This window comes from Podarcis muralis, chromosome 2 (assembly GCF_964188315.1).
Source record: "Podarcis muralis chromosome 2, rPodMur119.hap1.1, whole genome shotgun sequence".
Taxonomy (NCBI): Eukaryota; Metazoa; Chordata; class Lepidosauria; order Squamata; family Lacertidae; genus Podarcis; species Podarcis muralis.
The window spans coordinates 103647809-103913698 of NC_135656.1; the positions used below are offsets into that span (position 1 = coordinate 103647809).

General features: G+C 44.4%; 8 protein-coding genes, 1 long non-coding RNA gene and 1 other non-coding gene across 18 annotated transcripts; 5 read left to right on the forward strand and 5 right to left on the reverse strand.

The window, feature by feature from the left end:
* Positions 1-2230: 2230 nt before the first annotated feature.
* On the reverse strand, positions 2231-84869 carry PRKAR2A (protein kinase cAMP-dependent type II regulatory subunit alpha). Its single transcript, XM_028719617.2, has 11 exons — positions 84209-84869; positions 58024-58059; positions 31344-31396; positions 30134-30217; positions 21646-21752; positions 17697-17850; positions 14831-14932; positions 13562-13636; positions 12337-12402; positions 9589-9727; positions 2231-6578 (listed from the first exon to the last, which is right to left on the reverse strand). The coding sequence occupies exons 1-11, from the start codon at positions 84471-84473 to the stop codon at positions 6445-6447; spliced, it is 1215 nt and encodes a 404-aa protein (XP_028575450.1). The 5' UTR covers positions 84474-84869; the 3' UTR covers positions 2231-6444.
* Positions 84870-85058: 189 nt separating this feature from the next.
* LOC144327035 (uncharacterized) lies at positions 85059-91762 on the forward strand. Of its 4 annotated transcripts, none has more exons than XR_013392015.1 (4): positions 85059-85323; positions 86864-86976; positions 90204-90246; positions 90602-90862. It is a non-coding gene; the product is annotated as an uncharacterized LOC144327035 (long non-coding RNA). The 4 variants fall into 4 exon arrangements; XR_013392016.1 differs by having other exon boundaries at positions 85060-85323; positions 90631-90862; XR_013392018.1 differs by lacking the exons at positions 90204-90246; positions 90602-90862 and adding an exon at positions 91597-91762 and having other exon boundaries at positions 85064-85323.
* A 5673-nt stretch (positions 91763-97435) lies between these two features.
* Positions 97436-97510, reverse strand: TRNAA-UGC (transfer RNA alanine (anticodon UGC)). Its single transcript has one exon. It is a non-coding gene; the product is annotated as a tRNA-Ala (tRNA).
* Positions 97511-108686: 11176 nt separating this feature from the next.
* On the reverse strand, positions 108687-126106 carry SLC25A20 (solute carrier family 25 member 20). The gene is made up of 9 exons (XM_028719619.2): positions 125869-126106; positions 120329-120421; positions 118739-118866; positions 116293-116383; positions 114229-114346; positions 113537-113609; positions 112426-112535; positions 110666-110790; positions 108687-110568 (listed from the first exon to the last, which is right to left on the reverse strand). Exons 1-9 carry the CDS (start codon positions 125983-125985, stop codon positions 110506-110508), a joined length of 918 nt encoding a protein of 305 aa, XP_028575452.2. The 5' UTR covers positions 125986-126106; the 3' UTR covers positions 108687-110505.
* Positions 126107-137604: 11498 nt separating this feature from the next.
* Positions 137605-175527, forward strand: ARIH2 (ariadne RBR E3 ubiquitin protein ligase 2). Of its 2 annotated transcripts, none has more exons than XM_028719620.2 (15): positions 137605-137684; positions 147526-147872; positions 155382-155449; positions 157027-157090; positions 159062-159209; positions 160189-160310; positions 161285-161394; positions 163283-163400; positions 164879-164929; positions 165053-165074; positions 165291-165442; positions 166736-166879; positions 167954-168022; positions 169802-169885; positions 171309-175527. In XM_028719620.2, the coding sequence occupies exons 2-15, from the start codon at positions 147624-147626 to the stop codon at positions 171378-171380; spliced, it is 1473 nt and encodes a 490-aa protein (XP_028575453.1). In that variant the 5' UTR covers positions 137605-137684; positions 147526-147623; the 3' UTR covers positions 171381-175527. The 2 variants fall into 2 exon arrangements, with proteins under 2 accessions (XP_028575453.1, XP_028575454.1); XM_028719621.2 differs by lacking the exon at positions 137605-137684 and adding an exon at positions 137691-137848.
* A 1253-nt stretch (positions 175528-176780) lies between these two features.
* On the forward strand, positions 176781-204751 carry P4HTM (prolyl 4-hydroxylase, transmembrane). Its single transcript, XM_028719623.2, has 9 exons — positions 176781-177388; positions 179286-179367; positions 190981-191171; positions 191765-191861; positions 195508-195670; positions 197142-197327; positions 198039-198129; positions 199881-200004; positions 200403-204751. Exons 1-9 carry the CDS (start codon positions 177062-177064, stop codon positions 200618-200620), a joined length of 1479 nt encoding a protein of 492 aa, XP_028575456.2. The 5' UTR covers positions 176781-177061; the 3' UTR covers positions 200621-204751.
* On the reverse strand, positions 180407-188759 carry LOC114591904 (secreted frizzled-related protein 5-like). Its single transcript, XM_028719625.2, has 4 exons — positions 187235-188759; positions 183909-184078; positions 183037-183123; positions 180407-181588 (listed from the first exon to the last, which is right to left on the reverse strand). Exons 1-4 carry the CDS (start codon positions 187576-187578, stop codon positions 181272-181274), a joined length of 918 nt encoding a protein of 305 aa, XP_028575458.1. The 5' UTR covers positions 187579-188759; the 3' UTR covers positions 180407-181271.
* Positions 204752-207642: 2891 nt separating the features above from the next.
* On the forward strand, positions 207643-219981 carry WDR6 (WD repeat domain 6). 5 transcript variants are annotated; one of them, XM_028719626.2, is made up of 8 exons: positions 207643-207825; positions 209124-209250; positions 210087-212496; positions 213392-213487; positions 214137-214253; positions 214376-214494; positions 217682-218143; positions 219881-219981. In XM_028719626.2, exons 2-8 carry the CDS (start codon positions 209124-209126, stop codon positions 219979-219981), a joined length of 3432 nt encoding a protein of 1143 aa, XP_028575459.2. In that variant the 5' UTR covers positions 207643-207825. The 5 variants fall into 5 exon arrangements, with proteins under 5 accessions (XP_028575459.2, XP_077781245.1, XP_028575460.2 ...); XM_028719627.2 differs by lacking the exon at positions 207643-207825 and adding an exon at positions 207837-208100; XM_077925117.1 differs by lacking the exon at positions 207643-207825 and having other exon boundaries at positions 207837-209250.
* On the reverse strand, positions 218934-235082 carry DALRD3 (DALR anticodon binding domain containing 3). The gene is made up of 13 exons (XM_028719630.2): positions 234784-235082; positions 233532-233830; positions 232532-232800; positions 231199-231257; positions 230531-230653; positions 230180-230250; positions 229416-229474; positions 228776-228858; positions 227821-227944; positions 226809-226867; positions 225712-225825; positions 225521-225589; positions 218934-223989 (listed from the first exon to the last, which is right to left on the reverse strand). Exons 1-13 carry the CDS (start codon positions 234970-234972, stop codon positions 223870-223872), a joined length of 1638 nt encoding a protein of 545 aa, XP_028575463.2. The 5' UTR covers positions 234973-235082; the 3' UTR covers positions 218934-223869.
* Positions 220357-223399, forward strand: LOC114591909 (uncharacterized). Its single transcript, XM_028719631.2, has 3 exons — positions 220357-220620; positions 221798-221906; positions 222356-223399. The coding sequence occupies exons 1-3, from the start codon at positions 220357-220359 to the stop codon at positions 222832-222834; spliced, it is 852 nt and encodes a 283-aa protein (XP_028575464.2). The 3' UTR covers positions 222835-223399.
* Positions 235083-265890: the final 30808 nt, after the last annotated feature.

Here is a 265890-nt window from a genome sequence, read left to right on the forward strand (position 1 = left end):
ACTACATAAAACATTCAAAAACCCCTAAAAACTCTAAAACCCCATTTTAAAATACACTATACTACAGAGACCCCTTATGCTGTGTTTAGAACCAGAACTGCATTAGCGTAGAAACTGTTTTTCAGGCGGCTAGTCCTGGCCTTTATAACCCTATACCTTCTTCCAGAAGGCAGAAGCTGAAAGAGATCATTTCCGGGGTGCGTACTATCATGTGCTATCTCTGCCGCCTTCTTATGGCACCTGGCAGCATAGATTTGATCTAAGGTGGGAAGAGTGCACCCAATAATTCTCTCTGCAGTCTTTACAACCCTGGATAGCATTGTTTTTTCCCTGGCCGTGCAGCTCCCAAACCACACGCACAGACCATAAGTTAGTACGCTCTCCACAGTGCAATGGTAGAATGCCATCAACAGGTCCTTTGATCTTTTTACCGGAGGATTCTCAGAAAATATAACCTCTGCTGTGCTCTCTTCACCAGGTCTTTGCTGTTCTCTCCCCAGGTTAGGTCGTCTCTCAACTCCATTCCCAGAAATCGAAACGCTGAGACCTGTTCCACGCACTTCCCCTCAATAATAATTGACGTATGTTACGGTTGTCATAATGCAATGTCTCGATACCATTCCCCGCCCCTGTAGGATGATTGTTGTTGTTGTTGTTCATTTCAATGCTGCTTTGCATTTTAAAGAACAAATCTCAAACCGGTTTACATATCAAATAAAACAATCCAGAATAAAACGAATTCAAGCTTCAAGGAAAATATTTCAGAACCTTCTCTGACATTCTGCTTTCCTCAGTCACCAACTGCTTTCAGGACTTATTGTAGTGGGAAGGTGGGACTGAAAAATTTTAAACAAATAAGAACAATGGTATCTTCCACTGGTTTGCAAATATTTGAACTTTTCAAGGCAAGGACTCTAGAATCAAGTGTCCAATCTGTGGCAAAATTCATACAATGCTTCAACCTCACAGAATACTGTTACTCACCTTAAGGTGGTTGTGCTTGAATAAAGGAACTTCAGAGAAAGATGGTAGGGTGAATCTAGTGAATTACAATTTATCAAGATTTCAATTCTATCACCCCAGTGGTCTGAGATAATGGTCTTTAATCCTCAAAAGGTGTTAATTAGCTAACCAATGCTAGGGTGTTTGTGTTAATGTTGCTTTGTGAATTGTGAATAATCATTTTTGACAAAATTAAACTTTAACATAATTATTACCACCTTTATTCTTTGCATTTCTTTCCTCTCTGATGTTGCTGCTTACTTTTCTTCTTCATTCTCTTGAGACAGATGCCAGCCAGCCAACCAGAAACACCCACACCCAACTTAGGATATTATTTCATGCAGCTGGTGGATTCTAATGCACTGAGGTTTATGCCTTTTTTATTGTGGTGTAAGACATTACCTTATGATTCATAATTCGACCCTCTATAATAGCTACAGTTTCCCCTATAAATAAATTTGTAACTAAAATAAAAACCTGCTGTTCTGTAACCTTCATTTAGTAGCCAGACACTGAACGAGTTATTCCACCTGCACAGTTTAATGATTCCTCTGGCATAAAAACCCAAATGCAATTCTGGAGAGAGAAAGTAATACGTAAAAAAATGGGTCTGTGTGCTTGGGAAGAACAATTGAGTTAGTAAGCCAGGTGTTCAACCTAAGTTGAGAATAGTGCAAGACTGACTTTTGAAAGTGTCTCTCTGACTGTGGGGGCTAGAAATAATAATAATTATTATTTTTTGTTTATTCCCCACCCATGCAGCTTTTCCTGTCTGGCATGCTGGCTTCTCGTTTGCAAGGAGTCTGACATGCAAGAGCATTTGAGCACCTGTTTCTGACCTGCAATCCAAGTGATCTCAGGAGGGCTGCACCGGGTCAGACTCCTGGTCCATCCAACCCAGAAGTATGCATTCTCTCTGGCAATGACTGCCCAGGGTATATCAGACTGAAAGGTCTTTCCTAGCACCTGCCACCTGAGACTTTTTAACCTGGAGATGCCAAGAATTTGACTAGGGACCTTCTCTGCATGCAAAGCATGCCTGCTTCCACTACGCAACGGTCCTTCCTCTCCCCTCAAGACTTATTGCCCCAAGCAGCCATGACCTTTCAGTATTGCCTGTATTCAGTACTGCACATGGCTCAAGCTGAATTGTCTCTTTTAATTTGTAAGCGTGGGTAAGGATCACGTTCGCTGAAGTTTGAAAAGCAGACGAAGACACACAAGAAGGTAATCAGGAAGGCTGGACATGGCATGTCAGGTTTTATTAGTCGGAAGTGTAGTCAAACCCCAGATCAGATTGCCACCAGCATCTCATATGGCGGGTGTACTCTCCCCCACCTTGGGCAATACTATAGTGCAAGAACTGATCCCTCTGCAAATCTGCCCACACTTTTTGAAAACAAAACAAGGACAAAAAAATAATCAAATATTAGCTGTAAAAATGAGTTAAAACAGGCCCCTCCCCAACAGATTTAAAAAACCCAAGAGAACATCCCACATACTTAATGCAACAGAACTTATCATAACCAGTTTGTGGAATTCTCACAGGCAAGACACATTTACAGCACTTGGAGCCTTGAGGTAGCATTTTTAAGCAAAATTGAAATTACCTTTGTGACTGGAGAAAAGCATTCATAGCACATGGTTTAAGATTTAGATAGGCTCAGAAAATTTGTGCCACGTGCCTAAGAGATTAGGGACCGCTTTCTGCTTCCTGGGTGATCAAGGCGCAACATAGCCCTACAGCCTGTACAGGGAGAAACCACACAGAGAGAAGGCCTCTTCAAATGAATCATGTGGTTGAGCAACTGGAACACACTGACTTCACCAGCAGTACTCACAACAAAATATAACGGGGGGGCCAGACCCAGAAAAGTTGTATTTTTGGCAAGACTAGTATACAAATACATGTCAATAACAACTGAAAAGAAAATGGCATTTAAAGGGGTTACCTTTTCTCCTCTGCAAACCTGCACTTCACGTATCAACATTTCATTTCTTACATACATTTAGTGAAATTTGTGCTGTGACATTAACAGAAGTATAACACAGGGACACTGTAAGCTCTTCCTACCAGCCTCAAAAATGACAAGCAGAAAGCTGTGTTGTTGTTTTAAAAAAGGACCATATGAAGAGATATCACTCTCATTAGTCACTTTGCTGCTGAGTTCTCTTATTAAAGCTAGACATCACCAGTGATCATACACAAACTATTTGCAGATTTCTTTCCCCCCTTGATAAAGAGCAATACCAGAAGCAGAAACAAAATTCTTAAAATACGTTCAAATGTCATAAGGAGTTAATGCAGCTATGGTAAAGCAGTGATCAAAAAATGGGAGCTGAACCACTCTCGGTCAATATTGCTAGACTCCAGGGAGACTGGGGACGGAGGCATGAAGGGGAAATAGTAGATGTCAACATGATTCGTCCAAGTATCTTTCACTCTAAGCATTTCACAATACATCATTTTACAAATAGCCAAATCATTACCACTCAGACATATAAAAAATGGCTCATTTTAAAAGTAATGTTGATGTCTTCAGTGCGAGGAGCAATCCACACGGCTACAAACTGGACTTGCGTTTAAATCCAGCCAAAGAAAGAAGACTGTCCTCCTTGAATGTTGAGCTGGAATTCCCACACAACTTATCACAGGAACACCAGAAAACTGTGGCTCTTGATAGTGAGTCATATGACCAGTCCACCATCCGTAAACACACGGAGATAAATCAGTTTTGCACAAAAAGGAACGTCCAATTTTGGGATTGTGCATTTGAGCCCTTCAACTTGCCTGCTTTCAGTAAAGTATAGAAAATAATTTTCAGCAGGTAGTCTATAGATCAGTATAGCTAGTCTGGCCCTCACCCACTCTACTTCCTGTAAAGCCATTTCCCTTCCCTGTCTTTTCTTTCTAATGCAGCAGAATCCTCTACAAAACTCTAACAAACAGAACCCCAGAACTTCAGCTTAGCCAGGTTGAGGCGGTGCCATTTTGAGTAACGTGTTAAGAACTATAAAGCAATGTTATATAGGACAAAGACAAACGCCTGCAGGGTTCCAGTGAATAAGTGCTCAGCATAAGAAGGGAAGGCCTCTACTGGCTGGAACTGTGGGTCTAGAAGGAATTTGGCTCACCTGGAATTTGACAAAATCTTAAGGAAAACTTGAGAATGGCTTGAATGCATACCTGCTCAACTCAGCTTACAAAGGCTCCACAGTGACCTTTTTCAACCAATCCCCTTAATTAGATCCACAACCAAAAAGAAGTTTACACACTGAAAATCCTACAATGAAAAACAATATCTTTGGTGTAAAATCTTAAGATGAATGAAGCATATTTTTCTTCTGGGCTTTTGTAGCAAACCTGTCTCCTACAAGCAGAGAACGCACAGCTGAAATGGAGGTGTTGGGGGAAGAAGCGCAGGATACCAGAGCTTGGACGTCTTTTCCATTGGCTTTCATTACATTAAAAAAGTCCTTTTGCCTTCAAGCTAGTACAGTATCATTCCCTGATTCAACAACGTATTAAAAATTATGTCTTAAATTGCTAATGTAAAAACATAAAAATGAGACAAATTGGGAAATGGCTACTATGAGCTAATTGGTGGTTTAGATCTGTGGCATTGCCAAGAAGGAGGAATTATGAATGGTGGAATTATTTCAGGTTTAAATGGCTGGGCCACAATGAGTAAAAGGTTTTAATCTATCATTGCAAATCCATAATTAGTGAAAATCTCTCTCCAAAATAGTCATGTTTATAACACACTGAGAAACACTGATAATGAAATAGTCAAAGCAAAATGACTACTTACAGGTTCCAAAACTTTTTCCTTAAGAATGTTCTTTCTAATGCAATAAAGAGAATTGTTTTAAAATCTAATGGCTGTAGATATAATACTTGGATAACATTTAATCCAGATTTTTGGCCAAGATCAAATATAGTGAGAGCAGGAGGCCCCACAAGAAACAGGGCTTTTCCTTCCTCTCTCCCAAAATCTGCTCCGGAGGGTTGGGGGAATTGCCAGAGCAGATTTGGGGGGGGGGAGTGCACAAGGGATAAAAAGAGGGAGAAGAGAAAATCCCAAGTTCTAGTGTGCAAGCAGATTTTCATCGCACAGGTGGTGAACATCACTGGATGTTGCTAATTATTTTAAGTAAGCAGTAAGATAGAAAGAAGATACTTTTTTTAAAAAAATGCTGCTGACTTAGCAAGTGTTTTGGAGAAATGTAGTTAACTGAATCTGAGCTCAAAAGATCCCTCCAGCCACAACATCAATTGTTCAGGGAGTGAGATTTTTTCATTTTAGGTTTGTTTCTTTTTTTTAAAAAAAAGAAATCATTCTCATTTGAAGTAAGTTTCCAAAAATGATTTCGCAAACAGACTTGGCAACTGGAAAGTATATACCTAATTTTGTTAAAGAATGCTGTAAAATATTACAGTAGAAGGGAGCCCCTTAAGTACATAAATATAAGTTACAAAAAACCCCAACTCTCCTTAAAAAAAGAGCATTAAAACTGATTCTGCGCAGGGCAGTGCCATGCAAAATTGAAGTGTGTAAAGAATCCCCACAAACAGGAACTTGGGTTACGCACTTCTGTTTCCCATCAGACCACAGATTAAGTCTTAATCAAGAAAACAGGTCAACTTTTGGAGGACAATATTGTTGCAACACTTCTGGCCACTGGATCCCTTGACCTAATATTCAAATTCACTGTAGCCTAAAAATATAAAAAAAACAAAACCCTAATTCCGTTTTCTGCTAAATACTGCTCAGAATTCAGTATTTTGCTTCATTATTCATCGGCTGGAGTAGGTCCACCCTTGGACCCAGAAGCTTTAGAAGCTGCAGTACCTGCTATTTGCAGCAGGTGGCAGGGAAACCTCAGAACTCGCTAGCTCCGAAATCTCCCCATGCCCTTGACATTATCAACTATTTCAAATCCAACATCTGTATTAAAAGCAGATTGATACTCTGTCGGGGGGGAGGAAACGTCAAAAGGAAGATACTGTAAGGAGGTAGCTGTCCCTGAAAGAAGGAAGAGCCACCTGCTATTCCAAATCACAATTACAAAGTTTTCTCTCGCAATGATTTTTTTTTAAAACAAGAACAAATAAGAGGGCTCCACATCTTTCGTATCAGGCACTTGAATTGTTGGAGAGACATGCCATTCTGAATCAAGCAAAGTGAAAGGAGGATTAAGAGACTCAGCAGTAAGCTAGGTCTAATAATGAAATTTCAGCAGCAGCAAAGCAGAGGCCTGGAGCAAACCTTGACCTGTCCGGCTGTGCTGAGACCTATGTAGGTTTCTAAAAAAATGCCCAAGAAGACACCAACAGCCACTGTCCCATAGTGTCCTTCTTTCATTTGTGTGGTGCTGCGCTGTTGCTAATAGGAGACTTTTCTGTGTCTTGAACTGAGAAGGCACTAAGGTACTCTGTGCCTAGTTGCCTGGATGGGTCAGGTCCAAGCTGGAACCAAACAACGCTACCAGCTGCTCTTCGTAATGGGTTATATTCCTCTTCATAATGTCCATGCAGGGCCCAAGTAACCTTTCGAATGCTTGCACATCCATAACTGCACAGAAACACAGGGAGACATGGAAAGAATGCATCAAAATAGACTTCAAGGGAAATCCCCGCCCCCGCTTGCACCTCCAAAGAAAACTGGAAGTAGAACAAGTCAACCAGGAAAACAGGGAGATATTGTTCCTTTAGGTTTTTATGGCTGCTCCAAGAGCAGCCACCTGTTTTAGGGAAGTTTTTAATGTTTGATGTTTTATCGTGTTTTTAATTTCTGTTGGGAGCCGCCCAGAGTAGCTGAGCCCAGGCAGATGGGCAGGGTATAAATAATAAATTTGTTGTTGTTGTTGTTGTTGATGGTTTGGACTGCTGCATCATCAGCATGGTAAATCGCAGGGACAGAAGGAAAGTGGCACAGTTGATCCGAAGGATGGATCCTTTCCAGATCAGATCATTTCAAGGGAAACCACTTTTCACAGACAGCAAACTTTTGCCTGGTATTGCTATTTACTGTGGATCCCAAGGCTATTCCAGAAATGCTTCTAATTCTAGACGGTAGGCTGCATCCAGCAGAATGAACAGAAAACAAAGCCAATGAGAACAAATCAGATCTGTTAACAAGCTGGTTTCCAAACTTCTCACCAATATAACTACCCAAGCAAACACAGAGCCAAACTGGAGAGCAACTTTTCTGAAAACAGTATGCCTCCAGTATCATTGGTAGGGAGTGTGAGCGAGAGGTCTCTGTCACTTGTGTATTTGACTGAAACTTACTGATGGGAAGAGACGACCTTCATGTTGTCTCCCTTAATGTCTTCTGGGCACCAGGCTTTTTAATCTTTCATGGAAACTGTGTTAATATTGCTCTTTTAGATTTCAACTGTTTTATAATTTTATCACTGTATTGTAAACAACCCTGGAATTATTTTTTTAACATAGCTGAGTAGGATATAAATTTACAAATAAAAATGAAACTGAACGCCCTGTCAGATTTTGAAGCAAACTGGAAGGAACTGATTTCAACTAGGATATCCCGTGATTTAAGTATATAATACTAGGTTGCTTTATCCCCAAAACGTAAAACACATCAAGAAATTTGGAAACCACTTTGTTACAAAACCAACAGGTACCCATTCGTTTTGCCTTCTCTCCATTCTGCAAAGTCAGAGGATTTAATAAATGTGTTCCGGAGAACACCAGAGTTCCTTAGAAGCATTTTAAGAGATTCAAGAATATCAAGGACCCTGAATGTTGGCTTGCCTGCCACTACTGATCTTCCTGTGCAACATGAAGCCACAGGAACGCTTGTTATGTTCTAGCTGGGGGTACACCTTTATCTGAATAGGACACTAGTGAGACTCAACAGTTGTGATGTGGAGTGGCTGTGTTCAAACATAATTCTAGACCAAGGTTTAGTGCTATGTGCATGATCTGGAAGCCCAAGTGAAGTTTTAGGCTCACACACTTTCCTCTGCACAGGCAGAGGGATTTCACAAGCATTTACTTTCAGTTTCACAGACTACTTGCTACGCCATGTGAAACAATGGTGTGGTATATCACAAACTCTAGTCTAGTTTCAAAACAAGCACACTCTAAACTGTGGGTTATGAAACTGTCGAGTTTAAATAATCAGTTTGTGATAAACCACAATCTCTGGATTTGCTTAGAAGTTACAATTCTTGATTTTAAATCACTTCCTCTTGAGCAGATAATAAAGTTTCAAGGGAACTTTCTAAATACTGATATCCTTAAGATAACTCTGTTGGTTAACATGACCCCTTCACTATAGGGCCTTGGGTGTCAAGTAAAGACTATCTTTTCACCTCGGCTTTTGAAAATAATTGCTCAGGTCAAGACCACTGAGGTTTGTATTGTTATTTTAACAAAGCTGCATTGCTGTTCATCAGTGTTAACTTAACTCTTTGCTTTTTATGGTTGTAAACCTGAATTTTATTGTTTTAACTGATTTACTATAAACTGCCCTTGGATTTTAAATTGATGGCTGGTTTAAAATAATAAATAACATAATGTTGGAAAGGAATTACAGAGTGTTCATTCCATCTACGACTGACTTGGTTCACTCACAAGTCAGCATATTTGTCCATAAAACTGAAGTCCATTCACTGCCTCCTATTATGGAAACGAATGTAGTCATTCACCCAAGAGTGACGAATCAGGAAACTTTAATTTTACTAGGCATCACTGACTGAACTTCCAAGTTACCGTCTTGGATGAAGAAATCAAGGCCTCAAGTTCACTTTAGATTCAAATTATGTAAACAGGCCTAAACACAGGTACTTGCCAAGGAAAGAAAACAAGTCCTTGGAAACAAATCATTGCATAGCACATCTCCTTTTGCTAGCAATCTTCTAACCAGCTGGGATCACCAAAAGCTATGCAGTGGGTCAACTCAAACATCACAATTATAACATATCGGACCCTTTAAGAAAGATGCTGGCATTTTTTCAAGATTTTCTTCACAGGGAAAAGAGCTAGAAACTCAATGGAACTGATTTTCTCACTGGTGGTGCTAAGGTATTTTATTCTTTGAACCGCCCTGGAATCTCTTGATGAAGGGCGGTATATAAATTTAATAAATAGTAAGTGGGTGCCGCTGTGGGTTAAACCACAGAGTCTAGGGCTTGCCGATCAGAAGGAAGGCGGTTCGAATCCCCAAGACGGAGTGAGCTCCCGCTGCTTGGTTCCTGCTCCTGCCAACATAGCAGTTCGAAAGCACATCAAAGTGCAAGTGGATAAATAGGTACCGCTCCAGCGGGAAGGTAAACGGCATCTCCGTGCGCTGCTCTGGTTCGCCAGAAGCGGCTTAGTCATGCTGCCACATGTCCCGGAAGCTGTACGCCGGCTCCCTTGGCCAATAAAGCAAGATGAGCGCCGCAACTCCAGAGTCATCCGTGACGGTGCCTAATGGTCAGGGGTCTCTTTACCTTTACCTGAGGTACCTGAACAAAAAGATTATGGGTCCAAACAGAAGTGTAGAGGAAATGGAGCTGCTGCTGGTACTTGATCAGGAGGAACACATACAAGGAGAGAGAAAGAGTTCTTACCTAAACATTTGACCTCCCCAACTGCATAGGCAGAGGCTGCTCTGGGTTTGTTGGTAACAAGTGCAAGTTCTCCAAAATACTGTCCTTTTTCACATCGAGCAATCTCCACCTCTTGGTTTGCGTCCTTGCCTGTGACGGTCTGCATTAGAAACATTAACACTTAGAAGTGATTCTTGTTCCCCTTCAAACCCTTCTATGCAGCGACACTACTTGAGTGCCCTGCTGTCAATTCCATGGCTATCAGACTGAAGTAGCACAAGCTACAGAGCCTTTTCTGTGGTGGTGCCCTCACTGTACAACTCTGCTCTCAAAGAAGGCTGGAAGGCAGCATGGTCTACATACTGTATTTTTTGCTCTATAAGACTCACTTTTCCCCTCCTAAAAAGTAAGGGGAGATGTGTGTGCGTCTTATGGAGTGAATGCAGGCTGTGCAGCTATCCCAGAAGCCAGAACAGCAAGAGGGATTGCTGGTTTCACTGCGCAGCGATCCCTCTTGCTGTTCTGGCTTCTGAGATTCAGAATATTTTTTTTCTTGTTTTCCTCCTCCAAAAACTAGGTGCGTCTTGTGGTCTGGTGCGTCTTATAGAGCGAAAAATACGGTACTGTGTGTTGGCACACACAGTATTTATTTCAACAGGACTCTGAGGAATGAGGTCGGTCCAGCTAGGACCCATACAATGACAACCGTTTTCTAAAAAATATTATTAAATTGATATTGAAACTATTGATTGATTTCACTGTTAGCTAGAGGATTCTGTACAGTTATGTTTGGAGGAATTAAAGTACAACAGGTTCTCTAAGGTAAAGTGCCACTGTAAGAGGCAGGTTCTGGGTGTTCTAGCATACTATTTGCACAGTAATTCTCTCAGCTATCGCCTATCTACTTAAATCAAGGCTGACTTAACAAGAGGCTTTGACCCCTCAAAAGATCTCTGCAGGTGCATAATGTGAACATGGATTCCACTCAAAAGCAATAAGTGCACTGCTGAGAAGGCAAAGCACTAAGGTATTGAAAGGTATTGAAAATTGCATTTTTGTTGACTGCATTCTAATACTGCTCCATTAGGAAACATAATATTTTTTGTTGGTAGCCATGGTACATTGTGACTGTCAGCATACGGTATAATTTAAATGAAAAACTTTTGGCATGGTGGCCCAAAGCAGATTTAACAGTAGGAGTGGGATATGGGTTCATGCACACCCTCTCTCCTCTTCTCTGCTGTACAAACACTTCCTCCTTTCTCTTGTCTGTAGATTACAATGCAACAATCTAAGAACACTGAGCTTTTAACAAGAGGTGTGCACAAGCCATAAGCTTTGGTCTGGACCCTGTTTCAGTGCTTCAGAAAACAGCCCAATTTAACTCAAGATCTATTTAGCGTCCGTGTGATTCAGATCTGAATTTCAAACCAGATTCAGGAAAATCATAGCTAATCACTATTTTGAGAAATTAAAAAATGTGATAAATTACTTTTTTAAACAGAATTGGATAAAAGTTGCAGGCATATTAGCTGCGCCTGGCAAGATAAAACATCGGTTAATTTCATTGTACGCAGGTTGTACATTGACAACAAAAGTATTATTATTATGCAAATTTCCACACAAATTGATCCAGGAGTTTTTGTGCTGGGTATATATAAGTTGAACACACACACACCATTTAAAAAAAAAATTACTAAATGAGATTACATTTGCAGGCTTGGTAGCCCCTTCTGAAGGGATAAATACTGCCAAATTTCAGAAGGATAGCTGTATGTGAACCAGCCCCATGGTTTTCTGTCACTTATAGTATATTATTTCCTTTACAATGCATCTAAATGACCAATTCACATAGGACAATTCCTATGTATTTTTAGTACCATTTCAAACATAACTTTCCTTCTTATACTAAAAGTATTTCTGTAAGGTGAAACTAATTAAGAAAGCTATGTGTAGAATATGTGCATATAAAAATGTATGTCTAGAATATGTTTTGTGACAAGAGACACATGCATGGATTGTTCACACGTAAGTGTATATGTCTCATTCCTACACAGAGAATATTGCTGCACAAAAATGACATTCTCTGTAGATTAGCCCTGAACTCTCTCCCTGGTACTGTACATTAACCTTTTCCCATTCAAATGCATATTAACTGCTTTATTTTAAACACATTTTCACAAATCCATTTGTGTGCAAGGTAACACGGAAGCAACAGCAGTCTCTCAGTACATTTCCCCCTATAATATTAAGTCTTGAGAATTCACTAGCAAAGGCAATTCCACAACTGGAAACTATAACCAAACTAACACAGACCGTAAGCAAAGTGAATGCAGAAGAATGCAAACCTCTTCTTCCCATGGAAAGAGATTTTTAGGCTTGTTTGTTTGTTTAAAAAACAACAACAACCTAGTCTGTACTTTCTTTAAAGATACATATATAATGTCAAAGGGATTCCTTTTCACAACAGGATAACTTAGATTTTCTTACCAATGTATGTTTCTAACTATGGCAATTCACAGCTTTAAGGCTTTGCAGTGGTCTTGCTCACAGCCTACGTGAACTTTCGGCATCCTAAGAAACTGTTAATACCTTCACACAATTGCTTCCCTGCTCCACCCTCCCAGCCCAATAGTAACTTTAGAGTAAAATAAGGAGCAGTTCTTATAGCAAGATTCTTGAAAATGATTGCTTTTTACTGGTCATTTTTCTTGATATTTGAATTTACTAAATTTTAACCAATCAGCACCACAGCGTATTTGGACTCACCTTGCTTTTAATCAAGATCTTTACTTCGCCAGATTCTACAATGTAAAAGCTGTCTGCCTTATCACCCTGTGGAGACAAGAAGTTGTTTTCAGATTTGTTTTCGTTTTCTGAAACCCTGTTCTTGAAACACTGACTTGGGTGGTGGTGTTGCACTGCTTGATTGTTTCACTGAATAATTTGTGTTTCATAAGTTCATTAGTAACAACAAGTGGATGCCATGTGCAAATCAAATATTAGACAAGCTTAACGGTTTTGAAGTTGTTAGCTATAATAATAATAATAATAATAATAATAATAATAATAATAATAATAATTTATTATTTATACCCTGCCCATCTGGCTGGGTTTCCCCAGCCACTCTTTGTTTACAAAATACACATAAACATACTAAATTATCTCTCTCTGGGGCATTTTCTGATATAAATTTCCCTAAGTTGCATGGGGGGAGGGAATTCCAATTCAAAGTATCACTGGTACAAATACTGGCATCAAACCACAATTGTGCTAAGTTCCTGAGTAAGGTAAAGGTAAAGGGACCCCTGACCATTAGGTCCAGTCGTGACCGACTCTGGGGTTGCAGCGCGCATCTCGCTTTATAGGCTGAGGGAGCCGGCGTACAACTTCCGGATCATGTGGCCAGCATGACTAATCCGCTTCTGGCGAACCAGAACAGCGCACGGAAACGCCGTTTAACTTCCAGCCGGAGCAGTACCTATTTATCTACTTGCACTTTGACGTGCTTTCGAACTGCTAGGTTGGCAGGAGCAGGGACCGAGCAACAGGAGCTCACCCTGTCGCGGGGATTCGAACCGCCGACCTTCTGATCGGCAAATCCTAGGCTCTGTGGTTTAACCCACAGCGCCACCGGCGTCCCTAAGTTCCAGAGTAGTTCTTATAAAATGCAAACAACAGCATAGAGGGAAAATAAAAGATCCAGGTTGAATGACAAATAAGTACATCAGCAGAACCATGAAGTGCCACAGCAATACCACAGCACTTTGTTCAAGGAAAGAAGAAAGGTGCACATAAATGGCCACATTGCTTAAAACCTGAACACCAGCCACCTTAAAGGCTTATATTCATTTTACTTTCTGTATGCTGGTTTGGGTAACATAAGTAGGTATGATCAGCTAAAACAGAGAAGAACAGTTCATGCTGATAATGAAGTCAAGCTAAACCTGACATTATGAGACGAGTGTGTTGTGGAAGAACGGTGTCCACATACCTGAGCAATGATACGTTCCCCATCTTTAAACGTTTTCTCCCCTATTACATCAACAATTTTCATTCGCTCTGAAGGCTGGAACAGAAAGAGAAAATGAATTCCACCTCCCATAATCCTTCCTCCAGCATAACCTAACCAAATGTTGTAACAAGGTGATATGTGGATATGTTAAACCCTTCCCACAGTATTATTTGCATAGCTTTGTCCAAAACAGCATTGCAGTTTATGGCCAATAGGCTGTTCACCCATTCACTGTTTTTGTCACCCATGCTTGCTCTCGACCCTACTCCTTCCACTGCTTCCCTTAGTTCTGACAGCTCAAAGGAAGTCTGCTTCTCCATCCCTCCCCACATCATGAAACTGGACACAGCAATTGATGCCTGTTGTTGCTTCTAGTATACCTGGAAGCCAAAGAGAAACAGCAGTGACAACCACAAAAGCGCCATGTAGAGCTCTTTTGCCTTCATTTTAAATTAGTAACTAGAAAGGCAATAGGGAGAACCACGCATACAGTTCTTGGTGACAGCATTTCGTAAGCTGCCAGTTAGCTCAAGTCATCATTCTGAAGGTTCCATTAGCATTTTTCCATTAAAGGTAAAGGTAAAGGTACCCCTGCCCGTACGGGCCAGTCTTGACAGACTCTAGGGTTGTGCGCCCATCTCACTCAAGAGGCCGGGGGCCAGCGCTGTCTGGAGACACTTCCGGGTCACGTGGCCAGCGTGACAAAGCTGCATCTGGCGAGCCAGCGCAGCACATGGAAACACCGTTTACCTTCCCGCCAGTAAGTGGTCCCTATTTATCTACTTGCACCCGGGGATGATTTCGAACTGCTAGGTTGGCAGGCGCTGGGACCGAGCAACGGGAGCGCACCCCGCCGCGGGGATTCGAACCGCCGACCTTTCGATCGGCAAGCCCTAGGCGCTGAGGCTTTTACCCACAGCGCCACCCGCGTCCCCATTTTCCCATTAGAACCCCTTTAATAGTGGGAACAGAGCCACACAAAGCCTCGATAGCTCGGCATAGTTTGTCCTGCATAATTTGTCCTTTCCTCACCTTGGGACAATTTGCGAGACAAGTAGCAAGGCTGGCTGAAATAGTTAATGTAGAAATACAGCGCAGTTCTAAAGGAGTTGCTGTTACAAGTCCTATCCAAGACTGGCAGGCTCAGCGACCCACCGAATATTTACAACACTGAAAAGTTAAGTATAGCAGTGCCCCTAAATCAATGTTAATCATTCTTTATGGGCCACCTTCAACAAAATACTTTACCTCCAGTGACTTAAGGATGGGCACTGACTCAATGAATAGTTCATACGTCTTCCTTTTCCGTGCATTGTTTTTCACAATAATTCTTCTGAACGTCACTCGATCCTTTAAGAAGCAGCATTAAAGTGTAGGTTATTTACCCTGACAACTTCTATCTGAATTAGTCAAACAAGGACCTCGTCAATTGAAACAAGGAACTCATTCCTGTAAAGTTATAATTACGTTTCAATTCTTTGTAAGAAGTGTCACATTTTTTTTGCTAGTCAGGGCTCTGGTACTAGCTTTTGAAATGTCCACACAGTAATGTTAATACTGGAGAGGAAACAGGAAGAGAGAAGAGAGGGGGAAATGGCTCTTTCCTAACCTGGTTTCTCTACATGCACTTTGACTGATGCAGAGAGGATACATTCAAAAACTGTTTGTTGAAAATGAGCAAACATTTATTTAGCTCAGCTCACAAGGACCCATTAATTGCAAACCAAATATGGAATTAAAATGTCCACATGAAATTTGCCAACCTTTCTGCAAATCCACATAAGGCAGTTCATAGTTTAAGATGGCAGCTTGTCATTTGATAAAAGCAATACATTAAGGAAAAGGAATAGAAAAGGAAGAGGAAATTAAATTCAGGCCCAATGTCCACTGCACAGGAGTATGCTGGGAGGAGAAAAGCCAAATGGCAAGTTATCTCAGCCACAATAATGGAGGGAGCATCACCATCTCAGATGCAGCTAGGTGGGATGGATGATGGAGACAATTTGGGGTGGGTGGGCTAAATGTAAATTAAGCATAAAAATCAAACAAATGAGAAACCTGCACCACATGTTTATCATCTCTGCCTTAACGCCATACTGTTGTTATTTTAACATTTTTTAATGTTTGATGTACACCACTCAGAAATTCTCAATATTAAGCAATATATAAAACTCTGAAATACATAAACTCCTGAGAAAACCAGCTCGATCCTGCTTTCCTAGTTACTGATAATTACATTTTAAAAATGCGCTCAAATATCATGAAACTGTAGCCCTGGAAATTGCTTAAAATCATAAAGGAAAATTATTCTGAAAACAGCCAGTCTCTGGAACAAAAACAATTGCTTGGATAAAAAAAGAGTGTCTTAATATGTTTGGAAAGGAAGAATTCGTTTGCAGCTGGATATATAGCTATGTTATCTTTCCAGAAACAGTAAACTGTACACTGGGGCAAGAGAAGACAGAATCTGTAATGGCTGTGCAATAACTACAGAAAACAGTAATTCAGTTTCCCATTTTTGTCAGCTCAGGCTTGCAATGCCGCTCATGTTTAATTTCTCTAGTGTATGGCAGTGGTGGGGAGAGCCTGTCATTCAAGAATGCCCCCAGGGCCTAATAAGCAGCTGTGAGACAAAGTAAGGTAATTGAGAAAGCTGCTCCAACATGATGGCAGCATTTCGAGAAAGGAAAGAGACATGGGAGAGAGAATCTCTGGGAAGCTGAAAGCAATGCAGATAATCAAGGAGAAACCTAGTTTATGTCCAAGAAACAAACATGTCGAGGGCATGGGCAGTGAAGCTGTTTTCATTTCTCTTCAACATTTTGGACACTAGTTTTTAAAAGGGATTCACAAGTAACATCATGCATCTGATAAGGTATCTGGAATAAAATGCTACCTTTTGTTTTGCCCTCCTCTAATCCATAAACTCACATATTTGGTATCAATTACTTAGATCGTCATTTCCAACTAACAGAAGGGAAAGTGGCGGCAAATGACCAAGCCCACAATGGAGGACGCACCTGCTTAGTGGTGTACAGAGTTTGATCAAAGCCATCCCTATCAGACGGACTTAATACTAGTTGCCATGAACCTTGGTAGATACAGCGTACATACACATAATCCATGACACTTCAAAGGGTTCTATGACGTCAGAGCAACCAAGGCAAATTATTGCAGGCAACTATGAAGTGATCCCAGATTAGCAAGCTGCAGATTAGTGCTAGAAGGGAAGTTCCTCATTTTGTAAGTGTATCCCAGAAAAAGCAGCAATGCTCTCAGTCAGCTTTGGGAACCGCACTTCAGGAGCTCTTTGCACTCCCCTCTTGGGGAGAAGAGAATCTATGAAGGCATTTTCCAACTCCATATGTAGGTATACCAAAGCCGATGTGCAAGAGAGGCAGTTGTTCACTGGAACCAAATAACTGGTATATTTAATACTAGCAGGGATCTAAATAATTGCATTTCTAGTTTGACATGCCAAGGGAACTCTGGCTTTCGTTTCTTGAACAGCAGTCCCTGGTGCTGCATGGCAAATAACTGGGAAATGAGGCTTTCAAAAGCGGTTTGCAATATGACATGGGTAAGTGTGAGCAGAAAAAATAAAAATAAAAACATTTTCCACTAGGCATGGAACCAAGACTACCAAATACTCCCTTAAGCAATATCAGCCATCTTGTTTTTTACATGCTGCCTTAGGTAATTTTCGTTGGAAAGGCAAATGAGCTTGGTGAGATGAAATTAAATGAATTAGCCAGCAGTCAGTACTGTCAGTTCCCAGTCCACTTTATGTGGTAAAGAAAAGGACTGGTGTTTAGAAAACAGTCCACCAATAACGTAAAAGCTCTTACAAGGAAGTGACTATCTGGTACAGTGAGCCTTTCGTACAGAAAGCGAGTTCTCATAAATGAATTCTGTGATGCGACAGCTTAACTGCTAAATGGCAAAGGCTACAATAGATCTAATATACACAATTTTGAAAATAGTAGCAAGCCCTGCCAAAACCAGGAATAGCATATAACCATTGGAGGGGGACAACATCTGATAAACATAATGCCTATAATAGTACAACAAACAAAATGTGAGTATTTTCCCACCCCGCCCCAAATAAACTTACCAATCCCCAAAGGGATCCATCTGTTGTGGCAACAATTGTCGCAGCTCTAGGAGTGTTGTACATCAACGCCAGTTCCCCAAAACTGCCATGATTATCGTAGCGGCCAACACAGCGAGTTTGGCCATCTCGTGTTACAAAAATATCATACAATCCCCTAGAATGATGGGAAAACAAACACCATGGACATTAGACCAAATATAACACTGCTAAAAAAACTCAACTTTGGCAAGAACACAAGGAATAAAATAAGATGGTTTCCGAATCTCTCCTCTGTGGTTTGGAGAGAATATACCCTGCCAACATGTATCCTGATCTGCCCTCAAAATAACTTGGCTATTTCCTTTTCACTGTGTTAGGTCTTTATTTGGAATTCCTTTTCTCTTGCAAGTGCTATATATATATATATTTATAATTTGCAAAATATTGTATATTTTTTATTTACTGCTCTCAGAATAATATTTTGAAGTAGGTCATTATTGTTTCTGTTTTACAGATGAGGAAATTTAAGCAAATAAAAAAATTACTTGCTCAGAAGGCACACACTAAGTGAACAGTTGAGATGGGATAGTGATATATGCCTTAGAAGGAATATGTTAACATATCGCAGTGTCTATCAGTGATGTAGAGACTTTATTTTTTCATGAAAATACTTCTGTTTCATAAACTCTAAGTATGAATGCCAACTGCAAATGGCAGTTTCAAAGCTTTTAGTTTTTTGAAATAAAATAGATATGCAAAATTAGATCACAATCTATGCTACTAGAGAAATTTCTGATGCAAACTGAAAACTACCCTAAGCAAATTACCCTGTACTCAAATGACTGCAGTCGTCCATGAGACTTAATTTTGACCCCTAATGGTTAAATTTTCCAGTTACTTAATCATTCAAAATACTACTAATTATGATAAGGTGTTCTCTTTATCTCAAGTGCCAGTCTAGTCAACCTCTGTATGTACCATTTGAAAAAACCTGCACTGGGAGCCAATTATTTATATCCCACTATCACTCCAACTGCCAGGTTTACACACACACACACACACACACACACACACACACACACACTTACAATGTCTTGAGATATACTGAAGAACATTTTGTAATCTGACAACCTTAAATCTGACCTGTTCCCCAAGGTACCATGCTATCCTAATAAAATACACTAGCACAGAAAGGATTATGATCTATCGCTACAAAAAGAGCAATGTTACTACTGAGCCCCAGAGGATTTTGTGTCTTCAAAGGGTTTGGGGCTTAAATGAGCATGAAGTTGTCAGAGTTTATTTATTAACTAAAACTTTATTTTAGAACAGCAGTGTTCTAAACTTGAGTTGAAGCCATGTTGCAACTTCCAAGACACCTACAACAGTTTTATAGCTGGTCTAGTTCAGTGTGGCTGCTGCTGGATAACACAGAGCTTAGCGTGCAACTCTCACAACTCCAAGTTAGGATTGTTGATTTCTATGTATAGAATAGAGGGAAGAAAGCATGCTATCCAACGAAGTTCAACTTGGAGTAGACACACTGAAATTAATATCTGTGCATGACTAATGTTGGATACAACCTTGATACTACAATATTGCCTTATGCTAATTGCTGAAGCTTTAATGCTAATGACACTAATATTTTGGGAGAGCTCTACTTTAAAAGGCACTCACCCTATTGCATAAGTGACAAGCTAAACAATACCAACTAGTAACATTTTGCACACAATTTTTATTCCATGAGAGTATGAGCATGCAATGTTTTCCCTTCATAACAAAGTTAAATTTTCACACATTTTCAGCAAAATGCAAGAAAAGGAAACACGTGAAAGTTGTCATCACTGGAGAACAATACATAAATTGGCTCTTGACAAACACGTCTTAAATATGTCACTGATTACATTTGTACATCATGCTCAACCATAATTTAGCAAGACATGCAAACCTAGAGGTTACCAGAGCAGAGACAATAGTAGTTAGGCTATGCCTGTCCAGATAGGAGTGCAGCTGGGCCACCATCTGAAGTTGATGGAAGGCGCTCCAAGCCACTGAGGCCACCTGAGCCTCAAGCAACAGCTTATTTAATTAAAACTAACCATAGTTAATTAAGGTTAGCCACAGTTTCAGTTCCAGATGACTGGCAAGCTCTGAATAATCAAACATCAAAGCAAAAGCTTCTGAGCTCCTCCTTCTGGTCATGCAAGGGGAAGAAACCCAAGGCTCACTGTGACTTCTTTCCACTTGTGCATGTTACACTGAACTATGGCATAGTGTGGCATGCATAGACACTGTGTACTTATGATACAAAAAGCGAATCTCTATGTGGAACAAATTCTAAAACCCAGTGGCATGTGAACTAGCCAAGCAGTATTTGAGATCGATGGGACATACTAAAGTACAAGTTAATATCATTCCAGTTTATTCAATCCAGTTACAGTCATACCTCGGGTTAAAGTTGCTTCAGGTTGAGCATTTTTGGGTTGCGCTCCATGGCGACCCAGAAGTAACGGAATGCGTTACTTCTGGGTTTCGCCGCTCACGCATGCGCAGACGCTCAAAATGACGTCACGCGTGTGCACAGAAGCGGCGAATCACGACCCGCGCAGATGCGGGTTGCGGCAAACGGGGCTCCGAAATAGATCCCATTTGCATCCAGAGGTACCAGTGTACTAGAACTCATTTTTTCAAAACTACCATATTTTTCTGTGTATGACTATGTTTTTTTGCTTTAAAAAAATTAGTCAAAAATTGGGGATCGTTTTATACACTGATGAAGAAAGGACAGGGGTTCAGGCTCTGGCGTGGGCGGCCTGGGCTTGCGTTCAGGCTTTGCCCCGATTTCTTAATCTGGGCTTCAAAAAAATAGGGGTCATCTTATACATGGGGGAATCTTATACACAGAAAAATACGGTACATTTTTATCTGCAAAACTCCAAAGAGGTACATCTTCAAAGTTGTTTCAAATATCTTATTCAATCTTTTAAATATCTTATTAAATAGTTGTTCTATCTATGTGAGATTCTTATGTGCTCTTTTTAGATTTCAGATCCTCCCTTTTAATATTTTAAACTTTAAACTTTTAGCTTTTAAACATTTTATTGTATCTTTGATTTGTGCTGTAATACACTTGGAGATTCATTTGAAGAGTTATATATATATATTCCTATAGAAATGAATAAATAGATAATGCATATACAAGTCCCTGTTAAAAATCTTGTGCCATCTTAAGACTGTAGCTGAGCTGAGCTCTTAAGAGACTTTATTCCCACAGCCATTTATCCATTGGTTCACCAGTCTTATTATCATCCTCGTTCCACAGGAAACCATAAATGTTCATATTTCACTATTATCTGTAGAAGAATTAAGTAGGTGTTCATCAGTAAAACTGTCAGGATAATAATATTTAAGAGGGAACATTACATGACAGTTTTAGACACTTCAAAAATGATATAAACATATTTCATGACTAACGCACAAGCTTCACAAAAAGACCATTCTTCTTACTTGGAGATAATGTCAACATAGTTAAAGAGATAATGTACAAAATCAACTTACTATAACTCTGACAACTGCCCCAAAGCTTCAATGAAGAATCAGGCTATGCACAATTAAAGTTGCTGGTGTTTTACAGTAGAAGCATTATAAATCCTATGAGTATTGTTGATGGTTAGCTAATGTAATGCGCATTTTGTACACCTACACTCAAAGGGATCTTTTGACTGCATCTGCCATTGACAATTAATGAATGAGCCATAAAATGAAGGCTGAAGTATTATCCAGGTATCATGTGTGCTTTCAACCATATCATGTTTGTAGAACCCTCTTCTCCAGTATGCACCCTGCTTAGAAAATTCCATTTCCTAGCAAGGCACTCCTAGGTACTAAATTACATTTCAGAATACCATTTTCTACTCAGATAAAAAACCAAGTCCTAAACCCATGATAAAGCAATGCTTTAGCATCTTACCGTTCAATTACATAAAAGTTGTCTCCATCATCTCCTTGGTCGATTACATGATCCTGAGGTTGAACTTTCATTTCAAACATGGCATCAAGAACCTGCGATAGTTGCTCCTGAAAGGACAATAACGCTTGGGTGAATACATTGGCTTATTTTTATGCCCCAAATCGTCCTGTTTGTGCCTACAGTCCCATGTTCCATGTGAGGAGAAAGGTCAAGTAGCCATTGTAAAGAATGGCTTCTTGGAAAAATTCAAGCTTATTTGCACTTTCCAACATGGCAACTATCTCCATGAAGGGAAAATCTATCTCATGAAGCAATCCAACTATTTAACTCTGAAAGCAGACATTTATTTTAACATTTGCCGTGGGGATCAAGCAAGCAACCAACTAACTAACTAACTCAAGGCACTTGTACTAATGCAGTTCTTATATATAAGTACATGTGGTGACCATTTTGCACGTGACCACCAACACACAGGTCCCTTTGGACCCAGAAGAGGGCAGCACACGGGCAGAGGGGGCAGAACAGGCTTATGCGTGCTCTGCTAACATGTGTGAAGGCCAAGAACAGAGCCTGTTGAAGCCTGTATTTTCACTCACTTTGCAGCAACACGCACGTGAAGATAAGAAGTGAAGTAATCAAAGCACCTGCACACTAAATACTTTATTACTAAATGGGAGTAAGTCTTAACAGACAAAGCCAGAAAATGCTTTCTTACAAAAACCTGCTTCAAACATTATACAGTGGTACCTCAGGTTACATACGCTTCAGGTTACAGACTCTGCTAACCCAGAAATAATGCTTCAGGTTAAGAACTTTGCTTCAGGATGAGAACAGAAATTGTGCTCTGTGGTGCGGCAGCAGGAGGCCCCATTAGCTAAAGTGGTGCTTCAGGTTAAGTACAGTTTCAGGTTAAGTACGGACCTCCGGAACAAATTAAGTACTTAACCTGAGGTACCACTGTAGTGTAAATAGCACACAGAAAAGAATGAGAGTCTAGATGGTGGGCTTCATTAACACAGAGTACTTTTTATCACAGCTTGTATCTGTATTGATTCTGAAATTGTTTTAACTGGGTTGTATCCAACGAAATCATTGTACATGCAGGACTATTTTTGTGAGTGCAATGAAACTCCCCTCCCCCCCAAAAAAGAGAGAACTGCTTTGGGAGCTCCTGAAGCCAATTTGCAGGTGGCTTGGGGGTTGCACAGGGAGAAGAGGGAGGAGAAATTCTAGTGCACTCATGGTAGACATTTAGTTGGCTAGAACCCATTGTTTTTATATATTGTTTTAATTGTTGATGTTTTTACAGTTGAATCACTTTAAGATAGGAAGCAATTCATAAATTGAAATAAATAATTTCTACACATTTTAATCAGCTCTGAGTAGCAAGATAGAAGTGGGATTGAGGACATTACTGAAAGGATTTTTGATTCAGAGGACGGGATTCCCTTAACTGAAAAAAGGCCCCAGAGCAATATAACTTTCATTTAGTAGCTGTTATCTGGAAGTACAATATTGTGCATTACAAAATGAAATGGCACTTGCCAAACAATTACAAAAATAGTTAAGTAAAAAAAAAAAAATCTCTATGAAAAATCAGGTTAAAATCAATGCAATTACCATATTATTTCTATCAGACATGAAACAGTTGTAAGAAACTATATTTTCAACCCATAATTTTATTTAATTCATGTGAGAAACATAATCATCCATTCGCAACTTGCAAAAGTGTTTAACTGTACAGAATTAATATACTGTGATGACACTGAGACGAATTTTATATTACATTTTATGTTCTCGAAGCTGTCATCTTAATCATCAAATAGGACACAAATATTTCTTATCATTAACATGCAGAAGCAAATCTGTTTATGTCCTAATGCAACCTTTCAACTTTGAATGATGCTTGCTAGGCAGTGAGCCTGCAAATACATCCTTTATTATCTTAGTGTTGACCAGCCTACTTAATAACACATATTTTCCTTTCTTCTATAGCAAGTGCTGTTTAGTGACTAAGAACCACTTTTCAGCCTGAAGGCCACACAAGCATTTCACTGTTACACATACACCCAAGTCTATACTATCAGTTACTAAAATTTTGTTTGATACTGACACATATGAACTCAGTTCTCAGTTGTAGCTTGTTTGCAGTATTACTGCTTTTTGAATGATTAAAGCTGAAAGTGCTACAGTAAACATTTTGAAAGCACAAGGGATTATCTCAAAGCTGCCGAAGAACCGCAAAACAAACTCTGGACCACCTTCAGTGCAAAGAGGGGGTGGGATTTGAAAGCTTTCAAACTACAGCAGTTTGGGAAGCTGACATTCAGACAAAAGGTTGTTCCTCCCTGTTCAAATCCTATCAAAGGACGTTCTAGGGCTTTCATCATACCAGGATTCCCGGTGCATGCAGCGTTTCTGAATTATCATTAAAAGGATGCAGATAGTAGCTAAGCAACCTATTAACAAAGCAAAGAAAACCTAGAGAAATAAAGGTTTCAAAAGGTTTTACAGCGCCTCTATAATCATACTTTCTAACAGCTGGCAAACAGATGGGGCAAATCAAGCTGGGTCACAGGATGGAATGAATATCTCAAGGGCTTCCATAGGTTTGCACAAGAGAATAAACTCCTCTACTTCTGATTCACCACTCCATTCATCACCACCATCACCACCATCATCCTCTGGCAGATGATCAGAGTCAAGGTCTTCAGGGGAAACAAAGTGTCTGGGCAGGCACTGTGTTCCCCTATCCTGAAGCGCAGGGGCAGCAGAAACCCTGGGTTGGGAGTGAGGAGCCCTGCGTGAAGGTCACGCTCTAGGCCAGGGGTAGGCAACCTAAGGCCCGGGGGCCGGATGTGGCCCAATCACCTTCTCAATCCGGCCTGCGGATGGTCTGGGAATCCACGTGTTTTTACATGAGTAGAATGTATGCTTTTATTTAAAATGCATCTCTGGGTTATTTGTGGGGCATAGGAATTCGTTCATCCCCCCCCCCAAAAAAAACACACCTTGACTCAGAGAGGTTTCCAGGGAATGAGGAAATTCCTCTAAGTTCAGCTGAGGACGAGCTTCCCTGTTAAGTGATCTAACTGGTGAACTGCATGCTCTCCTTCAACAGGAATAAATTGTGTTGCCCTCCTCTCTTTGCCTTGTGAGTGCTCCTAACCCAAAGCAGAGGTACAGTCATGCCCCTAATAATTGCAGAAGGACCTGATCTGCCCCCCCCCCCCAAGAGGGAGAAGGAGAGGCTGGCAAACCAGGAAGATCTGCCATAACTAAGCTGAAAGTGGTAAGTACTGCTACTGGGTGGCAGCTAGAGCTAAAACTTGAGTAGAAGCAGAGTTAGCTGTAATCATGTCTAGTTCCTTTACAGGCTGTAATTTTGCTGCTGCAATTTGCTCCTCGCAGGAACGTGTGGATTTCTTCTGTGTCTTGATCATCGTTAGCAAAAAATGCAAAGAAACTGGCTAGCCCCCCACTGAGCTAAGGTCTAGTGGTTTGAAAAGCCTTAACTGTACTGAGCAAAAGGCTGGAAGCAGGAAGGAGGTTAACTAAAAGCAGCAAAATGCAATAAAGAGTCTGAAGAGATTGTAGATAAGGAAACTAACAACTGAATTGGCCTTAAAAAATGTGTGGGAAAACACCAGAGCGCTGGATGGAGCGCTGAGAAGAACCAACAATGAGGTTAAACAGAGAAATTCAACAAGAGGTAGAAAAAACAAGGAAAGAGCCAGCCTGAAAGAAGTTTCGGGAAGAAAGAACCGCTTTCTGCGACGCAAAATAAAAAACCAAACGAGGAAGTTGCGGGGAGGAGCTAAGACAGCAACTTCCTGTTTGAATTCTTTATTTTTATAAGCTTGCACTGTTACCTATTGACCACCAGGCAGTTCCTAACCTAAATCTCAATCTAGCCACAGCTTTTGTGGGATTCTCCAGAGTACACATCCATACTCTCAGCTAACTAGTGGAACTGCTCAATTATGTAGGGCTGACATACGTCTGGAATTTCCCAGACATACCCGGAATACTGCAATCGAAAGCAGTGTCTGTGCGGAAATCAGCTAAATGTCTGGACATATGGTAATCGCTGTCAGCAGTGTCGTTTTTCCCCAATATTCCTCAAAAATCGCTCTAAAACATCCAATTTCTTAGCGGTTTTGCAAAAAAAGCTCAATAATATGGCACTCCTAAATTATGGAACAGCTTGGGTAGGTGCTACCAGGTTTGTTCCAACCACCAGTACACTTGGTTTGGTTTCTGACTTCCATGATTAAGACTTGCAAAGACACATCAGCCTGAACATTTTCAACAGGTGAAGGAGTGTGCCCCAGGCAGTACTATTTCTTGTTCCTTCTCCCAGCAAAACTACCACTCGGGCATTCTGCTGCTCAGGAAGGGAGAGGAAATCTGACAGCACCATAAATACAGCCTCTGGTGAGAGCTAACTTGTCTCCCTTCGCTCAGCCTCACTTCTGCAAACACCTGACTATGAATTCCCCTTGTTAGAATTTAATGAATAAAGAGCAGTCACATGTAATTTATGAATAACCTTGAAATTATGGCTACACTTATAAGAAGTTCAGGACAATTAAGGCTACTGAATTAAAAGACAGCTTGTTCCAGTTAGCTTAAAAAGCGGTTTCACAAAGTTGAAGCTAGAATGACAATCATTCTTCTTGGGTGCATCACAGAACAGAGTGGCAAGAAATGGTGAAGAACACTATAGACCAAGACTGAATTGCTGTATAAACAGTAATGCCAGGGCAATATATTATCCAAACATAAATGGCAATTAAGAGCGGATTGAACTCTGTGTTTGCACAAAATGACGGAGAGATAAACAGATGCCGCCTGGATTCTTCATTTTGGAATGGTGAAGCAGAAAAAAAAAAGCTGTCATGGCATGCTAACCTTGAAACAGGAAACTATGTTTTCGCCTTTTATCACTGCACCATTCCAAAGAATACCTACAGAAGGGTTTGCTACCTTATTGAATTCTAACCTTTCACTGCTCACCGACACTTGCTGATCCTGGACTGCCTCTATAAGTAGCACAGGCCAACCTTTCATAACCTGGCCAAGTATCAGGTTTTATACTGATTGCACTCATAGCCTCCTTGCACTCTCTTCAAGGACTGTCAGGATGCTACGAAAAATCTGAAGTGCCCAAAGTGGGTCCCCATGTAACAGAGCAAAGCAGACATTGGGTTTTATATATATTTGAGTGTCATGGCACTGATGGAAAATCACTAGTGTTATGGAACAGCCTTTTTTGTAGCCTGTGGTGCATCACTGAGAGCACAGGGGGAGAATCTCTTCATCTCTCTATCATTCTCAGGCTGAAGAAAGAGGGATATGTCAAAATCCCTCTCCCAGGCAGAGAAAACAGGAAGAGAATACTAGGGAAGAACAGATCATAAATTTAAAAAAAAAAAACTTTTAAAACAGCTCTTTCCTTTTCTTATTTATGTCACTTAAGACACCAGTACAAATGACAACTTAAATACTACCATAAATATCACTTTCCTGATGCCTTATAAGGTTATTTGTTAGTAGATGCGCTGGATGAGCAACAACGCTTTTGCAAGCGCTTCAGCTTTGTTCACTGTTTATCCTAGGCATAAATATCCTTCTTTGGTTGCCTGATGTGTGCAGAGTAGCAAATAGTTTCTCCAAAAAGCCAACCGAAAAAATGCTTTGTGACAGAATAATGCATCAGTAATTGACTAGCAAAAATTAGCTGGTTTGCATAGTAATTTGGTCATTTGACTGGAGTGCTTGAACCTAAGGATTGATTTGCTTTTTTATTCTTTTCAATTAGTGTCCCATTATCCTATCCATTAAAAACTCTGGGAGTTCCTTACTTAATTTATATTCAATATTTGTAAATTCCCTTAGATGACAGTGTTCAGAAAGTAGAACGATATAATATTTCTCACTCTGCCATAAACCAGAACTTCCAGTGGAATCAATTAGCAGCAGGCTCAAGACAGAAAACAAAGGACTTCGTAAGACAGTGCATAATTTAAGAAATTCACTTTCACAAAATGTCCCCAAAGACTGAACCAGCTGCTATTAGCCAGGGAAGCACTATGCTGTGAGGCACCATGGCACCTACAAGCCCACAGTGGGCAAGAGTAAGATGGACTAAATAGACCTTTGGTCTGCTGTGGCATAAAATTATAGAGTTGTAGAGTTGGAAGGGACCACAAGGGTCATGTTCTCATATACTTGGTCTAAGGCTCAAGTTCTATGTACAATTTACTAGTGCTTAAGTCTACTGGACTCAAGGGGCTTACTTCTGAGTAAACAGGCACAGGGACTGGGCTGTGGCATTCTATTTTTTTCTCTTTCTAACTAATCTATAGCAGGTGTGCGGGATCTTTCATTCTCCAGAGGTTGCTGAACTGTAATGCCCATTATTCCTGATCATTGACCATGCCTGCAAGGACTGATGGGAGTTGTAGTTCAGCAAATGTCTAGAGGGTCAAAGTTTCCCACTTCTGCTCTATGTGGAAAAGCATGAACAGTCATATGCTAACTGAAGACTTAAAAAATAAATACTGCGTTTGATGGGTAAGAGAAGAGCAGTTAATATTAGTTGATTTCAGGCTGATTCTCTGCATTGTGAGGTTAAAGCCAGAGAATCGTTTTCAAAAGTTTTCTTACAGATTCGTGGAGAATACCTCTTAAGACTGCAGCACCAGAGTGGTTACTTCCTGCTAGCAGACCAACTATTTAAAAATGTCAAAAAGAATAACAGAGTTTTGGTCTTTAACAGCTTTTCAGCAGTTTGCTAAACCTTACGAGTTGAATTTTTAGGGCAGCTGGCAGTACAGTGGTACCTCGAGTTACAAACACTTTGGGTTACAGACTCCGCTAACCCGGAAGTAGTACCTCAGGTTAAGAACCTTGCCCCAGGATGAGAACAGAAATCACGCAGCCGCAGCACAGCGCCCCATTAGCTAAAATGGTACCTCAAGTTAAGAATAGCTTCAAGTTAAGAACGGACCTCCGGAACAAATTAAGCTCATAACCAGAGGTACCACTGTAGCTTGAAATTACAGCAAAAAAGACCATTGACAATGCTGCTGATAGATGTGCTGAAATGGCTCCACTGTGCCAAGTTTTGTGGAATAAGTAATAAACCAATTTTATAGTACACCTACTTCTACCAGATGAAAGTAAAAGTTTCTAGCAGCAACAGCAGAATGAACAATGCCTCAAAAGTTATTTTTCCTCTTCCCAATCTCACTTGCCAGGGAAGGACTGATACTGACCTTCAGTGAGAGTCCAAGCTGGGCCCAGGGGTAGCAGCTCATACCAAAGTAAGTGAACAGAGGCATCTCGCCCTGACCTAGCCACTGTGATCCACGCGACGGTCACCTCCAGACTGGATTATTGTAACTCGCTCTACGTGGGGTGCCCTTAAGACTGACCCAGAAACTCCAGCGGGTGCAGAATGCTGCAGCGAGACTCCTTATGGGGTCTTCGCTGCGAGATCACATTCATCCGGTGCTATATCAACTGCACTGGCTCCCAGTGGAGTACAGGATCAGGTTTAAGGTGCTGGTTTTAACCTTTAAAGCCCTATACGGCCTAGGACCCTCGTACCTACGGGACCGCCTCTCCTGGTATGCCCCACAGAGAAACTTACGGTCTTCAAATAAAAACATATTGAAGGTCCCAGGCCACAGAGAAGTTAGGCTGGCCTCAACTAGAGCCAGGGCTTTTTCGGCTGTGGCTCCGACCTGGTGGAACACTCTGTCACAAGAGACTAGGGCCCTGCGGGACTTGACATCTTTCCGCAGGGCCTGCAAGACAGAGCTGTTCCGCCAGGCCTTTGGCCAGGGCACAGCCTGACTCCCTCCCTCGGCAATCTTTGCGGAGCTCTGGCCCAATGGTGGCCAGTGGCTTGAATTTAATTAATTTTATAATGAATGATTTTAGAGTGTTGTTTGTGTTGTACTTTTGTACTGTTTTATTGTTGTTAGCCGCCCTGAGCCCGGCTTCGGCTGGGGAGGGCGGGATATAAATAAAATTTATTATTATTATTATTATTATTATTATTATTATTATTATTATTATTAATTATTATTATTATTATTTATTATTATTATTACTATTATTTAGAGTTACTGTAGAAAGGTCCAGCTTTCCAGAACACCAGCTACGCACTCCTCCTTTCAAATAGTGACAATAGACGAGGCAACAGAATGCACAAGGCCTTAATACAGCAAGGGGGGGAAAGGCACTGAGGTGGCTGAGGCAGGTACTTCCCCAAGTGGTACCAACGTGAAGCACTAGGCTATAGCTATTGCCAAGGTCATTCACCTAACGACTAAGGCATAAGAATTCTTGTGAATATGCTGCTCTTGAGGAGGAAGAATAAGGTGAACCTCTGAGTCCACAACGATTATGTTGCAAAGAACTAACAAGATAAGACATCAAATAAAAGTAGTAAACACAACAAAAGCAATGCTACCTGATCTAGATTTTTGAAGAGGAGGATATCTTTGCATGCTTCTTGCAATCTGCATCTCTGCTCATCTGTTTTGGGATTTACTACCTGCAAAACATAACAAAGGGAAAGAATTATAGGAGAATAAACCAGCTTAAATTTAGAATATACCATCTCACTTTAAATTTGAACAGTGAGAATTCAAACATGTGTACAGAAATAGGTACCAAATTTGATCGATAGATGGATGGGTGCGTGGAACAGGGCTTTCCAATACAAACATGTGGGACCACCACCCCCGCCAAAAAAACCCAAACTCATCCAAGTGTCAAAGGACCTTCTGGAATGAGTAAAATGGGAGATTTTGGCAGGGTTCCCTTGCACAAGTGGAACTGTATTTCTGTTCACACAATACATCTCTGTTTGGTATCCAATGATTAAATGGATACCATTAAGTGCACCTCAGTAAATTTCATGCTCTATGTTTGTTGGAGAGTACTCTGAAAATACCTGTGCTAAGGAGCAAGTTTTTCCCATTGCTATCTAGTTTGTTATTCATTTTTAAAAACTTTAAATAACTTGGGAAAATGAGTGAAAGAGAATGCTTGTTTACAAGTGTAACTATATTTGCTCTAGAGAGGTTTTCCCTATTTGAAAGTATGGACTTATCCCATGAAAAATATGAATGTGTGAGAGTATGAACAGTTTGTTAAGTAATATTGAGCATTCTCTAAAAATAACTGCATCTGAAATCCCAAACAAGCCTATCCACACTTTTAAAAATTGTATAAAACAAATGTTTCTGCTTTTTACAGCATGTGGAAATAATGCTGGGAGTTTCTAGGGGGATGATGGGTATCTCCTACTATTAGTCAAATTCTTGAAAAATTAATGCACCCCACTTCTACAAAGAGGCATCAAAGAGATGTGAGGAAATCTGGGTATCGATTTTACTAATTTTACATGCCACCACAAGTAGTATGATTAAAGTCTCACAGATAAAAGGCCTTCAAGTATAACTGTGAAAACCCTTTGCTGTTCAGTCTGTAACACAGCTGCAATGCCCTACAGAACAAAGTGTTGCTGCATCACTTATGACTTCACTTTGTAAACCCACAGATCCATGTTATAATGAAGCCAGGTAGCACACACAGAACTGCTTCTTGTAGAACCAACAGTATCTGTCCCACGAATCTGTGCAAAAATCAGATACAATTTGTTCATTCTCCCTTACCCTTGGTTCTGTGTCTTCCTCTTCTTCATCTGGGTTGAATGCTTCTGCACAGACTTGAAAGAGAAGAAAATATTTTTTAAAAATTATAAACATGCATAAAGAACAATAAACTCGTGTGTGTGTGTGTGTGTGTGTGTGTGTGTGTACATACACACACACACAAGCTTGCCATGCTGCATTGCAACCTATTTATTGTGTATGAGGAAGATGTACTGGTATCTTCAATTATGTTATTGCTCCCAGTTTTGGCTAACTGTTCGGTAGAAAACACACTATCGCAATTGTCTAAGCCAGGCATGTCCAAAGTCCATTTCGGGGCCCTAATCTGGCCTGCCAGTCAATTTAATCCGGCCCCCATGGCAGTATATGTCCTGGGGTAAAATCCTTTAAAAAGCTCAGCAACTTCAATCCTTGATCAGTTCACTTCATCAAATCGGGCCCTCTTTGTAAAACGTTTGGGAACACCTGGTCTAAGTAAAGCAAAGGCTTCTTCCTCAATTGCATAACCCCCAATGGCTGGCTTGGTTTTTAGCCCATTAAGTCAAAGGCACTCAGCAGAAAGCTAGGAGGGGGAAACTGAAAGCTTTTTCTGTTGGGGAGCTGAATAATATTTCTCTGACCTTATCACCTTCCATAGGGTAAATTCAAATTATATATACGCATGGGAATTAACATGAGGATGAGGAATTAGTTCTTGTATATCTGTCACTGTTATATTTGTATGGTGACTGCAGGGCTATGTCCTTCAAGCTATAAATTATAAAAGTGTCATTTACTGTAGTTGTCTTGTTGCATTGGGACTAAAGCTGTTTGCAAAGAAGCAACTTTGCAATATCCAGCACCTTGGCACATTAGAGGAACATTTGGACTGTCTGACTCTACAGCTTGCAAACCAGAAATGTCTAATATTCTTTCAGACTATTGTGTTGTTCACGTGCTAAAAACAAATTACTTATGCATTAAACTCCTTTTTTGTAAATAAAATTTTATTGATTTTACAATTTCAACTTCAACAATTATTTTCCATCCTAAGGGGGGAAAAAGAATGAGAAATACAAAATATCCAACGCAAAGTATAAGAAGTAAAATAAAAAAATAAACATCTTCTTGGGACTTCTCTTTAACGTTCGGACTTCCCTCCATTTCCTTTCCTGGTTCATTGAATATATATATTTTCTGCATAATTATACTTAAACCTCTTTTTTCTTATCCTTATTATTTTATTCTAATTACATACCATCAGTTTTTATTGTTTCAGTTCAAATTTCCTTCCATAAACTTTATCTTATTTTAACTACTTGCAAGTGTTTGGGTCAAAGCCTGCCAATGTTTCTACTTGTTTACATTATTTTTGTACATATACAATAAATGCCTCCGATTTTTGCATTAAACTCTTTTTAAGCATCTGCTTTTATTGCATAAATATGGCTGCATCTAAAATAAATTCCCCCCACTTTAACTATTCACAAGCTTTATGCCACCTAAGTCCCATAGGACCTACACAGCCAGAAGTTACAAACACTGCAAGTGTGCAAACACAGATCACTGCAATGACAGAAAATTGGGATTTGGTCTATATAGAATTGTTAGATATTGTTAGATAGATATTGATTGTTTCATTAAGTGATATTGATGATTCATAATCTATGAAGAGATTAAAAATGTTGTGGAACTGAATGGTACAATAGTTAAAATCCAAAAAATAAAGGGAAATGGTCCGGACTCCTGGTGCTGTTTGGAGAATAGGAAAGGAGCGCAGGAAGCAGAGGCTGCATGGAAAGTGGGACATATATATGTCTGTGGATGAAGAGGTCACAACATTCCTTTGGGTGGAAGCAGATACTATTGGATACTATTGCACTGTCCTATACTGTCCCCATATGACTACTGGGCTTAGAGCTACGTATAATGAGTAATACTTTGGTTAGCAGGATTGCCGGGGGGCCTTAACTAGCCCTGCTTAAAGGGGGAAAGAACTAGAGATTACACTGGATACAAAAATCCTGCTTTACAAGAGAGAGACAGAGAGAGGGGGGGGGAGAACTTCATTCTCACTGAACATGGATGGGTACACTCTGCATCAATATAACCACCAATACTAACAAAATGATATTATGGATCTGTATTTGCTATCCAGAAAGAATAAGGGTTCCGTATACTGTAAAACTAAATATTTAAACTGAAGCTTGTGAGATTTTATCAACCCAATCTGTATTAAAAGAAGTAAATAAATTTTATAACTAAAGTTAAGTCATATGCAGAAAGATTACTTGAACAGGATACATTAAGTCAATGATACCTCATTTTCTGGTGCAGCATAAAGCTCCTAGGGAAGTGAATAACCAACTCTGAACACAAATTAGTAATCCATATATCCCCTAAAGCAGGCATGTCCAAAGTCCATTTCGGGGGCCCAATGCAGCCCGCTGGTCGGCTTAATCCGGCCGCCTTGGCAGTTTATTTCCTGGGCTAAAATCCTAAAAGAACTCAACAACTTCAATCCTAAAAAAAAGTAAACAACTTTGGTCAGCCTCCACGGCCCTTCACTTCATCAAATCTGACCCTCTTTGAAAAACGTTTGGACACCACTGCCCTAAAGCCTTCCAAAGACATAGAACAGTCATTTCAACTTTGAAGGGTCATTATATTCTACTATACAGATACAGTGGTGCCCCGCAAGACGAAAAACTCGCTAGACGAAAGGGTTTTCGTTTTTTTAGTCGTTCCGCAAGACGAATTTCCCTATGGGCTTGCTTCGCAGGACGAAACGTCTTGCGCGTTCTTGCAAGTTTGTTTCCTTTTTCTTAAAGCCGCTAAGCTGCTAATAGCCGCTAAGCCGTTAAGTGCCGCTAAGCCGCTAATAGCCGTGCTTCACAAGATGAAAAAACCGCAAGACGAAGAGACTCGCGGAACGGATTAATTTCGACTTGCGAGGCCCACTGTACCATTATACTGAAACAGAAAAGCAACTCAAATTTGTATTCAGAGCAATTAAATGTTGTTTCCAACTATTCTGAATATACAGTTTAGCATTTTAAAAATTGGTGTGGCTGTCTGCAAACACTGGGCTGTAATCATCTAAATCCTTTATCATTCTCTACAAACAAAGCCAAGTGCTTTAACTCTCCAACGATTTGACTTTACCCCCTTAGGCGCACGCTTCCATTGTCTCACAAACAGACGGGTGCCAGCATTAACTTCAATAGGTCTACTCTGAGTAGGACTAGCATTAAATGCCACCTAATGGGTTTCATCCAATGCCAGTCCTACTCAGAGTAGATCTAGTCAACTTAATGAACCTGACTTTGTGCTCAATGCACCCAACCAGCCAGGTCTGTAGAAGACCTGTGCAAGAACTTCCGCTCACACAACAGGGCTTTCCCCCCACTCTACTCCCACTGTGAGCCCCCCAAAACTGCAGGGGGGTCATTTCACCTAGGAATCAGGAATGTTTGCACAGACTGGAGGAAGCTGTTACAGCTTCAAACAAAACAGTTGTCTTTTTCTATTTAATTTTATCTCTCCTTGCTTATTCTACAATTTTTATGTAAACAGGTTTGTGGGGTCCACCTGAAAAGCAATATATACCATATTTCACTGCATAATGGTCGCCACTGCGTAATAGTCACACCCCCTTTCTTTGGTCCCTAAAATCGGTCCCCAAAGCATTCATCGCATAATAGTCACAAGGTGTAACTCTCAGCGTGTGCATTCTCAGTACCAAAAACAAGTACACCTACCCTGAAATACTAGTTGCAGATGGGTAGCCGTGTTGGTCTGCCATAGTCAAAACAAAAAAAATTCCTTCCAGTAGCACCTTAAAGACCAACTAAGTTAGTTCTTGGTATGAGCTTTCGTGTGCATGCACACTTCTTCAGATACACTTCAGTGTATCTGAAGAAGTGTGCATGCACACGAAAGCTCATACCAAGAACTAACTTAGTTGGTCTTTAAGGTGCTACTGGAAGGAATTTTTTTTGTCCTGAAATACTACTGTAGTAGAATCTCAAACTACAACTAGGAGAAATGCCTCTTTTCTTACCTTACAGTTGCAAACAGCTGAGATGGCAAGGTTGGAATGGTGTTGAGTCCTCCCTTCCTTGCCATCCTGCAATTCATTTTACCGTAAGAGATTCATCTGCTACTTCCTCCTTTCTAGCTGGAATCTATGTGTTTGGAGCCAAGCCAATCCCATTAGTTCCTTGTTCAAATCTGAACTTTAATTAAGGCTGCATTAAAAGATGAATCTATAACTTCTACTTTGCTTTGATTGCAAGACTAAAGAGAACAAGTCTGAAGGGTGGGGGATTCTCCTATGCGAGAACCAGTCGTAAGGTTATTTTGAATGAGCTGATATCCGGTGAGTGAAATTTAACTGCCCCTCCTCCACCCTACCACTCATCCTGAAACCATTCACAAAATTTAAAAAAGTCCTGGAGGCAGTGAAAGGCTCCATGCAGCCCTAAGCAAGAACAATAAAAGATTTATAAAAAGAAATTATGACCAGTATTGACAGCAAATATTCTTTCAAGAGAATATATTACGGTATGCTCAAGTCATTCAGTGAAATTGGTCAGGAGAAGGTTCTTGCCCAAACAATTTATTCATTCCACACATTATGTGGAATGCACTGCTGCAAGGTGCAGTCGTAATCACTAGCTTAGACAGCTTTTTAAAAAGATATGTCCTCTGTGGATTTGTCTGAATAGATATTTAAACATGACAGCTAAAGGTGCTGTTCAATATTTGAAGGCGGTATACCTCTAATTACCAGTTGCTGAAGACAAATTGGCACAGGATGCTTATCACTATACCATGCTGCGTGTTTCCCAGGAGCACACAGCTAGCTACTCCAAGAGACAGTGGATGGCCTAGATGGCTCATTGGCTGGATCCAGAAAGGCAGGTATTGTTGGACTGACCTGGAAAGTGCCCTCAACTTTATTTATAATTTGTTCCCTTCTCTCCTTTCTATAGCAACACTCAGGTCAGTATACAATTAAAAGCAGCACAACAAAATATACACTCAATTATCCTTCAAGGACAAGATGTTTCTGGTCTCCCCCCCCCCCCCACTTCTCTTTTGTAAGTATGGTTGCTTTCAAACCAGAAATTTCTTGCCTTTTTTTGGAGTCTGCTTACATAGTGAAAGTAAAGATGCCTAAGAACAGCAAAAGATTAGGAGTCAGAATTGTTTTAACCTTACTTTGTTCCTCTTCTGTTTATGTTTTGCTGGAGTCTACACCATTAAGAATTTTACAGAGACACTCATTTGTACTCTATTCACTAGCCTGACAGTACAAAACTCTTGGAACATTGCCCAGCTTATTGAAGTGAATAAACCTGAGCAGAGAGAGAAAAGCAAGCCTTTTATAAAATCTGAAAGGAACCCCAGAAGCCTGCAAGTCACTGGAGATCAAAGATTTATGCAGTTTCCTAGCCACGTTATGCATAAATGCAGCATTAGCTGAGATACTTATTTGTACTCTCCTACAGAGAAAAAGTACTGTGTAAGTAAAGCATTGTCACTCCGCTAGTTAAGCATTGGTTCAGGAATTAACACAACGCATTCTAACATTAACAAACATAAAGCTGAGATGAACAGCACTACAAATATCATGTCTTCTTTTTTTCTATTTCCCCCCACAATTAAGCAAAAATCAAACAGATGGAAATGTGCTGTTTTATATATAATGTCAGGCAGGATTTGAGATAAAAGTGCTCTTAGACAAAAAGTCACAGCATCTAGTCTTGTAGAAATACATTCCATGTTTTACTTTGCATTTGAGTGAAGGAAAGACACAGAATGCCAGACAGAAGCAGCGTTATCCTCATCTGAAGAGAAACTCATTAAAAAGTGGAACAAGGGTTTAAAATCTCCTTAACAGTGGTAAAACAGTAAATGAAACAAAAGAGTACCCTCCACTCAGAAATGAGTTACTACTGTATTTTGCTTTCTTTATAGTCTTCCTAGATCAGGGGTCTGCAACTTTTAAGACAAAAAGAGCCACTTGGACCCATTTCCGAAGGGGAAAAAACCTGGGAGCCGCAAAACCATTGTGACATTTAAAACAAATATATCTCCGGAGCCGCGATCTGACAGCGGGCGGGAAGGTGACGTCGGGACGGTGCATGACTAATGCACGCACCGCCCCCATGCGACGTCACAGCCAGTACAGCGCCCGCCACAGTGGGGAGTGTCGGGGCGCACAATGCACCTCCTCCCCTTGCTAGTATCTGCCCCGGAGCCGCGGCAAAGGTGTAAAAGAGCCACATGTGGCTCCGGAGCCGCGGGTTGCAGACCCCTGTCCTAGATGATACAACAAGGTCTGAACTGAACTACAATGACCGTTTCGTGGGGGGGAGGGTTTCTATTCCCGGCCCCCTCATGCATCGGTGGAGCACACATGAGCACACCACACCCCATTACACTCTTTTAGTGACATGTTTAATGATGCTTTCATGTCACTTCCAGGTTCAGCTCTGTGCACGCAATCGCGCATCATTCTGATGCACGTTAATCAGTCCTTGCCAGTACTTTACATTACTGCTCACATGACAGCTGTGGTAAATGAGTTCAATAACTGAGGGGAATTAATGATATGAAGGAAGGGACACAGGTGGCGCTGTGGTCTAAACCACAGAGCCTAGGACTTGCCAATCAGAAGGTCGGCGGTTCGAATCCCCGCAACAGGGTGAGCTCCTGTTGTTCGGTCCCAGCTCCTGCCAACCTAGCAGTTCAAAAGCACATCCAAGTGGAAGTAGATAAATAGGTACTGCTCTGGCAGGAAGGTAAATGGCATTTCCGTGCGCTGCTCTGGTTCGCTAGAAGCGGCTTATTCATGCTGGCCGCGTGACCTGGAAGCTGTCTGCGGACAAACGTCGGCTCCCTCGGCCAGTAAAGCGAGATGAGCTCCGCAACCCCAGAGTTGTCTGCAACTGGACCTAACGGTCAGGAGTACCTTTACCTTTACTGATATGGAGATTAATGTTCTTGAGCTTCAGTTGCAAGTTCCTGTAAGTTACTTGACATTTCTCTAGTTGGTTACATTTCTCTGTTGCTTGTATTGGTGATTCATGCAAGATTGCATTATCAGTATTACAGCTGTGGTTATTGTTACCAACCATTGATATCAGCTTTGAAGTCAGTTCACATGATCAAACAACAAGAAATCTGGGTTCCAGAACATATGCCTACAAACTGCTATGCATTCAAAGTGACATGTTCGACAGCCACATTTTTGTAATTCTACCTCACCAGTACGGCAGAATCTTAAGGAATTGGATATTGTACACTGACCTGCTGAATACACTGGGCAAGTTCACAAATCACAATAAACCACAGTTAAAAACAAAGTATGGTGCAATGTCAACAAGCAGTATGCTACTCAAAAGTGTACTCATTCTCCATTTGTCCTACTGCTGACATGTCATGGTCAAAAGAAGCCCAAGCATCTGGTGGGCTGTATGATCCAGAACTAGACTTACATGTTATTGAGCATATGGGATTTCTGTTTGGTCAACCATGGGCATCAGACTTCCAGACAGAATAATGAGACCCACCAAAATGGTATCTCAACTTAATTCCCTTGGTGTCTAAAATAATCTAGTTAAGTCACTAATGGAAAATAACAGAGGGGATGCTCTTTATGAAGACCATGATTGTGTGACCAGTCTATGAGACATGAGATACTAAGATACTACAGCAGTAGCATGATTAAAGCTGCACAGCCTCAAATTCCAACCCTTTTCACTGCATTTAATCTTTTAATTCCCTTGTGTAGCCTCCAAGACTAAATGTTTTTCCCCAAGCTCTACAATAGTTATTTTCCACCCATAATTGGAAACACACTCCTAAGTATTTTAACAGACAACATAAATATAATTTTATGAGCAATGAAATGAAGCTTTTAAATCATTCTGGTCAATATTTTAAATTTTCATTATATTTTCATTGGCTTCTTCTTTCAGCAGCTTCCCCCACTCCCAGGGAAGTATTTCAAAAACTTCCAAATTAAAAAGCACCAGCAGAGTCTGGTGATTCAGAGAACAGAGCATGAGATGCTGATAACAACTGGAATAAAAAGCTGGTGTTAATGTGACCTTGCAAACTGCAGAATCAAACAGGTTGCAGATTGCATATTTCATCAATATGTTTCCAAGCAAAGTATTCTGAGTCTACACTGAGAATCTCTTATTATTATTTTTTAAGAATATATAGGTTGCTGCAGAAAAAGCAGAGCGTTGAATACTACATTAAGGAAATAGTAGTATAGCACAAAGTTGCCTGTCTTGCTTGACTCTCCATGGGAACACAGAGAGAGAAAAGACTCAGTATAGGACAGCACATTCAGCTGAGGCTGAAAGCAAAGTCATTGCTCACCATTGTTTCTAGACAGAATGAAAGCTGGAAAAGGCAAGTCCTGTTCCTCCCACTAACCTTGTAACGCTTGCAGTCAGATAAAGCACCCTGACAGCTACCCATATGGCTTGGATACATGGGCATAGCCAAGGGAGGGAGCCAGGCCCCCTAAATCAAGTAAATCAATAAAAATACTTAGCTGAGGTTCTGCCCACCCCACTCTCCGCAACATGAAACCTGCCCCCCCGGCTACGCCCACGCTTGGATATTTACTTTACTACCCATTCTTAAGGTGGTGTACTGTTACTGCAGAATTTAAGTGTTATTTTTAAGGGGGGAAATGTGCAATGAAACCCCTACATCTATACTGCAGCCTTAGGCAGTATAGCCTTTCCAGACAACAGTATGTCTACTAAATAAAATAAACATGCAGCATCAGGACATCTTTCCTCAATGAAACGCTTCTCTTCCAGATCTATCATATTTTCCTCAGCACTCAGTTTTATTTTCTCAAAGGGAAACACGTGCAATCTCATCTCTCTCTAATGCACCCACTGCTACTGAAAATATTTGGTTTTATCCAACTAAAACATGTGTGAACAGAGTGACTTCCACAAGTGCTACAGAACTAGCCCCCCCCCCTTTTCTCCCCCTGCACACCTCCCAAATCTGCTCTGGGCATTCCAATTCTCCAAAAATTTGGGTATGGTGCAGGCAGTGCACAGGTGGGAGGAAATTCTGTTCTGTTCATGAAAGTTCTTCCATGCACACAATGATTTAGCTGGATACAATTCCAAGTAAAATCTATTCAAATAGCATTGACCTTATTGCACAACTTCTGTTACATCACTTGTGGCAATGCGTGATGCCCACAACACTTTGGGGTCTTCAAGTTTTAGGTTAAGAAGATTCCCACAAAGCAGAACCTACTGCTGCAGAGATTTCATGAGCCTTGAGGTGTTTTATTTTTGAAGACTCTGCCCTTTTTAACCTCAGTATAGGAGAACACGTCAGCTCTTTAAAGCAGCTACTGATTGTCCCTGGGTGGCACTGTGATCTAAACCACTGGCCTAGGGCTTGCCGATCAGAAGGTCGGCAGTTTGAATCCCCACAACGGGGTGAGCTCCCGTTGCTCAGTCCCTGCTCCTACCAACCTAGCAGTTCAAAAGCAAGCAGTGCAAGTAGATAAACAGATCTACGGGATCTGGCGGGAAGGTAAATGGCATTTCCATGCGCTACTCTGGTTTGCCAGAAGTGGCTTAGTCATGCAGGCCACATGACCAGTAGAGCTGTACGCCAGCTCCCTCGGCCAGTAAAGCAAGATGAGCGCCGCAACCCCAGAGTCGTCCACGACTGGACCTAACGGTCAGGGGTCCCTATTTCAACAACACAGATAACCTATTATTTTGTGGAGCCAGGGTATCAGATCTTACATAAGTTTAGCATATATATTTTTAGAATAAAAGGCAGCTTTATTTTTACCAGCGAGAAATGCCCTTATTCTAAAATACAACCATACTGGCTCTGTAAGGTCCCCATGTTCAGAGCTACAAATCTCCTAATAGGAATGTTCTATCAGCACCAGTATCCTCAAATCAATTAGAACAGCTGAAGCACAAACATTCGTTCATTTATTCATTCATTTCACTTAAAAAAGCGCTTGCCTTTGGTACTGTGTGGCATGTTACAGGCAAATCCTTAATCTCGGGCACGTCTAGATATGTCAGAGCCGTGCACCTGACGGGGAAAAAAAGCTGATACAAATATAGAACACACAATGGCTGTTGCATTGACTATAAAGAATACATAGTCTTTGGTCACAGAATTTTAGAGTTCGAAAAGACCCAAGGGTTATCGAGTCCAACCCCCTGCAATGCAGGAATCTCAGCTAAAGCATCCATGACAGGTGGCCATCCTACCTTAGCATAAAAACCACCAAGAAAGGAGTCTACCACCTCATGAGAGTCTGTTTGCCTGTTAGGTATTTTGACAGTTTCCTTTTCTTACGATTGCTATTTTATCCAAACTCTCAGATTGTCCTTTATATTTTCAGACATGCACTCATGAAGCAGTCACTAAGATTTATCACTAGATTGTTTCCAATGGAAAATTCCACAAAAGCATTGCACTATTTTCTCCCACTTTCCCCTTGGAACAAGTTCCCATATCAAATCCCCAAATTTTGAACATTTTACTTCACATGTATTTAAGCTGCTTTCTGTTAACACCTTTAACACAGAGACGTGACAGTTAGAACTAGCTGTTTGAACTTCATGTTCCTCAAAATATAACAAGGAAAGAACAGTGGAAGGTAAACATGTTAGTTGAGCCTATGCCAAGTCACTGCACAGAAGGAGAATTTCTGAAGAGGCTTTTGGATAAGATACCTGCCCTAAAAAAGATCCACTGGAAAATATGAGTCATTCACAACCACTACTTTACAATTCAAGGCAAGGCCCCCACTTTTAGGAATATCCAATGTTTTCACATTGTTTACTTACATAATAGTTTTAAAATATCAGATCTGTGTAACTAAGGCAAATTTAGCAAGGCACTGAGCACCAAATTATGTCACTGTCTCAAAAATAAGCAGTAACGTTTGTCATGCTAAGAGCAGGGGTGGAGAGAAAAAGGATATATGAATTTTACTTTAAGCCTTTTTTGGTACAGTGCTTCAGGACTCCCAGCAAGTTCTAACAAATGACTCAGGCTGTATTGCCACAATCAGTATGCAGTTTTTACAAAGGTTGTTAAACGCAAGTACTTGGCAGGAAAATACTCTTGAAAATAGACACACACAGGGAGAGAATTATATTCTACAAATAGGGAATCTTGTTTGAAATACAGTTTCAAATTAAGCTGTTCCTGTTTCATTTAAAAAAGAATTCACTGAGTGGTTTATTTCAGTTATGAATGGAGCAGAAAGAAAACCATACTCCTTGTTCTGTGATGACCAGCCAAAAGCATACTTTTGTGCACCTATTACCCAACAGATTTCCCCAACCAGTGGAAAATGAGAGTTTGTTCCAACAGCCTCCGGAAAGGCATCTGTCATATAAGTACTGGTGCTTTGCATCCCCCACCTGGTAGAGTGTTTGGGACTGGAGGAAATCAGGATCCAAATGGCTATCACCACACTAATTCATAGTTATTAACATCACACAAAATTATTATTTCTGTCATGAAAGAATTATGATCACACACGCGAGCTATATTTTAGGAGGCTGCCCTGGAAGGCATATTTCACGTGCTCTACGAACTTGTAGTCTTATAAAGATTATGCGTATTTCATTCTATTGAAAGAGCAAAAAGTAATATAGTCATACCTTGGAAGCCAAACAGAATCCGTTCCGGAAGTCTGTTCGATTTCCAAAATGTTCTAAGGGGCAGCTTCCAAAGAACGTTCACAAACCGGAACACTTACTTCCAGGTTTGCAGTGTTTGGGAGCCAAAACATTCGACTGCTAAGGTGTTCATCAACCAAGGTACGACTGTACGTACTAGGAACACAAACCAATTTGCAATCAGAACCCACCATTAATGAAATCTGCAATGAATATAGTCACTTGCAAACAAAAAATACAGTTCTGCATTTTCCCTCTGCCCTATAAGCGATGCCACTAAAACATCAGGATATATTGAGACCTCCCCCAGCCACACTATGGAAAGAGACAGGAAGCCTGGTCACACATAAATCAACTTGATGAATTACTGAATATATTCAGTCCCCATTGAACGTTTGGGTTGGTTTGCTGTGAGCAAGTGATTAATAGAAGATTGTTGGTTAGTGGTTTATGAAACAACGCATTAGCAGTTTAGACACAGCTTGTTCTGTATAGGTAGCTAGAACAAAGTCTATTTTTGTTGGAGCAATGTTCATTGTTAATGGTCCTTGAAATTCAGAATAAAAATTAGACACAAGCTGAAGTTGTGTAATATATGGGTCATAAAACCCTCAGGCAAAAATTATCTATACTGGATTTTAGGGGGGGGGGGGGGAATGAGCTGGTCAGGTTAAGCAGGTCAAGCCATTTTTTTTAAAGCCTCATCCATCCTCTTCTCCAACAGCCTGTTTACTGATGTGTATATGGTTTATTACCTTATGTGCGTTGTATACCACAGTGAGCATGCAGCAGTTGCACCTTGTCAGAACTTGTCAAGAAATGTATATTCTGACAATCTGTATTACCATCTTAAAATTCTCCAACCCAAAAAATTGAAATATTTGAAAAAATCCCTGACTATAAGCATAACCTCATTCATACTTTATCCTTTTCTGATGTGTTTTAAATGAGCCATTCTTTTCACAACCTCCGTCAACTATTCATCAATACCCATTGCCAATCGTGGTGGTTTCTCTAAAGAGATGTCTCCCAAGTTCAATTCTCCATCTCATCAGTCACTTTTAGAGGGCCAGACGTTGCATTTAACTGGAGCTCCCAGAACCCAGGTAATATGCAGCCAACTCCATTTTGAAACCCTTCACATTGGCTTAAAGCAAACATTTCTTTAAGTCTTAGAACCTAACTGCTATTCCAACATCATCAAGCAATATAGAAACAACTTGCCAATGGAAACTTGTATTTTACTATTTGGTACTGTTCGACCAGCTTAAAATATTTGTTCTTCACTTCAAGGTTTAAATAAATACAATAAATTTATTTCAGATTTTGTGGGAAGGGGGTTGTGGGGGAGAATCCTGCTTTACCCCACAATGATGCAGCACATGATTGCCATGGTTATTTATTCATTTATTCTTTAATATTTCTAAAGGAACAGGAGTTGAGACGGGGAAGAAAAGAAACCCAAAGACTTTAAAAGCTACTGTTATTATTTTAAAAGATAATATTTTTAAGACTCAAGTTCCACATTTGAGGGTAACAAGTAAGTATGATGTATACACTAGCTGTCATTTGGCCCCCACCAAGCTAACTGAAATGCTGTGCAAAAGTTAATTACATGCAGGCAAATATGCAAGTTCCAAGCTGCTCTTTAGTCAATGGGGGCCCTCACAACAGAAAGAGTTACCCACTCCCAATTTGCAGTTATTTTTCCAAGTAGGTATTAGAACAAGATGCAGCTTTAAAACTGTCAGAGGAAGAGTTGTTCCTTTGTGAAGCTTCCCAAGCTGTTAATCTATTACAGCCTGAAAACAAGTGCTTGCTATAGCTCAGCTAAACATCCATTTGTCTTTCAAACTGGAGCAGGTCACAGTGTACCATCTGATCCAGCCCATTTCTGCTAAACTCTACAGAAGTAATTGTGAAAAGGAGAACCACCACCCCCAAATGGGTGCATAGGACAACACGGATCAACTGGGGTGACTGGGTAGCAGGAAGAGCTCTCTTTAATTATTATTAACCTCTGTATGGTTATATACATGATCTACATACTAAAAACTGAAATGCTTTTGTTTGTTCCTCCGTAACTGTCATAAATCTTTGCTTAGGTTACCATGACATTTAGAGCAGCCCTGGCAAGCCAGTGACAGGTACAATAATACACTGCTTTTATTCTTTGAACGCATACCAACTGCTAGTCGAGATATAAATTTGTTTCAGTCTTATGTATGTGAAAACTAACTGACTCATCACATGCCTTTCTGGAATGAAAGGTCATCTTATCGCTGCAACAGGATTGCCTACAGTATAGTCAGTGTATCCACATTTACATAACCTTGGCCTTAACAATGGAAAAGAATGTCAGTATACCAATATGTGAAGCAGAAATTACAGTGGTACCTCAGGTTACATACGCTTCAGGTTACATACGCTTCAGGTTACATACGCTTCAGGTTACAGACTCCACTAACCCAGAAATAGTGCTTCAGGATAAGAACTTTGCTTCAGGTTGAGAACAGAAATCGTGCTCCAGCGGCGCGGCAGCAGCAGGAGGCCCCATTAGCTAAAGTGGTGCTTCAGGTTAAGAACAGTTTCAGGTTAAGTACGGACCTCCAGAACGAATTAAGTACTTAACTTGAGGTACCACTGTATTCTGATTTGTGAACAGCTAAACTTGAATTTGACATGCAAAACAAACCATTCTTACACTTGATGAAGGATTTTCCTACAGGTGTACAGGTCCGAATCTATAGACATACCTCCGGAGCCCTAACTAGGCACCTTCTATCTGCTCCCCAAAATAAACACACCAGGCAACCCTGGGCACATTGCAGCTTCAGGCATCAGCACAGTCAGGGAGCCTATTTATGAACTCTATTCTCAGACAAAATATCATCAACACTCCAACTTATATACAGGACACCACTGACTGAAGAAACTACAATATATACTATCGTATATTATTTGTACTTCTACCCCACCCTAAACGGGTCCAAGGGCAGATTATAAAAGTAGTACAATAAATCATAAAGAACTACAAAACAACCAATGACAAAGCAGCATCCCAGAACAGCAATGAAGGAGGAAAGACATTCACTTAAGTAAAGACAAAGAAGTATTAAGAAGAGGTGGATGGAGAACCTTCCAGCCCAGGTTTTCCCATAATCCAAAAACTACTCTTATGGTAAATGGAGTACCTGCGCATACTGTGAGTTGATCTGTGTATAATACTAAGCTAAACCATGACTTAGCATACATGCATAATGACTCCAAGTGAAGTGATTGCAGCCATGTGCTCTTCCCCTAGCTCTCCTGCTGCAAGCTAAGACATGGTTTGGTTTTGGGCCAGGGTGACCCAAGACATTTTGATCCTGAGGCAAAATGTCCCACTGCTGCCCCTGCAGTTTGCCAGGGGCATGAGGCTCTGCAAGGGCTTCCCCTCAAGGAAAACCGACTTGGATGATGGACTCAAGGGCATCCTGATCAAATTTGCAGATGACACCAAACTGGGAGGGGTGGCTAACACCCTAGAGGACAGGATCACACTTCAAAACGACCTTGACAGATTAGAGAACCGGGCCAAAACAAACAAGATGAACTTTAACAGGGAGAAATGTAAAGTATTGCACTTGGGCAAAAAAAAATGAAAGGCACAAATACAAGATGGGGGACACCTGGCTTGAGAGCAGTACATGTGAAAAGGATCTAGGAGTCTTGGTTGACCACAAACTTGACATGAGCCAACAGTGTGACGCGGCAGCTAAAAAAGCCAATGCAATTCTGGGCTGCATCAATTGGAGTATAGCATCTAGATCAAGGGAAGTAATAGTGCCACTGTATTCTGCTCTGGTCAGACCTCACCTGGAGTACTGTGTCCAGTTCTGGGCACCACAGTTCAAGAAGGACACTGACAAACTGGAGCGTGTCCAGAGGAGGGCAACCAAAATGGTCAAAGGCCTGGAAACAATGCCTTATGAGGAACGGCTAAGGGAGCTGGGAATGTTTAGCCTGGAGAAGAGGAGGTTAAGGGGTGATATGATAGCCATGTTCAAATATATAAAAGGATGTCACATAGAGGAGGGAGAAAGGTTGTTTTCTGCTGCTCCAGAGAAGCGGACACGGAGCAATGGATCCAAACAAAAGAAAGAAGATTCCGCCTAAACATTAGGAAGAACTTCCTGACAGTAAAAGCTGTTCGACAGTGGAATTTGCTGCCAAGGAGTGTGGTGGAGTCTCCGTCTTTGGAGGTCTTTAAGCAGAGGCTTGACAACCATATGTCAGGAGTGCTCTGATGGTGTTTCCTGCTTGGCAGGGGGTTGGACTCGATGGCCCTTGTGGTCTCTTCCAACTCTATGATTCTATGAAAACCCTTGTAAAGCCTTACCACAAAGCTCCACACGAGAGTGAGGCATTCTTCAGAGCTTTGGCACTGGTCTCTCTCCACCTCTAGGCCACAGAAGTGGTGGGGTGGGCAGGGCACCCGTGGAGCACCACCTCTTGCATTTCCACCACCTGAGGTCTGAGCTCCTACTGGTGCCATCCTAACCTGAATTTGCCTGTGCATCTTCTCTGCTTTCCCTCAGATGACCCAATGAAGTAGCTTTATTCCAGTAGGTCCTATATAAGGAGTATACTATGAAGGGGGGGGGGTGAGGGGGAAGGCTATGTACCCGGGTATTCTCCTGTAGTTTAAACCCAAATCCAAGATGACAGCACGGGAGGGGGGGGGGGCTTGCTGAAACTCATATACATTTTGAAACTAACTTTAACAAGCCCCTGAAGTTCCTTGCATAGTTTAAGACAGATTACAAAGGTAGTAAAACACAATACTATATGCAATTATACAATGTTCCTTGATCGTCACACTTTGCCAAAAAATATACTGCTAGAGTTGGCCAATCAAGGAGCACACAACAGTGGCTGGCATAATTATGTTTTCTTCTAGACAAGACTTTCATCAAGCCATCTTTTGCTTAAGCATCCCACTGGCCAGGCCGGAATGCAGATGTTGACAGAGTCCTGAGCGTTCAGCAAAATACAGCCATAATATTCAACATCAAGTGTTGTTCAAAGCTGCCCACTCTACCAATACCAACTTTTTGATCTATGTAGTTAATGCTTCACTTCAAAAGACATTAGCACTTGATGAAGTGTCCTAATGCTATAAAGAAAGACCACATGTGCTCTCTAGAAGTTCAAGTTGAACAATAAGGCCATCATGCCTGAGCAAACACAGGGGAAATGTCACGTCTCAGTCCACTTCATTTAAAATGCACAATTAACCTTTTGTTCAAGAAATGCCGGAAGCAAGTTCTCTTCATCATGTAGCTATGTAACTAAGAAATTTTGCAGGGCAATTATTAATGGCTTCAACCCTTCCTTCATGAAGAAAATACCCAAGTACCATTTGATAGTTTTTAGTCTACTAACCCACTAGTCTGATTTTTGCAAGCTTACTATAATAAAACTATGTTTATTGGATCCTAAGCCTAAAATCTGTTCTCTTACAAGACTGTGTGTGCATTCTAGCACAGTTGTCTTAAGATACTGACAAGTCTATTATTTCTATACAAAAACAGGAGCTATTTTCCCTTTATGCTACTACTACAATTCACTTACAATATCATGGTAAGGATACAAAAGTAGCATATGGAGAACTGTGAAGAGCCTTGCATCCTTTGGTGTGAGGGGCAGAGAATATAACCCTTTTCCATAATTACAGCTGCTTCCTTTATTTCTTTACAAGTCAGTGGAAAGATGAAATATGTAAGTTTGAAACGGTGGACAGCTGCTGCACAGCATGGGCAGTCTCTGCACTGCCTTGAGACCAGCAGGCCTAAACAAAACACATGCAACCTCTGTGTGTAGGAGAGTAGGTGGTGAACTACTTGACACTACAAAGCAGTGGGCTCAAAACCTGTTGCTTCAGCTATGTAATGCAGATGAAGAAAGAACTCTTTGTGACCTGTGCCCATTGCAACATATGCAACAGATCTGGACTACGGAGCAATGTGTAAAGACCCTCAGCTTTTCGTTAAAATTTCAAGAACGGAGGATGATTCAACATTTGTGGCAAAAGCTGCACCCTGATCGCCTTCAACAAAATATTTGCTGAAAGGTCTAGAAAAACTATTTTGACAAACAGCAATTAGAAGAAGAAGAAGAAGAAGAAGAAGAAGAAGAAGAAGAGGAGGAGGAGGAGGAGGAGGAGTTTGGATTTGATATCCCGCCTTTCACTCCCTTTAAGGAGTCTCAAAGCGGCTAACAATCTCCTTTCCCTTCCTCCCCCACAACAAACAGTCTGTGAGGTGAGTGGGGCTGAGAGACTTCACAGAAGTGTGACTGGCCCAAGGTCACCCAGCAGCTGCATGTGGAGGAGCGGAGATGCGAACCCGGTTCCCCAGATTACGAGACTACCGCTCTTAACCACTACACCACACTGGCTCTCTTTAAGAAGGCTCAGTTACACTCTTATCTTGACTGCATCGGGTGGACGTACCTTTAGAAAACTGAAACTGGTTAAGCATGGATGGGTTGGCTCTTTGCTAAGAAGGGCCACTGGCTACAGAGGAAAGTCAATCAAGTCCCAAGGGAAAGGCTAGACCATAGGTAGACAAACTAAGGCCCGGGGGCCAGATTCGGCCCAATTGCCTTCTAAATCCAGCCAGTGGACAGTCTGAGAATCAGAGTGTTTCTACATGAGTAGAATGTGTCCTTTTATTTAAAATGCATCTCTGGGTGATTTGTGGGGCATAGGAATTCGTTCATTTTTTCTCTCTTCAAAATACAGTCCGGCCGCCCACAAGGTCTGAGGGACAGTGGACCGGCCCCCTGCTGAAAAAGTTTGGGGACCCCTGGGCTAGATCAAGGGGAGCATGTGCTGTTAGGTGCTTTCAGGCAGCTCCCAGCACTACCCTCCCATGCAGTGTTTTTTGTTAGGAAGACTACGTGGACAAGACTGGTATATGCACTAAACATGGTTAGCCAGATGAAATTCTGCTATAGACCCACTCACAAACCAAAGGTTCTCCCCTCTCAGTGGTAAATAATTTCAAGATCTACCATAGGACATTTCGCACTCTGAGGAGAAAGTAAGCTTACTTGGAAAATCTTTGGAAATTTAAATAGGTTTGGCAAAATGAAAATGAGGGGAAAGTTATTCAAGGAAGTAGAGGATTTATTATTTATTACTTATTATAAAGGATGTTTTGTTTTAATTATGTGAATTTCATACTTTTATCTTGATTTTAGTAATTTCAAATAATGCTTATAGATAGATTTGTAATTTCCAGAGATTATAAAATTTTTGTTTCACATTCTAGTAAAGTGGGTTAGATAAAGTAGATAAATGTATTAATATCACTAAACAGGTGAAAAATATAATCATTTTTCATCAATAAGTAAAACATATTGAACTATATAATACACTTAATATGTTAGTTCTACATGTACTTAAATATGCTATGTTACTACTAACAGCATTTGGGGCATGTGCAACAGGAGAGCCGCAGAGACCACATCTTGCCCCAGGCCCTACATTCCTCTCTGTGACACTGCCTGCATATGCAAGGAAATTCACTGTTGAGCAAAAACATTTACGGTAAGTTGTCCCTTGGATCAAAGGTTAGAACAAAAATGGTCTCAATAGCAATTTTAACAGCTTTAAAGATTATCTTAGACTAAAGACAGCATAGAAGACTGAAGAAATCCACAATGTACTGGTTTCATATGCTTAACATTCACTCTGACTTAGGTCAGTACTGAACGCAAACAATGGCAGGATTCTTCAGTTAGCCTAAAATATAGATTTAGTCTAGGCGAAAATTCTGGCTCAACTTAACTCCCTGCTTTTAGGACACCAGCACACCTTGGTTAATTCAATTATGTCCCAATTTAGTGTTTCTGAATTAATCTTTGTTCCAGCAATGCATACAATCAGGTTTGAAAACACTCTGTTCCCTTGAACTATTTTTAAAATAGTGTGCATCTGAAAATAGACTTCACCATAAGTAAGTGTGATAGTTTGGGGCAATGAAGTAGTTAACATCAATTTTTAGCAGGAAAATGGGAAAAATAAAAGCTACATAGATATTCACAAGAACTAGTAGTGCAATGTCTCATCTCCACCAGATTTATGCAAATTCACTGTGACATTTCTGCCCCACATCTAAAAAATATATTGTACAGCTGGAAATTGTTCAGAAAATTTCTATGAAAATTATCAGGAGGCTGCAGCTACTCCCGTATGATAAGTCTTGTTGTGTGGACTTTTCAATTTTCCATTTGTGTCCTATCTTTCTAGATTGTCAGCCTGAGGGCAGGGATTGTATTTTTTGTGACTTTCACGCAGCTCTGAAAGTTTTTTTTTTTTGTTTGTTTGTTTTTTTTGCTGAAGAAAATTAAACAAAAAAAATTATGTAAAAAATCATATGAAAAATTAGCTGGTCCGGACATAGCAAGTAGTATTCAACTACTGCATCTCATCAATGTAAGGATTTTCCTTGCGAAATGGGTGTATGTGCACTCTCCCCTAATCTGCTCTAAAGAATTGGGGGAACCCTTAGGACAGTTTTTGGGACACACAGGGGGGAGAAGAAGGAGAGGAGACAGGGAGCATGTTTCATTGTACAAGAGCAAATCCTTGCACTGATGGAACTAGAGTCTCAGTGCTATGTTGATTCCTCCCACCCTGTCCAAAACAACCCTGCAGATTTTCTCAAATACAATAAGTTACCCTTCATTCTAATACTTCTATTTATTGTTAGCTTAAATCAGGAAATACAAATTGTGGGGATATGTAGCCACAGGTATTGCTATTGCTGTACAGTATTATTGCATCTTTGCAAACACAGAACTACAAAGCTGCAAAGTTTACCTGAAACAGACTGCAAAGATGGAAATCTCGTTTAAAAGAAGTCAATTTAAGTACCAAAGAGGAATACATTAAATCAATTTATCTTCCTTGAGTTGTGCTCTATTTTACCTTTGGGGGGGGGGGATTTGTGTTTTTAGAAGACACAGATTAAAAGATAACATGATTTTTTACTGCATGTTTAACAAAAGGCAAGCATCATTGTAAGAAAGTGAAACGATCCTAATCCTAAACACTATTGACGAAAGGCAGCCAAATTAGGCGTTCAAATCCCAGAAAGCAATTAACTTGACAGCGAAGGTCTTCTTACACAGCAGGGAGACACGCACAAAAAACTGAGGGAGGTTTCTGAAAATTTCTAAGCATTGCAAGAAGAAGAAAAGGCGCTGTGCCTTCGTGACTGCTGGCAGCCTACCCAGCCTAAGAGATTGTCTGATAATTATGCTATATACAAGACATGCAAATACAGCAAGGATGGAGAGCGTTTACCTTATGAAAGCATACAACATAAAAAGAGTTCACATTCTGGTGCCAAACTCATTATATAATGCTACACTAGTTCCGTTTATACCCCAGTCATGTTGAATAGACATATAAAAACATTATTTGATTCCCTCCCCCTCTTTTTTTCCTTTCTCCTTCTGTGATGGAACTCCTATTTGGGGACTTCCCTGGCTTTTTTCTGGCCCATGTAGGACCAGTCTGGATAGTTAGTCTTGGTGAAGACTTGACGTTTTCATCCCCCCAAAAGTTTTTGATTTGAGTTTCCATTGAAATGAGGCTGTATTTTAATGTTTTAATGTTGTATTATAATCTTGTTTTTAAGTTGTATTTTAATCAATTGTTTTTATATCGAGTGTTAGCCGCCCTGAGCCCGGTCTTGGCTGGGGAGAGCGGGGTATAAATAAAAAAATATTATTATTAATTGTTGTTGTTGTTGTTGTTGTTATGCTGCAACTTGTCTTGATGGTGTCACAAAATGAACTTTCCAGGCTGAAAAGAGAAGCCAATTCAACCAGGATAGTACCAGTATTGGTCATGTAATGACCCTGACCTAGCTTTGACATAGCTACTTGACACTTTAATAAAATGTTCCAGTTCCATTTGGGAAATGAAAACTTGCAAAGCAAGCAACCAGTTCAATCTGAAGTATGTGTATGCTTAATATCCTGTATCTGAAACCTGTTCTGCCCCCTCCCCCATTCTTGGTGCCATTTTGCAGGCTGTCTTCTGGACCCTCATACTTTTCTCAGCTTAAATGTTAATAAGGCCTCATCTACACATGCAGCAGAGTAAGTTGACCCAGAATAGTACCAATTCAGATGGCAGATGGGAGAATGACAGTGCTGAATGCTTTCCCATGTAGAACAGTCCCTGCAAATAAAAACCTAGCATATTTGGAGGAGGGATGCTAGCCTAACCATTACCTTCTATGCTGTTACTGTTTGTTTGTTTGTTTGTTTGTTTGTTTGTTTGTTTTTACATAAGTAAAAAGTGACCTCTCCCCATCTGGCATGATACAAGCCCATTCTTACAACTCAGATTTTTTTCAACTCTTTCAGCTACATATGTAGAATATGCCTTCATTTGTTACTAGGCAGAAATGTAATTACCCATTTCTGACGCATGCTACAGTTCCCTGTTGTTTGCTGGCACTTACTGACCTAGAGGCATAGATAATTGTTCCTGTTATAAAATGTAGGAGAAGTGTTGTTTTAAAGAGAAAGAGGCAGGAGCATTAGCTTTCTCCTACTGCTCAACTGGCACGCAGTACTTAGCTGGAGTTACTTCAGGCTAAAAGCCCGATTCTGAACCCAGATTTTATTAAAGTATCCGCCAATGTTGTTTACATACTTTTCTAAAAAGGGCTTCATGCCCTTTAGAAAGAGGAACCCAGAATTTGCCTGGGGAAAACAGAATGCCCTTTTCAAGCACTTGTTCCCAGCAGCTTGTAATTGTTTATAGCAGTCTTCTGGTGTCTGGTAGCAGGCACTAGGTTGGGGGAAGCTGGTTTAGGGGTATGTCCAAGCAGGCTTGATAGCAGAAACTGTTTCTCACGAACTTAACAGCGTATACAGCCATTAAGTGACAGTGGCCTTATTAGGCAAATCACTGCCAGCCCTTACAATTACAATATGGGGACAAAATATTGAACTTTGGCAGCTTCAGTCTAATTCTTCTCTCTGAATTATATTACCATTATTACCATGCCTCAATAAGAGCTTGATAGTCCAAGAGCAAGGACAAAAAAATCTTACCATGTGTGAAGAATAATGCTGACTGTGATTTCTGCATGTTAATATTGACCTACCTTACAGGGTTATTCTAAAGCGTACATGAAGTGCTTTGAACTCTCAAAAGTCTTATGCAAATGGCTAAGCATTACTAATACTACAAGGGTGTATGGGGTGTTAAAGGAGGGGTAGTACCTCTGGTGAGGGACACATTGTGCTCCTTCTGGGGTTGTTTGCCCATCTTTGGTCCCCACCCTGCACTCTACTCTCACCTGTGGCTCCTAACAGCTGCCAGCATACGACAGCAGCCACACCTCATGAAACGGCTTTGATGGCTGGCTAAACCAGGTGAGGGTAGCCAATGGGTCTCAAACCCTCAGTGAGTTAGAGACTTCCCTTGGATGCAAAGACAGACTCTGGCAGATTGAGTGGATAAGACCAATAGTGGGTCCAACGGTCAAGAAGGCAGTTATTGCACATGCTGTAGAGGGAAATGAGGGGCAGACAGGGCTCATCAACCTGGGAAGGTAGCCCTTCTGGGAGAAGGAAAATTTAAGCCTCCACTGCCTTGTGGCTATACTCATTCGCAAGAAAGTCTTCAGAAGTGAGGAAGAATGCATACCCACTGCCATGCAGGACATCTTCGGGGGGAGGCTAAGGAGCAAACCCTTAAAAATTCAGGTGGAGTCCCTAGGATGGCTGGGTGGGATCTTATACACCACCTTCTGGCAACTCCTGCAGCCCAGCTGGTGCCAAATGTATTGCTCTGCTTTCCTCTGGAACACAGTAGTAAGGCCAAGAGGAGGCGGATCTTGTTGTCTGGGCAGCCCAGGACCTCCATACACACTGCCCAGGCTTGTGCCCTGGAGAGGTCACTTTAGTGCTGCTAATGCAGCAATAACAACATGGAAAACAACAGTTAAGAGTTACTGGTCTCTGTAACCATAACAGGTGCTGTGATTCTCCAGCGCTTTGACAATGTAACATACAAAATCATAAAGGAATATGGCAAACTAATCCAACTACAACTAATATAAGATTAAATCACGATATACATAAAAAGTTAAAACCAGAAGATACTGTAAAATCTTAAATAATGCTTTGAGATTGACTGAAGTAATAAAAATAATTAAACATTGACTTTGGAATATTTATATATCTATAGCATCACCTAGTGGTATAAGCGGTGTTATTTTTTCCACAGGTGAGCCCAGTTCACCAAAGAAGAGAGGGTTAGGAAAGTTATGTCAGCCATACAATACAACGAGTTGGTGACAGAAGATTACATTGTTCAGCTATACTCATAAAATCTATAAAGTCAACTCATTCTGCAGTGAATTTGTCTTTTTTAATTTGTCCGTGTGCAGGTCTCAATTTATTTGTCAATTTCCCAAATACTTTTTCAAAATTGTTTACGGCAGTCAAATATGAACATTTACTTACTTTCTCTCTTGTGAGAAACATAATGAGGCCAATAACTACAGTCTACTGCCTCTGGAAATGTGAGTAAAATAGAGGTTTCCTGCACCTTCTAAAGAATCTGTGGCATAGATGGTATTTGAAGAACTGTACGTTGAATGTTCCTACATCAGAACTCCCTGCTTGGGGGAGGGGAAGCATGCCTGGGAACAGGCTCAGCGTCAACCAGTCTGTTTAACTTATGTGTTCAAATCTTTCTATTCAAGTAATATTCATCAACTGCATTTCTGAAGATTCCTAGATTTTAAATGTTCAATATAACTGAGTATTCTAAGCAAATTTATGTTTCACTAGGCCACTGTGAATCTAACAGTTAAAAACATTCCAAACACTCACATACACTATCACAGATATGAGATTAAAATAGTTTAGAGGACAGGTTTTGCCTCATAAAACTTGGTGTAAAAGTTTTATCACTTATAGCAATACAAACAACAGCTGTAGTAAAAGAAATTCAAGGCTGCAGAGTGTGGTTTATTTTGGAACATGAACATAGTAATCCCATGAAACCAAGACCATCCACTCACTGCAGCTTAGATCCTAAGAGACAGGCTTGTGAAAAGCCAATCCAGGATGCTTATACAAATAAGGGTCGCCATTCTGCATGCTAAATGTTAACTACATGCTATTAACTGCACTAAATCCCTGTACAGACACACATACACCATATTGGGAACTGCCTTACTGCATGTTCCCTACTGACTGTGTCTTCCATGCTTTGGGACTGAAGATCTGAAACAGGGAGCTTGCTCAACACAAGTACTCTCCTGATATAGTTTAGAACCCTGATTGCACACATCACTGTAAACAGTCCCCCTCCCCGTAAAGGCATGGCCACTTTGGGGGTGGGGAGAGAGCCAGCAAAGACATGAAGGGAGAAGGACACTGTAACAGCACGCATCACCTGTTCTTTGCTTCACATGATGGTGAACATTAGTGCAGGCAGCAACAGCATACATATTGTTGGACTCCAGATAATATTTAACTCCCCCAAACCCAAAGATAAGCAATAGGCATTGAAAAGCCACCAGCTAGGGGAAACAAGCACATTTCTACAATGAAGGAAGTCCACATAGTACCTACTCTCTTGTGAGTTAGACATCCCTGCTATACACCATGAAGTAGTCTGGATAGGGCTTCCAAACACTTTTCTAGAGCACATATAAGACATTCAGAGTAAATGACCAATAATCAACTGAATTGGTGTTATATGAGTGTTATATGAATGTTGTTCCATGACATAAGACTGCCTTTTGAACAGTTCAGATCTATTGGATTGGGCCTTTTTTGTTTTTACATTTCATTTATATATGTCAAGTGCTTCAGTAGAATTCTGCCCTGAAAGACAGCGCATATTTTTTTTTAGATAATTAGGTAGATACAAGCCTATTTTGCTGGCATTCCATCATGATTTCAACAGCCCTCACTGAGCTATACTGAAGGAAGCTAGGCAGCAAGCAATTTCTCAGCTGCATTGTAAGATGCTGGTTTCCATGTCTGCTAGTCCATACAGCCATTCAACTCAGCCCTCTCAAGGCCACTCCGCTGCTTCATAACATTAAATATCCCCCTCCAAGAGCTCAGTGACATATTGCAAAAAATATGCTACTTTTAATTCTATTTTGAATTGATTTTTTTTAATTAAAAAAACAAAGTATAAAAGCCAACTAACAGACTCCCTGATCAAAACCTCCAAGTCGCAAGCACTCCAAAGTTCATCTGCCCTGCTATCTGCAATCACAGAACATTTAACATTTTTACAAGGAGCTCATATTCTAGTTGGCCCTTTTCCTTATTCTCCCTCCATGCCACATGATAGCAATTCCTATTAAAATTGTAAGCTAAGCATCCAGAACAGAGAATTTGAGTTTTTATACAAATATGGTACATGTATATGCTGCCCTTAAGCTGGCAACTCCCCCCCCCCTTATTTTTACAATAGTTAAAGCTGCCTATTAAAGAGGGAAGAGGGTACAGGTTAGTGATGGAGAACATGCTGTGTATTCTAAAAGGTGCTGTTTAATTCTTTCAGTTAAAAAAAAAACCTGTCTTGGACAGCACTCTCATAAATTTTGCCTGGTTTAAATGAGAAACATTCAGTATAAAAACCCTTAATTACTTGGATAAATAGTGTAAAATACAATATTGGTAGGGTATAAAAACAGAGAACAACAATACAGCACTACACATATGGTTGTTGCAGTAAGATTGTAAGACATTAAGACCAAGCTATTAAAAATATTACCTTTTTAGGATGGCATATAAATACATCACTGCTCTCAAAGCATGCCCACAGAATTTGCCAACACAATATAAACATACATGCACACTGAGCTGTTTTTTAAAACAATTGACAATTGTTTTGAGTTGCGTTAAAATATGGAAAATCTTACCTGATACTCTTCTGTTGAATCTGTTGATAACAGGAGCTGCAAAAAGAGAAAAAAAAGTCCAATAAGCTAGGAAATACTTGGTTGCTGAAACTACTAAGAACACAATACCATACTCCAGTGGTTTTCAGCCAGTGTGCAGTGACACCCTAAGGTACCTTAAATCAGGCTTCCTCAAATTCGGCCTTCCAGATGTTTTGAGACTACACTTCCCATCACCCCTGACCACTGGTCCTGCTAGCTAGGGATCATGGGAGTTGTAGGCCAAAAACATATGGAAGGCAGAGTTTGAGGAAGCCTGCCTTAAATGGTGGTGAGGGGTACCGTGGGCAACATTGGCCTCTGTCCCTCTTCTTTACCCTCCCTCCTCTGATGCCCTCTTGTGTCTCCACCTCCCAAAGGCTTGCACTGCTATTTATTGCAGCACCCCTGGCTATAAGCTCCACTGGCAAATGGTGCCTGGGAGGTACCTCTCTTTGGGGCTGGGGTGGGGGGAATGGCAGCTCAGAGACCAGGGATGGTAGCAGCAGCTGCCCGGAGGACTCCCAAGGAGAGGAGGCTGAGGGAACACCCCACAAGGGAGGGTGTTTGAAAAAGGGTGAGAGGCTGCCAGCTCTGCAGGCAAGGGGTGACTTAACGGGGCTCCTGAATGAGCCCCACAGGGGTGCTGCAGAAAGAATGTACCAGTAGTTGGTTAAGGAAGACCTGGACTCAAAAAGGTTGAAAACCTCTGCCAAGCTCTGAAAATGCCATGCTCTGAGAACAGGGAAAGGGAAGGGTGCATAAACCTTTCCCTGTTCACCACTTTTCTGCTCAAAACTGAACATCACATATGACTGCTTTTTCTCATGCAGGATTCAAAGCTTCCGTTTCCCTCACAAATACATGAGCAGCTCAGAGAAAAGAAATGCCGTGGTGCAGCAGCACAACCGGACGCCTTCATCTGCACCAGCTGCAACAAAACATGTCTCTCCTGTATCAGTATCTACAGCCATAGCCAGCACTGTAATTCTGCAACAGTTTGACTTCACTCACAATGGCACATTCCTCTATTATATCCTGAGGCAGACAGATGCCAACAACATGCTTAGATCCCCAAAAGTGAAAAAAGTGCCTAAGAGACTCTCGAGTATAATCATTATTTAATGCATAGCCCCTTGATCATTTTTTTGTGTCAAGATTTCCATATGCGTAATGGAACTTAAATGCTTTGCAAAGTGCTAAACTTTTTTTTTGTTAAAAGGTAATCAGATGCGCACACCCGACTCTGCAACAGAAATATGAGAACCTGTTAGTAACTAGGGGTGAAGGCATATTTATCACTTCTGTTAATTAACACACTAATGGGATGTTCTTTGTAAATTTTGATGTCCATGTTCTAAACATCCCAATCAACATCCCATACAAGCACATATTAATGGTATTTATAGAAATTCTAATTATAGATTTCAGTTGTTAAAAATGGGCTCTCAGTGAAGTAACTTCACTGCTATTCTTCAAATTAGGCATCCAAGCAAGCATTTGATCCTTCCTCAGCATTCTCAGAACTTAATGCCGTTTCCATAGCTTTGGAATTTACATCATATATCAGTGGCAAACAAACCTGTATTTTCAAGAAGACGTGTGCAACAGCTCGCACTTCTTAGTGAAACTGCACTAAAGCTACTACCATCAAGCACAACCTTAAATACTCACAAACCCTCCAACCAATATATAGTGGATGCGTGGATCCACAATTTAGAGTGATCCAAAGCTTATAATGGGGCACACTTCCCCAGTTCTTTATTCATTTCTACATATATTGAGTATTCACATGGGGGGGGCCATGCTTGAAAGCATCTTGGTCTCAGTGTTGGACTGCATGCAGCACTATGATATGTGGTAGACACAACTCCTGGAAGTTTGGGAATTATCTTGGGTGGCTCAAAGCTTATTGTGGGGTCCACACCCTATTTTGTCCCAACTGGGCACTGTGTTATTTGTTACAATGCCCCTTAGTCTCTGCATTTAGAATGGTCAGGCTTTGTTGTCCGTTATTATTGCATTTATAGGTTGGTCTTATGTAGACTCCTGCTTAAACTCGTTTCCCTCAGAAAAGGAAGTCTCTCCTCTGGGCTTGTTGCCTGACATTCTGAATTGCAGCCTGGGAGGCCTGACATTCATTCATTCATTCATTCATTCATTCATTTAATTTATTTTTGCCTCACCTCAACCATACACTCTCTTTACCTTAGATTCAACCTTCCTTTAATCCTCCTCCTACAGCTACGTATTTGATCTTTTGCATTTGCTAGCTGTTCGCTATTCAAGCTGCATTAGCAATAAAGTTGAAGATAAGATCAATGTACTTGAAACGGTGAACTGGATCCAAGTTTAGCTGCCTGGATAGATATACAGTACAGTATAATGTGTGTTGTAAGAAAGAACATACCGTTGTTCATTGGGTGTTACTGGCACGAATGTGTTATGCTTGTGAAGTGTCTTGTGCCCCAATGAAGCACTTAACTAAAAACAACATTTCAGTAACTTTTACAAGACACAGCTCTGGAAGTGTGAGTGACAACACAAAGCACCCTCCATCTTGTACTTCTCCCCTGCTGGTGCTGTCATAAGCAAGGCACTTCTCCTTGCTGCATGGCAGAGTTAGATTTATATAAACCATAACAACACACAAAATAATTTAAGTGCTGCAGATCTATAACCAATTTTCCTTGCCCAAAATCACATTCAGCATTATTATTCACATATGGTAAGATGTTTTTGTCCTTGCCTTTCCTGCAGCACAGTCAGAGGACAATTCAGAGAGGCAAACTACAATCTGACTGAAGCTGCCAAAGCAAATGTTAGCGATACTGTTCTAAATCTTGCATGTTTAACAACACAAAACCACTACAGAAGATAGTAATGAGGAGAAATGCACGGATCTCATCTCAAGAAGAAAAAGAATAACTATCGACAGATCAAGAACTGCCAGCTTTCCGGGGGGGGGGGGGGTCTGCAATAGCTCAGAAGCAGCCACCACTCTCTTCCCAAGTGGTAGTAAATAAATGTAATAACCTTTTCCACCAGACATATTTAGAGGTATGACTGACTTGCAGAAGCAGTCCCACGTCAAAGAACTGGAGTGCAAAACTGCCATTATGACTGACAGCTCAGAACAACAAACAAGTTAATGAACAGCTATAACCACACTAAGGCCGTTCCGAGAAAATTTTACTCAGCAAAGTGAGCTACGCCTGCTTTCAAAAAAGGGGGGAGGGCAAGCAACTTACAGTATTCCTTAAGAAATTATATTCTATTTTTAAAACTGAATATTATAAGAATAGGAATCAGAAACAAATGGAATATGAATGCACTGATATATATTTGAGGCTTACATTCTTAATTCCTCATGCAAATACTTCTAATCTATGCAATCAGGATTTTTTTCCTAATCTATACAATCAGGATTTTTCCAAATGACATAGGGTAGCACAGAGCACAAAACTTGACAGCATCTCTGTCAAATCAAATGCCCTCAGTGTGCTTGTGGTAGAGGGTGAATGGAGCCAAGTGAAATGGCAATGCTACAAATTTTAAAATGTAATACAGTGGAACCTCATGTTATGGATGGGATCCGTTCTGGAGACCCGTCCATAACATAGAACTGACGCAAGCTGAAGTGCCATGTCTGCGCACGTGCATGGCGCGATTTAGCACTTCTGAGCATGCGCAAGTGGTGAAACTCAGAAGTAACCCGTTCCGGCACTTCCAGGTTGCCGCGGGACGCATCACGAAAACAAGTAACCTGAAGCTGGCGCATCATGAGGTATGACTGTATAGTCCCAGTGGATCAGAGAGAAGATTAATCTAGTCCAGCATCATGCTTCCCATACTGACCAGCTAAATGCCTCCAAAATACCAACAAGCAGGGCAAGAAAGGCAGGAACAGAGGTATGCCACCTCAACATGGAGGATACCCAGAGATTTTCATGCCTGCACAGGGATATAAACATGGTTTCCCACTACAGCAGGCATAGGCAAACTCGGCCCTCCAGATGTTTTTGGGACTACAACTCCCATCATCCCTGACCACTGGTCCTGTTAGCTAGGGATGATGGGAGTTGTAGTCCCAAAGCATCTGGAGGGCCAAGTTTGCCTATGCCTGCACTACGGCATACCTGTTTTCGTGATGTCTGCAAACCAACCAGAATTTAGAGGGTAAGTACACATTTGGCTGCCTCTAATATGCCAGCAAATTATAGTTCAATCAAACCTTGAATAAAATAATTGAACTGGAGTACCCAAAGTGAAGAGGGAAGGGATAAGCATAAGGCTCTTTCTCACAGCACCAGATCATTGTTTGACATTGCAATAAATCAAGAATTCAGGTTCAGTTGTACTAAACTAATCATTAAATAAACTAGAAGTCTCTCAATAAATATAATGGCTATTCCTATTATCATTCAAGCCACCTTTTATTTAATATTTAATAAAATAAGAAAAATTTAATAATTTTCCTAATTTTCATTTTAGACATGTAAATTCAAGCGATCTTTCTGAAAAGCAGCAACCATTCTATGCATGCTGCTGTTTGTTTCCTTCAAAAATGTTGCTCAAGAACAATACCAAAGGAGGAACAGTGTGAGGAGAATACTAAATTATGGTTGAATGAAGTACATGAATAACACATTTGCAAATCAGCTGGTACTGTCAAATAAGAAAGACAAAACATCTCCACTTTACCATACTGTCAAATTTCCTTAAGTGCTCTTTTACATGAAAACATGCTAAACTGTGAAGCAAAAAAAAATTAAACTGCAAATTTATTTCAATACCTACTTTTTATGATATCTAACAGTGCCAACTTTAAAGCAGTCATATTCATTTAACTTTTCTATTACTGTCTTGGGTCGTTGTGTGTGTTTATTTCTTTGCTTTTGGTTCACAAGTAAAACTGGAAAGGAAATTTCTTAAGAATTAGACATTAGTCTGAAAATCCTATCAGGTGATTAAGGAATAAAATGCCACTCTAAGCTGGACAGGGGAGAATTATTTAGCAGGGAATAAAAACACTTCAGTGGCTGTCACCACTTGATTTCACCATCTTCTGATGTCTTATATACTTCACTTTAGCTAATTCAGGCAAGAAAGGCATGACATGCAGAACAGGCTTTGTCAGTAATCCTCTCACTTGAGAAATGCCCTCTCAAAGCTCAGTGCCACAGTACAAAAAGACTGCTTCATATATGAAGCTTCATATATGCTATTCTGTAGCTGTGGAGAATGGTCAAGGACTGCAGGTAGAATCAGGAATTTGAATATATTTTCAACAAACTGTGCTGCAATTTCTTTCTGACTTCATTCAAGGTTATGTTGCCCATAGTTGTTTTTGTTATTAGCTCTAGTGCTTTATTGTGAAGCCATTACATATCACAAAGTGTGTCACATTTCTCTTAGTGTGGAAATCAATCAACACTCTGCAAAATTAACAGTTTGTTTGCCTCACCATCTCATTGTATCCCTTCTTTCCTACAGCTATGTAAATACACTAACCAGAACTACTCCATGGTTTGACTTACATTAAAAACTAACAAACCACAAACTAACTAATGTTTCTTCTTGGTTCACCATTCATGGTTTATTTGGGGGAGACAAACCATGAGCCAAATTTGTTTTGATAATTGAGGGAACTGCCATACTGCATGATGCATCAATAACTGATAAGAAAGTGAGAGTGAACTATGACTGTCAAGTGATTTCCACATTCCAACAGGATGATAAACGTCCAACTGCACACACTGAAGAGGGTGAGAAAATCTGACAGAGAAGTTAAGCAGCTCCCAGATACCAAATGAACAGTCCAGCCAGTTCACACCATTTCCTTTCAGAACACACAGCTCTGCCAAGAAGAGCAATGAAATCTTGCTGAAGAGCTCTTCCAATCAAGTGCAATGTATAAACAAGCCACGTTCAGTTTTAAGAACAGCCCACAATATAGACAGAAAAAGACCATTCAAATTAGCAGCCTGCAGTTCAGGTGAAGACCTTTGTTGCAACAAAAAAAATTCCTTCCAGTAGCACCTTAAAGGCCAACTAAGTTAGTTTTTGGTATGAGCTTTCGTGTGCATGCACACGAAAGCTCATACCAAGAACTAACTTAGTTGGTCTTTAAGGTGCTACTGGAAGGAATTTTTTTTGTTTTGACTATGGCAGACCAACACGGCTACCTATCTGTAACCTTTGTTGCAGTAATGACAAATGTTTCAATACCAAGCTAAGGTTGCACACAGTACTCAGGGTGAAAGTATCAAGACAACCAAATTCAAGCAGTGCTATTCAGTTCAATGTCATATCTGTCTTGTGCATCTTTCAGAGATCTCTCCTTAACATTCTCCTCAGAATCCACAAGTACATACATTTATTTGTATAATGCACTGCTACAAAGTTGCTGAATTTCTGCAGTTTAGAGATCATCCTTAGATCATTTTTGCCTGACTTTACTGTTTCGTTATCATTGTTTTAAATATAGTTGGAGTTTATTAAAAAGCAGGAAGGAGCTGCCGTGAGCCTTTCGCTCGCATGTTCCCTTCCCTTTCCTCCTCACACATGACCAGAATGATAATTGGCATGGTTTAGTTTCACTTTTCATGAAGCCCCACTAGTTGTTACATAAAACAAACTCTGGTTAGTTTCTATATAAGCAAAAGTCAACCACGGGCTATGAAGCTGGTTTGTTAAATTAATCCCAGTGCGTTTCGAAGCACAATTCCAAGTGTTGTGCTGACATTTAAAGCCTAAACAGCCTCGGCCCAGTATACCTGAAGGAGCGTCTCCACCCCCATCGTTCGGCCTGGACACTGAGGTCCAGTGCCGAGGGCCTTCTGGCGATTTCCTCACTGTGCTAAGCAAAGTTACAGGGAACCAGGCAGAGGGCCTTCTCAGTAGCCGCCCTGTGGAATGCCCTCCCATCAGATGTCAAAGGAATAAACAATTATCTGACGTTTAGAAGACATCTGAAGGCAGCCCTGTATGGGGAAGTGTTTTGGTTTTTTTAATGACTGATGTTTTAATGTATTTTTAATCTCATGTTGGAAGCCGCCCACAGTGGCTGGGGAAACCCAGGCAGATGGGTGGGGTATAAGTAATAAATAATTGTTGTTGTTGTTGTTGTTGTTGTTGTTGTTGTTGTTGTTGTTGTTGTTAGAGTTCATTTTAAACCACATCTATGATCAGACAAGCCACATTTTTAGGCTTGTGTCAAAATCTTTCCTCTGGCCACAAAGGAAGAGAAGGGAATGCATGCAAGCTTCTTTTCTGCATTTGCACATAGCACTAAATCATGGTTTAGAGTTACATGCAAACTGTAGTTTCTTGTAGTTTGCTTCAAGCCATTTTTCAAATGTGAAACAGTATGCTGCTTCCAGCATGCTTTGTATGCTTGCCAGTCCTGCACACGTTAAGAAAATTGCTTTCACTGAACATTCAAAGATTCTGGAAGTGTCACACTGTCAACTTTCTAATTACCAACTATTACAAATAGCAAAGACATTCTCCTGCACACTTCCATTTTATAAGTGCCCAACTCACTTTTACAGCATGTCATGAAACAAAATGTACATACATAAAAGAAAATTATTGTAGACAATTATATGCAAGGTTTACATTTCTTATTTACACAATGGGGCAAAAATGACTGTTTGGACTCCAGTTCAATGCTGAACGTAACATTTTCCTAATCCACCACCAACACTGTGTTAACACTGCTGAGCATGCTATGTTTATGGCAGGGTTGTAACATTTACCATATTTTTCGCACCATAGGGCGCACCGGACCATAGGGCGCACCCAGTTTTTTTGGGGGGGAAATAAAGGGGGGGGAATTATTTTTCCCCCAGGCGCGGGGCTGGGGCGGGGGAAGCTCGAGCTTCCCCCGACCCCAGCCCCCAAACAGGCAGCTCTCTGCAAGCCATGGGAGCGCTCCCACGGCTTGCGGAGAGGTCCGCGAAGCCTGGACGCGCTGAGCTCAGCGCGCGCAGGCTTCAGCATGCAGGCAACTCTCCGCAAGCAGCAGGAACGCTCCCGCTGCTTGCGGAGAAGTCCGCGAAGCCTGGGCGCGCTGATCTCAGTGCGCGCAGGCTTCAGCATGCAGGCAACTCTCTGCAAGCAGCGGGAACGCTCCCGCTGCTTGCGGAGAGGTCCGTGAAGCCTGGACACGCTGATCTCAGTGCGCGCAGGCTTCAGCATGCAGGCAACTCTCCGCAAGCAGCGGGAGCGCTCCCGCTGCTTGCGGAGAGGTCCACGAAGCCTGGATGTGCTGATCTCAGTGTGCGCAGGCTTCAGCATGCAGGCAACTCTCCGCAAGCAGCGGGAGCGCTCCCGCTGCTTGCGGAGAGGTATGCGAAGCCTGGAGAGCGTGAGGGGTCGGTGCGCACCGACCCCTCTCACTCTCCAGGCTTCAGCGAAAGCCTGCATTCGCACCATAGGACGCACACACATTTCCCCTTCATTTTTGGAGGGGAAAAAGTGCGTCCTATGGTGCGAAAAATACGGTAACTCATTAAATCAATTAAAAAACACTTTAATCAGCTAAAGCATCCCCAATTAGCTGGGCAGCATACTTTTTTAAAGTGCTAGCACCATCTGAAAAGGCATTCTTCCTTCTCTCAAAACAGAGGGAAATCTCTCCTGATCATGCCTGCTAAGACACACACATGTACACCTCTATAATATATGCTTTGTTTCAATCACACATGATCAACTGAAACTCTCATGATTAATCAATTAAAATTCTTTCAGATTAATTGTGGTCCTAAGGTTAAAGGATTCCACAGTTTGAATGTTGTGTGCATCAGTATTCAGAAGAAGTCTGCAATGTACCTTTGGAATGATGCCATAGCCATCACCACACAACAGTGTGAGTGTGAATACTAGACACTAGCTGTTGGCATTTGCTCAAGAGGCTTTATAATAAATGTCCAGCTGAAAAATTGATGATCTATTTAAATAATATAATGTGGGGATCCAGAGGGCAGGCAGAAAATTAAACTTTTAATATCCTGGAGCAGTTTTGATCCCATCTGCTTCTAACACGCTGTCTGCCAGTGCTCAGTGGCTACAAGTAGTCAATTTTATATTGTATTTCCAAAGCAAGCAGGATGATGCAATGACTCAGTACCTAGCCTCCATATTTACGTGGACAATTAATACCTATTGTAATTTTATATGAACACCCTGTGATTCCAATGAAAGACAGTATATTAATATTTCACATAAATAAATAAAAATAAATATTTAAGGAAACAGGTTCAGCTATCAGAAGAGTGGAGCTGCACTATAGCAAAACCCAACTGTATTTTTAAAATCTTGGTACAGAGCTACATACTGCAAACACAATGACCACTTATGTATTTATGAAAGTATCCATATACTGCCCTATCATGCAAAACAACTGACTAATGTTGGTGGGCATGAAAATGACATCTGCACTGTCAAAACACACAAGGAAAATTTAAGCCAGTTTCAACAGCTTTTGTACTGTGGAGGATATTGATACGTTAAAATGAAACTATTTAGGTGACTATAAGACTTTGCTTCTTAACTCAGTTCTTTCCATTGTTTTCCTTACAACAATGGTTAAACAAGTGCCAGGCAGTTTTTTCTGCAGCATAGAGCAGGAGTTTGATGCAAGGTTTGGTTGCGATGTGAATGAGAAACTTGCCCCACTCACATAAGTGATAGCCATGAGAGAGGCCCCTCGAAGATTCTGAACTTTGCTCTGCATAGGTGCAGAACCTATAAATGACACCAAACAGAGGCCATGAAGAACATTAAGCCTACTGGGTGACCTTTGGTGAGTCACTACGTCTTAGCTTAATTCACCTCACAGGATTGCTGCGAAGATAAAACAAGGGATAAACTAGGTATGGCACCCTGAGAGAGTGGGAGGAAGGGTGAGATAAAAGTGAAATAAGTAAATAAATATCCAAGCAGCAATAAAAAGACTCTTTCTAATTAATCCCTATGCTTCAAGGCAGACCAGCTGTTTTAAATCTCAGCTAAAGCATCCATGACAGATGACCATCCAACCTCTGCTTAAAAACCTCCAAGGAAAGAGTCCACCACCTCCCATGGGAGTCTGTTCCACTGCCAAACTGCTTTTACTGTCAGAAAGTTTTTCCGAATGTTTAGTCAGAATCTCCTTTCTTGTAACTTGAGGTTCAAGTCCTACCCTCCAGAGTAGAGAAAACAAGCTTGCTCCCACTTGCTAGTCTACTAGAAGTTAGAAGTTGCATGTTGCTGGTGCCATGTGGTGGAAAATGCTCCCAGCAGAGATTCTGGATTCTGACTTTCTGAAATCTCTTGAAGATCTCTTTATGCTGACAGGCCTTTGCAGCTGTTGAGTGGTCAGTCGGTTTAGTGATTCTCGGTATTGTTTCTTCTGGTGCTTCACATTTTATTGTGAAAAGCTACATAGACATTTTATGATATGATATAGAAATATTTTTATAAATAAGTAACTGCCAGGAAAAATCTAACTATACCCACACATTACCTGCTATCATTCTAAGAAAAAGTTGGTGCCAGCCTAAGTCACTAAGTCAGGCCTACTGGTCGATCCTGGGACCCTCAGCTAATTACTCCCCCCCCCCAAAAAAAGGTCAACATCTCTGCATCTCTGGCTCCCTAAAAAAAGCTCAACAACTCAACAACTTTGGTCAATCCAACAGTCTCTTGGAAGTTGAACGGCCTGAACTAAGTCATCAATATAATACACAAGGAAAATTACAGTGTGTGAAATAACCCATCCTGTTTTACATTCAAAGATCCAGGGTAGCTTTTGATCACATAAATTGCAATGGGGAACACTGATGATGGCAAATGCCCATAGCTCAATAAAGACAACCTTTTGCAGAGGTCAGTATGGTTAAGCAGCTGCCAAAAGCTTGAGAGCTTGAAAGTGCCCAACATCAGGGGTTCCCATCTGGTATCCCCAGTACCAATGAGTCTCTGATCATGGATCAGATCCAGGTAGCAGCTCATCTTCCTCCTATTCAGAAGAGTCACTGCCTGCAAGTCAAACACATCTAGAGTACACAGGTGACTGATGGCTACAAATGTTGGTACCGGCAAACCGGATAAAAAACAAAGGATTTTTGACCAGCAGTGTGGAGATTTTCCACAAGCCGGTGTTTTGATCAAGAGCAAAAATTTTACTTTAATGAAGAAAACAATGTTATTAATTTCTGCATTTAATTTAAAATTTAGTTAGACTTTCAAAGTCATAAACAGGGGAGACTGGGAGAAACAGACTGCTTGCTAACAAGGGCCTGATGGTTTCCCTAAGCAACAATCATGTTCAAGTGGAATGTATTGGGGGTGGGGGGAGAGAAAAGAGAACAGACTCTGCTTGCTATCAAACAGAAGCTAACTACACTTCCTTTTCCAAAACTGAATACGATAGTGTAATTGATGTGTGATCAAATAACCAATCAGAAAATTCTGGTGAATGTTGCTTTGCTAGCTGTCATGATTCACTCTCCTCGGTGCAGTAGCAAAATGACCGAGGAAAAAGCAGTCACAAATGTCTCTCCAGCAGGCTGCAAACTCACATAAGTCATGCTAAGCCATGGTTTGGCCTAATGTGGTATGAAAATAGTACAAATTCCAAAATAAGGAGTAAAAGGAAAGGAAAAGGTTTCCATCTGCAAAGAACTCACATATGAGGAAAAGTGTGTTTGGGGCTTGTGACTATGGGAGAACTTGCTAGAAATGCTCTGAGTCTGAAACAGTGAAGAGCAGGAAAATGTTTTTTTGTCTGAACACGACATTACTGACCTGCAATAAATTGATAGGTATTAGAACAAAATGCTTCTTTTATTTTCACTTGAAATTCATAATTTACAGGGAATTCCACTGCAACTAGATGTAACAGCAACTTCTTTAGATGGTCTTACCAAGATGATTAGACAAATTTATTAAGAAATGATCAATCAATGGATAATCACAAAAGGGTGTGTATATATATACTCTTTCTTCAGAAAACTATAGCCCAACGACCAGATGCTGAGGACGAATCACATGGGATCAATTATATACAGCACAAATGCATATTAGACAGTTTATAAATAATATATTATGATGGTCATTGCTAGAGACAGAATGCTGGCCTAGATGGATCTTTAGTCTGACCCTGAACACATTTCCTCAGGATCTCTTGGGAAGAAAACAAAAGAAACCACCTCATGTATAACTAGCATACCATGTGGCCTGATGAAGTGGCATAGACAGAAAAAGACAACAAACTCAAAACACTAGGGAACAGTTTAAACAAGTTTTAAAATCTCCTTAGCTTGTCTACACCACACAATAGTACAAGATAAATCTCAAGCAACAACTGCTGTCATACGAAGCACTTATTCATGGCACAAATGCTAGAACAGCTTTCTAGTGAGATGTATGTGGTCACCACCAATCTCATTCCCAGCAACCTCTGGGATGCACAAAGGGCTTGGGGGTTGGATGGGGTTTTCTTCCTTTTGTGTGGGATATGGAGAAAGTAAGAAGCAGTGGCAGTTTCTACTGGACAGGACTTCTGGTTCTTACTTGTTCAAAATCTGTTCTGGAGAAGAGAATTTGTGGGCTGCTGGGCTTCCTGCTTTCCAGTTTCATAGCAATGGTGGAGATGCATTCTCATGCCTGATTCTGAATGCTCCATTTTATTTTTGAAAAATAAAATTTCTTGCCATTTTGACTTTATAGAGAATGAAACACAAATAAGCAGTGTACTACCCAAGTGCACAGTATGTAGGAAACCTACTACCTTCTAATATTCTGAACAAAAAGGAAATGTGGACTTGGTAGTATTTTAAAAATTACATACTCCATTACAATTACAATGGTACCTCGGGTTACATATGCTTCAGGTTACAGACTCCACTAACCCAGAAATAGTACCTCAGGTTAAGAACTTTGCTTCAGGATGAGAACAGAAATCGCACGGCAGTGGCGCAGCAGCAGGAGGAGGCCCCATTAGCTAAAGTGGTGCTTCAGGTTAAGAATAGTTTCAGGTTAAGAACGGACCTCCGGAACAAATTAAGTACGTAACCTGAGGTACCACTGTATCTAGGTTTTCAATGAAATGGGTTTTTGATTTTAACTCTTCAGTCCCCCCCACTCCAAATCCTAACTCCGCTATCACCACACAAAAGGCCTGCCAAGCTGTCTGCCCACACAAATTTAACTGACAGGATAGTTTTAATAACTGGCCTAAACTACTTACTGAGAAGGAATTGCTACTTGCCCTACTCACATGACAAACCCTGACTGACAAATTGTAGGGAAGGTTGTGTTGGGGCGCTTAGAGCTCTTGGAGACGGAAGTTAAAGGGAAGGGCAAAATCCTGAAGTGGTTTCTCTGCCCCATAACAGAAGATCCTGTCATGCCCCTGCAAAGTGATTTGAGAAGAATAAAAAACCAAAGCTGATTTCTTCTTGAGTTTCTCTGAACAAGGTTGGGGGGTGGGGGCAGCTGCAACCTAATTACATGCAGCACCAGGCTGTCTGTACACAGCTACATGCAAGGTTCGCTGCACTTTCAGCTGTGGAACACATGACTGGTGATGTATGGGGGGGGGGTCAGGGAGTAAGCTTGAGGTGGAGGCATCCAGGTTCAAAACATTTAAAGAAGCATTGGGCTAAATGCAAAGTTGGTATAACAGAAACTTACAAGTATAATTCATAGGGCTAAAAAATCAGTAAAAAAATGCAAGCAGGGAAAACCAAAGCCCGTCAATTCTGGCATTAAGACAGAAGAATAAGCAAGGCCAAGGAGGATTTTGAGGAATAGCTATTTTGAAACCTTTAGAAACTGGACGATTGCCAGCTGCTTCAGTAATAGGGAGCAGCATGCATAATAAGTATCACATATATTGGTGCAGCAAGCACACATTCAAAGCCACTTTGCTATAAGAGAACCCAGAATATTGGTGTAACAATATTTATCTTTTATATTTCAAAATCAAAAGTTAACAAAATCTTCACCTAGTATTCCAAAATAAAAGGTGACAGTAAATGTGATACAGATCAGGGGGATCTAAATTGATTAAATCATATCTGTAGTTGGAAAGCAAGATGCTTTTAATCAAAGTTTCAACATTTTGCTCATGAGTCACCAAGTTCTCCCAGCAACAACCCAGCTTTAACAGAACATTTTGTCCCAGATTTCCTATAGGTTCTATGAAACTTTGGGTGCTTTGAAACAAGCAGTAAAAAAACAAACAGAACTTGATTCTGAAGGGAAGAAAAGAAACACTGATCTCCCAACTTTCCATCACAAAAACACAGTACACTTACTTTTCTAAACACTGCACTTTAGGAGTCAAAATACCAGATCACACATATATGTGTATGGATTTAAGATGTTGTTCCTCTTCCCTCTCCTTTTCAGCTCTGGTTAACAGTGTCTTTATTCTTGTGTAGACAGAATTTTATAAAACTGGTTGGTATCCAAGAACTGACTAGTCATGTATATTTAACCAGCAAGCCAAAAAAAAAATCCCTCTTCAGCTAACAACAGCTATTATTTCTTGGTAATTAAGCAGCTTTGTATTCTAGGAAGACAGCACCTATCTTGCATAAACTACAGAGGTCAGCTCTTCTAATGAGATGAGAGATTAGGACAGAATACTGCCATGCAAAAACAGCTGGGTATCTCGTGTACAAGAAATAAAACAAAACAAAAATCCCACCAATTTTGAATACTTCCCCAGATCAGTATTATAGAAAATATTTAAGAACCAAGAGAAGGATATCTAAATAGTCAAAGAAAAAGACAAGTGGTGCCCTTACCACAGGCCGCTTGGCATAATGCAAAGATATATTGCCTTCAAAAAGAACATTACAAAGAGCCTTGTGATGCCCTAAAGACCAACAAATTTATTTTGACATAGGCTTTCTTGGGTCAGAAGCAACTTTGTCACACTTCTGGCAAAGTACACTCTAATCCTTCACAATCTGTATACCCTCACTGCATCAGGCTGTCAGAAATATGCTGTAGTTAACAAACACACATAATTGTGTAGAAAAAATACATACAAATGCCAATGTATGTAAATAACATTCTGGGCATATCTGTGAAACATTCACAAAAGCATAAGTTGTAGGTGTTAGAGTAAATGTTGATGAAAATGACCTGTTGTCTTCAAACTAAAAATACAGATATAAATAATTACTATTCAGAAGGAAAGAAAACTATCTTTCATGTATGATCTGAGTCCGTATTTATCCAATTATTTTTTTAAGTCTCATTTTTGTTTATAGTCACACAAAAAACCTAACTTGGACATTCATATTTTCATTATGCAATTTATTTTCTAAATACCTATAACAGTTTCATATGCCGCAGGGAACACTGATAAAATTGAGAGAGTAGTTCCATGCAAACATAGAAGCAAGTGCCCATTTTGTGCATGACTCTGTTAGTTTAGAACCACAGGAGAAAGTCTCAGCAAGCCTTTGCTTTGTGCACTTCTCCCACCTGGCTTTTTAAAAACATTATTTGAACTTTAAACCAGCCTTTCCCAACCTTAAGACCCCATATGCTGTTGGACGAAAATACCATTACCACCAGCCAGTATGGTAGCCAAACAACATCTGGGAATACAAGGTTAGGGAAGGTTGGTAAACTAATCAGTTTTTCAGAGGTTCAGATACATATAAACTCTGGTTAAAAGCAAAACTGGTCTCTTTCTTTTGGCCGAGTGAGGAGAGGAGAGGAGAGAGCCAACCTTGGGTTTTCCAAAGCTCATTCCATAGCATTAAGTCTGGGGTGGCCAAATTCTGTATCAGGAACACCATGTTTTGCAGTTCCCAGTATCCTCCCCAAAATTTTTGGTCAGCCTAACAAACCCTGCTCTCTGCAGCTGTTTGGCCTGCAGGTAAATGAAAGGAAAGGGGAGCACAAAGGAGAAAGTAGTACTTAATCTGCCACACTAAAGGTTTTTCACAGGGCACTGAATTAATGGGAAGTGCCAATAAAAGAATGAGAGCAAGTCATAAGAAAAGAAAGTATGAATGAAACTGAAGCTTTAGGCCAGGCATGTCCAAAGTCCGTTTCAGGGGCCTAATCTGGCCCACCGGTCGGTTTAATACAGCTCCTGTGGATCTTGGGGTAAAATCCAAAAAAAAGCTAAACAACTTCAATCCTAAAAAAAGGTCAACTTCAGCAAATCTGGCCCTCTTTGAAAAAAGTTTGGGCACCTCTGCCAAAATGGGAAGAAGAACTTGCATTCACTGTTAAGATGCAAATACCAGTGTCTTATCTGCAATGCATCACTCACAACAAAGGAAACCATTTGAAACACTGCTAGGAAACAATCACAAAGAATATTTAATCAGAATACCAGAATTAAGGAAAAATAAATTAAACTACATTAAAGCAGTCAAACACACTACTTTCAGCAGTCACTAAAGAAGATGACTCAAAGACTAAAGCCTGTGTTGCTATTACATGGAACATCACTCATGCTAAACAAATTCTGATTGAAAAATTGTCAACAAAATACTGCAGAAATGTTGTGATTTTAGATTCAAACACAGCAAATTCCAATACAACACCACGCTACAGAGACGAATCTTCCAAATCAGTGCTAATCTTGCTGACATGATGCATAATTATCTGAAGAATTCTCTAGCAACCAGGAAACAAGCCACAGTAGTGAAGCAAATAATGCTCATGAAAAGCACTGACAATGACAATGTACTACAGGATAAACTTCAGAGTATTGCAGCACGTGGAAGACCTGTAACAGTAGAAAGAAAGGAAAGTTCCTATTGCTATAGTTGGCATCCATGTGTCTTAAGAGAGACAATGGAAGAGTGCGCCATCAAGGGTAAAGTCAAAAAGTTGGGAGTTACAGCTCTAGAGACCAATATAGGCTTGGGAGAGCATCTTTGCTTGAGACTCTGTTCTGCCCTGTGGTGCCCAAAATCTTCCTGATGCAGTGCACATGGAAGGTGTTGTGGCATCGCTCCTGGTGGGTATAAGTTGCCCATGACTCACTTACATAAAGCAGTATGCGCAACATGCAAATCTGACAAACCCTCGTCTTGGTATTGGTTGCTAGCATCACATTCTCCCAGACCCTTTTGGAGAGGTGAGCCACGGCCATAGCTGCCTTACCAATACATTTCCCTAGCTCAGCATCAATGGAAAGGTTGCTGGTTATGGTAGAGCACAGGCGAAATTGTCTACCACCTCCAGCGTGTGGTCACCAAAGCTGATAACATGGAGTGCTGGACAAAGTCATGACCCAAGATGTCTTAATGTACTCCTGAAAAGTGGTCCAGTTTCCAGATTTTTCCCATGTTGGTTGCATCGTCCACTGTGAAGATCTCATTTGTGGATATATAAAGTAGGAAAACAGTGCTGGAAAATGTCAGTTTTATCCATATAACTGGGAGCACTCATCCCCAGTTCACTTAAGAGGTGGCTCCAGAAGACAAACCTAGTTATGTTTCTTTCTACTGTGTTGGGACATACAGGTCAGTCAGCAATGCCTTAAATAAATTTGTTGAACTGCTGAAGCCTAGCAGTACCTTTATTTTTTTAAAGGAAAAGTCATTATCAGCTAGAGGGTAAAGAATAGACACAGGATCTGACGTTAACTCAGTATTTGCAGAATCTCCATTTGGCATTCTATGGTAAAGACAGAATTATTTCTGTCCTTGCACTGACACATGTCATGCTTAAAGCTTTGGCTCAGCTCAGAGCCATAGCATCAAAAGGCTTCAAACACTTTCCTTTTTCCCCTGAAGTGGGAGTGAAAAATCACAAAATTTAGGAAATTGAGATCCTGCTTTGCCTTTCCTGTAAATCTATTTAGGAATGATATAATCAGTGGTGGCTGTCAGATTCACAAAACCATCGCTATAGAAACATGAATGGAACTGCTGGAACATCAGGAGGACCAGGCTCTATGATGCATAAATCAGTGTCAATAATCATGTTCTGGGAGCAAGTGCCAAGAGTTAAGTATCATCTAATTAAGAATGCTAAACCGTGGTTTACCATTATGTGCAAATGCAGCCATGGCTGGCCTTGGGCATCTCTCAGTCTCCATGATCCTCACCTATAAAATACAAAATTTTAATAGACTGCCTTTGAGCCTTTGTTGAGCTCTGCCAGTCATGTTGCGTAGTGTGATTTGATGCTAGAATCCCCTTATTTGGATTAATTCTAGATTAATGTTTTCAAATAACCTATCATCACAAAAGGATCTAGTGATTTTGTATAATTTAATTTTGGGGAAGGTTCATCATATGTGGTAGAAGTAGAAAATAATAATATTTTGAGTGTACCCCAAGCATTGCTATTATTCTAAGCAGTCAGTCTGGAGTCAAATATCAATTACACATTATTTTATAATTATTGTCCCTTAGGTTTTGACAGATTCCTCAGGCTTCACCTTTTATAAATATGCAATACATTTAAATGATTATTTAATTTATGTTACACTTTGCCATTGTCAGTGAATTATCTTGAAATGTTGCTATGTTTTATTATGTGCAGTTTTCTGATGTGATGAGCCACTTTCAGCATTGTTTACCATGTTAATGGGACATTCAAATAAAAATGATGATCTGATATATGAGGAAATCATTTCCCGCCACCCACAAGCTTTTAAAAAAACACTATCACAACTGTCATCAACATTTAATAGTAGACTATAAATTTTGACGAATTCTTTAAATTAATCTGAAAAAGGAAATACTTAGGAGGGATGATGATATTGGGTAACTTAGAGGTGTGGGCAGGTTTTTCAATTCTGAGTTGAATAGACGCTATGCACTGTATGAATTGAATTATGGTTCTCTTTGAACCATAGGCAGATCACACAAGCCTGAAGTCTGCCCATCCCTGATGTATGATGAAATACTTGCCAGGGACATAGGGCCAATGTTTTCTACTTTTGAAGACACATGCAGGGACTCATGTCTTCTCTTCTATAGGTCATTCTCATAAATTCTATGTGGGAAAGGTGGGACAGTTTTCTACTTGCACTGTTGAAAGGGGGAAAAATTCTGCATGCGCTCAGAGAAAATTTTACTACTTAGCGTACAATGGAGATAATTATTGGCTATGAAGCCTGGTCACAACTTGGCAACTTAAAAGCATGACTTAAACAGCAGAAGCATGACTGAAAAATATTTCAGCAGTGCACATGCTTAAATAAGTCTATAAAAGTATATGCCTGTGCTAATTTGCGCAGAAGTGAGCCACACTGGGCTCAACAGAGCTTACTCCCAGGTGAATGCATAAAAAATGGTATCCTTCATACTGTTTGCCTTTTCTCCCTATATCGAGTTTGGACCCATGGATAGATTCTGAAGTTTAGATTTGTGTGATATCGAACCAAAGCTACATCATTTGACACTGCCAATTACCAGAGGCTGCGCTCAACAACTTTGGCTGGGTGCTCCCCCCTAAAAAAAGGTCAACAAATTCCGGCACCTCTTTTTCTAGAAAAAAAATGAATACACTGCTCAATTGTAAATACAATGGTATACAAAGCAAATAAGCCTTTAAAGAAAAAGAGTGTATAGCAAGTTATCACCAAATTAATATTTAGAGAGAAGGGAAATAATGAATACTGAGTAACTGGCAAACCCTAGAGCGGAATGCCCACACAGATAAACTCTGACATGTAAATGGGACGTTCTATGGCATCATAATGGCATTAGGTGATTGACATCTGTCAAAGTTCAAAGAAAGTTGCTGTAACAGCTGACATTGACAGATATAGTAATCACCTTTGGTGCTAAAAGTGTATCTTTAATCAGTTAATTAGCAATGAGAACACACTTTCAAAGAAGCTCCCTGTAACCGCTGGGTTATAAAAAAAAAGATAGGTGCCAAATGGCTTCTGGGACCTGGGTTGTGGGCACCAAAACAGAATGTCTAGTCGCCACTGGGGGGGGGGGGTCGGAAACACTTTTTATTTATTATTTTGAAACGCATGAACTCATACGCAATTCATGTAAGTGACACATTGTTAATATCACATTTTTTAGCAGAAACTGTTAATACATGTTTAATTGGGTGCAATAAAAAATTGTACCATACTTCAAGTTTTCAAAACACCCTACTCTTTATTGTTAAACTCCTTAAAATGTTGTCTATCCTTAACATACACTTCGAGGCTTCGAAGCATATACATTTAAGTAATCCTCGAGTATCAGCCAGGCACAAAAAAAGCACCCAGAGTTTTTGAGGTGCTCACAAATGGAGAATCTTTAGATGCAAAATGTGCCTGGCACCCTGCTAATTTTGAACCCTGATTGGGGATACAGAACCTTGGGCCCATAGGCCTGTCTTGGCCCTGCCATGATTCCCCATTTGGCCTGCAAGGCCTTTTTGGGAAAGGCACTTCCCTCAAGACAACTAACGCCATACAGGTAAGGACAGGGCTTGTCAAAAGCCTATTTTATGTAGCTCCCAAAGCACTTGACAACCAGCTGGTTGTCATGAGCCTTTGAAGCACTGCACAAAGCAGGAACTCAGAGTGCATGAGAGAGTTCTCAGTGAAGGAAGGGAGAGCAAGGCTGCTTGGGTTCAGGTGCTCCAGAAAACTCCCTGAAAACTTATTTCACACTTCATATTTAGTTATAAGACTAACCTATTCCACATTTCCATATATGTAGTGACTTTAAGGTGGGTAACGAAGTCATATGGCCACAAAAAAGATTTAAAAGATTAAGAAATACCTGTATGGGGGACTAGGAGGTCAAAATTGATTATTTCGTCTGTCCGGATATGGTGGTATCTTTGTTACCTATTCTCTCGTACTTTAGGATTTTGTTGTGTATTGTAGTTGCTCACTCTGTAATTTAAACTATTTCTGATTTTATAGACTTTCCACGGCCTCTGGCTAGTACAATAAACTTATGAACTAAAAAAGTGGTAAAATAAGATGTTTCACACACAAAATAAAATTGTAGTGACAATTCATTTTGGGCTGAGCCAGACTTACCTTCAATTGGAGAATAAAATATGTTGTGTTAACATGACTATATCTCCTTTCAGCTAAAAGGCCCCCAGTAATTAAACCACTGATGAAAACACAGTAATCACTATATTATACATGGAAGAACACAGAAACTAACCTTAGAAAAGGTGGTATGGGGAATCAATCAAACTCCGCCATTGGAAAATACAGTATTCATGAGAAAATGAAAAAACCAAAGGAGCCAAATACATCTCCCACAGCCTAGGTACCACCACCAAAACAAGCCCCACCCCTGTCCCACTAAATCATCAAGACAGCAGTGAAACAAAGAACACGCCCTCATCTCAATAGAACAGGCTACATTAAGTGTCTTGGAGAAAACCAAAGTACAAACTATTAAGAGTTCTAAAAGGTAACAAACTGGGTTCTGGAACAAACCAGGAGACTGACTGAATAATACTCAGTAATATATTCTGAGTAACCAGCCCCAGGTAAAACCTTGATGGCAATATTGTAAACCATTTGTGATTTCCAAGGTGTCTTCAAAGTTGGTCCCACATAGTCTCAAATATATTAGCTTATTTATTATATTATTTGGTCACAACTGCTCTGAAGATGGAGAAAATTTATTGCAGTTACAACATTAACTGCTATATAAACCAAAGACCACCACAGTGACCCCAATACAAAGAGAGAAAACAGATTAGCAGAAAATTATTTCTAATAAATCTATACTTACTACATAAACAAATCTAACTGCTTATTTTATTACAGTTGTATTTCGCCCTTCCTTGAAGGAGCTCTGACCACTACACATATGGATTATCCATTTTATCACACAGCTCTTGAGATTGTGACTGACAAGGTCACCAAATAAGCTTCGTGGCTCAGCCAGGATTTGAAATGGAATCTTTCTGGTCCAAAACTGTAGCCATTAAACTCTCAGTTGGCTCAAATAAGAACTTGGGAGACAAAACACATTAGCTTGGAACCTAAATTACTCTGCTATTAAAGTAAGGGGGGGAGTTTTAGTCAAAAACCCTACATGCCTTTGCACCACATTGTACATCATTTCCAAAGGTCCACCAATCCCCTGGAACAGATTTTCAAGGGACAGCAAAGGGAAGGGGGAAGCTAGAAATCCCTTTCCCGTTAATGTTAAGTCTGGTCCATTCATAGAAGGAAAGTTAGGAACTAAGTTACTGAGTATTAACTCAAAATTCACAATTTAGTGTTAAGGAGTATTAGATACAAGGACAAAAGAGCTTGGGCTGACTAGAAACATCTAACTATGATGAAAGACAGGTAAATTATATATAAAATTTAAATAATCTTGCGCAATGTTCAAAATTAGCTGGGCGCCAGTCACATTTTGCAACTGGCAACCAGCCTTTTATGACTGGATGGAAATATCTGGGCGCCAACTTTTTGCGCTTAGCATCTCCACCTGCTTGGTTGCAGTCAGTTGGCCAGGCACTGTGTGCTACCCTGCAAAACACCTGTTTTGCCCAGCAGCAAAAGATCATCTTAAAAAAATAAATGCTGCCAGGTGAATCACCTGGTCTGGTACCATGGCGGGGGGTGGGGTGGGAAAATGATTGCTTGTACATAAGAGCATGAGCAAAGTTCTTATTATTGCAGGGTGATTTCATAGCTAAAAGCATCCTTGGAGCATGAACAGCGCGTGAATAGCTCGTGCTGTCCCAAATGATTGGTCAACGTAACATGGCCTGATCGTTTGTGTGGTCTAGTGCGATGGCCCTTATCTGCTGGCTGAGAACAAGGTTGCATTTCTTGTGGTTGTTACTTTTTCAAGTACGAGACAGAACAAGCGTTGGGCTGGAGGTAGAGAGGATGTATTTTTTGCTGTGCACAATAAAGGTTGGCTATTAGGCTCTTTGAATCCAACTTGGCGTGAGACCGATTATTGATGTCGAGCAGGCTCTCGACAGGGGGGGGGGGGACCTGGACATGGCTCCTCTCTTTCCTATCCCAGTTTCTAACACAATGCTAGAGGTGAAAGTGCAACCTGGCAAGGCAAATGGATCACTTGAGAACTCCTTACCTCCACACTTACACTGCATCTTCTGGGGGAAAGGGAATTAATTTTATTTGAAGAGATATTTAGCTCAGGAAGTTAAAGGAATTAATTTAAGAGATACTTAACTTAAACTCACTTGCATTTTTAAAATTTCAACAGCATATGTCACACTAAGAAATAAATCCTACATCATGTCAAGTCTTCACCATGAAAACTGGTTATGCTTTACTGCTGGTTTCTGTAACACCTAATCAATTGATCTAAAACTCAACAGAAAACAATTTCCCCACAACCCCAGCATTCCATTCAACCCTATTTTCTCTTACAGTTACCTCATGCATATTCCCTCATTCATCCCCACAATGCAGTACAACCCTTCTTTGCTCACAACACTCCCTTGCTTCTTAATCCAGAAACTGAATCTATATTTAAACTCACCATTTCATGATCCCTACCCTAAACTTCAGAATGCCAATTCCCTGCAGGATTTCCCTTTTCTGCCTTTTATCATACAGTATTCTGAAATTAAGAACAGAGCAACTCACATACAAAGAAGGTAAAGTATCTGTCATGGGAATAAAGCACTCCAAGGCTGCACTCATACCAGCATTCATAATTATTGTGGGAAATCAAGTGTGTGTGTATGTGGTAGGTAAAGTCTATGAGAAATGATCAAATTGGGTATTCACTTACATAGGAAAGCCACCTTCAACTATGCAACTGGTAGAATTAATGGTTGAGTTTAAGGATTAACTGCTTAGATCCAGGTTTAATATTCAAGTAGTTATTATTTAGGAGACACTTAGTATTTAAGAGTAATCACACAGTCTTAACAAATTTAGTCCTAGAAAGCCATAATATTTTGTTAGCTTTTAAGGTGGCACAAGGCTCTTTGCTGTATTTGCTGCAACAAATGAACCCAAATATCCTCTTGGAATTTTCTATTTTTAAAAAAACAACAACACCCGATTTTAAAATCTGTAATCACCGACTGCTTTTGATCCGGCTAGACATCATTGTAAAGGGATGAGGGAGCTCTCATGATAGCATGACAGTCCTGACCCAGACTCGTACATAATCTTAACAAACACAAGCCTTACACAGTCCAAACTCTCACTCCCAGCAAAAGTGTATCACAATTCAGGAAGTTACAGTACCTTCTATGAATGTTTCAAAAAAAAAAAAAAAAAAAAGACTAGGGAGGGAAGAAACCTTCCTTACTTTTTCCCTCCTCTCAAGAATGGCAAATTCTTCTCCAACATATCCAGAGTGTGCCCAGTCTAAATGCTATTGTGGGAATCTCCAAAACGTTACCTACATCTACTCAAAGAGAAAGCCTGTTGTTTGTTGTTGTTGTTGTTGTTTAGTCGTGTCTGACTCTTCGTGACCCCATGGACCAGAGCACGCCAGGCACTTCTGTCTTCCACTGCCTCCCGCAGTTTGGTCAGACTCATGTTTGTAGCTTCGAAGACACTATCCAACCATCTCGTCCTCTGTCGTCCCCTTCTCCTTGTGCCCTCCATCTTTCCCAACATCAGGGTCTTTTCCAGGGAGTCTTCTCTTCTCATGAGGTGGCCAAAGTATTGGGGCCTCAGCTTCACGATCTGTCCTTCCAGTGAGCACTCAGGGCTGATTTCCTTCAGAATGGATGCATTTGATCTTCTTGCAGTCCATGGGACTCTCAAGAGTCTCCTCCAGCACCATAATTCAAAAGCATCAATTCTTCGGCGATCAGCCTTCTTTATGGTCCAGCTCTCACTTCCATACACCACACTCCAAAAGTTAGGGTCATCTCCAGGGGTTCTGCCTTCTCATACATCACGAAAGAACCTACTACTTGCACAAACAGCTCTGCTCCAAGAATGATGGATTCACTTCATGCTCTTCTCGTCCTTCCAGAAACATAGCTGAAAAGCTAGGATCACACTACCACACACACAAAAATGGGTGCTGTAAATCCTCTCCACTCCACCTCACATTCCAGAATGGAGAGGAGACTCCTTCAAGCCACTCCCTCCACCCTCCTGAGATTTCCTTGAAAGCTTTCTTCCTTTCCAGCCGTAAATCCCTCCCTCCCCCTGCTCACAAGAAGGCTCTCATTCATTTAAGACTGACTCAAGCAAGGCAAATTACTCCCACCCAGGCAAAATGCTTTTATAAAAATATTTATATACCACAAACTTAAATAGAAGGCATGGCATAGTATCATCAGGACTCCACAATAATTTGCTTTCACATGCCTTATCTCTTTGCCAGGTGGCTAAGATTCAACTGCAGACATTCTAAAGCAACTGGCACGTCTTCTGAACAATTAACTTCAGTTCCAGTTGTGTGCAAGTACCCTGGTACTAGGGCAGACAATGCAATGGCTGGGGACAAGATTAAGCTGCTATTGCAACCGCACAGTCAACAAACCCATAACAATTAATAACCCACTTTGGCAGGCGGAAAAGAATAAAGACAGAAAGGCTCTCTATCTTATACACTGCACCTTCTTTCACTACACACGCAAGGTCACACCTACTCCCTGTACGAGAGAGCCACGCACCCCCTTGTGCATTCGCTGTTATCTGCAGATCCTTTCTGGCATGTTTATCTGTCGGGCACGTTTTTATGTCTCGCCTTTCTCCCGTCGTGGAACTCAAGAAACCTGCGGTGAGGATCCCCCACCCACCCCCTTGGCGCAGAAACAAGCCGTGTAAAGCAGCGAGGGAGAGAGAGGATTAAGCCCATCTTTCGCTGATCAGACTAACAAGGGCTGTAATGCGAGCTGAAAAGCGCAACCAGTCCCGCGTTGAGCGATCCTTTTGCAGAAGCCGCAGGCGCGTGGAAGGGCAACTATAATAATAATTAATAATAATAATACATTTATTATTTGTACCCCGCCCATCTGGCTGGGTTTCCCCAGCCACTCTGGGCGGCTTCCACAAAGACCAAAAATACGCTAAGATATCACACATAAAAAACTTCCCTGAACAGGGCTGCCCCTATTGTTTCCTACAGTTCCTGGGGTCTGGGGGCAGTAATAATAATAACAATCTTTAGAGCCTTTAAAACACAACCCCCCAACCCACCCCCCACTTGCAGGCCAGGCAGAGGACGGGGTGGAGGGCCACCCCACCCCCAGGCCGCCCCCTGACCCCGACCCGCCCCTCACTCACGCTCGAAGTCGGAGTCGGAGTCTTCGTCCCTGCGCTCTTCCTCGCCGTTGGACTCTGTCTGCATGGGCTCGGCGCCGAAGTTGACCCCTTTGCCCCTGGCCCCCACGCCAGCCTGAAGCTCCCTCTGCTCCTGGTCGCGGGTTTCCCTCAGGCGGCCGAAGTACTCGGCGGCGAAGGCCAGCAGGTCCGGCGGCCGGTGCCGCAGCACCTCCACCGTGTAGCCCTGCAGCAGCTCCGTCAGACCCGGCGGGATCTCGATGCTCATCTTGCCGCCGAGGCGCGCGGGAGACTCAACGGACGGGCCCGGGAGAGAGAGAGACAAGACGGAGAGAGAGCGGGAGTCCCTGCTCGCCGCCGCCGCCGCCGCTACAACTACTGTGGCGGTTGGTCGTGGTCGCCGCCGCCGCCGCCCACCTCTATCTATCTCTCCCCCTCAGCTTTCTACGCGGGCCTGGAGCCGGAGGTGGGGGGTGGCCGCCGCCGCCGCTTTCTCCGCCTCCACGTCCTGCCTCCTCCTCCTCGAGCCCTCCGTCAGCCCTGAGGGAACCGCCGCGCTCGCCTCGCCGCCGCCGCCGCCGCTCTCTGACACGCGAGAAAGAGAAAGGAACGGAGCGGCGGGGTAGTCGGGGGAAGGAGGGGTCGGAACGGAAGCGCGAGGCGAGCTGCGCATGCCCAGCAGGAAGCGGCGGAGAGCGCCACAGAGAGAGAGAGAAGCAAGGGAGGGCGGGGAGTGGGCGGGAACACCCTTCATGCGTCACAATAACGGACAAGAGGCGCTCGAGCGAGGTGGATAGATAGAAAGCTGTCCCCCCACACCTCCGCCCGAGGTGGGCGGGGTGGGAGAAAAACGAATGGGGCGCGTGCATAGAAGGGGGCGGGGACTAAGCTTCGTCCTCGCGCTCTCCCCTCTCCATGTTTGGCATGAGGGCTTGGAGGGGAGGGGGCGAAATGGGCGCGAATTCGCCATTCCCTCACATTGACTTTTTTTCTTTTTTTGACTGAGAGAAATATAATAACGCTGAAAGTTTCCCTCCCATCTGGGTTTCGTGAGGAAAACATGCCTCTGAATGCCGGCTGCTGGCGCCCACGCAGGTGTGGAGCAGTGGCATAGCAAGGTCAGGTGCTACTCAGTGGGGAAAATTTCTTGTCATCCCCCACACACAACATTGAAATTATTAAAAGAAGGAAAAATAGAATATAAGTATTCAAGTGTTATTTTCTGGTTTATTTACTTAACATTGGGAGCATAAGCACTTAAAAGCTTCCCCTCCACCACCTAACTTTGTTCTCTGCAAATTTTGAAATAACATCGTCAAAATCAATTCCTTTCACTACTTTGTTTTCAGTTGACAAAATGGCTAAACCAGAGAGCCGAGCTTGACTCATAGCAGCCACATTTCGTTGCGTTTGTTGACTGAACGAAAAAGTTTCGATACGTATTATGCTGACTTGTTGAGGTTAATTAATTGTCAGACGAAGTATTAAACTTGTTTTAAATAATATTTAATAATAATAATAAATTGTTATTATTTTTTAATGTGAGCCCATTTTTTTAAAAACAAAACATATTTTTGCCATTTTGTCACACACACCCTCAGTGCTGACACCCCGGGCATCCCGCACCCACCGTACCCCCCTTCCTATGCCACCGGTGTGGAGAAGGCTGTTAGGCTCATGTCCTTCAACACAGATTATTGCTCTGCTAAAAACACAGTGTTTAAAACAGAAGCATAGTGCATCCTGAAAATAGGCACCTCAAGCGTCAAAAGCCAGGGCAAAGAGGAGCATCTTCAGCATTCTGTGTAATGAAGGCATCAGGCCACCTCTGTATCCCACAGCTTAGGGGGCCCTCCATGGGGAAGGCCCTCTTCCAGGCCACTATCCCCTCTGCCTCTGAGGGCAGAGGAACTACCAAGGGGAATCCCCTCTGCCAATCTCAGCACCCAAGGGGGTCTGTGGGGAAAGAGACAGCCTTCCAGATATTTGGGCCAGATACCTGGTTGGCAGCTCATATAGATGGGCCTTTGGCCTGATCCAACTGCATAGTTAGAATCGTAGGGTTGGAAGGGACCCCAAGGGCCATCTAGTCCAACCCCCTGCAATGCAGGAATCCCAGCTAAGGCTTCCATGACAGGTGGCCAACCTCTGCTTAAAAACCAAGGAAAGAGAGTCCACCGCCTCCCGAGGGAGATCGTTCCTCTGCTGAACAGCTCTTACTATCAGGAAGTTTTTCCTGATGTTTAGTTGGAATCTCTTTTCTTGTAACTTGAAGCCATTGGTTCGAGTCCTACCCTCCAGAGCAGGAGAAAACAAGCTTGCTTCATCTTCCACAATTCAGGGGTAGGCAACCTAAGGCCCATGGGCTGGATGCAGCCCAATCACCTTCTCAATCTGGCCCACGGACGGTCCGGGAATCAGTGTGTTTTTATATGAGTAGAATGTGTCCTTTTATTTAAAATGCATCTCTGGGTTATTTGTGGGGCATAGGAATTTGTTCATTTTTTCCCTGCAAAATATAGTCTGGCCCACCACATGGTCTGAGGGACGGTGGACGGGCCCACGAATGAAAAAGGTTGCTGACCCCTGTTCCAAATGGTGGTCCTTGAGATACTTGAAGATGGCTATCATCTCTCCTCACAATCTTCTCTTTTCCAGGCTAAACATACTCAGCTCCTTCAACCGTTCCTCATAAGGCTTGTTTTCCAAGCTTGTCTCTACATTCATGAGCATGCCCTCTTCAAAATTACCAAGACAACAGTTCAACAATTGTAAGTGAGTCTGTCTTATTGTTGTTGCTTTAATTACCTGTTACTACAGTTGCATGAAACTTCCAGTGTTTTCTGGGGCAGGGCAAAGGAACGTATTTCCACCTCAGTTGTTGTCCTAAGGTAGCCTCCTTTTGGGAATCTGTGTTCAGTGAAATTAATTCAGCACAGGACTTATTACTAATGCCCTCATTGGCACTGCTAAGTATCTGGGACAACCAGAACAATGATAGAAAAAGCAGAACGTCAGTCATATTTTGGGGGCAGGGGGAGGGAGTAATGTCTGCAAAGCTATAAATCCCTAGACCAGTGTTTCCCAACCTTTTTTGGGCAAAGGCACACTTGTTTCATGAAAAAAATTTCGAGGCACACCACCATTACAGCCCCGTGACGTCAGCGCGCAGCGTCACGCCGGGAGGGACATGAATTGCTAGCAAATTACATAATCACCTCCTTGAGGGCTGGCTCATCTTCTCCGAAGGCAGAACCCCATTAATTAACAGCACAGACTCACACCATAGCCAAGACGAGGGGGGAAAACCTCAGTCATGCACAGTCATGCACATGTGGGGGCTAAATGAGGACGAAGACCGGGCAGAGAGCAGGGTTCAAATCACCCCACCTGGCCAGGACAATCCCTGGGTGCTCCCTTGGGCCACTCGCCTGACCCACCTCGCAGGGCTGTTGTTGCGAGGATAACACGGGGAGAACCACGCGCCCCCCGGGAGCTCCTTGGAGGAGAAAGCGGGCGATGAATGCAATGCACGAAATATATGAGAGGCGACCAGGTTTTGCAGGTGAGGGGCCCCCGCCAGCCTCCGCTTCCAACACCCGGCGCAACGACGCCGAAGTTTCCCCCCGGGCTCGGCTCGGGGAGCAGCGCTGCTCCCCCCCGGCTCCCCTTCGCCCTCCCGGCTCTCTCTGCCGCCCACTGGGGACCCCCCTCACCTGCCAAGTCCGGAGCGCCGGTGGAAGTTGCATGCATGCACGCAGGGCGCCGCGTTGCCATTGCATTGCACTGCACTCCATGCAACGCCTGCACGCATGCATTGCCTTGCACGCCCGCCAAGGGGTCTCCCCGCGGTCCGATGCGTCCCCTCCGGCGCGGATGCAGCATTGCAAAAATAAAAAAACCCCGACGCAGCCCTACCTGGGGGGCAGACTCCGCCTCCGCCGCTCCGCCTCCGCGGGGATCCCCGGGCTCCATCCTGCCGCCCGATCTCTGGGGGGCGCAGGCAGGCTGCGCGGGGTCTGCGCGGAAGAGCCCCTGCCCGCCCGGCCGCCGCCGCTGCGCTCATTCCATGGCCGGGAGAAGAGCGCTTCAAACAAAACGCCCGGTCCGCCAGGCCACGCTGGGAAACGTAGTTCGCGCACCCCGCGCGGGCGCGGAGCCCAAGGGTGAGGGGACTACGGATCCCGGCAGCCCCCGCGCCGGGGACGGAGGGGGAGAGGCCGGGTGCAGGGATGGAGGGACGGGTGGGCGAGCGAGTGAGTGGCAGCCGCCAAGCCTTGGCTGAGAGCCAGGAAGGGCCTCCCCGGAGGAGGAGGAGGAGGGAGGTGCAGAGCGGGAGGGAACCCCAGGGGTCATCTAGTGACGGCGCCCCAATCGAAAATTTGACTTTAAAAAAAAAATCTTTCAATTTTTTAATTTTTCCCGCGGCACACCAGGCAACATCTCGCGGCACACTAGTGTGCCGCGGAACAGTGGTTGGGAAACACTGCCCTAGACATTGGTGGGCATCCCTACAGAGGTCATTGTAATCATAACATGAGAAGGTGTGGTTCCTGACTGTCTTGGAGAAGTGTAACTGTTTAGGGGATATAAAAAAACAAAAACAGCAATTACTGTATACAATTTGGTTTTACTTTTTTGAATATATCCAGGATCGGCAAGTATGCACTTATTTGAAACCAATGTCAGCCACCTCCTCTTTTCAGAGTTCAAATGCACTGGATGGACACAATGAGTCATGATTTATCAGACATTTCTATAAAGCAACAGACAGATAATAATTCTATTTTTTAATTTTAAATAAAAACAATTTAACGAGGTTTTCTTCCATATCCTTGAAAGCGGAAATTAACTTTCTAATTAAAACTAAAGTTATAATTGTGGACATTTTTAAAAATTGTCTTGTAATGTCATATTGGTGTGTGTAGATAAATGCTAAAGTCAGTTTGCATTGTCCTAATAAGAGAAGATGGACATTTCTATCACTGCTTAGTAACGAACAACTCATTATTGCACATGGAATAATACTTGGAGAAATTAGAATTATTATTTTAACCTTCACCCCACTTTTCCTCCAAAATGCTGTGGACAGCCTATATAGGTCCTCCCTCCTATTTTTCCCCACCGAAAACCCATCATCCTTGACATGCTAGCTGAGGCCGAAAAGAGTTGGAAGCCAACAACCCCTGGAGAAACACAGCTTTCCTTATCCCTGCATTAAAGCAACATTTCATAGCCTTGTAAATAGAATTATGAAGCATATTAGACCACTTATGTTTTACAAGGTCAGTTATTCATACACCTATTTCATTCATTTGTGATACAGTTGAGTGATACAATTGTATCCCAGTTAGCAGAATCTCAGTTTGGTTGCCTGGAGACAACTCTGGCTACCGCATCATAAGTACCCTAAAACCTGAGATTCAATAGGTAGGACTTGGTGATGTCACAATAACTGGACTTGTGATGACACATAGTGCCAACTATATTTTCTCTCTCCTTTTTATACTCATACTTGACATTGCTTAGGAAACCTAGTAGCATATTGTGTATATAGTGATGTTTCCCCCCTAATTAGATAACTTTAAAATGCAGTATGTAACATATGTAGATTTCTTTCCCTAGGAGTTAATGTTTTCTATACAGGCAAGCAGAGAGGCAGGTATTTAAGTATTTACAGCTCATGGGAAAATGGGAGTGAATGTGCATTTGCACAATCTGTGGCTTGTGTCCTTAAGTCTTTTTTTTTAGTGCAAGATCTTATTCCTGTGCACAGCATTAGAAATCAATATCTAATATTTCTAAATATGAATACAAAAGTCTAGCAAGCAAACAAGCACTTGGCACCGGCCTTCCTATAAGACGTTAAATCACCAGGTGACGTACAGGCTGTGGGTTTGGTGACGTCACTCTGTGTTGCCAGTGTAAATGTTTATGTGCTGTTACTCTGGTTTCAACAATAGAAAGAGGAAGAAATCAATATTTATTTGAATTGCAGGTTCTACTCACTATTATGGCTTGGGCTGAGCTTGTCAGATACAGTATGTTTTTTATTCCTTGCTTAATGAAGTTTTCAACTGCTTCTCCACTCCCATTTCCCAGTCATTTCCCTAAAATAAATACAGTACTTAACTCTTTTATGCATATTGAGAACAATAATATTTGTTGAGATTGTATGTTTCTGCTGCAAGAGGGGCTGACTAAACGTTTTCTTGGTTTTATTGAAAATGAAAAGGGAATGGCTATGTGTATTCATGTAAGCTTTAACATGGGGGTTTTCCAAGGGACTATATTAAAGCCAAGAAGTGCTCTCTGAACTCTTTGATGAGTTGATAATTAACTATTGTTTCCTGCTGGCTAACACACGAGTATTGAATTGCTAATTGTCATTTGAAGGGAGTTGCTTTTGGTTCTTTTGCTCCCAGGCTCCATGGAATAAGGACGTAAATGAAGCTCTCCAAGAAAACAGCTCCAGGCAAAATGGATGCTATAGGAGAGAGACCTTTGCTTATAGATCTGTTTGGGTTATTTCATATTTTGTAAGGTGCTGAGCCTATGCCTTGGACTGGCATATGTCTTGTGGAGCTGTTTAGATGACTCATTTGATGTTTTCACTCTGTTATGAAGAAAGTTCTGCAAGTAAAGTTTTGAATAATATCTAATGGGTCTGGACAATGCTTCATTCCAAACAGACTCAGTTTTCATGCATCCAGTCACTTCAAACTGCACACTATTAATATCTGCAATAGCACCACTATCTCTTGGCATTATGTTCACTAGCAGTGTTACTTTCAGAGGTCTGTGTGCAGTACATTTTCTGTTGGTGTACTTTGGAGGCTTAAAATTGACTTCTACTGGCAGCATACACATCCTCAAAACCCATTGGCTTAGTTGTTGTTATGTCATGGAATGTTTACAAACACTGTAGCAATTGAGAGAGGGGGATCAATATAATACCACCAGACAGTGAAACTGCAGTCTGGGTATGTCATGAATCACTGAAGGAAACTATTTATATGGGACCAAGCTCATATGGTTTATTTTTATACTGTTGGTGAAGAGGTCAACAAGCAAGGGAGCTTGGAGAGCCAATAGAAATGTGAGTCATGGGGCCAAGAGGCCAGAAAGTCACATGAAATATTTACATTTTGATTGGATATAATCAGCCATATACACAAGATAAAAATAAACTTTTAGAAAACATAATAAGTACCTTGGAGGATGCAATTTATAAAGCAGAGGGAATTGCTTTGCCTTTGTACCATTCTGAATGTTTTACTATTCCACTGAAAATGGAAGATGTGGGGAGACAATTTAAGAAACTGAAGAAAAGGCAGGTTCTTTACATGCCCCCACCCACCTCACTGTAGCCATGTTTTTCTGCTGTGCAGGTAAGCTCATATCAAATCACAGAACTTCACGGCTGAAGGGGTCAATCTGTGATACAGAGCCAGCCCACTCATGTTGTGGGGTGAAGCCAGCAGTGAAGAAGCCACCTTAGGCAGCATAAACACCTCTGGCCACCCACCCCACCACTTCTGCCAGCAGCAGAGCAGCAACCCAGGTAAGGGAGACAGTGGTTGCAGAGCAGCACAGTGTTCTACTGGTCTCTGGAACACCACCTTCTAACCAACTTTCAGCAAGAGGGAGGTGTCCCATCACTCCACTTGGCCACTGGTCTTCCCCTGTCCCTACCTTACACAGAGACCGTTGGCCCATCTAGCTCAATGTTGTGTGCACTGACTGGCAGAAGCTCTCCAGGGGATGTGGGGGACTGCTCTTATATATGTCCATGGCTGGCTATAGGAAGGGCATATGGGATTCTACCCAAATGGTTGCAGGGAGAAAAGGAACAGCCAGGCCAGACCCAACCAAACCACTTTAAGCTTCAGTGAGTTCCTCTGCCCTGTTTCTCAAGAGAGAGAGAATCAGATGACATAAGGATTTGAAAGCACTTGTGTTTATCCAGCCATGTTGCAGTAGTGTTGGGGATGAGGTTGATCCATGGGTCTAAGGCAAGGATTTCCCAGCCTCTCCCATAATGAGATCCCCTAAGCCCCCCTAAGACCCTGTGCCCCCTAAACGCCTGGCAGATAAGCACAGAGCTTGCACATAGTATACATGTTTGTCCTCAGTTTGAAGGTAAGGAGGTTTAAATAAAAGAGAAAGCGCACATTTTGGTAGGAGTGTTTTGTAAGCATTGCTACAACTCTGAAGCCTGTGCTGTCACCTTACTAATCCCCTGATGATGATAAAACACTCTCTGAGAAGTCTGATGAACACACACACAAAACAAAGCATCAGAGCCAAAGAAAACAATTTATAAAGGTGAGGGAGGTCAGGGTACAAGCTCTGTTCTCTTGACATCGTCTTTGAATTCATATATTAAGTTTGTGACCAGGGCTGTTGCTAAGGCAGCTGACATGCTGCCTTGCATATACTTTTGGACTCCAACTCCTATCATCCCTGAGCACTGGCCATGCTGGCTGGGGCTGATGGGAATTGCTTGGTTGGGGATGGCTAAAAGCAGCAGCAGAGAAGTTCTACAATGATGAACAAGCTTAGGTTCTCCCTCTGGGACCAGAGAGAGGAGAGTTTACTGAACAAAGGACTGAACCCCATTGCTTGCTTGCTTGCAATGTATTACTTGTAACATGTATCTTATTGTAACTAGTATTTAAAGTTGTTCTGCAGTAAAGATTTGAAGCACATTCTTGTGGTGGAGAGAATTCATTCCCACACAAGGTCTTGATCCGGGATTCTGCTGGACAACTCTTAACAGTCCCCAATCTGGGTCTTTTGCACTGGGCCCTAATCCCGCTGCCCCTTCCCTCTTTTTCATCAAAGAATAAATACATTTTCCTTACCGGGCATCTGGCTGTCAACCACAATGCCAGTGACCAAACTACTGTCTTAATTTGCAGGGGTGGGTGAGAGAGTGATGATGGTGAAACTTTTTGGGGAACCATAGGTTAATATAGGTCCTGTTCCCTAAGTCCACAGCAATGCTCCTGTTTCTAACTAGTTTGCTGCTGACATTTTAATCCTAAACATCTTAATACTGTTTGTTCCGTGTAACAGCATCGTCAGGCGCTTATCTGTAATATTTGATATCTTGTGGAAATTCAACAAAAATGCTCCTTGCAAAATAATAATAATAATAATAATACTGCTTGCTCAGAAGCCTTCGGGGAAATACCCTAGAGTTTTCAACCTGAGTTTGCTGGAAGCATTTCAGTCTGCAGCCTCAGGAAAAAAACAGAGGTTTTCATTCTAAAGAGTGCAAATTGCTTTCTCCATCCAAGTCTCTTACACAGCAGCCAGAGACTTGGCCAACTCTAATGTCTGGCACCAGCCCCGTCTTGGTCCAGTTTTGCATGTTTGCTGATTATTTCTATTTGTATTTTGTATATAAATCTGGTTATTTATACAGGGAAATAGACATGTTGCCAGTAAATATGAGCAAGGCTCTGAAGAACTGTGCAGTGTGCTCTTTCTGTGTATATGTCCATACATGGAGAACAATGAGGTGCACTAAAGCAAAAGGCTAGAACATAAACATCACTTTTTCTGTTGTGTCCTTGAAGGTCATTTAAACACAAAGCCAAGCCCACATTTTATTCCTCTCCTTTGGTCCCCTTGTTAACAAGCATTACTGCAAGGGTGCTAGTGATGTGCTGAAATCTGTCCTCCAGTTTCTCATAAGTTTTCCCCCCGGGGAATAAAATGCTATTTTTTTTTCTGCCACATTCTCAGAGCACTTTAGAATGTCTTCAGAATTTTACTGAGTGCAGAAGTTTGAGCTTAGCTTATCCTTGTGTAATGGCCGTGGGTATTTTTTTTCTCTTTGCAGTTAAAAAAAATAATAAAAATCCTTGTGGCCTCCTTGACTGACCATGCTTCCTGGTTTGAAAAAGTTCCACTTGAGGAACTATCTTATGATATATTCACCCAGGTATTAATTGAAGCACAAGCCCCCTGGAAGGCTCTAGAGTGTAGCCCACTGGTGAGATGATTTGCAAAATGCAAGAAAGGGCGCTTGCGAACACCTTTCAGACCCCCCAGAAGTAAGGTAGGCATGAGATGAGATTTTGATCAAAGTTTTCTCTCCGCTTTAGTAAATTTTTGGATGTGATTTCTTTTATCGATAGACACGCACACAGAGAGAGAAAGAGAGATGTGGGAAGAGGGGAGGGAAGGAGAAGAACTAAAAAAAAAAGTTTTTATTACATATTTTATTGGGTTATAAAAGTACATACAGCGTCTCTATTTTCAGATCGTAAAGTCCATTCAACAGATCAGTTATATTAGATGTGAGTCACTAATGTTATAGACAATATAAGGTTGGGGAAGAAGAGAGGTGGGGAGAGAGAAGGGGAGATAGCAAACTTTCATTCTTTTACATAGTGTAGTAGTGTCAGGTTTTTGAGTCAGTGTAGGTTCTATTTCTATTCATTTCTTAGTTTTCCTTGGTGGTGAGAGAGGTTGGGGACCCCAGAGCATGGCTGGTTGACTTCAGTTGGCTGCAATGAGTTTTGTTTGCCTGTGTGAGGCAGAGGGGTTCTTATGTCAAGTTAGCTATACCCTCCAACTTTTCTCCGATGAAATAGGCATGTCCCATTCCATAATGATAATTTTACTATTTATACCCCACACATCTTATTGGATTGCCCCAGCACTCTGGGCAGCTTCCAACATATATAAAAACAGAATAAAACATTAACATTAAAAAAAAATCTTCCCTATATAGGATTGCCTTCAGACGGCTCGGGTTGGATAACTCCATACCCTCCAGCATTTCTCCAATGAAAATAGGAACATCCCAATGAAAAGCGGGACATTCTGGGATCAAATCAGAAACCAGGACAGCTTCTCTAAATCAGGGATGTCCCTGGAAAATAGGGACAATTGGAGGGTCTAAATTAGCCATATCAATTCATATGCTGTTGGTGGGTTCTTGTTGTTGCTGGGCTGTGTATATAATGAAGGGAAACATGGGTGAAGGTGTCCTCTTTTGTTTGACCCCATGCTAGTTTCAGTTTGTTGCCCAGCAGCAGTCAAAGCAGCTTAACCCCAGGCAAATCTCCCATCCTGGCAATTTATGGGACTCAACTTCCTTAGCTTCAGCAACAGAAATGGGTGTACTGTTATGCCACATGCACAAAAATTACACCTTTGCTTGCCAGAATAACTGTCACTTGATGTCATATTCAAGTCACATATGCAACCAAGCATCCTCACCTATGTATTCTATTGGGGGGGGGGGATATATGCTTTTTAAAACACTGATTTTATAACAGTAGCAAAAAGCCATTCTGGGGTAATGAATCCCTGTGTCCCTGTGTATGGATTCCTGGAAATGTAATTCTTAAACCTCCAGTCAGGCCTTGGTTTTAGCTCCAGGACAGGCTGCCTCTGCACTCCTATTTGAGTGCAAGCAGGTGATGATCTGAAGAGCAATAAGCATTGTCAAAATCAAGATCAGGTAACTGATCTGGCAGGCAAAGAGCCAAGAGCCAGAAGCAACAGAGATGGTCATAGATGAGCTTCAGATCAGACAGACAAAAAGCAAAGGGCCAGGAGCAATGTAGTCAGAGTCATACAGGTTAAGCTCCAAGACAACAAGAGCAGGCTGAAGAGGCTGGGTGAAAACCTTCATACTCAAGACAAATTGGTCAAGCTGGTAAGCTGGCTTGGCTGCAAGGGCTTTATAGGGCCTGTTGTGTCTCAAATGGGTTAGAAAGCTGATTATCCGACTGCAGCCTTGAGGGCACTGTTCCCCTCAAGACCTTGTTTGAAAGTCCAGAATCGTGGGAGTGGAAGAGGTGAAGTGCTGGAGACAATCTGCTGGAGGCCTTGATTAAATCCCCTTAGCATGTGGTTAGAATGTTGACCTTGAACCTTTGAGAACAGGCTTATTATCTCAGCTGAGTGACAAAGCACTACGATGCTATGCAGTCAGTTCTACACAAGGTCAAAGACGGAGGCATACTTCCTCAGGGCTATGTGGAGTCTATTAAGAGGACTCTCTCTCTCTCTCTCTCTCTCTCTCTCTCTCTCACACACACACACACACACACAGAGAGAGAGAGAGAGAGAGAGAGAGAGAGAGAGAGTATATAAATCTTCCTGTTGTATCAGCTGAGGAAAGAGCAGAGACAACAGTCTAATTGAAAGAGATCCACTAGTGGGAGGACCCAGATAGAAAGAGTTGTTGTACAGTCAAACACTAAATGAACCAACCACTGTAGCCCAGGCAAATGTGAGAATGGGGAACAAGAATGGAGATGCACATGCAAGAGTGGAAAAAGTCAAGTATCCTGTCTTGCTCTCCCAACCATAAGGGATGGCTGGCAAACATGTTGTACCATCTTCTGAGTGCTCCTCCTCCATGATCTCCCTATGACTAGCCTCCATTTCCACCCATGTTGTTATGTACTGAAGTTCTCACCCTGGGCCAGCAGGGGGATACTGTAGATAGTTTTCACTCAGGTCCACATATGCAAATAAGGGATTGAAAGTGACGTCCAGTGATTGGATAGTTACAGAAAGTTGTTACAGTTGCGTTGTACTAGAGCTCTATATAAGCAGGCTGGCTGAACCCTTCAGTTCAGTTCTGTTCTGGCCTGTGAATAAACAAGAGCAGTTTGAAGAATCACTGTGTCGTTTGATATGTTTACCGACAACTTAACACATGTGCTCTATTATTTTGTTGGTTGATTTATGTTATGCAAGGTCTGGTCTCATTCAGACTTTATTTCTCCCGTGTTGCCCGTAATCACTTTGCTATTTACTCCTTTCTGCTTGCACTTCATCAGTTTGCAAGAGCAGCCTTGAACTCCCTCTTCCATTTCTAATCTGTAGCACATCAACCGGCAATGACAGTAATCTTGGACAAAGTTAGCCTGCTAAAATCCCCTTGAGTCCACTGGAATTTCACTTGCCTAACTATGTGAAGGGTTATAAACAGACACCCTAACACAGCAAAGGAATTCTGCCCACAGAAGCAGACTTTCACACATGCATGTATGTCAGTATGAATATATGGATAGGAATTAACATTGATTCCTGCTTTGCAAGATGTTGGACTAGATGGCTCTTTAGTTCCCTTCCAACTCTGCTGTTTTATGATACTATGCATACTGAGTCAGACCATATAATCCAGTACTGTCTATTCTAATTGGTAGTAGCTCTCCAGGGTTTCAGACAGGATGCATTCCCAGGCCTATTTGGAAATACCAGGGATTGAACCTGGGACCTTCTGCTTGCAAGGCAAATGCTCTACCACTGAGCTGAGGTCCTTCCCCGCCATCTGATCAACATTCAAAATTGCAGTTCTGTATGCCTCACTAAATTATTGCTTATATCCTTTAATGCGTTGGGAGGTTTTCAGCTGGAGATTATGCATTGCAAAATTCCAAAAAGTACAAATTTCAAAGGATAGCTGAATTTTGGTTCAGGAAGAGTGCATTAGGAAGGTATATTTAACATTATTTCCAGGTCCATATTTCCCGTCTACTCTGCCTTTTGGTTCCCATGCTTTAATCATGAAGCGGGAGACACTGACTCATTTCTATGAGGGAAACATTAATAACCTCTCAATAGCCAGTGGAAAATTGGCAAACATGAAGCAGACTCAGTATAAAGCGCTTTCTGGGTGTTGTGTGGAGATTGTGCCAGATCAGGAGGAAGAAGAAGAAGAAGAAGAAGAAGAAGAAGAAGAAGAAGAAGAGGAGGAGGAGGAGGAGGAGGAGTGTGGACTTGATATCCTGCCTTTCACTCCCCTTAAGGCAGGCATAGCCAAAGTCTGTTTTGGGGCCCAATCCAGTCCGCCTGTCAGTTTAATCTGGCCCCTGTGGCAGTCTATCTCCTGGGGTAAAATCCTAAAAAAAGCTCAACAAGTTCAATCCTAAAAAAAAGTCAACAACTTTGGTCGGCCCTCACGCATGTTCACTTCATCAAACCCAGCCCTCTTTGAAAAATGTTTGGGCACCCCTGCTAAGGAGTCTCAAAGCGGCTCACAATCTCCTTTCCCTTCCTCCCCCACAACAAACACTCTGTGAGGTGAGTGAGGCTGAGGGACTTCAGAGAAGTGTGACTGGCCCAAGGTCACCCAGCAGCTGCAGGTGGAGGAGCGGAGACGCGAACCCGCTTCACCAGGTTACGAGACTACCACTCTTAACCACTACACCACGCTGGCATGTGAGGAGTTGCTGATTTGTCAGTAGTTCTGTCCCCACTATTTCCTTTGAGCCATAGCCCCCTGGGAAGCTCAGCAGGAAATCCCACAGAGCGTACCAGGGTAAGACAGATGAGGGCAGAAGCATCTGCCAGCAGCAATTCTCTCTTTTCTGAGACACAAAACAAGTCCTCCCTTCTTTAGCTGCTCACAGCCTATGCATGCAGCATGTGAAAGAGGCAGCCTAGCACATGAGTGGACAGTTCCCCTGTGCAAAGTCCACCCCAATTAAGGAAGATTGATTTAGGATCAGAAAAGAGGAGTTGCATCCAGTTTAAACAGGTAATAAGCAAAAATAAAACAGCATAAAGGCTTAAATGCCTTTTTTTATTTGTTGTTGTTTGTAACATTTTTATTCATCTTTAAACTGTTTAACAAAGTTGCATTGATATATATCTTTGTTTACATTGGAGCATATGACATGCAGCAATTACATAAAAATAAACATAAAATCTTAAATCCTTACTAGCCCAGAAGAGTTACAAGCAGCATCTAGATCCCCATAATACTCACACACATGATGTCAGGCAGGGTTCCCAAAGGGGTTGGGCTAGATGATCCTCAGGGTCCCTTCCAACTCTACAATTCTGTGATTTTATGATTCATGTGGGTGGTATTTTAAAATACAATTAAAAAATCATACATGTGGCACAGTACATTACCATTGCTGCAACAGGCAGAAGACTCCTTGGTGGTCCTCCAAGACTCTCAAAAAAATTCAACTTGTCCATTGGTAGGGGTGGAGTTTGGGAACCAGTGATGTAAGGGAAAGCTTCAGGTATTCAGGAAAGTTTAGAGTCTGAATGTGGGAATATTCCAAAAATTGGAAGAAGTTATAGGGTCAGTTGAGGGGGAAATTGATGGGATGGAGGAAGGACCTACCATCGCATATTGAATGGGAGGCAGCTTACCCATGATCATGTGGCTTCTTAAAGGTTTGACTCCTCCTCTGGTTTGGAAGGTAAGGTCAAACAGGAACAAGCTGGAATTGTTGTTGAGCCTGAAGGGGAAGGAGCCTCCCACTACTCTTGACTCTGCCTTCAGTGAGAGAGTGAGGTTAATTCCAATTACGGTATGTCACTCCTGTGGGTGCAACGGTATTTTTTTTTTTATCCTTCTTTTATCCTCAGTCATCAGCTGGATTTTCAACTAGGCTTAATATTTCTTAAAATTCTTCAGCTAGTCCCCCCTCTATTCCTTATGTTGTTTTTCAGAATTTTCCAGCCAGTTAAGTGATTTAAGTACCTGTTTTTCTTCTCCATGCTTCAGCCACATTTTTAACGTTGTTTTGCTATACTTTAAAACAAATGTCTTGCACTTCTCCTTTAATTTTGGAGGGGCACATGTCCAGTTCCAAGCATCTATTCCAGTATACCTGTTAGTTCTTACTTTAATTACGCTTGTGGCACAGCTTGCTGTTCAATTTAATGATAATTTAGGAAGTACTTTTCTATCATTATAACCATCCCCACCCTACCCTGAGAATATTAGCAAGTGTTCCCTGGAGCTTTGCTTCCAATAGCCACCACCTGCTGCGTTTTTAGCATACATAATAATTTAGGAGTATCTGTAGGTAAATGAATGGCTCAGAGGTTTTATAATGGAGCATGGAGCTTCTACTCCTTTGAATGCAGCTCAGGTCCCTAGCTAACAAACATCATTTCCATCCATCTATTATTCAAAGAAATGTGTTTAGAATCTAATTAAGTTACCTAATGAAGGAGGTAAAATATCAGTAACTACTGCTGTTTGGCCACAATAGTCTGGAAGCAGAAACACAGGCTCGGAGCATCTCCAAAGCCATGAAAAGCTGGGAGAAAAGAACAGGGAGATGAATGAACTCATTTATATCCTTCCTTGTGTTCTGAACAGGCTTGCCATTATTAAGATGCAGAATACTGAATTAGACAGACAGTAGAAGTGATACTCAGGGACTGTCCTAGGGTTGGAAGCATCAGTCAAAAGAAAATGATGTTCACAGAGAGCACAGTAGGACCAGTTTGTCAACTGGATAAGCTGGTATTGGGGTTTGCAAGTACCATGCAAAGCCTGGTGTTCTTGTATTCAACAGCCATAGGTGATCCATTGGCCTTTTCAAGGTTCACAGGATAAGGTTTCTTGTGGCTGTTAAGTAAGTGTAGAACATGTCCCCAAACATTTTAGGTAGAGTGTAGGTGCAGCCTGGAAGATCAACTCTCATCAACCCTTGCTAGCATAGACAATGGTCAGAAATGATGGGTTGTAGTCCAACGGGAGGCTCAGGATAGTGCCTCCTTGCACTAGAGCATACCAAGGTTTTTTCTCCCTGTTCTTGCATGTTCTTTCCTGAGAGCCAGGCTTCCAGAGAACTGGGTGAGTAACTGGAGCTATAAAGTGAAACATCAGTGTAAATAAAAGTGGAAGACATGGGGCAGTGATGCAGTTGTGTGGTGTGTCTGCTTCGCCACATTCCCCAGATGTGAGCTAAGCAAATGAGTTCAGCCTCTCCAGCTACTGGCTGCCCAGTGTTTACTGCTTTTTAAGCGTTAACAAATTAACCAAAGTCGTGACATATGAATGTCCCCCTCGGAACAGAAAGCTTTTGTTACCTTGATGATGTCTGGGTGGCGCCTCTTCTTAGATTTAATAAAGAACTCCAGTCTCCAGGCTTATTGGCCAAGTACGTTCTGCTGCCACAGAAACAAATACAAACAAATCCCTGTTTCTTCTTCTTCTCTTCTTAATGGTGTTGTGCGCAACCTTTAGTGCTGCAGTTTCAGTTTGTCTCTCTGTTGACATCTAGTGCCCTGTGCTGAAAGAGCTTCATTGAGGCATGTCACCCAAAGGCATTCCATTGCATTTGGCTTGGTTGTAATATTTACTTTTGCAAATCTTACTCAACAACTTTCCTTCTCTGTCACCTTCTATAGGCATTTGTCAGCAACAGCATAACAAAGGGTTATCTGTATAACCCTTCTTGTATAGTTTGCTGAAAATTATAATCTGCTAACATAGGAGTACAGTGATGTAATAGGAGTAATAGAAATGTCAGGTGAATTGGTACTCTGGAGTTCTAAATTCAGGACTTCAAAACACCTCATAAGCATGAAGGCAGTGCTAAAAATGAAAGGAAGAAGGCTTCGTTTTAGCAGGAGTTTCAGCGCAAACCCCTTGGCTTGATCATGAACTGAATTCATGCACTGAATTAAATAAAGCTGAGCAGGATTGAACTCCCTGCTCATCAGCAGATGAGTGCCAGTTAAATTCTGCCGCATTGACAGCATGCATCAGTTCCCGCCTTGCCCATTAGTTGATGTCACCTGCCCATTGGAGCATTATCAGCTGATTGGCAAGTGGGCCTGGTGTTGGGGGAAATGGCCTAATGAGCCAGATTGGAATCTCTGGTAGCCAAGATTGGCCTGTGGGCAAGAGGTTCCTTACCCATGTACTAATGCAGGGATGTCCAACCAGTAGATCACAATCTACCTGGCTGATTGCGGGATCCTTATCGTGTACAAAAAGTTACGGGGGGAAAGCTAAACCGCCACCCGACCCCACCCCCATCCACCTTCCCTCTCTCCACCCCCCCTTTCCTTCTCTCTTTCTTTTTTCTTCTCCCCCTAATGCCTGAACAAATGAAATGGATTTGTAAAAATGTTACATGAAAAAACAAAAAACAAAAAACGAGGCACTACACTTCTGTAAAACAAGAAAATCCTTAATAAAATATTTAAAAAAACAAAAAAACAAAAAAAAAACTCTGGGTAATCCTCTCCCAAAAAAGCTCAACAACTCTGGGCAATCCAACCCCCCCCCCCATGCATAACCTCCTCCCTCCAATGACAATGGGTAGATCACTGCCAGTTTTCTTATACTGGGAGTAGATCACAGTCTCTTGGGAGTTGGACATGCCTGTTAATGGATTGCATAATGGCTGAACCTAATACATGTCCCAATCTACTTTGTGCATCAGGGGGGTTGTTTTCCTTTCTGCCACACAGAATATATACCAGTCTAACTACAGTGTCCTCTGACGTAGGCTTGGTTGTTTGGAGAAGAATTTTGCAACACCTTCAATCTGTCCTGCCCCAGTCTTTCCTTTAGCAAGCTTTTCCTGATTTATTTAAGATTAAAGCTAAACTAGATTCACTAGGCATGGACAAATTTCTCTCTCGTTTTGCTAAGCTTAAATTCAGTTTTCCACATCTTCACATCAGTTCAAATTTGTACGTGTTTGCAGGCACCTTTCTCCTAATACAGGCATTTCCCTACACATTTTTTTTCTTCATATATGCCTTTCTGCAAGAAAACTCCCAAATACAGCATATAGTTTAAATGTTGGCTGTTGACAGTGAGAGGGCCCTGTACCGTAGTCCCAACCCAACCCAACCCAACCCAGCAATTCCTGCATCTGCATTCTTTTGTTGAAGAAGAAGAAAAGAGGTTAGGAGTTCTGGTCACAGGATTCCCCTCTCAGATGAGAGATAAATCATATTACCTACCTAATGCCCTCTTCCCGAACCAAAATGCAGCTATACTTTGAAATCTGTACTTTTTATAATTTTGCAATGCAATATATATATATATATATATATATATATATATATATATGCATGCACAAAAGTGTATATTACGAGAAAGTGCACACAAAAAATGTATATTGGTGGCAACAATGAAAAAATCCATTGATTCTGTTGCCTTAGCTGCAAGTTCTTCCTGTTATGATTAACTGAAAGCTGATTAGCTATTACTGCCAGATTCCTAAGCAGTATGTATTTTATGAGGTGGGGGAAGAGTGCTGAGACAAGAGCTCCAGCTACTACAATAGAGACTTCCGCCCTACAAAACTTTGGGGCCAATAATATGCTTCCCCCAAAATATAATGGGATAGGAACTAATATGTGTTCTGAAAATAGGCACATCAAAAGAGGGCTGCTCCATTTCTTACATGGGACCACATCTAAGCAGTAAAAAAAAGCACTGACTTACTTCTGGTCTCCTTGAAATACAGTTTTGTTTCAGGTATGTTGATTTGCAACATCAATATCACAGGGTGTGGGGCCACCTCTGAAAAGGCCCTTTCCTTGTTACCTGGAAACCTGATTGATCTTAATGGCATGGGAGCAGTGGCGTAGCGTGGGGGGTGCAGGAGGGGCCAGCCGCACCGGGTTAGGGGGCGCAAATCCACGGGTTAGGGGGCGCAAATTACTTGCCTTGCCCCGGGTGCTGACAACCCACGCTACGCCACTGCATGGGAGAGAACATACTACATGAGGCACACCATAGTTCATTTCTTATTTTGATTTATGGGGTGCTTTGCCATATGAATATGCGCAAAGTGGATCACAACAGAACGTTAGTATTTATAACACAATGCTTCACACTAGATTTTTGAATTAAAATTGTAGCTGATCCGCAGATGTTTAGTGGAGATAGGTGAATAACAAGAAAGCTGAAATCCGAACAGCCAATTGGATCGTTCTGAACTCTAGGTCACTTGTCATTAAAGTCCTAATGAACACAAGTCCTCACCACATTTTCCAGACTGGCGCTACCTCTTGTTTTTCTCCACCCCACATTCCAATATAGAACCGAAAGATCCCAGCAGATACTTATTCAATTGACTGAAGCAGCAAACAGTCAAGTACATCGTGTTGCCATGCAACTTGTGTCGGCTTCCCTGTGGATGGGTTTGGTTTTTTTGGTTGTTGTTACCTTGGTGACAACCAGCTGAATAGTCGTGGCACACAAAATTGTCTCTTTCCTCCCTAAGAGGGAACATGGGCTAATTCTGTTCTTCAGGAGGGTTCTAGAAGCAAGCAAAGGTGGATGGGATTTCCAGCACAAGATGATAGTAGGTACTTTGCTTCCCAAGTCAAGGATGTCTGTAAGCAACTTCACTCTCCCCTCCCCACTTTGAAATTGCATGTGGAAGCAGCATTTGGTGGAAATAAAACTCTGAAAATCTTTTGAGCTACCGGAATCTTTCTCAAGGTCTGGAACGAACAACTGCACTGGAGAGCAAATTTCCCAGAGGCTATGGATGACGTAATACACGTCTGAGTGGAAAGAGCAGGCCTTTGCAAACCATTCCATCTGTATCACTGACCTACTTGGGCTCAGCCGAGTTCTCAGCGACCTGGGAGGAAATAAACGAGATGTAATGAATGCGCAATCACACCTGATTGGAGGGAACCAGATGGTGTGAGGTGCTTTTAATTATTCACATCCATGTGGGCTAAGTGACTGCCCTGGTCTTTCCTTGTTTTATCGTCTAGGGCTGCTCTAACAGCGTCTTTCCTTTGCGGCAGCTGTCTGCCGCACAGCACAGTGCTCACTAATGGTGCTGGGACTTCAGCCATCAGGGCCACAATCTTATTATGGACTTTTGTGAGCCTGCTATGTGGGCATCCTAATGCTTACTGGCAGATGATGCATCATAAATGGCTCTTGGGGTCCTTGGGCATCCGTTGAACAGAGCAGCCGAAACCCAGAACACATGTTCCTCAGGCTCTGCACATCACATGGCTGAGCCGGCAAGACTGCAGACAGTACCTTGTTTTAACTCTGCCTGGCAGTCTGAAGGAACAAAATGTTTACAGCTTGGAAACAGGACCTTGTTCTCAGAAGGCATTTGCTCCTCCCAAATGCAAAAATAGGAGCGGCACCATGTTTCCTGGCAGAGCCTTCGGCAGGCAGAAACCAGCCAGGTAAAGCTTACCTTCATCTTTGTTTCTCCGTTGCATCTCACAACTTCTCCACCAGAGGCAAGGTTTTTTTAAAAGGAAAGGAATCTGTGTGATTTGTACTTTCATTTTGTACTTTCCTCATTGAAAATCACTTTCATCCATCTCCAATTTTAGTATGAATGTATGACTATAGGATGGTGCTGGAGGAAACTCCCATGGACTGCAAGAAGATCAAACATATCCATCCTGAAGGAAATCAGCCCTGAGTGCTCACTGGAAGGACAGATCCTGAAGCTGAGGCTCCAATACTTTGGCCACTTCATGAGAAGAGAAGACTCCCTGGAAAAGACCCTGATGTTGGGAAAGATGGAGGGCACAAGGAGAAAGGGACGACAGAGGACGAGATGGTTGGACAGTGTTCTCGAAGCTACCAGCATGAGTTTGACCAAACTGCGGGAGGCAGTGGAAGACAGGAGTGCCCGGCGTGCTCTGGTCCATGGGGTCACGAAGAGTCGGACACGACTAAACGACAACAACAACAACAACATGACTATAGGAAGAACCCTGCTGGATCTGGCTAAAGTCCTATCTTGTCCAAAATGCTGTTCCTACAGTGACCAGGTATATGCTTCTGAGAAAACCCCAGGCAGGACAGGAGTGCAATAGTTCTCTCCTACTGCTTTTCCCTGGCAACTGCTATACAAGAACATACTGCCTGTAATCCTGGAGGGAGTACAATAGCCATTGTGGCTAGTAGCCACTGGCAGCCTTATTCTCCATGAATTTGTCAAAACCCCATTTAAAGCAATCCAAGTTGGTGGCCATCATCACATCTTCTGAAAGCGAACTCCTTAGTTTTAAAGTGGCACTCAAGGGGGGAAAAACATAATTTGACTGGTGGATATGAAAATTAAACTGTAATGTCAATTCCAATGCATTTGTTCATATCCTTTACAATTCCTTTTTCAATTGCAGCATTAAGGAAAGACTATAATTTCAGCAAGAAGACTGAACCAAGAAACCGTAATCTCTATTAGACATTTGGAGACAGGTCCTGCTGTCCAAGCTTGCAAATGATTTCGAGCACGTCTTAAAGAGACTGTACTAACAGGCACAAAACCTTTATTAACAGGTGCAAACCAGTTAACAGTATGCCTGTACTGCAAACTGTTTATTTCTCCACCCGCCTGCAGTGGTGAACTAGTACGGAGTTACTAAAATGGCATGTAAGAAATGGATGTAATTGTAATGAATGAAGCCTTAATGGGTTAATTTAATCAAAACAGAAGTTTTATATTCATTCATTCACCCAGGGTGCGACAGAAACAGCTCTGCCATAAACTGAGTGAGGCAACAATAGCAGACTATTTAGAGAGAGAGCTGGAGGTTAGCACTAGACAACCTGTTATCGGGAGCTAATTATGCACAGTTGGTTAATTTACATGCCTTTCTGGTTAGTGTACTTCCCACTTCCTTTTCCAGAATTCTGGGCAGCCCTTGCCTTCTAGAAATGGCTATCAGACTAATACTACATACAAAGTGATGGTGTCAGAACAAGCTGTTGTCATAGTGGACAGTTCTCTGAAGCTATAGGGGGGATCATATTAAATGCTAGGAAAGAGAGAAAATAAAACAGCAAGCACCATTATGCCACTGTATAATAAATCTAAATCACGAAATTAAAAGACGCCTGCTTCTTGGGAGAAGGGCAATGACAGGCCTAGACAGCATCTTGAGAAGTAGAGATGTCACCTTGCCAACAAAGGTCCGTATAGTTAAAGCCATGGTTTTCCCAGTAGTGATGTATGGAAGTGAGAGCTGGACCATAAAGAAGGCTGATCGCCGAAGAATTGATGCTTTTGAATTATGGTGCTGGAGGAGACTCTTGAGAGTCCCATGGACTGCAAGAAGATCAAACGCATCCATTCTTAAGGAAATCAGCCCTGAGTGCTCACTGGAAGGACAGATCGTGAAGCTAAGGCTCCAGTACTTTGGCCACCTCATGAGAAGAGAAGACTCCCTGGAGAAGACCCTGATGCTTGGAAAGATGGAGGGCACAAGGAGAAGGGGGCGACAGAGGACGAGATGGTTGGATAGTGTTTTCGAGGTTACCAGCATGAGTTTGACCAAACTGTGGGAGGTAGTGGAGGACAGAGGTGCCTGGCGTGCTCTGGTCCATGGGGTCACGAAGAGTCGGACACGACTAAACGACTAAACAACAACGACAAATGGCTACATTTGAAGCACCGTATACATGTGGCTTTACACATGCCATTAAGCTCCCAATTCTTATCAGCCCCAGCCAAGATGAGAGTCCAGGCATAATGGGAGTTCTGGTTCAGCAACATATAGAAGGCGACAGGTTAGGCACTTTTGGTATACGATACTGGTCACCCAACTCGAAAATGAGCACAGAGCTGGAAAAAAACCAACTAAAATTATCAATGGAAATGAAAAGCTTCACTATAAACATTTGGGGCTTTCCAGTTTTTTGGGAGGGCGGGGAAGAGACTTAATAAAGATTATGAATGGAGTAGAGTGAGAGAATCCTTCCCACCACCATCACTTGTAATCCTAGAAACTCAGGGTCACTCAATGCGGTTGACTGGCAGTGGATTCAGGACAATCAATGTTGCCTTCATGTTCTGCTTGGGAGCTTGCAGGAAACTGTGACTGAGTGCTGTCAATAGCAAGGCTGGTGTCAACACCTAGCATCCTTGGGCAGGTGTGCCAGGGCCATGGCTCGCCATCAAGGCCCACAACCAATGCCTGCTCTAATCCCACATTAAAAAGAAAATCCTCCTGGTGCTCCAAGCAGCCATTTTAGTCCCTTCAATGCTATATTCCAGAGCAACAGCACTATAGAAAATTCAAATGGCAGCTCAGCTCTTTACGTCCGCAGTTGTTTCCTGCTGCTGCAAGGTTACCGGTAAGTGCATTAAGGCCTGCCAGGGAGCATTTTGAACAGGGCTTCCTCAAACCTGAAGCTTGCTTTAGTTGGAGCTTTGGTTTGATGCAGCAGGGCACAAAATCATAGAATGGTAGAGTTGGAAGGAACCCATGGGTTATCTAGTATTTTAATGTTTGATGTATTACAGTATTTTAATATTTTTTTGGAAGCCGCCCAGAGTGGCTGGGGAAGCCCAGCCAGATGGGCGGGGTATAAATATTATTATTATTGTTATTATTATTATTATTATTATTATTATTATTATTATTATTACCCCCTTGCAAGGCAGGAATCTCAGCTAAACCATCCACAACAGATGGCTATGTATTGTTTTAATTAGTAAGGCTGGTTCAAGGACTAGCAACCCTGAAGAGGAGTTGTGTTTTGCAAATGTTCTGAGAAAACTAGCCCCTTAAAGCCCCCACCCCCAAAAAAGTACAGTTCCGGGGACAATGAGTTACTAATATTTGACCAAATGACCTAAGCACTGAATGATGCAATATACTGCAAAGGAAAGCAATCCTTTGTCTTAGATAGGAAGGAAACGACCAGCTTAATGTGTTAATGATGGGCACCATGAAGTAATTTATTAATGTTTTACAAGAGATGAAACCACCATCATGAAACTATGCACATGATCTTTATTTTTTTAAGGGAGCAGTTACTTTTTCAAAAGCTCATAGGCAGCTTGTGCAGGCTTAATTATCTTACTTTGGTAGAGGAGTATATTCCAGAGAGAGGATTTCTCTTTGGAATGCCTCAAATATACAAGACACAGTGAGAAATGAGCAGAACCGACTGACAGCCAGACAGCCAATTTTTAGTTAAAGCAGGATCTCAACTGTCTTGAGGGAGACCTTCAGTCCCAGCAGAGTTAAAGTTCAATTTGTGTGTTTAACAACAGATTCTCAGAGACAGCAACAAATACAAAACTATACACCAAGAGAACATGAGCAGCCTTTTGGGGTTCCCTGGAGAAGCTAGTACAGGATTCGCATTCCAAAAGAATCTCAGCCCTTAGAACAAGACTCTGGCTCTCAAGATGGCACAGGCTATTTTAAAATAGCCTGGCTGATGTCTATGAAAAGGAAGACAAGTCTCTGCCGATGGTGTAGTAACTCCAAAACGGAAAGTAAACAAGAACACCAAGACCAAATTCTGGCTGAGACTCAGCAAATGTATAGTCCTGAACAGGATAATTTTATCCCACTGAAACACTTTACAGACCAATAGTCCTGCCTTTACTGCCTGAGCATGGGAGGTGCTTCTGCTAAAACACACCAGGCATGCAATAAAGTCCTCTTGAGGAAAACCGGCAGTGGAAACAGTCACTCTGAAGTTGTCCTATTTCAGGCTCTTTCAACTTCCAGTTTTAAAACCTCTCTTGACTTTGAAACCACCACAATACAAGCACAGGTACCACATGTACCAGAATTCATCATTTGGCACCTCAGATATAACCATGAGGTTGGCACTTGTGAAGCTGGTATCCCCAGTTACCAGAAAGCACCTATTGAAAGAGTATTTTAGGGGGAAAGGGGGCACCTTTGTTTCTGTGCTGACCACACTTTCTAGCCAACTGTGACAGGATCTCTGAAGAAACCTGGAGGTTACTCCCTTACACCTGTAATTTATCAGTTTGAGTTTATTAGACATTAATACAAGATTCTGCAGCTCTGTTAATTTTATATCTGTTGCGTCCAGTTCTTGAGCTTTCAGTGTGTGAACTAGTTCAAACCAGCATGCCGCGCCACAGTGTGGGTCATACACCTCAAGGTAACAAACAAGAGACTTAAAACCAGTACCTGCCATGACTGAGTAATGTACAAGCCCCACTGAAGTTTTTGGGACTGCTGAAATAACATCTGTGTTCATGTGCAAGTCTCATTCATTTCCATGCTGCTTACACAAAACTGTAGTGGCAGACTGTGTAGTGTCTGTAAACCAAAGCTAAACAATCTTCTTACGTGCTTGCATGCACTTAAGTGTGAAGTTTATCCTGAGAATTAAATGCACAGTGGCTAGATCTCCAACCCAACCCTCCACCTAGTACTATGGCCACCATCCATGCAGTTCTTTACTAAGATTAAAAAATGGGAAATTAAAATATTCCTTCTTTATTTCCAAAAGAGGCAAATAAGAAGAAATTTGACACCTATTAATAGCAGTAAGGTTTTCTACGAGCAGCTTGACCCCTATGGTAACTTTGGGTTCAGAAGGCAGGTTTGCATCTCAAACTCCCAACGGGGATGAGAATTGGCTCGAGATTCCGAATGGCAACAACAGCCTCCTCCAGAGGGAGCGAGTAAGGCAAAAACCGGTTATTAAAAAAATAAGTCATTTATACAGCTTATTTTGCTTCATCGTTCCATTTTGCTCTTCTAATGCGATTGCCTCCTTCCTCTTGTCCTCAGGTTCCCTTAGGACCACGTCCTTCCGGTCTTCACAGACTTGGGGCGAGCCAGTTAAAGAACTTCATGGCGACTTCAAAACCAAGGAAGCAGGCCTGGAGGAAAACACACAAGAAATGAATGAAATGATCCAAATGGAAACAGGGCTAAAAAAAAATCTACCATCTGTCGATGAGCCCACTGTTCACTTACTGCGTTGGCTGGGAAAGCCCTGATCATCACAGCGGTAAATCCCTTGTACAGTGACGCCACTCCTTCCTCTCGAATCAGCTCCCGCAAAACGTCTCTGAAGCCATTGGGATACTTTCCCGGAGGAGCTGTTGAGAAAGGTAAAAGCATGCAAGTTATGGTTTAAGTCATCTCATGAGCCCCAGTCACTGAGAAGCCCTGGCCTGCTAAGGCAGCCTTGTGCTCCCCCTTCCTCCCTGTTTGCCCAGCAATCACTCTCCCTCCTTTCTGCACACCCTCAAATGATAACTACCGCTATGGGAGCACATTTTCTGCAGTTATAAGTACTGCGTGGAGTTGAGGGTTAGGGAACCTGGCTCCTCCAGCACGGCCAGGAATGGCGGAAGCTGTAGTCCAGCAACAACTCAACATCTACAGGTCCCCATCTCTAGTTAGAGACCGTGATGCGAGCAACAATGTCCCTTGCCTTCTGGGGTGGGGAGAAAGGGAGCTGTTCCTTGAAAGCAGCCTTGAAATTAACCACTTGCCACTCACTCAAGGGCGAGTAACTTGCCAGATCCACTGTACAAGCCACACTGTGGCGAAGAGGCTCAGGCAGGCAAAACTTTCAGAACTTGAATGGCTTGTTGAGAAGGCAAGGCATGGCTGTGGTGAAGATGCTGAACCAGCTTTACAAAGGAGTCCAGGAACGTTCTGGCCCGCTTCCCACCTGTCCCAGTGACCAGTGGTGTAGCGTGGGTTGTCAGCACCCGGGGCAAGGCAAGTAATTCGCGCCCCCCAGATGTTGCGCCCGGTGCGACCGGCCCCCCTGCACCCCCCACGCTACGCCACTGCCAGTGACTAACCCAATCTAATGAGAAATCATTAGAGGCATACCAATGGCCTGAAAATACCAACTTCCTTTATCAAACATGGATGGGGAAACTTGCATGATGCAACACTACAACCCCCAGAAACCACACTGGCTGGGGCTGATGGGAGCTGTAGTCCCCAAAGTGCCACAGGTTCCCCTCTCTTTGGATCCCTGCTCTTTGTTTGTCGGCAATTATATTCCCCACAGCTGACCAGGCAAGCAGCTATTTGCCTCACCAGAAAGCCAGCATAAAAGTTTCCTCTGGAAAAAACTTAACAGAAAGCCTCGAGGAGGCTGCAAAATGGGACCATACCCCATTTTGGTTCCAATTCCCATAGTGAATAGAGTTGCAGCTGCAAAGCCAACAATTAGGAGGGGAGAAGAGTGAGAATTTGTGCCGCACCAGCAACCCAATGGCCACAATGGGAAAGGGCAGTCACTGCACAGCGAAGAAAGATGCAAATATCTCATCAAGCTCCGGATTAAACCAGAGAGTGTGGCACGGGCTGTTGCCCAGGAATGATGCTCAGAGGAACTCACTGAAGAAGACAATGTGCAAATGAAACCTGAAAGAGCTAATCCTTCAATGTGCATTCTCTTCCTAAGAATATTGTGGAACTACAGTGGAACTCAGGGCGGGGAGAGCCATGGATAGTGTTAGCCGCACCTCCATGTTTTCTCTAATTACTCTAAGGTGAAATTAGCAATGAGTCACTCAAGATGCACGCAATTTTACTGAGCGCTCATTGTTCCAATTTGGTTTCCCTGCTTCATTCTCAGGCAGCCACCTCCCAAAAACAATTCTGACAGGGGGAACGACTGGATCTCTTTGAATCATGCATTTCAAAAGGTAATGGAAGACAAAATCTCCCAAGAGCCCACCTTTAGGTTAGAGACCAAGCTGACTCACCTGTCTGGAAACGAGACTTCAACACATCTGGAGGGATCGCAACAGCCCAGTTAAAAATCCCTGCCATGCCACCTGCAAACAGAATCCTGGGTACACTGAGGTCACGGACACTGCAGAGAAGATTAAAAAGAGGGAGGAAGAACGAGAGAGAGAGAGAGAGAGAGAGAGAGAGAGAGAGAGAGATTCTTCAGTGTCCTCCATCACCAATTACTTCTGTTGTGAATGGTCACAAGGTGCTTATTCTGCATAAATTTAAGCTTTATCTGCATTGGCACAGACCATGCTTTCTTTCTTTTTTTTCTTTTTTTGCATTTTATCATTATTTGACACTACTGTTCACAGGGTGGTGGTTGTTCTATGTTTCCGCATTCCGAGGGCAACATTTCACATATCTGTAACCCATGAAAGTGCAAACCGTAGACTTCAGGGTTCCACAAGACCTACTTTTCTTTTCAGTTTCTATTTATGAAGACCACAACTTCTTGGGACCAGAAATGCAACAGACACCAAGGCAGAGGGGACAGGCGGCGGGGAGGTTGGCACAGTGCAAGGGCACCAGCAGGGCCAATTTGGACTTTTCCGTTGGTGCAACTGCACCGCACCAGGCTCCCCACTACCTCACCCCCTGTAGTATCACAGCTCTGCTCCACCCAGCAAGCTGCTTTTGTTGTTGAGCTCCTGCAGCGCACTGAAAAAAGGAAAACTTTCCTGCTACAACTCAGGTCAGAGAAAGACGTTCTGTCATAATTATTATGTGGATTCCTGCACTCTGCCCCTGTGTCATACTACAAGGCACATACAACGACGAAGCCACTTAGGCTTACTTTACAATAAAGTTTACTGTAACAGAACATGTTAAGGGTTTTGATCACTTCAAATCCTTTACAGAAATGTAATCTTCTTTTTAGTAGTAGTGCATTTTTTTAAAAAAAATGGTTTTCCTTGTAAACAAATGCAACAAAACTAAAGGACACATAACCAAGTATTTGAGCATTTCCCTGGAAACACGTGCCACTGGTGTTTTTGATAATTAAGAACACAAGATTATCCTTACTCAGCAGCAGGAAGAATTTCTTAGATGTACTGGTGGGAAACGTAGGCTTTTACTCACCTCTGCCCTTCAGGTGTCAAAATATATTTAAGCCACTCATAGGTCATGAAGTACATCCCACTGGCTGGAACATCTGGTAAAACAAACGCAAATTCAGACTTAGAGAAACCAGAGGCGCAACCGGGGCCTGACTTGCAAGGAACATTCTCAAAGGAGGGAAATGGCACAGAACATTCCGCCAGGCCCCAGAGCAGAACAAAGTGGGCTTGACTCCTTGATTGAGACAGGGGCAGAGCTGGGGAGAAGGGGCGGGCGGGGGGGGGAGAGGATGGAAAGACAATATCATCTGTGATTATAAATCAGATTATAAACCAGACAGAGGGCCTTCTCGGTAGTGGCGCCCGCCCTGTGGAACGCCCTCCTATTAGTTGTCGAGGAAATAGACATCTGAAAACTTCAGGGAAGTTTTTAATATTTAATGCTGCATTGTTTTTAACACTTGATTGGAAGCTGCCCAGAATGGCTGGGGAAACTCAGTCAGATGGGTGGGTATAAATAATAAATTTTATTATTATTATTTATTATTATTATTATTATTATTACTTACAAAAGGAGCCATTCGGTGCCAACCACCCCCTCCCCCTTTAAAAATCTAGCTACTTTTATTATTATTTTAACAAAACTTTAAGGGGAAAAATAACATTGACGACATTCCACAAATGGGGCTTTAGGGGCACTTGACCAGCAATTACCTCTCATGAGGGTGAGCACCGTTCCTTTGTAAACACCTCGAATGCCAGCCTCACGATAAAGCTGTTTGGCACAGTCCATAGGGCCTCCATATTTAATTTCACCAGAGGCTGCCTGGATCTAAGGGAATTAAAGAACGATTTTCTCATCAGCTATAACTACACGGTTGTACAAACGCCCCTAAGTCTAGAACTCCTCAAAGGCAGCTCTGCAAATTTGATTCCTCCCTCAGACATCGACTGTGAGATATGAGCCGCAGGATGTCAAGTGATGATTGCGCACCAAAGTGGCGGAAATTGAAATCCACTTGATATACGGTAAATATTTATTGCATATATTTATTCCATAGGCCATCACAATTGCCTAAAAATACACAAACAGGAAGGATAAGACAAAGTCAGAATGAAAATCAACTTCAAAATTTATTGTGGTCGCTCTTAATTTTAGCTTGCTCAAATTAACGAGTCGCTTCTGCAAGCCTGGTGTGAACATTCCGTTCAAAAATTCACACTCAGATTGAAACTGAACAAACTAGCAGCTGCTCTGCCTTTATCCTTCTTCCCCTTCCAGCTCTTTAACATCTAATTTCCTTACCTAGTCCAAAAGGAGCCTGCAAAAACTTCCGTAAAGCATATCATTCATAACAGTAATCAAATGCAACATTTAGTGACTTCGCCTTGTGGGTAGTCAAGCTGTAAACGGATGTATACTTGGAAATAAACCGGCAGGCTGTTTATATGGGGAATGAGAAATGAACCTGCGCATTCAATATGTTCAGATAACCACAGGCTGGATAACGGGCGTGTTACTATGGGGAGCTTTCAATAAGGTCTGGAGGTCCAAGGCTCTTGGGAAGCCAAGAGCAGATATGCCTGGTGTGAGCTATCCCTATTTCCCTCCCTGATCCAGGGAAACTGATCTTGGGAAAAGGGGAAGAGACTATTCTGGTCTACAAGATAGGGCCCATCAGAAGTGAGAAGCCCTCTGGAGAGAGTTACTTGACAGCCAGGGCACCACAGGCCCCTGACCGTTGCCTCTCCAAGAAGAGAGTTCAGATGTAAGATACCGTATTTTTTGCTCTATAAGACTCACTTTTTCCGTCCTAAAAAGTAAGGGGAAATGTATGTGCGTCTTATGGAGCAAATGCAGGCTGTACAGCTATCCCAGAAGCCAGAACAGCAAGAGGGATTGCTGCTTTCACTGCGCAGCGATCCCTCTTGCTGTTCTGGCTTCTGAGATTCAGAATATTTTTTTTCTTCTTTTCCTCCTCCAAAAACTAGGTGCGTCTTGTGGTCTGGTGCGTCTTATAGAGCGAAAAATACGGTAATTTCACAGCGAGGAACTGCAGCAGGGGGGAAGGGGGCTGTAATAAGGTTGAAAAAGCACTGTCACTGACACAGAGGAGGTTGTGTCTTTAAGAAAGGCCGCAGGCCAAAGCTGAAGCCTGAGGACCAAGGAGAGAATTACATATCAGTGTCAAATAGGACAGCAGTAGGTATAGGACCCCTGCAAATACTGTAACAGGCCCGTCAACCCTATTGGGAGAACACTGTCCTAACCAGTTCAGCGTAAACATACTAGGAACCTCCTGCAAGCTAATGCAGGATGCACAAGCCTCTGGCCAGATGACTGGACCTCTGTTCTGCCCATTGCCATCCTCCAGCTCCTGCAGTCGTCACCACACCCCACTTGTAGCACTCATATGAGCAGTATCATTAAGAAAACATTGCTGTTAGGAATGTGATGTGCCAATGGTTAGTAGTTAGAGGCGGGGCATCGTTTCCTGGCAATTTTAGCATCCTCTCTCGTTCATATCCATACACACTTCCGCACATATGTCTTTTTACACACACACACAGAGATATGCTTAGCCAAGTGGACTGGGGGACATCCAAAACATTTAGAAAACTTTATATTTACATGGTGTCCTTTTAACCTCAGACTGAAGGCTAGAGGAGGACACCCAGTGATAAGAAGGAAATATAAGGATGCAAAGTTTTTGCTAGGGCGCAATTGCCAGACTAGCTTCCTGGAAAGGTTGGGTGGCTTCCTGAAGCCCCTCTTACCTGTAAAAGGCACTTGATTCTCTCTCCCGGAGCCATGATTACGGTGGTGAACACCCCAGAAAGCATGCCTGCAGCAAAAAGCTGGGGATATCTGCATAGGGATGAAAGGACATTAATCATGCAATATGCATTTTCCTAAACACAGAGTCAGGAAGAGATGTAGTGACTCCCAATGTGGATGATTTTTTAAAGTGAATTAGACCAGTTAATGGGGGTGAAGGCTAATAAATTCATTAATCAGACTACTGGTCATTATGGCTATATTTAACCTCCAGGATTAGCGTCAGTAGGCCTCTGAATATCAGTTGCTGGGGGTCAGAAGTGGGAGAGGGCTATTGTGCTCATCTCCTGCCTGTGTGTGTCCCAGAGACATCTGCTTGGCCACTGGTCAGCCACCTGTAGGGTTCTTGAGTCCTTACTAGGCCTTGCCATGCCACCATATTTAATCAACAACTGCTCAGCAGCGCGTCATTTTAGACTCTGTTCTTTCAAAGCCCCTTCCATTTCCAGAACAAAAGAACTAAAAATGCCAGCCAACTATTAAAAATACCTGTGCATATTATCAGGGCTGTTCCCTGTCAACGTTAAAAATTCCAATTACGTGCCAAGAAAACCAACATTCTGAGCAAAATGTAATCATGCAATTAAATGATAATTTCGTCGTCTTTATTTCCCCCCCAATTTACATCTCACCAGGTGCTTCAGAAAGAACCTCAGAGCAGCTAACAACAATTTTAAAAATAACAAAAGCCAATTAAAAATATAAAGGCAGCATGAGCAGTCATTACAGAACCATAGTAGCAGCAGATTCAGATAGATAGCTACAAATTTGGAACAATCTTTGCATATTCCCCCACTTTCCCGCAGGGGTGGGGGAGCCTCAGGCCTCGTGCAGGCCTCAGTCCAGCCCTTGGGACTCTATCACGGTCACATCTTCTCTCTCAAGATCACATACAGTGGTACCTCAGGTTAAGAACTTAATTCGTTCTGGAGGCCCGTTCTTAACCTGAAGCACCGCTTTAGCTAATGGGGCCTCCCACTGCTGCTGCACCGCTGTGTGATTTCTGTTCTCATCATGAAGCAAAGTTCTTAACCTGAGGTACTGTTTCTGGGATAGCGGAGTCCGTAACCTGAAGCAGGGTATAAATAAATATGGGCGGGGTATAAATAAATAAATTATTATTATTATTATTAGGGTGGGGTTCAGTCCTGCAGGGAATGTGCTAGTGAAGGAGACCTCTTTCCCCCACCCCTGTGTGTCCACTATGAAGAAGAAGAAGAGTTTGGACTTGATATCCCGCTTTATCACTACCCAAAGGAGTCTCAAAGCGGCTCACAATCTCCTTTCCCTTCCTCTCCCACAACAAACACTCTGTGAGGTGAGCGGGGCTGAGAGACTTCAAAGAAGTGTGACTGGCCCAAGGTCACCCAGCAGCTGCATGTGGAGGAGTGGGGACGCGAACCCGGTTCACCAGATTACGAGACCACCGCTCTTAACCACTACACCACACTGGCTCCCCAGAAGGCAAGAACCTCCTGCCTACCTATCACCTGATATCATCACGACACCAGAGGAGTAATAGGTGGGCGGCTGCACCCAGCTGTTAAAGCTGGCCCATGGGAAGCAGGGGGAGATAAAAGATCTGGCCCACCAGGCCCAAAAGGTTCCCCACCCCTGGACTGGACAAACTCATGGAGGAGAAAATTTACCAATGGCTACAAGCCATGATGTTACCTCCAGGGTCAAATGATCCTGTGTCAGAAGACCAGTCGTTGGGGAACGACTATAGGGGAGGGCAACTGCCCTCACATCCTGCTTGTGGGTTTACCATGGTCATCTGACAGACCACTGTGGGAAACAGGTGCTGGACCAGGTGGGCCTTTAGCAGGGCTGTTCTTACGTAAGTCTGCAAAGAGCTGAGGTATGAGACAAATTCTGGGAATCCAGCATGATCCGGATGCACTTAGCTATTTGGAGAACTGAGGGCGTACCAGAAAGATGTGTACGTCGTGGGAAGGTCGGGTTATGTACATCACCAAGTGTAGGCTCAGTGAAACAGTCGTCTCGGCATATAAATGGGGTTTATGTGCTCAGGCCCACTATTACGAGGAGGTGTTACGAGCCTGCCATTATGTAACACACACCACACTAATCTCAAATATAATCCTTCCTAAATAGATGCAAGTTTTGCCTGGGAAGGAAACTATGCAGCAACAGCCCACACAGTGTCTGTTTTCAGCCGGTGCAATCAATCCCACGCTTCCAGGAGCCTTAAAGCTTGCCAGATTTATTCATTTTGCAAAAAAAAACCCCTATGTATATTTATAACGGGGAGGGAAAAAATAACACGGTTCTTGGCTGCAGTGGCGGAATGTGCAATTTTATACGTCACAGTAGCCTGGAATGCCTCGACAGCCTGTTGCTAGATTATCGGAAGTCACTCACGTCAGAACGTCATCGGGTGTCCTCTGCTGGAGTTTTTTCCCCAAGCCAAATCCAAAGAAACACACAGCAAACATGGGGGTCACACCAACAATCGGAGCTGCCATCCCTTTGTACAAACCACGGGCTCCCTGCAAGACACAGCAAGGCAGTGGATTACTTTAGCTTTTCTGCAGCCCTTCACAGGGGATGCTATTTCAACATCGGATATCAGCGGCTGACCCTATTCAAGAGAGCACAAGTAGCTGCTGGGTTATTGTGAAGGGACGCCGAATTTATCTGCAGCCATACTTTCTTAAGAAATGTGTCAGAGGCTCTGTTCACACATCATGGTAAGACATAAACCATGGCTTATCATGCATGAGCCGATTGCATCTGCTTTGTCCTGGGCTGAACAAACCGCACTATATCTGAGCCAGGGGTGGTGGTTCCTTTCACTCAAACAAATCACAATGGTGACCTAAGAACAAGGTTTGGCAGAAACAACTTCTCCCATTCCCAGTCTTAATCAGAACTTGGCATTCCCATCTTAACAAGGATTTGAAACAGATTAAGAGGGAATCTAGTTGGCATTAATCACGGCTAGAGGTGGTGCAGATGTAACATTCAACCACTCTTAAAGAGGACAGGGGAAAAGAAGGGGAAATTTACCGCAGAAATTGGAAGAGGGAAGAGGAGGAAGTAGAGCAGGGAGCTATAGATTTCAGAACTATAATTAATAACAATCCAGTAATGGAAGGGTTACGATATTCTTCCCTATTTTCTTCAAGGTAAAGGAATGGCAATAGGATCCTGGGATATCATCCAGAAAGCCCCTAAAAGCACTGGTATAAATTACACATAAATAACCACACATGGCTACAGAAAAACCATTATGTGTACACAGATTGTACATGTGTTGAATGTAGCAGCCATATTCACACATCAAATAAACCATGGTTTATCATGATGTGCACCAGCTGCAGTGAGCTTTAGATTTCTGCCCTCCTCCTTCCACCTTCTGTGTTGCTGGAAAGAAGCATTCAGGAGCATTTATTTTCACTTTTAGTAAGCCATTACTTCCCATTCCAGCCGAACCTGGGATTGTAGATGGACACGACTGTTTCAAAACAAGCCAAATCCATAGGTTATGAAGCTGGTTGGTTTAATCAAACCAGAGTTAGCATAATCCATGATCCCCGGTTTGGACAAAAAGGGGAAGTTGTGTTTTACCAAAAGCAAAATCCTTGTTCCAGTCCCAGAAGACAAGGGGAGCAGGGAGGAGCCTAAGGGTCACTATGGGTTGGGCACAACACAAGAAACCTTATCATGAAGTGCAAACCAGGCCACTGTGCAAACAGGCCCCAAATGTCAGGTATCGCATCTTCACAATTATATGTGCTTAGGAGTTGGACAATTACCTTTTACCTTTACAGTATAGCTAACTAGTTCTCCTGTCAAAAATAATTTCCCGCTGAGTCACTTGAGCATGAGTCATTTGGTCTGATAACCCAAGAAGCTCTCCATCTTCAGCAAGACAGCATTCTGACACAATTTGATTTGGAGAAACAAGTGATGTTTCTGACAGGCATCACAACTGAACTGACACAATACCTCGGCGACGAGAGTCTTTCTGAAGCAGTCAAAGGTCCCAGAGTAGAGTGCAGGCTGCCCAGGCAAAGGTTTCGGTTGAGTCTGTAGCCTGACCTGCAAAAGAAGTTGAAGGGGGGAGGGAATGCAATGAATGCAAACATTCTCTCTTATTACTGGACCCTTTTTATTAGGAAATTGGTTTCTAATAGAGACGGCTAGCCACCCACCCAAAGCTCTGGTTCCCTCAGGCACCTTTCTCCTAACCCATCATAAGCCCCTTGTGTTTTCTGTCTTCAAATCCACCCCTTACCTGATGAAATAGAGTGCTGTGTAATGGGATTGAGGGGTGGGCAGGCCTAATAAATTGGGACTGACAGGCATTCGGCTAATTATACAGTGGTACCTCGCAAGACGGAAAACTTGCAAGATGAAAGGGTTTTTTGTTTTTTGAGTTGCTTCGCAAGACGATTTTCCCTATGGGCTTGCTTTGCAAGACGGAAACGTCTTGCAAGTTTGTTTCCTTTTTCTTAACACCGTTAATACAGTTGCGACTTGACTTCGAGGAGCAACTCATAGCACGCGGCGTGGTAGCCTTTTTTGAGGTTTTTGAAGACTTTGGTGATTTTTGAAGCTTTTCCAAAACTTTTCCGACACCGTGCTTCGCAAGACGAAAAAAATCGCAAGACGACAAAACTCGCGGAACGAATTCATCTCGTCTTGCGAGGCACCACTGTACGGCTGAATATGAGCTGCAGAGAGAACGTACAAAATAAGCCAAAGAGACAGCCTTCCTCTGTCAAGGTTGGGCCGGAGCCTAAGGGCAGGATCTCCCGAAACTCAGACCTGGGAGATTAAGGATTCATGTAGATTTATTTCTGGATGAGGCGGCTAACATGTTCTGTATTACTGAGATCTAAGGTGGTGAGCTGGGAGGAGATGATCTCTCTCAGCTGTGCTCACTTGGGCAGTATTGAACTAATACCAAAACAGGCTCAATGGTCAGTGAGAACCTAGTCCTCTCTAGGACTCCCATCCCTCTCACTCAGCTTCCTGTCAAGATGAGTGCCAGCTTTGAATGCCTGATGTTGGGTAATCAGGGCAGATTAGGATTTCCACTGATGTACCAACAATCACTACAGGTTCAGAGTCCCCCAGCCTGACCTGATGCGGGTTAGTGCTGAGAACCCTAGGAAGGTTAATCATCATCATCATTATCATCAGTGCTTTTTTCTGGGGGTACACGTACCTCTAAACATTTTGTGAATCTAAGTTTGGCCTCACTGAGGGGCAGTACTTCAATTTGAGTAGGAAAATGAGAGTACCGCTAAACATTTTTTTAAGGAAAAAAAGCACCGATAATAATAATTTTATTATTTATACCCTGCCCATCTGGCTGAGTTTCCTCAGGTTGTCATGGGCAAGCTTGACATCCTCGTCCAGGCTGCCTTAACTTGGTTTTTGGAATCCCCACAATGCTTTCTGTTCCTTGCAACCACTGTAAGAAATTAGCTCATTAAAATGCCCGACTACGGTGGAACCTCGGGCGGAGGCACGTCCGCAACCTGCAACATTCGCATCTTGAAGTGCCGCGTCTGCACAGGCGCGATTTGGCACTTCTGTGCATGCGGTGAAACCCAGAAGTAACCCGTTCCAGTACTTCTGGGTTTCCCGTGGTCTGCAACCCGAAAACACATAACCTGAAGCGGCTCCTCCACTGGTCACAGGTATGACTGTACTTTTGACAATATTTGACCCGTCTGTTGAAATGAAACCCCCCAGAGAAAAACTGCTTTAGAAAACAAGAGCTGAGGTTTTACACTTTCACTGGCCAACCGCATTGGGGGTCCTGAGACTCATCCGCCACCCACCTGACGAGGTTATATCGGGCAAATTCCAGTGCTACTATTGATCACTACTCTTAGCAAAAGGACTTGCAGCTCAATGCTTTGATTGCAAAAGGCCCCACGTTTAATCCTCGGCAACTTTGGGTAGGGCTGGAGAAAAACTCGTGCCAGAAAAGCAATTAATTAAGAAGCCTGCAAATGCACTGATAAAACAGCATATTAAGATTCTGCAAACCCAGTTATCAATGCTAATAAACCAGGAAGTTGAGTGGAAAATAAAATTGATAAAACAGAAAAGCTTTGAATTTGCTAACCAGAGAAATTAAAGGTGTGGCAATTAAAGAAGAAGCAAGGTCTAATTTACTTAAAAGACCACTGTAAACAGTTAAAATCTTTGGCAGGGATGTAAGGACACTTGTAATGTGGAATTGCTTTAATGATAATTATGGTTATATAATAGCTAGATAAGGGTAAAAGATGCAGTAAACTTAATCTTAAAAAAGGAACCTATGGAGGGAGGGAAGGTGATCGAAGGGTTCAAAAGAACTCAGTATTTTAATGTTTAATATGTACAAAAAATGTTTTTAAAAAACTTAATATTTTCTTTTTGACAGAAAGAGAAAGACTCATGCCAGAAACCCTGGACAGCTGCTACCAATGGTCTGATTCAGTATTATGAAGCTTCCTTTGTATTAAAACTATTGATTTTGCCTGGGCTAGGGCAATGTATCAGTTCAGTTCAGTGTTTAAGTTCAGTTCTGGGGTACAAGAACTCTTCCACTGGTCACATTCGTCTCAATTCTGTGTGTGACCAAGCCAGCGTACAAAGGGCAAGTCCTCCACTCTCCTTTTGATAGCTGCCCTGTTTAAAACAGTATGCTAGAATCTCCTGGTCTAATGATTAGCAGGAGGAGGCATACAAAGGCAAAGTCCATTGTCCTTGGTTTCACAAGGATCAAGAACTTCCAACGCATCCGATTAAGACATAAGATACATTGGAAACGGGACTATAAAAAACAGGATTAAAGAGGCTTCATCCAGGTTGCAAACCGGCGAGGAGGAGAGAGAGAACATTATAAACTGGTAGATGGGAAGGCACCGTGACACTGCAAGCAGAAATATTTTGCTGTTAGCACAAATCTGGACTAAAAAAAAGCTGGAAAAACCCATGCACACATTTGCTTTGTGCACACAGGTCATGGGGAAAGATGCCAGGAAGCTATGGAGTGCAAAGCCTGAAAATCCTACTTATTAACCACTCATACATTTATCTCCTCTAGAGACCTCAAGGCTGTATGTGCAGCTCTTCCCTGCCCTATCCATTGTATCTTCACAACAATTAGGCAAGGTTGTATGGCTGAATGGGGATTTGAACCTGGGTCTCTCCAGGTTTAAGGTAAAGGTAAAGGGACTCCTTCACCTGACCAAACTGCGGGAGGCAGTGGAAGACAGGAGTGCCTGTCATGCTCTGGTCCATGGGGTCACGAAGAGTCGGACATAACTAAACAACAACAAAGGGACTCCTGAGAATTAGGTACAGTCGTGAACGACTCTCATCTCGCTTTATTGGCCGAGGGAGCTGGCATACAGCTTCCGGGTCATGTGGCCAGCACGACTAAGCCGCTTCTGGCGAACCAGAGCAGCACACAGAAAGGCCGTTTACCTTTCCGCCGGAGCAGTACCTATTTATCTACTTGCACTTTGACGTGCTTTCGAACTGCTAGGTTGGCAGGAACTAGGACCGAGCAACAGGAGCTCACCCCATCACGGGGATTTGAACTGCTGACCTTCTGATCAGCAAGCCCTAGGCTCTGTGGTTTGACCCACAGTGCCACCCGTGTCCCTCCAGGTTTAATCCTGCACAAACCAATATATTACTCTTCAGCTGCCCTCTCCCAGTTTCTGTGATCTTACCAAGCATTACCCATATACTTTCAAAACCTATTTTCACAGCTGTAAGGGTTAGAACTTTGCTTTTAAAAAGAAAAGCGAACTAAAATTCTTAGAAGATGCTGCATTCAGTACCCTGTACCAAATTCTTCTCTAGTGTAGAAATCCCAAGGTCTTGCAAAATGACTGGCAACAAATATCTTTATCAAGATTGGCCTCCCTAATGCTTCTCCTCCCAAGGCAGGCCACAGTATAACCCATGACCACATTTCAAAGAACAGGTATATCTTGTTCTACCTCCATGGTTTGTAAAATAACTAGGAGGACCAAGCTGAAAGATTCTGTGACCCAAAGCAATTTCGCCATATGCCCCATGCACCCAGGCTACATGGTTAAGAGACCTCTAGTGCAATGCTATGTTGAGCCATGCAAAACAATTGGTAGGATATTTTTTACTAATTTTTATTGATCTGCCATAAAGTTATGTACACACTAACACATAAACATGTGAACAGAAACAGAACCACACACACAGATTCAGTGTGTGTGTGTGTGTGTGTGTGTGTATTAATAGATAGCAAAGTTTTCAAGATGTGTGTGTATAACCCAACCACGTAACTTCTGGTGTTGCTGTTGCCAGTTCACAGTGGCAGTGTTCAGCAGTATTATTATTATCTATTGAATCTGTATACTGCTCTTTATCCAAATATTACAACATAAAAAGACAAGATAGGAATACAAAACGCACAATAAAAACCCATGCTGTATCTGCTGGGAAGTAAGGGCCCATGAATTCATTGGAACTTACTCCCAGGTCATTGGGGGGGAAACTGCAGCCTAAATGAGGGAGGAAGAAAATTAACTATGAATATGGACCAGAGATCTTACCACTGGTATTTTACTGGTTGCCATTTTTATCGCTTTTTATGACTCAGGCTTTCACAACGTTGCCACCCGCCCTATCACAAATAACCAGCTTGCAAAATTACAACTGGCATGTAGACAAGGCCCTACCTGCGTGCAATTAAGCTGGCACTCCTAGCAGAGGCCAAGATGCATTTTCCCTCCCCCTTACAAAGGGAACAGCAACACAAACATTTCCACTGCAGTTCCCAACACCACCAATGCTCCATTGCTCTTCTAACACTTTATTAACTTTAGGAAACGTCAGAAGCATCAGCAGCTCATACTGTCCATGTTGCTTTCACAACTTTTTATTTAGGTACTTTTGCATTTTAGTTACTAAACGCACGAGTTTTGTAAGCCGCTTAGAGGACTTGATTGGTGGTACAAAAAGTTGTCATACATTTAAAAAATAAATATTGCATTGCGAGGAGGCGAGCCCGAAAGCCACCACATTGCAACTTCCAACATTCCCCTAAGAACTCCCTGTGGCATCAGTGCAGGGCGCTTTGCAGAAACAGCAAAGTTCAAAACTCCTTTAAGGGATCGCTGTGTCCGCGATGCATGCTGGGAGTTGCTTCCAAGTCTTCCCCCCTTCTGCTTCGCGCGATACATGGCGGGGGGTGGAGTTTTTTTGAGCCCGCGCCATTCGAAATGCTATTCATCCTTGGGGTGGGGGTGCAATACCGGGGGTGGTAGTCCAAGGACCAGACTATCCGAGCCTTTCTCAAACTTGCATCCCTAGATAGATTTTTTAATGGACTACAACTCCCATCATTCCCAGCCAGGACGGCCAGCGGCAAAGGATGATGGGAGTTGTAGTTCAAGGGCAGCGGGATTCCCCCTCCCTCGCGAGCCTCAACCCGCGCGGTGCGCCCTGGGGCTTGTAGTCCCCAGGTCCCTCTCCTTCGCCCCGCTCCTCACCTTGATGGTGTCCAGCGGGTGCCCCACGAAGACCAAGCAGACGCCCCCGAAGCCGCCTGCGAAGAAGTTCTTCAGGGGACTGATGGGCGCCTGGGAGGGCCCCTTCTTCTCCGCCATGGCTGCTCCGGAGGCGAGGTCGCCTGTCCTGCCCCGTCCTGCCCTGCCTCTTGCTTAACTACTCCGAGCGACCTTTACCCTCCTTTTCCCTCCCGCAGCCCGTCCGGACTCAGAGCACAGAGAGAAGCCTCCGGCGCGCCTAGAGAGGCCGCAACTGTTCCGGCTTCCGTCGCCAGCAGCAGCAGCAGCAGTTGAACGTAGAGATAGCAAATGTAGAGTAGGCGCACTCCCCGCCCCCTTCCCAACTTACTGGCGTTGTTTTGAACGATCCTGTATTTTGTAGAACTGCCATAGAGTTCAGTAGGATTACTACTACAGTGGTACCTCGGGTTACATACGCTTCAGGTTACATACGCTTCAGGTTACAGAATCCGCTAACCCAGAAATAGTACCTCAGGTTAAGAACTTTGCTTCAGGATGAGAACAGAAATCGTGCAGCGGCGGGGCGGCAGCAGCAGGAGGCCCCATTAGCTAAAGCGGTGCTTCAGGTTAAGAACAGTTTCAGGTTAAGAACGGACCTCCAGAACGAATTAAGTACTTAACCCGAGGTACCAATGTATACACTATGCGGGTGGCGCTGTGGATTAAACCACAAAGCCTAGGACTTGCCAATCAGAAGGTCAGTGGTTCAAATCCCCTCAATGGGGCGAGCTCCCGTTGCTCGGTCCCTGCTCCTGCCAACCTAGCAGTTCAAAAGCAAGTCAAAGTGCAAGTAGATAAATAGGTACAGCTCTGGCGGGAAGGTAAACGGCGTTTCCATGCGCTGCTCTGGTTCTCCAGAAGCGGCTTAGTCATGCTGGTCACATGGCCCGGAAGCTGTACGCCGGCTCCCTCAGCCGATAAAGCGAGATGAGCGCCGCAACCCCAGAGTTGGTCACGACTGGACCTAATGGTCAGGGGTCCCTTTACCTTTACCTTTATCGTGTATAGAAGTGGCTGGGCGCAATTCTCACGAATCACTCTGCCTCCGTCCTTAGCCTTCTCCTCCCACTCCCTGCACAACCACACACCACAATATGAAAATAATAACAGACAACTTTGCAGGGAGGCTTGACATAACCCTTTCACTCCCAGCTCCAGCCCCACTTCCCACAGTTTAAAATGTGGAGACAGTAACATCTGACAACATTACAGAGTTGTAAAACATATCAGTTTTGTCACTCCTCCAATTTTGGGGAAAGGCCGTTGTGGTTCGGGACTTATCCACACTTAAATTTCCTCCGCATTTTCCCTAGGACAGTGCACGTTTTAAAACTCCATATCCAAGTGCTTTTCTTCTTCGTTTTTCGATGGAGCTTTTCAAACCCGTTACTTGCTGCTGAACAGAGCAAATGACAATCCACAGAAATCCCAAATTGCCGTTTGTTGTGCTTCAGCTTTAAACAGCAGGCGTTTGTAGAAAAAGCTCTGGGGCAGGGGTCAGCAACCTTTTTCAGCCATGGGCCGGTCCATTGTCCCTCAGACCATGTGGTGGGCCAGACTATATTTTGAAGAAAAGAAAAAAAAAGAACGAATTCCTATGCCCTACAAATAACCCAGAGATGCATTTTAAATAAAAGCACACATTCTACTCATGTAAAAACACCAGGCAGGCCCCACAAATAACCGAGAGATGCATTTTAAATAAAAGAACACACTCTACTCATGTAAAAACATTCTGATTCCTGGACAGTCTGTGGGCTGGATTGAGAAGGTGATTGGGCTGCATCTGGCCCACGGGCCTTAGGTTGCCCACCCCTGCTCTGGGGAAGAAGAAGAAGAAGAAGAAGAAGAAGAAGAAGAAGAAGAAGAAGAAGAAGGCAATAGGACATGAAGCAGACCGGTTCCTGGAAAGTGTGGGGCAAAAGGTAAATGTGGATCAGCCCTCAGTTGCAGAGCAAATGCTTTTGCATGCAGGAAGGTACCAGGTCTGATTGAAGAGGAGGCCGTTCCTTCTCTTCTTTGCTCCTGCCATGGAGACAGGGCAATGGACAGGGCAATGAAGAGGCAGCAGTGGCAAGTGGGCATAGCAAGTTGAAGAGGCTCAAGAGGTCGTCCTTAAGGCTTTGGCAAGTGCCCAACAATGCTTTGTAATCTTGTGAAAACTGGGAACTCTTTTCCTTATACTCCCAATATTTGTTTTACAGTGGTACCTTGGGTTACAGACGCTTCAGGTTACAGACTCTGCTAACCCAGAAATAGTACCTCAGGTTAAGAACTTTACCTCAGGATGAGAACAGAAATCGCACGGCAGCGGCGGGAGGCCCCATTAGCTAAAGTGGTACCTCAGGTTAAGAACAGTTTCAGGTTAAGGTTAAGTTCTTAACCCGAGGTACCACTGTATTTTATTTGGAAAGCATATACCCTCCCCAACCCTTCCAGGGCATCTGAGTTACTCAGAACAGCTTACAATAACTAAAAACAAAGCAATCCCATAAAATAAACGAAACAGCCTAAAAAGGGAGGCATGCTCAGTACATGAAAAGACTTCAGAAATGAAGCTCTGCAAGGCAAATGTTTGCTGGAATGGAAAACTTTTAAACAGTTGGCAGAAAACAGGAATTTTTCAGGCTGCACAGCAAGGTTCTGGTTTGTAAAGCTGACTGCATATTTTATCTCCTCCAGGGAGTCTTTTCCTTCCTCATTTCCATTGGTGCCAGCTGTCCCTGCATCACAAAATATTCCTATAATATTTTATGCAACTTTAATTTGCACGGCTTAACAGAACACATGCATATCATTTGCCTGTTGCATTTATTGTGTTGGTATCTGCTGTTCCACAAAGGAGTCTAGGACGACAAAAAATCTGTTCCTTCAAAAATGGGGTAGATTAGAGATACTAGACAGCATCTTAAAAAGCAGAGACATCACCTTGCCGACAAAGGTCTGTATAGTTAAAGCTATGGTTTTCCCAGTAGTGATGTATGGAAGTGAGAGTCGGACCATAAAGAAGGCTGATCGCCGAAGAATTGATGCTTTGGAATTATGGTGCTGGAGGAGACTCTTGAGAGTCCCCTGGACTGCAAGAAGATCAAACATATCCATCCTGAAGGAAATCAGCCCTGAGTGCTCACTGGAAGGACAGATCCTGAAGCTGAGGCTCCAATACTTTGGCCACCTCATGAGAAGAGAAGACTCCCTGGAAAAGACCCTGATGTTGGGAAAGATGGAGGGCACAAGGAGAAGGGGACGACAGAGGACAAGATGGTTGGACAGTGTTCTTGAAGGTACCAGCATGAGTTTGACCAAACTGTGGGAGGCAGTGGAAGACAGGAGTAACTGGCGTGCTCTGGTCTATGGGGTCACGAAGAGTCGGACACGACTAAACGACTAAACAACAACAGAGATACTAGCTAGGCTAGCATTCCCTCCAGGTGCCCTACAGATGTTCTAGACTCCAATTCCCATCAGCCCCTGCTACATGGCTAGCAGTCAGGGATGATGGGAGTTGTAGTCCAACAACAGCTGGAAAGCACCGTACTGTGAAAGGCTGATAAAAGGCAATTAGATCAATGTAAATGCAAAATAAGAGGACACTGACTCCATTTCTGTTGGATTATCATGCATCTAATATCATTTCAGTTTTATGTCCTGACAATGCTCTGCTTTAACTTCTGATGTAAATTGCCAGTTGTGCGGAAATACAGTCCATAAATGTTGTAGCTAAAATGATTGAAAATAAGTACCGTATAGTTTCCTCTGGGATCATAGCTATAGCCATGCTAGGAGGATGTGGCAAGTCTATGAACTACGGTATGTATTTTTGGCTAGAAGAGGTACATAGAAAAGATATGTGGATATTTATGCTGAAGGGCCTCTTATTGGCAGATAAGGAACATTGTAGTTGGCACCTGTTGGGGAATAAATTATAGAGTGGGAACCAAGGCCAGCCCGAAACTTTTTGCTGGATGCTATCAGAGCAGTGAATGTCCTGGTTCAATGCATCTCCAGCTAAAAGGATCAGGAGCTGATCCTTTGTCCCTAGAGAACCACTGGGAGTAAAGCCCTGGGAGGCCTTTCTCTACATTGCGCCATCAGGAATCATATGCATAGAACGGGCCTTTTCTGTGGTGGCCCCCTGGCTTTGGAACTCCCTGCCCTAGTCTGCAATGTTGTCATTTCGATGGCAGACCAAAACATGGTGTGTGTCTTTTCTTTATACAGTTTTACGGATATTGAATATGTTGCTGGTGTTCGGTGGAGATATGTATAATATGCTGTAGTTTTTATGTTTTTTAATTGGGATTTTTTTATTACTGCCCTATTTTAATGACAGTGTTGTTCCCTTGTCTGTGATCTTCAGATTAAGTGTGGGATATAAATAATAATAAACAAACAGACAGACAGACACCACTGCCTAGATCAACCTTAACCAACTTGGACGGCAATTCCCTGCAGCTCCAGCTGACTGGGTTGATGGGCATTGTAGTCCAAAATATGTGGAGGCCTAGACAGACGGATAGTGGGACCTGGTTGGCAGAAAGCAGCGCTCGATGGTCTCTGTTTTAGCTTTTTCAAAGGTGCGAGTGCTTCATTTCAGCATGGCCCCAGAACTTACAAAACATGCTCAGCCATGGAACGTCTGCACAGAGAAACGCACTTAATTTCTAAGATTGTTCTCATGGACATTTATCACTTTATAACAGGAGAGATGCCAGGCCTCAAGCTGAAAGCCGCAAACTTAGACCGGGAGGTTCTGTGCCTCAATAAATCACACAGAGAGATGTATTGTTCAGCAGTAAAGGAAAGGCACTTTGTACGTGCTTAGAAATTATTTATTTTATCCCCCCTGCCCTGTTGAAAAACGCAGGAAGAGACACAATGCTCTTTAAGCCTTGCTTCCAAAAACAAGATTAGCAGCTGTAGGGCTCTCCTCTAACTGTTCTAAAATTTATCTCGTCCCAATCACATTGGGAGTTGGTAGCAGCAGGAGGAATCTACATGTGGGGGGCAAGGCCCCTTCTGCTTTCTCCACTTTCGGTGGATTTCCAGGAAATGCTCTTCCAGGCAGCTGATGCTGTTGCAACTCACAGCCTACAAGTCAGGAAGAAAAAGCTCCTTTCCAAGCACCAGGTTGAGCTTCTTACTAATGGTGGCTTTTTCCACCGGTTTAGTAAACTGCTGCAACCAAAAGGCAACCGAGAAATATTTTCAAAACACCACACTTTGAACAGATTGATTAGACACAAAAGAGGATAGAAACTCTGGAATCTTTTATAGTTTGTTTCTTAAAAGCTTTTTTAAAAAAAGTTGAATATATTTCAAAAAAACATTATCTAGTTGAGGGTTGGTTGTTTTTGTTTTTTTGCTTTTCTGCTGAGATTCCTTCTTCCTGCACCCATTAAAAGGTGCAAGAGTCCCGTTAGCCTTTCAGGGCCGGTCCTACCATTAGGAAGGTGGCAATAATGGCAGCCTCTCCGGCAGTTTTTCCACAACTAATTCACCACCTCCCTAGTTCTAGTCAACTTTACCCCAAAATTGTCATTTTCCTAACCGCACAGTCTTTTTCTCTTTTTAAGGTAGATTTGTTGCACTAGGGCAGGGGTCTGCAACCCGCGGCTCCGGAGCTGCATGTGGCTCTTTTACACCTTTGCCGCGGCTCCGGGGCAGATACTAGCAAGGGGAGGAGGCGCATTGTGCGCCCCGACACTCCCCACTGTGGCAGACGCTGTACTGGCTGTGACGTCGCATGGGGGCAGTGCGTGCGTTAGTCACGCACCGTCCCGATGTCACCTTCCCGCCTGCTGTCAGATCGCGGCTCCGGAGATATATTTGTTTTAAATGTCGCAATGGTTTTGCGGCTTCCAGTTTTTTCCCCTTTGGAAACGGGTCCAAGTGGCTCTTTTTGTCTTAAAGGTTGCAGACCCCCTGCACTAGGGCAATGAGGTAAATCGGTAACAGCTACAAGATGGTTGAGGAATTCAGTTTCAAGAGTCAAAACTGGGGGAATGGTGCATCCAAAATACTATGCAAACGGTTAATGCTGTAGCACAGAATCATGTCATATACTGAGGCAGTCCCCTTATTTGAGTTTTCAACTGTGAGCGTGTTTTAACTATTAGATCAGCCAGTGTGAGGTGTTATGCTGCCGCCTGCCTCAGAGCCAGTCTGTAAATATTAGTCGGATACAAATTCATGTAAATATGTTTCAGTAACATAAGTATTACACACCTCTCTTGTACATTCAATCTGACAAGCGCAAGTACAGCCCATAAAAGTCATATGTTATTATTAAACTTTACAAGCAAGTGTTGTGTGGTTTTTCTAGGGAAAAAAGAAGTATTAAAAGGGGGCAACTTCTGCACAACTCTTTAAAGTACAGTGGTACCTCGGGTTAAGAACTTAATTCGTTCTGGAGGTCCGTTCTTAACCTGAAACTGTTCTTAACTTGAAGCACCACTTTAGCTAATGGGGCCTCCCGCTGCTGCTGCGCCGCCAGAGCATGATTTCTGTTCTCATCCTGAAGCAAAGTTCTTAACCTGAAGCACTATTTCTGGGTTAGCGGAGTCTGTAACCTGAAGCTTCTGTAACCTGAAGCTTCTGTAACCCGAAGCGTCTGTAACCTGAGGTACCACTGTATAATTACTACACACACACAAACTCCCAACACTGTTGGGAGAGAGTGGCTGTTATGCTCATGTCCGGCTGACGGACTTCTTGTGGGCATCTGGTTGACTGAAGCCTTATTTACCTAGGGATCCATCAGCCACGCCATCCCCGGACCTTGGAGGGAACAAAAGTACCAGGAAAGCAAAATCTTCTTTGGAGAAAAAGAGTTTATTGAAATCTGTCCACAGAAACATTCTGTACACAGAGACAACCAGTTGGATAGCTCCTGAAAATACACTGGCTGTAAAGAAATACGCATCTACAGACTTCTTATACTCTTCTGAACACTCTCCCCCCTCCCATACCTTCTCAAATTATTCCCTTACATAGCACATCTATATTGCTTGCTAAACACATTTTATTGCTTGCTAAACATTCCCTCCCCTCTCCTTCGTACACGTGTCTTTTCTCATCTTTGCATTAGTAAGCATAAGGAAGGAAAAGGGGGGCCTCTTTAGCAGGCCTGGTTTAAATTTGCAGACATCAGCTATAATGTTTTTGCAAGCTAACAGGGTAGGAAATGGACTTTTGACCTGCCAGCCAAATTTAGTAGGTCTGGTTAGATGACCACTGTGAGAACAGGATACTAACTAGACTCCAGCCTCAGCCAGCAGGGCTCTTTTTATGTAAAGCTGTATTTTAAAAAATGAATACACTCCACCATGTGGCGGAAGCAGAAAGTGCAGAGAAAATGTGGTATCTGAATCCGGCATACCGCCCTCATTTGCATGTTGGATAGAATCACACTTTTTGGGGAGGAAATAAACGTAGCACTATGGAGATCCTTCCATTGCCGCTTAGTTAATGGAGTGATTGCCTCTCTCCTTCGTCTGTATGCTTTTCTGGGGGGTGGGATGTCTCCAGACTCCCCCACCGAGGTGGTTGTGGGGCAGAGCAGAAGGAAGTGGAAGCCCCATGGCACTAGCAAAGGTCCTTGCACAGGCTTCCACTAGTGCAGGCATAGGCAAACTTGGCCCTCCAGATGTTTTGGGACTACAACTCCCATCATCCCTAGCTAACAGGACCAGTGGTCAGGGATGATGGGAGTTGTAGTCCAAAAACATCTGGAGGGCCGAGTTTGCCTATGCCTTCACTAGTGGGACCAGTTACTTGAATCTGGCCCTATGTTTTACTGCTAACTGTTGGAATAAGTTAATGAACAGAAGGTTGCCTGGGCTGTCCTTTCTTGCCAGCTAGTTACCCTCAGTAACTGCTAGATGCTGGTTTTCCCCAAACACAAGTGGCCTCAGGAGAGCAGCGGTCAACATATGCAGTCAGGGAGAAGGGTTCCCTTTCTCTTCGCAAACAGGGGAGAAGACTGAAGAGCTGAACTGTTCTGCAGAATGCTTGAAAAGGGCAAATGGCATATTCTCGCCTTTCCACCCTTTGGCTATTAGTGAATATACCAACGAAATTGGAATGGCAGGCAAAATTGTTGGATGATGTAGAATTGGCAAAAAATGACAGGGAGAATCAGGAATCAATCCGATCAGAGGTTCAAAAGAGAATGCGATAAATACAGATTGTATATTTAAAAGAACATTATAATCCTATGAAATTTTTGGCAGGCTTGGAATGACTCCTGCAAAGTTATATAAATTATGGATATTGTGGATAAACGTAAGGTAAAGGTAAAGGGACCCCTGACCATTAGGTCCAGTTGTGACAGACTCTGGGGTTGCGGCGTTCATCTCGCTTTATTGGCCGAGGGAACCGGCGTACAGCTTCTGGGTCATGTGGCCAGCATGACTAAGCCGCTTCTGGCGAACCAGAGCAGCCCACGGAAGCACCGTTTACCTTCCCACCGGAGCGGTACCTATTTATCTACTTGCACTTTGATGTGCTTTCGAATTGCTAGGTTGGCAGGAGCTGGGACCGAGCAACGGGAGCTCACCCTGTCGCGGGGATTCGAACCGCTGACCTTCTGATCAGCAAGTCCTAGGCTCTGTGGTTTAACCCACAGCGCCACCTGCGTAAGGTAGATAATAAATAATATGCAGTTGATAAAGAAAACTTGGAACCCGTGATGGGGAGAGCGGAAGTCATTATAGGTGGAAGGAATATTTTATATATAGAAATGTTTTCTTTCATGTATGTTATTTGTTTTGTTATACTGTTGACTGGTGATATTAAAATCAATTTAGAAGGGGGAAAAGTACAAATAGTCAAATCATGGGTGGCTGAAATCACACCCAGAAGGAGAAGTGTTGGGCTACCCGTAGGACCTAAGACTTGTCCAAGTACAGTGGTACCTTGGGTTAAGAACTTAATTCGTTCTGGAGGTCTGTTCTTAACCTGAAACTGTTCTTAACCTGAAGCACCACTTTAGCTAATGGGGCCTCCCGCTGCTGCTGCGCCACCAGAGCACGATTTCTGTTCTCATCCTGAAGCAAAGTTCTTAACCTGAGGTACTATTTCTGGGTTAGCGGAGTCTGTAACCTGAAGCGTATGTAACCTGAAGCGTATGTAACCCGAGGTACCACTGTAATTTGCATTGGCTTAGAGCTGCAGAGCCACAGTAGCCTCTCTGCTGCCACCTGCTGGAGTTTGCTCTTGCAACGCACCAACCGTTGCCTCTGCAGCCTCTCTGCTGTCACCTGCCTGCGGTTACATTTATGTTTTTCAAATCACTCAGAGAGCTACCAGTTTATCCTGATCTGCCACCTGCTACCTATGTTAGAGAGAGAGAAAGAAAGGGTGCAAATGAGTGACAATTCAAAGTAAGCTTGATAAGGAAAGTGCAGCAGGTAGTCAAGAGATCAGAAACAAGGCTGTTGTACCAGCTCAGTGTTAACGCAAACAGATGTCTTAAATAGTAGCTTTCAAACTTCCTGACTTTTCATGGATTTGTCAGCTGAGAATCTTCTGCAGAAGATTCCAAGGCAAATCCTACTGTCTTAGTTAGTGGAGGGGGGCCAGGCAGGCGCACAAGTGTAACTATAGTTTGCATAAACTAACCCCGTGCTCTGGAATACACTACACTCTCCTCAGACGAAGCGATGAAGATGGTGGATCAGCCATTTAAACGGTGGGTAGCACACGTCAAAAGCACATGGCTTTCTCCCTAAGGATTCTGGGAACTGTAGTTTACCCCTCACAGAGCTATAATTCCCAGTATCCTGAGCAAAATGCGGTTCCCAGGATTCCTGGGGGAAGGAAGCAATAATAATAATAATAATAATAATAATAATAATAATAATAATAATAATAATTTTATTATATATACTCCACCATTCTGGCTGAGTGTAATAATAAAACATCAAACATTAAAAAACTTCCTGATACAGGGCTGCCTTCTGTTCCCAATGAGTTTTGCCTATTATTGCACTCAGGGCACATACAGTGTTACCTTGGTTTACGAACTTAATCCATTCTGGAAGTCTTTTCTTAAACCAAAGCGTTCTTAAACCAAGGTGCACTTTCCCACAGCAGCGGGGGACTCAATTTACACATGGAACGCACTCAACAGGAAGCGGAACATGTTCTGCTTCCAAGGCAAAGTTCCCAAACCAAAACACCTACTTCAGGGTTTGCAGCGTTCTTAATCCAAGTTGTCCATAAACTAAGCTGTTCTTAAACCAAGGTACCACTGTATTCCCAAAGGGCCTTTAAGGCAGTTAACAGGTTCTGTTGAGGTCTGGATCAAATTAAACCTTTTCAATGTGCTGCTGAAGTACAGTGTGGATATTATAATGTTCTGGGTTGCAGGGGAAGTATCTAGGGTGAGATCTGGGGGGACAGGCATGGGATACAGTCCTTTGCACGGGTTCTTGGGAGAGGGGTTGACAACTTTTCCCCCTGACAGCCCCTGTCACTGTGCCAGTAAAGGCAGCTTGATCTCTGCAGGTACCGGTATTAAGAACATAGGAAGCTGCCTTATACTGAGCCAGGCCATCGATCCATCTCGCTCAGCGTCATATACCAATGTTATATATTTGATGTTAGCTGCCCTGAGCCCAGTTTCGGCTGGGGAGGGAGGGATATAAATAAAAGATTATTATTAAACGGCCTCGGTCTAGTATATCTGAAGGAGCGTCTCCACCCCCATCGTTCTACCCGGACACTGAGGTCCAGCACCGAGGGCCTTCTGGCGGTTCCCTCACTGCGAGAAGCCAAGTTACAGGGAACCAGGCAGAGGGCCTTCTCGGCAATGGTGCCCTCCCTGTGGAACGCCCTTCCACCAGATGTCAAAGAAAACAACAACTACCAGACTTTTAGAAGACATCTGAAGGCAGTCCTGTTTAGGGAAGCTTTTAATGTTTGATGTATTACAGTATTTTAGTATTTTTTTGGAAGCCGCCCAGAGTGGCTGGGGAAGCCCAGCCAGATGGGCGGGGTATAAATTATTAATTATTATTATTATTATTATTATTAACTAGTGGTAGCCAACATTGTGTGTGCTCCAGATGTTGCTGGACTACAATTCCCATCAATCCCAGCCAGCCAATGGCCAGGAATGATATGTGATGTCGTCCAGTGAGAGGAAGGCACCAAGTTAGCTGCCCTGGTCTACCCTGACTGGTGGTGGCTCTCCAGAATTTCAGACACAGAGTTATAATCTAGTCCTTCCTGGGACCGTCTGCACACGAAACAGATCCTTAGCCATTGAGCTGGCCATCCCCCTCCCCCTCCCACGCCAGTCAAATAAAGATGCATAAATTTCAGGCATTTAGGATATTATTATTATTATTATTTTAAAACTCTTGTTCTTCAGCCAAAAGAGTCTCGCCAGAGCAGCTTACAAATCACTAAAAGGGAAATGGCAGCGGTGGGAATTGCAGAATTGGTGGCTCTCCCATGTTCGCAATTCGTGGAGGATGAGACCAATTTATCACGAGGAAAAATTGGGCGAGTGGAGAAAGCGCCCTCCCCCTCAACCACCCACGCTAATGGTTCAGCCCACGGACACCCCCCTCCAGACTTCGCACAACGGCTCGTTCCCGCCTTTAGTGTTTTTTAAATCCCCTGAGGGGCGCTCCTACGTCACGGACGCTCGGCTCCGCCCCCGCCCCCTTCTTCCCCGGCGGCGGAAGTGACGCCAGGCCGGAGGCCGGGGCTTCCGGTGCGCAGGCCACAGTGGCCCGGCTACCAATGGAGGAGCCCGCGGGGAGGTGATTTTCCTTCTTCTTCTTCTTCTGCTTCTCCTCCCCATTTCCCTCTCCCTCCCCGGCTCTCTTCCGGCGGCCCCCTCGCCTCGCTCGCTGCCGCTGCGGGAGCTGCTTTCCCCCGAGTCCGCGGCCGCTGCGGCCTCTACGCCGCCTTCCTCGCACTCTGGGTGAGCGCAGAGGAGGAGGAGGAGGAGCGGGGGGTGGTGGTGAGCCGGGCCTTGTTTACATGGAAGGGGAGGGCGAGCGGGGAGAGGTTCCGCCTTCCTTTGGGCGAGGGGGGGGGGAGGCTGAGGGTGAGTTTCAGGGCTTGGGGTGCGGGGTTTTTTGGGGGGGGCTCCTTTCCCGTTAGACCCACAAGGGGTGGGAACCAGCAAGGGGGTCCCGGCGCTCTCCCCACTGCCACAGGCAGGCGGGTGGGTGGGTGGGGGGAAATGTTGGGGGCGAAACCTTCTCCCACCCCCGCCTTTGAGACCAGCCCACTTGGCCCTGCCAGCTTCATCATATTTCAATGCTGTATTTTAATCTTGTTTTTAAGTTGTATTCATTCAACTTGTTTTTATTACTGCTTGTTAGCTGCCCTTGGCTGGGGAGGGCGGGGTATAAATAAAAATTATTATTATTATCAGAAGAATGTCGGCTATGCGCTCGGGCGCTTCCTGAGCCTCCCTAGAGAAAGGGGAAATGGGGAGGGGGATGGTGGGAGAGGTCCGTTGTAGGTTATTGATGCCGGAGCTGCCTCTTTGTCCATGCACTGTGTTCCTTCCCACCACCACTCGCATGCGAAATGATTTACACCCCCCCTCCCTGCACCTGCCTCGGCATCAGAGTGGCTGCTCTAGCGTTAGGTATTTCTGCAAGTGGGTGCTAAACGTTTTAAGTTGGCCTCCCTCAACCTACCATCCTCACCCACGTGTGTCCAAAACATCTGGGATGGCACCAGGCGGGAGTAGGCTGAAGCTTAAGTAGTGCCACCTGCGTGTGAGTCCGCGTACAGGTTGTGCAAATACAGTGGTACCTCGGGTTAAGTACTTAATTCCTTCCAGAGGTTCATTCTTAACCTGAAACTGTTCTTAACCTGAAGCACCACTTTAGCTAATGGGGCCTCCTGCTGCTGCCGCGCCGCAGGAGCACGATTTCTGTTCTCATCCTGAAGCAAAGTTCTTAACCTGAGGTACTATTTCTGGGTTAGCGGAGTGTGTAACCTGAAGCGTATGTAACCTGAAACGTATGTAACCCAAGGTACCACTGTAATATCTTTTGGAAGGAAGCAAAATGTGTGTATTGCAGAAGACATACAGTCTACATTTAACTGTTCATAAGATGGGGAAGGGTATCACCACAGAGTATTTAGCAACGGACGGGGGGTCTGTGCGGAAATGTATTTAACTTTTACGTTTTGTATGTACAGGTAGCATTTGCGGTGTGGTACAGAAGGCACTTCTAAGTGGAAGCTTTTGGCTAGGCAGGTTTGAATGTGTGAGCTTCGCTTCTTGAGCATAGTTAACTGCCGTACAGACGTCTTTGTCAACTTCAACTAAGTCTGTGGTCCCAGCCATATTTGCATAATTTGCTGGGATTTGGGTAGTTAAGGGATAGGTTGCTACCGAGCAGGCTGCTTTGCTTTGCTTTTGTTATGTTACGTGGTCCCTGTTCTGAAAGGAATACTCTTGATTTAGTGAGGAGTTATATTACAGAGCGGAGTGGGGGGTGGGAGGAGAGAATCTGTGGGTTTCCAGGTGTTACTGGTCTTCCACTCCCATAATCCCTGGACATTGGCCATGCTGGCTGGAAATGATGGGAGCTGAAGTCCAGCATCATTTGGAGAGTCACAGGTTCACTGTTTCTTCTCAAGAGTCATGTAATTATTTGCTTCTGGTTGAAATTTTCCCTTGTGTGTGGATATTACTTAAAGTAGCTTTGGACTAAGGCTCGTAATTGTAGCAAATTATTTCTGGTTATATATAGTACAGTGGTGCCTCACAAGACGAAATTAATCCGTTCCGCGAGTCTCTTCGTCTTGCAGTTTTTTCGTCTTGCGAAGCACAGCTATTAGCGGCTTAGCGGCTATTAACGGCTTAGCGGATTTAAGAAAAAGGAAACAAACTTGCAAGAACTCGCAAGACGTTTCGTCTTGCGAAGCAAGCCCATAGGGAAATTCGTCTTGCGGAACGACTCAAAAAACGGAAAACTCTTTCGTCTAGCGAGTTTTTCGTCTTGCGAGGCATTCGTCTTGCGGGGCACCACTGTATTCAAGGGTAGTTCTGTCTCCTGAAGGCATTGTATAATATTCTTTTAAAACTGGGCATTTCATACTGTAGATAAGTGCTCAACACAAATTTCGTACATTCTCCATGATACATTGAGCTGATCTTGCATGTCAGAGCTGTGTCAAAACATCCAAAAGACCAGTCACCTTTCAAAAAACGAAGTTTCTCTGTAGTTGTTTCACTATGCGAGTCAAGTTGTTGTAGCAAAATAATTACAGTAGTCTTAATGTCCATTAGGACATGGCATACCTAGGTTTGGGAACAGATATTGAACTACTGTTACCCATGTGTATAATAGATGGTCCAATTCATGTCACAGTACAGCTTGCCTAAGACAACTGAATCCAGTACAGAGTTAATCAGTTCCTAGTGGCTACTGTTGACAGTAATGAAAACAAACAGGTGCAGAACAAGAGACTGATTTGGAGCAGGGGGAAGTGTCTGATCCCAGAATTCAGATGTGAGTGTATTGGGCATCCTTCTCCAACCTGGTGCCCTCCAGATGTTTAGTATTACATCAGGTTAGAGAATGCTGGTACAGGCAGCCCCTGATTTGTGTGGGAGTTGTGTTCCTGGCCCCTGTGTGCCTCAGGGGAGTGCACATAAGCCTGTTCTGCCCTCTTCTGGGTCCAAAACAACCCCTGTGCCAGTGGTCACACATCAATTGAATGTGTGCTAAATAGTTGCCACCTGTATTGGCCACCTGTGTCCCCTTACACTGTGTTGACTGTCTTTCATGTAAATAAACATTGGCTATAATTTTTAGTAGAATCCTGTGGAACCTATAAAATCTGTAGAATCCTGGAAATTGACCAATTAATTCTTATTTTATTTATTTAAGACTTTTATTCACTTCCCTTTAGCCACAAAGGCTCTTAGAGCAATTGACTTAACCAATGATAAGATGATGCCTTCCCTAAGGTTTGTAGTATAAAAAGACATGGCATATGAGGAAAAAAGAATGTGAGAGAGAAGGGAAAGCAAACTCCAGCACAAAGCTCTTATAATGCACTTACATGGTTCTGTCTGTGAAGATTCTGGATGTCCAGGAGAGCAGCAACTTCTTGCCTATGCCAGCTGTCTTGCCCTTGATAAAGAGAAGTCCTTCCCCCAGGAAGCACTCTTCCCCACCCAGCTCAGATGTGGGAGCAGAGCAGGCGACAGTGTCCACGCCAAAAGATATGGATGGCACACAGTTCCTCAAGAAGCTGACTTAATGGCATTGGAATCTTCACATGAGAGGGCTTGATGCAGCCACCATCCTCTCTTGCCAAAGGCGGTGGCAGTTCTGGCTGCCTTGGCCTCAACAAACAACAATCCCACCTTGGCAGTACCTGTCTCCCAGATCAGATCTGGAAGCGGAGCAGCAGGAGACAGTGTCCAGGCCAAGAGGACGGGAGCTGTTCCTGCCACACCATCCCAAAGACTACAAAGACAATGTGGTTGCTGTAGTCGTGTATGGGTAGCACTTTGCAGTACTTCAGGCATCTTAAATGTATTACCATTCCAAGGATCAGGGCACTATATGAACATAATGAGTTTTTATACAACAGAATTTTATTCACTAACAAAGGATTGAAAGAGGCTTGGATTCTGAAGGGAGAAAGCATCCAAATATTATTTTACTAGAAAATGAGGATTGTTGAGGATTGTATTAAATACTTGTTCTCCCATGTAACTGACCTTCCCACATAATGTTTCCATGTTGACTAGTTCCTCTGGCAGTTGCTCTAATTTTTTTCAGAGTGCCTGCCTCTGGAAAGCATATGTAAGTTGGCCTTTTTAGTAGTGTGTTAAAATTTCAGGTATAGTATTGTCGTTGTTGTATGCTCTAGACAAAAAAAATAAAAAATAAAAATCAATATTCTACGACAGCATGAAGCCTGAATAGAAATTTCTCTCATGTTTCCCCTTTATATTCCATTAGTTTATACCAGGGGTGGCCAACTCCCAAGAGACTGCGATCTACTCGCAGGATTAAAAACTGGCAGTGATCAGGGCGAAGTTGTTGAGCTTTTTTTTTTACGGAGGAAGAAAGCCCCGTGTTTTTGGGAAAAAGAAAGAGGAACAGCCACTCGCCAACGGATCGCTTGGGAGTACAGTGGTACCTTGGGTTACATACGCTTCAGGTTACAGACTCAGCTAACCAAGAAATAGTACCTCGGGTTAATAACTTTGCTTCAGGATGAGAACAGAAATCGTGCTCTGGCGGCGTGGCGGCAGCAGGAAGCCCCATTAGCTAAAGTGGTGCTTCAGGTTAAGAACAGTTTCAGGTTAAGAACGGACCTCCGGAACGAATTAAGTTCTTAACCCGAGGTACCACTGTATATTCTTTCTGTGGCTCCCCTCTGGGGAAATGTGCTCCGAGCCTCAGAAGCCCAGTTATGTCACCCCTTGCCTGCAGAGCTGGCAGCCCCTCACCCATTTTCAAACACTTCCCCTTGTGGAGTTTTCCCTCAGCCTCCCCATCTCTCCTCACCCTTGGCCAGCCCCAGGGGCACCATTTGTCTGGGGACCTTGTAGCCAGAGCTGCTGCAACAAACAGCCACTCCAGCCTTTGGAAGGCAGAGATGCGAGAGGGCATCAGAGGAGGGATGGGAGGAAAGAGGGATGGAGGCCAGTGTTGCCTGCGGCACCCCTGACCATCATTCAAAGCACCCCTGGGTGCCACAATAGACTGGTTGAAAACCACTGCTGTAACTAATGATTGCGAGTGATACTAAAACCTAGTAATTCTCCATTTTCTCTTGCTTTCTGACAAATATCTACTGCCACAGAGAAAGAGTAACATATGTGTTTGATGTTATGCTGTTCTCCTATGTGTAGTTCTTACCTATGTGTAGTTCTTTAGCCTTAAGCCATGGGTGGGGAACTAGCAGTGGGTAGAACAACAAGTGCAAATGTTAGGTCTGTACAGTAGGCCATGCTCTCCCTCTGCCTGGGGGGAGTCCTGAGGACCAGATAGGGATGCCTGGAGGGCTGCATTCGTTCCCTAAGCCTGAGGTTCCCCACCCCTGCCTTTAAACAGAACTAGTTATTCCTTAAAGGCTAGGCGAGAAACAGATCTGTGCTTTTAAAAAAAGAATATTGTAGAGCTGGGGAAAGTTCAGAAGAGGACAACCAAGATCAAGGGGCTGGCGCAACGCTACTATAATGAAAGGTTACATACAACCTTTGGGGCTTCTTTAGGAAAGAGGTGTACAAATCAGACACAATGTGTAGTCTTTCCCCCTCTTTCATTACGCTAGAGTCCCCAGATTAATCTCGGCAGCTAAATGGTGGAAGATTCCAGGCAGGCAAAAGGAAGAACGACTTCACACCACGCAGTTAAACTGTGGAATCAGCTGCCACAAGATGTAGTGAAAGGGGGAAAGCTTTAAAGGGGGATTAAACTAATTTATGGAAGATAAGGCTATGTGTAGCTACTAAGGATGATGGCGGTGCACTGCCTCCAGTCTTGAAGGCAGTACAGTGGTACCTCGGGTTAAGTACTTAATTCGTTCCAGGGGTCCGTTCTTAACCTGAAACTGTTCCTAACCTGAAGCACCACTTTAGGTAATGGGGCCTCTTGCTGCCGCCACTGCCACCGGAGCACGATTTCTGTTCTCATCCTGAAACAAAGTTCTTAACCTGAGGTACTATTTCTGGGTTAGCGGAGTCTGTAACATGAAGCGTATGTAACCTGAAGCATATGTAACCCGAGGTACCACTCTATGCCTTTGAACGCCATTTGCTGGGGTCACAGGCAGTGGGGTGCTTTTGCACTAATGTGCTGCTTATGAGATTCCCATAGGTGCCTGGCTGGTCATGCTGAGAACAAAGCTAGGCTAGATGGGCCTTTTGACCTCATCCACTAAGGCCGTTCTTAGGTCATTATGGGGTATGTGTGTGGACTTTTCCCTCTCCACCTTTCTCACATGGAGTAAGTCGCCAGTTTTATGCCTAGGTAGGTATATGAGGATAACCCCATAGGGCATGGGTAGGCGAACTAAGGCCCGGGGGCTGGATGCGGCTCAATTGCCTTCTAAATCCGGCCCACAGATGGTCCAGGAATCAGTGTGTTTTTACATGAGTAGAATGTGTCCTTTTATTTAAAATGTATCTCTGGGTTATTTGTGGGGCGTAGGAATTTGTTCATATTTTTTTCCAAAATATAGTCCGGCCCCCCACAAGGTCTGAGGGACAGTGGACTGGCCCCCTGCTGAAAAGGTTTGCTGGCCCCTGCCATAGGGAATTGATTGATGGTTGTTGTAATAATGGGGGCGGAAAAGAGAAGGAACTTGGATGAGTGGGAGTGAGGAAGGGGACTGATAATCTCCTTAGTACTGTTTGCAAGACTGATATAAAGGATTTGGCTGTGGCACATTTTGAGGGTACTTGAACAAATTTGTGGTCGTTTAGCATTTATCTTTTGATCTTCATTCTCTTAAGCTGAAGGAAACTGGCTGAGCTCAGGACAGGGCAAATCAAATGCATGTTGGAGTGACCGCAATACCTACCTAACATACTATAAAATTAAGGGATGGGAAATACTATGAGTTAACTGGGATTTTTCTCCCCATGATTTGCATTCTGGAATTTTATAGTTATATTTCTCACAGTTACTGGCTAATATACAGTTGTGAATTTGAAAGAATAATTAAAATAGAGGTGTAAAATAATGTGTGTGTGGTGGACTAGCTTTTATTTAGGCAAATATAATAGAATATTACTGCCTTGTATAGGAAAGTCCCTGCTATGGTTTTATCGTCAGATGGGTGCATTATGTTCTCCAGTGTAACTTGTTAAGTTGCCTTGAGGATTATTGTGGATCAGAAGCCAAGAAGTAATATGGAGTTTAGAGAGTCTCTGGAAGCAATCATAAGGACATTTTCCTGGTCTAATTGAAATAGCTGATATTTATTTCCAAGTAAACATGCATAGAATCAGATTGTGTTTGATATTTGACTGTGTTTTCCTGCAGCTAAGCGGGTTATTTTTTTATGGATGTAAACCAACTCTGAGACTGGAGCTGAGTGTATACTCCACTAGACCAGTCTCAGAGAAGTGTAGTATTTAATTCTGGCCTATTTTATGCACCTTAATCAGTAATTCTGATTTACTTATTGTGTTGATCAGAAGATGTAGGTTGCAGCTTGCTAAAGCCGTGATTTGCTCATTTTGCTGACGAGCTCTTTAGAGAATGCTCCTAGTCATGGTTGCTAGCAGTAATCAAATGTAAATAGACGAGTAAGTAAGTAAATAACGATGTAGATAGAATTCTGCCTTTAACTATTCTGATATCTCCTAAGGATTAGTGTGCTTTTAAATAGATAATATTAGGGGCTAAGCCTGGGTCTGCATTAGTTGCTTTGCTAATAATTTCCTGCCTTCTGAGCTTGGAATATTTGATGTGTTAATGTGATAATTTTTGGTGTGCTTATCTTTCAGTCCTTGGGCAATAGGCAGGCATATCTCTCCATTTCACCATTCAGCTATTAATTCAGCCAGCTTGCTTTTCAGCTGTGAAGCAAGGGGATGGTGACACTTTAAAAGGTCATGGGAACCTGAGTTATGCACTGTCACTGCTTCTGCGTAGAATTTAGTACCATTAGTTATACAGAGGTGCAATTTTTGCCAAGAAAGGTTATCATCCAGATGAGGCAAGTAAATGGCAGATGCGAAAGTTTGGGGAGGGTAAACTGGTAGTGGGCAGTGTGAAAAGGGGTGGTACTTTGCAGAAAAGTGACTTTTGGAAGCAGGAGGTAGAGAACAGTCGTATGTGTACAGAACACCATGGAGAGGAGATGCAAAGAAAGTAAAATGAATTTTATTTGAACAGTTGTGAGATACTGGAATCCTTACGTATAGCAATATAGAAAGGTGGTATACAAATTAAAAGTGAAATTTTAAAAATGAAAAATAAATCCTGGGTCCAGCCCTGTGGTCAGATCCAGTTTCCCAATGCTGCATCAAACTGAAGTTCAGGCCATAGGTATAGGGGTGTAACCAGTCGACTTGGAAGCATGTGGACACCCTGTCCTGGGTAGAGTTGCCTTCCTCCTAAAGAACAAGCCATCTTTGACTGGTTGCCTTCTCTCCTCTCAAGTAGGCATCAACAGGTTTTCAGCTTGGAGGAGCTCCTTGGAGTCTGCGTTTCTACTTGATGCACACTTGGCAGCTGTCATCAGGATTTCCTTATTCAGCTACACCAGCTCTGCCCCCTAGGAAGAGTCAGCCTGGCAAACTGTAATGGACTTGACACAGGGCTGTCTTTGAAGGCTGTTGAGGAACTTCGACTACCCCAGCATGCAGTGGCTAGTTTGTTAACGAGATTGGGCCAAACGTGCCATATTGCACTGATCGTCAGTGAGCTGTACTACTTATTTTTGAAGCACTACTCAAAAGTGTTAAGGGACGCGGGTGGCGCTGTGGGTTAAACCACAGAGCCTAGGACTTGCCGATCAGAAGGTCGGCGGTTCGAATCCCCGCAACGGGGTGAGCTCCCGTTGCTCGGTCCCTGCTCCTGCCAACCTAGCAGTTCGAAAGCACGTCAAAGTGCAAGTAGATAAATAGGTACCGCTCCGACGGGAAGGTAAACGGCATTTCTGTGCGCTGTTCTGGTTCGCCAGAAGCGGCTTAGTCATGCTGGCCACATGACCCGGAAGCTGTACGCCAGCTCCCTCGGCCAATAAAGCGGGATGAGTGCCGCAACCCCAGAGTCGGTCACGACTGGACCTAATGGTCAGGGGTCCCTTTACCTTTACTCAAAGTGTTAAATTTGATCCATAAAGTTATGCGTACATGGCCTGAAGGAATGCTTTCTCCGTTGTGTTCTCGCCCCATTTTTGCAGGCCTTTTGATGAGAGACAGCTGAGGGTGCTGCTCCCATCAGACGCATGGCCCCCACTGTGCCTCTGGTCAGCCCTCTCCACTCCTTTAGAAGGATCAGAAGTGGAGTTAGGTTTAGAAGACCTTTAGAAGGACTTTTTGTCCTTTGTGAAATACTTTAATGAGAGCTGAAATACTGGAAACCCTTAACACTTCTAGGTGGGCAATTTGAATGTCTGCTTTTAAGATTTGTTATGTTTTGCTTATTTTAAATTGGGCTCTTTGCATCTGTATGGTGTAGTGTACGGTTTTTAGTTTTCGTAGGCTGATTTTCTCTCTCTGTTAGAAAACAAGGAACAAACTGAAACAAATAGAAATTACCACAATTAAAACAGAAGATGGATATATTTCTGTGGCACTTTTCAGAGTACAAAGTCTGTTGCAGTTCTTTTCCCACTCAGATTTGCAGCAGCTGGAGCCCTGTGAGGTAGACTGAATAGGGGGAGTGAGGCATGCAGCAGGGATCTGAACATGACTCCTGAAGCGACCTGGGCATAGGAATAATAAGCATTCAGTGTCTTACAAAAAAGGTAGTCTGCCTTTATTGCGTATGAACATCGCTACTTACTGTTTTAACTTTCTTGAATTCCCGCCCTGCTCCCCATATGAATTCTGTTGTTCTTGTCAGGCTATTTGCAGGCATTTTGTGGGCATTAAACTTACTCGTATATTTTCCTTTCCCCCCCCTTCCCCTGCCCCAAATTTAGGAGGCAGAGACGTCAAATGAAGTCAAAAGAGCGATAAGAGTTGTTGAAAAAGAAAACAGACGCTACTCTCCTGCTCCACAGTTTGGCTGAGCACTAAGATGTCTGTGGACATGAACAGCCAGGGCTCTGACAGCAACGAAGAGGACTATGATCCAAACTGTGATGAGGAGGAAGAGGATGAAGAGCCTGGGGACATTGAGGATTACTATGAGGGGGTGGCAAATGACGTGGAGCAACAGGGAGCAGATGCCTTTGACCCTGAGGAATATCAGTTTACCTGCCTGACTTACAAGGAATCGGAGAGTACCCTGAATGAGCACATGGTCAGCTTGGCCTCTGCATTAAAGGTGAGCAGCACTGTGGCATGCGATGAAGGGGCACCTTTAAGGCTGCAAAACGGACAAGGAAAACTTGAACCGCTTGGTCTGCCATCAGAGCTGTAAGTGAAACATGACCAAAACTGCTGTGGATCTGGGGTGGCTGTGTTTCCAGTTTCGCTTTGTGTGTGTGCCCCTTTTCACAGAGCACAAGTGCTTTAATACTCATAGGCACCAAATATGGCTGAACTCTCCTTTACTGACTTCCTAGTACTTAACACAGGCCTAGGCAAACTCGGCCCTCCAGGTGTTTTGGGACTACAATTCCCACCATCCCTGACCACTGGTCCTGTTAGCTAGGGATGATGGGAGTTGTAGTCCCCGAACATCTGGAGGGCCGAGTTTGCCTATGCCTGACTTAACACTTCTTGTTTAAAAAGGTTTCTGGTGCTCAGTACTGTATATTTTTGCGGTGGTGTCTGTTCCAGGCTTAAGGTCAAATGGGATTTGGGGTAGGATTTCTCTCCCTTTTATTCACTGTTCATACTGTGGCTCTCGTTTCTTCCCATGGTCTTTCAATGCTAATCTCCTTATCTGTAGTAACATCTTTGCAAATGTGTCTCCTCTTCACTTGCCACTGCCATTTCAGTCCTTTCTAAAATGACTGCTGTAAAATGCAGTATTGCAGTTGGTATAAACTCTGGTGAACCACTGACATAATTATCTCTTTCATAGACCCTTTTCTTTGGCAAAGCATCTCAAAGGAGAAAGAAAGTCAATTGCACCTGTCCTAAGAGATCTGTCAAAACAAGCTCCCACATTCGCCATCTTGCATGGAGAAGCTGGGGCCAAACCAGAATGAGAAGTCATTTATAGGGGCACTAGGAAAATGGAAGGATGATGTGTAGCTTGTGAGCCTGAAGTTACTGGCTGTTTTCTTCTTCTTTGGCGATCACTCGTAGCCGAGTAAGATTGTCTTCCATAAACACGGTTTTAACAGTGAGTCCGTAAGTGACTGTGGAGGCCAGTTCTGGATCAGCGTGTCAGTGATGCCCATGCTGCTCCCCCGGGATGAAATCTAGAATAAATAAGGCAAAGTGTTATGCTGTGCTAGCTTGCATTAAGCAAAATGGTAGCTCTTGATCTGAGCTTCATTTTGGGTTGCTTAAGAGTTCTCAGTGCAACTGGAAAGCACTTTATTTGTAATTCTTTGTTGCATCATAATTGGGTCTTACTTCTGCAATGCACATTTGGCCCCAGAAGTTATTGCAAAAGAGGAAGCCCAAGATGATATGCAAATAACTGAGGAGCTAAAATAGATTCCAAGTGAGTACATGGAGAAAAGACGCATTAAAAGTTCCAGTTCAGCAATTTGATAATGTGTTGTGCATCTTAAGGAGAAATAATCATAGACTTCAGGAGAAGCAGACTGGGTCTCCTGAAATCCTATAATTACCATGACAAATGGATTGTTAGAGGTAGGCGCTGTTGCCTGCTGCTGTACCAGTGACTAATTGCTTCTCAGGGGAAAAAAAAGACAATTTCTATGCGTGTTGAAGGGAAGAGAACAATAATCTGTAAGTATTTGGTTAATAATGCTTGGGCAGTAGCCTTAATCTAGAAGCATTCAAGCCCTTTTGCAGATGCTCAGAGACGAGTTCAATTTCTGAGCAGAAGCCAGCATTTGACACTTGGCGCAAGCCATCTGGCGTAATCGTGACACGTAGTAATGGACTGCCGTGAACTTAAAGCCACTAACAACTCTTAACCACCAAGAAAGTAATGCACAGAATAGGTTTCTGTTGCTCATCTTTTAACAGCACTATAGACGCTTGAAACCTCACCTAATATTCACCAGGCTAAGAGTTATGAACCAAATGAAACTCTGGACACAATAAATTCTGTGAAGCTTAAAGGTAAAGGTACCCCTGACTGTTAGGTCCAGTTGCGGACGAATCTGGCTCTATAGGCCGAGGGAGCCATCAAGACTTAATTGAGAACGGCAGTCTTGTTCTGTATGTGCACATTAAGTGCCTGATGTTCCTGGAAAGGACGGTGGAGCTCTGAATTCTCTGTAGGTGTGCTAATAGATGCATGGCCCACTTCCACACTTAAAGTTCATAGCTTGATTGTGGAATCTTACTTGCTCTTTAGAAGCTGTTTTTTCCAGGGGTCTCCTTCCTCAATTTTTGAACTGCCATCTAGATTTGACAGCGGAAATAACCTAGATTCTTAATTGGCATTGTGCTCTTCAAATGCATTGTCAAGCTGCATTCCCTTCGGCAGGAAAGAGGAGATATTTCTGGGCTAAGCCAAGTTTGAGGCAATTCACGGCGAAGAAATCAAGCAGTTGTAACTCTGGGAATGGTTTTAGTGTGCTGCCTTGCTTTTCTCCAGCCTGCCAAAAAGAGGTGAAGGCGAAGCCTCTATTAATTGGAGTTGGTGCTTTTTAGCCAGGCTCACTTCCCGTTTTGGTTAAATGATATTCTGGATATCATTATATGAGCAGCTTCCACTGAACCCAGGGAGCCTTCTAATTACAAACGTGTCATGCTTTGCAATTACCGCTATGTCACCTTAGATACCTTGAGCAATTATTCTTAGCAGTGCTTAAACCGTGCTGTGATTATGGCCACCTAAACAGCTTTGATAATCCTGAGCTAATCCTTTTGTGACTGCTTCTAGTGTGTTGTGCTGCCAAATTGGTCCTTCAGAGACCTGCCTTGGTTGGCTGCTTTATTTGTCACGTTGGAAACAGGGTCTGCAGAAGCATCTTGGCAGGTCTGGCTAACGGCTACCATCAATGCTTCGTTGCTGCTGCTGCTGCTGCTGCTCAGTGCCCTCCTTATCTTTCTCTTTGCAGCGACAGAGCCAGCTCATTATTCCCCCCAACACTGCATCCCAATTATTTTGCTTCCGCCCCCCTTACTTAAAGCAACGTGATTTGTCACTGCAATAGTGGTAGCCATGCTGGTGGCTTTTTCTGCCTCTTCCTCATAACCTGGACTCTGAGAAAAGGCCAAATACCGTATTTTTCGCACCATAGGACGCACTTTTTCCCTCCTAAAAAGCAAGGGAAAACGTGTGTGCGTCCTATGGAGCGAATGCAGGGGGGAGGCAGGTGGGAAAAGCCCCCAAGAGCCGCACACAAGCTCCGCGAGGCTCTTGCGGGCTTTTCCACAGGAGGGAGAAGGGACTGACTGGCCGCATCAGTCCCTTCTCCCACCTCCCAGAAAAGCCAGGAGAAGCCGTGATCTCTTTAAAGGGGTTGCGCGGCTTCTGCGGGCTTTTGCGAGAGGTGAGGGAATCCCCCTACCTCCCAGGAAAGCCAGAAGAAGCCGTGCAGCCCTTTTAAAGTGTGCGGCTTCTGCCGGTTTTGCGGGAGGTGGGGGAATTCCCCCACATCCCAGAAAAGCCAGGAGAAGCCGCAATCTCTTTAAAGGGGTTGCGCGGCTTCTGTGGGCCTTTGGGAGAGGTGAGGGAATCCCCCCACCCCCCAGTAAAGCCAGAAAAGCCCTGCGCAGCGTCTCCCGGCAAGGAGAGGCTGCACGGGGCTAAAGGGGAAGCCAAAACAGCGAGCGGGATCTATCCCGCCCCCTGCCTTGGCTTGCTCCATAGCTGCACGCAACCCCTCCGGCAGGGAGAGGTTGTGCGCAGCCTGTGCGCTGCTCTTTGGGGCTGGGGGGGAAGATTTTTTTCTTGATCCCCCCCCCCCCCAAAAAAAAAACTGGGTGCGCCCTATGGTCCAGTGCGCCCTATGGTGCGAAAAATACGGTAAGTTTTCCTTTATAGCAAGGTGTTCTGGGATAGGTGACCACAATAATGTTTGCTTGGGGACTAGGAAGACTTCTTAACCTGGAACTTTTAAAGCACAGAATGCAGAGCCCAGGCAAGGCAGCAGGAGAGAAGGTCGATGGTCACCCAGGCTCTGCCAGGCTTCCCTCACAAGCAGTGAGCACACATTGGAGCTGGAGACACTGTGTTTCACTGTACTTTTTAGGCAGATATCAAGTTAGATAAACTTGCTTAAGGGTCCTTGTCGAGTTGGCCTCCCCTAAGGTCAGCAATTATCCTTGTTCTAACATATAAAAGAGATCTGTTCTTTCCTTTTCCCATTATCTGAGCCCTTGTTTTGGTATGCTGTGGTCACTCTGCATAAAGAAAAAATTAATGTCTCGTAAGGCAGAGTATCAGGATGTCCTGGTCTGTTTCCTTGGCAAGCCTGAATATAGTGCTATTGGGAAGACCTGAGCCTCTTCCCCCGGGTCACCACCTACCGGGCAATCTTGCGTAGCTTTATTTGCACAAAGGCTGCTTCGATACCTTTCACTTCCTCCTTGTTTGACTGGGGAAATGAGCCACAAGTGTACAGAGGTAGCTCAAAATCCATCCTACTTCTCTTTTGATTCATGGATCCCTAAGGCTTGTGGATTTGCAAGAAGTAAAAATCTTGTCTAACAGCAGTTGGGTCTTTGCGGCATGTGGACAGCGGGGGAAGCACAGGAACATATTTCTTGACAAACCTGGGAGTTTAACTTGATTTTATGGCTAGACTAGGTAATGGAGTATTGATAACTGTGTAACACAGTTTCCAGCGGGGTAGCTATTTTTGTCTCTTGCAGCACTACCATAACAGTCTCATGGCACCTTTAAAGTCTAGGGGTGAGATCAGAAGGCAGTGGATGCAAGTTCTTCCCTCCTCCTCCCCCTGTAGCTTCCACAACTGGCTCTGAGCATCTCAGCATGTTGGGGGGCTGCAGGAGGAAAAGGAAGGGGAAGTCCTCCATGCAGAAGCAGAATGCCAGTCTTAGCCTGTATTGCCCTAGCTTTCGTTATGGCACAAGCACACACATGGCTGGGGGTTTATGTAGTGGAATGCAGAAAATGACAGACTCTGTTAATTATGTTATTAATAGCCGCCATTCACAGAAAGCAGTGTTTAACAACAGGCATCTTGGCATTGGTAAGCCAATTAACACATGCAGTGTGGTTTCATTCCACAAGTGATAGGGTTGAACCTCTTGATGTGTTGAATTCAGTGGTTTCACATTGCAGTTTCCTTTTGAAGTTCCTTTGTTCAACGCTGGCCACCTTAAAGTTAGGGAAGCTGAAATGTTCCCCTGTTGGGTTTTTAAAAAATATTTCCATTTCTGTTTAAAGATTTATGCCCATTCATGCTTTTACATAAAGTGGCCTGGCATTGTCAGCTGTTGACATATTTCATGTCATTTTAATTTTATTTATTAAATTTATATTCTGCCCTTCTTCCCAAAGAAGCCCAGGGCAGTAAAAAGATCCCCAATTAAAAAACTAAAGCATTCTGAAACAAACACATATTTTTCCTGCTGTGTGTCAAGTTAGGGTGTACAATTACATTAAATACATACACTTCAGAGGCAGCAGTCCTTTGGTGCATGAAGCAAAACAGGACAGAATGGACCTGTGATTGAATGCCGATGAGACTGAAACGAGAACCCACCTCTACTCTGAATTAATAGGCTGATGAGCATTTGTGCACAATTTGTTCCATGACGTATGGACTTGGGCTCAGAAAGAGTGTAAGCAGCAGCTGGAGTAAAAGCATCTCCATCCCTGTTTGTGGAGACCAAGTGATCACTTCATTTTTTGCATTTTTACTATAGTACTATACTCAAATATGGTTTACATCCCATAGAAATAGGCTGTACTGCCTTTAAAGGTTTTTTTTTAATACTGCTGCGATGTTTTGTGAGAGGGTGATGTAAATACTTCCATAAGTTAAAATTATAAAATTGCATTTTATTTATTTGTTTAATATCCCACCTTCCTTCCAGGGCAGGACTCAAAAGCAAGGCAGCTCACAGCATACATTAGTTTAAAACCAGGCACAACTAAAAACATGCATGAAATATAAATATTTAAAAGCAGGTAAATAAGAACCCTGCATAATATACATACTACAAATGTTGCCATCTTTTTTAACAATTCAGAATGGATCTAAAAACCAGCTAAACATTTTTTGTCATTCACTTATAAATAGTATTTGCATATATTTTGTTGATTTTATCCTCTAACAAGAAAACAAAACCACCTGCTATCAACTGCAAGAAACCCAAGACAACCTTAGCAAAAATATCATGCACAAATGCCACGGAAGCCATGCAAAAAGTGCAACTGCTGAATCCTGCCCTATGGAACCTGTCTCTGCACAACTGCACCCAAACAACCAGACTAAGACATTTCTATTTACCCAGACATTTGGTAGTTAAGGTAGCCTCTAGGGTGGGGTACAACGTGTCCTACTTATTGTGTTGTTGCATGAGCATTTTAGGAGTTTTGTTATTGGACATTGTGTTTAAAAATTTCCAGCTTTTAACTGATTTTATCTTAAGTTTTTTTTTTACCTTAAGTTGCTTTGAGCCTTTATTTTGCATAAAGCAACTGACAAATGCTGATAGTAGTAGTAGTAGTAGTAATAAGAATAAGAATAATAATAATAATAATAAACCAACATACATCCAGTTGCTCATCTTTATTGCTGCCCTTTTCCCACATAGTCAACAGTTTGCAAGTTAATCTCTAGTTTTGAATTGTGAATTGCTGTTGATAGTGGTTACAATTTTAAAAAGTATTTTCATACCAATGGGTTGTATTAAATGGAGTAATTTTTAGTTACTCATTCTTCTGAATGTCGCAACATCCGGAGAAACCGGGCGGAATGGCTTTGAGCGTGAAATTGAGCTGCAAGTTGTGGGGTGCTTTTCTGTAAGGAGACTGAGGAACTAAAATATGCCACAGTGACGTTTCTCAGGGCCCTGTTCCTGTTTCAGTGCATGAGGAAGAACCTGAAGAAGCAAAAACTTCTTCCATTGCCTATTAATTCCTGCTAATCAGTTTTGCAGGCACCTACCTCCTATGAGAGGAGCTGGTTCCCAAATCTGTGCAGATGCAACCCTGCAGGTACACTTTGATATGAAGCCTGTTTAAAAACACCCATTGCAGAGTACTTAATTCTCCCTTGAATGTCACTTGAATCAATGGAGTCTTGGGCAGAGCTATTAAGTTAGCTTGGCACGGTCAACCTTACGAAATGCTTTCTTCTGCTTGCATAATTCTTCCAATATTTCAGTTATCAAATCTGGAGTAAGGGGCTTTCACTAGTGCAGGATTTCCGAAACTTGGGTTTCCAGCTGTTTTTGGACTACAACTCCCATCATCCCTAGCTAGCAGGATCGGTTGTCAGGAATGATAGGAACTGTAGTCCACAATCAGCTGGAGACCCAAGTTTGGGAAACCTTGTGCTAATGGGACCCGTTAGTTGAATCCTGCCCATGCTTTTGTTCTTGGTCTTGAGACATAAGTAGAAAACTAAGTAACATGGTGGCTAAGGAGAAGAACATTTGAGAGGGGTAGATATTTGCTTTTCCTCGGGAATGTTCGTACCATTGTGAAAATACAAATTGGCCTTGTTTTGTAGATATGGGAGGTAGATATGTCCTTTCACAGGGATGTTTGACACGTTAATTTAATCTGGTTTCTCCCCTTCCTTTCCTTCTTTAGGTGTCCCATGCAGTTGCTAAGCTTGTATTAGTTAGCTTCCACTGGCAAATCTCAGAAATTTTGGAAAGGTAAGCACGTCTTCAAGCTGTGGAGCATCATTACTGTGGTTTTCTTTTCACCGCCCTTGGAGTATCATATTTTCTTTTTCTTTGAGCCGTTTCCAGAGTTGCAATCCTATGACCACTTGGTATTGCACATTGGGGTTTAATTTTCAAGCAAGCAGATGTTGGCTACTTTGAAAATTGACAAAAGGGATAATGATCCATGGCTGATGAAGAATATGGTTCATTGGCGGGCCTTGGTTTGGACAAAAAACAAGGGGTCCATGTGTAGGCTAAAGCAAAAAAATAAAAAATGTGCACAAAAACGCTGATTTGAAAATTTTATGTGAATAGTAGTATCTAGCATAAAACACCCGTTTCCAAATATATCCTTCATCAGTGTATATACATTTTGCTGTAAGGCCAAACACACAAAACAATTAACATGTGTTCAATATACCGCCTATAAACATTTTAAAACCATAAGGTCCTGCTGATAGAAATAATAAATTTCATTAATACAATAAAAGTTATATAAAAATACTCCAAAAGTCACTACAGCCATAATATAATCACTTAAGCTAATAAAGCACATAAATAATTGTTGCTTACCAATCTTACGATCATACAAGCCTCACTGAAACAAAAGAACTTTCCTGGTGCCCTGATCTTAATGCCAAATCCTTTTGTATCTCAAGCTATACTTCTACACAAATTTAATTGGTTGCAACTCTGTCTGTGTTTGTGCATTAGCATTTGATGCTGAATACACTACTATTCACATAAATAGAATTTTTCAAATCAGCCTTTTCGTGCATAGCCTTGGTTTGGGACAGGATTTTCCGACAACCTTATCCTTTGTTTATCATAATGACCTGCCTTCCTTGGTGGCTGTGATGCTGAATAAAATTATGAATGTAATAATAATAATAAATTTTATTTATACCCTGCCCTCCCCAGCCAGAGCCGGGCTCAGGGCGGCTAACACCAATAAAATCACAGTAAAAACATAATGGTGGGGGGGGGGGGAGAACCAATTTAAAATACAAGTTAAAACGCAGCCTCATTTTAAAAGTAGCCGATAAATCAAGACCACAAGGGGAGGGAAACATCAGAGTCAGACTGAGTCCAAACCAAAGGCCAGGCGGAACAGCTCTGTCTTGCAGGCCCTGCGGAAAGATGTCAAGTCCCGCAGGGCCCTAGTCTCTTGTAACAGAGCGTTCCACCAAGTCGGGGCCAGTACTGAAAAGGCCCTGGCCCTAGTTGAGACCAGTCTAACCACCTTGTGACCTAGGACCTCCAAAATGTTGTCATTTGTAGACCTTAAGGTCCTCCGCGGGGCATACCAGGAGAGGTGGTCCCGTAGGTACGTGGGTCCTAGGCCGCATAGGGCTTTAAAGGTCAAAACCAGCACCTTAAACCTGACCCTGTACTCCACCGGGAGCCAGTGCAGTTGGTAAAGCACTGGATGAATGTGATCCCGTGGCAAGGACACCGTAAGGAGCCTCACTGCGGCGTTTTGCACGTTTCCTGCTGAAATCTGTAGCTCATCAGCTCTGCAGCTATGGTTCTGTGCTGATTTGAAGTTTTAACTCTTCCTTCAGGCACAAGTCCAATTCTGTCCAGTTGCTAGTGGAAGCACGAGTTCAGCCTGCCTCATCCAAACACGTGAGTAACGGACTGTTCCGGCATGCTTGATGCTAAAACCCCTTGTATAGTTCCCCAGAGACTAGCTCTTGCCTCCTTGCCTGCTCTCTGCTGGCTCATGCAGTGCTGCTCTTGTGGGTTCAGTGATAAAATTCTGGCATAAAGCTATGATCCTGACCTTTTGGATCTGGTCGGATCTCTCAGATTTTGCCGCAGAAAGTAGTTAAATGCACTTCAGCTGCCGGTTGTTGTACAGCAGTGGTGGCCAGGATCTGTAGGGTTTAATCTGCACAGTAAAGGATTAGTTCTCTGTTATCATAATCAGTTCTTGAAAGTTACCCTGAACTGTGTTGTTTTAAGAGTATGGATAACCAAGCTACTAGCTCTGGAAAGAGGTTGCTCTTCACTTTCAAGCAGAAAAGTCTTGTGTATCCAGAAAGCTCTCTGTGATTAGGAAAAACCTGGCCTAGTTGACTTGGAAAATGGATTAGATAAGCTTCTGGTTCGTAGATTTAACCTTTTTTACAAGTGCGGTTGGGACATTTGCACATCTTGGGGAATTCTGTGAGCAGAAAGGTAGCTCTCTTGTGCTCTAAACAGGATGTGCAAGTTGGAGGGTTCTTTTGAGCTACATTCCAAACCATAAATGTGTTTGTTGGCAATGTATATAATTGCCCTGAGATCAAAACCAGCCTCGCTGCCCTACTGTCTCACAGAAAGCACCCAATAGTGTGCTGAGCAGCTTGCTCAGCTCTTCACTATCCGAAAGATCAGGCCTTATATTGCTTCTCCCCTTTTACTTGAAATATATTTAGTTGCTCTCAACATGTCTTACCCTGTAGCGATGGGGGGGGAGGACCACCTGTGAACCTGCATAGGTTGCTGGACTACAAATCCCATCATCCCTGAACATTGTCTGTGCTGGTTGGAGTCGATGGGAGCTGAAGTCCAAAATCAGGGAGGGCCAAAGGTTCCCCAACCCTGATGTAGAGCAATATATATTTTTTAAGAACAGGGTGGTATATAGTTATTGCAATAGCTGATCTATTGTCCACTTGCTACCCTGCAGTATTGATGTAGTTAAGGTAACTGCTGAAAACTGCAAATCCAGAGACTCTTGAGAGGAACAGCTTCTTTTGCCATTGGCAGATAAGTGGGCCTAACTGGTACAAGTGTCTCCACAGATCACAATTAGATTCCATGTACTTAAGCTCACTTAACATACATTGCTATCAATAAAAGTGTATCAATATGTAGAAGCCCATGTATATTCTCCAATGCTGGAGACTTGTTAACAACAAGATATAACTGGGCACAAAGTGTCTCAAACTTGAGCTGGAGATGTGTGGCTAATAAACATGCATTTAATATAGGCCACATAACTTTAATGAATGAGTTGTCAAGTGAATGAGTTGGTGGCTCTGTTGATATGCTTGTTTACAACTGTTTCTCCACTGTTTTTATCTGATCCAATTATCACAGCTGCAATATTCACTCTTTGATGATCAAGTCTGAGTTTGAGGATTAGCTCATAAAGGAATACCCCCTTCTAATCATTCTTGCTGCTGATTTATTCTGTAATATGAGCAACGTAAAGAAATGGCTCCCTCTTTGATCTGACCACAGAGTGAAACCTAGTTTGTCCTCCTCCCTGATTTTAATCCATCCTCCCATTTGGCCAGGCCCTTGGGGGATAGCCGTTAAATCGATTCTGAAAAGAACAGCGAGAAGCAGTTGTCAGAAGCTCAAAGTGTCATGTGAACAGCATAAATTAAATGGGTGCAGTAATCTACAAGCCAGCGAAGTGTGAATGCATCCCAAGAAACTACAATGTGTTGCATTGCATTCTATTCTTGCTACCAGTTCCCACGTAGGATGAAACGAGAGAAACTCACGTCGCAACTCATCCAGACTGTTTGTGCAAACTGCAGTTTGGGATCTTGTCAGTAATTTTAGCTTTCTCTCCCTCCCTTCCCCCTTTTCGAATCCCAGGCCATGGTACATTCCTCCCAGCACTGTGCGGTGTGTATGCAGTTTGTCCGAAAGGAAAACTTGTTGTCTCTGGCTTGTCAGCACCAGTTCTGCCGCAGCTGCTGGGAGCAGCACTGTACAGTTCTCGTCAAGGATGGAGTCGGAGTTGGTGAGTTCAGAGCAATGTATCCCTTCTGTACCCCTTCATGTGTCTCTTCCCTCCTATCTTCTTTCACCTTTAAAATCTTTTCATAATCTTACATGAGCAGAGGTGGGGAGCCTGCGTCCCTCCAGTCCCCGATACATGGAGCGTGGCTGATCCAATGCCTTAAGTTGCATTCATTTATGTTTTTCACCCCAGCAGTTACAGAACTTGTGGGACATTGGTCAGTCCCATGCAGCCTTTTCTGTAACTTCCTGGTCTCCACCGACAGATTCAGTCATACAGTCAACTGCCTTAGTCTTCTCTGTTCTCTTGGTTCAATACAGTGGTGCCCCGCAAGACGAATGCCTCGCAAGACAAAAAACCCGCTAGACGAAAGGGTTTTCCGTTTTTGAGTTGCTTCGCAAGACAAATTTCCCTATGGGCTTGCTTCGCAAGACGAAAACGTCTTGCGAGTCTTGCGATTTTTTTCGCTCCCCCCCTTTTTCTAAGCCGCTAAGCCTTTAATAGCCGCTAAACCGCTAATAGCGCTAATCCGCTAAGCCGCTAATAGGGTTGGTTCGCAAGACGAAAAAACCGCTAGACGAAGAGACTCGCGGAACGGATTATTTTCGTCTTGCGAGGCACCACTGTACTTCTGGAGATAGAGAGAGAGAATATAAACATAAGCCAGTGTGGTGTAGTGGTTAAGAGCGGTAGTCTCGTAATCTGGTGAACCGGGTTCGCTTCCCCGCTCCTCCACATGCAGCTGCTGGGTGACCTTGGGCCAGTCACACTTCTTTGAAGTCTCTCAGCCTCACTCACCTCACAGAGTGTTTGTTGTGGGGGAGGAAGGGAAAGGAGAATGTTAGCCGCTTTGAGACTCCTTAGGGTAGTGATAAAGCGGGATATCAAATCCAAACTCCTCTTCTTCATCATCTTCTTGTCGCTGGTGACACAGTAATGAGGTCGTCACATGCAATAGCTCCTCTGGCTTTTTAAACAGGTGTCTCCTGCATGGCTCAGGACTGCCTGCTCCGGACTCCAGAAGATTTTGTGTTTCCATTGCTACCTAGCGAGGAGCTGAAAGACAAATACAGACGCTACCTCTTCAGGGATTACATTGAGGTATTGTTTGCTGTTTTACCATCAGGGTGTTCTGCATGTTCTTGAATGCCATGGAAATGCACATACAGTGGTACCTCGGGTTAAGAACTTAATTCGTTCTGGAGTTCCGTTCTTAACCTGAAACCGTTCTTAACCTGAAACACCACTTTAGCTAATGGGGCCTCCTGCTGCTGCTGCCACGCCACAGCTGCACAATTTCTGTTCTCATCCTGAAGCAAAGTTCTTAACCTGAGGTACTATTTCTGGGTTAGCAGAGTGTGTAACCTGAAGCATCTGTAACCCGAGGTATCACTGTAATACATTTCTGTGAATTAGCATCATTTCATTAAAACTCATTGTCCTCTATCCTGACAGATTCACTTAGCTGCCAAATGCTCCATTTTTACTCAATCACTATAAAATATAAAGTTATCCGATCTCTTTATTTTATCAAGGCTTCCTTATATTTTTCAAAAAGTCCTTGTTTTTTTCCTTAAAAAAACACCAAGCCACTGATGTACATGAAAAAAGCAAATACAGTGGATCTATACCCCCACAAGAGATTTAAATACTATTTCTTGATTATTTCTTCCACTTGATAAAGAGAAGAATTGCAGTTGTTTAAATCAGTTTAATTTCTTGAATGAATTTACAACTGACCTGAAGGGATGCTATATAAACAACTGTAGCAAGAAATATGGGCATAATATCAGTTTCATAAAGCAGTTAGAAGAAAACAGTGTAAATATAATGTATGGATCAGACTGGCTGCCAGGGCACATTAAAAAGCTTTTTATCTTTCTTGGAAGTCTGCAGGGAAATTTTCCATCCTTTTTTTCCACAAGGATAACAAGGACCTACATTGGGTCTTCCATAGGTTAGATTTCCAATATGATATGATTGACCTTTTTACACATGATAAATCAGAAGTCATGGTTCTTTCCCTCTCGGCTGGGCCAGTTTCTAATACATGCTTGTGGTTGGTTTCTTTGCAGAGCCATTTCCAGCTGCAGCTCTGTCCCGGCGCAGACTGCCCTATGGTAATACAGGTACAGGAGCCCAAAGCTCGCAGAGTGCAGTGCAATCGATGCAATGAAGTTTTCTGGTAAGAAAATTAAACATGAGAGGACAGCAAGGCATGAGTTTTCCTTAGTCAAGGGACCGGAATAGTCCAGAGAGAGAGACTTGAAAAAAGCTGCTTAGGCCATCCAGTGCAAAGTATATGAAAATAAAACTTGGTGAGATCAAATTACCCATGCCAAATTGCTTCTCCAGTCGAGCTTTGGAAGTGTCCCTCGTGGCCGAAGAAGCTTGCAAACACAGCTACCTCGAAGGCAGAATTGTCAATGGCTGGCCAGATTGATGTATTAGGGATACGGGAAACTGCCTTACACCAAGTTGGACCAGTGGTCCTTCTAACTCTGTTATTGTTGACACTGACCGGCAGCGGCTCTCCAGGATGGAGTCCTCCTCAGCCCTCCCTGGAGATCCGTGGATCGAACCTGGATCCTTTTCATGTCAAGTATGTGCTCTGCCACTGAGCTACAGACAATCCCCATTAAAGTTGTGGGCGTTGAATGAACACCCAAAGGAGTGTATGGGCCTTTTCTCAGCTCGAGGGCCACATTCCCTCATGGTAAACCTCCTGGGCAGGGCCAGGAGCAAAAGTGGGTGTGTCTCCTGTCTTTTGTACCACATTGACTACGTTCCAGCCCCCAAAAGTCCACACATCTTGTCAGCCTCCATCCAGACAAGCGGGAGGCATTATGGCAGCTCAGTAACACACTGTACACAGGCAAAAGCACTCAGAGAAGCCATGGAGCAGGGCTGCTGAGGGCTGTAACCTGGGAGAGTCTTGAGGACCAGGTAGGGCTGTGTTTGGTTCTCCAGCTCTGAGGTTCCCCCATCCCTCTGCTACAGTAGAAATAATTTGCCAGGAGTGCATATTGGCTATTCGCAATCAAGCCTCCCTGATTGGATAGCACAGTCTTCAAATAACCTACCCTGAGTGAACTGTCACCAGAGGGATGGAATAAGAGTAGGGAAAAGAAGTGCTTATACGGACTTTGAGGAAGACAGCAGTATTTTACTACAATACAGTTGTACCTTGGATCCCGAACGCCTTGTTGCTTGGACGTTTTGGCTCCCGAGTGCCACAAACCCGGAAGTGAGTGTTCTGGTTTGAGAATGTTCTTTGGAACCCAAATGTCCGACGGGGCTTCCGTGGCTTCTGATTGGCTGCAGGAGCTTCCTGCAGCCAATCAGAAGCAGCGCTTTGGTTTCCGAACGTTTTGGAAGTCGAACGGACTTCCAGAACGTATTCCGTTCGACTTCCTTTACGTCGTGACAAATGGGTAAGGCTGTGAATACACTCCAGAAAAAAACCAGAACACTGCCATCAGAGGATGGAGTAGGGGTGAAAGGACTTGTGCTAGTGCAACAGGGCTTCCCTCCCCCCCCCAAAAAAAATTCCTTGCTGGGGGCTGCAGGTGAACCCCTTGAACAGTGCACAGAGTGAAGCAAGGTGGAATTGTTCCATCTGGCAAGCTGAAACGTTTGCCATAGCGCTGCAATGAATTCCTCCCACTGTTTTTTTCTAATTGGTGGACTGAAGAGGGTCATTGTAGCCCTGTTGTCTGGCTCCTGAAAATTTCACTCAGCCCTTCCCTAGAGCTTACATGATACATGATACTGCTCACATAACCTGCCCCAAGCTTACCTTGGCAGAAGCAAGAGCTAAAAATGTATTTTGAGTTTGGATTCCTTCATTTTTTTAAACTGAGATTTGCAAGATACTAAGTTTTGTTGCAGTACCAAATACAGGTCTTTCATGGGATGTGTTTGCATGCACCCTACCAGGAGTCTGAACAGTGCTTATGCAGCATTACAGAGAAAACATAACACTGTGTACGAGTCCCTTCTCTGCTACTTTTTTTTTGGTTGCATGCAATATGATTTCTGGAAAGTGGACATGCCTTTCTCTTTGTTTTAAGTTTCAAGTGTCGGCAGATGTACCATGCTCCCACAGATTGTGCCACCATTCGAAAATGGCTCACCAAGTGTGCAGATGACTCTGAAACAGCCAACTATATCAGTGCTCACACTAAAGATGTAAGTGTGGGGGGGGGGAGTGACCTTTCCGTTTATAACTTTGCTCCTTTTGAGGTTTCTTCGGTGGGGGGGTTGCAGCAAGCTGCTCTTACATGCTAGATGTTTGTTTATAGTTTTCTCTGTTTTCAAACCAGTTTCTATAGCTAATGTTCGCTGTGTTCTAAACAGAGAATGTTGAGTATAGAACATTTTGCCCCCTATCTAGTGCTGTCCCTTCTTTCATTCTCATCTCCATCTCTCCTCCTAATACATGACTCACCAGGGCCCACCAAGCAGACTAAAGGCACAGTTACACAAAATGGAAAGAAGGTGAAAGGGGTGGGTGGGAAGTATTGGTCTAAGCTTCCTCTTGGCCTACCTGATGCCTATCGCTTCGATCTCCCAGAAAGGAGAACCAGATCTTATTTATGTTTTTCAGATCACACCAGAGAGGAGTTAGACAAGTTAAAACAGGGTTTTCCAAACTTGGGTCGCCACCTATTTTTGGACTACAGTTCCCACCATCCCAGATCACTGGTCCGGCTAGCTAGGGATGATGGGAGTTGTAGTCCAACAACAGCTGGAGACCCAGGTTTGAGAAACCCTGAACTCTAGAAGAAAGGAAGTGTGAGCAGAAGGAATCTGAAGGCATTTTAATTGTAGTGCTGGTGAAGAATGTGCAAAGTGAATCGAGTGTAAGGAGAAACTAATGAAGAAATATTGGGCAGCATGGGATAGTACTGAAGAGCTGCAAAGTAAAGAGATGTTTTATAGTCTATCCATTGCTCCATCTAGCCATGTAGCATATAACATAACTGTCAGTAGGTCTCCAAAGTCTCAGGCGGAAGTTTTCCCTAGCATGGATCTGTGGCTTCTTTAACTGGAGATTCCAAGGCTCAAACCCTAATAAAGGTAAAGGGAACCATGACCATTAGGTCCAGTCGTGGCCGACTCTGGGGTTGCTGCGCTCATGTCGCTTTATTGGCCGAGGGAGCCAGCGTACAGCTTCCGGGCCATGTGGCCAGCATGACTAAGCCGCTTCTGGCGAACCAGAGCAGCGCACGGAAACGCCGTTTACCTTCCCGCCGGAGCAGTACCTATTTATCTACTTGCACTTTGATGTGCTTTTGAACTGCTAGGTTGGCAGGAGCTGAGACCAAGCAACGGGAGCTCACCCCGTCACGGGGATTCGAAGCGCCGACCTTCTGATCAGCAATTCCTAGGCTCTGTGGTTTAACCCACAGCACCACCCGCGTCCCTCAAACCCTAATACCTACATGCAAAGCTTGGTGTAAGGCAGCTTCCTATGTTCCCAAGAAGAACAAGGCTGAAATATAATAGCTTCCAAGCAAAGAGAGGGGAAAGGGATTGACGACACAGGCAGGTCTGATAATTCTTGCGCAAGAGAGGAATATGAAGAGTTGTCAAAGACCAAACTCCTGATTGTTGAAACACATGGGACAATCTAAGGTGTGTTCTCTCTTCTCCTCTCCCTCCAGTGTCCCAAGTGCAATATCTGTATTGAAAAGAATGGAGGCTGCAATCACATGGTGAGTAGATTGTGGACAAGATCAGAAATCCTTTACTGCTTAATTTTAGGTGAAATCTTTGCCTGCTTCTTATTAATGTCTTCTCTCTCTCCCCCCCCCCCCCAACCTCTCTCTCTCCTCCAGCAATGCTCCAAATGCAAACATGGTAAGTAGACAGCACCAGGTTTTTTGTGTTAAAGTCGGGGGAAATGTGTATCCTTCTGATTTGGATACTATCCCACACTAGCTCTTCTAGTTAATGTGCAAGCTCTTTGGTAGCATCTTTGCCCCTTAGAGGGAGAGGTGTCGATCTTGTTCCTCAAAGAAGCATTGCTTTATCTATTGCCTTGTGCAATAACGTTTCCTCTCCTGTCCTCTGCAGACTTCTGCTGGATGTGTCTAGGGGATTGGAAGACTCACGGCAGCGAGTACTACGAATGCAGTCGGTACAAAGAGAATCCTGATATTGTAAACCAGAGTCAGCAAGCACAGGCCAGGGAGGCCCTAAAGAAGTACTTGTTCTATTTTGAAAGGGTAGGAGACATCTCCTTGGCTGGAGCTAACCGTAGCCTTTTTCATGAGCCCCACCTTCTGCAAAGGGCAATGCTAATGATGATTGTGAGAAAGCCCTCATTGAACAAAACATTCTGTAGCCACAGATCAAGATCATTCCTCTAGGTTATTCTTCCAGAAGCAAGCTCCTTTTCAGTGATAATCTCTGCCAGTCCTGTAATGAGAGTGCTCTTTCCTTGAAGCCAACAGCAATAGGTTGCTTTTAATTTTCTGGTGCTGAACTGTGCTCTGCAGTCGAATCTTCCTACAAGTGTACAGTTTGCCTTCTGTAAATCTGCATAACTCTGCACCAAAACTGCTTAAAGCTGCCTCTTGGCTTGTAATTCTTAATCCCTATTGTAATGGTTCTAGGGGTTGCTCGTGCGTAAGCCGGTGCAAACACCTGGCTGGGTTGCCTGAGTGAACCTTTTCTGTCCGAACAGCCACTCTCTCGTGGCTATCTCAATCGCTGGCAGAATCCGTCAGTGGGCGTTTCTTAAACTTCTTCCAGCAAAGAAGCTCTTTGACGCCTAGTCTCCTCCTACTCTCTGCTCGAAAGCGTTCTGCGCAAGGAGGGCGTAGGCAGCGGAGGACCTCTACTCTCCCCGCTGGTCCCCGGCAAGGAGTCATGGGACCGCCTCGCCGCTTCCCCCATCTGCCCCCCTTCTCCACTGGTGCTACGCTGATTCTCTTCCCCAGAAGATGGGCTGCCTCTCCCACTCCCGGGACGCTCTCTGGAATCCCTCTGGATTTTGCTCTCTCCCTCCGACACTGATGGCAGTTCCCTGACACCTATATAATAAAGTATCTGCATTGTGTAAACACCTAGATTGTCCCCGCCAAAATATATTATGGAAATAAGATTTTTGCATATATGTGTGTGTTCCCCATAACATATTAAAAAAAGAGCATATATGAAAAACCTTGCTTTCTTCAGACAATGCTTCAGGAAGCTTTCCTATTTAAAACATGGCAAAACCTTGCTCCAGTTTGATATCGCTGCAGATTTGAAGCAGGAATGCTAATGTGAATGGAATTGTCTTAGCTCTTCTGGAGTAACTTACCGAAAGATAATGTGGTGATATTTTTTTAGAAAGCTCCAAGGGTATGTTTGCTTTCTAGTACATCTTGCCTTTTCCGAAGGAGGGGCTTTGCATTCTAAGGTGCTTCTGTGCCGTCTTTTCCAATGCGTTGCTGTGGCCTGCCGTTTCCCAGCCTGTCTTTCCCTCCCCTTTCTTCTCCATCGTCGTCTTACACCTTACACCATTTCCACAGTGGGAAAACCACAACAAGAGCTTACAGCTGGAGGCACAGACATACCAGCGAATTCAAGAGAAGATACAAGAAAGGGTGATGAACAACTTGGGAACGTGGATAGACTGGCAGTATCTACAGAATGCAGCAAAGCTGCTAGCTAAGGTGGGTGTGCCTAGTTGTTAATTGTAAAATGCTTTCTACTGTGTGCAGAAAGAGGATGGGGTGAGATTTGGGATGGGGGGTGGGCAATGGGACCTGCCGGTCTTAAACTGTGTTGATCGTGAGGGCTTAAATAGTCATCAGGTGCCTAGCATCAGCGGCAAGCTATTGCCAAGGAAGGTGCCAGATTGTCTTCCTTAGCACTCTGGGTTGATCTTTGCTGGATTATAGATCAGGGGGCGGGTTGTTTTTACCCTGCTTAACACCACTTGGAGCTGCTTGGTGGGGAGGTTAGGGCGGGGGAGCGTATTGTGGACCTTTCCCTTTTTTCACACAGCCTGCTGAAGCTCTGTGGCTACTGCATCCCTTGGGAAGCTCCACTCTGGCATGCTGTTCATTTTGTGTATAGAGTGTGTCAGGGGACTGCCATCGGAAAGGGGGAGGGAGGCAAGGAGATACAGGGAGCCTCCGGTGATTCTGAGCAGCAGCTCCTTGTCCGGCAGTGGTGAAATCACAACTCCAGCATAGCCGGGGGGGGGGGGGAGTAGCCGGGTGAAGGGAGGGCTCGAAGATGATACGGAGAGCCCAAGCGCCTCACCTAGCTCGGCCGGCCAGGAGGCAGGCACACCACTTCTGTCGCTCTGCTTGTGCAGAGGGGTGAAACGTAAGGAGGGGTGGCGGAGATTTGGGGTGTCTAAGTTCTTATGCTGGGGGAGAAACCGGAAAGGGGCACTCCTGGAATCTGCAAGTCACTAAGACGGACATGAACTTTGGAGTTGTGCACTGTAAATAGTTTGCACCAATAAAACCTGAAAAAGACAGGTTGGAGTCTTGCCTGGTTACTCACGAGCTACCACCCTGCACATCTGACAGCGTGTATTTTATTTCTGCCTCTGCTTGCCGTGTTGCATGCTGGCATTGTATATCACACATTGGGCAGGTTTAGCTGCGTAAGGTGGGCACAGTCTTCACAGAACTGACAAACGGGCGACATTTGGAAGACACACGGAGAACTTTTGTGCAGGCACACGACATTAAAAAAACAGCTATCTTCCTTTCATTCTCTTTTCATTGTAGTGTCGTTACACGCTGCAGTACACATATCCATATGCCTACTACATGGAGTCTGGCCCCAGAAAGAAACTGGTAAGACCTGTGGCTCTGTGTTTAATGGTCACCTAAATTTCTTGCAGGACTGAGCTGGGAAATGTCAGGCTTCCTGCCGATAGCTGGAAACAGCCCAGAGTCACGTTATGGGAACTGCAACTGCAGTAGCTCAGTGGGTTCTGACTGCAGGGCTGGCATGGAAGACCACCTGGGTACGACATGTAAACCACTGTTGAGTTCTGCAGAGGAAGAACAGTACAGAATGTAATAGATTAAGTAGTGTATGCTTAATTACTTAGTGAGTTGTTAGCTACCGTATGCTTTTGACAGCAGTGGTGGGACATACAGTTTTAAAACTACATAGATCAAACCTGCTTTCCATGGTTATTTTTATTTACAGGGAGATGACTCGCTAATTCATATTCTTCCTAGTAACTGTTTAAGCTTCCTAGTTTTGTATTCTCCTCTTCTTCAGAGTTGCATAGCTGCTTCTGTCAGCTGCTTTGCTTTTGTTTTGTAAGGAGGGGGATGCAAAACAAACCGCATTTGGCAAGTAAAAGATGAGTCAATGTGCTATTTAAGCTTTGTTTGTTAATCTTCCCAATTTTACCAATTTGGAAAAGCAACGGAGACTTCTAAAGGGGGCAGGGTGTTCTGTGCTGGTGGAGATGCTGTGCCACTTCAGAATGGGGATGGGGAAAGGTGGCAGCAAGGTCAGGGGAGCTCCAGGTTGGTGGCAGTGGCAGCCCCAGTAGCTGCCACTCCGCAGCTCCATCAAAGCACCGCTGCTACAGCCCTATAGGAAACCTTAAATTACTAGCACATCTTATGTAGCTATCAAATAAGAGCCGTCTTCATTTTGAACAGCCTTCAGCGCTTGATTGGTTCTTACATCATTGCAGTCTTGACTTACGAAAGTCTTACGCCCTCTATGTGGGGCAACCTTTGAAGGTGACCCGGAAACTACAACTAATCCAGAATGCAGCAGCTAGACTGGTGACTGGGAGCGGCCGCCAAGACCACATAACACCGGTCTTGAAAGACCTACATTGGCTTCCAGTACGTTTCCGAGCACAATTCAAAGTGTTGGCGCTGACCTTTAAAGCCCTAAATGGTCTCGGCCCAGTATACCTGAAGGAGCCTCTCCACCCCCATCATTCTGCCCGGACAATGAGGTCCAGCTCTGAGGGCCTTCTGACAGTTCCCTCACTGCGAGATGTGAGGTTGCAGAGAACCAGGCAGAGGGCCTTCTCAGTAGTGGCAGCCACCCTGTGGAACGCCCTTCCATCAGGTGTCAAAGAAATAAACAACTATTTGATGTTTAGAAGACATCTGAAGGCAGCCCTGTTTAGAGAAGTTTTTAATGACTTATGTTTTAATGTATTTTTCATCTTTTGTTGGAAGCCGCCCAGAGTGGCTGGGGAAACCCAGCCAAATAGGCGGGGTATAAATAATAAAAATTATTATTATTATTATTATTATTATTATTATTATTATTATTATTCCTGGATTCCATCATCCATGTAACCATTGATTAATATCGCTCAGGTTTTACATAGGGAACTGGGAACTTGCCCAGCTTTGAATCCATAAGCTTTCTGGTGCTCTTGTACTGTTGCACATCAGAAAGGGCGAAATACTGTGTTGTTGTGACTTTGCATCTATTGAACGTGCTTTGGTTTTTGCTTGTTGTATTTCATGCTTTTCAGAAGCGCCTTCTGGCGTGGATGGTAACAGCAGATGTAGGGTAGAATGAGGATGATGAGAAGCTGCTCTTCCTGTATCTCTTTCCCTCAACAATCTGTTTCATGTTTGCAGTTTGAATACCAACAGGCTCAGCTGGAAGCGGAAATAGAAAACCTCTCATGGAAGGTGGAGAGAGCAGATAGTTATGACAGAGGGGTGAGTAAACAAGCCTTGTTCAACCTCCTGCCACCTCATCTTCTCATCCCAGGAGCTCATTACCTGCACAGAAGGGCTTAAACAAATCCTATGAGGAAGCAGAGGAATTGGCATTGGACTGGAGGAGATGGCACTCCAGATCCCTTGACATCGTTTTCCTTGCCACCTGGAGGTTCTGTACAGTTAGTGGGAAATGCCCACATACTTTTGGATTGATCTCGGCAACTGAGATAGGCACAACCTAGAGCAGGGGTCAGCAAACTTTTTCAGCAGGGGGCCAGTCCACTGTCCCTCAGACCTTGTGGGGGGCTGGACTATATTTTGGAGGGGGGAAATGAACAAATTCCTATGCCCCACAAATAACCCAGAGATGTATTTTAAATAAAAGCACACAATCTACTCATGTAAAAACACGCTGATTCCCGGACCGTCTGTGGGCCGGATTTAGAAGGCGATTGGGCCGGATCCGGCTCCCGAGCCTTAGTTTGCCTACCCATGACCTAGAGTGCTCCTTCCATGAATGGGAAGCTACTTTCTGTTCAGAGACTGAGATCCAGTGCAACTTCCGTTCTGAGGAAAAAGAAGGGAGACAGTTTTCACTAGTTTCCCCCCCTACACAACCTCCCCAAGTGCACTGGGGGGCTCCCCCAACTATCTAGACCAGCTTTTCAGTGGGCACACTCCTTCTGTAGGAGCATCTTCTTGGCGAAGTTCCAGTTTGTTGGAATTCTAGATCCAAGCTGGTGTGTGTGAATTTTTTAATGGATATTAATTTTGGCTTCTATAAGGACCACCAGTTACATGTTATTTTCTTAACTACTTGATGTATCGTATTTTTTGCTCTATAATACTTACTTTTTCACTCCTAAAAAGTAAGGGGAAATGTGTGTGCGTCTTATGGAGCGAATGCAGGCTGCGCAGCTATCCCAGAAGCCAGAACAGCAAGAGGGAGCGCTGCTTTCACTGTGCTGCGGATGATCCCTCTTGCTGTTCTGGCTTCTGAGATTCAGAGTATTTTTTTTTCTTGTTTTCCTCCTCCAAAAACTAGGTGCGTCTTGTGGTCTGGTGCGTCTTATAGAGCGAAAAATACGGTAATTAATGGAGCGAGGCACTAGGACCAGGAAGTTTTGAGTTCCTATTCTAAACCACACACATTTTTCTCACAACCTTAGCCCTATTCAGGTGTTCATCCTGGATATGCCCTCTTGACTCCTGACTTTTGCTTATCAAACTACCACGCTATTCCTGATCTAGACTTGAATACCTGAAGAGGGCTCGTTTCTGTGAGGAGACTGGGACCAAAAGGGATGGCTGGTGTTCCTTCCCTCCTTTCTGCTGATCATTTGAGTCTGTGGGTCCGTTTCCCTGCCACCACAAACTAGAAACAAACCTGATTTTACGCCCTCTTTCTCTCCCCGCCCAGGACTTGGAAAATCAGATGCACATAGCCGAGCAGAGGAGAAGGACCCTGCTGAAAGACTTCCACGACACATAAAGTAGCAGGAGATGTCAGGGCGCAGGGGTGAGCGCAAAGAGCGAGGTGGCGGTGAGAGCAGCAGCAGAAGCAACACGAGAAGCTGGCCCCCGCCCCCACCACAGAGAAGGGCTGAGGACAACACTGTTGCCTCCCCTTGCAAGCCAGACACGAGCTAGCACCACAGCTTAGTCTTCTGTTTTCTCTTCTCTTTCTGCTTTTCCTTTTTGCCAGGCTAGAGGCTGGAGTTCAGATTTGGCACCTTTTTTTTCTGGGACGTTTTCCTCCCCGGCTCTTGGATTGTTCTGGGAAGGAGTTCTTTTATTTTATTTTTCTTCTTCTTCTTCTTCTTCCTCCTCCCCCCGAATGGCTGTTAATAGTGTTAGATCATTACAAGCATATGTAATTTTCAAACGGTTGTACAATTATACAAAACAAACCCTAGAATAACACACAACCCTTTTTAAAAAATAAATTGGAATTGGAGTGTTTCCTTTTTAATAAGCTGCTTGTAAACTAAATGGCTGCTTTTCTTCTTTTCCCTCCAAATCCTCTTTTGCGCTGAAAGTTATGAAATAGTCCAGCTCTCTGTTTGGCACCTCTTACGTGCGCTCTGCTGCTTGCCCTGTGACTACATGAGGTGAACCGTGCTAGCCTAGGAGACAACAGCAGCGGCCAGAGGTCAGCGTACGGTCGAGTAGCTCTCCTATTCTTCCCTGGCTATGCAGGGGCAGTCGGGCAAAGTTCAGGCCAGCATGGGAAACAGTCGTGGTCCTGCTGTCCCATCAGCTTTAGGTTGTCTCCTGCGTGGATTAGTCGCTTTGTTTCTCTGGACTGATCTCATCTGCCAAAACTAAAGTCATTTGAGGGGTTATGGGAATACACAACCTTGCCTCTCGATAGCATTGTAGCAGGCACTGGCTTTGCTTGGAGGCAAAAGGACAAGCCACGTTCCATCCATGCCTTGCGTATCTGTGCAGTCCAGTCATACACAACCTGATCCTTGACATGGCTGTAAGGTGATACGTCAAGTCTGGCCCCGTCTTGCCCTGACAAGACCAGACTTCCTCACTGTGTATCGAGGGAAAGCTGTTACACTTAACATGATGCTTGGTAGGGGGGTGGGGTAAAAATATATATTGGCAGCCTAAGACAAGTCCTGAGAAACATGTGCCAATGGTAAACTTACACCACTGTCCTAGAAACTACGGCTGGCTGAAAAACAGCCAGCAAAATTGGTGAGAATGAAGCTTAATGAATATTAAGGAGTTGTATCCACCACTAGTCCAGCTTGTAGTTGACCGTTCAAATTGATGGGCCTGATTTAGTCCCATTAATTTCAGTAGGACTTGGTCAGATACAAACCTATGTTCAAGGGTGGCTTATTATTAGTAGGGGAACTCTGAACACTTGAATGTGTAAAAGGTCAATTTTCCCTCCATTCATGTGGGAGGCCAGCTTCGAAACAGTAAAAAAACTGCAGTGTAGGGTATGTACAGTGAGTGGTCAACATGCTTGCTTTAGTTGATTATCCACCTAGAAAAGAAGACGGAACAGCTGGCCCTCTCCTGAAGTTACTCTGATTCGATCTGAAATAAGAACACCTTGCTACCTGTTTACAAAAAAAAAGAAATGTTGCACTGAACTTTTGTTTGTACATTGATTGATGATTTTTTTGGTTTGGACAAGGGAGGACTGGCAAGCTAGGATCATTATTCTGTGCTTTATGCACCTACCTTTCTGGCCTTTCAGCGGGAGCTATTTAATTAGCGTTTCTGGATGTTGACCTAGCTCTTGGGGGGGGCAATCTGCCATGCCACCCTTTTGCCCTTCACGTGCTGCTAATACTACCTCAAGCACTCCAAGGAAAATGATTATACTCACTACCTGCTTGCTTCCTTAGTAAATGACCCCAGGACCTTTTTAATATTACTCTCTTCCTACCCCATTGCCAGTTAACCACAGATTACGCAAGCAGGACCTTGAAGGGGGGCGGTGTGTACTAGGCTAAAAAAAAGTACCATGAAGAGAAACTCTTCTCTCCCCGCCCCCGCCCCCCATTTCCTGCTCTGTTCACCTTTTCTCTTCCATTGGCCATTTTATAGGTCTCTTGTAGCTGATGCGGCACGATGACTTCATCAGGCTTGCTCCTTTTAACCCATGTCTTACCTGCTGTAAGCGGAGATCATGTGATTGTGTTCTCTTGGCTGTAGATGTTTTCCATTTCTCTGCATGAAGTCCAATCTGGGCCTTGATATATAGAAACAGACGAAAACCTTTTAGCAAAGTGCAAGAAGTTCAGCGTGTGTGTGATTTTAATTGCACAGTATGTTAGCCTTCCTTTTGTTATTGTTTTGATGAGGTGTGGTGCGTAAAGTGCTAGCACGGGATTATTTCATTAACCCAGCTGCAGTTGGATAAAGATAAGCCTTGTGGCCAGAAGAGCTGTGGGAAGGTATGGCTTACAACTTATTCCTGTGAAATGCTGACCTGATTTCCTTGCTAGCTTAACACAGTGTTCAGCCTTTGAAGGACACGAGGATCTTTTTATCTTTAAACTTTGCATTCAGACTGAGCCAGTCGGTCTCCTTGAATCAGAGAAGTTAAGTCACACATGTTTTCTTGTAGCTCAGAACTGTCCAGTGCGAAAGGGAAGTGATGTGTGGCTTGCACTTAACATCTGACATCCAGTTGTAGCTGGTCAACTTGATGGTAGCACATTGACAACTTTCAATGTTAAAAAGTCATGTTTTCTAAACTTGTAGCCTCCACATGGCTGGCACCAACCCCGTACAGTGCTTTTAGATGTGCTATATTAAGCCAGTATTGCATCACGTATTAATAGCTGCCTCCCAGTTTAGAGCAGGTAGCATTCATGTATGTATAAACTAACACTTTTAAGTCCCAGACAGTTGACAGATCAGCATTTTTATTCTTCCCCCGATACAGGCTTCCCTGTATTAGAATTCCATCATGTTCAGACTTTGCCAGAGAGGTTTTGCCACTGATAAGAATAGGCTGTGCTATAGGAAAGTATCCTCTTCACTCTGGAAAAAGAAGCTAATGGTTCTAAAGCAGAACTCAACACAGTTTGTTGCCTCAGAAAATCCTTGCCGTTCTGCAACAAGCTGGTAGCAATAGCAAGACAGCAATGAAGAATTAGCGGCATCTGAGCTCAGAGTATAGGTGCATTTCCCTCATACCAGGCGAACATCCTAAACTGGGAGCTCTTTGTCTCTTTCCGTAAGGCTTGACTCTCAGCCAGCCTGGCAGCTGTTGTCATCCTATCACTCTTACTTTTTAAAACTTGGCTTGATTCACCTTCAATGCTGACTTTGTTTTGGTTTCCGCTTACATTTAGTATTACCTGCCACAGTTTTCTATATAAAAGAGATACAAAACTGTCTTTGCACAACTTCTGATACTGAACAAACCGAGCTCTCAAGTTGCACCACATCTCCTGGCAAACAGAAGTCTCTGTAATTCAAAAGCTTGCATACATACACCAAAAGAGGCTGTTTAGTAGAAGAGAGATCCTCTAATCCAGAGATGAGAAACATTTGGCCTTGCAGATGTTGCTGCTCACATCATCCCTGACCATTGGCTGTGCTGGCTGAGACTGATGGGAGTTGGGAGTCCAATAGCTTCTGGATGGCCAAAAGTTCTCTATCCCTGTTCTAATCAAGTTTTATACTTGCTCTCTCTATAGCACTCCTTCCTCTGCAGCAGCGACCAGTTTTCTGTTGACAACCTAAATTTATGTCAGCTGTGTGCCATGCGACTTCTTCAGGAAGAACTGGAGAGTTCTCTTATTATTGCACTGTCTCAATTCATTCAAAACTTGTTTTTGTTTCAAAAATCAGATTTCATTTCTCAATAGCTTTTTCTAGGAAAGTTCTTATGTGTGCTCACTCAAGTCTGGACTGTTCCAAGTTTTCAGGTAGTAGCTTCTGCTATGGGAGCTTTTTATTATTATGCAGAGTGCTACATTATCATGGCTGCCTTTGCTCTGTCCCTCACTGAGGTATGGGTGGGGGGGGAAGCAACCTCAAGAAACTGCCAACACTTTTCCGGCATTAGGAGGGGAAGGGGCAAAGGAAAGAGCCCTTGCAGTTTCCCTCTCCTGAAATTGTTTATTTGAAATAAATTGTGAATTTCTAATTTTAAATGTGCGTAGTGTCTTTTTTTCCTCCCTCCCTTGCTGATGCAGCATTTCCCATTATACAGTGAGAAAGGGGAAAGAGGAAGAGAAACGTTTAGAGTTTTAGTATAAACTGGGAGCTGCTTGAACAGTACCACCGATTTCCAGCAACCTATTAAAATAGGTTCAGCCTTTCACATGCAAACAAGTCAGTCCCTCAATCCAGTTTTTTGTTCTCTCCAAAACATGCTTTTGTGTTCAACTTCCTCATTTATTTATTCAAAACATTTATAGCCTGCTCACTAACTTAAAAAGGTTTGTAGAGTGGCTTACATGTCAAAATAGCAAACCTGAAGGCATGGAATGTGCTCTGTAAAAAAGACACTGGTACAAAAGGAAAAGGGAATGGAGAGGGAAGTTCTTTACCAGCTGCCATGTTCTCTCATTAAAAAAAAAAGCCTGTGATGTTGGATCTCCTTCAAGATGTACAAGTTTTTGAGGAAATAATCTGCATGGAAAAAATATGAGAGACATTACACTTAACTTCTGTAAAACAAGAAAATCTTTAATAAAAAAATTTTAAAAAATAATATGGCTTCCTCTTTAAAACAAAACCTGAATGTGTACTGTTGAATCTACTTCATTATCCTGAAGTTAAGAAGTAAATCTCACAGGCAGAGGATTATGCAAAAGCTCCCAGTAGCTCCCAGGTTGCATAAGGTGTGGGGATGATATCAAATGTTGGTTTTACATACTCAACACGGGCTTTACATGCTGTTCAACTGCCTTTCATTACTGAAATTGAGAGCAGCTGTTCTATATTCTATTTTATACATATAATTGAAAGGCAGGAGCTTTTAAACCTTTATGTGTCTCAAGAACCAGGTGGTGGCCTTAGCCTACCAGCTTCTTTAGCAAAACACCCTAGACCTACGATGATTCATTACGACTGAAAAAGGCACTCTGTACATGTCTAGGAGCACTTTACTCGAGTTCCAAAAAAGCGGGGGGAAGCTCAGGCTAAAATGTCATGTGTGTTTTTTAATAAAAAAAAGTATTAGTAGAACTAGCTAATTCACTTCGCTTAAAATAAGCCTTCAAACCAGCCACTGCTCTGTCAACAAAAAAAAAAAACTACGTCAGGACAGCGCTGGACGTTCTGCCCTTATCAAAAATGGCTGCAGTTTCATATTCATCTGTAAGGGGGGGGCGGTGCCCTTCCTCAAAATGGCTTCCCATCACACTGCTAGGGGAGGAGAGGCAAAGTTGCCAGGACCTAAAATGGCCGGCAGAGCGGCTGAAGCCAAAACACTTTTTTAAAAATCCCTTATACGGGCCAGCACCCTCTCGGACTTCGTCCCGGCCAGCGCCGTCCGGTTGCCTTCCCTCCGCTCTCCTCCCCCCCCCCTCCTCCAGGCCAAACTAACGGGCCCGGCCGCGCGCTCTTTCTCCGTGCGTGATGACGTAAGGGGAGCCCGCCCGGAGAAGCCGTTGCTGTTCGCGGGGTGGTTGCCGTGGTAACGGTACCCAGCTCCCAGGCCGGAGCGGGCCGGGCCTAGCCATGGCTGCTGCGGCGGGGGCAGCTGTGGCGGCGGCGACGGCGACGCCGGACGAAGACCCCCGCCCGCTGCCGGGGCCTTCCTTTGGGCGGAGGGCCGTGTGCTCCCGACCCTACTTCGTGGTGCTGATGGTGTTCGCGCACCTCTACGTGCTCAACGTGCTGGGCTTGCTGCTCTTCGTGCACATCAGCTCCGACGACGGGGAGACGGAGCCCGGCAAGGAGGGACCCCCGGGCCCCGCACAGGACCCGCCCGCGCCGCCCTTCTCCTCCCCGGGAGGAGGAGGAGGCTCTCGCCCTCACAGCCTGCCTCGCCTCGAGGGCATCAAGGCAAGTAGCGTCCCGAAATCTCCTTTTTGCGCGAGGATGCAGACAAGCGCTGCTGTTCTCTGGGGGTCATTCAAGAGGGCAGCTCTCCCTTTTGCGGCTGTTTTTAAAGTTGCAAGGGTCGGGGCGAGTTTCCCCCTTTCCTCGACCCTTCCAAAGGAAAGAAAAAACTTCCCTCCTCCCAAGGCTTCTGTGCAAAAAAACTGCAGTTTCGGGGGCGCTTACCCCCAAATTATTTCTTGCCCTCCCAGCTTTCAGCTGCCATATATCCGTATTTGGAGGTGTGCAGCAACATCCTCGTCTCATGGTGATTCTTACAATCTTTTTGCCTCCTTGGCTTTTTTCTAGAGTTGCTCCTTAGGGAGTTACGGGTGTTGTTGTTGTTGTTGTGTTTCTGTTTGTAATGGGGCTGCAGGGGGATTCGCCCCCCGTCAGGAAATCGACCGAGGGGTGTCAAGTCAACCCTGTTCCTGTAGGAAATGTTACCCTACAAAGGGAGGGGGGTCTGGAAATATACATTATTTTATATAACATCCCTGTCCACTGCTGCTGCAGCCGCGACAGGGGCCGGCTCCTTCTTCGTGGGCTGCCAGTTCTGATAAGTGGCAAGCCCTCGTGGATCTTTAAAAGAAGCATAATGGGCTAAGTGCCGTCTAGCCCCTCCATGGTGATGCTTACCCCAGCACGCTGATGCAGTGATATGAAAACTTTTTGCACTCGCCGAGTTTCTGATTTTTATGCAGCTGTTAAACTGCGTCAGGGGAAGGAAAGCTTTCACCTCTGTCCCCCGCCCCATCCCTGTTACTTACCCCCCCTCCCGTCTCAAGGGGCATCATCACACAAGTCATTTAGGGATAATGGGCATAGTGTATTTTATTTTATAATGTAGTTATTTTATTTTTAAAAACTTTTTATTGCCTTTGCCTTTCAATAATTTGAGCAGTCGTGCATTATTGAGAGAAGTACTTAAACTGTGGGTTGAGTTTGTCTATTTGTGATGGCTAGGATAGATCTACATTGGTACATCTTGGTACATAATGTGATGTACTATAGACTGGCCTGGTTGATGTGGTCTGTATTGATGTTGGGTTGGCCTAATAAAATTTAGCACAGTATACTAAATTCTAGAGTGGTATAGTAGGATCTAATATGAGCAACATCAATATGACTTTATTGTAAATCCACTAGGCTGCAACTTTGTCTGTTCCTTGGTCCAGATTGGCATTGCCTGCCTTTTAAAACAAAAAGCAGCAGCAGCAGCTAGAATTAACACAATAATGACGGATGGACACGTTCCCTATGCTGTTGCAATGGAGGTTAATTTTGCTGCCAATATCCACTCTTTAAAGAAATAAAGCTCCTATATTCAATTTGCACAGCAAAAGAATTTCAGTAATTTAAAAAGTAAAAGTTAAAAAAATACTTTAAAAAATGGTAGTCAAAACTATGCAGGTGGGTCAGCAGTAACCATTCTCTTGCAGCCCCTTGTGAAATTTTCAGTTAGATGCCAGGGAACAGAGTGGCAGTTAATGAATTTTGAGTGCTAGCAAGATGTGTTATTCTCTTGTGCACACACTGTGACGGCAGATGAGTAAACCCTGCATTTATTGTGCAGAGAAGTGATAATGCAGAAGAACCCTAAACCTTCTGTGATGAGTGCTGCTTCCACACTGAGCCTAGAACTATATCCTGTATTTGCTAGTAGCTGATCTCATATAGTTTTGAACCATGTAGATGAGCTTTGTGATCTTTTGTATTTCAGAATTTGCCATGTCATGATTTAGCAGGCCATTGTGTATGTAAAGATACTGTCCACAGGCCTCCAATGATACCATATACTGGAGCTAACTATATTTGGTGTATAGCAGTTAAAATTAATTTATTTTACTTTCTTTTCAAGGTGGGCCATAAACAGAAGGTGGAGCTGATTCCTAACAAAATCCATGTCATGAAAACTCTCAGCTTGAAACCACTCCTTTTTGGTAAGAAAAAGAGGCTACTGGAGATATATCCAGATGACCTATTGGTAGAAGAGGGAATGAGATATACCATATATCTAAGTTTGGCGGTTTCTTATTGCCTCATCTTTAGTTGCCTTTGGGCACAGAAACTCTGTCCCATTCATGACAGTAATTATTACTGTGGCTCCCGAGCACATGTGAACATCCTTTACAGCAGTAGTCTGTTAATTTTTCAGACCCAGGATCTATTTCTTAACCCTAACTGATACTGAATTTTTTTTACTATGTACTATGGTCTTTCACCTACTCTCTCTAAAGTAACCAGGTGCAAAAGAAGACAAGATTCCTTTGCCTTTAACCGCTGTGTAGAAGAGCAGATTTTGCCTCTTTCTCATGCAGTGTCAACAGCTGAAATTTCGTAAAAACTCCACAGTTCTCATTGCCCCTCCCTTCTTTGCTCCTTAAGAGAAAGTGGGTGGGTAGGGGTGGGTACAAAGATAGAAAACAGTGGTGTGACACATGCTTGACTCCTCTTACATTGGTGCCTGACTAATCCATTTCCACCAGTTGTAGATCAGTCTTTACTGGATTGAACTGGTTGCGTCAGGCAATAGTATTAATTGAGGTTTTACAAATTGCAGTTGAGCTTGATAGGCAACAATCATTTCTGTAGCCAGCAAGAAAACACACACACACACACACACACACACACACACATTTTTCATCCTCCTCTTGGAAGCTCTGCTGTTGTCAGCTGTTGTCAGCATTTTCTGAGGAATTTGTAGTTTCTGAACCTCAGCATTCCCTGAGGTTCAGAAACAACCAGCAGCAATATGACAGGCACTCCAGAAACACACGTTTAACTTGAAGCGGGAGCTCCTAGCAAGCACAGTTATATGCCACAGGTTTTGTTTTTGTTTTTGTTTAAAAAATCTGTATAAAAGATTCCCATGTTGTTAATTGTGTTTTTTCAAAGGAAAGTCTTCATGAGAAACTAAACAGCTTTCTTGTTAAATCCTTTTAATGCAACCAGCATTTTTAAGGAACACACACTGCTGTCATTAGTTTCTAAATACATAGTATTCATAGCTTGCAGATCGCAAGGGTGTCCCTCGGGCAGTGTGTGGGTTTTGTTTTGTTTTACATATTTTGTGTAAAACTGCAAAATAAAATGTCCTGGAGTGAGGGAAGGATGGGTGATGGCAAAAGCCTGATGGATAGAAGATGAAGGGGAATCAGGAGCGGCTTGACAGGTCAGGTGGAGCTGCCACAGTAGCTTAGCCTGCGGCAGCTCAGCCTAGTCATTGCCACTTATCAGTAGTGGGAGGAGGTGAGGTAGCAGCAAGGTCAGGGCTGTGCAGGCAGACTGCTAAAGCCAATCGTGCACCCATCAGTGTACCCATTCAGCCCCAGCCTAGCTGCCACTTCAGCTCTCCCAGGAAGCCATTGCAACACTGCTGCCGCAAGGTTATTGTTGAAGTTCTGGTTCCACCAGGTGAGCCATCCCTGCATCGTATGGATGAAAGAAGTGGCCAGGAAAGTGGGTTTGCAGGAGATGAAGTGAACAAACCAGCCTATTACTATAAGTACTTGTGGTTTGTATCCTGGTTGCTGTGCATCCCATGCAGTGAGATAAAGAATCCAGCACTGCAGAATATCTGCAATGGTGGACAAACTGTCTTTCAAAGAAGCTTGTGAACCATTACTGACTTTCTCGTTGAGAAGCCCCAATTAGGCTTGTAGAAAACTCCAGGGCTCCTCAGAGCCATTTGAAAACTACTTTCTTGGTGCAGTGGTGTATGATTTTTACTATGTAGACTATATCTATTACTTTTTAAACTCTGCTCCAGGTATGCTGAAGAAGACCTTTCAGATACAAACAAGAGAGCATCTTTCTATCATTTCATACCGGAGCTATAAGCAGTTCAGGCCCGACACTTGTAATGTTTCCATCGCCGCACAGCAGCCTGTAGATTTCGGTTCCTCTTGTGCCATGCATAGGCCTTGTTCACCACCACAACTTTGTCATTCTGCACCTCACCACAGATCAGATAGACGCCTGTGTTTGTGCCTCTCATAATGTTGTGTACACAGGTAGCATCTAAGTTCAGCCACTGCTGGAGTTTGGAGTGGGTTTCAGTCTTCAGAAGGGGACCATGCTTCAGAACTTCCAGCCTGGAGTCAAGGTCAAAGTCAGCAATGGTGGAGGTCTTGTTCTTCCTGGAAATTCTTATTTTCACAGCTGGAACAAATGCACATTAGACTAGAGACATCAAACTGCCAATAAAATAGGTAACTAGCTGCTTCCTCACTGTTTTAGTGATGCAAATAATGGATGCTATCCACTGTCTTGCAACCTCCACTAGGGGTGGAAAACTTTTGACCCACCAGCAAGCATGGCTAATGACCAGGGATAATGGGAATTGTAGTTCAGCAACCGCTGGAGAGCCAAAGGTTCCCCACTCCTGGTGATGTAGACCTTTGTTCCGCACTTCGTGTAGCAAGCTTAGACAATAGTTCTAGTCCAGTGAAATTCTCATATCTCCAGAATTTATTATCCAGTTTCTATTACAAAAACAAGTTCATTTTAGGAAGCTTAGTTTAGCTGATGATCACTGATAACAAAGTTGTCCAAGCATCTCTCTCTCTCTCTCTCTCTCTCTCTCTCTCACACACACACACACACACACTTTGATAATTTGCTTGCTTTTTTAAAGCACTATGTACGATCGCCCCATGTTTTCTGTGTATAAAAATAGTGCTAGACACAATGCACTTTTAACTTCAACCTTTAACTTTAACATGTTTCAATAGGAAGCAGGTGGGTGTTCTGCTGAAATTTAAAGAGCCTGCTAATTTTGTGAAGGTTTTCTGGTTGTCCTTTGCTTTAGTTTGCATAAAGGAGAAAGGTAACTTCCTCTGACCAGCTTGCCGTTTCTCCATAGCTTTAAGGTAGGGGTAGCCAGTGTGTTGCCCTTAAGATGTTACCGGACTCCAGCTCCCATCATCCTTGTCTATGTTGGCTTGAGCTGATGGAAGCTGTAGTCCAACAGGCTACTCTGCTTTAAGAGAAGAGTGTGTGCAAATGACAGGGGGCAGGTGGAGAACAGGTCTGAGCAAGTATGAAGGAACTCATACTTCCAAACAGTTCCTGCAAATTTCAGAGCCGTGCTAGACAACACGCTAGAGATCCAAGATCATACTCCCCACTTCTTCAAATTTTAGCAAGTAGAAGTCAGGAATCGGGGGAGTGATCCATGCTCAGATTGTGATGCTGTGAGATCTAACTCTCCCCACCTCATGCTCCCACTGAAATTCCCCCTTCAGCTGCTATTTCTCCTATTAGATAAAATGTGTGTGTACACAGCCTGTTCCCATAGCTTCTCCCTAATGGAGAAAATTTTAGCTTGTGAGGAGTGCACATTTCCATTAGGAAAATGACATGGGGCCAGAGACTTAATTCTCGCCCTCATCTGCTTCCACTGTTGTAATCCCCTCTCCCCTAGCAACTGGTATTTGCCAAAATTTATCGAGAGAGGAGAACCAGTCATGGATCTTTGTTCTCTCATCCAGTTTTGCCCTTTCTTCTATAGCTGAAAATGTGGTGATCCAATGGATTTGTATTCTGAGACTAGAGGACTGTTTTCTCAGACTGAGTGGTTAAGAGGCAGAGAGCAGTGGTTTACTCACCAAAATCATTGGTGCAAAGGTTTTCCAGGATCTCCTTGGGAGAGTTGGGTTCTTCAAGTTCACAGTCCCTGCAGCTGGCCTGGGGCACTGCTGGAACACATAGTAAGTTATAGAATTCGTTTGAGCCTAATGTAACCCAGAGAATTTTGGGTTCTCTACTCAGGGTTGCAGATTTTGTGGGGTTGGACTAGATGACCCTTGTGGTCCCTTCCATCTCTGCCATTCTATGATTCTAGAACAGGCATAGGCAAACTCTGCTCTCCGGATGTTTTGGGACTACAACTCCCATCATCCCTAGCTAACAGAACCAGTGGTCAGGGGTGATGGGAATTGTTGTCTCAAAACATCTGGAGGGCCGAGTTTGCCTATGCCTGTTCTAGAAAATGGGTCAGTTGCTTGCTATCTTGGTGGCTTCATACATCGTGTTCAACTCTGATGTGAAATAATTAGTGTGACTTTGGGTAAGTCTTTATCTCTCAACTTTAAATAGGCACAATATATATATATATTTTTAATAGATGTAATTATTAACCTCCCTCAGGTATCTGCCAAGAGCATTTGAAATAGGGGAGGCTATGAAGAACTAACTTCAGAGGTTACTTTTACAGCTCTAACTGTAAAATCTATGTTCAAAACCTCAGTACGGTTTTGAATGGTTTTTTCTCAGCTTCCTGATTAAAAGATGTTGGTACTTCATAAGCTTTTTGGCTCTTACGGGTTCCTCTGAATTGAGAAAAAGCCAAACATAAGCTTTAACACATAGACTCCAAACACCCTCCCACCTTCCCAGCTTTGTGGATTTCTGTCCAGATTGTGCGGATGTGTCAGGGTATATGTGTTCCATGACAAGTACAAACAGCAAAGAGCCTTACTTCTCCTGCTGGGAGCACTTTCATCAGTGATTGAGGAGATGCACAGCTCATGATCTTCAGGGAATTTGTTACAGTTCAAGATTTCAGGCCAAGGGTAGCCGTAGCAAGCCATGACTGGGGCACAGCTATTCCTGACAGCTTTGCACAAACTTTGGCACGGGTAGATGAGCCTAGAGAGAGAAAGATGAACTCGTTTCAAAACTTGGTGAGCAAAGTTGGACGAGAAGACCCTCGGGGTGCCATCCAGTTCTACAGTTCTATGATTCAAAGTGCCTGTTAAGCTACCCCAGAGCAACCACTAGCAGCTAAGGGCGAGGCCAGAGGTTCCCCACCCTGCCTTAGTCTCTGTTTACCATCACTGCTTCCACAGTAGTGTAGGCAGGGCTGAGCTACTGACCTGGCTTCCCGACACTTGTGTTGCTGCCACTTACTAGGGACAGGGAGGCAACAGAGAGTGCAGTGTGAGTGCAGCAAGCTCATACCAAGCTCCCCACTGCCTTCCCTTCTCCCTCTCAGTTACCAGCTGTGACGTGTAGCTTTGGGAAGCTAGGTTGGTAACACAACCCTCCCTGCGTTTATAGTAAAACAAGAACAAAATTGTTCTCATTAGTTAGAGAGTATTTCAGTGTCAGCCTTGATGGGTTTGTTTTGGAGAGCAAAGCATCATTTTAATAAAACAGCTTTGAACATTAGGATAAATTTCGTAGGCCAACACTGGATCCAGTTACCTACAGCAGGTGGGGAGGGGCTCTCCCTTGCTGGAGGCCCTCAAGCAGAGGCTGGACAGCCATCTCTTGGGGATGCGCTAGCTCTGGATGTTCTGCATAATGGAGCAGAGATTGGAGCAGGCCTCATCTTACTCCATGATTCTAAAATCATTTGAAGACTTGAATAGTTTTGTATTTTCTAAAAAAAATTAAAAATTGTCCAGTAGCACCTTAGAGACCAACTAAGTATTTCTGAATATAAGCTTTCGTGTGCATGCACACTTCTTAAGTTTTGGCTTCAAGCAATCTGCAATGAGACTGTAAATGCAGTATTAGCTACATTTGATACCTCTTCCACATTTGCAGTATTTGGCATAATAAGACATGGATAATGATAAGCACACGAAAGCTTATACCCAGAACTACTTAGTTGGTCTCTAAGGTGCTACTGGACAATTTCAAAATAAAATAAAATTGACTGCGTCAGACCAACACAGCTACCTACCTGTATTTTCTAAAATTAGCATTGATTGCTTGACCCACTGCAATGTGGTATCATTCTTGTTCATTCTGATAGCAACATTCTGAATCAGGTACGCTGAGATTTGAGTTAAGGGTTACTCAGGTTCCCCTAATGTTTTGTAGACCATCCCCATGATCCTCATTGTGATTACCCTTGTACCAGATTGCACTGAATGGAAACACTTGGGACATATCAGATGCCCTCAAGCTTAGAAATTTAGGGAGCAAGCATCTTGCTTAGTGTATTGAAGGATGAAGCCAAATTCCACAGTAGATGGGGATAATTCTTTCCCCTATCTTCCGGCATTATGCGTTATGTTACGTTACGTATTCCAATGCAATATTGTTACTGAGTTGATAAATGTTCATTTTCTTCCAAAGAGGAGCACATTTTTCTAGCTTTTGTGACTGTCATCCTCATGCAGGCAGAGAAACAGAGCAATTAAGTATTACAAGAGTTTTAGCTTGGTTTTGCTGCTATAGTGCTTGAACCTTTAGGAAGGTGCCTTATGTCCAGTCATACCATTGATCCATATAGCTCAGCACTGTGCACTGCCTGGCAGTCCATCTACATCTGTATAAGCATTTCTGAATTGAAGAATCAGCACCTGAGGCCCTGCTCTTTGGCCTGTTGGTAAGATGCATTAAGTTGCTGGTGGCGTCACATTTATGGAATTCTCTCTCTCAGGAAATAGGTACATCCCCATCTTTGTTTACCTTTGAGAGAACTCTCAAGATTTTTTTTTATTTCGACTATGTTTTAAATCCTTGCTTTTCCTCATTTTAAAAGGAGCAAACCGCTTTCTAAAAATGCCCCCCATCCTGGTTTTATATAAAGTTGTTTTGTTTTGGATCTCTTGTACACCACCTTGTGAGAGCAATGTGTCCTTAGTGGTGGCTTTTAAGTCCTTTACTTACTTACTTACTTACTTACTTACTTACTTACTTACTTAACAAACAAACAAACAAACAAACAAATCTAGCTCAGTGTTGTCTGCAATGACTGGCAGGGTTTCAGAATCTCCAGCTGTGTGTGCATGGATCTTTGGAATCTGTTTTTTCAAAACACATTTTTCTCTTGTGAGAAAAGCTTGCTCATCTAACACCATTCCAGATTTGATGGATTGATCAGTTGAATGATCGAATCCTGGGCAAACTGATTGGTCTTGTCTTAGTGCCAAAACAATAAAAATGTTGGTGCAAATTGCACTTTGGGCATTCTTCAAGTAGTAGTCTATTGTAGAGCAGACAGCAATGTCTTGTGCTTGTCTTAGATTTATTGAGTTAGCAGATTGCAAATCACACTGTGATTTTGAGAGGAGCTGAGTCATCAGCAAGACAGTTGCTGGCTCTATTCACAGAGTGGCTGAAGTGTTTACATATAAATAACACACAAGCATTTTTACACAAGGCTTAAATGCGCTTATCATTATCCATGACTTATTATGCCAAATACTGCAAATGTGGAAGATGTATCAAATGTAGCTAATACTGCATCTACAGTCTCATTGCAGATTGCTTGAAGCCAAAACTGATTTAAGTCAGTGTATGGGAAAATAGCCAGAGCATGTAAAGGCAAAGGGACCCCGGACCATTAGGTCCAGTCGTGACCGACTCTGGGGTTGCGGCACTCATCTCGCTTTATTGGCCGAGGGAGCCGGCGTACAGCTTCCGGGTCATGTGGCCAGCATGACTAAGCCACTTCTGGCAAACCAGAGCAGTGCATGGAAACGCCGTTTACCTTCCCACCGGAGCAGTACTTATTTATCTACTTGCACTTTGACATGCTTTCAAACTGCTAGGTTGGCAGGAGCAGGGACCAAGCAACGGGAGCTCACCCCATCACAGGGATTCGAACTGCCGACCTTCTGATCAGCAAGTCCTAGGCTCTGTGGTTTAACCCACAGCACCACCCGTGTCCCTGGAGCATATAAAGCAAAGGGCAAAAGGGAGATCCAGGATTGGGGATGTGGGAGATGGGATGCCCATGCAGCTATCTCAAGGACAGAAGCTGGTTGGGGTAGAGGGACAAGATAGAACGAGCAAATGAAACTATACTTAACAGTAACTTAACAGTAAACTCTGAAATGCCCTTACCTGTCCAGGCAGATTGGGGCAAAGAGGGAGCAGAGGAAGATCCTGGCATCCGGATGGCACTCTCTGGCTAACAAGGGCAGCCAGCTGGTGGATTGCTGGATTGCTTCAGCCATAGTCTCATGGTCCAGCAGGTTGGGGAGTCTCATCTCAGTGTACCCAATGTCATGACACAAAGCCATGCTTCTTGGAATCAATGTGCATATGGAAGAGCTTCTTCTGTAGCTTCCAAAACCCCCCGGGAAGTCCCAGATTAGCAGATAACCCAAAAGGACAAGAAGCGGCTGTTGTGTGCCCGGCATCGTGGGATGGTGGTGATGTGCTGTTTTCCTCATCACTCCGAACATTGCCCCTCCCCAGCAAAATGTGACCGATTAAAATTCTGCCTTCCCAAAGGGGAATCTAGACTGAGGGGTTTCCTGGTCGGGTTGTGGTTTATTATAGCAGAGAGGCCACCCCTGTATTCGTGCATTCTCATTAAGCCCGATTGTTTGCCTTTTTTCAGAGGTTTTGGCTTAGGCTAGCAGGTGTTGAAATGAGGGCAGTCAAATCAGCTTGAATGGTTCCCCCCTACCAATATCTTGGAGTTCTGATTGAATCATTGTTTGAGACTCCCTCAGGCCCCACCCCCTTGCCCCTACCCAGGGATTAGTCATTATTTTCTAAACACCGCTTGTTTCCCTCTCCATTGTGTTTTGTGGCAAAGCAATCACAAAGTTAATTAAGAGACATTTGTTGAGCTCCAGCCATTGTTTAAAGAGGCAACGAGGTGGGGAGTGCCAGCCCCACGGATTCTGGTTGTTAGCTGTTTTGGAGGCATTTCCCCCCAGTTTGGGTAGTTTTAACATTGGGGGTCATTGTTTACACACAGGATGTAATTGGCAAACTTTTTTATCTTCTAACCATGCCACAGGAAATTAATTGTGGATGGTGGTGTACTTCTTATTTTGGCATGAAGTGAGCTGCTGTGAAACACGAGTGGATAGCTCTATTCCTGGGTAATTGTCGAAAACGTTTATTGTCATCTCATTGGAGTTTAATGTAGGTCTCCTAGAGCCTTAGGGGGCATTGCTTGTTGTGTTGGCTCATTGTTAATTTGTTTTATGCCACTCTGACTAATAGCTGGGGGTAGCTGAGGAGAGGATTACACGCTCCTTGTAACGGAAAGCGTTCTCTGTTAAGGGTTAACGTGGCCATAGCCAGTTGCGCGCTCTGCTTTTCTGTTTCCCATGAGGCAGGTAGCAGCCTTTCAACTTTCCTAGCTCGGTGCCAAGTAAAATCTCAGTTAAAATTTTTATCAAGATGCACGAGGAATTCATCTTTGTGCATCTCACTTCTTCGAATGTAGATTAGGAGATAAAATGCTTGGTTTAGATCTGAGTTCAATTTCTGCATCCATCAAGGAATTGCAGAAGTTGCCACCCGCAACCCCGCTCACCAAGTAGGAATACAGTCACACCTCGGGATAAATACACTTCAGGTTGAGCGTGTTCGGGTTGCGCTCCGCGGTGACCCGGAAGTAATGGAGTGCGTTACTTCTGGGTTTTGCCACTTGCACATGTGCAGATGGTCAAAATGACGTCACACACATGCGCGGAAGCCGTGAGACGCGACCCACTGCCATGTCTTACGTTATGTTCAGGATGCGAATGGGGCTCCGGAACGGATCCCGTTCACATCCCAAGGTACCACTGTAGTTACGATCAGGGGTCAGCAAGGTTTACCTCGCCTGGGCTGGTTCACTCCAGCAGAGATCCCTCTGTGGGCTGGATTGTGCGCGCATGTGCGCACAACCGCGATTTCAGGCGTCTGCGTCTCCACAGATGCAATTTCTGGCATCGTAGAGGTGAGTCCCTGCACCATGGGGCGTGGGTTTAGTGCAACATGCGGGGACTTGCCGGTCAGATCAGGGGCGGCTTGTGGGCCGGTTAAATGACCCCCGTGGGCCACAGGTTGCCTACCCTTGGTTAAGATGCATTTCATGGGATAGTCTTGAGGATGAACAAAATAAAAACAGCAAAGCAATAAAAAGTGCCAACTTTTAATAGTGCCTTTTGTTTAAATCTTAATACCAGGCAGAGGAATTCTGTATATGCCAATCATGGGCGGGGGTGGCGGGGAGAAATGTCACCTCCCCCCTCTTGGAGCATGCAGTGTGCTTGCTCAGTGTGAGAGGGGAAAATACAGAACACAGGATATCCAAAAATGGCTTTAAAATTCCAAGCAAGCCCCCAGTGTTCTTGGAAACACCGCCAAAGTTCATCAGTGAGCTAGTGATGATGCCCACATGCTGCCTACACAGGGGGAGAGCCAGAGAACCTCTTAACATACTCCTGCATTACGGAGTGGTATTCACCCAGACCTTTTGAAATGAATGCACCTAACTTAGCCTTGTTCATTAATTTCAGTGGTCCTCTCTGAGTAAAACATAGCTGAATACCACCCACAGTGCAGCACCCATAATCCACCAGCCCTGTGACTCAGGCAGCAGCAGCCCTTTCCACTGCCAGTCCCCAGGCATCCCTTCCAGAGAGGAGTCGGATTCCTCTCGTGCTGCTTACAACAACAGCTTGGGGGCACAAGGCAAGGCTGGGATGACGAACCTTTTCCAGCGTGGTGCTGCATTCCTTCATGTGTGGAGTGGGAGCAGCTTGCCAATGACGCACATGGCCAGAGGCAAAACACTGGGCAGACCACTGGATGTGGCTGTTCTCTGTACAGCAAGCTGCATTCTTCCAGCCATACAGTAGTTAGAAGGTTCAGTGCACACCCTTATCTCGCCTTCCTTCATCCAGGCAAGTGAAAGGCATCAGAATTTAAGGACACATTCCAGCCATGCCAGACCCCTAGAAGAGGATGCTGAGCACAGCTGGGGATGCATGCAACTTGAAGACGGGGGCCTGTGGCCTGGGGGAAATCCCATAGGCTAGACAGGCAGGTCTGGTGGACCACCCTGGTCCGGAGGATCCTCACCCGTGCATTATCAGTCGACATTTATTTGCAGTCAACGGACCGTTAGAATGTTTTATAACATCTCTGGGTTTTACAACATCCTTGTGTTGAGACCCACCCACAGAGCACCCTGGGCAGGAGGCCTGCAGAGCAGGAACGCAACCCTCTTGGGACAAGGACAATAGACTTTTGCCAGTGAACTGAAGGAGCAGCACACGCAGCAAGTGGAGACGTTGACAGGGGCTCACTCAGTAGGGCAAGAAGTAGGGAAGCAGGAGAAGGAAGTTTGAGCCCCACCAGGAGAAGCAAATGTAGCTCCACTCACATGCTCGGTCAAAAGCAATTGTGTTAGGGGCAAGAGAGGTTGAGACTCCAAACCCACAGGCAGTATAATCACCACAGAGCACTTCCCTTCCCCATCCCCTCAAGCAGCAAGCAGTTGGACAAATCATGGAGCAGTCATATTCCCCAGCCCAAAGTATAGATACCAGGAGGGGATCTAGCCAGGTGGAACAGCTTACATTTCATGTGCAGAGGTCCAAGGTTCAAATCAGGGAAATAATCTTTAGGCAGGCCTCCTCCCTATGAATTGAAAACGTTTTTGGTTTGGCAAGCATGTGGTTTAGTTCCCTGTGTCTGTTTTTAAAATTTTCATTGATTCTATCAAAGATGGCGGTTATATGTGTATTAGTTTCTTGTTAATATTCTTCCCTTGCAATGCGAAAATGCTAAGAAAGCTGCTTGTGTTTTTTGTTCTTCACCTTTTGATAAACAAATTCACTTTTCTCTCCTGGTAGAAATTCCAGACTTCCTGAGTGAGGATGAATGCAAGTTAATTATCCACTTGGCTCAGCTGAAAGGGCTGCAGAAAAGTCAGATTCTGCCCACAGATGACTACGAGGAAGCAATCGAAATGATAGATATCAGCCAGATGGATATATTTAATCTACTGGACCACAACCAGGATGGACACCTGCAGCTCAAGGAGGTATTGAGAAGAGCATGGGTTAATATTCTTGATTCATAACGCCTAACATTTATTCTCCTTATTGGCAAACTCTTAACTGTCATATCATTGAATACCAGCTTTTCAGCATCTGTTCTTGTTTGTTTAGGTTTCTTAGATGCGCTATTAACTTCTTGCTCACGTCATTTTTTTGCCAGCTTTCTTGGTTTTCAGTTACTTTTCCAAGTTTTTGAATAATAAAGTTTGACAATTGTTAGAATATATAAAACTTATGCTCGCTTATATGTGGATCTTAAACCTTTAACAACATTTAATTAAACACAGCTGGATCGATTACCAAATCAGGCCGAAAAAAATAATTATCTGTGCCCTTACCATTCTCCTGTACTTTATTGTCCTTCTGGAAGCCCACCGCATATGGCCAGTTGTAGTGCTAAACCATAGTATAAGTGCTATGGGAACAAGCATAGGCTTCCCCTGGACTTTCATCCACCCACCCTGCAACACAGTACAAGTTCTCCCAAGTACAGTATTTGTGTGCGTGGATATACACTGGATTCAGTTTTACATTCTCGCCCATGGTTGCCAAGAAAGCAAACTCTTTGCAATTTCAGGTACTGACACACACCCGTCTAGGAAACGGCAGGTGGATGACGCCTGAGAGTATCCGGGAGATGTACTCTGCTGTGAAAGCAGACCCAGATGGCAATGGTGAGATTAATGCTTCCTTCTGATAGACTGTGCATTGTAGCTGTCCTAATTGTTTGTTTGTTTTTGTTGTGTATATTAAGGATGCTTAAATGCCCCAATGGATGTGTTGCTGTGTATTTTAATGATGTGTTGATTGTATAGTTGTAGGCTGCTTAGAAGCCGTTTGGGCATCTAAGCAGTATATAATTTAATAAATGATTATAGGCATGTGCAGATCGGGGCTTTGGTTTCTGCATGAAGGGGGATTCCGGGTCATTGGAATTGCGACCAAGAAGGCCCTGCTGCATCTTTCCACCCCGCCCCATAAAGGTAAAGGGGTAAAGGGACCCCTGACCATTAGGTCCAGTCGTGACCGACTCTGGGGTTGCGGCGCTCATCTCGCTTTATTGGCTGAGGGAGCCGGTGTACAGCTTCCAGGTCATGTGGCCAGCATGACTAAGCCGCTTCTGGCAAACCAGAGCAGCGCACGGAAATGCCGTTTACCTTCCCGCTGGAGCGGTACCTATTTATCTACTTGCACTTGGATGTGCTTTCAAACTGCTAGGTTGGCAGGAGCTGGGACCGAGCAACGGGAGCTCACCCCGTCGCGGGGATTCGAACCGCCGACCTTCTGATCGGCAAGTCCTAGGCTCTGTGGTTTAACCCACAGCGCCACCCCGCCCCATAACACACCACAAATAGAAAGAAGCTTCATATGGAGGGAGAAAGGCATTGCCTGAGGCAGGCTAGGCAAGGTATAAATGCAGCGGTAATGTGTACAGTGTGCATACAAAATCATATATTTGTTTTGCTTCAATAGTGAAAGAGTTGCCTGGAGATGTAGTATGCTTCTCAGCATGCACTCCACCAGCACAGAAGGTCCACTCTTTTGAGACAGTGCCTTTTTGTCTGCTTCTTGCTGGGCAGTTGGAAGCAGAGGTCAATTTTCTCCATCAGATTTCCCTCCAGCCCCTCAGCTTTAGGCTAGTGGTTCGGTGCTTCCAGGAGCCTTCCAAGCATCCCGCTGGCCTCTTCAGACCTCCTGCTGCCCGGATGTGCGCTGTGATCTCTCCTGCTCTAATTAGAGTGCCTTCAAGTTGAACGCCTCTCCGTTTCCTAATCAAATTAAGTCAGCGGGCAGAGTGCACCCGCTCACTGCCAGGTTGCCTGATGATCTGCACGGCCCTGGAGAGTTTGCTTTGGAGTGGGAAAGAGCACTTTGGTGAATGGAGGACGGGGCTCCAAATCCGGTGTGTAAGCCCTCGCCCTGGTGCCCTCTGGGCTTGTGACGTCTTTGGCAGAGACCAGGGAGGATGCACTGTTTGGTTTTTTCAGCACTGTAAACACCACTGAACTAAAAAGCTTCAATTAAGGTCTTGGTGCCCCGTGTAGGGTGTCCTCACTTTCTGAGGGCTGCTGTTTCCATTGTAAGCAACGTGGCAGCAAGAAAGCCCAAGGGTCATAACCTGGATGTGGTGATAGATCATGGAAGGCTGAAGCTGATGATGGAATAGTGGGTAGAAAATGTGTGCGTGCACTGGAAATAAAGGATGATCATGGCTGTCCTAAGCTGACCTCTCCTCCCAAATCTATTCCCTTTGCTTAAGGGAATTAAGTGTAGACTAGGACTGTTGTTCTGTTGGTGTTTGTGTGTACATGGCAATTTGCTTAGAGTTTAGCGTCTAGAACAAAATTGGGGTTTATGTTTGTTTTTTAAAACTTTTAGCCTTTCTGGTGGGGAGGAGGCTGGAATAGAAACATGGAAGTGTCTGTAGGACTCCAGCGCTCAAGGGCAGTGCTGCTATAACCTACATTGCTGTCCCGTCATCTAAGCCTCTAATCATTTCCCTTTTTCTCCAAAATATCTATTGTGCCCCCAGTACTCCCTAGAGAGGCATATTTGTTTGCCCAGTACACAGAGAAAGCATTTGGGTGCTCCCTATATATGATGCTCCAATTATAATGCACATACAATGGTAGTTAGTTAGCCAGAATTGAAGCTTTCAGTGTTTCTCATTCATTGTTAGACTTGCCAGTTTCCTATTTTAGTTACTCATGTGTGCACAGCATTTGAGCCACCAATGCCAAACTTGCAGTACAGTACTGAAGTATAGGACCAATTCAGATATCTCAGCTTATTATGCCGAGATACACACAAGTCTTGTGCCTGAGGACTCTGTCCTTGCAGAGTCCCTTCTCGCCTCCCTTCTTCATGTGCTGTGGTTGAACACACACACACACACACACACACACACACACACACACAATGTGGATTAAACCACAGAGCCTAGGGCTTGCCGATCAGTCCTTACAATGTGTTTAAAACCAAAATCGCATTTGGGTAGAAACTGTTTCTCAAGTGGCTAGTCCTAGTCTTTATAACCCTGCACCTTCTTCCAGAAGGCAGAAGCTGAAAGCGATCATTTTCAGAGGTACCACAAGCGAACATTGGAACAGGCAAACCTTTTCTGTCCTCCATATATTTTTCATGTCAGAAGCATGACTTAGTTCCATTACCTTGCGATACGCAATGGAGAGCCAGCATGGTTCAGTGCCTTATGTGTACATCTTGGTGTCTTCATGATTTTGGGAGCAGTCATAATGCAAATGATTCCTGGGCATGCACTGCTGATCTTCAGTTGTGTTTTGGGTCCCTCAGTGCTCACCTGTAGTATTTGTAACCTGGAAGCTGTGAACTAGGTGCCAGCCTCTTCATTTGGAAGGGCATTCTTCCCCTTTGGTGGTCTTTCTGCAGCCAAGCAATGCCTAATTAAACTGCCATTCAGAACCTTCTAGACCTCTAGCTGGGAAATAGGCACTCTGGCTCCCCTCAGCTAAAAAGTCACGGTTGTGTTGTCACTTTCCAAGGGGAGGGGAAAGAGCCCTTCCACTCAGTTCTCCACCGTCTGCTGTGACAGCAGCAGTAGGAATCTTTTTCTTTGATGCGGTTTTGTCTTATTTCCCCCCTCAAGTTGTTGACTTTAGTTTTTCAATTGGCTTCTTTTTTCTTCTGGTGTCATAATGTCTTTGCTAAGGCATCTGTCCCCCCCCCCCCCCGGTCAGAAATAGTTATTGCCCCCTCAGGAGAGCTTCCCCGTGGCATCTGTGGTGCATCAGCTATCATTTAAAAGGTGTCATATGTGTGACACATATCCAAACTGGTATACTTTCCTCCTGCTAAAGGCAGAGCGGATTATGGTAGTAGTTGCTAGAAGGCTGGCTTTGATTTGGTGTCAACCATTGCAGCATGTTGACAAATACCTGAATGCTCTGCAAAATAATAAATAAATAAATAAATAAATTTTATTTATACCCCGCCCTCCCCCCAGCCAAGACCGGGCTCAGGGCGGCTAACAACCAATAATAAAAACAAGTTGATTAAAATACAATTTAAAAAACAAGATTAAAATACAACATTAAAACATTAAGATGCAGCCTCTTCACAGGAGAAAGGAAAAAGAAAGAGGGGGAGGGAATCAACCTGATTCTAAGCCAAGGGCCAGGCGGAACAACTCTGTCTTACATGCCCTGCGGAAAGAAATCAGATCCCGCAGGGCCCTGGTCTCATGAGGCAGAGCGTTCCACCAGGCCGGAGCCAGTGTTGAAAAGGCCCTGGCTCTGGTTGAGGCTAATCTAAGCCTGTGCTTTCTTCTCATTCTTCCATTAGGTGTGCTGAGTTTGGAGGAGTTTAAGCAGCTGAACATTCGGGATTTCCACAAGTATATGGGCAGCCAAAAAGTGAAGATGAGTGACCTGGTGCGGAATAGCCAGCACACGTGGCTGTATCAAGGCGAGGGAGCCCACAATGTCATGCGCTCCATACAGCAAAGGTAAGAGGGACTCACAGATATTTAAAACAGAGAGAGGTTCGCCATTCCTTGCAGCCATACTAGGATCCCGCTCGGTTTTATTATATTAGCGAGTTCTCGACTGATTAAAAAGTGTTTCTGTATTATGAATTGCCTGGTTTTTTTAGTTATTAATTAAAATTTAAACACACATGGGCTCCTTTAAAGGTGCTAAAAGAATGTGATTACTTCCTCTTGTGCTGCAGTTCCTGTGAAAATCTATCCCCACCCCTGCCCAGTAGGCATTTGCCCTGGGAAGAAAATTGGCACTAACACCAGTAGAACCCTCTTCGTACAGAACTGGGAGTGCAGCCCTAAGCATGTTTGGGCTAAAGTAAGTCCCATTGACTTCATTGAGACTGCCTAGAAAGCCTGCTTAGGACTGGAAACTGAAAGCACGTGCTCCTTTTGTTTTTTTTGGAATGTTGTGGTTTTTCCCCAAAAAATGCTTAGATGCTAGTGAAAGTGACTGTCCTTCCTGAGGTTAACTTCCATGCTTCTTTACGTGTGAGGCAGGGTGTTCTGCATTCAAAAGTGACAGAGAACAGAAAGATGCTTCTCTTCCATTTGATCATACAAGTGATCAAATCCGTTGTCAACTGGCAGTTCTTATAAAAAAAGAATCCCAATTATGTTTTGTAAATAAACATTGAAAAGATCTCTCTGTGTATGTTTACACACACACGCCACAGGAGGAGCAAATGTAAATATGATGATGATTAATTCAATTTATATACTGCCCTTTATCAAAAGATCCCAGGGCAGTGTACAACATTAAGAACACATTTTTTGGAGCGCAGTAATAAAAACATAATAAAAAGCATAATTATATTCTATATCTATATCATAGCTGCTGTGAATGCCAGTTGCTTACCATCTTCAACTTGTCAAGTAAAACATTTCTGTCCCTAGATGTGTTCACATGTTACATTCAACAAGTGTATAATCTGTGCATTTGTACAGTTAGTAACATTCAACACGTGTATACAGTCTGTGTACTTAAGTGCACAGTGACTGCCGTACAAACCCACAAGCGCACACTCTTACACTTAAATGTGTGGAGACAGCTTATACAGTGGTACCTCGGGTTACATATGCTTCAGGTTACATACGCTTCAGGTTACAGACTCCGCTAACCCAGAAATAATGCTTCAGGTTAAGAACTTTGCTTCAGGATGAGAACAGAAATCGTGCTCTGGCGGCGCGGCGGCAGCAGGAGGCCCCATTAGTTAAAGTGGTGCTTCAGGTTAAGAACAGTTTCAGGTTAAGTATGGACCTCTGGAACAAATTAAGTACTTAACCTGAGGTACCACTGTACCTACGTTCAGTGTAATGTGTGAACAGGTACCCTGTCACAGGGCAAAGGGGATGACAGCGGCTTGTGGGGACATTGGTTTAGTAGCAAGTATAGTTTAATAGTTCAACGGGCATGTCTCTGTTTCTCCTCCTTTAGGGTGATTCACTTAACCCGTCTGCCCTCTGAGATTGTGGAGCACAGTGAACCCCTGCAGGTGGTGCGATATGACCAAGGCGGGCACTACCATGCCCACATGGACAGTGGACCGGTGTTCCCTGAGACTGCCTGCAGTCACACCAAACTGATTGCCAATGAAACTGCTCCATTCGAGACTTCGTGCCGGTTAGTCTAGAGCCTGAAGATAAAACTACCCGTCTGTAATCTGTTCTTTCCCTGTTACTCCATGTTTTGTTCTGAAACCTAGACTCCATCATGTTTTTAGGGACATAAACATTCAAGTGCAAATCAGCTGGCCTCCCTTAACCATGGAGAGGTCAAAGAACACAGCATGCATGTGTGCTTTCCAGTTATAAGTTAATGAAGAGGAATGCTCAGTCAAATATTCCTCCAGAACATCATGCTTCTCTATGTGGAGGCTTTTTATGCACCTGAAGACTGTTGGTGATAGGCAGGGGCAAAATTTCTCTGAGTCCTACTCTGCGTGTGACGTTATTATTTGAGTCTATAGCTATAACTATAACCATGGTTCTGCTCTAAACCTGAGGTTTGTTTTGCTGTTGCTTTGCTGTTTGTTGTATACATTTGCTCAGGGTGGGGGCACAGAACAGAGCATGTTTTTACTTTCTGACCTGTGAGTTGGCCCGAGAAACTGATGTAGGAATTATGGGATGTCAGTCCCACTGAATTCATATAGGATTGCAGCCTAGGTCACAAAAATGGGGGATTAATTTGTGAGTAGATGGGCGTAAAATTGTAAATTCCAAGTAGATGTGCATAGTATTTTACTGTTGCATTGCAAACCTGAAGGGGAGGGCTAAGCAATTTCAATAACTTTGAAGCCTAACCTGTGCTAATGGCCCCTGCCTTTCACAGCTACGTGACAGTTCTGTTCTACCTAAATAACGTGACCGGAGGAGGAGAGACCACTTTTCCAATAGCTGACAATAGGACCTATGAAGAGCTGGTAAGGTCCTTCTTTGTGGCCTGTTTTTCTTGGAAAACTCTGCTTTCTTTGAGTACTTGTCTTAAACATGAACACCTGGTAGACAGCTGAGAAACAGTACTTTTCGATGTATAAGAAGCCCCCATGTAAAAAATCTCCCCCTATTTTGTGGGACTCAAATTTAAGGAACTGGGGGGAGATGGAGAGTTGTTGAGCTTTTTGGGGGGAGGATTGCCCAGTTGTCGCAGCATCAGCCAATCAACACCAGCCCTTGACGCAGCAACCAATAACACACCTAATGGTCACTGACAGCCGCAGCAGCAACCAATCAAACATCCACCCTATGCACTACCCATGTATAAGATGACCCTCACTTTTTAGCATCATTTCTAAAGAAAAAAACCCTAGTCTTATACATGGAAAAGTATGGTAATCTGCAGACCTTTTGTTAGTGAATGTGTTACAGGGGCATCTTCTGCTGTTGTCCCTGTTTTTTGCAATGCTCTCCCTGATACCATATAGGAAACACCAGCAGTTACCTGCTTCAGACATCTTTTAAAGATGCTTCCCCACTCCCGGGTTCCCCTGATCATTAGATTGGATCCTGTCTTTTTGATACTACAATGCTTGTTGCACTCTTGCTGCTGTTTTAATGGTTTTATGGTATATTTGTAGCATTGCCCATAGATATAGATCAGAGCTTTCCAAACTGTGTGTCGTGACACGTTAGTGTGTCGGCTGCAGTGTGTAGGCATGTCGCGTGAACGCTCCCCACGCTCATTGCAGGACTGGAAAGGGGCTAGTTTAACCTCCGGTTTGCTATTAAAACTGAATTACTGTGTCGCAAAATGATGTAAAACTGAATTACTGTGTTGTGAAATGATGCATGTCTGAAAAGTGTGTCACTAACATGAACAGTTTGGAAAGCTCTGCTATTAGACATAGGGCACCTTTTTAGTTAATTCAAGATTATTGGAAGTGTTTAGTCTGAGAAGGGAAGTCCAAGGATGCCTCCAGGTGTGTCAGTTCATGGCACAATAATTGTTGTAGGTGGGTGGGGATCCACATGGTTTTATTCAAGATAACACCCCTGTTACAAGGAAATCACTTCCTCTCAGCATTCAGTTCGCAACATTTTGTTTCTAGAAAAATTGCAGCTTATTATATGGCATATGGTTGCATGAATGTACTGGCTGTTTTGTGCTACAGATTTTGGATGTGCAAAACAAATCCTTGCTCCACCCTCCTCCCCACCAGTCCATGTTATTTTCTGAACTCCTTAAAGATTCCCACCCCTTTTTTTATTCTCTAGAAGTTGAGGTGAATGCTCCCTTACTATACCATGCAAACATGAGAGCACTGAAGTAGCCCTTCAACTGCTGAACACCACCAAGCACCGGTGTCTTAGCACTGTGATTTTTATGTATATATACTCTTTTTAAGGCCAGATGCTTTATTTCACCTGCAATGCACACCTCCCCATTAATTTCAGTGGAACATACTTCAAAATATGAGCATGACAGGTGAAGTATGCAAACATCCTATAGCTATAAAATGTACCATATGGTTTGTTTCATTTCTGAGGGTTTTTTTTAAAAAACCCCACCTCAAAATCAAGACGGCTTGAAAAAATATGGAGCTGTTCTATGTAAATGGGAACATATGTAATGCTAGTATAGGAGGTTCTGTGCCTTGATTTATTTATTTGTGGTTGATTTGTTAAGTTCCTGGCACGCAGCACAATAAGGATTATTTCCCTTTTTCTCTTCCAGTCTCTCATCCAGAATGATATTGACCTACGTGACACTCGTAAACACTGTGATAAGGGAAACCTACGTGTAAAACCCCTGCAAGGCACTGCTGTTTTCTGGTACAATTACCTGTCAGATGGAGAAGGTAATATGTCCTCTCGTGGCCAAGTTGTCTGAGCTGCATTGCCCAGTGTGGTGTAGTGGTTAAGAGCGGTAGTCTCGTAATCTGGTGAGCCGGGTTCGCATCTCCGCTCCTCCACATGCAGCTGCTGGCTTACCTTGGGCCTAGTCACACTTCAGAGCCTCACTCATCTCACAGAGTGTTTGTTGTGGGGGAGGAAGGGAAAGGAGATTGTTAGCCGCTTTGAGACTCCTTCGGGTAGTGATAAAGCGGGATATCAAATCCAAACTCTTCTCTTCTTCTTCTTTATGCCGATTTGCCAGCCAAGGGTCAATAATTGGAGGAATCCTGGGGGTTGAGCCATTGTCGTGTAAAACCTGGCTTCTCTCAGGAGTGGTTCATGGGTTCTTATTTCCTTGCAGGCTGGGTTGGCGACCTAGATGAATATTCTTTGCACGGAGGCTGCTTGGTCACTGAAGGAACCAAGTGGATTGCCAACAACTGGATCAACGTTGATCCCAACAAGAGGAGACAGCTCCAGTTCCAAGAGGAGATGGCTCGATATACAAACAGTGCGGACGAGGACCAAAGCGAGTGGACTGTGGACAAATCCTACAGCAACGTACATGTGGAGCTGTAGTGCTTGGAGATGCCTTTTCGTGGACTTGGAAGAAACTTTTTTGCACTAGCCATTTTCAGCCCTCTAAGCTCCCACTTTCCCCCCATCCCCGCATATCTCAGCAGAGATTGCTAGCTGCGCTCCAGCCTAGACTGGAGAAAACAAGGGACCGGATAGGGAGGTATGGTCTGGAATGCACTGTGAAAGAGAACTGGTGAGGCAGGAGAAATGACCGTGGCTGGGTTATTAGGATGCAGTTCTCACTTGCATCTTTTTTTTTAATGTCTGGCTTTGGTTCTAGGTCTCTGAGTGAGCCTTCCCCATGGCATGTGCAGTCAGTCAGCCTCCAAGTTTGTTGCTCTTCTTCATCCTGAGCCATTTCCCCCCGCTGGAATGCAGTTCTTCTCCTTGAGCTGGGTTTGCAGCTCTGTTCCTGGCACCTTCCCACCTGCTGCCACAAGATCTCGTAAAGCAGCAAAACTGATCTCAGAAAGTGTCTCTTCTCATTCTAGGTGGTTCTCTATGGGGCAAAGCTGTCGCTCCTAGCACTCACAGGCACAGGTCATCCTAAGTACATAATAATAGGTAAACTTTATGTAAGGGGGTCTTGAGCAGCTGTATGTTAAGGAAGTTTCAGGATTGAAGGTGCTGGAGTCATTCCGGATGATTTCTAATGCTCATCATGGAGAATTTTTCTCAGGGTCAGACTTGGTTCTGAATAAGGACATGGTTCTGAAATATTTATTGTGTTGATTATCGGGAGGGGGGTAGGGAGTGTTCAAGTGTGCAATAGCAGCTGGTGTGCTGTATTTGTTGAGATTTTCATTTCAGTAAATTGATTTGTGTGCTCAGTTGGGGTTTTTCTCCTCTGTGAGTCTGTTTGGAAGGGGTTCTCTCCCACCCCCAGACATGTTCCACTCCATTTAGTGTCTGGTTTGGGCCAACAATCATTAACGTAAGAAGATTCCTGTTGGATCAAACTAAAGGCCCCTGTGTACCAGCAGCCTGCTTTCCACAGGGGCCAATCAGATTCCTCTGAAAAGCAGGACATGAAACTGATGGTCCTTTTCCATTGTTGCTGCTCAAGAGACAGTAGGGACGCGGGTGGCGCTGTGGTCTAAACCACTGAGCCTCTTGGGCTTGCCAATCCGAAGGTCAGCGGTTTGAATCCCCGCAACAGGATGAGCTCTTATTGCTCTGTCCCAGCTCCTGCCAACTTAGCAGTTCGAAAGCATGCCCAGTGCAAGTAGATAAATAGGTACCGCTGCAGCGGGAGGGTAAACGGCGTTTCCGTGCGCTCTGGTTTCCGTCATGGTGTTCCAATGTGCCAGAAGCAGTTTAGTCCTGCTGGCCACATGACCTGTCTGTGGACAAACGCCAGAAAGTGAGATGAGCGCCATAACCCCATAGTCGCCTTTGACTGGACTTAACTATCCAGGGATATTTCACCTTAACCTTTTTGCTCAGGAGACACATGGCATCTGAACATGGAGAGCAGGATTCAGCTAATGAGTCCCATCAAGGGAAGCCCTGTGCAAGGACTGCCGCTTTGCACCCTCTGGGGGAATTGGGAGAACCCCTGGAACAGCATGCGGAGGGAGAAAAGGGGGGATTATTCCACGAGGCAACCCAAAATGCTTGTTGGAGTAATCACCTAAGTGCAATGTTGAATTCCTCCCTTAGCTTTCATATAGCCATCATGGGTAGTTGTTGATTGCCTTATCCTGCATGAATTTGTCTAATCCCCTTATAAAACTATCTAAACCAGTGGCCATCATCTTGAATGCCATAAATGTATTATTCATTGTGTCCAGAAGTACTTCCCTTCAGTTTGTCCAGAATCTCTTCTGCACCATGCATAATTTTACAAACCTCTTTCATGTTTCCCCTTACTCAATTCCCTGCTCCCCAAACTAAAAAACAAAACAAAACCCAAGCAACAGTCCTTTTCTGCACCTGTTCCAGCTCTACAATATCTTTTTTGAGATGAGGCTAATCAGAGAGGCTTTCCCCCTGTAATTGAACTTGAAGCGTGAGCCAGAGTTGACCCTTTTCCCTTTTGTGTTGGCCTGAGGATATATTTCTTTTGAATAGGTGTCTGTAATAAAAAGGAAGTGGTGTTGGAAAAGGAGATGAATTGGAAAGATACAGTGGAACTTCAGTAAGATACAGAGAAGATTCCTGTAGCATTCAATGAGACCACAGGAAGCTTGCGACTGTAGATAAACACTTTCATCGCTGTTAGGAAAGCTGGGATTAATTGCGTGGCGTTTTTAATATATAATTGAAAGATAATTTACAATTACAAAATCCCTCACTGTTCGACATCTTGACATAGGGCAAAATGCAGGGTTTGGCTGTAGCCATGACTGTAGAGGCTTTGGGCCTTGCAGCTCATAGTTTGTAATAAGTTGTATCCTTTAGGAAAGCTATCCACATTTAACCCAAAATATATGGATCTATCTGCCATGTAGCTCTCAATGCTGGTGTTGGAAATCCCAGACTGGCTGCTCCATCCTGATGAGCAAATATATAATTGTCTCATCCCCCCGCCTACACAAATATTTTTATTTTGACATGATTGTTTCCTCCTGATGCCTTGAGGTTCTGAAGTAGACAAAGCTGCCTTTAAGGTGGCCGTCTTGCAGCTAGTTATCTAGCCGGGTGCCTCCATTGCTGTCCAAAGGATGCTAAGTTGTATGGCATCTTCCTTGCTTTGATAAGTTGCCATTCCTACACAGTAGGTCTCCCTGAAGACAGAAACTGATGTTATTGTGGAATGTTGATTGTTGTACATATTGAATCAGTTTATGTCGGAAGCAAGTGAATTTCCATTCCAAGGAATGAGTGCATCTCATGCATCCCTTTTTACTGGGGTCCTTGTCGATTGCCTTAGTTAGAGACCTGTGCAGCCTGTGACCTTCCAAGCCAAACACAGCCCACCAACCTGGCACATGCTTAAAAACTTCCCCACTCTGCCACCTTATTTTTGTAGTCCCAGGCAGGTCCTGGTGGCTTTATAGTCAGCTTGGTGGGTCACGAGTTGTGTAGATCAGCCTTAGTAGTGTGCTTTATAACGCAGAAAGGTTAAGGTTTGTGACCACTACATGGCCCTGCCAGATGAAAAAATGTCACCCCAGTCCTCCACAATATCCTTGTAAGCTTCATTGATTTTGGTGCAGGTTATTTTAATGAAATAGGCCTAAGGTTGCAACTTTACTGCAGTCCCGCTGCAAGGTTTTGTGGGGTGGGGAGAGTGAAGTAGGTGTTCTTCTGATAAGATACAACGAGGATTCAGTATCCCTGAAGCGTCTTGCTTTCCCTGGTATGACTTTGGAAATTTAACCGCATAGCAGATAGTTTACACGCCAATTTAAAGTTCTTAGAGGTCCCCTTTAGGAACTGTTTAATAAGAAGAATCTAGACTCAGCTTAAAGGTCCTGTCTCATTTACTACTTATGAAATGCCAAAAGGCTGGACATGAAATAGACCTCCTATTTTGCTGTTCATTCCAAACTAGGACTTTGCAATCTTGTTTTGAGTGTGTTTGTGTGTGTGCTAGAGAGGCTATTCACCTCTAACTTGAGATATTTATATTTTACTAGCAGAGACTTGAAGTGTAGAAGAATGTAGGGCTTTGATTCAGGTTTAAGAAGCCATGAATTGGATGAGGATGTGATGCCACCTTTTTTCCAGTTTGCAATCTACAAAACCAAAAAACCCTGGGCCACGAATGGGGAAGCGCTGCAAGCAGTTGCATGGCCTGTGGATTGTGCAGTATCCCACACCCAGGACTGCATGGCTGTTTGCCTGGGCTCAGCTACCTGTACTGGAGTGGGGGGAAGGTGGTGTTAGCAGAGAGGTTTGCTTTGTGAATCATGTCCTTAATTGCCCCAAAGGCATGACATGCGTATCCAAGCCCACAGCTGAACCCTTTGCTAACCTTAGCTAATTTAAGTGACTGATGTTGCCGGTTGCATTGATAGGTAACTGGTCAGCGTTGGATTTTGTATTTCTGTGTGTTCCCTACACTTGTGTGTTTTGCAAAAAGTTGTTTTTTCCCCTTATTATTTAATATTTATTTTATTTATGGTTTTCCACACAGAGATGTCAGGTAGCTTGTCTATCCTGCAAATAAAAGTTTGAAACCTAGCTGTTACCTTTACATTTTCTTTGCGCCTCCCATTCCTCACTGGGGTATGAAGTTATGCATTCCACAGATTACTATTTTCTACTCTTAAGAACTGGGGCACCATCTAATTTTGTAGTGGGGCCCAAAGCAAGTCTCTGTTCATTGGTGTCTAGAATTTCCAGGCTTGGCGTTAAACTGCAAGCAATCCTCCCACCCCACTCATCTATTTATTTTCTGCTCTCTCTCTAACTGTAAGTGATTAAAATGCTTTTTCTATAAGCATAAGAATTTTTTTTTTTAAGTGATGATGCTCTTGCCTGTTTTCCTTTATATCCAGTGGTGTTATTCCTAAAGCATTTAAATTACAAAAGTAAGATAAAGCCAGATGCAGCTTTTTCTGGGAGTTTACCTTAGTGAAGACCTCACTTGGAAAAACAATATAGCTCAGGTGGTTAGGAAGGCCCAACAGAGACTCCATTTTATCAGGGTCTTGCAAAAGAACGATGTTAAAGAACAATTGATGACCTCCTCCTACCGGTCCACAATAGAAAGTGTCCTCTCATATTGTATCACAGTGTGGTACGTTGGCTTGACAGCCACGGACAGAAAGTCTTTACAGAGGGTGGTGAACACAGCCCATGATATCATGGGCTGTCGCCTGAGCCCGCTAGATGACATAGCAAGGGATCGTTGCCTTAGGAGAATGAGGAAAATTATTGGACGATTCACACCCCAGATAGCACCTCTTTAATCTTCTACCCTCGGGCAGGAGATATGGAAGTATAATCAGTCGTACCAACAGGCTAAAAAACAGTTTCTATCCGTGGGCTGTTAGGCTGCTGAACGGAAAATAATATAGTGCAACTGACTAAAGGGGTTGGTGTGTTGTGCTACAAGCACACAGAGTGCAATGAGATTGAGTGTTTGTGGGGAGAAGAGGGAGGCTCGGTTAATTTCATTGTACACATGTTGTACATTGGCAGTAAAGGTATTATTATTATTATTATTATTATTATTATTATTATTCTCATGAAAGATAAAATCTCTTGTATGTCTCTTACACCATGATCCAGTTTTAGGAGCAAATGCTCCATTTGTAGACCTTTATTTTGAGTTTGACCAAACTGCTGGAAGTAGTGGAGGACAGAGGTGCCTGGCGTGCTCTGGTCCATGGGGTCACGAAGAGTCGGACACGACTAAACGACCAAACAACAACAAATTGTGAGCCATGTCCTAGTGCTTCAAACACAAAGTTAAAGCAGGCTATAAATAAAAAAATAGCCTTTGATTATATTGTGGAAATGACAGGTTGACAGTTTTTCAACCCTGGTCCCATTTTTATTAGCTCCAATCTAGTCACAATCTTGGTTATATTCTGCGAATGCATGTCTTGATATGAAAACTGCATGGGGAATGTTTTTATGGCTTTTTACACAGTCAACTAGGTCACCTTTTTGATAAGTAACAGCCAGATAAATCCTGTATTTAAATTATGTCAGTATCAGAAAGATACTGTCTCTGCACTATATCCAATGTGTGTTCCACCCAGAACAAGAGAGGAAAACACATACAGGTAAGAAAACTAAAATCAACCCCACGTGTCCCTGGAAACTCCTTCAGTACAAATCAGGGACTACTGAAAGCAACATCAACACGCCACTCACATGTAGAGGGAGTTAATGAACTCAAGGTATTGGAGATGTGGCTGTGGTAGCTACCGCTTCATCGCATGTGATGTGATGACCCAGCAAGAACTCTGCTGCACCTGGTTCCCAGATAGCCTAAGTTCCACTCAGAGGAAGACCCGTTGAAATGAATGGACCTAAATTAGGTGTGTTGATTAATTTCAATGGTTCTACACTATGAATGGAAGGTAACACTGCGTCCTTAAGAGGTTTTAAAGCAGGGGCTAGCTGCCCACTTTTGAGGCATGCTAGAGCTGTTGATTTTCTTGCATAGGCTGGTGGTTGAGCTGGATGAACTCTCTGGGAGTTTCTGTAGAGTTCTGGAGAACTCAAAAACTTGCTATCTTGTGGACCTTTTGGTTGGCCTAATAAAGGCATTGCCTGAATAAGAACTTTGGGAGCTTTGGGGGGGGGGGGCCTGCGGTGGTGGCTGAGATATACCAGAATGCTGGAAGGACATTCATCTACTCAGTGGTCTCAATATCTCAGCGCCCTTTATACATTTGAATGCATGGCTTGCCATTGTCAATCTCATTTAGATAGCTATTTGGAAACATGGATTGCCTACCTATATGTTTAAATTGGGATGGATGGTAGGACTGCCATACATCCATACATTACCAGGATTTTAAGGGCAGAAGGGACATCCAAGGGGAATTTCAGGAAGGCAGCAGCTTGTTCTGGATCTTTGACAAATTGTGTTTTTTTTGGCAACCCTAACTGATGGGAATTTTTTTAAAAATTCATTTTCACATCATACACAAATCATAATAATTTTATAAATAGGATTCTCAGAATCCCCAAACTTCCCTCCACCCCTCTGTGGTTTCCCCAGATATTCTTTTCAAACTGCATCGTATCATATTTTCCATATTTTCTTAAATCTCAATTTGAATCATAATTATCGCTTCATTGCAAGTGTTTTTAAAAATCTGCCAATGTTTTCAATTGCTTACAGTGTTCTTTCAAGTAACTTAACCCCCCCCCCCACTAACTGATGGTTAATTATCACTGTTAATGTCAGCTGGTAATCTTATTTTTATTTTATTTTAAATTTTATTTTCTTCTTGTTTTGGCACATATATGCACATTGTGTGTGTGTGTAAATACATACATATTATGTGTACTGTGTATACAGCTATAAAGATATACCTTTCTATTTACCTTTTACCTTAATACAGTATAGCTATGTACATACAGTATAGTTATATTTATCTACATGTATTTAGATAGAGCTGTGCCTTTAAGAAATTATCTTCCTGCCTTTGCCGGCCTTTAACTACCAATCAGTCTCGGCGGCCTGGGAGAGAACCACCGCTGGCCAATAGCATCCCTCCGTGTCTTGGGAGCTCGGAAGAAGCCTCCCAATTGGTTCATGGGGTCTGCGCCCGCGCGCGAGAGAGAGCGAGGTAGGGCGACCTGGTTTCTCGCGATATGGTGGCCCCTGTTTTGCTTCTCTCCCTCCCGGCGCTGCCACGCGGGTCTTGCTTCTGCGAGCGTGTGCGCGCGCCTTCCCTGCCTCTTCCCCAGGCTGTGCACGAAGCTCTGGCTGCAGCGCCCCTGCTTCGCTAAGCATTAGGCTAGAAGCATTCGGTGGCTCAAACCTGGGGGGCGACCAGGTGTTGCTGGGTCAAGACTCCCCCCCCCATCCCTGACTTGAACCTCATGCAGCTGCCGACTATAGGTAGCCTCCCTCCCCACTGCCGCATGCCTGCCCACTTTCCCTCCTGCAAGCCCTAGTCTGCGGAAGCTTCTGCCACAATAAGTGTGTTGCCCTTTCCACTTCAGGCAATAATGTGTCCCAACAAATCCGCAGTTTCTCCGGCTTAAGCATCCCATTCGTTCTGTGCCTGCTGTTCCTCCACGGGGAGTGCATTGTTTTATCCAGTCGTTCTCCCATTTATATATTCAATGGCCTTCCCTGGTTTTGTTTCCTATCTGCCAGTATAAGAAGCTGACCAAAAGCTGACCACACACAAAAATACTGTCGCGCAATGGCATCCAGGGGCTTCTCAGAAAGGGCAAGTACACTCCTGTTCAGACCACTTTTATTACCAAATAAAAAGCCCCGTCGTTTACCAAGTGCTTCGGAGATTAGATCATTTCATTGTTCTAAGAACTGAGCAAAGTTAGCTTGTTCCCATTGTACAGATTGTGGTTAGAACCAGCAAAGCATCTTTCCTCCGAGACTTTGGCTGAGGTGGGATTTGAACAGGCCTCTCGGGTCTAAACCGAGAACAGCATTTACATTTGTGCTCTCTCTGGCAGGTGGCATCTCATCCGTGCATGCCAGGGGTGGGGACCTTTTTTATTGTCGAGGGCTGCATTCCCTCAGGGGTAGTTGGGGGGGGGCACATGGCTGGTGGTGGTGCATAGGATTGGAACAAAAAATGAACAGTGCCCTCCCTTCTCTCTCTCTCCCAGTTCACTTCCTCCTTTTTGGCTACCGCTTTTTCTTCCATTTTTCCTTCCTTCCTATCTGCATGAAATTAGGCCAGGGAACGAGGTTTCCCACCCCATCCCTAGTGCTCAGTGATGTGAGTTACCTGCTAGCGAGACCATGCTGACTTTTATCTGGAGTAGCCCTGCTGCAGCGCCAAGCAATTTCTACCTTCCAAGCCAAAAGGCATCTTACTTCTGTATCCATCACCTCAAGCTATGGAATATCTGCAGCATTTATTACTCTTCCCACCCCCTTCTTCCTCAGATGTCTTATGTAAGAGGAAGCGAATCGACAGGAGCCCTCACTTCCGATCCTTGTTCAGCAATGGAAACTGAACTGCTGCTGGCTCCTATCACTGCTCTGGAGATTGTGGGTGATCATCTTGTTGCAGGTATGCGGTAGGGCCAGAATATCCCGGGGCAATGGCAGCCCACAAGGTAGCCTTCCCATGTTGCTGGAGTCCCACCTCCCAACAGCCACAGCTGTGGTCAGGGGTGGTGTGAGTTGCAACATCTGGATGGCTCCTGGTGAGCAGAGTCCTTTCTGGTGGGCAACAGGTAACATTATGTCAAGTGTGTCAGATACCAAGCCATGGCACTGAACACTTGGTGAGGCTTGTTTCAAAGCCAGATTCTACCCAGCTGAAATTCAAGCAAAGCAGGAATCACAGCAAGATGGTGCATTATAGTGGGACAGCCAGGCACCAAGTCAGGGGAGGAGCCCAGAGCTCCTGCAAGCTGGTTTCTTGGATTTCATAAGTCCTGCTGCTGGGGAAATGATGCTCCTAGAGATGATAGGAAGTGGGGGACCTGTCAGGAACCTGTTCCCATTTCAAGCAAGGCAAAAGTTGTGGGTAACGTGATTCCACAGGGACGGTTTGACAAGAGGCCGTGCGAAAGCTGCATCAGAAGCAATACCAGATTCGGCCGTGGTGTGTCTTTCATATTGGGACCAGGAGCCATAGCTGTCAACTTTTCCCTTTTCTTGCGAGGAATCCTATTCGGAATAAGGGGATTTCCCTTTAAAAAAAGGGAAACGTTGACAGCTATGCCAGGCGCTGCCCAAGGTGTACCTGGGCTGGTATGGAGGTTGTGTGTGCATCATGTTTGTGAGGATGGATGCTACTGGAAAGAGTACACTCTATCTATCATCTATCTATCTATCTATCTATCTATCTATCTATCATCTATATATCAAATGAGGTGATTCTAGCCTCTTTTCCTCCAGGTGAAGGACCCTACCTTGCCATCTACTCCCTGGAGCCTGATGCCAGCCAGTCAGCAAGATGCCGTAAGAAGGTCCTTCGCAACCATAATGTCCATGGTATCAAGGAGCAGCAGGATGCGGCCCCAGGATCAACCGCCCTAGCTGTCTTTGGAGGCAAAGGCCTCGTCGTTTTAGAGCTCAGCTTCCGGGGCGGCACGGCAAAACTAGCTGAACTCTTTCCTTTCCGCGAGCTGCACGACTGGATCTGGGACCTGCAGTGGTTGGAGGCACCTGGCTGTGTGGCTTTGGCCCTGGGCCACAACTCCTTGGCACTGTACGACTGCGCTGGGCAGAGGACCCTTCGAGAAGTCCACTGCCAGGAGAAGTGTATCCTCTACTCAGCCCACCTGGTTGGGAGCAGCTGGGACACGCTGGTGCTGGTGGCTGGCACAGTCTTTAACCAGCTGGTGGTCTGGTGCGCGGCCGACCCGCCGGACGACACAGGCAGGGTGAAGCCCCGAAGCAGGATCAACGGGCACAAGGGCGTCATCTTCAGCATCTGTTTCTCAGAGAGCAAAAGCATCTTGGCCTCGGCCTCAGATGACAGGAGCCTGCGGCTGTGGGGCGTCGGCGACCTCAGGTCGCCCCCTGACCCTGTCCCGTGCTTGGTGGTGTGCTACGGGCACCAGTCTCGGGTCTGGGCGGTGCGCCTGCTGAGCAGTTACGTCCTCAGCATTGGAGAAGACGCCGCTTGCCTCGTGTGGAACTACCAGGGCGAGATCGTTCACCGTTTCAAAGGGCACAAGGGGCGCGGCCTCCGGGCAGTCGCCGCCCACGAGAGGCGGGGCTGGGTGTTCACAGGCGGGGCCGATTCTGGCATCAGGCAGTGGCTCCTTAAAGGGCAGAGCGACGGCGGGAACAGCCTCATGCGGCTGGACTTCCCCTCACCTCGCCGAAAAGGATCTCCCAGAGCGGTGAAGCTGGTGGATGTAAACCACCTCCTTGTGATGACGGACGCCGGGGCCGTCTACGCCTATGACTTGACCTCCAAAGCCTGGGCATTGGTCCTCGAGGATGCTGCGTATCGGTCCTACAGCCTCCTGGAAGTCTCCGTGCTCATCAGTGGCGTGGTGGCGTGTGCCATGGGCAACCTGCTGGGACAGGTTAAAGTCTTCCCTCTCTGCAGCCCCGCAGAAAGCAAGGAGCTGAAGCTGTACGAGGGGAAAGTGCACAGCCTGAGTTGGGCCTCCTACGCAGGGCAGGATCCTGGCGCTTGCAGCCTCTTCGTTTCCGGAGCAGCCGGTTCCCTGCTGTGGCTGGAGGTCTCTCTTGGCCCACCCGAGGGAGTCGCTGTGGTGGTGAAGCAATGCTTCCGCCTGCCGCTCTGCAAGCAGCGATGGCACACGTGCGCCGCCTTCACACCCCAGGGAGAGCTGCTGCTCTGCGGCGACCGCAGGGGTTCCCTCATGCTGTTTGAGTGCAAGCCAGCTCAGGCCTTGAGCAGAGGAGCAGGAGTCGGCTCCTCAGACCCAGAGGGGGCCTCCGGTTTGCCCGGCCCGGACTTTCCTCTCACAGGGGAAGAGCCACTCGCTGAGGGCCCCGTCTCTCTGCTCTTCGGCCTGCACGGAAAGCTTGGCGTCACCTCCATCACCTGCCACCAGGACTTCATCTACAGCACTGGCCGGGACAGCTGCTACCGCCAGCTGCAGGTGCAAGGCCGCCAGCTGCGCGTGCTGAGGAAACACAGGCCATGCAAGGGCCTGGAGTGGCTGGAGGAGCTGCGCTTCGGCCCCGATGGGAGCATGTGGGTGCTGGGCTTCCACGCTGACCGCTTTGTTCTCTGGAGCGCCAGCAGCAACGAGATGCTGCTGTCTGTCCCCTGCGGTGGCGGCCACCGCTCCTGGAGCTACGCCCACCGCCTCCAGGCGGGAACCTTTGCTTACGTCAAATCCGGGGATGTGGTGGTGCACCAGAGTCAAGACGCGCATGGCGGGCAGCGCATCCTCAAGGAGTCCCTGCACGGGCGGGAACTAACATGCGTTTGCCACGTCGGGGTTTTGCAGGCACCCGGGCAGGAGCCGCTGAGCACCCTTGCCACCGGCAGCGAGGATGGCATGGTCAATATTCTGAGCTACAGGGCACAGTCTCGTACGGTGACCCAGCTTGCAGCTCTGGGCGACCACATCTCGAGCGTGAGAGCTCTGGCTGTGGCCAAGGACACTCAGCCCAAGGCAGGAAGTATCTCTGCCGTCCTCTTCTCAGCTGGAGGGCGGGCCCAGATTGAGTGTTACCGGATGCTGCTGAGCCCCAGCCATGGCTCTAGCGGCGGTATGGTCCGTCAGCTGGTCCACGTGGCTTCTCACCGCCTGGATGAGCAGTGGGAGCGCAGGAAGAACAGGCACAAGCTCGTCAAAATGGACCCAGAGACCAGGTAGTAGCCGTGGGCCTTTCCCAGGAATTTGTATTCTTAGGCAGGGTCATGGGTTCTCAAAAAGCAGGCAACCTGCACAGGGGATGTTATTGATGCTCATATAGGGAATGTGAAATCTGCACCTCTCTTGCTAACCCCTTTACCAGCAAACACCCCCCCACAAGCACACACACACACACACACACACACACACACACACAGGCTTTTCCTATTGTCACACAAGTGGGCACAATATTCACATCCAGCCTGGAAGACTTTAGATAGATAGATAGATAGATAGATAGATAGATAGATAGATAGATAGACAGACAGACAGACAGACAGACAGACAGACAGACAGACAGACAGACAGACTACCCTATTATTTTGGCTGTAATTTGTTTTAAACTTATTTTAATGTATTTTGAAATAGCTGTAACTCGCCCTGAGATCTTGTTTATTTTATTTTATTTATCAAATTTGTATACTCCCCTTCATCCACAGATCTCGGGGTGTTCACAGTATTAAAAAGCACAAAATCCGATGATGACAGGCGGGTGAGAAATCAAATAAATAATCTAAAATACACAACCGGGTCTAATGATATTGTAGCAGCAGGAGATTAAAAACAAAACCAGTAGGATAAAACAATGTGAATAATAGCAGCAAAAAAATAAAAATAAAGGTCTGTTTGCTTAATTTTCCAGTCTCAGAATTCCCCCCCTTCCCTGTTCTGCTGTACTCGTGCTTAAGAATACATTAGTACAGAGAGAATAGGGAGGACTTTGGGCGCCGAGTCCATAGTAGGCAGCACGTGCCACTTTCCAGCTTTTGTGTGTGTGTTTGTAACTTTTTCACTGCTCTGGGTATGGATTGTGTGTCCCAGAGAAGGTAACTGATAACTTCTGTGTTCCAGGTATATGTCTATTGAGGTCCTGGCTGGTGTGGAGTACCCAGAGCTTCCTGCTCCCTTGCTCTTCCTAGCCGCTGCTTGCAGTGATGGCTCTGTCCGGTAAGGAAGATGGTTGGGCCCTCCCTTTTAGGGGTCTGTATAGCTGGGGTAGGAACGCGGGTGGCGCTGTGGGTTAAACCACAGAGCCTAGGACTTGCCAATCAGAAGGTCGGCAGTTCGAATCCCTGCAATGGGGTGAGCTCCTGTTGCTCGGTCCCTGCTCCTGCCAACCTAGCAGTTCGAAAGCACGTCAAAGTGCAAGTAGATAAATAGGTACCACTCCAGCGGGAAGGTAAACGGTGTTTCCGTGCGCTGCTCTGGTTCGCCAGAAGAGGCTTAGTCATGCTGGCCACATGGCCCGGAAGCTGTACGCCGGCTCCCTCGGCCAATAAAGCAAGATGAGCGCTGCAACCCCAGAGTCGGCCACAACTGGACCTAATGGTCAGGGGTCCCTTTACCTATAGCTGGGGTGGGGGGTGGTCTTTTTCTGCCGGCCAGGCAAAAATCCAGAGATGGGAAGACAAGGGAAAGAATGGAGTAAATGCTTCTTCCTTCGTTTCCCGGAGCATCACTTTCCCCAAACTAAAGAAGGGAACATGAACAGAAAGAAAACTGTAGCGCTTGGTACAAAGGATGTGGCCCTTTCCCCCTCTTTAAAGTCGGAGACTCTTTTCCTTGGACTGACTTCACTGCTCTCATGTCTGCATAGCCTCTTCCTGCTGCTTGAGCATGCCCAGAAGCTGCAGCTTGTGGCAGAATCCTTTCATCATCAGCACTGCGTCCTGAAGGTCCAGGCGTTTGCATGTAAGACAGCAGGTGGAGGAAGGTGAGAATGGAGTGGCTACACCCCACCCCCAGTGTTCTTGAGATGCACCTCCCCTGAGTTTACTACTGCCGAACCATCAGGCCCTAGAAAGCTAATTTTACCCATTCATCTTTCTTTTATAGAAGGCACTTGTTGAGCAGCGCTGCCACCGATGGGAGCATTGCATTCTGGGATCTCGCCCCTACCCTTAAGCGTGCTGCAGAGGCCTTGAAGGCGGAAGGCACAGAAATGAAGCTTCTGGGTAGGTGGTTGTGTTGACTGCCCTGTTCGTGCACCCTTAAAGTTGTTGTTGTTGTTTATTGTATAACCGGGACAGCTCAGTGGGTAGAGCAGGCTTCCTCAACCTTGGCCCTCCAGATGTTTTGATTTTTTAAAAAAAGATATTTATTAAGATTTTCCAATTTAATATAAAAAGAAAAAAGCAAAAAAGTTTAAAAACACATAACGTTCACAATGCTTAATTTTCAATAACATATTTCACTGACCTCCTCATACCTCCCCTTCTTGTATTCTTATTCAAATTGTTATTTCAGCAAATCCCTATCAGTAATTTTTAACCTAGTTCTTTACCTCTTTTCCATATCACTCTCAACATTACAGCTAAAAACCCCTTAGTTTCTATCCAACATCATTCAACATTCATTAATTTGACAATATTTCTGTAGATACTCCTTGAATTTCTTCCAATCTTCTTCCGCCGACTCTTCTCCCTGGTCACGGATTCTGCCACTCATTTCTGCTAGTCCCATACAGTCAATCATCTTTATCTGCCATTCTTCCAGAGTGGGTAGTTCTTGCGTCTTGCGTCTTACTTTGCGATAAGTACTCTTGCTGCTGTTGTAGCATACATAAAAAAAGTTCTATCCTTCTTTGGCACCAATTGGCCGACTATGCCCAGAAGAAAGGCCTCTGGTTTCTTCAAGAAGGTATATTTAAATACCTTTTTCATTTCATTATATATCATTTCCCAGAAAGCCTTAATCCTAGGGCACGTCCACCAAAGGTGAAAAAAAGTACCTTCATTTTCTTTGCATTTCCAACATTTACTATCGGGCGAATGATAATTTTTTGCAAGCTTGACTGGGGTCATGTACCACCTGTATATCATTTTCATAACATTTTCTCTTAAGGCATTACATGCCGTAAATTTCATCCCGGTGGTCCACAACTGTTCCCAGTCCGCAAACAAAATGTTATGTCCAACATCTTGTGCCCATTTTATCATTGCAGATTTCACCGTCTCATCCTGAGTATTCCATTTCAACAGCAAGTTATACATTTTTGACAAAATATTAGTTTTGGATTCTAACAGTTCTGTTTCTAATTTAGATTTTTCCACCTGGAAGCCAACTTTCTTATCTAGATTGTAAGCCTCCATTATCTGATAATAATGAAGCCAATCTCGCACTTTGTCTTTTAATTTCTCAAAACTCTGCAGTTTCAGTCTGTCTCCTTCTTGTTCCAAAATTTCCCAATATTTCAGCCATCTGGCCTCCATATTGGGCCTTTTCTGAGCTTTAGCTTCCATTGGTGACAACCACCTTGGGGTTTTATTTTCCAATAAATCCTTATATCTAATCCACACATTAAACAATGCTCTCCTAACAATATGGTTTTTAAATGCTTTATGCGCTTTAACCTTGTCATACCACAAATATGCATGCCACCCAAAAACGTTATTAAAACCTTCTAAGTCCAAAATGTCTGTGTTCTCAAGAAGCAGCCAATCTTTCAACCAGCAGAATGCTGCTGATTCATAATAAAGTTTAAAGTCTGGCAGGGCAAACCCACCCCTTTCCTTTGCATCAGTTAATATTTTAAATTTTATTCTGGGCTTCTTGCCCTGCCAGACAAATCTAGAAATATCCTTCTGCCACTTCTTGAAACAGTCCATCTTGTCCACAATTTGCAGTGTTTGAAACAAAAACAACATTCTAGGCAATACATTCATCTTTATAGCTGCAATTCTACCCAACAAGGAAAGCTTCAAATTTGACCAAATTTCTAAATCTCTTTTCACTTCCGTCCAACACTTTTCATAGTTATCTTTAAACAAATTCCCATTTTTAGCTGTCATGTTAATCCCCAGATATTTCACTTTCTTAACCACAGTCAAACCTGTTTCGTTCTGGAACTTCTCTTTTTCAGTCAATGTTAAATTTTTCTCTAAAACCTTAGTTTTAAACTTATTCAGTTTAAATCCTGCGACCTGACCAAATTCTTGAATTAATTCCAAAACTCTTTTAGTACTAGATTCTGGCTCCTGTAGTGTCAATACTAAGTCATCTGCAAATGCTCTCAGTTTATACTGTTTAGCTCCGACCTGTATACCTTTAACCAACCAGTCCCTTCTAATCATGTTCAGCAGGACCTCCAGGACCGCCCTCCAGATGTTTTGAGACTACAATTCCCATCATCCCTGACCACTGATCCTGCTAGCTAGGGATCATGGGAGTTGTAGGCCAAAAAAATTTGGAGGGCCCGAGGTTGAGGAAGCCTGGGGTAGAGCATGAGACTCAATCTCAGGGTTGTGGGTTTGAGCCCCATGTTGGGCCGAAGATTTCTGCATTGCAGGGGTAGGACTAGATGATCCTTGTGCTCCCTTCCAACTCTGTGATACCATGATTCTGTTTCTTATATTCAGCCCATGTGATTGGGTTGCCCCAGCCACTATGGGGATGCAGCTCCCAATGAAAGAATGAATAAAGCAAAAATAAATACAATTCAAATCTTAAAGCCTTCCCGAACCAGGGCTGCCTTCAGATGTTTAAATTTATATATTTGCTTAACTCTTTGACATCTGCCGGGAGAGCATTCCACTTTACACAATGAGGGAACCACCAGAAGGCCCTCGGTGCTGGACCTCAGTGTCCTGGCTGAACGATGGGGGTGGAGACGCTCCTTCAGGTATACTGGGCTGAGTCCGTTTAGGGATTTAAAGGTCAACACCAGCACTTTGAATTGTGCTCAGAAATGTGTACTGGGAGCCAATTTAGATCTTTTAGGACTGGTGTTATATGGTCCCAGCACCCGCATTCTGGATTAGTTGTCATTTCTGGGTCACCTTCAAAGATAGCCCCATGTAGAGCACATTACAGTAATTCAAGCGGGAGATAACCAGAGCATGCACCACTCTGGTGAGACAGTCTGCAGGCAGATAGGGTCTCAGCCGACGTAACAGATGGAGCAGCTAGACAGCCGCCCAAGACACAGAGTTGACCTGTGCCTCCATGGACAGCTGTGAGTCCAAAATGACTCCCAGGCTACTCACCTGGTCCTTCAGGGGCACAGTTCAGAACCAGGGAGTCCCCTGTACCTGCCCACCCTGTTTGTGACCCTCCTAGGTATACCTTCTTTTTCAAGTGTATACCACCCTTTGCGCTTCCTCCCAGCCTTGTACACTTCCTTTGCCTGTGTGTGTTTTCCAGACCTGGGTACCCCAGTCCTGACCATCCAGGCTCACAGCTGTGGAGTGAACAGCCTCCACATCCAAGAAGCAGCTGACAGGCATTTCCTGGTGGCCAGTGGCAGCGATGACGGCTCCATCTCTCTCAGCGCTGTTGAGGTGGATGCTGGAAGCGACACCGACCAGGAAGCCATCGCTGGGACCAGCATCCGCCTTCTCAGAAACTCTTCGAGGCCCTGCGCCCACGCAGCTCACGTGACGGGGGTGAGGCTCCTGCAGCCGGACTTCCTCCTCTCTGTTTCGGTGGACCAGCGGATGACGCTCTGGCACCTTCGCGAGGACAGCCTGTCTTTCGTCAGCAGCAAATTCTGCCATGTGGCCGATGTGGCTGGCCTGGAGTGTTGGGAGGCTGGGGCCCATGACTGCCACAGCGTGATCTGTGGGCAGGGGCTGGAGATCCTCCGCTGCAGCCTAGATGTGCTAGGTGCAGAAACAGAAAATGGTGTATGAAGGAGTGTGGGCTGTGCAGTGCCTTATTCTGTTGGGGTGCAGAGGAGTTTGAGCGACCAATAATAATAATAATAATTTATTATTTATACCCTGCCCATCTGGCTGAGTTTCCCCAGCCACTCTGGGCGGCTCCCAATCGAGTGTTAAAAACAGTACAGCATTAAATATTAAAAACTTCCCTAAACAGGGCTGCCTTCAGATGTCTTTTAAAGATAGGATAGCTGCTTATTTCCTTCACATCTGAAGGGAGGGTGTTCCACAGTGCTGGCGCCACTACCGAGAAGGCCCTCTGTCTGGTTCCCTGTAACCTCACTCCTCGCAATGAGGGAACCGCCAGAAGGCCCTCGGCGCTGGATCTCAGTGTCCGGGCTGAACGATGGGGGTGGAGACGCTCCTTCAGGTATACTGGGCCGAGGCCGTTTGGGGCTTTAAAGGTCAGCACCAACACCAACCAGGGCACAGAGGGCTGTCATGCGAAAGCAGCAAGGGCCGTAAGAAATATAATAAATAATAATCATAATAATTTTTTATTTATACCCCGCCCTTCCCGGTTCAGAAAACCGGGCTCAGGGCAGCTAACAACAAATTTAAAACGCTTAATTGATGCAACAGAAAACAGCATAAAATACAGCATAAAACGGGAATAACAATAAATAAATAAAAATACTTTGCCCCTCTCTTCAGAGAGAAACTGCTTCCGCCATAACCATGCAGATACTGTCCCTGATACGATACAGCTTGCCTGCTTTCTTTTCTTTGCCTTGTGACTTGTGGGCAGTCATACCGGAGCTTCGCCAACCTATTTTGACAGAGGGCCTGCGATGAGAAATGCAGTAATAAATCAAGCCCACCCAGTGCCAGTCCCTCTGCCTCCGATGGTTAAATGGCTTAAAATGCCTTTTCCTGGCAAATGTTTGTCCTGGATTTCAGCCTCCTCTTCTGATTACCGCAGAGAAACGTAGGAAGCTACTTTATACCAGGACAGACTTCTTTGTCCAACTGCCCCAGGGTTTCTCCAGGGTCTCAGCAAGTCTTTCCCCCTGCGCCGCCTATTTGATTATTTTAACTGGCGATACCGGGGATCGAACCCAGCCTGCAGGATGGTCAGATGAATCCCATTCACATGGATTTGGGGGAAAGAGGTGATCACCTGGTGCCTGCAGTGCCCTGGGCCCACAGAACTTAAAGACCCATCCTCCCATTGTGGAGGAGGGTTTCTTGTTGCACTGTCTACAGGCTCAAAATTGCTACAAGATCACTGGAGTGTCAGGTGCTAGTCAGTTCAATGGGCAGCGACATTCCTGTGTGCATCTGCTGAATGACATCCATTTAGACTGTAGCACTGATAGAAGAGGACTGCGGAGGAGTGGGGATGTTCACAGAATGTCTACCCAGGTGGGAGATGGTGTTTTTTTAAAAAATAAAATAAATAGAGTTGTATACGTACTGCCCTTCCTCTGTAGATCTCAGGGTGGTTCACAGCATAAAAACGCAAGATAAAAACGCAAAACACATGGAGTAGAATTGGGGTGAGAAGTTCAATCATATGATCCCTGTTTGGTGCAGGAATTGGGATGGAATGAGAATATCCTGGAGGTACAGACTTTCAGGGAAATGGTTAGCTTTCTGTCCGTCCGTCCCAATTACAATAGGAAATGCTTTTGAGTTTTCTCTGACCCCCCTAACACAATTTCTATTTCCTCCAATCGAGACTCCTCTTCCGAGTCAGGACTTTTCACTTTTCGGCTGCTGCGGCTTGTGGCACCTGTTCAGAGGGATTTGCTTGGTTGCGCAAAGTCCTGCACTCAATAATTCAGCGGTTGAGCCCTGGAGTGGCTGGGGTTTCTGGCCCCCCCAGCAGCGCCATGCATATTTCATGGTCCAGATTGCAGCAACGGGGAGGTCACACCAAGGCCCCTTTGTCTGCAAGTTCAGCACGTGGGCGCTGCTGTCACGCACTGCCGATTCCCAATGGCCTTCCATCTATTTGGCTCCTGGATGAACAGCTGAGCTTGCTGCAAAACAGGGCGATGCCGTCCCAAGCTGCACTGATAGTGGGATTCACCCAGTGATGTAGGTACCAGAAGGACGCCGAGTAGCAAGCTCTCCAGGCGCTGTGTGGACCACCTTGCTTCCTTGTCATTGCCACCAACAAACCTGGGATGCTACAGTTCGGTCCACTCAAAAATGCCGTTCCAGCCGCACTTTGTCCCCAAATCCAGGCAGAGAGGGGCTGGCTCAGAGCAGCCACAGGAGATGGCACCCCTGGAAGCGACAGGCCTTTTCCCTTCGGTGGCTCAGCGAGGTTCAGCCCTGCCCACAGCGAGTGTCACCACCCACCCCGGCTGCGCCATGAGGATGAGTGTGACCCCCGGCTTCAGGAGGTGCCAGGGCCATGCAAGGACCAGAGAAGATCCTCCCAAAAGGAAGTGCACAGGCTGGCTGGAGAAGGTAGGGAAAGCCCTATTGGTGGGGCAGGGTGGAGATATCGGTGCATTGCCAGGGATAGATAGATATGTAACTCTGCAGCAGTGGTGGGGAATTAAACTCAGGCAGCTCAGAATTCAGGATGGCATTGATGCAGAGGACCAGCTTCCATTAATACCCCTGCCTTCACAGCACAGCTGTGTTTGCTGGTGGATACCTGGCTGCAGGCCACCGCTTGCCAAATGTTCACTCCTCCTTTATAGTAAGACAGTGCCTTCCAGGTGTTGTTGGCCTTGCAACTCCCAGGCAGCCAGACTTAATGGCCAGAGGTGATGGGCGTTGCAGTCCAGCAACTTTGGCTATGCTTGTCATTAGGCAATTTGGATACACGAGCGATACCCTTAGGGCTTTGAAATTCACACGGTCATGGGGCTAGCCCTGGTACAGAGCCCGTGCTGGAGAAGGAAGCTGCCTGGTGGCAACTTCCCTCCATGCTGGTTTACTGGTTTCAGGGCTGAAGAAAAGATCGACAAGGCTGAACAAGGGGTGTGTTAGCTGAGGCTGGGATGTACTTGCAGGGCTGTAGGAGATGCTCCAGCTTTACTGAAGTCCCATTACAGAGTTGCTGGAATAGATAGAATGATCAGGATTGTGGATTATTCCTCCCTGCAGCAGGGCAATGCATGCTTTCTGCTCATGGTGTTCTCCTAAGACCTTTGACCAGTAGTACAAAACTCCACTGCTGTACATCAAAACAGTTGCCCACCAATAAGAGAGTGTTTGAGGTCCACATAGTCCCGTTTACACCTGCCCAAGACTCACAATAGCTGCATATTGAATAGAGAGCCAGTGTGGTGTAGTGGTTAAGAGCGGTAGACTCGTAATTTGGTGAACCGGGTTCGCGTCTCCGCTCCTCCACATGCAGCTGCTGGGTGACCTTGGGCCAGTCACACTTCTTTGAAGTCTCTCAGCCCCGCTCACCTCACAGAGTGTTTGTTGTGGGGGAGGAAGGGAAAGGAGATGGTTAGCCGCTTTGAGACTCCTTCGGGTAGTGATAAAGCGGGATATCAAATCCAAACTCTTCTTCTAGTACGTGCAGGTGTTATACCCCAAGAGTCACAACCCGTCTCTCACAGATTGCTGTTTGCTTTATTGGGCTACAAAACTTAACCTCCTATATCTCTTTCCCCCCCACGTCCAGGTAGGAGCTGCAAACAAGCACCAGAATAAAACTGCTCCCAAGACTCCCTTAACCCCAAGGCAAAACAGGATGGCTCTTCCCCAGATTCCCAAAGGAGGCAAGGTCCTTGGTGAGGCTCTGGTGTCTGACACTGCCCCACCTGCCACTGGCAGGATTGCAGAGAGCCTGGCGCTGGGCTAATGCTCTCTTGCTGGTAGCTGGAAGGAGGCTGGGCTGCTGTGAGGGGAATGCAGCAGGTTCTAGGGCTGCTTAATGTTGGGGCTTCCATTGGGTCCCTGGCCTCTGTGGAGGGCACAAATATGCAGGGGCAAAGGGCTTTGCGGGGAGTGCAAGCCAGAACAGAGGGAGCAGGGAGCATCTGTGTTCCTCAGAGGAAAGGGGCGCAGGCTGGTGCTGACATTCCCCAGGGAGTCTTGTATCAACCACATCCTTTCCCACATCGCCCTGCCTCAGGAATCCCCTGTGCACCCAGCCCAGTGCAACACTTGAGCCAAGTGCTTGAGTCTCCTGCCTCGTTCCTCACTAACACTTGCTCTGCTCCCATTTCTCTTGCCTCAGAGAAACCAGGCCAGAAGCTGCCAGGCCTCCCCCATGCCAAAGCAGCCCCTTTGGGCACTCCCGACATGGCGCCCTGGACTGGGCCCTCTCAGTCCGAGACCTCCTTCCATGCCCTTTTCAAGCCTGTGGTGTCCTTCTTGCACAGTGTCCCTTTCTCGGCAGCAGGAACTCCCAGCTCCTGCAGCTTCTTCCAAGACCACCTGGGAGAGAAGGCGCCGGCTGCCGAAGGGGAGCAGCGGCCGAGGACCCTGCTGCTCCAAGGCAAGGCGAAGCAGAAGGCAAGCCGGAGCAGAGGCTCGCCCAGGCACTTCCGGAGCAAGTGGCAGGGGGTGAAGCTGCCGCCCGTGCCCAGCATCACCAACCTCAACTTCAGCCGCAATTTCACCTTCTCCTTCTTTGAGCTGCCTCCGCATCAGGGCCCCCAGTACTGGCTGCAGCGACAGCAGCTCATCCGCCTCCTGATGAAGCAGCTGCAGTAGCGAGCCCTGGCCTATCTCTGGGGCGCTGGGTGCAAAACAAGAGGGACGGCCACCAGGTGCAATGGGTGGAATGGGCCTCTCACGGGAAGATACGCTAAATTCAGCCTTGGAGAAAGCGACCTCCTGGTTATAGTGGGGCCCACAGAAATAAGATACACACAGCCCCCATTCAATCAGCTTGCCTCTCTGCTCCACAATGAAGCTGCTGACAGGAGACGCCGGACAGTTTGTCAACGCTGGCAACATCTGAGTCCTCTTCCCCTCCCTTATCCTTGTCCTAAGCCGCAAGCTGATGCTGCAGACACAAGCCTCTGCCCACCCTGGTATGCACAGAGCAAGTCTTTGCAACTGCCATGGACAACAAACGCCCCCTGCTCTAAGCAACAACTTTGCCTTCTGCCCAAAGGGCAGACAGACATCTGTGTTTGTGTGAGGCTATGCAACTTGGTTTACAAGGTTTCTTTTCTGATACGGGTGCCAAAGATTTTCCGTATGTGGGTAGGACATGGGGTAGCTGGGGTGTCAGTCAGCTCAGAACAGAATAAAAACAACCAGTGAACCACCATTTGCATCCATCATCTGTGCTTTCTTTTGGATTGCTCATATGCCAGCTTTTGTTGTGCCTTCGATCCGCTGTGAGCAAAATGGGAAGGATAAAAGCAATGCTTACAGTGCTTAACCTGTGTGCTCCCCCTGGAGGGGGGGGGGCATTTTTAGCCTATATATTCCTAACTGGAATGTCGCAACTTTGGCTCCACAAAGAATTTCAGCAGGCCCCCACCATCCGGAATGTAGGCAAAGTCTGTGCCCTCTCTCCTCTCCAGCATCGCGATCAGGTCGCTTTGGTTCAAGTCCAAAACATTGCATGTATCCGGGCCAGGCTGAGCTGTGATGGGTGATTGTCCAACAGCAACAGTACCGCACGCACTCTCCCCATTCTTGGTCATGTGACTGCGCTGTCCATCGCTCCTCGCAACAGAGCTGGCCAATGGGAGGGCCGGGGCAGGTTGCCTGTAGTCACTCCTGCAGGCTTGCTCAGATCTGGCTCAGAGGAGGCAAGTGGAGGGTGGCCAGGGCACTGCAGAACACTTCTCTCACTGCTCTCATCAGCTGCAACCGGGCAAACATCTGACCGAATAAGTGGGGACGTGGTTCCTGTTGGGAGCAAAAACAGGATCGTCACAGGGGCCTGGTGCAACAGCTCTGAGGGCTGAGTGGCGGATTTGTGCCTTCCCTTAATGGGTGCAATTTTCCATTAGAGCCCATGGACAGGGTCCCCTTCATCGTGCAGAGGGCGCTGTGTAGACCTGAATTTCGTGGGAACAAAGGCTAATGTGCTGGGAATTATGTTATTGACAACTTTCTATGTTATGACAGTGGTGTCAGTGACGGCATCAGCTGACTCTGAGTTATTAAATTGATGCCTGTCACTCTCACTCAAAGGCAAATTACACTTGAGGCTTTAGGCTCATAAAGCTGATCCTTTTGTCTACCTCTTCACCTTAGTTAACGTTTTGAAAATATTAGTACATCCTAAATGGAAGCTTCTAGCTAGTAAAGCTTCAGAAATGAGCTTCACATGGTGGGAACAGAAGTCTTTGGAGCCTTCTGCTCCAAAACGAAAGGTAAAGGTAAAGGGACCCCTGACTATTAGGTCCAGTCGTGACCGACTCTGGGGTTGCGGCGCTCATCTCGCTTTATTGGCCAAGGGAGCCGGCGTACAGCTTCCGGGTGATGTGGCCAGCATGACTAAGCCGCTTCTGGCGAACGAGAGCAGCGCACGGAAACACCGTTTACCTTCGCGCCGGAGCGGTACCTATTTATCTACTTGCACTTTGACGTGCTTTTGAACTGCTAGGTTGGCAGGAGCAGGGACCGAGCAACGGGAGCTCACCCCGTCACGGGGATTTGAACCGCCGACCTTCTGATCGGCAAGTCCTAGGCTCTGTGGTTTAACCCACAGCACCACCTGCGTCCCTTCCTCTTTATCACGATTCTTGCAGAAAAATATATATGCAGAGGATATAAAATAGAGCGGGGCTTCTTTTTTCCACTAGGTATAGTACAGCCTTAGCATGGGTGACTGAAGATGCCAACACAGCCTCCTGACTCAGAAATAAATAAAATATGCCAAGTTATGCCCAAGCTGCACCTCACTCTTTATGAAAATGGTTAAACAAACAAGGAAGCCAAAGTTCACCATAGTTTCCTGTTCTGTCCGAACCAGGAAACCATGATTGATGGTTTCTAAGCAAGCAAAGATATGAAGCTGCTCAAAGATGGGTTACAGATTGTGGCTTATTTGGAAATCATTAACTGTAGTTCCAAGTTCAGACACAACAGGAAACCACCGTTAATTTCAGTTTCCTGGCTTAAAGGAGGAGCGAAATAGCTGCCAAGGAGGTGGACAGAACTCAAGACCTTTTCTGGCATACGAAGTCAGGGGCCTGCAAACCTGAAGCTGGCCACTCCCTAGGCTTCGCAACTCTACAAAGTCGAGCCTTGAATCCAGATTTTATGGATTCAAGATCAGTATGTTTCAAAAGGAGCCTATTACAAGCTTACCTGACTTGTAGCGAATGTACCTTTCGGGCCAGATGTTCATTATGTGGAAATAGCCTGAGCCGATGCAGTGTGGACTTGCAACTCAATGTATACCCAGCGACTCTCCTCCCAGAGCACTTACCCCTAGGATATGCACCCGGTTGTAGTAGGAACTGAAGTCCATGCTCAGCTGGATCAGGAACTTGCAAATCTGCAACACAAAGCAGAGTGATGCCAGATTCACCTATGGCTAAGAGGAAGCCAAGCTGATAAAGGGGAGGGGGGAAGGCAGCCCAACAGCCCCACCTCACAATATCTGATAACTCAGCTCACCGCCTCCGTGCTGGCTGTGACTCTGAGCCCAGCGCTGGAGATGGGCACCTGCATCACTTGGCTCAGGATCTCCTGGAAAGGCAGGATACTGTTGAACAACAAAAGCCATTCGCCCTGCAGAAAGAGAAGAAACATGTGGGAGTCTCAGTAGGCAAGCTTTCCCCAACCAGATGTTTTGGACTACGACTCCCGTCATCCTTGACCACTGGCCGTGATTGCTAGGGCTGATGGGGGTTGTAGTTCAAATCATCATTAGACCTATACTCATCCCCCAGTTTGTTAATCGGCAAGAAGGGAACCAAGCAATAAGATTTCGGACGCAAGAAGCACAATCACCTGACTGTGGTATAGAAGCACACGGTGGTCTGGATTCCGTGAGCTGATTTGTGCAAGGCAGGTGTCTTGAGGCCTGTTTTGTAGCAGAAAGTTTGGACAAGACAAATGTTTTCAGGGGCGCCCCGAGATGTTTTGGCACCCGAGGCAAAACACCTTCCTGCTGCACCCACAATGTTGGGAGGGCGTGAGGCTCTGCAAGGGCTTCCCTTCGAGGAAAAGCCCTCGCAAAGCCTTGCCACCCTACCGGGCTGTGGGGCTGGGGGGGTTAGATTCGCTAGGGGCAGCAAAGATGGGTAATTGAATACTCAGCTGCTCTGCTGCGGCCAAAGCCTCCCTTACCTGGGTTGCTCCTGCAGGGGGCAGCACAGAGCATCTGTAGGGGAACTGCTTCTTGCCTTTCCGCTGCCTGAAGCGGTTGCTTCGCCCCGCTTCATGGGTGGGCCGGCTCTGCATATTTTAGACCCTCCTCCATGCTTTCTAGCGGTTGCCCTAACTTGGCTCAACCTGCCAATTGATGTTTGTGTTCCCAACAAATCCAGCTGATCCTATAGGAGCAGCCCTGCAGGCCTGGATCGTTGTGCAGGTGGTGACCATTTCACACAGGGGTTCCATTTCTGGCCCCTGTGCTTGACAGCGGAGCATGTATACGTGCCCCCTGCCCCCGTTCTGCCTTCTTCCAGGACCAAAAGGATCCACGCACTGAAAACCACGCATCAATTGGATGTGCCTAAAATGGTCGCCGACTGTATTCTTTTGTTTACCTCTTCCCTGAGAGATGCGTAGTTCAGCTCCGAAGGTTGAGGAAAGGCTGGGTACAGACCTGGAATTGGGTGGGAAAAATTTGTTACCATAGGAGCATCTTAGGCAAAAGCCTTTCAGGGGACGCAATGATAGCCATACGGGGGGATTCACATTTCCTGCAGCGAAACTCCAAACCTGCCAGTTACAGAGAGCCATGCAGATTAAACCAACATTCCTAAATTTGCTCAGGTTTTTTTTTGGTAATTAATCCCCACTGCAACTAAAAAGTGGGAGTTCTAAAGGGCAAAATAAAGGGCTGCGTGGCATTTTGGAGAGCAGCAATAAACCAGGATGCATAAAAGGGAAATGGAGCTTGGGCCGTGGAGCAAGACATAAAGAGTTATAGGCAATGCGAGATCTGCTCTAGAGTAGACCCACTGAAATTAATAGACAGGACTAACCTAGGTTCACTAATTCCAGCAGGTCTACGCTGCGTAGAAATGAGCTGAAGGAAGTGTGTGGGCACACCATCCCTCAACCACTTTGCCCTTCTGGGTTCTAAGTCTGGGAGACACTGCGTGCAAGTTTCAAAATCTGCCTCTGTAGTCAGGAGGGGTGTGTGTGTGTGTGTGTGTGTGTGTGTGTGTGTGTGTGTGTGTGAAGTGTCACAATTCAACACATGGCGAACGTTTTAATATCAGGTACCTTTCTGAATGCTTTTAACCAAGCCAAGGATCCATAGTTTCTGGCCACCTGCTACAAATCACTGGCCAATGCAAGGGACCCTCCCTGTTCCAGAAAATTCGTTATGATAACAACCATGGCAAGCTGGCTGCTCCTAGTCCCAGGACCAACGGGACCCCACAAGCATGAAGCACGACAGCTCCACAAGCAAGTTGTTTGCTTGAATCCTAAATCAGGAGATTTAAGTACTACCCCAGCTTCTAAGGGAAGGTCCAGGTCAATTGTCAACCAATTCACAGAATCATGGCCGCCATGGCACAGCCTGCGTGAAGATGGGAGGGCTCTCACCTTGCTCTACGGCCTGCTGGTACGTTTCAAAGAGTGTGGCCAGCCGAGCACAGTTGTACATCACAAAGGCTCCGCTCTTGGTCCCTTTGGTGGAGATGCTGGTCTCCTCCACATCCAGGAGAACCTGAGGATGATGCAAAAATCAATGCTGGGAGGGGATGGGGTGGGGAGCAGGCAGAGAATGTCAGGTCTAGCCCTATTCCCAAGAAGGCCCTGGCCTCCCCTGCAAGCTACCAAGGTGCTCCTCTCCAAAGAATGAAAGTGAAGGGAGCACAGGCCACCTTCTATCTATCTCCACTTTCCAGAAAGGGTGGCCTTGCCCAGGCCAACCCAGACTCCCTCCTCCTGGAAGAGAGGGATTCTGACAAATCCGCGTGCAAAAGGCTAATTTTGTCTGTTCATTTGCAACTGTCCTTTATTCATGGCCCATCACATCCACATCTATCAAGGTGATGATAACCACATACCCATTCCCGGCTTAGCCCAAAGTTGCCTGTTGCATTCTTCCGATTCACTCTAAGCCAGTTTGCTATTTTCATACGTCCCCAAATTCATCTACCCTCCCCAGTGTTGCAGTGCCTCTGTCCACTGTCCCCATACTTGTGCACCTAATTACTCTGTTAAGAAAGGGTTATGGGGTTTTTTTTTTGTTTTGGAGTGAGACATTCCCAGCTGCTGTAACTTGGGACTGTAAACTGAGGGAGTGGTAACTGCTACAACACGAAGCATGAGTCATGTTTTCAACCAGGCATAGGCAAACTCGGCCCTCCAGATGTTTTGGGACTACAATTCCCATCATCCCTGACCACTGGTCCTGTTAGCTAAGGATGATGGGAGTTGTAGTCCCAAAGAAAGCCGTTCCACACAGCTGAAATTATACCACTTCCACACATGAGCAACCCAATCGCCTCCTAACTGTGAACGTAGCACACCTGAAAGGGACTCCTCCACTTACCTGGTTCCGATGGGTCGTGCTCAGCATCTCAAATCGGATGGCAGCTGATGTCAAGACGCCGACTGTTTCCGTCCAGGTGTCGTCTAGAGGAAGGAAGCCAGAAAAACAGGTCAGCAGTTACAAAACCATTGATAATTGAAAGCATTCCTTTTTTAAAAGAAGCTTTTGATTCTATTGCCACTTAAGGGCTCTTGTCTTTTGCTGCTGTTTCTTAGTTTGATAATTTGTGTTTCAATGATTGGGTTAACCATTGTTTTAATGTTTACTTTCATTTTTGTAAGCTGCTCTGACCGATTCCTTTGTGGCAGGGGAAAGCACGGCTATAAATTTTTTGGATAAGTAATTTATAAATAAATTTAAAAGGAGTTCAGTGGAACTGGAGTGTTTGGTGGGGCTTGGGTGCATCCAGGAGGAAATGCTTATGGTTCCCCTGTCTGACAGGGTGAAAGGAAAGCCTGGTAGACTCATAATAAAGCCTTTTCAAGCAGTTGGACAAGACATCCCACTGAAGTGGGCAAGAAACCCAGAATAATAGGAAGAACAACCCCCAACGTGCCAGCTGTAGGACACATCTAAACCTCCCAGAAGCAGAAACAAGGAGACAGAACAGCACGCAACAAATGAAGAGACAAACCTTTACCTTGAGAGAGGTCTCCATATTTCAGCACTGAAGCCTCATACATCTGGGAGTTCCGCAGCCTGTAAGCAAGGAGATGTTGCAGCCCCTCAGAAAAGAGAACATGTCATACTTACAGTGCTATGGGTGCAAAACCAAATGCTGAATAATACTAGGGCTGGTGGGAAAAGGTGGGGAGAGAGACCCCGTCCACATGCGCAGGCTCAGTACAGTGGTACCTCTGGTTGCGAACGGGATCCGTTCTGGAGCCCCGTTCACAATATGAGCAGAATGCAACCTGTGTCTGCGCGGGTCACGATTTGCCGCTTCTGCACATGCACGTGACATCATTTTGAGCGTCTGCACATGCATGAGCGGCGAAACCCAGAAGTAAACCTTTCCGGTACTTCCGGGTCGCCGCAGGACGCAACCTGAAAAGACGTAACCTGAACTGAACGTAACAAGAGGTACGACTGTACCGGCAAAGTTTCTCAATGCATTCTTCTGGACCACAATGCCAGGAGCGCCACCGCACTCAGGACTCTGGAAACAAATCTGTTTGTCCAAAGTCAAGAATGAGTGCTTAAGACAGCATCACAAACCAGCTGCTTATTAAGCAGCTGTAATGCAGCGATTTCCATGAGCGACCGAAAGGTAAGCGCAGAATACCCAGAAGGTAAGCGCAAGCAAGAGCGTGCTTTCATCGCCAGCTTGCCCTGGCTCCACTGTTATTAGCGAAGCGGAAGGGTCCTGTGTGGGAAGGGTCCTGGCAGAGAAAAGCAACTTACTGGAAATACTGAAGAGCGCCCATGGGAGAGGCACAGCGAGTGACTTTGACAGGCCCACAGACAAGGTGTTTCTAGGGAATAAATAGGTAACAAAGCATTAGTCGCCCGCAACCACCACGCGCCTGCTTTTTGCAGCAGAAAGAAAGATCCCCAATTGACATAAATGGGAGCTTTCCTCCCCTCTTAAAAAAGAAAAAAATGGAGGAGGAAATTCCAAATGGGGCTAGAGTGAGGTCAAAGGTCAAAGTCCCTTCCCCTGAGCCACGGTCCCAATCTGGCCCCGCAGCAACCCAACATAGCAGGAAGAGCTTTACACACAGCTTGTACCTAGAAAGAAAGTGCACTCCTCACCTGTGAAACTGTGAGCACTTGTGGGGCTAGCAGCCTCAATAGCAAGTCCACCTTCTGCTGCTGGAAGGCCTCCTCGCTGCTCACCACATGCACAATGCAGCAGTGTTTTTCTGGTGCAGCCACCTGCAGAAGAAGAAGTGGGAAAAAGACAGTCATGAAACCGAGAAATTACACAAAACAATGAAATACTGTGAAAATCCCTGAAACGAGAAGTAATCGACTAGAAATATTATCTTATAGAAATAAACTAAATAATAAAAATCAAAAAGTTTAAGGAAAAAATTAGAAAAACCTAGAATATTACAATACTTCAGAATTTTTAGGAGTTTTAACCCCCTTTTTGAATTTTGCTCATTTAAGGTTTATGATTTTTCTATTTCCTTCTGAGGAAACTGAAAGTGAAACGAGGTTTGTAGCCAGCATCCCGTTAAGACTTTGTACAATTCTAGGTTTTTCTAATTTTTTCCTTAAACTTTTTGATTTTTATTATTTAATTTATTTCTATAAGATAATATTTCTAGTCGATTACTTCTCGTTTCAGGGATTTTCACGGTATTTCATTGTTTTGTGTAAGCTGCAGAAGAGCAGCAGCTCACATGAGATGCAGGGACCACACAAGAGGGTTGCTCAGTTCACCCCTGGCTGAAGGTTTTCAGCCGTCTACTCACTGTGCACTGCAGGGCCACACGCTGCAGCTCAGCCACATGGCGCAGCTTTTCCTCTGTCACTGAAAAGGAACGAATTATTATTATTATTATTATTATTATTATTATTATTATTATTATTATACATAGTTTTATTTGCACGCTGCCTTTCCACAGTTCAAACCACGCTCAAGGTGGCTTACAACACATAAAAAGATGCATAACTACAACGTAACAAAAGTGGTCATAATCCAAAAAATTTAAAAAATACAAAACCAAGCTGGAAAATTTCCATGCCAATCACAACAAAATCTAAAATGAAGATACAAAAAAAAACCCAACAGCAACAAACCTCCCCAAACAATGCCCCAGCTCCACCTTTCCTACAGACAACTCAAGGTGGGATACATGGTTGTCCCCATGTGCCCCCCCAACCCATTATATCCTCACAACGACCTTGTGAGGTTGGTTGGGTTGAGGGTCAGTAACTGGCCCAAGGTTACCCAGGATGTCATATAGAGGAGGGAGAAAGGTTGTTTTCTGTTGCTCCAGAGAAGCGGACACGGAGCACTGGATCCAAACTAAAAGAAAGAAGATTCCACCTAAACATTAGGAAGAACTTCCTGACAGTAAGAGCTGTTCGACAGTGGAATTTGCTGCCAAGGAGTGTGGTGGAGTCTCCTTCTTTGGAGGTCTTTAAGCAGAGGCTTGACAACCATATATCAGGAGTGCTCTGATGGTGTTTCCTGCTTGGCAGGGGGTTGGACTCGATGGCCCTTGTGGTCTATTCCAACTCTATGATTCTATGATTCTATCATTCAGTCATCTTCATGTCTGAGTTAGCACTTGAACCCTGGTTCAGGTCCCAGTCCAACACTCCAACTACAATGCCACACTGGCTCTCAGGAAATATTGTGTGGAGGGTGTTCAGTTTCTGCTCTTCTGCTTCCGCAGCGCTAGAGCTCTTGTTTCCTACGGCTTAGTGCAACCAAGTGGAACTAATTCAGCCATGACCCAGCCACAGCTATTTCCTTGATAAAAACACCCGTCAGGTCAATAGACTTGGTATAACAGCATTGGACTGGGTTTCCAATTATTTTATTTATATTTTATATAGGTTAGGCTAAGAGAAAGTGACAGGCCCAAGGTCACTCAGTAAAAATTAAAACCTTTTTCTCCCAGGTCCCCTAGTCCAACACTCTAAGTCTAAGCGTTACACCACAGAGGCTCCCATATTAGCTTGGCAAGTCATCTTCTCAATCCTCAACCTACATTGTAGTGAAGGTAGATACAAAAAGATCCCTGTCTTAGGGATAAGGCAAGCATCTGTTTAAAAATGATAAAATAAAGCGCCTACCAAGAAAGACGTCCACATTAGGGTCATAGCCCTCCAAGTCTTCCTGCTCCTCCTCAAGGAACCCTTTCAAGTGCACTTTGCACACAACTGCATTCTGCTCCGTCTGGTCAAAAGTGGCATGAGAACATTGGCGAAGGTTTTCCTTCATGGCTTGAATATCCTCAGGGCTTTGAAAGGCTTCCAAACCTGAAGGCCACTCGACTCGTAGCCGATGCAGGAATCTATGGATTTCCTCATCAACCAAAGATGGGACCAGGTGTACATCCACTCTGAAAGGCAAAGAACCACACACAACATTGGCCATACAGCCGCCAAAGTGAGCAGAAGAAAAACTCTCCATATTCTACTCAAAGAACAGCTAAAGGTCCAGTATGACCTGAGTGCTGTATTTAAAGGCTTGACGGTAGACTGCACTGCTTTCCAAATCTGAACTCCACAGAAATGAAGGCTAGAACCAAGAGCTCTCTTAAAAAGCAGGTAAGATTCTCAGAATGTTGCCAGAGTCCTAGAAAGGACAATACAGTGGTACCTCGGGTTACATACGCTTCAGGTTACATACGCTTCAGGTTACAGACTCCGCTAACCCGGAAGTAGTACCTCGGGTTAAGAACTTTGCTTCAGGATGAGAACAGAAATCGTGCTCCGGCAGCGCAGCAGCAGCAGCAGCAGGAGGCCCCATTAGCTAAAGTGGTGCTTCAGGTTAAGAACAGTTTCAGGCTAAGAACAGACCTCCAGAACGAATTAAGTACTTAACCCGAGGTACCAGTGTACTGTTCTCTCCAAAACACAGCACATTCACAGCTATATAAGCAGCTTTGAACTGTGGGGAGAACAAATGCTGCAATCATCTGCATGCCTACTTAGAAGTCAGCCCCACTGAACATTGTTGCATCTACTTCTCATTGTGTGTAAAGTTGTAATAAACACATAAGAATGCCACACATATTCCTGGATCCGGGATTGACAATTAGAATAGGTCCATCTAGTTGCATCTACTAACCCTTGAGCTCGGAGTGTGCCTGCGAGGTGGTCAGTGACCAGGATGGCTCTCAGGTGACTCAAACTCAGCGAGTTCAGGCCCTTGCAGCCGTGCAGGGGCACACAGTTCAGGAGGATGCTGTGCCCATGGGCTGTCTGAGGGGGCTCCGCATACACAGGAATGGCTTTCAGGATCTGCTCAAAGACAGCAGGCCTCTCTAACTGCACAGTCAGTCCAGCTGGGCTCTTTTGGCAACTCCGGATGGGTGGCAACCCTGGGCGTTTAAGTGAAGACACACTCTCGGCAACGCCATCGGGAACCTGTTGTGATACAAGAAAAGGGAGAAGAGTCAAGGAGTGTCGGCTTCCTCCTGGTTTGGGCTGTTCAGGAGCAGAAACAAAGCAGTTCACCATGTAGTTAGATTTAATAATAATAAAAAAAGACAACTCAATTTCAAGCACAAATAGATCACAGCTGGGTTTTCTAAGCTAAAATGCTGTGGGTGATGGTCTCTAGATCACTAAAATAATCTGCTGCTGGGAAAGAATTAGTAGGTGACTTCTCCAGTCAAGTCTTCTCTAAGATACCTGGAAAGAGGAGTATAAATAAAATATGGAGTGATAAGTGTTGGTGCTGACCTTTAAAGCCCTAAACAGCCTCGGCCCAGTATACCTGAAGGAGCATCTCCACCCCCATCATTCAACTCAGACACTGAGGTCCAGCTCCGAGGGCCTTCTGGCGGTTCCCTCACTGTGAGAAGTGAGGTTACAGGGAACCAGGCAGAGGGCCTTCTCGGTGGTGGCACCTGCCCTGTGGAACACCCTCCCATCAGATGACAAGGAAATAAACAACTATCTGACTTTTAGAAGACTTCTGAAGGCAGCCCTTTTTAGGGAAGTTTTAAATGTCTGATGTTTTATTGTGTTTATAATATTCTGTTAGAAGCAGCCCAGAGTGGCTGGGGAGGCTCGGCCAGATGGGCAGGGTATAAGTAATAAATTATTATTATTATTATTATTATTATTATTATTATTATTATTATTATTATTACTACTACTACTACTACAACCATAGAATTGTAAGAGTTGTACGAGTCCCCTGGGGTCATCTAGTCCAACCCCCTGTAATACAGGAATAATAATTATAGTAAATCACAAAGCACCACCTGACAGCTGAAGGTGGTACCTCACAGGGGAACTAACCATTTGCATACCAATAAATGAATACAGGCAAGGCAGCCCCGCCCCCTTTCGCGGAGGACACGCCCCCTTACCTGCCCGTCCGCGAACATCGCCCTCAGGGCAGCCTGCGGAGCCAGGAAATCCCTGCTACGTAAGTTCCGGGCGCTGCTCTCCTTGAACCAGACCGGGCCGCGAGCACCGACCCCGGCCTTTCCTCGGAGAGTAGCGTTCAAGGCCTCCAGAGTCTCGGAGACAGACAGGCGGCTCTCGAGCGTCTCCATGCGACCGCAGGCGCCGGCGACTCCGGAATTCCTGGAGGGCGGGGGAGGGGGGAAGTCCGCCCGGTTTGCCAGGATGTGATGTCATGATGGAAAATAAACATAGAACTATAGTATAGACTGACTTCCGGGTGGAGCCAAAGCCGGGATGGGCATCGTAGGAGTGGGATTCTGCCACCCTTGGTGTTGTCGAGTCTTTGGGCACTTTAAAAGACAGATTTATTTTTCCTTTTTCTGTTTTCGTGTATCATTTTGCTTTGTGGTTTGTGTTATCATTGTGGAAAATCTAATAAAAAATTATTAAAAAAAATAAAAATAAAAATAAAAGACAGATTTTTATTTTTTTAATGGCATTAAAGCTTTTCATCAGGTCCACCGAGGCTTGCGCCATAATTAGTTTCTTACAACACATGTCTACTCAGAAGTCCTCAGAAGTCCTATTGAATTCAGTGTAGTTTACTCCCTGGCAAATGGGTATTATTATTATTATTAGAATTTATATACTGCCCTATGCCCGGAGGTCTCAGGGCGGTTCACAGAACAAAATCAAAATATATAATCAAAATAAAAACAGCAACCCAGTAACCCCTTAGGTAGGATTGTAGCCCTAGGCTGTATATACATCTGTAGCCTTTGAAAACACACTTGGGTCATAGCATTTTTTGTACATAGCGGTTTGCAATTCTGCATGCCTTTGCAGATAACGTAGTCTAAAATGGCAGTTACTAGCTATGTTGTCTGTACGCACAGGTGGGCATGTTGTATTGCATTTGCTGCTTTACTGCCTATTTGAAAAGGTTCTTTGGAGCTCTTTGCAATCTCTCTTTGTTATAATGGACCTGGGCAACTGAGTGTCATCAGCAAACTTGGCTACCTCACGGCTCACCCCTCACTCTAATGATATATGAAAAAGTTAAAAGCACAGGTCCCAATACAGTTTCTTGGGGAAACTCCTGCTTTCTGGTTTTTGCTACTTAACAAATTCCTAACCTACAAGAGTACTTTGCCCCTTGTTCCATGGGTGCCAAGCTTACTCAGGAGTCTTTTGTGATATAACATACAACATTTTGGGGAACTATATTTATAGTTTTAAATCTATCAATGCTTAATTGTTGTAGGTTTTTTTTCTTTTTTCATCCCTATGTTTTTAGCTGGTCCTGTTTTATCTCTAAGCCGCTTGGACTGGAGTCCCTTGTCAGGGGAAAAGATGGGATATAAATCTTCTTCTTCTTCTTCTTCTTTAGTGATCAGTTGTAGCTAAGTAAGATTGTCTTTCATGAACACAATCTTAACAGTGAGTCCGTAAGTGACTGTGGAGGCCAATTCTGGATCTACACGTCCTTCCACAGTGGGGACATAGGTTTCCAGGCAGGAACTGATCACGGTGAGGGTTTGCTAAATGTGCCTGCCTCTTAACATGTTTCCCTTTCGTCCTGAGTTCGAGCGTCTTCAAAGCCCACAACTGATCTCCAAAGGCTGTTTCCCAATTGGAGCACTCGCAGGCCAGTGTTTCACAATTGTCTGGGTTTTTCCTACATTTTTAAAGATTTGCCTTGAGAGTGTCTTTAAACCTCTTTTGTTGTCCACCAGTATTTCGCTTTCTATTCTTGAGTTGGGAATAGAGTAGTTGCTTTGGAAGACGATAATCAGGCATCGGCACAACATGACCAGTCCAACAAAGTTGATGTTGAAGAATCATTGCTTCAACACTGGTGGTCCTTGAGAGTAATTTGGAAGTAATCCACTTAATAGGATCTTGAAGGGCTTGAGTGTTCATTTTGCGCCTTGGTTTCCTTCCTTGAAGCCTGCGTTGAGGTATCTCGATAGCCAACGTAGAACGCATTAATCAGTGATCTGTCCAGCAGTCGTCGACACTCATCATAGCTCTGGTAAGGAGCACATCACTTATAAATAATAAGTGTGCCTGGTATGAGAATCTCTCAGAGACTGTGTCGAAAGCTATAGGCTGTTTGCATTTTTATTTATAGCCTGGGTGGCACTACAAACAATGGAAACTGTTTGAAATAAACCAGAAGCAGAAGTGAAACATCCCCAAGCAACTCCAACAGGCCAACAGAAATGCAAACAAAATGTAGACACTGAATGTACTATTTCTTATGGCTAGTGGAGGCTAGTCCATATGGGTAAATGAAGCACTCCCCCACCAACCTTAGTCTGCCCTCAGCCAGCCCCACCAGCCCATCTTCCAATGAGCCCAGTGTGGTGGAACTGCCTATCATCTCCCTCATCTGTAGTCTCAGTGTTGCCCTTATAAAACACAGCAGAGAAGAGAACAGGAACAAAGCTTAAGATGAGTTGGCCCCACTAATTGTTGAGTGTACTGCTGTCTGGGCTCCTTGCCTTCTGCTCTATCAGTCTCAGTGGACAGCAACCTCTGCTGCTGATGGCTATTTTGCACTTTTTAAAAACATCTAAAGGTTTCCCTAGAAAACAGCACATTTGTGGTTTCTAACCAGCTATGCCAGCAAGATTAGGTATTATTCCGGGAAGTACTGAAGTTCCAGGGCATTGATATTCATGCTTTCTGAATTTAAGACATAATCCAACAGCATAGACTACAGCCTGGTAGTTCATTCATACTGTTGTTTATTGTGGACAGTAAGCTGCTTGTACCTGTGTTAATTCTCTGTTGTCCATATGATGTTCTCCACTGCCTTCCTGCACTTTCTGCTCCAGATTTTCTCACATCCTCTCCCTTTTGGATTCAGAAAATCTGGTCTGAAGGAAAGTACAGGAAGACAGTGATTTGAAGGAGGACATCATACAGACAATGAAAATGGATGGAAAATCCCTAAGTAGTTTACGAAAGTTATAAAATCAAAATATAGTAAATATGATAAAATACAAACAAATATCAGAATAGAATAAACAAAGTCCATTGTTTTAAAGTGCAAGTCAACAACTCAACAGACTTGCCAAGGCCATTTTGTGTTGGAAAGGACTTGAGGTCACCCATTTCAGCCCCCTGCTCAGTACAGGAATATTTATTTATATTAGTTAATTTATATTAGCTATAATATTGTATAGATTTATATTAGTTGTAAACAATGCTTGTATACCACTATTCATAAAAGAAAATCACATCAGCTGTAGCATGCTTGACATGACCATCCAGTTTCTGCATAAATACCTACACTGAACAGGATCCACTTCCATTCTACTTTTCTTCATGCTACAAAATTAGGTTTTACTATCCATTACATGGGCGGGGTGTGTGTGGAATATTGCTGTGGATTCAGGCTTGTGGGTGTACTATGCAGAATATAACATGTGACTGGGACACACATATTTATTGGGGGTGTATATGTCTTGCTTTAACAGGATGCAAGGTGAAAACGTCACAGAGATTATTTGGACCCTGATTCTCTACATCAGTGTTTCCCAACCTTTTTTTGGCAAAGGCACACTTGTTTCATGAAAAAAATCTCGAGGCACACCACCATTACAGCCCCGTGACGTCAGCACGCAGCGTCACGCCGGGAGGGACATGAATTGCTAGCAAATTACATAATCACCTCCTTGAGGGCTGGCTCATTTTCTCCGAAGGCAGAACCCCATTAATTAACAGCACAGACTCACACCATAGCCAAGACGAGGGGGGAAAACCTCAGTCATGCACAGTCATGCACATGTGGGAGCTAAATGAGGATGAAGACCGGGCAGAGAGCAGGGTTTAAATCACCCCACCTGGCCAGGACAATCCCTGGGTGCTCCCTTGGGCCACTCGCCTGACCCACCTCGCAGGGCTGTTGTTGCGAGGATAACACGGGGAGAACCATGCGTGCCCCCGGGAGCTCCTTGGAGGAGAAAGCGGGTGATGAATGCAATGCACGAAATATATGAGAGGCGACCAGGTTTTGCAGGTGAGGGGCCCCCGCCAGCCTCTGCTTCCAACACCCGGCGCAACGACGCCAAAGTTTCCCCCCGGGCTCGGCTCGGGGAGCAGCGCTGCTCCCCCCCGGCTCCCCTTCGCCCTCCCGGCTCTCTGTGCCGCCCACTGGGGACCCCCCTCACCTGCCAAGTCCGGAGCGCCGGTGGAAGTTGCATGCATGCATGCAGGGCGCCGCGTTGCCATTGCATTGCACTGCACTCCATGCAACGCCTGCACGCATGCATTGCCTTGCACGCCTGCCAAGGGGTCTCCCCGCGGTCCGATGCGTCCCCTCCGACGCGGATGCAGCATTGCAAAAATAAAAAAACCCCGGCGCAGCCCTACCTGGGGGGCAGCCTCCGCCTCCGCCGCTCCGCCTCCGCGGGGATCCCCGGGCTCCATCCTGCCGCCCGATCTCCGGGGGGCGCAGGCAGGCTGCGCGGGGTCTGCGTGGAAGAGCCCCTGCCCGCCCGGCCGCCGCCGCTGCGCTCATTCCATGGCCGGGAGAAGAGCGCTTCAAACAAAACGCCCGGCCCGCCAGGCCACGCTGGGAAACGTAGTTTGCGCACCCCGCGCGGGCGCGGAGCCCAAGGGCGAGGGGACTACGGATCCCGGCAGCCCCCGCGCCGGGGACGGAGGGGGAGAGGCCGGGTGCAGGGATGGAGGGACGGGTGGGCGAGCGAGTGAGTGGCAGCCGCCAAGCCTTGGCCGAGAGCCAGGAAGGGCCTCCCCGGAGGAGGAGGAGGAGGAGGGAGGCGCACAGCGGGAGGGAGGGAGGGAACCCCAGGGGTCATCTAGTGACGGCGCCCCAATCAAAAATTTGACTTTAAAAAAAAATATCAATTTTTTAATTTTTCCCGCGGCACACCAGGCAACATCTCGCGGCACACTAGTGTGCCGCGGAACAGTGGTTGGGAAACACTGCTCTACATATCTTCCAACTTTGTTTTCACATCTGTGAATGAGAGATGCAGAGTTGAGTTAAACCTTCCTCATTATCAGCCACATGGGAAAGAAGATTAGATTATGCCAGAGAAGGCTCTTTGATCTAAACAGACATCTTTCTGGTCCCCCCCCCCCCTTGCACTGCTCTGGCTACATGGGGTTCCTCTTTAAAAACTTAACCATGTATACAAAATGAATTTTCGCACTTAATGACTAAGTTGGGGCCAGTGGGTCCACTTAGCTGAATACCACCAACCTCAACATTAGGCAAAACTTCCTAACAGCCAGAGCTGTTGGACAGAAGAACAAAGTGCCTTGGGAGGTGGTAGGCTCTCCTTTGCTGGGCAGCTTTAAGCAGAGGCTGAATACCAGCTGATACTGAAGTTGCTTCCTCCATTGAGCAGAGAGGGTTGGACTTGATGACCTCCAAGGAGCCCTCAGCCCTATGAGTCTATGAAACCTATGTTTATTTGAAAAAGATAATGCCTCAGCCCACTTTCACATAAGGCAAACTAAGGTCCACGGGCCAGATCAGGCCCAATTGCCTTCTGGATCTGGCCCACAGACGGTCCGGGAATTGCCGCGTGGATCACCAGCACACATATTCTTTCCCTCTTCCTCTCATGGCATCGGTGGCACCTCCCCCTCCCTCCTGACTTCTCCCCGCCCTGCCTAGAGGAGGAAGGCGGCCAGGCTTTGTTGGTGCCAGCAGCAGCAGCAGCGCTCAAGCGGCCGCCATTTTAAGCAGCCCCTCTCTGGAGCCCTTTCGCGCGCTGCTCATCGTCCCTCCTTTGCTGCCACCGCCAGCCCCTGCTGCTCACAATACACACCGGGGCTCATGGTGCTCTTGCATCATTCCCCCCCCCCCAATGCAGTCCGGCCCCCCACAAGGTCTGAGGGACAGTGGACCAGCCCCCTGCTGAAAAAGTTTGCTGAGCCCTGCATAAGCACATTAAAACCACAGCATTCAGTAACCCGAGTTTGCTTGCTCGCTCTTCTTTCTTTCTTTGAATGTCATTTTCAGCTCTTGAGACTGCAGTGATACACATTAAAGCAGGGAAGGAGCACCTTCTCTGGCCCAAGGGCTGCATCCCTTTGTGGGCAGCCTTCTGGGAGCTGTAGGCGAGTGGTGGGCAGCACCAGAGGCAAAATGGATACGACTCTTTCATTTGTGCAGTAGGCTACATTCCTAGCTATGCAAACCTTGAGAGGCTTCTGTGCCTCAATTTCTCCGTCCTCTTGTCCATGCAAGCTGAAGGCGTTATCACAGTTCAAAGCCCTCAAGGAGACCTTGAAGCAGAGACAGCAATGGAGTGTGGCCTGGGAAGGGTCTAGTCTAGTGGGCCTGGAACGTCACATCCAACCATTCCCTGGCCTGAGATCCCCTACCCTCTGCTGTAAATGTTCATTATTCAAACAAAGGGCACAGGTAATTTTGATTGGATCTGAGTAATCAACAAGTCAGAATTCAATCTTTCCTTTTTTTGGTGCTATTTCTCAGCAGAGAGCGCAACACACCTCACATCGGCATCTCATTACCCGTTCTCATCCGACACCCTGGTGCACCCACTTCTCTTTGTTGAGGTGGCAGAATCTAAAAAGGGGGGCCGTACTCTCTGCACCACCCACAGCCAAGAGATGATCTGAGAATTCCTTCTCACGCCAGACCAACTACTGACTGTCAGCCGTGGCAGAAGATTGCCCCCCCCCAAGCCCCGCTACGGTTGCCTTGGCACTCCATTGCATGCCCACAGAATTTAGCTGCTTTGCATCCAGCCTGGGGGGAAATGGATAGCTGGGAATACTATTATCAAGGGTGCAACAGCAGTAGCAGCAGGCCTAGCCCCCTGCACTGATGCTCCTGCTGAAAACCACATTGTAAGCAACAAGGTTGTTGGCGTTCTGTAGCTTGGGCACTAAAATACGTCCTTGTCAGTTCGAGATTCAAGGCCTGTTAATCTTCAGCCCTATGTATGCTCACCCGTTGCTTACCTCCGAATAAACACACAAGGGATTATGCAGTTCATCTCCAAACTAGAGCCATCTAGTCCTTCCAGATGCAACTGGAGACCTGACAGAACCTTAGTCACTGGACTAGACTGCTAAATCGCTTTTGGCATGGCTCATACGCCAAGCCAAGCCAATGTTCTTGGGCTCCGTTGACATGCCCCAAGCAAGGCTGCGCTGGAAGCTTCCAGGTAAGGAAAAATGCACTTTCGTGGCAGCGTTTCAGTTTTGACCCTTTTTTAATCCAGCAGATGATCTCAGAGTTAAATATGCCAACATTGAGAGGCTGTAGCTCAGTAGTAAGGCACATGTTTTGCAGGTACAAAGGACCCGGGTTCTATCGCTGACTTCTCCAGTCTTAAAGGGAAATCCTCCACCTGAAGATCAGTCTGGAGGGATCTTGCCAATAGCCTTCCTCAACCTCCTCCAGATGTTTGTGGGCCACAACTCCCAGCATCCTTGATCACTGAATTTGCTGGCTGAGGCTGATGGGAGTTGGAGTTCAACATTTGGAGGCACCATGTTGGCTAGATTAGATAATAACAGAAACTGTAGCGATTGTGTATATTCAGTGCTAAGCATTTTTGTGTGTTTACTTACCATTTGCAGGTTGAAACAGAGGACCTATATTACTTATTTACATGTTCAACCATTTGAAATGTGCTTGATTCTTTCCCCCTACTTCCCGAGAACTTTTTAAAAAAAAATCTTTTATTTTACAACATGTGCTTTGATTAGCAAACAATTATATCAACATTCCCATTTGGGCCTGTATGGCAACCAGAATAAGGAAGGAGTCTTGGATGCAGAGTTGTTGTTTGGGGAGTTGGTTTATTATGTTATCTGTTTGGCTCCTTAGCTTAACGTCCTTTTGGCTTGGCATGCAAACAAAAGAACGAGCATCTAATTTGTGAGTTCCTTTCCTCCTTACACGCAGCATGACTCACATGACATCTCACATGTATACTTGTACCACACACAATAATTTATATGAAAGGACTGTCAACTTGCATGGGCCAGATCCAGTGCGGTAGAAACCTCATGCATTCACTTCTCCTTTCACTTCCTGTGCAAGATTATGCAGCTGTAGGAAATATACCCTTGAGAAACTAGAAGCGCCCACCCTTGATGAACTAGAAGCAGCTATTTACTCTGTGCTAGGAGGACATGCTATGAAATGAATGAGTGAATCTGTGCTATAGACAAGACGCATGACATTGCATGAAATGTCTTCTTTGGGACTGGAAAAGCTGCTCACTCGTTCACCCTGCTGTATTTTTTTCATGGGGATCCTTGAAAGAGCTTTGGACAGACACGACATCCCCGTGGCCGTTGTGTCTGCTCGCTCAGCGGGAGTGATCGTGTCATTCCAAAGCAATTTCTTCTCCTGAACCTCCCTGTGCACGTGAGGCTTAAGATACCTGATCCACTCTAGGTGCATCCACACACACTGGTCTCTTCATGCCTGGGCACCAAGATTTTTGTTTTGTTTTGTTCTTGGAACTTCTTGCAGGGAAGAGAAATGTCTCTTAGAGAATACAGGAACATCGTCTTGAAGCCAACCTGGCTCTGTTCCAGTGGGTGCCTTCTGCAATTTGACATGACCAAGTCCAGCCAGTCACCAGCTTGGGGAGGAGAGATTTGCAGGTTAAGGGTGGTGGTGTCCTAGGAACATTCCAGGGCATCAGCAGTGTTAAAACATTCACAGAAAAGGGCTTGGAAAACGCCCTGCTTGAGACCCTCCCCCTGGCCCTAGGGTCCTGTTCATAGCCCTGAGCTGGGTGAGCTTCCATAGGAACACAGTAAGAGCCTTTTGGATTGCCCAAAGACCCATCTAGTCCAGCATCCTGTTCTCACAGCGGCTGACCAGATTCCCGACGCTAACATGCAAGGATCTAAGCACAAGACCATTCTCCCTTCCTGTGGTTTCCAGCAACTGGTATTCAAAAACGTTACTGCACAGCCATTGTGGATAACAGCCATTGACGGCTAGTAGCCATTCCACTATAAGGCAACTTCTCCTTGGATAAACGCGCTGGAGAAGAGTTTACTACCTGTAATCTCTCTGGTCCAAAGAGCAACCGATTGGGAAGATGTGTCACTCCGAAGGCTTTCAAATCTTCAGTGTGTCACTTCAGTATGTGCCCAGCTGTAAATTACTTCTGGCAGAATCAAGAAACGGTTTAGGTCACGGGTTAGTATACGGTGAAAACTGAAGATAGTTATTTATAACAGTTATGTTCTGATCAGGGAGACTGCAGCAAAATGTTGCAGTGCATATCCTCGCATCCTAACAGGAGTGCTCCTGTTCAGGGTTCCAAACAGCAAGGCAGCTGAGCATGCTCAGTTCTCATTAGGCTGCTGCTGTTCTTTAAGTGGGGGTGGGGCTACCCGTTTAAGTGTTTTTTCAAAAATATTTTTGTACTGCTACAAACTCCAGGGTTCCCCCAAACAGGTTGATACTTCACACTTTTCTCTCAGTGGCTCCCCTTTTAGCTGCTGTATTGTCAGCACTTCACCATATAAGTTTGCTGTTAGGAGCAGGGGTGTCCTACAGTTCATAAATGACCTCCAGAGCTACAACTCTCAGAGCTCCCGGAGGAGAGGGATTTACTGTTAAATTACTATGATAATTATAGCTCTGTGTCGGGGGGGGGGTGTGTGTCTCCCAATGGCCCTCAGCGCCACTAACAAACTAGTTTCCATGATTCTTAGGAGGACATGGCAGCTCAAAGCAGCACGACACTGAAGCCGTGACCGTTTAAAATGTTAGGATATGAGGAGCTACCAATAACTGTCTCTGACGTGAGCCGAAGACTGATATGATAGAAAAAGGAAGCCCTCACCCTTCTCTCTTGAGAAGGTATATCAATCTTTAGCCTCAGTAGTCAATGATCTTTCAATGTACAGTGGTACCTTGGGTTACATACGCTTCAGGTTACAGACTCCGCTAACCCAGAAATAGTACCTCGGGTTAAGAACTTTGCTTCAGGATGAGAACAGAAATCGTGCTCTGGTGGCACGGCGGCAGCAGGAGGCCCCACTAGCTAAAGTGGTGCTTCAGGTTAAGAAGTTTCCGGTTAAGAACCGACCTCTGGAACGAATTAAGTACTTAACCCGAGGTACCACTGTACCAGCTTCCCTTCCCTCCCACCATACTGAAAACCCTCACAGTCTTAGGAATATATCCCTCCCCCCCCTTTACACCACAAGAGACAACAGCAGCATCCGTGCATTTTTAGGATTAAGAGCCACGCCATACTTTTATGTGGCTATTGGGTGCGCTGGTTTCCTCCCCCATTTTGTTGTGGTAAATGCATAACCCGCTTTCAATCCGTTTTAGAATGTTGTTTTTGCTTGGTTTCCATTTTCAGATCATGTCTGTTTGCTGTGCCACGGGGAGGAAGAGCTGGGTATAAATAAAGAAAACGTAGGATGAGAAACAAACCCCAAAGCCATTGGGGGGGGGGGCAGGGAATCTCATGCACAGGGAACAACTTCAGTCCTCCAGGCTTCTCTGCCTGGCCTGTGGAAATCTCCTCAAGGGACAATTCTTCACAGGGCCTGTTCTGCATCCTCCTCAAGTGGTTCTGCTTGGCTGGGAAGTTTCCCTGAACTGTTGAGAACATATCTTGCTCTCTCCTATGTATGGATCGGAGAAACCCCTGGCTTGTGTGGCTGGAAATGTTAAGAGAAGGGGGTGTCAGATGGGGGGCAGGAGAGAGAGAACCTCAAAAAGGATATTATAGAGTTGGAAACAGTTCAGCAACCGATACACGATCAAGGCAATGGAGGAACTCCCCTACAAGAGAGGGGACTGTTTTTGTTTAGAGAAAAGGCGACCAAGTGGTGACATGATAGAAGTTTAAAAGCTTGTGTGTTAAGTGAATAAGAGAAGTGTTTTTCTCCCTCCCTCTGGCAAGACTAGAACTCGTGGCCATACACTGAAGCTGAAAGCTAGACAGATAAAAGAAGCTACTTCTTCACACCGCCAAGATATGGAGCTCGCTCCCAAACGAGGCAGTAATGGCGCCCAACCTAGATGGCTTTAAAAGAGAATTAGAAGAGAGGGCTATCGATGGCTATTAGCCATGATGGCTCTACTCTGGCTCCACAGCTGGAGGCAGCAATGCTTCTGAATACCAGTTTTATGGAAGCCACAGGAGGGGAGACAACTCTTGTGCTCGAATCCTGCTTGCCGGTTTCCCACAGGAATCTGGTTGGCCACTGTGAGAACAGGATGCTGGACTAGATGCAGCACTGGCCTCATCCAGCAGGCTCTCCTTACGTCCTTTATGGAAGTGTTAGAGAGAGAGAGAGAGAGAAGGAGTAGGCCTGCCCACTTTGGTTCCAGCCCTGTTTCGGTTTGTGACCAATGACCCCTGAGGGAATGCGGTCCTTGACAGAAGAAAAGTTGCCCACCCTTGTCCAAAGGGCCTATATTCAATGAAGGCTGGTCCTTCAGAGCCAATAATAATAATAATAATAAATTTTATTTATATCCCGCCCTCCCCAGCCGAAGCTGGGCTCAGGGCGGCTAACAACAATCAAAATAGTCCGACATTCTAAAAACATTCATTATAAAATTAATTAAATCAAATTAAAATCAAATTAATGGCAACCATCAAGCAAAATTCTGTGCAGATTGCCAGAGGAGGGGGTCAGGCTGCGCCCTGACCAAAGGCCTGGTGGAACAGCTCTGTCTTGCAGGCCCTGCGGAAAGATGTCAAGTCCTGCAGGGCCCTAGTCTCTTGTGACAGAGTGTTCCACCAGATTGGAGCCGCGGCCGAGAAAGCCCTGGCTCTAGTTGAGGCCAGCCTAACCTCTCTGTGGCCTGGGATCTTTAGGATGTTTTTATTTGCAGACCGTAAGTTTCTCTGTGGGGCATACCAGGAGAGGCGGTCCCGTAGGTACGAGGGTCCTAGGCCGTATAGGGCTTTAAAGGTTAAAACCAGCACCTTAAACCTGATCCTGTACTCCACCGGGAGCCAGTGAAGCTGGTATAGTACCGGATGGATATGATCTCGCATATGGGGCATTGCCTCACCAATCTCCGTCTGCCTTCAGCCAGCCCTCGCCTGCCAGCCTTCTTGCCTACAGCCTGGGGGGTGCGGGTGGCAATGTATGCCAGCTTCCCCCTCCTCAGTGCCAAGGCTGCCCTTGCAGAACTCCGCTGTGTGGAGGAAGAAGACTGGGACAAAACTAGAACTGAATCGGTTGGCTCTGACTGCCATGAACTGTGGCTCCACCCATTACTGGGCTCCCACTTTACCAGTCACCACTGCCCCTACTGTGAACCACCCTCCCTGCTTCTAGATCTGCTGAACCCTGGGCCTCTCAATCCCAACCCTGCCTGTGCTATACCCAGAACAGGAAGTTCATGCCCACATCGCGTGATTGGGCCCTTCCCGCCCCAGATCGCAGATGGCCTTATCCACTTTGTGGCTGGAAGTGCTTGCTGACTGTAGCACATCGACAGATCCGGATCTGGTGGTTCCACCCCCTCAGGAAACAAACCACTATCTTTAGAGGACAGAGACGTGAAGGAACCCAGAGGCACACCCGACTCACACCTCCACGGTGCTGCCAAAACAGCACACCATTCCAGCAGTCCCTCCTTAAGCCTGCTCCCTTAAGGACTTCTACCTCAAACCTCTAGCCGCCTCTGCAGGTCAAAATATATCCTCTCCCATGCTGTGAGAATGCTCCCTTTTTACAGGTACATACATCAGTAACTTGAAAATTCTCTTTCCAGACTGGACTCCTCGAGATATTGTTGGACTTCCAATTCCCATCAGCCTTGGGCCAGTATGACCAATGGTCAGGGATGATGGGAGTTGTAGTCCAACCACATGCTTCCCCGTCCCCCCAGACGCTTCCAGACCGTCGTAGTTTCCAGATGGGATTTTGCATGTGAAGCTGATTTAGTGCCCCTGCATAACAAACCTGCTTTCTCCAGAAGATAGGGGGCTTGTGAGAAGGAAAGCAATTTGGGAAATGCCGTGGAAAACGCTGGGTAACCCTTGCTTTCGTGCAATGCCATAGAACCTCCCCAACCAACAAACCAGAGTGAAGGCTCATGAAACAGCCAGTGCTGTCTATTTCCCCCCAAAAAGTGATTCAGGATGAATGCTCAATGAACCGGCTGTTTGGAAAAGGCCCCTATTGGAGACACCAAGATCCAGATAGTGCAGCAATCCAAAGTGGCCTAGTTAGATGCTTCTTGGAAACCCCATGGCAGAGTATATCCAGCTCCTCTTGTTTATTCTGGCAATTAGAGGCTTCCTATATGTGGAAGTTCTATTCCCAGCTGTTCTAGCAAATAGCTGTTGATAGACCTATTTGCCATCCATTGGTTTAATATGTTTTTTAAAACAAAAAACCATACATAGCAGCTGTCATTACAACACCCCTTTGTCAATAATTCCATAAGCTGATTATGCAGCACAGGAAGAAAGGCGCAAACAAAAACCAACACGGCACTTTTTTTAAAAAAAAGCTACTCCTCAGAATGGCACCTGGCTATTTTTTCTAAACGGCCCAGGATTTCCCCCGCTTGCTTTAGGTTTTTCATTTGCTACCTGGCTATTAAAGTCTCACCGGTGCCTCAACAATTAACCGGTTAAGGAACCCGTCCCCCCCCCCCCCCAGTCACAATAATTTTGCACAGCAATCGAATCTGTTGCCACCTAGGGAGTGGGCTGCGAATGGGATCTGCATCCCGTTTTCCTCTTCTGTATAGCTCAAATGAAAAGCCAGCTGAGCCAATTGACAACGGATGGCATCTGTAGGACCCTGAGGAGCTTTGCTGTGATTTGGGATTTCTAGATCTCATTATGAGGGAGAGCAGAATCTCTGCTCTGTGTGCGAAACCCCTTGTTCCTTTTCCTATAGCCCCACCGCCAGAAGCCGCAGCCTCTTTTCCCATGTCTCAAGTTAAGGAGGAGACCAAACCAACTCCAGAAGAGCAGAGCAGGAGAGCAGGGAACGAAATCCAAGCGCAGCTGGAATGCTAAGAGAAAAACAGCTGCTTTTGGGATTCCGTTGCCCGCTAACACGCTGTCGTCATCATCACTGAAGAAGCTGGCTGCCGCAGAAGGCAGGCAAGGTGGTCACTGAGGTCTGGGCAAAGAGGCAGGCTCCATCGCTGAAGGGAAGAAGGTCACACACTGTCAGCCCCCATGAGCTGAGATTTATGCAAGGAGCGCGAAGACAGTTCCAAGAGCAGCTATGGCTTCTGCACGGAGGAGCTGCTACAGGTCCTGTAAGGAGAGAAAGCCCAGCCAGGGTCAATAAGTCCTTCGGCAGATTTCTCAACAACACGGCGCACGTTTTTCCAGAAGCCCCTCTTTAGTGCAAGTTGCTGTTGTGTCCTGACTTGGTATCAAATGCTACCTGCCTGACTGTAATTATTTAGCAGACTTTATTTGCCTGACTTTACTACCTCCGCTGTTGGAGGCACTGATCCAGTGAGGTTAGTCGTATGTTCTTATACTTTCTCCTGTATTTGTCTACAGAGGAAAATCATGGGCACCCACCCTGACCTTTTTACACAGAAGCTAATTTAACTGCAAGTGGAACTTAAGCCCATGCAGTCAAATAATGATGCCCCGGTTGAGAATGCTGGACTTTGGAGACCTCGGTTCCACAAAGCTCCCTGCGTGGCCTTGGACCAGTCTCCATCTCTCAGCCTAATCTACTTCGCCGGGTTGTTGTGAGGATAAACAAAAGAGGGATGCCATCTTGAGCTCCTTGGAGGACAGAAGTATCAAATAAGATAAAAGTGCTTAGGTTCATTGAAGAGACTGCTTAAGGAGATTCCGGGGGGGGGGGGTGTTAACAAATTGGGCTGAACAGCACAAAGGACAGCAAGCATTGTGCAAAACCTTTGTGCTGTTTCTCCTGTGTCATCTGCACTGATCCTGCAACTCTGTTTGGACTAAGAACATGCAAACGGGTTAGAATTATTCTTATTTCTGGATTAAGCAGTAAATAGATCTTGGTATATAAAATAAACAATATATTATTACTACTATTTTTACTTTTATTGTTGTTATTGTTATTATTGCTACTGACGCTACTACTACTACTACTACTAGATTTGCATTTATAATATAAGGAGAGCACTGCAGGATCAGATCAAAGTTCCATCTACTCCAAATCTCCCGTTTCTACACCGGTGAACCAGCTGCCTCTAGGGAGCCTGCAAGCAGTACCTGAGTGCAATAGCCCTCCGCTGCTGTTTGTCCCCGCAACAACTGGTATATTCAGAGGTACATTTCCTCTGAACCTGGGGGCTCTATTTAGGAAACATGGCTCATGGCCATGGGTAGACCACAGATTTCTTGAAAGAAAGAAAAATCATTTGAAAGCCCCCCATCCTATGCCAATCAGTTGCTGCCACATCTGCTCTCTGCAATTTCTTTAAAGTAATTAATGTGTTGTGTGAAGAAGCACTTCCTTTCAGGAACCAGCCTAGCCCAGGTGAGAACAGCAAGGGGGGGCCAGAGAAATGAGAACACCTGCCAGCCTACAATGCACCGTGGCTTGTGAGTGCTGCTAAGCAATGCAGGAAGGTGGAAGGGAGTCGGTTGTGAATGGACTCTGCAAGGGGAGGAAAATGCAAATCACAAACAAAACCCCAACCAATTTCAACATCACTTGTGCAAACAGCTTCGCTGGTAATTCTGCCTGGCATACATTAAATAGTTTCCCTATTACCATGCCCCACCTTGGCAGGTGTCTATTTCTCCACCCACTTCCTAGTCCCTTGCTGGCACACACACTCCACAAGGAAAGGTGGTATTCCCACTCCCACCCCCACCCACCCCTTGATCTTCCTTCTGGCTGTTGTGCCACACAACTCCCCGCTGTTATTATGCCCCTGGGATGCAAGCCAGGCTTAAAGCTCAAACAAGAGGAGGTAGATTTGCCAGGGTCAAATTTCAAATCTTTTATTGTTATTCCACTTCCTTGTAACCCTTTCCTCTGCAGAGCAGATGCATGCATTGTGCTAAGCAGAAAATTAGAGGAGGAGAGAATCAAGGGGGGGGGGGGAGAGAGAGAGAGACTATCATAAGGAGGGGAAGGAAAGGACCATCTTGCATTAGAGTCGGGTGGATTTTGCAACCCGCCCTGATGCCCCCCCCCCCCCCACAAAGGGTAGAAGCAATGCATAGGAGGGGTGGGACAGACAACACCTGTTGTTCGTGCTGAAAACACGAAGGCCAACCATTAAAATAATCCGCAGAACAAACTGCCTTCTCTCCAATTTTATTTTAGAACCTCCTACAGGGTGCCACACAACGAACCCAGCATCTACACTGCCTACTGGTTAGACTGGACCCAGTTAGCAGTGAAGGAGGGAGGGAGGCTGCCCCCCACCCCTTCTGGCAATTCTGTCCAGCAACTTTTCTCTCATTCTCCTCCCTGGGGCCTTTTTGCAAGTCTCATGCCCAGCTGGAGAGGAAGGGGAAGCGGTTGGTGGGTGGAAGGCCCTCCCTGCTGCTGAATGTCCCCTGCAGGTATTCCTTGCCCAACAGAAGAAGAAGAAAATGGTTGCTTGTGAATAGCAATTCAGATGCACATTTCCAATTGCCCTTGTTGTAGCACACAGAGACCCACATCACCCACAATCCCCATCTTTTTCTAGATCTAGGCAAATAAGCCCAGATGGACCAGCGGGGAAATAGTAAATGGGCAGACCAAAGTTGGTGCTGCCAGCTAGGGCTAAAGGAACGCATTCTTCCCCTGCTCTGCTGCCTCCTCTGTGCTGAATCTTAGAATGTAAGCTGCGTGGGGCAGAGCCCTCTCTTCTTGTTGTCCCTCTGTAAAGGCACGGTGCACATGGATGGAACTAGCTAGCTAAATAAATAAATAGGCAGGTGGTTTAGACCACAGCGCCACGTGGAAAGTGTAGTACAACAATATCCACAGGGTCACATAGATTCCCCCATCTCTGTTCCAGCTTGCGTCTGTCAAGGGCCCTAGACTTCCTTACCCCTTAGGGCTCCTTCCCAGACCTCAGCCTGTGCCACAAAGACACTCCTGTCTCTAGGTACTGGAAGAGATGTTAATCCCAGTCAAAACGACAACTTTCCCATTCTGCAAACAATCCAGCATCTTTATTCTGCAAGCAAGATAATGGACTGGCAATAATATAGAAAGGGAAATGGAATCTGCCTCATCCATTTAGCTCATTATTGTCTACACTGAGGGCTTCTCCGCACTTAGCTTTTGCCCCGTTCTATCCAGGAGCTCTGGAGTTTCCCCCTCGAAAACCTGTTCTTTAAAGCTGAATTGGAGCCAACAGCAATTTGCTCCATTGAGTTTGCTCCGATTCAACTTTAAAGAGTACGTTTTTGTGGGGAAAGCTAGCAAAAAAGGGGGGTGGCACTCAGATACATGGCTTAAAGCATGGACCATGCCTGGAAAGTGCGGACGAAAGGAAAGTGTGGCTAAGCCCGGACTGTGAGTGGCTCTCCAGAGTTTCAGGCAAGGAACCACCCCAGTCCTACCTGGAGACACCAGGGATTGAACCTGGGACCTTGTGCATGCAAGGCAGATGCTCTGCCACTGAGCTACGACCCTTCTGTACAACTGGCTTTAGCAGACACCACAACTGACCTTGGCAGTGGTGCCTGGTAGACATCGATGCTGATGGGGTGGCCATTGAAAATAAACACACATGGTTTTTTCTGTGTAAAGGCAGTGCAGCCCCATGGTCTTTTAAGTCAGGGCAAATGTACCTGCACCGTTTACCCCGTTCTCATGTGACCACTGGTAAAGTCCTGAGCACGTCAGCCATGCTTCTTACAGTGAATAGTTGGTGGACTCTTCCACCACCTCAGAAAGGCAAATCTCTTCCAGCCAAAGGTCCAACTTGTGGTTCCTCAACAAAAACTGGCCAGGCTCCTTCAGGGAAAGTTTGGCCACAGTAACTTTACAGCACCTTCTTTTCTCTCTTCCATTTTGGACTAGAGCAATAGCCATCCCTCCCTCCATAGTCCCTAGGAAGTCAGTTTGCTTTGTGCTCTACATACAGTATCTCCTGGTGGCAGACTCTGGAGTAGGAGGTCAGATGTCACTTTTGTACACCAGGAGATTTTAACACCTCTGGAGCCTGCCCTGCTGATTTATATTTTTTTACATTGATAAACCTTTTTTCCTCCAGGGAGCTCAAGGCAGCATGAACGGTTCTCTCCCTCATCGTCAAATCCCCACAATAACCCTGTGAGGTAGTTTAGGCTGAGAGGCAAGTGGTTGGTGGCCCCAAGGTTCACCCAGGGATTTGAACCCGGGCCTCCCCCCCCCCCACAGGAGGTCTGTACTGGTGCGTGATCTGTTGCTGTGCTGGTGCTTGCATGCTTTCAGGGGAGATGCTATCATTTGGGGCTGCCTCACAACTACGCCCTTCCTAATTTAAGTGCTATACTGCACACCGCAAGCCTCCCTTCTGCTTCCTAGTGCGCTGGAGCGGTGGTTTCCGTTGGGCGCAGAGGCAGCCTAACTCGAAGAACACAAAGGGTGCTGCAATCCTGTGCAGGGTTATTTGGGAGTGAGTCCCACTGAGCACCTCAGCCCTTTCCCCTGAAGTAAATGTGCACAGGATTAGGCTGTAAGTAGTGGGTGGGTCAAAGGACTGATAAGGGACAGAAAGGAACCCAGTCCTCATCTTTCCATTCACCGCTCCACCTGCAGAACCATCCACTTGCACCCAAAGCCGTCTCAGACAGTGCCCAAACAGCTCTTTAACTCCCCCAAGGTCAAAAGTCAATTTTGGTTGTGTGTGTGTTCCAGTGTGCGCAAAAAACAAAAAACAAAAACAAAAACCCAGAGAGACAAAAATACACATGTCAGCAGAACGGCAAACGCCAATTCCCCATCCCCCCATTTCCTCTTTTTTAAAATAAAATAATAAATCCATAGCAGATCTCTAAACTGCTTTTTGAACCTGCGGAAACACAACCAACGTGTTGCAGCCATTGTCCTCAAAACCCACAAGGTCACCTCATTTTGTTGTTACAGATCGAAACCGTTGGCCGCACTTCTGAAAACATAAACCACCTCGATCGGAAGTCTTGGTTGTGCCTCTGAATTCTGATTCAGAGAACCAAGCATGTGATCCGAATACAAGGGTCACACTGGACTGACTCCTCTGTAGGTTTGCCGCCTTTTGCTGCAGGACTCTGGTAAGCTGAACAGCCACCAGATACTGAGGCATTGTTTAACAGGTGGAATTTCCCCTTCTTCCTCTCTCTCTCTCTCTCTCTCTCTCTCTCTCTCTCTGCTGGACATGTTTCCCCTCCTAAATTCCTGTGTGTCAGCCTGCCACTGAAGGTACCAGAACAGATCCAATTAAAACAGTGGGAACCCACGAATTCTCGATTGGAAAAGGAGCAGCTCACCAATATTTGAAATCCAGCCTCTCTAGCAAGGGGGTTGCTGAAAATAATTGGGGAGAGGAACCATCTCTCTGTGTGGGGGTCCCAGCTCATCCAATGGGGGCTTTCCCAGGAGGCAAAGCAGTCCAAACGACTAGGCAACGAAGGGTGGTCTTCAACTCTGAGCAGACGCGTTGAAATTAACAGAGCTAACTTAGTCATGCTCCTTAGTTTTGGTGGGTCTGCTCTGAATGAAACAATAGCTGAATCCCACCCTAATGCATCAGTCATGACTGAAAGGATCTGCTCCATTAGCCACTGCATGCCCATGGTATGGTCCAAAGGTACAAGAGGCAGGTCCAAGTCTGGTTAGTGACTGAATGAGAGAGCATGTGGGAACCACATGCAATGCTGCCTTGGGTTCCACAGTGGAAGAAAGGCAGGAAGTAAGTAAATAAGCAACAACTTCAAACAGCGAAGCTATTAAAAACAACAACAAAGAAGCAGTAACAGCTTTTCTTGGCATGGAAACTCCAGGGCGGGGGAAGGTTCACCTGTTGATTTCTGCCTGCTATGCAGGTGTTGAAAAACTCCAAGACCTCAATGCATTAAAAAAAAAAGGACTGGAAAGTTTACCTAAATGGGGGTGCAAACAGCAGCTTCGAGGGGAAGCAACCTCCACCTGAAAACAGCAGAGAGGGGGATTTTTAGTGCCAGTCCAGGTGTTTTCCTTCAGCTACTGCTGTCCCACTCTTTCTCCTCCAGAGATTCCCTATGCTCTGAAAATCCTAAAAGCAGAGCTGCATTGACAACACAGAGAAGCACCGGATTTGTTTATCCGGGAGGAGAAAGTGTGGAACGGCAATACTTGGAGGAGAAGGCCACATGGAACTAAAGGGGGGAACTAAAGGAGGCACAAGAGGTTCACAATCCACACTAAGCCCGAGGTATGAAAGGGGGACCCTTAGTTATTCTTTTATTCTATGCTTCGTTGTAATTTCAAGATTCCTGTGCTGTGCAGGCGGTTGGGCTTAATCTTCTCCAGGGAGCACCCACCCCTAAAATTATGATCCTTATGAAAGGGCAAACCTCCCTTTCCCCACAGTCCTGGTTCAGATCCTCACCACCCCTCAAAGAATGCCGAGAAAGAAATATAGAAAACATCATCCCTCTCTCAAAATATTGTTTGGCCCTCAACCCTGAAAAGTATGGAACAAAGAGGACTTCTTTTTTTGGGGGGGGAGGGGGTGTACCTTCAGTTCTTGCAGAAACTCAGACTTGGCCCAGAATATTTCCTGTTAATTTAGATACCTTGGAACACCTTGCGCCATGGGGGAATAAAACACACCTTACTAGTTGTAGTAACATTTCCTTCTTCCAGTCAACTTTTCCTCAAACCCATTGCCACTATCCCCAGTTTTTACAGAAGGATAGCTGGGGGGGGGGGTGTTTGCAAAAGGTTGTGGCCTGTCTGAAACCACCCAGCAAGCTTCTGACAAAATTGGGATCTCTCTGTTCCAAGCAGAGATGTGGATCTCTGCTCTCCCACTCTTGGCACCAGTTTGGGTTAGGGAGGGAAGTATTTTGCGGCATTGAGAAATTCAAGGTTCTTGGGAGGAAACTGCCCCTTGCTTCCTAGCCACCACACCCAATTCCTTAGGAAAGGTGATTTGCCAATGCCACCAGTTGGAGGCACCTGGCTTGATGGAACCAGAGGCAGCGACAAGAGGATCTACCTGTTGCATTTCTGCCTGTTGCATCTCTTAAAAGCACAGTATACCGGGGGGGAGGGGAGGGAAGGGTGGTGGCAGCAAACTGGGTCTTTGGCCCGGAGGAAATAAAGCCTAGTTTCGTCCCTGCTTTCGCTTGGATCCTACTCTCTTCCTAGTTCTTTGGCCTCACTATGTGCACTGCTTCCTTAGCACAGGCCACACCCTGTCTGTGGGGTTCAAGGCAACTGCTTTCCTCCACTCGCACCCCCCGCCCCCGATCAGCCACACCATCCTGTTACCTGTGTATTTCTGGCCTGACCATTAAAACGCTGTGATGAATGTGCAAGTCTAAGAATAATGTGTGGAGACACTCCAGTGGAGTTTAACCTCTCTCCCTCTCTCTCCCCCTATATATATATACCTGTGCAGAAACAGGTGTGAGGTGCCAGCCCTCCTGATGCCCCCTCTCTCCCACCCAGGCGCGCATCACCCACCTCTCACCTGCCAGTCTGTGGAAGCGGGGCGAGCAAGTGCCCTCGCTCAGCTTTGCGTGCCGCGGATCCAGACCACGGCACAAGAGCCAGGCACGTCGGGAGGGAACCTGCCTGCCCGCCCGCCTAATGGGCAAGTCGAGGCACGGCCCGGCCAGGCTGCGTGGGCACAGCTCTGAAAAGCGTGCCAGCCTGTGCGTCCCGGCCCTTTCTGCGCTGCTCCTCGCGGAGCCTACTTTATGCAGAGAGGACCAGCGAATTGCCCCCTTCCTTCCTCTCCTGGGAAGGCCGCCGCAGCCAATCAGGGCTCGTGAAATCCCCCCCCCCCCCGCGCGCGTACACACATACAAACACACACTCGCCTCCTCCAAACGAACTTCTCCTTTGCTCTCGCAGCCGTCGAGCCACTTTCGCTTTTGGTCTTGCTCTGGCTAAATCCCTCCCGGGCCGGGCCTGCTGCTTGCTCCGCCTCAAGTGCTACTGGTTTCTCTCACCCTACTCCAGAGTAGGACAGAAACTCAGACGCCCGCACAAACACACTCCGTCCCCAAGACTTCTGGCACTTCCTGCACACCTACCTGTGTCAAAAGTGTCTTGTGCCCAAATTCTTCTGATGCAAACCAATCCAAGAAGCGCCGCGCGGCGCCCCCTTCCCCGAAATAATAACTGGAATCGCAAACCATTTGCTAGCTTCTCACCAGGCCCTAAACCAGCTGCTCGTGGTTGTGTGGTGGTTGTCAAGACTAGGGCCTGGGTTCAAATCCACACTCCGGGAAGGCCACTCGCCAGGAAGGCCAATGGGTGGGGCTAGGTTGGGTCTGTTTCTCAACCTAACCTACCACACAGGGTTGTTGTGAATATAAAATAGAACAGGAGAATAATGAAAGGCACCATAAAATTATAATAATAATTGAAAATAGTAATGGTAAGGCCTGTCGTGCTTCCGTGCAAACCCCAGACAGTTGGTGCCAGAGGATTATGCCTCAGTCTGTCAGGTTGCAATGTTATTTCCCCCTGGATGGGAGTAAGCCCTATTGAACTCAGCAGGACTTCTCTTGAGGCATACACAGGATCCCCGCAGTGTTAGTCACTTTGCCATGCAGTGGGAGTAAGCTGGAGCCAGAGAAAATGGTAATAAATGTATTAAAAAGCCTTATTTAAGACACAGTCCTATCCACACCCCAGGAAGCACGTCCCACTGAGCAGTGTCTGTTCCTGGGAGTGGTAGTTCACCCCTTACAGAGCTATGGTTCCCAGCACCCTTAACAAACTACATTTCCCAGGATTCTTTGCGGAAAGCCATGTGCTTTAAATGCATGGCAGCCTGTGACTGATTACTCAGTGTGTAAAGTCAAATGGCAAATTCAAGTTCAAGGGCTGGGCTGGCCTGGATATCAGGCTCGGCTGCTTTCATCAAGCTGGTGTTAGCTTATTGGGCTGTGGTTGCCTCCGTTTGTGACCAAGCTCCTAGTGGTGACCAAGCTCCCACTGCTGCCCAGTTATTATCCCATTGCTGTTTGGGTTGCCATAGGATCCTGATTCCACACAACGGTTTCCTTATGCCACATCCCTGGGTTTCAGACATCACAGCTGCAGGGAATCAGAGCAGCCACAACAAAACAGAGCTCGCCGAACTCGCAAACACACCTCCATCCTGAATACAATACAGCAGACCCCAAATAAATTAGCGGAGGGGTGGGGGCTCTGCTTAATTGCAGCTCCTGGTTGTAGGTGGGGAGGTTCGGCAACAAAGCCTGTATGTGGGGGGGGGGAGAAGAGGCGGAGACGAGAGGCGCCAAAGTGACTTCAGCGTCCAGATGAGCCCAGATGGCTTCAAACGATGCCAAGTGGGGAACAGAAGGCCTGCGCGTCCTTCCCACCCTATTAACGTAGAGAAGGAGGGAACCCAAGACCCTCTCCAAGCAGCTTATTGGGATTGGGTTTCACCTGTGGCTCTGACTCAACATGCAGGTGTGCAGGCTGCTTCCCCAGCCGGTCAGAGATTTGTTGTTGGGGGTTTTTTTTAAGCCTGCAAGAGGGATTAAACAGCAAACCTGGGAGATGTGTGCCCTCATCATCAACATCAAGTGATACCATGTTATCACTTGAGCTGTTCTCCCTGGCCAAAAAAATCCCACTGGGAAAGATGATTCTTGCTTGTGTTCTTCCCAGCTGATTGCCTTTCAGGTCTTGATGCCTGAACACCTTGAATGCCCACTTTTATGTACACCACTTAGAGAGGCAAATTATTAAGTGTCATTTAGTCGTGTCCGACTCTTCGTGACTCCATGGACCAGAGCCCGCCATGCTGGTAGCTTCGAAAACACTGTCCAACCACCTCGTCCTCTGTCGTCCCCTTCTCCTTGTGCCCTCCATCTTTCCCAACATCAGGGTCTTTTCCAGGGAGTCTTCTCTTCTCATGAGGCATATAGATTTCTTAAAACGAAACAAAACAAACAACAACATAATAATGATAGGGTTTGAGGACAGTTCACAAAGTTGCTTCAGCTGATACTACAATTGCGACTGTGTGGGGGTACTAAAACCGTATGTTGCCAAATTAGTGTTTCATGTTGTGCCTTCCTATTTTTTAACTGGGCACTGCTCCCTTTTGAGGCCCTTATTTCATTATTTATTTCTAAGTACAGTGGTACCTTGGGTTAAGTACTTAATTCGTTCCGGAGGTCCGTTCTTAACCTGAAGCACCACTTTAGTTCATGGGGCCTCCCGCTGCTGCTGCATTGCCGGAGCACAGTTTCTGCTCTCATCCTGAAGCAAAGTTCTTAACCCGAGGTACTATTTCTGGGTTAGCGGAGTCTGTAACCTGAAGCGTATGTAACCCGAGGTACCACTGTATCCTAATAACCATGCCCTTCAGTTTAAAGTAAAACTTCTAGCCGACAGAGTGGCTTCTTTCTGATGCGGTTAGACTACAACTCCCATGATTTCAGACCATGGATCATGCTGGGGCTGATGGGAACTGGAGTCCAACAGCACCTGGAGGGGACCACGTTGGATATATATGTTCTAGGGCGTCTAACAGCACAGAAAACAATTTCAAAACAGCAACACAAAAATTACAAAAATAATGACTACAAACCGACTGTGCAGGATATAAAGATAGCAGGAGCCATGTTCAAATCTGGAAACAGATTAAAGTTTTTTTTCACGTTAGGCTGTGCTTCGTTTACTCATTTTTTTACAGGGCATCCGCACACCGGCAACTTCAAGTCATCCTGTAACTCTCCTGTGATTCTTCTGTCTTTTCTTGGACTGTCGTTTTTTAAAAGCACAGAAAAGTAGAGCGATCTCCATAGGTGTAGGTGCCTTTACCATTACTCTCCTGTCTCAAACTGCATAGGGCAGCGGCTGGTGGGTGGGAGGAATGACCTGTGGCCCTCTAGATCAGGTATAGGCAAACTCAGCCCTCCAGATGTTTTGGGACTACAACTCCCATGATCCCTAGCTAACAGGACTAGTGGTCAGGGATGATGGGAACTGTAGTCCCAAAACATTTGGAGGGCCGAGTTTGCCTATGCCTGCTCTAGATATTGTTGGACTCCAACTCCCATCAGCACCAGTCAGTGTGACCCCTGGTAAGGGATGATGGGAGATGGTAGTCTGGCAACTTCTGGAGAGCTACAGGTGCCCTACTGCATACGGCTTTAACCAGAACTTCAAATTGTACTTGGATCCTACAGCTGTTTGTGTTTTAGTATTACCAAAAAATAAATCCAGCATTTCTGACAAATCATTGTGGCTGCTGCCTGGGTGTGTGTGCATGTGTGTGTGTGCATGCAAAGGGCAAGCAGGAAGCATCCCTGGGATCAAGGAGAGATTGCAGTTGGCCCTCAAACCTTCATTTTTCTCCCTGTTTTGATCTTATGATGCTAGGAACTTCCCCACAAACAGGAGATCACACAGAGGTGATGATCCTTTAGGAGGAATTGGCTCTGGTGAGGGGCTCTGTTCTTGTCTCCAGGACACATGCAAGTTCACAGGTTTGAATTTCTTGCCCACCCCTCCCTTTGCTGACACCTGGGACCTCCCCTGCCCCTCAAAACACACCTTTTGGCACCTGTTTCCCCTCCCCTCCTTCAAACTTGAGCCAGAATGGCTGGAAAACACCGGTCTTTGGGGACATTGGGGTATTTCCACAAGCACCTGCATCTTAATTGGAGACAAGGTGAGATACTGGCAGATTTCCCCATCCTGCCCAGTGGCAGATGGGCAGGATCATATTTGCCAAACCACAAGCGAATGGCATCCTTTTGCCACCCTAGGGCTAAGAACAGACTCTGTGTGAGTGTGTGGCTATGTGCGTCTTGCCATTAGTCAAAGGCACCCGGCCAAATATAACCCAAAAGCTGTCAAATTAATAGGCAGAGTTTTGTTTGCTTGTGTGGCAGGTGATTCCATGAAAACATCAAACTTAGAGAGCCATTTTCCATCTTCACATATAGTTAACAGGTTATATATGGAATCATAGAATTGTAGCGTTGGGAGGGATCCCAAAAATCACAGCTAAATGATCTCTGGCAGCACGGCCATCCAACCTTTGTTTAAAGACCTTCAGTGAAAGAGAATCCACCATCTTTGGAGGTAGTCCGTTCCAATGTCGAATATCTCGTTACATTTAATATAATTTTAAAGATAATTTCCCAAAGTTTCGTGATCTGTTTTTCAAAATGGCATTTTACATGTGAGTAAAACAACCAGAAGCATCACATGCAAGATAACTCAGAACATCTCTATTCCACCCCCCTAAAATTCAGATAAAACCCTCTCCAAGAAAACAGACAATAGGTTAATAACCCTTTATTGTATTGATAGTTCTGCTTTCTTATTTGCTGAACTGACAATTTTATGCTAGGAGCAAGATCGGTTGTGCGTGTTACATTGGTCACAAAAAAACATACTCCACCCAAATAAATGATAAGAAAAATCTACGTTGTTTAACTTTATTCTCTTCTTTGTGTTTCTTAGCATTAAGAAAAAGTGGTTGGACGCTACCTAAAATGTGTTTAACACGCAACATTTCTTGTGACCAACGTAACTCCATAATGTGCAACTTAGATAGCACAAATGTGTTGTCATGTACATCATTTGAACCTCTTTTTAGGATTGCAGTAATATGCAGCGGATGGGTGGCCATGTGTCATGGATGGTTTAACTGAGATTCCTACGTTGCCAGGGGTTGGACTAGATGACCCTCGGGGTCCCTTCCAACTCTACGATTCTGATTCTTCCTGAGAATTTAATAATTATTATGCCTATTATGCCATCAATGTAGGGGATATTAGAAAGTTTCACAAAAAGAGACGGGTCCCTGCTCCCCAGAAGTTCACAATCTGAAAGGCAAGTCAGACTAAGCTATTTGCTATTGCTTTCAACAGAAACATAACATAATATATGTCTCAATATATTTGGTAGGTACTTTCCTTTGGCTAATTATCAGTAGACTTCTACTTTGGTATGCTGTAGAAAAGTGTAGAATTTGTATTTCTTCACTAGGCCCAGAGCCGGATTTAGGTTTGATGAGGCCCTAAGCTACTGAAGGTAATGGGGCCCTTTATATGTCCAGCTGTCCTTTGTCATCAACAAACTGTCACTGTTTTTTTGTGTTGAATGTATGCTATATGGTAATTTATGGACCTAATAGGTATCTGAAGCCATTTGCACATGCAGAATGTAGGCACCCTATATATAAAGGTAAAGGTAAAGGGACCCCTGACCGTTAGGTCTAGTTGTGGCCGACTCTGGGGTTGCAGCGCTCATCTCGCTTTACTGGCCAAGGGAGCCGGCGTACAGCTTTTGGGTCATGTGGCCAGCATGACTAAGCCACTTCTGGCGAACCAGAGCAGCGCATGGAAACGCCGTTTACCTTCCTGCCGGAGCGGTACCTATTTATCTACTTGCACTTTGACATGCTTTCGAACTGCTAGGTTGGCAGGAGCAGGGACCAAGCAACAGGAGCTCACCCTGTTGCGGGGATTCGAACCGCCGACCTTCTGATCGGCAAGTCCTAGGCTCTGTGGTTTAACCCACAGCGCCACCCTATATATAGAAATAAGCAAACCAATGATATTTTAGGGAGCAGGCTAGCAGGTGGGGCCCATTACTTACATCATAGGAACCTACACAACACAAAACACTGTTGCTGTGTGTAGGTTTTATTTTACAGTGGTACCTCGGGTTAAGAACTTAATTCATTCTGGAGGTCTGTTCTTAACCTGAAACTGTTCTTAACCTGAAGCACCACTTTAGCTAATGGGGCCTCCCGCTGCCACCGCATGATTTCTGTTCTCATCTTGAAGCAAACCCAAGGTAATATTTCTGGGTTAGCGGAGTCTGTAACCTGAAGTGCATGTAACCTGAAGCGTATGTAACCCAAGGTACCACTGTATTTGTTTTTTTATATTATATTTTGGAAATGTACATCCAGTGTTTTTTCCCCTTTAAATTTGTTGGGGCGCCCCAAGAGAGTGGCGCCCTAAGCTACAGCTTATACGTAAATCTGGCACTAACTAGGCCCCACTTTTTCTTGAAGCATGAGCAGTAGAAACTCCTTCCAGCGTCCTCTCAGATGCATAAGAAACATGCCCATCCAGACTGCCTCTCCTTAGCTAGGCTGACTAGGTGGTTTACACAGGGAAGAGGAACGTTTCTGACTCTTAAGGACCACTTCCTGATCAGGATCTCCATCACAGACCAAATGTGACAGGTGGCCAACATCCCTTTCACTCTCATCAGAGGGAAATCAGGCTTGTAAAGGCCTTTTAAAGCCAGTCCCGCTGTAATTCTAAAGTGGAGGGGGGAGAGACTCCCAAAGACTTTGGTGAGCATTTGGAAGTCTTTTTTTTTTTTAATGTGATATATCTTTATTGTTTTAAAATATGCCAGGAAAGCAAACCAACTAACCAACAGACATACAATCAAATAAACTATAAATTGACAAACAGAGAATAGCAATATATGAAACAACACAATTCTTATAACTAACATCATTTGTACTCCCAATGATGTGAACGACTGTAAAACTTATAAAACAAGAAATTAAAAATGACTTCCAATTAGTCTCGCTGTACTTTATCTGTTGATTATCTTATACCACACAGTTACAAATTTCTTATATAGTTTCTGTTAACTTCCCTACAAACTTATATTTATACAATGCAAAGTTCAGTCTAATTCTGCCAAGAAGTTTCCTTTTATACCGTAATTTTTAAAGAATACTTTAAAGAATTATCCAATCCTTATAGACTATTTGTTTTGTTTGGCCTCTTATCCTTCCTGTCGTCTTTGGTGGCTGCAGGTATTCTACCATTAGGATTTGCCAATCCGCCATGTTAGGTATTGCTGTATTTTTCCAATTTCTTGCTACTAAGATTCTGGCCGCTGTCATCCCATACATGAACAATGTTCTTTTCGATTTCCCTATTTCTTTTGGCAATATACCGGTACTTAATAGAAATATTTCTGGCCTTTTTTTTAATGTAAATTTGAATAATTTTTAAAGTTCTTCATATATATTATTCCAAAATACGCATTTGGAAGTCTTTAAAGACCACAGCAAGACTGGGTTTAAGATCCCCACCTCCCTCGTAATGCTGTATCTTGCTGCAATCTTAAAGCGGGGAAACTCACCCAAGCCTTGGGAAGTCTCCATCTCTTAAGATCGCAGCAAAATGGGGCTTAAAAGGGAAGGAGAGAGACTTCTCCACTTCCTTTTTAGTGCTGAGTTTAGATGCACCCCCAGAGCTCCCGAAAGTGTTTCCTCTCCCTTCATATGTGAAGAGGGAAGGATTCTGCTTAGCGCCAGTTCCTGCAGTGCTTTGAAGGTTCCTGGCAAACCAGCTGTTTGTCGGGGGGCTTTGCAGACTGTTTCTATTGTAGTATTTCATGTTGCTTTATTGTTTTGTGAAAAGCCTCAGGTGTTATTTGGAACGGAAGGCGGCATACAATTGGTTTTAAATAGTGCAAAATAAAACCAGCCGCCTGTCAGCATGGTCATGAGTGATAGGCGTTGGAGCCCAGCAATAGAAGGTCCCTGAGTCTCCTCCTCTATTTTATAGGGATGAAACAGAAAGCTGGTTTTTCTTAGATGCGTCATGCTTTGGCTTATAATGCAGACTTGAACCCTCAAAGACTAAATAATAGAATCATGGGGATGGAAGGAAGGGAACTTCCTACATATGTGGTGGTCCTGTGCTAAGGTTAAGGCTTTCTGAGACATTATCTACAATGAATTTTAAAAGATACTAAAATATAATTTCAGCAAAAAACCAGAGGCATTCCTATTAGGGCTAATTGGTGAAGAAATTTATAAAAAAGATGTAAATCTATTTATGAATTCCACAACGGCAGTAGGCAGCAGCAAGAACTCCCTACATTGGAAGACTGGAGAATAAAAATGCTAGAATTTGTGGAGTTGGCAAAGCTGAGGGGAGAATGAGGAATTGGCCTGAAGAAAAATATCAAAAGGACTGGAGCAAATTTATTCATTACCTGAAAGAAAATTGTACACATTTAAAAACGTTTGTAGCATTAACGTGAAATGTTTTGTAATGTGAAATTAAGGTGCTGATTTATAAATAAGAATGTGATCTTTAAAGGCGATTATAGGATAAAGAAGTGATTATGGGAATGCGAAAGATATGTTATAGACTACAGGGATGTCAGAAAGAGAGATAGAAGGAAGTCAAAGCTCACTTTGAGCAAATAATATAAGTTGTGAATAAAAAGGTAAAGGTACCCCTGCCCGTACGGGCCAGTCTTGACAGACTCTGGGGTTGTGCGCCCATCTCACTCAAGAGGCCGGGGGCCAGCGCTGTCCGGAGACACTTCCGGGTCACGTGGCCAGCGTGACATTGCTGCTCTGGCGAGCCAGAGCCGCACACGGAAACGCCGTTTACCTTCCCGCTAGTAAGCGGTCCCTATTTATCTACTTGCACCCGGGGGTGCTTTTGAACTGCTAGGTTGGCAGGCGCTGGGACCAAGCAACGGGAGCGCACCCCGTCGCGGGGATTCGAACCGCCGACCTTTCAATCGACAAGCCCTAGGCGTTGAGGCTTTTACCCACAGCGCCACCCGCGTCCCAAGTTGTGAATATGTATACTGAATTAAATGAAATATGGAAAAATTCAATAAAAATTATGTTATATAAAAAAAAAAGAATCATGGAGATGGAAGGCATAGCTGTCAACTTTCCCCCCCTTTTAAGGGAAATTCCCTTATTCTGAATAGGATTCCTCGCAAGAAAAGGGAAAAGTTGACAGCCATGCCACAAGGGCCATCCAGCCCTGAGGAATCTCAACTAAAGCATCACAACTAAAATAAAATAAAAAACGAAGACAAATTTTATGTATGGTAAAGCCGAAACCCCTTACTCAGAGTAAACCCCATTGGCCTTACATCTGCAGAAGAGTGTGCTTTCCGTCTACTAAAGTGACTATCAACTCGCTCGCAATGACTGCGGCATCATAGAACCG

Coding starts and splice junctions, on each gene's coding strand:
- LOC114591904 (XM_028719625.2), bottom strand. CDS start 187,578: ATGTTCGGAGTGATGAGGAAAACAGCACATCACCACCATCCCACGATG. Junction 184,079..187,234: donor GCCCCAATCTGCCTGGACAG/GTAAGGGCATTT, acceptor TTCTCTCTCTAG/GCTCATCTACCCGTGCCAAA. Junction 181,589..183,036: donor CCTTTGCACCAATGATTTTG/GTGAGTAAACCA, acceptor CATTTGTTCCAG/CTGTGAAAATAAGAATTTCC.
- P4HTM (XM_028719623.2), top strand. CDS start 177,062: ATGGCTGCTGCGGCGGGGGCAGCTGTGGCGGCGGCGACGGCGACGCCG. Junction 177,389..179,285: donor CTCGCCTCGAGGGCATCAAG/GCAAGTAGCGTC, acceptor TTTCTTTTCAAG/GTGGGCCATAAACAGAAGGT. Junction 191,862..195,507: donor AGCAGACCCAGATGGCAATG/GTGAGATTAATG, acceptor TTCTTCCATTAG/GTGTGCTGAGTTTGGAGGAG.
- LOC114591909 (XM_028719631.2), top strand. CDS start 220,357: ATGCCGTTCCAGCCGCACTTTGTCCCCAAATCCAGGCAGAGAGGGGCT. Junction 220,621..221,797: donor GCACAGGCTGGCTGGAGAAG/GTAGGGAAAGCC, acceptor CCCCACGTCCAG/GTAGGAGCTGCAAACAAGCA. Junction 221,907..222,355: donor CAAAGGAGGCAAGGTCCTTG/GTGAGGCTCTGG, acceptor CTCTTGCCTCAG/AGAAACCAGGCCAGAAGCTG.
- ARIH2 (XM_028719620.2), top strand. CDS start 147,624: ATGTCTGTGGACATGAACAGCCAGGGCTCTGACAGCAACGAAGAGGAC. Junction 160,311..161,284: donor TCTTCAGGGATTACATTGAG/GTATTGTTTGCT, acceptor GTTTCTTTGCAG/AGCCATTTCCAGCTGCAGCT. Junction 161,395..163,282: donor CGATGCAATGAAGTTTTCTG/GTAAGAAAATTA, acceptor CTTTGTTTTAAG/TTTCAAGTGTCGGCAGATGT.
- SLC25A20 (XM_028719619.2), bottom strand. CDS start 125,985: ATGGCGGAGAAGAAGGGGCCCTCCCAGGCGCCCATCAGTCCCCTGAAG. Junction 113,610..114,228: donor GGTGCTCACCCTCATGAGAG/GTAATTGCTGGT, acceptor TTGTTTTACCAG/ATGTTCCAGCCAGTGGGATG. Junction 110,569..110,665: donor GGGCTTTCCCAGCCAACGCA/GTAAGTGAACAG, acceptor GTTTTCCTCCAG/GCCTGCTTCCTTGGTTTTGA.
- PRKAR2A (XM_028719617.2), bottom strand. CDS start 84,473: ATGAGCATCGAGATCCCGCCGGGTCTGACGGAGCTGCTGCAGGGCTAC. Junction 13,637..14,830: donor CCATCCTTAAGTCACTGGAG/GTAAAGTATTTT, acceptor TTTCTGTTCCAG/CCTTCAGAGCGAATGAAAAT. Junction 12,403..13,561: donor GGGAACGTATCATTGCTCAG/GTATGTGGACAC, acceptor TTGTCTCCACAG/GGTGATAAGGCAGACAGCTT.
- WDR6 (XM_077925117.1), top strand. CDS start 208,977: ATGCTGACTTTTATCTGGAGTAGCCCTGCTGCAGCGCCAAGCAATTTC. Junction 212,497..213,391: donor AAAATGGACCCAGAGACCAG/GTAGTAGCCGTG, acceptor TCTGTGTTCCAG/GTATATGTCTATTGAGGTCC. Junction 213,488..214,136: donor TGCAGTGATGGCTCTGTCCG/GTAAGGAAGATG, acceptor ATGTCTGCATAG/CCTCTTCCTGCTGCTTGAGC.
- DALRD3 (XM_028719630.2), bottom strand. CDS start 234,972: ATGGAGACGCTCGAGAGCCGCCTGTCTGTCTCCGAGACTCTGGAGGCC. Junction 233,831..234,783: donor CGATGTTCGCGGACGGGCAG/GTAAGGGGGCGT, acceptor GTATCACAACAG/GTTCCCGATGGCGTTGCCGA. Junction 225,826..226,808: donor ACGCATCTCTCAGGGAAGAG/GTAAACAAAAGA, acceptor CTCTTTCTGCAG/GGCGAATGGCTTTTGTTGTT.